The 225,466-nt window shown below is 45.9% G+C and overlaps 2 protein-coding genes across 5 annotated transcripts in view; one reads left to right on the top strand and one right to left on the bottom strand.

The window, feature by feature from the left end:
- NUP50 (nucleoporin 50) overlaps positions 1-57,671 on the top strand; it is a 58,517-nt gene extending 846 nt beyond the window's left edge. Inside the window, exons 2-9 of one of the 2 annotated variants that reach the window (XM_082254891.1) lie at positions 4,388-4,472; positions 6,116-6,189; positions 22,457-22,540; positions 30,725-30,893; positions 33,573-34,205; positions 43,890-43,971; positions 45,277-45,395; positions 56,912-57,671. In XM_082254891.1, coding sequence (XP_082111017.1) covers positions 4,469-4,472; positions 6,116-6,189; positions 22,457-22,540; positions 30,725-30,893; positions 33,573-34,205; positions 43,890-43,971; positions 45,277-45,395; positions 56,912-57,114 — 1,368 coding nt within the window. In that variant the 5' untranslated portion in view covers positions 4,388-4,468 and the 3' untranslated portion in view covers positions 57,115-57,671. The remainder of the gene's footprint in view (positions 1-4,387; positions 4,473-6,115; positions 6,190-22,456; positions 22,541-30,724; positions 30,894-33,572; positions 34,206-43,889; positions 43,972-45,276; positions 45,396-56,911) is intronic. The other variant, XM_082254892.1, reaches the window with a different exon arrangement.
- A 44,768-nt stretch (positions 57,672-102,439) lies between these two features.
- On the bottom strand, positions 102,440-215,911 carry KIAA0930. Of its 3 annotated transcripts, none has more exons than XM_082256651.1 (10): positions 215,601-215,911; positions 157,831-158,006; positions 144,639-144,746; positions 129,564-129,641; positions 128,201-128,302; positions 126,508-126,648; positions 117,687-117,881; positions 111,753-111,918; positions 109,926-110,081; positions 102,440-103,049 (listed from the first exon to the last, which is right to left on the bottom strand). In XM_082256651.1, exons 1-10 carry the CDS (start codon positions 215,740-215,742, stop codon positions 103,009-103,011), a joined length of 1,305 nt encoding a protein of 434 aa, XP_082112777.1. In that variant the 5' UTR covers positions 215,743-215,911; the 3' UTR covers positions 102,440-103,008. The 3 variants fall into 3 exon arrangements, with proteins under 3 accessions (XP_082112777.1, XP_082112778.1, XP_082112779.1); XM_082256652.1 differs by having other exon boundaries at positions 144,639-144,743; XM_082256653.1 differs by having other exon boundaries at positions 157,858-158,006; positions 215,601-215,910.
- Between the last annotated feature and the right edge of the window lie 9,555 nt (positions 215,912-225,466).

Below are 225,466 nucleotides of genomic sequence, written 5' to 3'. Positions count from 1 at the left end.
GGGTACTGTGTACAGTGTGTACTCTCATTATACAGGCTGGGCACTGTGTACAGTGTCTGCTCTCATTATACAGGCTGGGCACTGTGTACAGTGTCTGCTCTCATTATACAGGCTGGGCACTGTGTACAGTGTCTGCTCTCATTTATACAGGCTGGGCACTGTGTACAGTGTCTGCTCTCATTATACAGGCTGGGCACTGTGTACAGTGTCTGGTCTCATTATACAGGCTGGGCACTGTGTACAGTGTCTGGTCTCATTATACAGGCTGGGCACTGTGTACAATGTCTGCTCTCATTATACTGGCTGGGCACTGTGTACAGTGTGCGCTCTCATTATACAGGCTGGGTACTGTGTACAGTGTGTACTCTCATTATACAGGCTGGGCACTGTGTACAGTGTCTGGTCTCATTATACAGGCTGGGCACTGTGTACAGTGTCTGGTCTCATTATACAGGCTGGGCACTGTGTACAGTGTCTGGTCTCATTATACAGGCTGGGCACTGTGTACAGTGTGCGCTCTCATTATACTGGCTGGGCACTGTGTACAATGTCTGGTCTCATTATACTGGCTGGGCACTGTGTACAATGTCTGGTCTCATTATACTGGCTGGGCACTGTGTACAGTGTCTGGTCTCATTATACAGGCTGGGCACTGTGTACAATGTCTGGTCTCATTATACTGGCTGGGCACTGTGTACAATGTCTGGTCTCATTATACTGGCTGGGCACTGTGTACAATGTCTGGTCTCATTATACTGGCTGGGCACTGTGTACAATGTCTGCTCTCATTATACAGGCAGGGCACTGTGTACAGTGTGCGCTCTCATTATACTGGCTGGGCACTGTGTACAATGTCTGCTCTCATTATACTGGCTGGGCACTGTGTACAATGTCTGCTCTCATTATACAGGCTGGGCACTGTGTACAATGTCTGCTCTCATTATACAGGCTGGGCACTGTGTACAATGTCTGCTCTCATTATACAGGCTGGGCACTGTGTACAGTGTCTGCTCTCATTATACAGGCTGGGCACTGTGTACAATGTCTGCTCTCATTATACAGGCTGGGCACTGTGTACAGTGTGCGCTCTCATTATACAGTCTGGGCACTGTGTACTGTACAATGTCTGCATCTCATTATACAGGCTGGGCACCTCTGTACAGTGTCTGCTCTCATTATACAGGCTGGGCACTGTGTACAATGTGTGCGCTCATTATACAGGCTGGGCATGTAGTCACTGTTTACATCAGGAGTGGACAAAGTAAATGTGGAGTACAGGACCCAGCAGGATTTTTGAAGAGCCAGCTTCATTGATTTAACTTCAGAGATCCAGTTTATAGTCTCTGACCTTGCTGTGTGGATATTGGTCATTATGTACAGACAATTGCTACATTGCATATATAACCCCCGCTTTTATTAAAGCTGTCGTGCACAGTGACTGGTCTGACTTTGCTATGCTTGATACATTAGCTTTGTTTCTTTTTTCAGGCTAATAACATGTTCCAGTACAGAAAACACCTGTTCCTGCTGGAAGTGCAGTGTCCCCGTCACTTCCTCTGAGCTGAACTCTTATACAATGTTATCTTGCTTCTGTAAGACTATATTCACACCTTGGAGTTTTAAACGGTGGGCAGATTTGAGGGAATTCTGCCCACAATTTCAAAGCGGCGAGATATGAAGGACAAATCGCAGAACCCAATTGAGATGCCATTCTTTTTAATAGCACCTAAAATGTTGGTTCAGTTCTGCGATTGATGCATGAAACATGTCGCCCAAAGTTGCTTCTGATCCTTATTTGGGCAACATACTTCACACAATGTGGGTTGCTGCGCAATATATCACGCAACAGGTGTGGTAGAACCGCATCACAATTGTAGGTGCCATTTATATGAATGGCATGTCAAATGTGTAATTCTGCAATTTGTCATTCACACCTCGCCGCTTTGAAATTACTGGGAAAATCGCAGCAAATCTGCCTGCCATTCAAAATGCTGAGTTGTGAATGCAGTTAGTAACTAGACAGTTTTCGATTTGTCTATGGGCAGGCTGGTTGTACTGAAGTCAATCCTCCATCGTTTCTTTTTTTTTTGTGTGATCACAGCTGACAGCGATCATTTTATTCTGGCTGCTGGGAAACATCCCACTCTCAGAACACAATACTGTGTTTGAGGGAATTGAGCAATGTTCTTTCCTTCAACCTGTCTCTGAGCCTGTGTGGGAGAGAGCTGCTGCTCTCGTGCACATACTGGATCCAGATTGGCCTCAGGTAAGTATATATTGGTGGAGGGGGGGGGAAGCAGCCCCAGTTGTGTGTAGAGGTGCACCAATCCGTGTTGAATGCTAGAATCAACATCCAGCGAGACAAAAGTCGGCCGTGTGGAGATATTTCACGCTTGCCACGCCAACTAGTTCAGCTGTTTGCAATGTCTGCAAAGTAAATGTTTCGAGGGGAGGTCTTATTATTACTGCAAAGTACAATACTACCAATTTAATCAAGCACATCCAGAAACACCATGCTAGAAGGTATACCGTTTATTATTAATTCAACAATAGTACCGGATCGGTATCGGGTATCGACAGATAAACAAAACCCAGGCATCGGGACTGAAAAAGTCGGATTGGTGCACCACTAGTTGTGTGTGGGGTTTTTTTTTTTTTTTGTTTTTTAACCTTGATGCAGAGATCGCATGAAGGTTAAAAAAAAGCCTTTAGAGCCACTTTAAGAAAGCATATGGATCATATGAAATATGGTAATGCAGATTTTGCACAATTTACTTGCAATTTCATAGTGTTTTGATAAAATTATACACTTTAGTTTTAAAGCGGTAGTAAACTGCTGAAAAAAAAAAAAACCTGAAAGACGGTAGCATAATGCATACTAGCACATTATAAGATACCTGAGCCCATTTTAAAAACCAAGCGCCCGGTCACTGCTGAGGGAGCTGACCTGTTCCCTGGCGTTTCTTCTGGGTTAGCAGGCTCCGGCTCTGTGAGTGGCCGGAGCCACGATGACGTCCCGTGCGTGGGAGCCCTCTGTTCCGGCAAGGAGCTCTGAAGTTCAGCACAATGCGCTGGACCTTCAGAGCGCTTACGCTGCTGATGTCAGCTGCTGCATGCAAGGTGAATATCTGCTAAACCGTGCAGGTTTAGGATATATTCAGTTTACCTACAGGTAAGCCTTATCATAGTCTTACCTGTAGGTAAAAATCACCAAGCGGGGTATACAACCGCTTTTAAGAGGAACTTCACCCTTCTCTTAAAAAGAACAATTCGGGTAACTTCTATAAATGCTTGTCAATATATAAACAGACCTTTCTAGATAATTGTAGGCTTCTTATTTTTGCACATTTCATTTTTTCTTTTCTTCCCCATTCTTCAAACAGTAGGCATTTTCACTAAGGGCAGATGAAACCATCTCCCTTTACTTCCTGGAACTCGGGGTAAGCCCGCTGGAACATGTGGCAATACACACTATCTTAGGGTGAGGGCAATGGTGATGGCTTCCCAGGATGCATCTGAGGTCCTGGCTACATCACCAATGCCTCACTCAACGAAGAAGTGGCTAAAATATTTGTAAGTAAAAACAAAGGTTTAATGAACGCAAGATGATTTCAGATCTGCATGCAAAACTGCATGTTAATGTGATTTTTAGTGAAAGGGTGAAAGGTTTGCTTTAAGATGTTTGGATGTTCATTATGACATTGCTAGTATTGCCTGAAAATAAAGTCTGCTGCTGTGGCATAACACTTGCCTTAGTAAGGGAAATTGAAACCAGATGAATGACTTTAACAGATGGACTTGAGCATTCAGTTCATAGGTGGTTGTGTGACAATGTGAAGCTAAGTGACTGAGGATGCTGAAGAAAAGTTCTGTATAGTAGTTGGGAGCCATATTTCTCAAGTACCATGCTCTAAATCAATATCTTGCTAAGATCCCAGAAGAAAAAAAATAAACCTTTACGCTCACCACGCATTACAATATAATTGTACATTTCTTGATCTACTAACAATGTAGTGCAAGTGCCTGCCCGATTGGATACAGATTGCTCACTTTAGTAAATCTTAAAGATTGTACAAAAATGTTATGGTATAATCGGGTTGTATTATGTATGGTGACTCCTGGGATGTAAAGATTCCAGAAGCCAATATGCTTATATGATTAGAGCATTTTATTCCTAAAAGATCCCCAAAGGGCACATTTTGCTAATTTTAATAAACACAGGTGGGGGCAAAGGGAGTTAGTCTCTTTAGTAGTCAAGGTTTGTATAATATTCTGCTGGTTCCCTGGCTTCTACGGTGCTCTGCAAGGTATATACCTTAGCATGTACGCCGATCAGCCATACAACCACTGACAGGTAAAGTGAATAACCTTGATTATCTCGTTACAGTGGCGTCTGAAACTGGGTGGGATATAGTAGGCAGCAAGTGAACATATTGTCCCTGAAGTTGATCTGTTGAAAGTAGAAAAAATGGGTAAGTGTAAGGATTTGAGCACCTTTTGACAAAGGGCCGAATTGTAATGGCTAGACAACTGGGTCAGAGCAACTTCAAAATTGCAGCTCATGTGGATTGTTCCTGGTCTGCAGTGGTCAGGACCTACCAAAAGTGGTCCAAGGAATGTGACCGGGTCATTGATGCATGTGTGGAGCAAAGGCTGGCCCATGTAGTTCAATGTGATAGAACAGCTACTGTAGCTCAAATTGCTGGTCCTAATGGAAAGATGTCAGAACAGTGCCATGGCTTGTGTGTGGTGCTGTGTAGCTACAGGCTGGTCAGGCTGCCATGTTCACAGCATGGCAACGTGGGCATCGGAACTGGACCACTGAACAATGGAAAGGTGGCCTGGTGTAATGGATTCAAAATGGTTTGAGAGATGCAATTTCCAAGTGTTTATTTGGCCTCCAATCTCCAGATCTCAATCCATTGAGCATCTGGGATGTGCTGGAAAAACAGTTTAAACCCTTAGGACTCCACCTCGTAACTTACAGAACCTAAAGCCCATTTTTGAGCAAAATTCCTCCCCCCCCCCCCCCCCCATGCAGCGAGGCTGTGCCCGCACTGCATTGGGCAACTTTTTTTTTTTCTAGGGGTGAGCACAAAGCTTATACTCTCTTTATTCCCCAGTCCTCTGAATAACGGTGTTTCCCCACGGTCCAGCGGTGCACTGTTCCTGTCTTTGGAACATGCTCTGGATTGCAGAGGTCAGGAACAGTCCACTTTAAAGGCCAGTGTGGCGTGGAGGTGGTCTTGTGTGGGGTGGATCAGGTAGGTAAATCTCTGCTATCCTCACCCCTAGAATAAAACAAGTTGTTAACTATGGGCAAAATTGATTTTGTTTTTCCAATACAGTGGGGCTGTGCCCGGACTGCACAGGAAAAAAATATTTTGCTCGGAGTTCAACGTTAAAGGATCTGCTGCTGATGGCTTGATGCAGATACCACAGCATACCTTCAGGGGTCTAGTGGAGTCCATGCATTGATGGGTTAATGTGGGTGGTCATAATCTTTTAGTTGATTGGTGTAGGCAGCTCTGGGTTCTTGCTTTCAATTTTTCCTGTCACATTAGTGGTTTAAAGTGACCACAGCATTGCCTCTGAGCAGGGGATTACAGAGCAATCATATTTGTCAGTCTGCTTCAGGGTGGAATTGCATCTTCTTCTCATCACACATGATCTGGGGATCTACAGCCTCTATGGCTGCAGGGGGCAGGGTTGGAAGCAATAGACCTAGTTATTTACAAAGCTCAGTCTTATTACCCCTGACTGGGATTCACCCCTGTTGGACTACAGAACATTGTCTCTTTATGAAGGAACTGTTCTGTAGTAAAGCAGTGGAGAACTGGGTAGGACTTATACACTGCTTGGTATTTTAGTGCAGCAGTGAAGGTGTTTTCGGCTCATGTCTGGGTTTCTGCCAGTATCTACTAGAATTTTTCTCCACTTTGCAGCTTTTTTATAGGATGTACTCTTGTGTAATGTTGCTCAAATGTACGCTTTAATTGTGTTCAGCAGAATTGCCTATACAGCTGTGGAAGTGTTTTGTTTTTTTTGTTTGCAGGTTTTTCTGTTGCTGTATATTTGAAAAACAAAACTTATTTCTGAACCATCCCTTTTGCAGGCAAAATGGCAAAAAGAGTAGCTGACAAGGAGCTGACTGACCGCAATTGGGATCAAGAGGAGGAGGCGGAGGATGTGAGTGAGCTTTTTACATGGGGATGGTTGTTGTTTGTAGGGCTCTTCAATGCTTTTGCTCTTTATCAACATTCAATGATCTTTGTGAAAGAACTTCCCATTCCAGGCAAAGTATTTATTCTAGACTGCAGGGGAATCTCCATTGACTATAAAGTGGAATTGAACTCAAAGGCCTCATCATGCACTCTGGACATTTTTTTTTCAGCTGCTCCTAGGAGTGGCTTGTGTTTTTTTTTTTTTTTTTTTTTTTTTTTTTTTTTTTTTCTGTTTTAGAGACCTTTAAAAAAAACCTACAGCCAGTGCATCCAGGAGTTTTGGCAGAAAAAGGGAATGTAAACGCATCTAATTGCTAGGCGTGTAGTGATTGAACGTTCATTAATATCAAAGCCAGAATAATTTATATCCAATGGCTTTTTTCCTTCACACAAGCTAACTCAGTTTTTATTTTGTATAGAGGTGTATAGGACCCAAGCATTTCTGTGTGTGATCGGCTTGTCCTAGATGCAGTAGCTCGGGGTCCCTGATACACTATTATGGCTCTACCCAATGCTCCAGAGGTATTGGGCGGATGGGATTTTTTATGTGAATCTTCCAGTGGATCCTCCTTTGTTTACTGGGCTAGGTTTACTGTTCAGTGTATAAGCCACCAAAGCGGATTACTGCTATACGTGCGTGGTTTGTGGCTTGAAGACAAATTGCCTAAGTGGACCTCCCCCTATCCTCCAACCATATCTGACTGGATATTTGATCTTAAGTGCATTTCAAATGAGACCTTTATTTTCTTTCTTAGAAACTGATCTATGAGGTTTGACTTGATTTGGTCACCATGGTTAGCCATTATGAGTCCAGTACCGAACTAGGTTGCAGGCTGTTTTACTAAAAGCTGTTTTGTTTAGGTCATTAAAGCGTAACTCCATTTTTGTTGAGAAAAAAACATTCACCTCTGGGTAATCTACTTACATTACAAGGACAACAAACCTTTGTTGCAGATTCCTACCTTTTTTTGTTATTCTGAAGAAATCACTGTTTCTCTATGCTTAGTGAGTCTAATGGGAGTGGTTTCATAATGATCATTCAGCTGTGCAGCTGCAGGACACTAATGAGGAAAGCTGCTGGGCCTGCATCCCTTTAGACATGTTCCTATTGGGAATATCTCACCAAAAATGACATTTCTCTTTCGTTCGTTGACAGCCACAGCTCTCCATTATTCAGAACCATAGGGTTATATTGCCCCCTACAGGAGGAGGACACTAGGCAGAAAAAAAGACTTGGTTATGCCTATGGGCAGTCCCAGATGGTATACTCCTGCTCTCTGCTATAGGGCTTCAGTTTTTGTCCGCCTAGTCAGGAGTAAGGACCTAGTTCCTGCCAGGATCTCTGGTCCTGGAAATTATTTCCTTTTTTTTAAATGGCTTTTCTCTTTCGTTCTTTGACGGACACAACTCCTGATTTTTCTTCACCATTGGGTTATACTGCCCCCTACAGAAGTAGGACACTAGGCAGGAAAAAGCTTGACTAAGTTTATGGGCAGTCCCAGGGTATATACACCGACACTCAGCTATAGGCACTCAATTTCTTTTCTGCCTAGTTCTTTGTTGGGATCTCTGGTCCTGGCAATTTTTTTCATTTTAAAGGAATTTTTTTCCTCTCATCTTGTTCCTGTGAGAACAATCAAGTGCCGTACTGGGCGATTAACTAAATAATATAGATCCTTAGGGTCCAGCCAGGGAGCACGTACAGACCGCAGCTCTGTACTAGGTTGGCCGCGACCTAGCCCCACTGGACAGGGGCTGACCTGCGAGTTAAACGCCTCACGAGGTTGCATAAGACTGGGTCTCGTGGCGTTCCTCCTGGTCAACAATTCCCCCCCATTTTGATAGTGAGGAGGTTCTGTCTGGAGTGGTGCCTGCCTGATTCCTGGTATGGTGAGTAGCTTTCCCTTTTGTGGTTCCTAAATTCTTTGTGGTGAGGTACCCCCTTTGAGTAGTCTCTCCTCAAGAAATGGCCTGTTCACCAGTGGTGGACCCCCCTGTCTCCTGGTTGAGCACAGCAACTAGGCTTCCAGTAGAGGAATGTTGGATTTTTTTTTTTTTAATAAGATCCGGCTGACGGGAAGGCAGAGTCTGTGGCTCGCAATGTGTTCTCTTTTGCTGGCCATGCGCTTGGGCCAGTACTGCCCATTATCCTTGTGTTGTAAACAATGAGTGGGCTAAGCTTTTGTGCCATGACCTAGAGGATGATCGGATTCCTTCTGCCTTTGCCGAGTAGCAGACCAATTGGTCTAGGGGCTGCAGTTTGTCTGCGATGCCTCTTCGGGTGTGGCTCCCCTGATTTCTAAGCACCATTGCCGAAACAGATAGCTTAGGCGTGCAGAAAAACTTCGGACTGATTAACCCTTTTAAGGCCATCCAGGCTACCCTGGATGACATAATTAAAACAGTGTTCTAGCTGTGGAAAAAAATAAGTCAGCAGCTACAAATACTGTAGCTTCTGACTTTTAATATATAGACACTTACCTGTCCAGGGAGCCCCGCAATGTCAGCACCAAAGCAGACTTTTGGATCGGCTGCTGGGTGGTGCTGCCGCCATTCATTCTTGGGGGAAACTGGGAAACCAGCAATGAAGCCTTTCGGCTTCACAGCCGGTTCCCTACTGTGCATGTGCGAAGCGTGGTGCACATTCTCATTGGCTCAGCAGTGGAAGGAGAAAGGGGACCCAACTTCTTCTAAAGGACGGTGCCACAGCGCTGTCTCCCGGAAGTGGGGAAGGGTACCTGGTCAAAAAGGTGCCAAATGTGGCACCGGATGGGGGGAGGAAACAGATGAGTGGAGGTCCACTTTTGGGTGGAACTCTGCTTTAGAGTACCTTTCATCCACAATCTCAGAAGAGAAAAGAACTTTGTCGCAGATGTTTTTTTTTTTTTTTTTTTTTTTCGTCCCTCGGAGTCCATTGACAAGGGTTCAAAGCCTTTAAGTCTTCCTCGGGAGCTTCCAAGTTTCCCTGGTTTGGCAAGCAGAGAGCGGGATTCTCCGGACCCGCAAACAAGGCTCCATCAGCATGGTGTGCCTGGAGTGGGGGGGACGTCTTCACTGGTTTCCAGGCTCGTGGACCTCCTTGGTAAACGACTGACGGGTCTCCCGAAATGATATTGTCCGGTTATAAGATAGTTTAGGTCTTGCCCTCCGGAAAAGTTCTTCTCTTCCAATGTGCTTCTGTTCCCGGACCGATTGCAAGACCTGTTGCTTCAGGGTGTGATTGTCCTGGTTCTAGTATCGGATAGGTTTCAGAGTTTTTACTCAAACTTGTTCATGGTCCCAAAGGAGGGAAAGGTTTTTCCAGTTCTGGACCTCAAGGCCCTGAACTGCTTTGTGCAGGTACAGAAGTTCATAATGTAATCTATTCGCACGGTGGTGGCATCCCTTCATCAGGGGGACTTTCTTCTCCCATCGACATCAAGGATGCTTACCTGCATATTCCAATATGTGCACAACACCATCACGTCCATTTTGCTGTGGGAGAAGAGCATTATGAGTTTGTGGCGTAACCCTTTGGTCTCGTCTCCGCTCCTTGGGTCCTCACAAAAGTGTTGGCCCCGGTTCTGGCGTTACTACGTCAGTGGAGGATAGCGGTACTAGGCTATCTGAACGACCTCCTCTTGCGAGCATTGTCCTCTGCTGCCTTGGTGGACAATGTGGAGATCCCTAGCCAGACCATGAATGAGTTTGGTTGGCTTCTAAACTACCAGAAGTCTGCTCGGAGTTCATCCAGAATATTGGATTATCTTGGTCTGACTCTGGATTCAGCTCTAGCCAGAGTATTCCTTCCTCTGGAAAAACTCTAGATGTTGCATGCTGCAATTCATCTACTGCTGTCCAGCAGATGGTCCGACCTACGAGGAGGTTCAGTTTGCCCAGTTTCATACAAGGTCTTTTCAAAAGGAGATCCTAAAGAAAAGTGTCATGTGTCTGAGGTCTCTGAACAATCAGATTCAGGTGAGCTGTGAAACCAGGGTGTCCCTGGTCTGGTGGCTTTGCTCTGGCTCTTCGGTTGGGCAAATCCTTTCTTGTATTGGAAAGTGATCACCACGGATGCCAGTCTGTCCGGGTGAAGTGAGAACCTGGACATGTTTTGTCATAGATTTCTCCAATGGGGCACTCCCATGGGGCACTCCCAAGGTGGATCTGTTGGCATTCCAGCACAACAGAAAGATAGAGACTTGTGGAATGGTCACAGGATTCTCTGGTGGCCCCGTGGGTCAGTATCATCTGATCTATGCCTTTCCTTCTGCTGCTGCTTTTGCGTAGGATCGAGGCAGAGGGGATTCCGGTCAGTCTGGTGGCCCCGGACTGGCCTGACTGGTCTGGGTATGCTGACCAGGTGCGACTGGTCACGGCCGTCCTTTTGGAGACTGCCATTCAGGGAGGATTTCTCGTCCCAAGGGCCAATCGTCTATCCTGCTTTAGTCACTGGCTTTGATGGCCTGGCTGTTGATAGCCAGGTGCTGAAGGAAAGACATTCACCTGGGTTGGTTATTCTGACACTGCTGAGGGCTAGGAAGTCTACATCTAGGAAGATTAACCATCGTATGCAAAAAGCTTACATTCCGTGGTGAGTCGATCAGGGTTCACCCTTGTTCTTTTTCGGTGGCTCCGATTTTGACTTTCCTTCAACGAGGTGTCGAGCAAAAATTGGCCTACCAATGTCTTGCACGTTTCGCAGCCCAATTTGTTCTGGGAGGCGGGCAAGGCATACCTCCGTGGCAAAATTATATCCTATGCATCGGCTTATAGAAAACACGCTTCTAAAAGCTATCACCGGGCAAGTGAACGGCTCAGGCTGGCCCAACGTATGTTGCTGACCAGATTCACCCGCACATCGTCAGGAATGGACCTTAGCCAAGCAGGCCTTTGACACGTGGGCGGATAACTTGGAAAACATTAAACGCGCTCGTTTCTCGGCCATGATGCATAAATTTGGGAACAAGGCCGGCAAACTTCTGGCTAGATTATGCGGGGCGCCCTATAAACCCACACATATTGCTTCCCTTCGCAACTCCTCAGGCATCACTGTATCCACCCCCCTTGGAGGTAAAGAAGACTGAGGGACTTTTATGCTTCCCTGTACTCCCCTGACCACTTTGACCGCCAAGCCCGTTTTTTTTGGAAAATGCTACTCTTCCTAAAATTTCTCCGTCACAATTGTCATTTAACGCTCCAGTGACCCTTCTGGAGATCCAGGACACGGTAAAACTCCTCGCCCCGAACAAAGCCCCAGGCCCGGATGGCCTTACCGGGGAATTTTATAAAACAACTATAGAGGTTATTGGCCCTACCCTACTAGAGGTTTACTCTGCCCTATGGACCGGAGGATTATACCCTCCCACTGGAAATCAGGCCATAATAAAATTATTGGCAAAAAAAGGGAAAGATCCCTTGGAACCAGGGTCTTACCGGCCGATTTCCCTGCTAAACCTGGATGTCAAAATCCTGTCTAAAATTCTAGCTTCCCGTCTAGCCCAAATTATGCCATCCCTGATACACCCAGCTCAATCGGTATTTACCAAGGGAAGATCGGCCGCCTCCAATATCCGTAAGGTTCTTTTGGCATTGGAACAGGCTAGGGTCTCCTCGGGGGGGGGGGGGGGGGGGGGGACCTGGCTATCGTCACCCTGGACGCGGAGAAGGCTTTTGACAATGTGAACTTTGATTGGTTATCCATGGTTTTGGCTTAGTTTGGCTTCTCGGGACTGTTCACTCAAATTGTCGAAGCTATGTATGCCTCTCCTGCGGCCCGGTTGTGGGTGGCTGGGTCCCTCACCGAGGAGTTCCGCTTATTCAAGGGCACGAGACAGGGGTGTCCCCTGTCTCCCCTACTCTTTAATCTGGCCCTGGAACCCCTGTCCAGGTTCCTGTTGGATAAGGCGCCGCTCCATGGTATTATGATTGGTTCAAGTGAGCTATGTCTGTCCCTTTTTGCGGACGATGTGCTAATTTTTACCAGAAACCCCCTCTCCGATATGCGTACCATCGTTTCTATTTTTGACAGATTTAAACTTTGTTCGGGACTGCGGATAAATTACGCTAAAAGTGAAATCCTCCCCCTAGGTAACATGCCCCCTCCCGCCTGGGCTGCCACCTCTCCCTTCACTGTCGCTCACTCACACAGAACGTATCTAGGTATTAAAGTAGGCAAAATCCCATCTTCTATCTATACCTTGAACTATCCTCCTCCTTTTCCAAAAGATTTCTCGTGAACTGGATAGTTGGATGGATCTGCCTCTCTCGCTCCTGGGGCGATGCCACTTGGTGAAAATGGTCAGCTTCGCACGGTTGCTGTACCCGTTGCAAACACTCCCCTTGTTGTTAAAACATAAGGATATCAAACTGCTGACCACCAGCATATCCGAATTTGTATGGCGAAGCAAAAGACCCCGTATATCTTTTAATAAACTCTGTCTTCCCAGGAGCGAGGGTGGTGCTAGTCTTCCTGATATCAGGTTATACAATTTGTCATGCCTTCTTAGAATATCCCTAGATTGGCTCTCGGAGTCCTCTCACTACTCAAATTTTATATTGGAGTCGCAGATGTCCACTCCCTTTTCGCTGGCAGCTCTTACATGTCAAATGGAAATCCATGCCTCCAGCACTTCAACACAGTGTGCTTTTACGGGACACAGTGATTGCCTGGAGGGTACTTACCTATACAGGGCAACCCCGCCTTTATCCCAGGAATACATTCGGACTACTTTACTCTATGGCAAAGGAAAGGCCTGTTGAAGTTCGTGGATCTCTGTGACCACGCCACGGGCAAACCCCGTTTAATACAAGAAGTCTTGGACACTTACCAGTTACCTGCTTCTCACTTTTTTCCTATACTGCAATGTCAAAGCTTCATCCGCTCATCCGGTACCACCTCTGCAAACAGGTTCCGCGATCCTCTGCTGGACCCCTTAATGCACTCGGGGACTTATAGTATATCTGACATTTACAAACCCTTCCAGAAACTTGCGTCCATTCACCACGCTAGTTCCTCGGCGGCCAATTGGGCCAAGGACTTTCCCCTGGAGGATCTGGTCACAAAACTATTTCAAGGATATAAACACACCCTTCGCCTGACACCCAACGAAACATGGAGGGAAACGCAGTTAAAAATTCTTCACAGAGCGTATATTCCTTTCACGACAACCGGCAATGCTCCTCTTGCACGCCTATGCCCTTACTGCAGCACTAACCGTCCATCACTACACCACCGATTCTGGTCTTGCTCTTTTATTTCAACCTTCTGGGACCAGGTTCTGGCGCTAATACAACGGGTCACGCTTCTTCAGCTACCAAAGGACCCTTTACTGCTTATCTTTGGATATTGGGACAAACATCTACAGATATGGACTAGCCGCCCTTCCCCCCCCCCCCCCCCCCCCCCCACGCAGCTGGATCCTCACCTGCCTATTAATAGCTCGCAGAGTTATTCTTGCCAATTGGTTTACAACTGTGTGGGCCCATCAGTATCCCAAGTACGTCGTGAACTCTTAAGCCTTATGACTAAAGACCGGCTCAACATGGACTCCAACCTTCCATCCTCAGCTGATCGTTTCTCAAGCAAATGGCAGGATTTTCTAGATTCGCTACCCAAAAATGTCAGCAATGCTCTGGTAGTAGACGACTTTGTATATGCTGCTCCAGGGTAGGGAATTTTGTGCTGTAGCTTAGGTGTCTTCTTCATCATCTTTTTACCTCACCTACACCCTCCCCCATACCCCTTCCCCTCCATTTTTGATCCGCCTTCTTTTCCTTCTTCCCAATGTTCACCCCCCAGGGCATCAAAGCCTATATCAAGAGTAAAAGATCCATCCAACTAGGGTTCTAGTATGACAGTTTCATTTGATTTTGTAATGTTTATGTGATGTTCTCCCCCCGGGTCAGATATGAGCTCTGCCCTTGCTCGGCATCTGGCTCCGAAAAAAGGTTAAAATGTATTGCTCAATGATATCTCTTGTTGTGAATGTACCGCACATTGAATTTAATAAAGTTTCTTTAAAAAAAAAAAAAAATTGGCCTACAATCAAAGGCCAGGTGTCGGCCTTTGCAGTCTTTCAACTCAAGGGGTTCAACATCTGACTCCACCGGTGCGGTCTCCTCTTCTGCCATGGGATCTCTAGAAGCCTCCCTTTGACAGTGTTCAGGATATTCTCCTGCTTGCGCTGTCCCAGAAGGCTGCCTTTTTGTGGTGGCTATCACCTTTGCTCGCAGGGTGTCAGAGTTGGCAGCGTTATCTTGTCGTACCCCTTACTGGTGGTCCACAAAGAGGAGATGGTTCTTCACCTATGTCTGTTGTGCTTTCCTAAGGTAGTCTCTGATTTTCATTTGAATAAAGACATTGTGTTACCTTCCCTGTGTCCCAGGCCCAAACATCCTAAGGTATTTGCTTTACATACCTTGGATGTAGTTCTGGGTATTTGGCAGCCACAGGGTGAGTCTTTTCGGAGGTCAGACTCCCTGTTTGTCATCAGACGGGCCAAAACAAGGGTTGTCCGCTTCTGCGACCATTTCCAGATGGATCAGACAGACTGACTCAGACCTATCAGGGGTCAGGTTCCTCCTTTTCCTGTCACGGCGTACTCTACTCGTGCACTTAGTCTTTCTTGGGCCTTTCGTCATCAGGCGTCGGTGGAGCAAGTTTGCACGACGGCCACTTGATCGTCGGTGCACGCTTTCACTAAATTCTATAAAGTGGATGTGTTTGGCATTTGCGGATACGTCCTTTGGCCGCAAGTTTTGCAGGCTGCTTTTTAGAGGGTCGTTTACCTCTTTGAGGGGTATATTGTTCAGGTTGGCTCCAGTTTTTGTTGAGCTCCTATTTTTTTACCTGGTTGGCTATTTGTATTAGCCTTTTTGGGTCCCACCCCTTGTTTGGTACTACTCGGGGACGTCTCTGCTTCTGAATAATGGAGAGCTGTGTCTGTCAATGAATGAACGAAAGAAAAAAAAAAATGGGGATTTTTGTACTTGCCGTAAAACCCATTTCTCTGAAGTTCATTGATGGACACAGCACCCACCCCTCTATGGAGTTTTAATACTTCTGACACTGCTTGTTACTAAACTGAAGACCTAAAGCAGAGAGGGGGGTATATCACCTGGGACTGTCCATAGGCGTAGCCAAGCCTTTTTTCTGTCCTAGTGTCCTACACCTGTAGGGGGCAATATAACCCTATGGTTCTGAATAATGGAGAGCTGTGTTCATGAACTCAGAGAAATGGATTTTTATGGAAAGTAAAAAAAAAAAAAAATCCCATTTTTCTCTCGTTGACTGACACAGCTCCTGATCTTAACCATTGGGTTATACTGACCCCTACAGGAGTAGGACACTAGGCAGGAAAAAAATTGTTCACCCATGGCAATCCCTCTCTGCTATAGCCACTCAGTGTGGTGTTTTTTTTTTTTTTTTTTTTCCCTGCCTAGTCGGGTGTAAGGACCTAGTTCCTTGCTGGGATCTTTGGTTATTTTTTTTTTTTTTCTGTAAGATCTACAATCCACTGTCGGACTGGGCGACGGGCTGGATAATCTAGATCCAGTGGTCACCCCAGTCTGGCCAGCGAGTGTGCGCAGACCTCATCTCCACTCTAGGTCGGCTGCAACATAGCCCCACTGAACCTGGCCTGCGAGTAAAACTCCTTTTGTGAGGTTGCATATGACCAGGTCTCGGTCCGGCTCGCAGCATTCCTCCTGGCTGACCGCCCCCCCATTTAGATGGAGGGGTTCTGTCTGGAACGGTGCCCGCCTGGAGGTTTTGGGGGTGGACATGGGCCCCTTTTTAAGACGGTCGGACCCCCAGGTTCCCTACCTTCCCGCAGGCACCCCCCCCTTGTAGAGTCCTTTATCCTGCCCCCCCCCTTCCACATAATGCTGGGTCTGTTTGGGGGGTCTGGCCACTTTTTTGGGGTTGGGGCAGGGCACTTACTGGCGATGGGGGATGCACCTCACGCGACCGGACGATCGTCTGTGTTGGGGGGGTTGTACCTGGTGGTGGGGGGGCTCCTGCCAGGGCCCTCGGTCCTGCCTGGATCTGTCCTTGAAGCCTGGCCTCCCAATCCCAGGTCCCTGTATGCCTCCTGGTGCTGCCATTTTGTTGTAGCCTGTGTTATACACGACGCCCATGTTTGAGTAGTTCGGCCATTTTGCTGTGGTTTGCTATTGAAAATAGCAGAGGCCATGACAGTGGTGTGGCGATTTCAGCGGTGGGAGCCCCTCCTCATCTGCTGACTCCTGGATCATTTTACTTCCTGATTGCCACACGTGTAGTGTTGATCATCCTGGGGGCTGCAGGTGGTGAGTCTGGTGGGGTCCTCCCCCCTCTGCTGAGGATAAGGGGTTGTCCCTTAGCAGTGGTTTACACTTTTTTTCTTTGTGGGGTCCCCCTGGTGACTCATGGAGTCTTTGGAGCACATCTCCCCAACTGATCCCCTCTCAGGCTCCCGGTCCCTCTCGGTCCCAACCATCCATCCATGCACTGACGGCAGTCTTGGAGTCCCTTGTGTCCCGGGTGGTGGTGGCTTTCGGGCGACAGGCTGGCAAAAAGAAATGCCCCCCCCCCCCAATCCTGCACCTCATCTCTCGTTATCCAGACGCGGTCACTCTGTAGGCTCTGCAACCACGCACCTGAAATCCTCCGATAGTGAGGCTGATTCCTATACGTCTACGACCGTGCACAAAAAGGCAGTAGTGGATGCATTGATTGTATCTGCTTGAAACCCTGAAGATGGAGGACACAGGTGAAGCTGCGACAGAGGCGCAAGTACCCTTTCACACTCACAAGCCATCCAGAGCGGCAAGGGTTTCCTTTTCCTGCCTATTTTGACTTATTTGTCACTAAAGAGAGAGGACAACCTAAGTGCCCCCCCTCCCGTGGAACCATTAAGCGCTTTATTAGGTGTTACCCCTATGGGGAGTCCCTTAGGAAGTTGACTGTGCCACTGGTGGTAGACTCTCCAGTTTCCATATAAACAAGGCAACCATGATTCCGGTTGAAGAGTCCCCAGCCTTTAAGGATCCGGCTGACCGTAAGGCAGAGGCTGTGGCCCGCCATATGTTCACTCTGGCTGGTTTAGCAATGAAGCTGGTATTCACCATTGCCCTAGTGTCGCAAACTCTGACTCTGATGCCTCTTTGGATGCGCCTCTCCTGATGGCTCACCTCTGTTTTGGCAGGTCTTTTGGGGTGTCTTTTGGCTCAAGTGCTGGTCTGCGGATCAGACTTCAAAAAAGACCTTGACATCTTCGATTTCAAGGCGATTGCCTGTTTGGAGCTACCCTGGGTGACCTCATTAAAGGTCTCACAGGGGGGAAGAGTACTTTTCTTCTGCAGGCTACTAAGGGCAAGGAACCTCGTCAGACGTGGGCCTTCTCAGCTCATAAGTTTGTTTGTTTTTTTTTCGTCCCTCAGGGTTGACTGACAAGGACTCGAAGACTTTCAGGGCCTCTTCAGGAGGATCCAAATGAACCTGGTCTGGCAAGCCAAGATCTTGCTTCTCCAGACCTGTGGACAAGGCTACTTCAGCATGGAAGGTGCACTCTCACCTGTATCGGGGGTGTGGGGGACGTCTTTGCTGGTTTCTGTACATGTGGATTTCCCTAGTGCAAGACAAGTGGGTCCACTAAGTCATTCGATCCGGCTACAGGATCGAGCTTCACTCTTGTCCCCAGCAAGGTTTTTTGGCTTCCAACTTGCGCCTGTCCCCCAGACTGCTTACACGGCCTGTTTGGGGCGGTACAAGACCTCCAAGGGGTGATTGTCCCGGTTCAGACTTCAGAAAATTTTCAGGATTTTTACTCAAACCTGTTCAGTCCCAGGAAGGAAGGCAAAATGCGTCATCTTGGACCTCAAGGTGCTAAACTGCTTTGTGCGGGTACAGAAGTTCAGAATGGAGTCCATTAGGACGATGGTGGCATCCCTTCATCGGGGGGGATTTCCTCACCTCCTTTTGAGATTTGAGATCAAGGATGCCTATCTTTACATCCCAATATGTGCCAGTCACCAGCGTTTTTTCTCTGCTTTGTTGTGGAAGAGGAGCATTATCAGTTTGTGGCGTTACCCTTTGGTCTCGCCTCGGGTCTTCACAAGTGTTAGCCCTGGTGCTAGCCTTGCTATGCCAACGGAGGATCATGGTACTGGGCTACTTGGACGATCTCCTCTGCGAGCGGAGTCTCCCTCTGCTCTGGTGGACAACCTGGAGATTACAATCCGGACTCTGCGGGTGTTCAGCTGGATTCTGAACTTTCAGAAGTCTGCTCTGGTTCCCTCCACAAAGCTGGACTATCTGGGCCTTAACAAGAGTGCTCCTTCCTCTGGACAAACTGCAGGCTGCAACTTGTCTCCTGCTGTCCAACAGGTGGTCTTCTCTCCATCTTCTCTCCAGTCTTGCATGCGGGTGTTGGTCCTGATGGTTTCTACCTTTTTTTTTTTGAGGCGGTTCCATTTGCACAGTTCCATACTAGGTCACTGCAAAGGGAGATTCTAACCAAAAGGGACAAGACTCCCGGTCTCTGGAATATCCAATCCGGCTGATTCGGGGAATGAGCGAGTCCTTGATATGGTGGCTTCGTTTTCTGGTGCTTCGGCTGGGAGAATCCTTCCTCCCCTTGTATTGGACAGTGGTCACCACGGATGCCAGCCTGTCCGACTGGGGAGGTGTCCTCGGCAAGCATTCTGATCAGGGGATATGGATGCTAGAAGAGTTCAGACTACCGATCAATGTCTTGGAACTCCCAGCGATCTAGATCATTGAACGGATCGTCTACAGGGTTGTCCAGTGCACATTCAATTGGACAATGCCGGGGCCTTAGCTTATGTCAATCATCAGGGAGACACAAGTGTCCTGGCATCTCTGGAGGTAGCCGGCATTCTAAGGTGGGCATAACAGATCGTTCCAGCCCTCTCCGCCGTACACATTTCCGGGATGAAAATTGGCAGGCGGATTATCTCAGTTGGCAGGCGTTGAACCACGGGGAGTGGTGTACCTTCATCCGGAGGGGTTTCATCAACTGTCTCCAGTTGGGCACTTCCAAGGTGAATCTGTTGGCATCTCGGCTCAACAGAAAGGTGCAGAGGTTTGTGGCTTGGTCACGGGATCCTCTGGCGGATGCCACAGATGCGCTGGTGGCCCTGTGGGGGTCAGGATCATCTGATTTACGCCTTCCCTCCTCTCAAGCTTCTGCCAAGACTTCTACACAGGATCAAGGAAGAATAGGTTCCTTTCATCTTAGTGGCTTCGTACTGGCCTCCCCAGGCTTGGTACGCCGCTCTGGTGCGGCTGGTCGCCGTTGTTCCTTGGAAGCTACCTCTCAGCGAGGATCTGCTGTCCCAAGGACTGATCTTCCATCTTGCTTTACAGTTGCTGGCTTTGACCGCTTTTCTGTTGAACGCCAGGTGCTGATGGATAGAGGTTTGTCTAAATCTGTGATTCCAATGCTGCTAAAAGCTAGGAAATCTACTTCTAGGAAAATCTATCCTCGTACATGGAAGACTTTCATTGCGTGGTGTGAGTCTCTTGCTCTTTTTTTCGGTGGCTCGGATCTTGACCTTCCTTCAAGAGGGAGTTGAGCAGAAACTGGCTTTGAGTACTATCAAGGGTCAGGTGTCGGCCCTTGGTGCATACTTTTCCTCAGGGAGTTAGGCACTTGACCCCTCGAGTGCGGTCTCTGTTGCTGCCTTGGGACCTCAATTTGGTGTGCTGTCCTCCAGAAGCCTCCCTTTTGAGATTCTTCGGGAGATTCCCCTGCTTAGGCTGTCCCAGAAGGCTGTCTTTTTGGTGGCTTTCACCTCTGTGTGCAGGGTGTCGGAATTGGCGGCGCTACCCTGTCCACCTTGGTGGTTCAGTGATAAGGTTGTTCATCGCCCCTGTCCGTCGTTCCTTCCTCAGGTTGTCTCTGATTTTCATTTGAATAAAGACATTGTTTTGCCATCCCTGTGTCCCAGGCCAAAACATCTGAAGAAAATTGCTTTGCATGCCTTGGATGTGGTCCAGGCGATTAGGGTGTACCTCTCCGTTTTGTGTTTACAGATGGGCCTCAGAAAGGGTTGTCAGCTTCCTCTGTGACCATTTCCAGATGGATCAGACAGGCGGTGATTCAGGCCTATTCCATCGAGGGTCAGGTTCCTCCTTTTCTTGTCAAGGCGGACTCTACTCTGGCGCTCTGTGCCTCCTGGGCCTACCGTCATCAGGCGTCTGTGACGCAGGTTTGCAAGGCGGCCACCTGGTCGTTGGTGCACATGTTCACAAAGTTCTATAAAGTGGATGTGTTGACATCTGCAGGTGCTTCCTTTTGGCTGCAAGGTTTTGTAAGCTGCTGTTAGAGGACCTGATCCTCTTGAGTGTGTGCTGTTGTGGTGTGTGTGTGTATGTGTTGTTGTTGTGTTTTTTTTTTTTTTTTAGGTGCGCTCCAGTTGTTTTGGTTGACTATAGTTGGCCTTTTTTTTTCGCTGTTCCCGCCCCTCATGTTGAACACTGCTTTGGGACGTCCTAGGAGAAAATGGGATTTTTGATTTACCGTAAAATCCCTTTCTCTGATGTTCGTTGATGGACGCGGCACCCACCATACTGTGGAGTTGTAATTATTTTGACACTGCTTGTAACAAAACTGAGTACCTATAGCAGAGAGCAGGAGTTATACCCCCTGGGACTGCCCATAGGCGTAGCCAGACTTTTTTCTGCCTAGTGTCCTACTCCTGTAGGGGGCAGTATAACCCAACAGTTAAGAAGATCAAGGGCGGTGTCCGTCAATTAACATTAGAGAAATAGATTTTACGGTAAGTCAAAAATCCCATAGTCTAATATATACTTTTTTTGGGTTAATGAGGGTTTGTTTTTTTTTTGTTTTTTTTTTGTTTTTTTTTTTAATTAGTGACTTCTAGGAGAGTTAGCAAAACATCCTGTGTGCATGAGGCCAATGAACAATTGCTGTGTTTATAGGGAACATCTTGAAATGTTAAAGCGGAGTTCCGGGCACAAAATGTTTTTTTTTTTTTTTTTTTTTTTTTTTTTTTGTGCCCCTCCGCTAGCTACACATAACCTGAAAAGGAATTGGATAGTTATTTATTTTTTTTTTTTGTACACTCACCTTGTAATCGAAGATCGTAAATACTCACCTCAGGGTACTTCCTCCTCCAGCGCCGAGGCTCACCCCGTCACTTCCTGCCTCGTGATGATTCCTGGGAGCTGAACGTCATCGCTCCCAGGAATCAATGCGACGGCACTGGCCCCGCACGTCACTTCCGGGGCGACGCCGCATTCCCCTGCTAAACAGCTTCTGGGCATGCCCAGAAGCTGTTTAGGAATGCGGCGCCGCACCGGAAGTGACGAGAGGGGCCGGTGCGGCGCATTATGGGAGAAGAAGACACCAAAGAGGACCGCGCCAGCTTCAGCTGCCCACAAGAGAGATGGAAACGCTGTGGAAGAAATTTTCAAAGTAAGTATTTCTTCTTGCAGGTAAGTGCGAACCGGGACAGATCAGAGGCTAGCCATTGTGGAATGTGCTAGCCCTGACTGTCCCAGGGGTATGTTCATCAAAAAATTAGATCTGTGCCCGGAACTCCGCTTTAATTATCTAAGTGCCCTGAAAGATGTACTTTTTGTTTGGAAATCCCCTTTTAAAAATAACAGTACACTTTCTCTCTCTCTATCTATCTATCTATCTATATATATATATATATATATATATATATATATATATATATATAATGTAGTGTAAGATCCAAAGCACTGCTGGCTCTTGACTTAGTTGGAGTGGAATTTGTTGATGTCACTACGGTTCTGCTCACTGTTCTTCTTGCTGGAGAGACTGACGTGAAGAAGAAAAGCCCTGCCTCTAACAAGATAGCCACCTCCACACAGACACTATGCCGAACAAGGCATGGTAAACCAGTATGAGGAAAGGATGATCTGTAGGGAGATCCCAGGCAATACTGGTGACTTTTCATTTGTCCTTTGCCTTTTTAGGGAAAGCTTCCAAGTCCAGGTCTTGTTTTACATCGGACACTTTTTTTTTTTTTTTTTTTTTTTTTTTTTTAGTAGACTTATTCCTGTAGTCCTTTTATTAGGTCTGCTTTTTATTGATTTGGACAAATCCATCTAGAATTTAGGAGCCGGCTTTTTTTTTTTTTTTTTTTTTTTTTTTAAAAAGCGCCTTTCCATCTTGGCTCCTACAGGGTTTGTTTTGCATGACATCTGCTTACCCCCATTAATTGTTTTTTCTCTCCACTTTTCTGTTGTACAGGCAGGAACGTTCTCTGTAGCAAGTCAAGATGTTCTGAAGAACAGGGCAATTAAGAAAGCAAAGAGAAGGAACCCTGGAAGTGATGTAAGTCTGAATATTCATCTTTTATATGGCTGAAGTTTGTGGACACCTGATCATCACACTTATGTGAGCATGTTTGATGTCCTATTTCAAAACCCCCAACAAGTAATATGGAGTTTTACCTTATGTGGCTATAACAGCCTCTACTACTTCAGGAAAGGCTTTCCACAAGATTTTGGGGCGTATTTGGGAGTTTGTGCTCATTCAGCCAAAGGAGCTTTTGTGACATCAGGTGACTGATATTAAATGAGTTGACCTGGCTCATAACCAGCATTTCCGTTCATCTCAAGTATGTTCCAATTTAGGCTTTAGGTCATGGCTCCGCATGGACCAAACTAGTCTCAATGGAGCTGTCTCTGTGCACCGGGCCACAGTCATATTGGAACAGAAAATGGTGCACAGTTGTTGAAATTGTTTTTGTACACTGTAGCATTAATGGTAAGATTTTTTTTTTTAATGGAAATTGGTCTTAAAATGTATCTGTCCTTATGCAGCCTTCACTCACAGGCTTCCCCAGTGCTGCAGTTTGTCATTGGTATGAACAAGCACACAATGGATTTTTTTTTTTTTTTTTTTTTTTTTTTTTACAGGTAAGGTAACAGGGGCTGTTATGGTTGACTTGTTGCCTGTCTGTCATTGACTTTAGCGGTTGAGAGTCACTAACCAGAAGCAAGCCTGCAGCCATTGATGTCTGAATTCTTTATGTAGCATGGATGAATTCTGCATTATCTTGTGGTGATTTTTGCAGTCAGACACCATGCTAGAGTAAACGTCATTTGTGCTTTTCCATGGCTTGCTGTTTAGCAGCAGGCCTGCACATATGAGTACAGTCTTTTTGTATGTGTGTGTTGGATTATACCTGTATCATTCTGTGTTTGGGTTATTTGGTTTGTTTTATAATAATAAAAAAAAAATTGGCATACTGTACCTTGTTTAATAATCAGTGATTTAGTGCCGGTTCACACTCTTGCGGCTGCGGCGATTGCATGTAATATCGGAGCGCACTGCTCCTTCATTACATGCGATCGGCTGTGCGGTGCGAATTCAGCCATACACTTTGTGTGGCTAAATTCGCATTGCACCTGCACAAAAGTCGCACATGACCCTTTTTTTCAGCCGCATCAGGATCGGATCGCACAGTGGTTCACACTTGTGACTTGTGTGATCCGATCCGGTGCGAACTGTAAAGATCGCACTGCGATATGCGATCATGGGGGTGTTAACATTTCATTGACACCCCCAGCGTATCGCATATGGCAGTGTGAACTGCCAAGGGTGCGTTTGCGATGCGGGAACAGGCTATGAATTCGCAGCCTTCCCGCATCGCATAAGTGTGACCCGGCACTTAGTCATGCTACCAAAAGATCAGCAAAACAAGCAGGCAACTAGAATTTTCAGTAGGTCAGCAATAACAAGCTATGTGTTTTTCTTTGTGAGGTTGTTAGTATGGCCAAGGCAAAAAGACGCCAAACTACGGTACCTAAAATTCTCCATCGGTGACGCTCTAAACGCCTACAAGTTACCAGTTGCACTGGAGGTCTGGTCTTAGAATTATTGTTCACTCTTGATGTTCACAACAATACCTCACAAGTGTGATGCGATCACCGTTTACATATGCATACGGGACTTAAGTGTGCATTCGAATTTGCACGTAAGGACGGGTGCGCTTTAAAAAAAATGTTTCTCTTACGTCCTGCGACAGTCGCCGCCTCCCCTAAGTCATCACTATTGGGTATTGACTTCCGCTCTGCAGGAGTAGCTAGGCATAAGACTTAGTCAAAAGAACAAAAGCATTTAGCATAGACGCACCCATGGGGGCTGTCCCACTGGTCAATACCCCCCTGCAGTGATCCCTCCCAACTCAGTTTGTTTCTGCCTAGCGTCAGGAGTAGTTAGGCTTCCCTGTGCTGGGGCTACAGTCTCAGCCTTTCTAATCTTTTTTTCTTTGATTTTCTTTGAAAATGTCAGTTTTTTTCTTTGTTTTACTAGCTGTTTATTTTGTCAGCTTTAGTTTTAGTCGGATCTTCGGATGAAGATGGATTCTTGCGGAGCTGGGAATCGGACTGACCGCCCTGGTTCTCCAGGGCAGAGGGTCGGAGGGACCCCCAGCCCGCCATCGAGCATTCAGCCATGTGTTCGTCCTGGCATTATAAACGACCCATCCCTGCTTGCAGCAGGGATGCAGCCTGTGAGGTGGCTACCTCACTGGACACATCTGCAGTGCTGCAGTGTCCTGTCCTTGGCTAACGGCATTGGCTGTCAGATGAGGACATCGGCTTTCCGTTCATAGAGGCACCCCACGCCGTCCGGTACAGGTAAGTACTTTCTGTGTGGGGCCTGTGTTGCTGTGTATTCCCCACGTCTGTGCCTGTGTGGGGCTCCCTGATGCTATCCCTGCGGGGGTCTCCTTTTTACATGCAGTGCTGTGTGGTTTTGGGGGCCCCTTCCCCTGTCACTGCGGTGTTTTTGGGCCGCAGACTGTGTGTGGCGGGCCGCAGCCTGTAAAAACCGCGCGGTCCGCCATTTTAGGTATGGGCAAGCATGTCTGGCATCACTGTGGGCTTAACTACATGCTGTTTTGGCGCCATCTTGTGTGTGGCAGAACGATCGTTCCGAGTACATGTTCGGCGGCCATCTTGCCGAAGCCTCCCATTCAGTTCTATGGGCAGCCATTTTCCCTGGGTCTTACAGCTTATAGTTCAGCCTCTGATGACCTCACTTCCTTTTCCACTGAAGCAGCGATCGATGTGGTAACACTCTGTGGGGGCTCTGCAGACTCTCTCTTCCATAGCTCCTTGTTTTGTCCTTCCTGGCTCAGTTTTGTCTCCTTTTGGGGGGTCTGTGTTCACTCTGCATATAGTGGTGGGCTGCGCACTCCGGAGCGATCTTAAAGGGCCAGTACCTTTTTTCTTGTACTTTCTTACTGTAACTTAGGCAATGGAATCTCAGGACAGCAAATTCCCTCCAGCCCTGGTGGGGGACCCCAGTCCTGCTGTACCCCCTGTTACACCTGATTTGGCCGCCGTAGTGGCGTCTTCATTATCCAAAATGGAGGTGCTGATGGCTGAACGAGCTGCTAGGAAAAGGCCTAGATTATCTATCTCTTCTGATTCAGCTGGTGATGTGGCGGGCGTGCCCTTTTCAGGGTCTCGCTCATCCCTGGACCCACTGTTGTCTGAGGTGGAGGGGGTTGATGATTCTCCCCCGGGGGTCGCCTGAACGCGCAACTATGGATGAGTTGATCTTATCTGTGAAAGACACTACATTTGGAGGATGAGCCCACTCCTCCGGGCATTGTGTCATCGTTTGGTACACATAGGACCCACAAGTCGGCGCAGATTGTTCCCTGCCCCACTGAATTTCATTACACTGTGAATGAACTGTGGCGCAATTTTAAAACGTCCATTCACGGTACCTAGTCGCTTTAAACTGCTATATCCCTTTGCGCGGGCTACGTACACGCGCTGGTGTGTGCCTCCACAGGTGGATCATACTGTGGCCGTCTTAAACAAGGCTACCTTGATTCCCACTGAGGACACCCCGGTGTTCTGGGATCCCACGGACAGGAGGTTGGAGTCTCTTGCCCGCCATTCCTACACGATGGCGGGTTCCTTGCTCAAACCTATTTTCGCGTCCTTTCTGGTGGCTCAGGCGGTGGCGGATTGGACTAAGGTGCTTAGACGCAACCTCGTGTCTGATTCTGCCCCACCTGCCACGCTGGCTATGGTGGATCAAATTCACCAAGGAGTCATGTATTTGTGCGATGCGGCCTTAAATGAGGCCCCTCTCGCCGCACGCCTGTCGAGTGTCGCGGTGCTTAACCGTCGACTGATCTGGCTGAAGAGCTGGTCGGCTGACCAGGCATCACGGAAAACAGTTGCTGATTTTCCATATGCAGGTTCTCACCTTTTTTGGCGAGGCGTTGGATACCTTGGTAAAAGGCGTCACGGGGGGGCAAGAGCACGATGCTGCCCCAGAACCCGAAGAACAAGTCCTTTCGTGGCAAGCGGGGTTCCGCCTCTCGACCCAATCAAGGGTCCTTTCGTGACTTTAGGAATCAAACCAAGGGCAAGCCCTTCAAGGGCCAAGGTAGGCAGAAGAAACCCTGGGCGGGCAAGCAGAAGTCCAGCAATGCCGGTGCAGCGGGTCACTCCGCCTCTGCCTGAAGGGGCGCCCTCACCCATTTCTGGGGTGGGGGGACGTTTGCGCGGTTTCCTCCAACCTTGGCTGCTCCGAATACCGGACAGGTGGGTTCGGGAAATCATTCGATCAGGGTACAAGATCGAATTCCTTTCCCGGCCGGTGGACAGATTTTTTTCCCTCAAATCCTCATTTAACCCCAGGGCGCCTGCAGGACCTGCATCAAGCGGTGCAGGACCTCCTTGCTCAGGGGGTGATTGTCCCAGTGCCTCATCGGGACAGGTTTCGGGGGTTTTATTCCAATCTGTTCACTGTGCCCAGAAAGGAGGGCAAGGTACGTCCTATTCTGGACCTGAAAGCGCTGAACTGCTTTGTGCGCATTTGGAAGTTCCATATGGAATCTCTCCGCTCGGTGGTGGCCTCCCTGAGCCCAGGGGAATTCCTGGCCTCTATAGACCTGAAGGATGCATACCTACACATCCCCATTTACCGAGGGTCACCAGAGGTACCTTCGGTTCGCTATTGCGGAGGACCACTATCAGTTTGTGGCATTACCTTCAGTCTCGCTTCGGCTCCAAGGGTCTTCACCAAAGTGCTGGCGCCTGTTCTGGGCCTGCTAAGGGCACAGGGCGTTGCCGTCTTGAGGTATCTGGATGATCTCCTCTTAAGATCGAGTGTCAGCCAGAACCTAATGTGCGATCTGTCCACCACGGTACAGACGCTCCAGGAGTTCGGATGGACCATCAACGTACAGAAGTCGTCCTTGTGTCCTTCGGTTCGTCTTCCCTATCTGGGAATGATCCTGGACTCTGCTCAGGCAAAGGTGTTCTTGCCGGAGGCCAAGCTCTGCATCTTACAGGACGAGATCAGGTCACTCAGGACCTGCATGTGGTCCCTTGGGTTGATGGTATCGGCCTTCGAGGTGATACCCTTCGCTCAGTTTCACACAAGGTCTCTTCAAGCGGAGATCCTGGCCAGGTGGGACAGACTACTCAGTCCTTGGATCTGAGTGTCTCTTTGAGTCGCCGGACCAGAATGGATCTTCTGTGGTGGCTACAGTCCCCGGCAGTGTCAGAAGGCAAATCCTTCCGTCTGTTACTGTGGACAGTGATTACCACGGATGCCAGCCTGTCGGGCTGGGGTGGAGTCCTGGGCAACCTGTCTGCCCAGGGCACTTGGTCGGAGGAGGAATCCTCCCTTCCGATCAACATTTTGGAATTGAGAGCGATCAAACTCTCTTCCAGTGGTCGGACCGACTTTGGGGCCGTCCTGTTCGGGTACAGACAGACAATGCTACCGCGGTGGCTTACATCAACCACCAAGGGGGCACCGGGAGGTGACCGACATTCTGTCTTGGGCCGAGACTCATGTCCTGGCGATTTCAGCAGTTCACATTCCGGGTGTGGAGAATTGGCAGGCCGACTATCTGAGCCGCCAGACCCTGGACCAGGGGGAATGGTCCCTGCACCTGGAGGTCTTCCAAATGCTGTGTGCGAAGTGGGGATCCCCGGACATGGATCTGTTCGCGTCTCGGCTAAACCACAAGGTGGAAAGGTTCGTGGCAAGAACGCGCGAGCCTCTGGCAGACGCCTGGGATGCGTTGGTGGCCCCTTGGCATCAGTATCGTCTGATGTATGCTCTTCCTCCGATTCAGTTGTTGTCCAGGTTCCTTCGCAGGTTAGCCTCAGAACCGCACTTGGTGATTCTGGTAGCGCCGGACTGGCCGCACTGGTCCTGGTACGCCGACGTTGTTCACCTGGCAGTGGCGCCTCCTTGGCGGCTGCCAATGCGGGAAGATCTGTCTCAGGGACCGATCTTCCATCCTGCTTTACAGTCGTTGGCTTTAACGGCCTGGCTGTTGAAAGCCAGGTCCTGAGAGACAGGGGTCTCTCCTCAGAGGTCATTCCTACTCTAATCAAGGCTAGGAAAGCCTCTTCTGGTAAAATCTATTACCGTACCTGGAAAGCTTATTTCGCCTGGTGTGAGTCCAGGGGGGGGGGGGTTCTCCCCTCGCTCGTACTCGGTGTCGAGAGTGTTGGCTTTTCTCCAGACTGGTGTGGACCAGCGCTTGGCGCTGGCCACGATAAAGGGCCAGGTATCTGCACTGGCTATTCTTTTCCAACGCCCTGTGGCGTCTCATTCCTTGATTCGCACCTTTATTCAAGGTGTGCGACATTTGGCCCCTCCCCGGAGGGAGCCTTTACCTCCATGGGACTTGAACTTAGTTCTGTCCGCGTTACAGCGTTCTCCCTTTGCAAACATCCGGGAGATATCGTTGCCTCTGCTGTCTTAGAAAGTTGCTTTTTTAGTGGCGATCACTTCGGCTCGCGGGGTGGAGTTGGCAGCGTTTTCTTGCCGCTCTCCTTACTTGGTGATTCACAAGGATACGGTGGTCTTGCGACCTCATTCCTCTTTTCTCCCTAAGGTGGTCTCTGAGTTCCACCTTTTTAATAAGGACATTGTTTTGCCTTCTCTGTGCGAAGCCGAAGCATCCTAAGGAGGTTGCATTGCATTCCTTGGATGTTGTCGGGGCGATCAGGGTTTACCTGTCGTCCACTGAATCCTTTCGGAAATCGGATTCCCCCTTTGTCCTTCCTGAGGGACCTCGGAAGGGCATGGCTGCGTCGGCAGCGACCATTGCCAAATGGATCAGACAGACCATTGAACATGCCTATGCTTTGAAGGAACGGGTTCCACCCTTCCCTGTTAAGGTACACTCTACCAGATCTTTGAGTACGTCCTGGGCCTACTGGCATTGAGCTTCGGTGGCCCAGGTGTGCAAGGCTGCGACTTGGTCGTTGGTGCACTCCTTTTCCAAACTCTATAAGGTGGATGTTCTGGCATCAGCTGATGCCTCCTTTGGCCGCAAAGTTCTCAGTGCGGCAGTGCCATAGGGGACCCTTGTTTTTTTGTGGGTCCCTGGCTGTTGGGGTGTTTATCCCCTGGATATTTGTTTTCCCGGGTTGTTCCTGTTGAGCCTTTTCTATTGCCCAGAAGGTTCTTTTACTGTGCGTGTAAGGTTCCTTTCTCTGATGTGGGTACTGCGTTGCCTTTTCTACGGTTGCGTCTCCCACCCCTCATGTCTACACTGCTTTGGGACATCCCAATAGTGATTACTTAGAGGAAGCGGCGACTGTCGGACGTAAGAGAAAACTGAATTTTTTGTAAAATCTTACTGTAAAATTCCTTTCTCTGAGTCCTCCGACAGTCGCCGTCCCCGCCCCTCTTTTGGCGTTTTTTCTTGTACACCTACTGCTATTCTACCAAACTAAGTTGGGAGGAATCACTGCAGGGGGGTATTGACCAGTGGGACAGCCCCCGTGGGTGTGTCTATGCTAAATGCTTTTGTTCTTTTGACTAAGTCTTATGCCTAGCTACTCCTGCGGAGCGGAAGCCAATACCCAATAGTGATGACTTAGAGAAGGCGGCGACTGTCGGAGGACTCAGAGAAAGGAATTTTACGGTAAGATTTTACAAAAATTCCGTTTTTTCTCTTTAAGAGCGCAATACGTGTGTGTGATTTTCCCATGTTGGGTATGTGGTGGGGGGGGGGGGGGTTGATCCAAGAGAAAGGGATCAGCTTCATGCTAACAGACCCATTTGTATTCCTGCATTTATGAAAACAAACAATTTTTCCTTTTTAGATTTGGGAAAATACACACCTGTGCGCAGCCATATTTGCTTTTTTTTTTTTTTTCATATATAGGCTTTGTTTTGTCCTAAGATGTGGAATGCAAAAAACAATTCAGCTGACAGATGATACACATGTGGCATTGCTGGTTGATATCAAGAGGATATAGAAAATGCACATATGTATTGTTTACAACTGATTGCCTTTAAAAAAAAAATAAAAATAAAATAATGGAATTGCAATGAAAATTGTGAAAATTCCTTCTCTGAGGAGTGGTGGTATTTTATGAACAGTCTTCAAATGTTCTGCTTGAATAGACTGCAGATATCTTCAAACTGCTGTCATATGACTAAGTCCCATGAGGGATTCTGGGAGCTTGCCCTGTTTCATTAAATTATTTTTTTCTTCCCATCTAGTCTGAAAAAGGAGGAGCCTTCAAAGGCTTTCAAGGCTTGGTACCATCTGGAGCATCATTTACTGGATTTGGAAATGTAGCTAAACCACTTCAAGGCCTGACCAATGGAAATGGTGGCACATCCCTGTTCGGGAATTCAAAGCCCGCAGCTGAAAGCAAACCTGTTTTTGGTAAGTTTTCAGGGATTGTTTTGTGGTGTGTGTTTTTTTTTTTTTTTTTTTTTTTTTTCTTATCTGCCGAAAATGCAAATATTTACTGCAGCTGGGGTAAGGAAGCAACAGGCATAACAGACTGCTAGGTGACAGGACAATTCTGCTGCCAGAGAGTCACAAGAGTTAAACTCCAGCTCTTCTCCCCAAAACAGATCCATTGCGCTTGTAAATGAACCACAACCCCACTGTTTGTGTGTAACTTGCTTCGTTTAGCTTTTATAAAGCAGGTTTATGTGTCTGTCTGATGTCACTCCTCCTCCTGGCTATATTTCAAAGTTCCTCTTTCCTTCCATTTTCCAGTCTTGATACTACATGTCCCATGAGCCTCTAGCTTCAGGACAGGCTATGGTAGAACTAAAAAAGAAACTGACTTCATTCACACGTTTGAGTTGGCTGGGTGTATCTCCTCGCTGTGTCTTTGTATTGACAGCTGGGAGACCTTTCCGCTGTCAGAATACACTGATCAGCGATGCAGTCTTTTGCCTGTGGCACTGATCATGCAGTAGTTTGGGAAGGTTGAACAAAAGTCAGTCAGTAGACCAACTTCCTTTCAACAGTGGCCAAACGCTAGCTGAATTGTGATCTTTGTATGGCCAGCTTAAAGCGGAGTTCCACCCTAAAAAAATGTTTAGATAAAAATACCCCCGAGACAGTCAGGGCTAGTGCATTTAAGCGACGATGACCTCTGAACTGTCCCGTTTCACTTACCTGTAAAAATAAATACTTACCTTGAAAATGTCTTGTCCAGCGCTGCCATCTCAGGTGTGGGCAGCTGAAGCCGGAGCGTCCTCTTTGGTGACGTCTGAGTCCCAGAATGCCCTGCTCGTCACTTCCCGTTGCAGGCGCGTCATCCCTGCACAGCTTCTGGGCATGCCCAGAAGCTGTGCAGGGAATGACGCGCATGGACAGGAAGTGGCGAGCAGGGCAGGTGCAGACGCATTGACTCCTGGGATCGATGACGTTCATCTCCCAGGAATCAGTGCAAGGAGGAAGTGACGGCGCGGGCTGCAGAGGCAGTAAGGAAGGGAAGTATATTTTCTTTAAAAACAAGGCAAGTGAATCAAAAAAAAAAATGTAATTATCCAATTGTTTTTCAGGTAATTTAGAGCAAGCGGACGGGGAAAAGCTAATTTTGAGGGTGGAACTCCGCTTTAAGGAGAGGGGGAGCTTGGGGTAGGACTAGGTAGATGAAGTTTCACCATTCATTTTTGCGGTATTGGAAGGTACTTCTATAGTTGAGAACAAGTAGATAAATGGTGGCCTCGGGCAAGAAGACACCAGAGCAATGCTGAAAGCACTTTACATCACACACTAATTTTGGAAGCCTTAATTAGCAAATTAACAATGTGGAATGTATGTTCTTTTGTTAAAGAATGTTAAAGGGTTAGTTCACCTTTTACAAAAAAAAAAACTGACTAAGCGGGTAAGGAGTGTTTGTAGATAAAAACAAACCATCCAGCTTTGACTAAAAATGAATAATGTTCTTTCTACAGGTGTAGCCATTAACATGCCTCATGAGGTCTGACTAGACTCCCAGGACGTTGCTAGTGTGTTGCTAAGTGAGGCCTACTTGTTACTGTTCACCTCCGCTATCACAGGTGTGAGCTCTTTCTGTTTCAAACCCTGTCATGTGCTCTTTCTCACCCCTGATGCAATGTCTGAGCTCAGCATTTAAGAGCTCACTCCTGTGCTGGTGGAGGTGAGCAGTAATGACTAGGTCTCGCTCTAGCAACATCCTGGGAGTACTCCAGTCAAGCGTCGTGAGGTATGTAAATGGCTTACACCTATAGCAAGGGCAATATTCAACTTTAGTCAGAGCTGCACAGTTTGCTTTTATCTAAAGGTAATTATGTTAGGCTCTGTTCACACCTGAGCATATTTCAGCTTGTAAAATGCTCATCTCTGTAGTCTCAAAACGCCCAACAAGCAAAATCTCTTTAATTTTAATGGCCCCTGTTAACATCTGAATGTTTTGTCGCCTGAAGCTCAAAGTACATGAGCTTCTTTTTTGGCAGATTACAAGCGTTTTGGTTGGTTATCAATGGCTGCCTCAAAACAATACGCTCAGGTGTGAATGGAGCCTTAAACTAATCTCTTGTGCTGTATACAAATTTGCCACTGACACTACTTTCTCAGTACAGTACCTGTATGCCTCCTGCCTTTTCACAGGGTAGTGAATTAATATCCTTCCAGAGACATGCTGCTGCAAACTAAGTGTTTGAGTCAGTACAGAATGGGAAGGGGAGTCCCTACCATTGCACACTACCATTTATTATGAAGCCTTTTCAGATTGGTGTACTGTTTTGTACAGTGCATGTGGGGGTCAATGTTGCAACAGACAAGCTGTCATTGCTGATTTCTTGAAAATGCTAGCTGCTTGATTGTCATGCTGAACTTGCATCAGTACACGAAACAAGTTTGCAGCTTAAGACTTCTGACTTTTTTTTCTCACTTGAAATACTGGAACCAGTGGTTCAGTAGGTGGTCAATATTGGCCTTTGTCGTTCTCCTATGACAGGTATACAATTTTTTTTTTTTTTTTTTTCTTGGGCAAGCTTTTACCTGTTGTACAAATTGGAACATGGCTTTCAACTATTATTCATTTTTGTCTTTTGTATTTTTTTTTTTTTTCCCCAGGGTCTCTCTTTGCAAATGGCCCACCAACATCCTTGTCCTCAACTATAGAAGTATCTTCAACCACCGCAAAAACAAATGGAGAAACGTCTTCATCTACCTCTAGTCCTACCCCAAGCAAGCCTGGCAGCTCCAGTGAATACAACAAACAGTTAATGTCCCTGAATTGCGCTGTACGGGACTGGATAGTGAAACATGTGAATGCCACACCTCTATGTGATTTGACCCCAATTTTTAGAGACTATGAGAAACATTTGGCTAGTATTGAACAGAAGCACGGAGCCGGCACAGACAGTGGATCTGAGAGCGATAGCACTTCCAAATCCACCCCCTCCATTCCCACCCTGGTTTTTTCAAATACAGAGGCCAAGCCAACCTTCTCTTTTACCAGCAAAGGGAAGTCAGAGCAGCCAGCAAAGTCTAAAACTGAGGCGAAAACTGAATCGGCTTCCCTTTTTTCCTTCAGCCAAAAATCGTCTGACACTGCAAACTTCAGTTCGTTCGGCTCTGGGTCAGCAGCTACGTTTTCTTTTAAAGTAGGAGCTGCCAGTTTAAGTAAGGATACAAGTAAGAGCAGCACGGGGACTCCATCCTTTTCCTTCCAGTCAGAGACAAACACCAAGAGTGAGGAGTCTGGTAAGGAGGATGATATAGCTTGTTTCTCAACTCCAGTCTTAACATGTCATGATTTTTTTTTTTTTCTGGGTTTACTTTAAAGCAGACCTATCATCAAATATTTTTATTCATGTTGTGGCATACATAGTATGCAATGTTTAACATTTCACTGCATTTATTCTCAGATCATAGTACACCACTCCTGCTTTTCTGCTAAAGAATGGTTCCATCTTAGTTCTAGGTATCATCCAGGCTCACTACTTTCTGTTCTGGATGTAGGCGTATGACAGTTATGTAAAATCTTTTTTACATTGTAACTTACTATGTAACTTACTACAAACTTAGTAAGTTCGGCTGGACAAATCCTTCCGCCCCTTGTATTGGACAGTGGTCACCACGGGTACCAGCCTGTCCAGCTGGGGAGGCATCCTCAGCAAAAATTCTGCTCAGGGACTGTGGACACTGGAAAAGTCCAGACTACTGATCAATGTCTTGAAACTCTGAGCAATGAGACTGTACCTGGACCATTGGACAGATAGTCTTCAGGGATGTCCAGTGCGCATTCAATCAGACAACGCTGCGGACGTGGCTCATGTCAATCACTGGGGGGGGGGGGGGGGCACAAGAAGTGTCCTGGCAGCTATGGAGGTAGCCGGCATTCTAAGGTGGGCAGAAGGGCTCGCTGCAGCCCTCTCTGCCCTACACATTACCTCAGTCGGCAGGCGTTGTACCAAGGGTAGTGGTCCCTTCATGCGGAGGTGTTTCATCAGTTGTGTCTCCGGTGGGTTATCCCCGAGGTGGATCTGTTGGCGTCCTGGCTCAACAAAGGTTCACGGGTTTGTGGCTCAGTCTCGGGATCCTCTGGCGGACATTAGACGCGCTGGTGGCCCCGTGGGGGATCCGTATCATCTGATTTACGCCTTCACTCTCAAGCTTCTGCCAAGACTTCTACGCAGGATCAAGGCAGAATAGATTCCGGTCATCTTAGTGGCTCAGGACTGGCCTCTTCGGGCTTGGTATGCTGTTCTGGTGCGTCTGGTCGCTGAAGTTCCTTGGAAGCTTCCTCTTATGTGCACATAGTGGGAGCCATCCATCTATCAAAACCTGCTGTGTTCCAACACCACTTTTACGCAGCTCCTACAAAACTTGTATGCAGAGTGCAACTGGATCTGTATCAACAGATCTTTTATATCTGTCCCATTAAAACAATTTTATGGCCCGTGGTTCTTTTAATGCAAAAAAGTAATCAGAGCTAAGGTGTTAAAATGCACCAAAAATAAGGTAAAATTCACTCACCTTAGATCTTGCATCCCACACACTGACACCAGGCCTGTTAGGGACCTTTGAACCAGATGGCTAGATGGACTCCCTATGAATATTCGTGAACACCGACCTACACAAAAGTAGTGAGAGCATTTTCGTTTATTTCAGGAAATGTCCCGAGCATATAAAACTATTTCTGCAGTCAGACATATCTGAACAAACAAGATGTTATGACTATGAATCAAGGATAGCTACATGAGAAATGGAGAAGAATATACAGCATGAAAACACCATTACCCCTTCCAGTACTGAGGTATAGAAGTTTGTCTGTTCAGTGATTCCCACTATGGTGAAGATGAAGTACTCTTCCAGCAAGATATACCATCATACATGGAAAGCGTACATTTCTTAGTGTGAGTCGATTGGCGCTCATCCTAGATCCTTTTCTGTGGCTCGGATCTTAACCTTTCTTCAAGGGGGCCTTCAAAAGTTGGCCTTGAGTACCATCAAGGGCCAGGTGTCTGCCTTGGTAATCTTCTTTCAGCGACCCCCTAGCCACACACTCTTTAGTTCATACCTTCATTCAGGGGGCTCAACATGTGGCTCCACCTGTACAGTCTCTTTTGCTGCCATGGGATTTAAATTGTGTTTTCGGTTCTCCAGAAACCTCCATTTGAGAATATTTTGGAGAATCACTTGTCTGTTATCCCAGAAGGTGACATTCATTCTTGGTGGCTATTACCTCGGAATTGGCGGCATTATCCTGTCGCAGTCCCCATTTTCCCGGAAGAAATTGGTGCTAGCTTCATCTGCCCATAGTTAAAATGGCTGCCCACGCAGCACATGAGTGCTGTACTGCTAAATTATTCCATAGAAAATACAGCCTTTTGTTAAAATTGAACTCCCTAAATCTCATCAACAATATCTCTGGCTGCTGCATGATTTTTTTTTTTTTTTTTTTTTTTTACATTTCCAACAAAGGAAAAATGCCCTGGTGGGGTCTTTTTAAAAGACAAACAACATTTCTCCTTTTTAAGATGGTTAATATGACAACCTGGGAGTGCAAGGAGGGGGAAGACCACCTGAAAGATGAGATTGTGAACAAATCTGTTGTACCGAGTGGGGCAGTCTGTGATAATGGGGAGTTTGACAGCAGTTGTGTGCTTTACATCAGGCATTGCACAGCTGAACACTTGTCTGTCACTAGGAATGGAGAAATGAGAGAAACACCATTCACAGGTTTTGTAACCAATTCAGTCAACTTGAACAGAGTGTCTGGGTAACAGACTTGCGGTTTTCCACTCCATACAGAAGAGAGCCAGTACAGAATTAGGGGCTTCATAGAATACTGAAACTGCAATAAAAGTTTCCTAATGACCAATATTTTGCGACAGTTTGTTTCTCGGTTCTTTTTAAAAGCTGTCCTATCCATAGGAGCAAGCTAGGCATAAGAGTTGTTAAAAATAAAGTAATTTACATAGACACACCTATGGGGACTGTCCCACTGGTCCAATACCCCCCCTGCTATCAGCCATCCCAACTCAGTTTGTCTTCTCCCTAGTTAGGAGTAAGATAGGCTCTTCCTGTGCTGGGGCTACAGTCTCAGCCTTTTCTTCTGTTTTTATGATTTTATTTTCTGACTTCATTTTTTCAAGTGTGTTCTTACACTACTAGCTGTTTATTTCTTAGCATTTAGTTAGTCAATTCTTCGGATGATGACGGCATGGCGAAGCTGGGAGTCGCACTGGTGTTCCAGGACAGAGAGCCTTATGGATTCCCAGCCCGCCATCGAGCGTTAGCGGGCTTTGCGTATGCCCTGGCCTCAGGGATGAAAAGCCTGCGAGGTGGCCACCTCGCTTGGACGTCTCACCCACGGTTGCTAGTGTCCTGTGTTTTTGGCTGACGGCACCCCCACCACCTGAGGTGGGAGGCTTCCCGTCGATGGGAGGCACCCACGCCATCGGGGACGGTAAGTACGTTCTGTGTGGGGCCTCTGTTTGCGGCTGATGGTCTGTGGTATCTCCTCATGTCTGTGTCTGGGGCTCCCTTACTTACGGTCCCTGCGGGTCTCTATTGCAGCAGGATCGCTTTGTGGGGGTCCCTCTCCTGAGTGACATTGTGTATGTGGCTGGAGGTGCAGACGTGTGGCAACCGCTGCGGGTTTAAAAACCGCCGGTCCGCCGTTTTAGATGTGGGCATGCTGCTGGCTTCACTGTGGGCGCTTCTGCGGCAATGAATGTAGTGTGTTTTGGCACCTTACGGCGCCATCTTGTGTGTGGCAATGTGTTCTTCTGTGCACAGGTCGGCGGTCATTTTCCCGGTGTTCCGTGAGAATTACCTACCCGTGAGAAAAACCTACCCCTCGTCCCTTCCGGTACTCGGCACTGTATGTAATGCAGCGGGTACATTAAAACAGCTGGGCTGCAATACGAATCATCTCCGCTCCTGTCCCGGTCACTTCCCTGATCTCGGATAGTAAATATAAAAGCGGCAGCGGCTGTATGAAAAGATAAATCACGGAGCCGAAAGCCGCTTTTATATTTACTTGCCGACAGCAGGGAAGTGACCGGGACAGGAGCGGAGATGATTCCTATTGCCGCACAGCTGTTTTATGTAAGCGCCGCGTCGGTAGGTTTTTCTCACGGTACACCGTGATAGTTTCATAATAGTGCGCATGCGCACTAGTAAGCTCCTCTGTTCTTCCATTACGTATCCGCGGCTCTGAGCATGCGCACTGCTGCGCTGCTCAGCTCTTTCTGTCCGGAAGTGACGAGGGGTAGGTAATTCTCACGTTACACCGGAGCCTCCCATTACTTTCTATGGGCAATCATTTTTCCTTAGACTGTTTTTTCCTAGTTCAGCCTCGTGCAGTGACATCACTTCCTCTTTCTCTGCAGTGGAGATCGGCTGGCGTGTGGTAACACTTGTGGGGTCTGTCTTTGCTTTTTTTTTTAATTTTTATTTTTTTTTGGGAATATCTCTGGCTGTCAGCTCATTCCTACTTGCGGGGTCTGCTTGCATAGTCCTTCATAGCGGTGTACTGCTGTGGGATCGCTGTGCGCTTAAAGGGCCAGTACCTTGGGGGGAAAAAAAAATTTTTTTTTTACCTGATGGAGTCCCAGGACAGCAAATTTCCCCCAGCCTTAGTGGATGATTCAGGTTCCTCTGTATCTTCTGTGCTGCCTGCTCTCACTGCTGCACTTGCGACTTTAGCGTCCAAAGTGGATCTTCTGCTGGCTGAATGGGATACTAAGAGGCCTAGGCTTTCTCTTTCTTCTGATTCCGATTCTGATATGGTTGCTGTAGACAGTGTGCCCCTTGAGGGGGTCTCGTTCTTCCCAGTCTGAGGGGGAGGATGAGGAGGGGAATGATTCCCCCCCCCCCCCCCGGGGCGGCCGAAGACCGCGCAGCTATGGCTGCGCTGATTACTGCTATTAAGGATACACTACAGTTAGAGGGTGAGCCCAAGCCTCCGGGCAAGCGATCCTCTTTTGGTACCCGCAGATCCCGTAAGGTGGCGATCCACGAAGCTGAATGAACAATGGCGAAATTTGAAGCGCAATTTAGTGGTGCCTAAACGGTTTCAAGTCCGTTACCCTTTTGTGTCTCTGGACTTGCTCTGGACTGTGGCTCCTAAAGTGGTCTAGGTTGAACAGGGACACTCTGGTACCCACCGAGGATTCCCCAGTGTTCCGGACCCTATGGATAGGAGGCTGGAATCCCTTGCCCAACATTCCGATATGGTGGCGGGTTCCATGCTGAAACCTATTTTCGCCTCCGTCATGGCAGCTCAGGCTGTGGCAGATTGGGCTAAGGTGCTCAAACGCACCCTCGTGTCTGATTCTGCCCCTCCTACTACCTTGGAGATGGTGGACCAGATTTACCAAGGGGTCATGTATTTGTGTGATGCGGCCTTGGATGAGGCCCCATTGGCGGCTCGCTTATCGGGGGTTGCGGTACTTAACAGTCTCTTGATTTGGTTAAAAAGCTGGTCGGCTGACCAGACTTCCAGGAAGACTGTGTCTGACATCCCTTATGCGGGGAATCGTCTTTTTGGGGATTCCCTGGATGAATTGGTTAAAGGTGTCACTGGGGGCAAGAGTACTCTGTTGCCCCAGAATCCTAAGGGTAAGTTCTTCCGCGGTAAGCAGGGCCCTTCCTTTAAACCAAATCAGGGGTCCTTTCGTGCCTTCAAGGCGCAGGACAATGGGAAACCCTTCAAGGGCCAGGGTGGCCAGAGGAAGCCCTGGGCGGGCAAGCCAAAGGCTGCCCAGGCTGGTGCGGCGACTCAGTCTGCCACTGCCTGAAGGGGCGCCCTCACCCGTTTCAGGGGTGGGGGCTACAAGATCGAATTCCTTTCGCGGGCGGCGGACAGATTTTTTTCCCTCAAGTCTTCTTCATTTGAACCCAGATCGGTTGCGCAATCTTCATCGGACGGTGCAGGATCTCCTCGCCCAGGGGGTTGTCGTACCGATGCCTCATCGGGACAGATTTCGGGGATTTTATTCAAATCTGTTCACTGTGCCCAGAAAGGAGGGCAAGGTGCGTCCGATTCTGGACTTGGAATCTCTGAACCGCTTCATGCGCGTTTAAAAATTCCGCATGGAATCCCTCCGCTCGGTGGTGGCCTCCTTGAGTCTGGGCGATTTCCTGCCTTTCATCGACCTAAAGGATGCGTATTTGCACATCCCCCATATTCGAGGGTCATCAGAGGTACCCCCGATTCGCTATCGCGGAGGAACACTATCAGTTTGTGGCGTTACCTTTTCGGTCTCGCTTCGGCTCCAAGGGTGTTTACCAAAGTGCTGGTTCCTGTTCTGTGCCTGTTATGGGCACAGGGCATTGCGGTCTTGGGATATCTGGATGATCTCCTGTTAAGATCAAGTGCCTGTCAGAGCCTGCTGCGCGATCTGTCCACTACGGTTCAGACGCTCCAGGAGTTTGGAAGGACCATCAACGTTCAGAAGTCGACGGTCTCCTTCGGTTCGTCTCCCGTATTTGGGGATGGTCCTGGACTCCGCCCAAGCGAAGGTGTTTCTGCCGGAGGACAAGCTCCGGACCCTGCAGGGCGAGGTGAGGTCCCTCAGGACAACGAGTCCTCGTCACTCAGGACCTGTATGCGGTCCCTGGGATTGATGGTGTCGGTCTTCGAGGCAATACCGTTTGCAGAGTTTCACACGCGGTCTCTCCAGGCGGAGATACTGGCCAGTTGGGACAGGCTCCCCCGGTCCTTGGACCAGAGGGTGTCTGAGTCGCCAAACCAGAGTGGATCTTCTGTGGTGGCTCCAGTCCCTGGCCGTAGCGGAGGGGAAATCCTTCCAGCCGTTGCTGTGGACGGTGATTACCACGGATGCCAGCCTGTCGGGCTGGGGTGGCGTTCTGGGCAACCTGTCTGCCCAGGGCACTTGGGTCGGTGGAGGAATCCTCCCTACCGATCAACATCTTGTAATTGCGAGCGTCATGCTCTGCCTGCTTCATTGGTCGGATCGTCTTCAGGGCCATCCTGTACGGGTGCAGACGGACAACGCCACTGCGGTGGCTTACATCAATCACCAAGGGGGCACCAGTAGTGCCTGGGTGGCCCAGGAAGTGACCAGTATTCTGTCTTGGGCCGAGACTCGTGTCCCGGCGATTTCGGCAGTTCACATTCCGGGTGTGGAGGACTGGCAGGCCGATTATCTGAGCCACAAACAAAATGGCCACTGCCCCCACCTATTACTGGCCTTCATAGCAAAGAACACATGGAAGGGCTCCACACATGAAACAAACAAGGTAAAATTCCCAGTTCAATCTGCTAGCCAGTCTGCTTACCAACCAAATTAACCTGTCTAACAGTTTGCGTCAAAACATGGGTTTAGTTAACACACATTTGCAAACGCATGTGAAAGCTGCAGGGCCACTCCACGGCTCCCTGTATTACCTGCAGTCCTACTCTAATGAATTTATAAGAGCCTTCACAGTGGAAGCGAATGGATAGATATGGGGCAGGTGAGCCTGGAGGTGGCCCATCCCTCCTCTGAAAGGTAATTGGGGGCATAATGGAAGCCCAGCTGATAGTATTACAGCAAAGGCATCCAGTATGTCCACTCACCAGTACACATTAACAACAAACAAAATGGCCACTGCCCCCACCTATTACTGGCCTTTATAGCAAAGAACACATGGAAGGGGCTCCACACATGGTAAAATTCCCAGTTCAATCTGCTAGCCAGTCTGCTTACCAACCAAATTAACCTGTCTAATGATTATCTGAGCCGCCAGACCCTGGACCAGGGGGGAATAGTCCCTGCACCCGGAGGTGTTTTCAGATGCTGTGTGCGAAATGGGGATCCCCGGATGTGGATCTGTTTGCGTCCCGGCTAAACAACAAGGTGGGAAGGTGCGTGGCAAGAATGCGCGATCCTTTGGCAGACACCTCGTATGCGCTGGTGGTGCCTTGGCACCGGTATCGTCTGATATATGCCTTTCCCCCGATTCAGTTGTTGTCCAGGTTCCTGCGCAGGTTGGTCTCGGAACCGAAGTTGGTGATTCTGGTGGCCCTGGACTGGCCTCACCGGTCCTGGTACACGGACATCATTCAACTGGCCGTCGAGCCTCCATGGCGGCTACCGTTACGAGACGATCTTCTGTCTCAGGGACCGATTTTTCCATCCTGCTTTAATGGCATGGCTGTTGAAAGCCAGGTCCTGAGAGACATGAGTCTCTCATCTGAGGTCATTCCTACTTTGCTCATGGCTAGGAAAGCCTCGTCCGGTAATATATATATTCCTGTACTTGGAAGGCTATTTTGCCTGGTGTGAATCCAGAGGCTTCCCTCCTCATGCCTACTCGGTGGCGAGGGTGTTGGCCTTCCTACAAACTGGTGTGGATCAGCGCCTTGCGTTGACCACGATTGGGCCAGCTGTCTGCACTGGCCGTCCTTTTTCAGCGCCCCTTGGCGTCTAACTCTTTTTGATTCGCACCTTTATTCAAGGTGTGCGTCGCTTGGCCCCTCCTATGAGGGCGCCTCTACCTCCTTGGGACTTGAACTTGGTTCTGTCCGTTTTGCAACGTCCTCCCTTTGAAAACATCAGGGAAATTGCCTTGCCTCTGCTGTCAAAAAAGGTTGCTTTTCTAGTGGCGATCACTTCTGCATGCAGAGTGTCGGAGTTGGCGGCCTTGTCTTGCCGCTCCCCTTACCTGGTGGTTCAAGGGGATAAGGTGGTCTTGTGACCCAACCAGTCCTTCTTTCCAAAGGTGGTTTCTGATTTTCACCTTAATGAAGACATTGTTTTGCCTTCGCTTTGTGCGAATCCTAAGCATCCTAAGGAGTTTGCCTTACATTCCTTGGATGTTGTCAGGGCGATCAGGGTTTATCTGTCGTCCACTGAATCCTTTCGGAAGTCGGATTCTCTTTTTGTCCTTCCTGAGGGACCTCGGAAGGGTATGGCTGCGTCTGCAGCGACCATTTCAAAATGTGGCGACCTTTTTAAAATGTATCAGACAGACGTTTGTACAGGCCTATTCGATTAAGGGAAGGGTACCACCCTTCCCTGTCAAGGCGCACTCTACCAGAGCGGTGAGTGCGTCCTGGGCCTTCCGGCATCAGTCTTCGGTGGCCCAGGTGTGCAAAGCTGCGACTTGGTCGTCAGTGCACACCTTTTCAAAGTTCTACAAACTTGAAGTCCTATGGCTGCAAAGTTCTGTGTGCGGCAGTGCCTTAAGGGGCCCTAGTTTTGCAGGTCCCAGGCTGTTGGGGTTGTTTTTTCCCCCTTGTTTATTTGCTTTCCTGGGTTGTTGCTCCAGTTGAGCTTTTCTGTTGCCCAGAGGATACCTTCTGTTCACGTAAGGTTCCTTTCTCTGACGTGGGTGCTGCATTGCCTTTGTGACGGTTACGTTTCCCACCCCTCATGTCTACACTGCTTTGGGACATCCCATTGGTGAAGACAATGAGTGGGCGGCGACTCATTCAGAGGACGTAAGGGAAAACTGAATTTTTGTAAAATCTTACCTGTAAAATCTTACCTTTAAAATTCCTTTCTCTAAGTCCTCTGACAGTCGCCGCCCCTCTATTTGAGGTTCTTTGGACTTTAACTGCTTGCTACCAAACTGAGTTGGGATTGCGGATAGCAGGGGGGTTTTGGACCAGTGGGACAGCCCCCATAGGTGTGTCTATGTAAATTACTTTGTTTATAACAAGTCTTTAACAAGTCAAGTCTTATGCTTAGCTTGCTCCTATGGATAAGAGGTCAATACCCATTGGTGAAGACTGAATGAGTGGGCTGCGACTGTCACGACTCACAAGGAATTTTACGGTAAGATTTTTACAAAAATTCAGTTTTTATTGAACTACAAAACTGTATTCCAACTACTAGTAGCAAAGCTGAGGTGTGTGTGTGTGTTTTTTTTTGTTTTTTTTTTTTCTCAATGTGAATACAAAACTTTTTTACTTTCTAATAACAGGTGGTGGAGAGGAAGAGGCAGAAGAGCCACCAAAGGTAGTTGTACAGGAAATCAAAGAAGATGATGCCTTTTATTCCAAGAAGTGAGTTGACTTACCATTGCATGACTTGGTTTTTCTTTCAAGGATTCTGCAAAAGGGCAGTAATGTGCAATGCTTCCCACACCCAATTGTTTAAAAGTGCTAACATGTAGGTTATGGTGATCAGGGCCAAAAAGCAACCCACTGAGCAAGTACATACCTTCTGTTTTAAGACTGCTCAGTTGTACTTTGCACTGGTTCTGCAATTAATTTTTTGCTATTTTTGGTGGCATAGTTGTTCAGGGGGGTGGGGTTTGTAGTTGCTCTCAAAACCTTACTCCAGGCACAATGGTACCCATGCACTGCACTGATGATGGCTAACAGCCCAAACTGGTGTATGCAGTTTGGAATCATGGGCTTTATAATATTGGGCTGTATTCTTGCTTTAAACCATCCGTCGGATGTACAGTTGGTTCAAGGGGAAAAATATACATTGCTCCACCTACTGCCATAAAATGAGAACAGCCTTTTTTTTTTTTTTTTTTTTTTTTGTATTTTTTTGTTGATTTTTAAGGAGGTTCAATTTTGCACTTTGCATGAACAGTTGAATCTGTTACAAAAGAAATACCTATGGCGCCTTTCCCTTCTGAAAATGTGATTGTCATTCCCTTCCCCTCTCTCTAGTTGTGTATGCAGCTGGAAGGTTGAGAATGCTCAACCTGCATATTTTTACTGGGACCCTCTAAACAATAAAATCCAGATAATTGGCTTGATAGCTGATGGAAAATGGAATCTTTAGAGGGGTCTGAAATGTCGTTCTAAATTATTTCTTTTTATCTCTTGATGGGCTTTGAGCAGTAGCAGTAAGATTGCTGTTTAAATCCCAGCTCTAGGCAAAGCAAGAACACCACCCCCTCCCCTTACAGCCCCCTCTGTCTTAATTGCCTCCTTTGTATACATGTGGTGGGGTCCTTGCACGGGTGTTCACGTCACAACTTGCTGGACATGGACACTTCACTTCCTATCCGGCAATGGACCCAGATAGCAGATGTGAGTATACCTTGCTTCACAAGGTTAAAAAAAATTAAACGCAGGCTGGGTGGGGGATGGGTCATGTTTTGACCAGAGTTGGGATTTAAGCAAAACTACATTAAGAAGGCTACACTTGATATCTTTTTTTTTTTTTTTCTTCTTTGATCCATGGCGATGTGTACCGCAGTGCCTCCATCAGCAGATAATGCTATTTCTTGGTATATTGTGGCATTGTACTTTAATTCACTGTACATAGGCCTTTTTGCTTTTATGATGTAACAGGGCTAGGTCTTCAAGAAGTTTTAACTTTTTTTTTTTTTTTTTTTTTTTTTCCAGGTGCAAGCTCTTCTATAAGAAAGACAATGAATTTAAAGAGAAAGGTGTTGGAACACTTCACCTAAAACCAGTAGGCGATCAGAAAACCCAGCTGCTGGTTCGTGCTGATACAAATCTTGGTGGGTAACCTTAAAGCGGAACTTCATTCTCTCATTCAACATTGACTATTTTTAATCCTTATGCTGCTAGAATTTGTAAATAGATAGGAAGGTATATAAAATTTACTTGTTTTACTTTGTTTTGTTCCCCCCATACATACATCCCAGCAGTCTTTAGGGTGGGAGGGAGGATTCTGAGGTGGGTACAGCTCCATATCTTCTTTGACTCTGGGGTTATGCTGCTCTCCATAGGAGTAGGACTAGGCGGATCAAAACTTGACTACACCCCTTTGGCCGTTCTATGGGGTATACTTCCCACTTCCTGCTATAGGACTTCAGTTTTTTCCTGACCAGTCAGGAGTAAGGACCTGGTTCCCTGCTGGGATCTGCGGTCCTGGTTTTGTTTTTATTTATTATTTTTTTTTCCTTTTCTATTTTTTTTTTTTTTTTTTTTTTAATTTTCTCTTTCGTTCACTGACACACACGGCTTCAATTCTTCATACCATTGGGCTTATGCTCTCGCTGTCTAGGGGTAGTCCCAGAGGGTATACTATCACTTCCTGCTATAGTACACCAGTTTTATTTCCTGCTTAGTCAGGAGTAAGGACCTGGCTCTCTGCTGGGATCTGCGGTCCTGGCATTTTTTCCTATTTTTAAATAGAATTTTTTTCACTTTTATTCATTTTGTTCCTGTGTGAACGACGACGATGAACAGCCGGACTGGGCAACGCACTGGATATTCTAGATCTTTACGGTCTTCCCAGCCTGGCCTGCATGTGCAACCGAACTATTAGCTCCGTGCTAGGATGGCCACGACATAGCCCCACGGGACGAGGGCTGACCAGTGAGTGAACCACCTCGCAATGTCGCATAGCCCTGGTCACGACAACAGTCACGACCAAAGTCGCAGCACCCCATTCCAAGATGGTGTAATGGACTGCTGGGAGTGGTGCCCACCTAATGAGTGGCATGGTGAGTAGTGTCCCCCCTCCTTTCCTGTGGAATTGCGGGGGGGGGGGGATCCTTTGCCGCATGATCTGGTTTAAGTACTGGTTGGCTGACCAGGCTTCTAAAAAGGTGCTGACTGATCTTCCTTTTGTAGGTGACCGTTTGTGCCTCCTATGAAAGTGATCAGTAAGGGTCTAGCAGGAGGTAAGAGTACTTTACTTCCGCAGGTTACTAAGGGCACGGAACCTCGCCGTAAGCGGTGTCCCTTCTTTTCATCTCACAAGCGGCCCTTTCGTCCATCTAGTTCGCAGGAAAAGGGTTCGAGATCCACCCATAACTTTGCGGGAGGCTCCCAAGACACTCTGGAATGTAAGTCCAAATCGGCACTTCTGGGTCTGCAGACAAGCCTTCCTCGGCCTGAAGGGGTGCCCTTATCCTCCAACTTGCGCCTGTTTCCAGAGCGGCTACAGGGCCTCTACAGAGTAGTACAGGACCTGTTGGCACAAGGAGTTATTGTGCTGGTTCCAGAGGTGGAACGTTTCCAAGGTTTTTATTCTGTTTACAGTTCCCAGGAAGTTAGGCAAGGTTCGTCCAATCTTGAATCTCAAGGCTCTGAACCACTTTGTGCGGGTTCAGAAATTTTGGATGGAGTCCGTCTGCACATTAGTAGCCTTCATCAAGGCGATCTGCTGGCTTCTATCGCTCTCAAAACCTAAATTCATATTCCAATATATCTCAGCCATCAGCATTTTCTTTGTTTTGCTGTGGGCAAGAAAACACTTTCAATTCGTGGCTTTACCCTTTGGTCTCGCCTCAGCTCCTCGGGTGTTCACAAAGGTTTCGGCCCCAGTGTTGGCCTTGTTACAGCAGAAGAGGATTGCGGTACAAAGTTACCTGGATGATCTGCTTCTGCTTGCACAGTCTTCCTCGGCTCTAAAAGTTGAATTGGACGTTACAGTGCACACCCTGCAGGAGTTTGGGTGGACACTGAATTTTCAGAAATTGTCACTGTCTCCATCCACAAAGCTGGACTACTTGGGTCTGACTCTGGATTCAGCATCAGCCTGGGTGTTTCTTCCTTAGACAAAGCTTCTGAAGCTACAGGATGCTGTTCAGATCCTGTTGTCAACAATCGATCATTACTCAGGATTTGCATACAAGTGCTGGGGCTGATTGTCTCCACCATCGAGGCGGTTCCATTTGCTCTGTTCCACCCCAGACCCATACACAGGGAGATTCTGATCAAATGGAACAAGGATACGCTGTCATTGGACAATCTGATCATGTTGAGTGGGGGTTCGAGGGAGTCTCTCCTATGATGGCTCTGCTCCCTGGCTCTACGTCTGGGGAAAATCTTTTCTTCCCCTGTATTGGACTGTAATCACCACAAATGCAAGTCTGTCCGGATGGGGAGGTGACTTGGGAATGTGTTCGACCCAAGGTGTCTGGACTTGGGTGGAGTCCAGGTTGCCGATCAACATCCTGGAGATTCGGGTGATCAGACTGTCTCAATGGACAGATTGTCTACAGGGACGCCCTGTATGGATACAATCAGACAATGCTGTGGCATATGTCAATCAAGGGGGCACAAGAAGTGCCCTGGTGGCTGGCATCTTGAGGTAGTCGGAAGGATGTGTTCAAACCCTCTCTGCTGTGCACATTCCAGGGGTAGAAAATTAGCAAGTGGACTTTTTCAGCCAGCAGACGTTGGATCCAGGAGAATGGTCTCTTCACCCGGGGGTATTTCATAAACTGTCGACTGGGGGACCCCTGATGTGGACATACTGGCTTCCTGTCTCAACAGGAAGGTGCAGAGGTTTGTGTCAAGGTCTCGGGATCCTCTGGCCTACGCCGCAGACAGCATCTCCTGATTTATGACTTTCCTCCACACTTTTGTGCTTGGAGTTTACCATCTGGCTCCTCTGGTGCGATTCCTGGTACCTCCGTGGGATCTTAATTTTGTTCTGTCAGTGCTTCAAAAGTCTCCTTTTGAAAAGATTTGAAATTCCTTTCAGCACTCTGTCTCAGAAGGCGGCTTTCTTAGTCTCTATTACTTCGCACGTCGTGTCGGAGTTGGCTGAGTTGTCCTGTCGGTCACCTTTCTTGGCGAATCGTAGGGACAAAGTGTTGTTGCGACCCTGTCAGGCATTCCTTCCTAAGTTTGTCTCTGGGGTTTCATTTGAATGTAGACCTTGTGCTACTGTCCCTAAGTCCTAAGCCGAAACATCCTAAGGAAATTGCCTTACATTCCTTAGATGTGGTAAGGGTGTACCTGGCAGTGACTGAACCGGTGGTGTTTGTGTTTTTTTTTTTTTTTTAAGAATTCTGATTTAGAAGATTCTTTGTTCTTACAGATGACCTCGCAAGGTGCAGGCCGTATCTGCTGTGACTGTTTCCAAGTGGATCAGGCAGACGGTGGTGCAGGCCTAATCAATTGAGAACTACAATCAACTGCTGGACTGGGCGATGCACTGGATATCCTAGATCCTTGCGGTCTGCCCAGCGAGCGCGACCCAACTATTCGCTCCACACTAGGTTGGCCGTGACTTAGCCCCACTGGACGGGGGCTGGTTGGCGAGTGAAAGCACGACCCTTTTGTGCCCTTCCTCTGTATTGGCCACCCTATCCCCCCCCGGAAATCTTTTTTTTTTTTTTTAATGTTCCTGCGATGAGTGGCTGTGCGGGGGGTCCCTGTGATGACCCGAAACAACCCCCCACCCCACCCCCCCTAGACTTGCATGGGTGTAAGAAGATGTCCGCCGCTGCTTCGTGTTCTCTCACATTAGGAAACCGATTGGAACGCATAGCGGCCATGTTGGAACGCATGCGCAGTAAGTTCTAGTCCGTACGTCCCTTCCAGTTGCAGAATCTGATAGGTAGCGTTATTCTGATAGAACACCGTGCACTTCCACTTAAGCTTCATTTATGCATTTTTGTCAGCCAAGATGCTGTTTCAAGGATTGTTCCAGCTACATGTCACAGTGGGATATCCTGAGCATCACCAAGACAAAGTGGTTCTAAAGGGTTTTTTTTTTTTTTTTTTTAATGCATTCAGGTAAAAAAAAATGTTTTTCCGTTCATTGACGGACACAGATCCTGATCTCTGATCTTCATAACCATTGGGTTATACTGCCCCCTACTGGAGTAGGGCACTAGGCAAAAAAATAATCTGGCTACACCTTTGGGCAGTCCCAGGGAGTATACTCCCTCTCTCTGCAGTAGGTGCTCATTTTTATTTATTTTTCTGCCTAGTTAGCATAAGGACCCAGTTCCTTGCTGGGATCTCTGGTCCTGGCAAATTTTTGTGCCTGGTGGGGGCTCCTGCTAAGCCGCCCCCCCCCCCCCCCCTCCTGCCTGGGCCTGTCCTTGAGGCCTGGGGATCACTCCTGGTTCCCTGGGAGCTTCAGGGTGCCACCATGTTGCTGTTGCCTGTGTTACTATACACAGCAGCCCTGTTTGTGTAGTCCATTGGCCATTTTGCTAGGGTTTGTTATTGAAAATAGCAGGGATCCACTGTCATGGCCACTGTGGGTGGTGATTTCGCCGGTGGGAGCCACTCCTCATCCCCTGGTTGCTTACTCATGGATCTTAATCACTTCCTGATCACCGCACGTGGAGTGCAGATTATCCTGGTGGCTGCAGGTGCCTGTTTCTGCTGGGGGACGAGTCTGGTTCTCTCCCTTTTTTTGCTAAGGATCTCTTGTTGCTTTGTGCCGGGTGACCAGGGGGGCTGCCAGCGCGGTAGGGCTTGTCCCTTTGCAGTGTTTTACACTTTTCTGGGTTCCCCCTGGTGACTCATGGAGTCTTTGGCGCACAACTCCCCACCTCACCCCCCTCTGAGACTGCGGGGCTCTCCGGGTCCCAATCATCCATCGATACATGGACCGGCGGTCCGAGAGTCCCTTATGTACGGGTGGAGGTGGCTTTCGAGCGTAGGGCTAGCAAAAAGCACCCCCCGCCTTTCCCCTGTCTCATCAGATCCTGAATCTGATTCGGCTGCTACAGACATGGATCACCCTGCTGGTTCTGAAACCACACGCCCGGAATCCACAGATGATTCCTTCACATCTGCAAAGATGGAAGACGCAGCTGCGGTGGAGGCGCAGGTTCTTTCGCACTCACAAGCCATCTAGAGCGGCAGAGGGGTTTCCTTTCTCGGCCTATTTTGACAGAATTGTCGCTAAGAGTGGGGATGACCAAAGCGTCCCTTTGGGGTCACTAAGTGATTTTGTAGGCGTTAGCCCTATGAGGGGTTCTTTATTAAGAAGTGGACTGTTCCACTGATGGTGGACGCTCCAATGGAACTCCCCAATAATCGTTAAAAATTATTTGCTATCTCGATTCACTCCCCCCCCCCCCCCCCCCTCTCGATCTTAAGATTGCATGTCCTCGATCGATTCTTACAGAGCAGTTCTCTGTTCACTCACAGCTGTCAAAAAAGGTTGTTTTGGCTGCTAGAGCACTATAAACACAATGTTTTACAATGTATCTTTTCCTTCTTTTAGATCAAAAGGAATGAACCTATGTCTGTATGTGAGGGCAGTTTAACCTCCTCCTAAAGACTAAGCCTTTTTCTGACACTTTTTGCTTACAAGTTAAAAATCTGTATTTTTTGCTAGAAAATTACTTGAAACCCCCAAATTGTATGCATGTATTTATGATTATTTTTTTTTTTTTTTTTTTTTACAATGTAAAAGATGTCACGCTGTTGAAACGTGAGAGAATCGTGATCTAAGCAAAAAAAAATTGTGATTCTCTTTTTATCCAGAATAGTGCAGCTCTACCCTTCGGTTTCCAGATTGAACAATGCAACCATGATTCCAGTTGAACAGTCCCTGGACTTTAACCACTTGCCTACTAGGCCTATTTTTGACATTTGGTGTTTACAAGCTAAAATCAGTTTTTGCTAGAAAACTACTTAGGACCCCCAAACATATGTTTGTTTTTTTTTATAGCAGAGACCCTTGAGAATAAAATGGAGATTATTGCAATATTTTTTATCACACCGTATTTGCACAGCGGTCTTCCAAACGCAAATTTTTTTGGAAAAAAATTCACTTTTCTTGAATTAAAAAATAAGAAACCAGTTAAGTTAGCCCAATTTTTTTTCCATAATGTGAAAGATGTTACGCCGAGTAAATAGATACCCAACATGTCATGCTTCAAAATTGCGCACGCTCACGGAATGGCGACAAACTTTCTTACTTAAAAATCCCCATAGGCGACATTTTAAAAATTTCTACAGGTTGCCATCTTAGAGTTACAGAGGAGGTCTAGGGCTCAAATTATTGCGATATGAGGCGATACCTCACATGTGTGGTTTGAACACCGTTTACATATGTGGGCGGGGTTTCCGTATGCGTTCGCTTCTGCGCGCGAGCTAACGGGGACAGGGCGCTTTATTTACCATTTTTATTTATTTTTACACCGTTTAAAAAAAATAAAAATGATACCTTTTTTTTTTTATTACAAGGAATGTAAACATTCCTTGTAATAGAAATAGGAAAGACAGGACCTCTTTTTTTTGTGAGATCTGGGGTCAAAAAGTCCTCAGATCTCACAAGTACACTTACAGATTGAAAAAAAAGACCTTTTAAGCCGGTTGCTAAAACAAGGAGGAAGGAGGGGTTCCCCTAAGGGGTTGGGACTTTACCGGCACTCAAATAGTAAGAAAAAAGTATAGATGTAGAGTATTTTAAAAGAATTGTAGCAAAATTGTATTAATGACAATTGATTTTAAAAACCGCAAAAAATCATATACATATACAAGCAAAATGGGCAAGCAGATGGTTACAGAACAATGCAGTAGTAGAGACGTGCAAATATACAGTCAAATACCCAACGCGTTTCGAAGCAATTCGCTGCTTCTTCAGGGGTATACTAGAATATTGCACATAGATTTCTATGAATAAGAACATAAAGACATGTTAGAGACATTACAGTATATCTTATAACTTAAAGGGGGAAGAAACACAATTCTAAGTGGGTACATACTTGCTTTAGTCTCAAACTGCGACTGATTTTGCTTGCACATATTAAAACCAAAATGGCAGACTCGGCACCTTCTCATGTGTTCCTGGCATAGCAGAGGTAAAGGGTAGGTCACAGCTAGGTAGAAAGGACCTGTGACTAAAGAAATAGTCGCCCTCAGGATGCTGAAGGTTTTTTGGGATCCCGTCCACAACAAAGAATTCCATACGGCTGGAGTCCAAAAGAGGGGGTTCAGGTATAGAGGTGACAACCGACCGTATTTCCTAGAAGTATAAATAATGGTGTTCCAAAATGCAGATATGGGTGGAGTCCAACAAAAAATGATGAAGGGGTGGGTGGGGGAGTGATTGGATGTGAATGAGGGATGGGGTGTGCATATCTAAGAGATGTGTGTGTTAGAACACCTAGAGCCAGGCGTATTGGGAAGTTCCGATACAATGTGTATATGGTCAGACAAATTGCATGACTAACCATAATAGCAAGACAAGAGGAGTGCTGGAGTGAGGGAATGAACAATGTAACCAAGGCTGTTTGCTAATCATGCTATGATCAGCAAGTTTGAAGTGAAAAAGATGAGAAAAAAGAAGCCAGCATGCAGCAATAGGATACATAAATGAAATTGAAACCAGCATATTACTTACCGCGTGGAGCAGAAATTCAAGGGAGCCAAGTCCAAGTAACGCCGTGTCAGCAGACACGGTAGAAATGGAATGAATAGGAAGGTAGCAAGCTATAATATAGCTTGTCAGATTGAGGTAATGCAGCGCAGCTGATGAGTGTAAGGAGGGGCTGGGAGTATTGTATGCAAAGCAGCCTGAACCTAATAGGGCTCCCTGGGAGGTTGGGGCTCGACGCCGCCTCCCTCTCCGTATGTGGGGCAGGGCCGCCGTCCTCATCGCACAAGGCAAGGGGGCGGGACCGCCGTGAAGCCGCGGCCAGCCCACATCCTCCCACCGGCACGGAGGCTTCCCTCCCCTGTACACAAGACAGGGAGGGGAGTGACGTGCGTGGGTATGTGGGCTACAAGTGCCCCAGATGGACAAAATACCTTAAGCACGTCAGAGTGACGCTTCCTGAGGAAGCGGTCTTGCCTGTGCCGGGTCGCATGCAAAAATAGAGGGGCGGGATGTGTTTTCAAGCAATAGTGTACCAACAAATGCTAGTATGAATGTTTTGGCAAAAAATGACAAAGGAAACAAAATATGGGATAGACAACCCAAATACTGTCCTCTAATGCCGCAGCAATCCAATTGTATTAGTGATGTGGGAAACACAGGGAGGTGCAGAGCTGCCAGAATGGTATACAAAGAAGAATAATCACGAGGCATATACACATTGGTCAATATGATGGTATAAAGACAATGGAGAATAAACAGACATGAATGGTATCACATTTAAGCTGGTTTTAAGCCGGTTGCTAGGCAACGACATTTGCCGTAGCTCCAGTCAGGGCCGGTACAAGGGGTGGGCGGGAGGGGCGGCTGCCCTGGGCGGAGTGTGGGAGGAGTGAGGGAGGGGGCGCCAAAACACTGAAGAATCACCTTTATTCTAAGCTCCAGTGTTGCTAAAACATGTCCAAAATCAGAGTCAACAATGCGCCCATGCCTTCTGCAGGCTTCCCGCCCCTTGATGGAAAGGAGAGAAACACTCTCCTGGGCACAGGTTTCGTACAGGCTGGCTGGTTGGATTGGGACCGTGAGAGCTCCTGTACAGGTGGGCGGAGCAAGCAGAGCACACTACACTGCAGCCTCGATCACTGCTTTCTGCCCAGCAGACATCGGAGCTCTCCTCTCCTCTCCTCCTCAAGCTGAAGATAAGAGACAGATAGCAGACTGAATTTCCTCCTCCTGTGAGTCCCGATGTGTCCTGTCCTGTTTTACACTGTGCAATGCTGTGCTGTAAACCTGTACTGACCCTTGCAGTGCAGGTTTGCTAAAGAGAAAGTAAAATGTTTTGAATAGGTTAGGAATATACTGGGACTTTTCAGGCTCCACATATTGTAAATGTATTCCACACATACACACTATATATTAATCCTGCCTTTTAATAAGATATAGTGTGTATGTGGAATACATCTACAGTATGTAGAGCCTGAAAAGTCCCAGTATATTCCTAACCTATTCAAAGATTGACCATAAACAAGTGATGTGTTGCAGCCCAACTCCAGCAAAGTGAAACAGTCCACCCTTGCAGTGCTGGAGGATATCGCCTCATGTATACTTTCTCCAGCCAGCTACAGTGCTCTCCTCTACCACCCAAAGTCTCATCACATACCATACAGGAACATTAACCCTGTATGGTATGATGAGGCTGGAGTGTGACCCAGTCAGTCACAGTTTACCCAGGAGCTCCCGAGGACCAGTCACAGCACTGGAGAGAGCTTACTGGAGCAAGGAGTAAGGTAAAGCTGGGTACACATGAAACAAAATTTGTTCGGTTCAGCAGGGACCAGCTGAATTTTGATCTATGTATGGCCTTGCCTGTTGGCCGCCTGTCAGAATGGGAGCTTCTGTAGAATGGGAGCCTGCTGGAAAACCTTGTTCGATCAGCAGCTTGCAGCCAATCAGCTGCAATGCTGATCAGTGTATTCTGACAGAGAAGAGTCCCCAGCGTCAGAATACGTCTCGTGGAGGGGATTTCTTCATCCACCTCTTGTGTGGATGGATGAATCTGTAAGTGTTTTTTTTCAATTCAGCCCACTGGCTATACCAAAATAAAAAAAAAACCTATGCATGTGTGCCAGTTTAAGTGCCGAATCACACTATTGCAATGGCAGACATCGCATGTGATTTGCACCACATTGTGGTGCAGATCACATGCGATGTCTGTGCAATGTGATTTCAGCCATACAAACTTTTTGGCTGAAATCGCATCCCATTTGCACAAGAATGGAGCAGGGCCCTTTTTTTGGTTCGCACTGGAATCGGATTGCATGGGTGTTCACACCTATGGGATCCAATTCCTGCACCATTTCACAATTTGAACTGCGATCTGCGAACCAATCTGAAAGTGTCATCATTACCTTTACATTGACACCCCCCAGAGATTTGCAGATCTCAGTGTGAACCACTGTGCGATTCTGGTGCAATGCGGGAACCGGCACTGAATAGCAGGGTTTCCCGCATCATACCAGTGTGAACTGGGACTAAGTGGTTTTACCCTAATCCTCTGCTCCTAGAATAAAAAAGTCCCATACACACAATGAGAATATCAAAACATTTTTTTTTTTTTTTTTTTACATGCTAGTCTTAGGAATATACTGGGACTTTTCAGGCCCCATTGTAAGGGTTGATTTTTTGTTTTTTTCCTGAAGTTGGGATTTAAACGTTTATTATGAAAAAAATTCAGAGAAGACATTTGGGTTAGACTGGTACATTAGTTGGTGGTTTAATGTATATATTGAGTGTTTGTATGTATGTATGTATTCATGCATATATGAAATGCCTCATAGGGGTAAATTATCCAGTCCTGACCTTAGCACTCTATACATAGGTGTAATTATCAAGTGTGGTTATTAAGCATGGGTAAAATGATTGGTCATGCACAACCCAGGGGGGGGGGGGGGGGGGGCGCAGTTTTGCACGTTCGCCCTGGGCGCTGGATGACCTTGTCCCAGCACTGGCTCCAGTCCTCCAAGACCATAGTCGAGTGAGGGCAAGCTTGCCCTCACTCGACATCCTGTCTGTGAGGATCCGGGACCCGATCGTTTTCCCCGCTGCTGGCGGGTCCGGTAAGCGGGAAAAAGGACCGGGACGTGGCGGGAGGGGGCACCTATTCCGCCATCCCGGCAGGGTGAACCCGTGGCGAATCCGCCACTGGGACCACCCTTATCGGAAAGCCGATCGCCTGCAGTTTAAAAAAATACCAGGGTTATGGCAGCTATCTGCTGCCATAACACCGGTATTTAGGTTTAAACGCAGGATGTATATATACATTGGCTGGTAGGGAGGTGGTTAAGGATCCAGTTGACAGAAAGGCAGAGGCTGTGGCCCGTATTATGCACACTCTCTGGCTGGTTCGACACTGGCCCGGTATTCACCATTACCCTGGTGTTGCAAACTCTGACCCAGTGGCTAAGCTATTACGCCGTGACCTGGAGGGGGGGGGGGGGGCAGATCTCCCCTGTCTTTTGCTGAGCTGGCAGATCAGCTGGTCCAGGGGCTGCAGTTTATCTGTGATTCCTCTTTGAATGCAGCTCCAGCTCCCCTAGTGGCTCGGCTCTCTGTTTCGGCAGTGGTCCTCTGTTGTGTCTTTTGGCTTAAATGCTGGTCTGCGGCTAAAACTTCTAAAAAGGCCTCGCCTGATCTCCCCTTTCAAGGGGATCGCCTGTTTGGGGCTTCCCTGGATGACCTCATTGCTTGGCGGCTGAGCTGTGCTGTCTATGGATCTACAGACACTACAAAAGATCCCCACTAGCTGTCAGATCAGAAGGTTGTGGGGACTGAATACGGATGTAACATGTTAACGAAAGGTGAACTGGGATAGTTTTGACTTTTTTTTTTTTTTTATTTCCCTTTCACAGTGAAAAAAAAAAACTACTAGCATGGTCTAGTGTCGGGAATAATATGAATGCATAAATTTATTCTTGTTTCCTCTAGGCCACATCCTACTGAACATTTTGGTGCAGCCTTCCATGCCATGCTCTAGAACAGGAAAAAACAATGTGGTGATTGTTTGTGTTCCTAACCCTCCCATCGATGAGAAGAACCCCACCGTCCCTGCCACCATGCTGATCAGAGTGAAAACCACAGAAGATGCTGATGAGCTGCACAAACTTCTCTTGGAGAAGAAGGGAGCCTAAACATCTAGCCCTTCACAAAATTACCTTCCTTGCCAATCTGCTGCTCAATAATGAACTCAAAAGGTCACCATGTATTATTATTTCTGTTGACCCTCATAACTTCATGAGTGTTTTTGATAAGTTTTTGTTAAGAATGGAGTTGATTGGTAATAAAAGCTTTAAGGAAAGTTTAGTACATAGAATGAAAGGTGAAGAATTCCTGACACAGATACGAGTCATCTTATTGTCACAGTCAAAGCCTTAGCTGGTCTTCATTCAAGATCCTTCAGTGTTTACAGTGTGATCGGGGCCTTAATTCGCATTCCTTTTCTTTAGCTCCAGGTTTCCTAATTTTTACTCAAGTCACCAGCCACCATCATAGGATTAGCAGAGTCTTCAAATGGTCTGTACTTTGTTGGAAAAGTATCATCTCTAACTCTGCCACACTGCTCTTTCTGTACTGACATCTACTCTGTCCATTACAACATCTACAGACTGATCTAGTCACAATGTGGGCCTTTACAACATGGCAGCTGGAGCCCATGAAGCGGAAGCTTCTTCAGTTTGAAGGGTCATTCCATCCAGCGTGTGTATAATTTTAATGGTTATGGCATGCAGGCTTTCATAAGTTTTGACGGGGTCTCACTGGTGACTTCTCCCTGTTGGTGATTTTAGCGCTTCTGCTGTTTGTAACCTCAATCCACTTGCTGTAAACCTATATTCAGGGCATTTGCAGCAGGTGATATAACCTCTCTTCAGAGGAAAACCCTAATACTGCTGCTTAACTCTCTCAGATAGTCTGATAGAACCCAAAAGGTAAAAATGGATTTCTAGGATATAATTGATTTCTTCTGCATGCCTCACTATTTAATACTAGATGAGCTCTGTCATTGTGGGTGATAAAGGGGGGGTTGTTCGGCAATGTTGCTAAATTTCCATAAATCAACATTTGCAGAGGAGAACCCTAGAAGCAAATTTTGTGTGGTGGACTGCAGGGGTATGGTGCAAAAGGATATCTTATACAAACTTTACAGCAGTTATCCTAGTTCTCTGGGTCTACTTTAAAGCCAGCTAATTGGAAGACATCATAACAACAAGGGGTAATCAAATTATCTGTAATTGGGTTTTTAAAGAAAATATCTCAGTCCCATTCAGACTAAAGGTGCAGAGGCAAAGACTATTCACCCATCTGCGTCTACCTTGCTGCTTCCAACACTCCATGGGAGCCCCTGTTGTAGGGATACTGGGTATGAGGGAGCATGTGACTACCTACCTCCCTTTCATCTCACATCATTTGGGCTTGGACCACCTGCATGACCAATTTCCAGACTGAACACTATTACACAGGAGTGGCAGTTAAGCGCGGACGCTGGTGCTTACTTGTGGTAAACTTCTGCAGCAAAGGGGGAGAGAGTATAACTTGCAGTGTAGTCATGGTGGGAGTTCTAGACTTTAGATTAGAATTGCATGGATACTTGGATGTATTGTGAGCAGGTTACATTATTGGGCCTAATTTAGTATAAACATTGATTTTTGAACTGTTCCACCAACGACTTTATTTTACAATGTTGGTTTTTAGTAACAGCTAAGGACTATTTCAGAGTTCTGTGCTGTTAGCACATAGGCAGGATGCATAGTTTGTTGCTGGCAAGGACTAACCTACTGCAAACTGTTATCCTGGTTGTCATGGGATTAAAAGGAAGTGAACATTGCACAAAACTGGTCAGTGGTTGTCTGAGACAGCATGTCCCTGAAGAATTAAAATTGCTTTTACCTTTTTGAACATTTTTGTAATATCACCTTGTTGCTTTGTGTGTTTGGACTGCTGGGTAGATGGGCCTGTCTGGAGTGACAACTCAAATTGGCATTTCTGCCCACAGCTGCTTCATCTGAACTCTAACACCCCCCCCCCCCATCCTCCTCCTTCATTCACAGTGGGGATATAGTTTGAGGTAGGTCATGCTAGAGCAGTTGCTGAAATCTTTTAGAATATATTCTTAGTGGGAGGATTTTGCCTTTCCTCCACTTGCAAAATCAGGATGGGTGTGGTAATAGGCTGCCGATCTTCTTTTAGAAGTGTAAACTCCTTCATAACCTTGTGCTGCTAGAGGCCTGAGATGCCATAGAAACAGGCTGTGGGTAATCGAGCGTCAAGCTCTGTGCAGATTTTTTGACCAGTAAGAGGAGGGCAATAAAGTATTGCTATTGTGGCAAGAAAAATATACATTTTGATTGGTGTTTTGATAGCTAAAGGAAATCGCGATTTGCAGAGTGAAATAGAAATGCATTTTACAATAACAAAATGTGAGAAAATTGATGGCTGTTATTGGTGACTTCTTTTGGAAAATGCTAGTTACTTGGTGATTGCGGCCCTTCTAGAAGGGCAATATATTAGTTCAGTGACTCGAGACAAGCGTACAGCCAGCAAAGCCCAAATATTTTATTGGCTTACTAGTCAAAGAATCAAAGCCATTGATCTTTAGGTCTGCTGCAGGTAACTGACTTTTTTTGTTTGTCAAATACCTGTTCCTTCACCACATGTGGGGAAAAATCTCCATGATGATGCAAACAATAAAAAGCTGACTGCTCCTTCTTTTTTTTTTTTTTTTTTTTTTTTTTTCTTCTCTAGCTCTTCCCTAAAGCTTAACTCCAGGCAAATGGCCAAATACACAAAAATGCATATGAGCTGCTTTACTTGCTAATGACTTGTTTCTGCCCATCCAGTCCTGAGTTACACAGTTCTGCCACATTTTTGTCTGGCAGGGCAGAAGACTATAATCTGCTATAGTTAAACAATACTTGTCTTGCCAATCTCACAGCCTGTTACTGGTCTGTTAACATAGAAGCAAAATGGGCTCATTGGTCACTCAGCTCTCTATTTGCATGCTTCTTGATAGCACATAAGTACTGCAGCATGACTGACTGGCTCCCTGTGCTCCTTCTGCATCTCCCAGTCTGAGCTCTGTACTGGGGCTATAAGAAGGTTATATCAAGTACAATTTAGGCATGTGTATTTAAAAATACATGTAGTAATGTATTAAAGTGGAACTAAAGCCACAGATCCTCTCCTCATCAGCGGTCTTTGGCTGGCGTGGGATGATGAAACCCCTGCTCGTGTGTCTCAGTACACTGGCACTGTACCGAAAATGTACAGAGGATTGCGACCAGGCAGGTAGGTTTAGATTGCAGAAGAGACACTGGAAATTTGTTCTTCAGTAAAGTCAGCCCGCTTAAGATTTTTAAATCGGACTTTAGTTCTGCTTTAATGATTACAGAGCTATATTAATTTTATTTTAGATCTGCTTTGCGTCCCTATTTGATAGTGATTCTAGCCTTTCCTCAATCTGAATCCAAACTGTTTTGCTGGAGTTCTGCTTCATGTCCTTCTGCTTCATGTCCTATCTGCTGTACCCCAGAGGCACTTGTGAAGAATTGCTCAGTTTTGTGTTCTGAATGGTCGAACTACAAAATTGTCTTACAATGTTATTTCTGCACTTTACAATAATCCTGTGAGTCATGCTGTAGAATAATCTATTCCTGTAATGATTTGCAAAGACTGTTTTTCTCTTTTATCACTGTACATTTGACTGATTGATTTGTGTGAATACTTGATGACAAAATTGTCTCGGAGAGCATTGAAAAGGAATAAAGTAAAGTATGTTACTTTTGAAAGCCGTTTCCTGTCTTTCTTTGTAAATGGTTACTAGATTACAGCTGTTCTTCGCTGCAGCATATTATGGCTAAATCTGTAGAATAAAAATACCCATTTTCAAAATGGTTAGTTCTTTGATACCCTGTGTCCTGGGGAGTATCTTCATCTTCATTATAGCTGAGTTGAGCTGCAACCTTCAGGTGATTGGACATTGGCAAAAAAGACAGGAAATACCTTACTCTTTAGGCAAGTCTTCAATATTTTATTTTTTTTGTTTGGGTTTGCTAATGTCTTAGGTGATGGTTATATCTGTGTAGTTACCTACCTTTTTTAAGGTTACCACTTCCTGAGTCCACTACTCAAAAGGTTACAAGATTTGGATTGTGGCATCCACCACAACATTCTCAGTCCTTTCCTGTACATCCTAATTTAACCACTTACTGTCTGTTGTACGTGTTTATAAATAGGATCTGTCACGGCCCATGTTATTACAAGGGATGTTCACTCCTTGTAATAGCAATAAAGTTGATTTAAAAAAAGTTAGTGTTTAAAAAAAAAAACCTTTCTCTTACGTGCTCTGACAGACGTAGCTCTTCAATGTTTCTTGGGTTATGGGCCCTCTAGGGTTATATCCGCCCTCTACAGGAGTAGACTAGGCAGTGAAAGCTTTCACTTGGCACGCCTATAGGGACTGTCCTACACACACAACCCCTGACAAACTGTGCTCATAGATCAGTTTCTTGCTGCCTAGTTTAGGAGTAGGACCTAGGTTCCCTGCTGGGACTTCGGTCTCAGTTTATTTTCTTTTGGAAATGTTAATTTGGCTTGTCCAGGAGGGTCCACTGAAGTGTATTCCCGCGGTGGGCTCCTGAATGCTTGGCGCAGTTTTTCGGCCGTCATTTTTAAGTGTGGGTTTTCAGGGTCCTGTACGCGGCTAGACTGCAAAAAAGTCTCACACATGGGGTATCCCTATACTCAGGAGAAGCAGCAGAATGTATTTTGTGGTGTCATTTCACATATACCCATGGCATGTGTGAGCAATATATCATTTAGTGACAACTTTGTGTAAAAAAAAAAAAAAAATAATAATTTCTCTTACGTCCTCCGACAGTCGCCGCCCACTTCATATTCATCACCAATGGGGTTATGTCCTTTATTCCGTAGGAGTAGCTAGGCAATAGAATATGTTAGTACAAAGACTTTTAACATATCCCACCCCCAGGGGGTGGTCCCCTCAGTACATAACCCTCCACTTCCTGTATCCAACCCAGTTTCATTTGTCTAGCTGTCAGGAGTAGCTGGAAATTTCTGTGCTGGGGCACCTTGTCTCAGCTCTCTTTCCTTTCTTTGGATTTTATTTGAGTTTTTTTCTCTTTCTTGTTAGCTGTTATTTTACCAGCGTTAGTTAGTTCTTCTGATGAAGAGGATCATGCGGACTGCGTCTCGGGCTGACCCCCCTGGTAGCAGGCTGTGGGTCAGTGGCTTCTCAGCCCGCCATCGAGCGTTCAGTCAGGTATCGCTCCTGAGTTATCTGAACGACCCATCCCTGTTCCGTGCAGGGATGCTAGGTGAGGTGGCTACCTCACTGGACGCTGTGCGGTTTCTCAACCCACCTTCTGATGCGTCCTGGATGCGACTCTCCCTGCCTCATGTGCAGCGGTTTGTTCGCCTGTGCGGGTCCCCCACGCCATGTGAGAGGTAAGTGCATTTATGTGGGGACCTGTCTGTCTGGGGGGTGTCAGTCTGGGACTGTGTACCTTGCCCTGTGTTCACACTATTACGTTTTCCCTATCTCTCACATTGCAAGCTGTGGGCTGCAGGAGGGGGGGGCTGGCTGCACTCTGTGTCAGTTTTCTGTTTGTGTGAACGGCTGTGTGCTGTGGGGCTTGAGTTTCTCATGCTTGGGGCACATTACAGCGCCGCTGCGGCGGTTTACCATGTTCCTTTTTTGGGCAGATGGTGTGTTTTACTTCTCCCTCATGGGGTGTGGGAGCGGCAGTTTCGGCGCCAAACGGCGCCATTTTGACTGCGATCGCTCCGGCCGCATGTTTTACATGCATGGCGGCCATTTTCTTGTAGCCTCCATAGGCTTTCATAGAGCGCCCTGTATGCCAGCATTTCCTTTCCTTCAGGAGCACCGCAGGCAGCAGCAGCAGCACCGATCTCTCCAGGTTCATTTCTTTTTATTCCCTGTATCCTGCCTTGGTATACTTGTCCCTGTGGGGGTCCCTTGTGTGGGATGCTTAGTGTGAGTGGGCTACGATCGCAGCGCTCTCTTAAAGGGGCGGTCACCCATTTATTTTTGCAAGGGCATGGATTTTCAGGAATACTAGTTTCCTGCCAATTTAGGGGGAAGCCAGGGGACTGAGGTTTCCCCCCCCCCCCCCGGGGGGGGGGATTTGGCTGCGATTGTGGCTAGCCTTGCGACTCAGGTGCAAATGCTGGTGGTTGCTCAATCCTCTAAAAGGCCCAGAGTTTTCAATTTCCTCTGTTTCCAGAGGGTGATGGTACTGGGGCTGCTGGGGCAGAGATCTCCTTATCGGGGTCTCGTTCCTCCCGGGACCTTATAGGGTCAGTAATGGAGGCTGAGGTAGAGGGGGTTGATAATTCTCCCCCTGGCTCGTCTGAAGAGCTTGCGCTCATGGATGAATTGGTTGCTTCTATCAAGCAAACTGCGTTTGGAGGAGGAAACATGTCCTCCTGCTGCCTTGACGGCTTATGGGATGCAGAAAAGGCGCATATCATCGCAGATGTTTCCATGCACTGATGATTTTCAGCGCGCTGTGAAAGAACGATGGCGTAATATACGCAAACCTTTTGCTGTGCCAAGTAGGTTTAAGCTGCGCTATCCTTTTACGCCCGCTACTGATGGGCGTTGGTGTGTCCCACCTCCGGTGGACCAGGCGTTAGCAGTTTTGTACAAGTCCACTGCGATTCCTGCTGCAGACACCCCGGTGTTCCGGGATGCCGCGGACAAGAGGATGGAGTCCTTTGCCCGTCGTACCTATTCTATTATGGGTTCTATGTTGAAAGCTTTATTGCTTCACTTATGGCGGCCCAGGCGGTCGCGAACTGGACGCAGGTGCTTAGGCGTGTCCTGGGGGCTGATTCTGCCCCCCAGGCGACTTTGGATATGGTGGATCAAATCCACCAGGGTGTCATGTATTTGTGTGATGCGGACCTGGATATGGTTCCGTTGGCTGCACGTGTACACAGTGTGGCGGTGTTATCTCGCCGCCTGGTTTGGTTGGAGTGTTGGTCTGTGGATCAATCTTCACGTAGGACCTTGGCCAATCTGCCGTTTGATGGTTCTCGCCTTTTTGGCGAATCCCTGGATGCCCTAATTAAAGGGGTCATGGGGGGTAAGAGCACGCTCTTACCTCAATCCCACTAGACTAAGACGGCTCCTGGAAAACAGAATGATTTCTTTCGGCCCCCTCAGGGGTCCTTTCGTGCCTTTTCGGTCACATTTTTGGGACAAGCTGTCCAAGGGTCAAGGCTCCCGCAAGAAGCCGTGGGCAGGTAAGCAAAGGTCCGGCCAATCCGGTTCTGCGGCCCACTACAGTGCGGCCTGAAGGGGCGCCCTCACCCACTTCACAGGAAATCGTTCGATCTGGCCACTAGATCGAGTTTCTCTCTCGGCCGGAGAGCAGATTTTTTCCCTCAAGTCTTCTGTTATCCCCGGAGCGTTTGCGGGGCCAGCATCTAGCGGTGCAGGACCTGAGGGCTCAGGGAGTGGTGGTCCCGGTGTCTCATCGGGACAGATTTCGGGGGTTCTATTCCAATCTGCTCACCGTGCCCAGGAAGGAGGGCAAGGTGCGTCCGATTCTGGTCTTGAAGGCGCTGTACCGCCTTGTGCGGGTGCGCAAGTTCCGCATGGAATCCCTGCGGTCGGTGGTGGCTGCCCTGGTTCCGGGGGAGTTCATGGCTTCCATCGACTTGCAAGATGCGTATCTTCACATCCCGATTTTCGAGGGTCACCAGAGGTACCTTCGATTCGCCATAGCGGAAGATCATTACCGATTTGTGGCGTTGCCTTTTGGTCTCGCCTCTGCTCCAAGTGTGTTCACCAGAGTGCTGGCACCGGTTCTGGCTTTGTTGAGGGCCCAGGGCATTTCGGTTCTGGGGTGTCTGGACGATATTCTGGTTCGGTCTGCGACCAGCCAGAGTCTGGAGAAGGATCTGTCCGTCACGTTGCAGACTCTGCAGGAGTTTGGTTGGACGATCAATTTTCCAAAGTCGACATTGTGCCCATCGGTTCGGATTTCTTACCTGGGTATGATTCTGGACTCTGTCCAGGCGTAGGTCTTCCTGCCGGAAGAAAAACTCGCAGCTCTTCAGGAGGCAGTCAGGTCCCTCAGGGACGTTCCATCTTCGTCCATTCGGACGTGCATGCGGTGTCTGGGATTGATGGTCTCGGCTTTCGAGGCGATTTCCCTTCGCCCAGTTTCACACGCGGGTTCTCCAAGCGGAGATATTGTCCAGGTGGGACGGGCGTCCGCAGTCTCTGGATCTCCAGATGTCATTGAGTTCTCAGACCAGAAGGGATCTTCTGTGGTGGCTTCTATCCCCCTCAGTATCGGGGGGCAAGTCTTTTCGTCCCCTTTCGTGGACGGTGATCACCACGGACGCCAGCCTGTCGGGCTGGGGTGGTGTTCTGGGCGTTCTGTCCACCCAGGGTGTTTGGTCGACGGAGGAATCCTCCCTTCCGATCAACGTTCTGGAACTGCGAGCGATACTCCTCTGTCTTCGTCGTTGGACGGACAATCTTCACGGCTACCCGGTTCGGGTGCAGACGGACAATGCCACGGCGGTGACTTACATCAATCACCAAGGGGGCACCAGGAGTGCCCGGGCGGCTCGAGAAGTGGCCGCGATTCTGTCTTGGGCCGAGACGCATGTCCCGGCAATATCGGCAGGTCACATTCCGGGGGTGAAAATTTGGCAGGCGGATTATCTGAGCCGTCGAACCCTGGACCAGGGAGAATGGTCCCTTCACCCGGCTGTCTTCCAGATGTTGTGCGCGAGGTGGGGTCTTCCGGAGGTAGACCTGTTCGCGTCTCGTCTGAACTACAAAGTACCACGGTTCGTGGCAAGGAGTGCGATCCTCGGGCAGACGCGTCGGACGCGTTGGTTGCCCCGTGTCATCAGTACCTACTGATGTATGCGTTCCCGCCGATTCAATTGCTGTCCAGGTTCCTTCGCGGAACCGACCACGGTGATTCTTGTGGCACCGGACTGGCCTCGCCGGTCCTGGGACGCAGACCTCGTAAATCTGGCAATCGACGCCCCGTGGCGTCTGCCTCTTCGAGAAGATCTTCTGTCGCAAGGACCGATCTTCCATCCTGCTTTACAGTCGCTGGCCTTGACGGCCTGGCTGTTAAAACCGAGGTCCTGAAGAACAGGGGTCTTTCCCCTGAGTTCATTCACACCTTAATAAATGCGAGGAAGTCTTCCTCGGGGAAGGTTTATTACCGTACTTGGAAGGCGTATTTTGCCTGGTGCGTATCCAGGGGTTTCTCTCCTGACACTTATTCGGTGTCTAGGGTGTTGCCCTTCCTTCAGACGGGTGTTGACCAGCGTCTGGCGCTGGCCACGATCAAGGGTCAGGTGTCTGCTTTGGCCGTTCTTTTTCGACGGCCTGTGGCATCTGATTCTTTGGTTAGCACTTTTGTGCGGGGGGTACGTCATCTGCTCCCTCCTAGGAGGGAACCTCTTACCCCTTGGGACTTGAATCTAGTTCTATCTGTGTTGCAGCGTGCTCCTTTTGAAAGGTTCAGGGAGATCCCGCTGTCTTTGTTATCCAAGAAGGTCGCCTTTTTGGTGGCTATCACCTCGACTCGACGAGTGTCGGGGCTGGCAGCCTTGTCCTACAAGTCTCCGTGTCTGGTTGTGCATTTGGACAAGGTGGTCTTGCGACCTAACCCTTCTTTTCTTCCAAAAAGGGTTTCGGACTTTCATCTCAATGTGGACATTGTCAAACCTTCGCTTTGCGCGACGCCGAAGCATCCAACGGAGGTGTTGCTTCACTCCTTGGATGTTGTCCGGGCGATTAGAGTCTATTTCACATCGACTGAGTCTTCTCGCAAGTCGGATGCCTTGTTTGTCCTTCCGGGAGGTCCTCGGAAGGGCATGGCGGCGTCGGCTTCTACAATCGCCAAATGGATCAGACGGACCATTGATCAGGCCTATGCTTTGAGGGGGAAAGTTCCCCCTGTACCTGTGAAGGCGCACTCTACCAGATCTCTGAGTACGTCTTGGGCCTGTCGTCATGGGGCCTCTGTGGCTCAGGTGTGTGAGGCGGCGACTTGGTCGATCGTACACACTTTCACGATATTCTACAGAGTAGATGTTCAGGCATCGGCTGATGCTTCCTTTGGCCGCAAGGTTCTTAGTGCGGCAGTTCCCTAGAGCCCTTGTTACGGGTTCTTTGGCTTTTTGGGATTTTTGTTTTTTCCCTGGGTTTTCTTGCTCCTGTTGAGCGAGTGTTTTGTTCTTATGCCCAACTGGTTTCCTTCCTTTGGTAAGGTTCCTTTCTCTGATGGGGAGACGGCGTTGCCTTGGGCGCGGCTGTGTTCTTCCCACCCCTCATGTTTACACTGCTTTGGGACATCCCCATTGGTGATGAATATGAAGTGGGCGGCGACTGTCGGAGGACGTAAGAGAAAACGGAATTTTTGTAAAATCTTACCTGTAAAATTCCTTTCTCTGAGTCCTCCGACAGTCGCCGCCCCCGCCCCTCTTTTGGGGTTTTGATGTACTCTCTACTGCTATTCCACTGAAACTGAGTTGGATACAGGAAGTGGAGGGTTATGTACTGAGGGGACCACCCCCTGGGGGTGGGATATGTTAAAAGTCTTTGTACTAACATATTCTATTGCCTAGCTACTCCTACGGAATAAAGGACATAACCCCATTGGTGATGAATATGAAGTGGGCGGCGACTGTCGGAGGACTCAGAGAAAGGAATTTTACAGGTAAGATTTTACAAAAATTCCGTTTTTCCCAGAACTTGTGGCAAAATATAAAATATTCCATGGATTCACCATGCCTCTCAGCAAATAGCTTGGACTGTCTAATTTGCAAAATGGGGTAATTTGGGGGGTTTTGTGCTATCTTGAAATTTTAGGGCCTCCGAAACTGTGACAGGTAGTGCGGAGGTGAAATGCACAATTTACGCCATTAGAAAACCTGAAAGTGGTTGGTTTTCAGGGTCCCATACACAGCTAGGCTCCCAAAAAGTCTCACACATGTGTGGTATCCCTGTACTCAGAAGCAGCAGCATGTACTTTGGGGTGTCATTCTACATATACCCATGTCATGTGTGAGCTATTTACATTTTAGTGACAACTTTATGTTAAAAAAATGTAATTTTCCCAAAACTTGTGGCAAAATACAAAATATTCCATGGACTCACCATGCCTCTCAGCAAATAGCTTGGGATGTCTTCTTTCCAAAATGGGGTCATTTGGGGGGGGGGGGGGATTGTGTGATCTTGACATTTCAGGGCCTCCTTTTTTTTTTTTTTGTCATTTTTCAAACACCTGTGACAAAAAAATTAAATATTCAATGAGCTCAACATGCCTCTCACTACATTCCTTAGGATGTCTACTTTCCAAAAAGTGGTAATTTGGGGGGTTTTTGTACTGCCCTGCCATTTTAGCACTTCAAGAATTGAGATGGGCAGTCAGAAATTAAAGCTGTGTAAATTCCAGTATTTACACCATAGTTTTGTAGACGCTATAACTTTTGCGCAAACCAATAAAAATACACTCATTGAGAATTTTTTTTTGTCAAAGACATGTATCTAAATACATTTGGCCTAAATATATGACAAAAATTAAAAATATTGGATATTTTTTAACTGTCAAAGTAGAAAATGTCAATTTTTGGCAAAATTTTCGCTTTTTTTATTAATATCGCCAAAAAATAAGTGCAGAGGTGATCAAATACTAATAAAAGAAAGCTCTGTTTGTGGGAATAAAAAGGATGTAAATTTCGTTTGGGTACAGCATTGCATGACCGCGCAATTGTCAGTTAAAGTAACGCAGTGCCGAGTTGAAAAAAGTGGTCTGGTCATTAAGCAGGAAAATCCTCCGGTCTTAAAGTGGTTAAGGTCTTCATGTTATAAAGCTTGATTACCTTGACAAAGATATTTTGTTTGTGAAAAATGTTATTTTACAAAGATACTTTTCCAATTTTTGTGGAAAAAACATGTTTTTCTCTTACGTCCTCCGACAGTCGCCGCCATCTTCATATTCGTCACAATGGGGTATTAGACTTTGCTCCGAAGGAGTAGCTAGGCAACAGAATATGTTAATATAAAAGCTTTAACACATCCCACCCCCAGGGGGTGGTCCCCTCAGTCAATACCCTCCTACTTCCTGTATCCATACTTCAGTTTCAATGTCTAGCTTGTCAGGAGTAGCTGGATGTCTCTATGCTGGGGCATTTTGTCTCAGCCTTTCTCTTTTTTGAGTTTTTGTTTTGAGTTTTTTCTCTCTCTTTACTTAGCTGTTCTTTTTGTCAGCATTAGTTAGTTCTTCTGATGAAGAGGATTCATGCGGGCTGGGTCTCGGGCTGATCCCCCTGGTCGCAGGTTGTGGGTCAGTGGTTTCCTAGCCTGCCATCGAGCGTTCAGCCAGGTAACGCTCCTGGCACAGTGAACGACCCATCCCTGTTCGGTGCAGGGATGATCGGTGAGGTGGCTACCTCACTGGACGCTGTGCGGTTTCTTAACCCCGATTTTGTGCGTCCTGGATGCGACTCTCCCTGCCTCATGTGCAGCGGCTTGTTCGCCTGTGCGGGTTCCCCACGCCATTAGGAGGTAAGTGTATCTATGTGGGGACCTGTCTGTCGGGGGGGGTGTCAGTCTGGGACTGTGTAACCTGCCTCTGTTCACACTGTTTGGCTCCCTGTCACTCTGACTGCACGCTGTGGGCTGCAGGGGGGGGGGGGGCTGTGTGGCACTGTCTGTGTCAGCCTGTGTACAGTGTGAAGGGCTGTGTGCTGTGGGGCATGTTTTTTGGCATGTTGGGGCACAATACAGCGATCGCTGCGGCGATCCGCCATGTTCTTTTGCATGGGTGGTGTTGTACTACATCACAGGAGTGGGGGAGCGGCGGTTTCGGCGCCAAACGACGCCATTTTGCCTGCGCTCGCCCCCAGCCGCATGTTTTCAATGCGGGCGGCCATTTTCTTGTAGCCTTCCATAGGCTTTGATAGAGCGCCCTGATTTCATCACTTCCTCTTTCCTGGTGTGCACCGATCGAGGCAGCAGCAGGGGTCCCCTCAGGTTTTATCTTTCTGTTCTTCCTATATCCATTGCCTGTGTTCTGTTTTATCCCTGTGGGGGTCTCATTGTGCCTATGTGTGTGTGCGGTGGGCTGCGCTCGCCGTGCTTGTTAAAGGGGCAGTTAACCCTTTTTTCTCCGGCAGATTTTTTTGGGGCAATGGATTCTCAGGAGGGCAAATTTCCTGCCACCTTGGTGGGAAGCCAGGGGACTGCTGTTTCCCCCCCCAGGGGGGGATTTGGCTGCGATTGTGGCTAACCTTGCTGCTCAAGTGCAAATGCTTGTGGCTGCTCAATCCACAAAAAGGTCCAGAGCTTCAATTTCCTCTGGTTCAGAGGGTGATGGTGATGGGGCTGATATGGCTGGGGTCTCCTTATCTGGGTCCCGTTCCTCCCTGGATCTTGTGGGGTCCGAGGTGGAGGCTGAGGTTGAAGGGGTGGATAATTCTCCCCCTGGCTCGTCTGAAGAGCTTGCACTCATGGATGAATTGGTTGCTTCTATTAAGTAGACGCTGCGCTTGCAGGATGAGCCATGTCCTCCTACTGCCTTGGCAGCTTATGGGACAAAGAAGACGCAAAACATTGCAGGTTTTTCCCTGCACGGATGATTTCCAGAGCGCTGTTAAGGAACAATGGCGTAATATCCGCAAGCCTTTTGCGGTACCCAGTAGGTTCAAACTGCGTCATCCTTTCACGCCCGCTACTGATGAGCGTTGGTGCGTGCCGCCTCCGGTGGATCACGCGATAGTGGTTTTGAATAAGTCTACTGCGATTCCTGCTGAGGATACCCCGGTGTTCCGGGATGCCACGGACAAGAGGCTGGAGTCTCTTGCCCGTCATACCTATTCTATTATGGGTTCTATGCTGAAAGCTCTGTTTGCTTCCCTTATGGCGGCCCAGGCGGTCGCGAGCTGGACGCAGGTGCTTAGGCGCGTTTTGGTGGCTGATTCTGCCCCATCGGCGACATTGGATATGGTGGATCAAATCCATCAGGGTGTCATGTATTTGTGCGATGCGGACTTGGATATGGTCCCGTTGGCCGCACGTGTACACGGTGTGGCGGTGTTGTCTCGCCCCTTGGTTTGGTTGAAGTGTTGGTCGGTGGACCAATCTTCGCGCAAGACCTTAGCCAATCTGCCCTATGAAGGTTCTCGCCTTTTTTGGCGAATCCTTGGATACACTGATAAAGGGGATCACGGGGGGTAAGAGCACGCTCTTGCCCCAATCCCACAAGGCTAAGGCGACTCCCGGTAAGAAGCATGCTTCCTTTCGGCCCTCTCAGGGGTCCTTTCGTGCCTTTCGGTAGCACTATAAGGGCAAACCGTTCAAAGGTCAGGGCTCCCAGAAGAAGCCGTGGACAGGTAAGCAGAAGTCCGGCCAGTCCGGATCCGCTGCCCACAACAGTGCGGCCTGAAGGGGCGCCCTCACCCGGTTCTGGGGTGGGGGGACGCTTGCTCGGTTTTCCACAACCATGGCTGTCCCGGGTTCGGGACAGGTGGGTTCAGGAAATCGTTCGATCTGGTTACAAGATCGAGTTTCTCTCTCGGCCAGAGAGCAGATTTTTCCCCTCAAATCTTCAACTGTCTCCGGAGCGTTTGCGGGATCTGCACCTAGCGGTGCGGGACCCGAGGGGTCTCCAGGCGGAGATCCTGTCCAGGTGGGACGGGCGTCCGCAATCTCTAGATATCCAGATTTCGTTGAGTCATCGCACCAGAAGGGACCTTCTGTGGTGGCTCCAGTCCCCGGCGGTGTCGGGGGGTAAAGTCTTTTCGTCCTCTTTCATGGACGGTGATCACCACGGATGCCAGCCTGTCGGGCTGGGGTGGTGTTCTGGGCGTTCTGTCCGCCCAGGGAACTTGGTCGGAGGAGGAATCCTCCCTTCCGATCAATATTCTGGAGTTGCGTGCGATAAATCTCTGCCTTCAACGTTGGACGGACAGACTGCGCGGCTGTCCGGTTCGGGTTCAGACGGACAATGCCACGGCGGTGGCTTACGTCAATCACCAAGGGGGCACCAGGAGTGCCCGCGCGGCTCGGGAAGTGGCCGACATTCTTTCCTGGGCCGAGACTCATGTCCCGGAGATATCGGCGGTACACATTCCGGGGGTGGAGAACTGGCAGGCGGATTATCTGAGCCGCCAGACCCTGGATCAGGGGGAATGGTCTCTCCATCCGGATGTCTTCCAGATGTTGTGCGCGAAGTGGGGTCTTCCGGAGGTGGACCTGTTCGCGTCTCGTCTGAACAACAAGGTAAAAAGGTTCGTGGCAAGAACGCGCGATCCTCGGGCAGACGCGTTGGTAGCCCCGTGGCATCAGTATCGGCTGCTGTATGCGTTTCCGCCGATTCAATTGCTGTCCAGGTTCCTTCGCAGGTTGATCTCGGAACCACACATGGTGATTCTTGTGGCACCGGACTGGCCTCGTCGGTCCTGGTACGCGGACCTCGTGAATCTGGCGGTCGACGCTCCTTGGCGTCTGCCTCTTCGAGAAGATCCCCTGTCTCAAGGGCCGATATTCCATCCTGCTTTACAGTCGCTGGCTTTGACGGCCTGGCTGTTGAAACCGAGGTCCTGAAGGATAGGGGTCTCTCTCCGGAGGTCATTCACACTTTGATTAACGCGAGGAAGTCTTCCTCGGGGAAGGTCTATCACCGTACTTGGAAGGCCTATTTTGCCTGGTGTGAGTCCAGGGGGTTTTCACCTCGCACTTACTCGGTGTCTAGGGTGTTGTCCTTCCTTCAGACGGGTGTCGACCAGCGTTTGGCGCTGGCTACGGTCAAGGGTCAGGTGTCTGCGCTGGCCGTTCTCTTTCAACGTCCTGTGGTGTCTAACTCTTTGGTTAGTACCTTTGTTCAAGGGGTGCGACATCTGGTCCCTCCTAGGAGGGAACCTTTACCTCCTTGGGACTTGAATCTTGTTCTGTCCGTGCTACAACATGCTCCCTTTGAACAGATCAGGAAAATCTTGTTGTCCATGTTGTCCAAAAAGTCGCCTTTTTGGTGGCGATCACTTCGGCTCGCAGGGTTTCGGAGCTGGCAGCTTTGTCCTGCAAGTCTCCGTATCTGGTCCTTCATCTAGATAAGGTGGTCTTGCGACCTAACCCTTCTTTTCTTCCGAAGAGAGTTTCGGATTTTCACATCAATGAGGACATTGTCCTGCCTTCGCTCTGCGCGAAGCCCAAACATCCGAAGGAGGTGGAGCTGCATTCCTTGCATGTTGTTCGGGCGATTAGGGTTTACCTGAAATCGACTGAATCTTTCCGCAAGTCGGATTCCTTGTTTGTCCTTCCTGAGGGACCTCAGAAGGGCTTGGCTGCGTCGGCCTCTACCATTGCCAAATGGATCAGACAGACTGTGGAACAGGCCTATGCTTTGAAGGGGAAAGTTCCCCCTGTGCCTGTGAAGGCGCACTCTACAAGATCACTGAGTACGTCTTGGGCCTGTCGTCATGGGGCTTCTGTGGCCCAGGTGTGTAAGGCGGCGACTTGGTCGTCCGTTCACACCTTCACAAAATTCTACAGAGTGGATGTTCAGGCATCGGCAGATGCTTCCTTTGGCCGCAAGGTTCTTAGTGCGGCAGTTCCTTAGGGCCTCTTGTATGGGATCCTTGGCTGTTTGGGATACATGTTGTTATCCCTGGGTTATTTGTTTTCCTGGGTTTTTGCTTCTGTTGAGCAAGTTTTTTTCTCCTGTTGCCCGGATGGTTTCCTTCCTTTGGTAAGGTTCCTTTCTCTGCTGTGGAGACGGCGTTGCCTTGGGCGTGGCTGCTTTTCCCACCCCTCATGTTTGCACTGCTTTGGGACGTCCCCATTGTGACGAATATGAAGATGGCGGCGACTGTCGGAGGACGTAAGAGAAAACGGAATTTTTGTAAAATCTTACCTGTAAAATTCCTTTCTCTGAGTCCTCCGACAGTCGCCGCCCCCGTCCCTCTTTTGGGGTTGGTTGTATACTCTACTGCTATTCCACTGAAACTGAAGTATGGATACAGGAAGTAGGAGGGTATTGACTGAGGGGACCACCCCCTGGGGGTGGGATGTGTTAAAGCTTTCATATTAACATATTCTGTTGCCTAGCTACTCCTTCGGAGCAAAGTCTAATACCCCATTGTGACGAATATGAAGATGGCGGCGACTGTCGGAGGACTCAGAGAAAGGAATTTTACAGGTAAGATTTTACAAAAATTCTGTTTTTTTTTCCAGGCTTTCCCATCCAGCTCTAATTCCTCCTCGGCTATTTGTCATCAAGCTTTGGTAGCTCAAATTTGTAAAGGAAGCTGCCTGGTCTTTGGTTCATACTTTTACAAAGTTTTATCAGCAGGCTGCTGTGTGAGGTTCTTACCTGTTCTGGTTTAGTTTTTTGGGGCCTTTTCTCCTTACCTGTTCGGTGCTTTAAACAACCCTGTTGTAATTAAGATGAAGATACCCTGTGTTCTGAGATGTAAGAAAAGGGGATTTTTGTTTTATTTGTAAAATCTTTCTTGCAGTACATCACAGGACACAGGAATCCAATCCTGGGCAGAGCCTTTATGGTTTATGGCTACACAAACCAAAGCCTTGTCTAACAGGGAGGCAATTTCCAGTCTTTTTTTTTTTTTTTTGCCAGTGTTCAATCATTAAGCTACCAGAATAACCCTTTTGTAATGCAGATACCCTGTGTCCTGTGATGTACTCCAAGAAAAGGATTTTACTGGTTAACCAAAAATCCCTCTTTTCATTGGGTTCCACTGAGACTTAGGGCTCTTTCACACGGCCGCTACGTGTGAGAGCTCCGCTGCGGGACTTTTTTTTTTTTCACGGAGCGGATGACATTTCTGTCATCCGCTCCGTGTGCCCGCATATCATCCCATCCGTTTGCGGATGATATGCGGACATAATGTAAGTCTATGTGGATTGCGGATGTCAGCAGGTGACACCGCTGACATCCGATTTTCCTTCCTTTCCATTTTTTGAACGGAACAAAAATAGGGTTCTGTTCTGTTCCAAAAAACGGAACAGAACTGACAGGAAGAAAATCGGATGTCAACGGATGGTATTCCGCTGACATCCGCAATGCCATAGACTTACATTATGTCCGCAAATCATCCGCAAAAAAAATAGGATGATTTGCGGACATACGGAGCGCCTGTGTGAAAGGGCCCTTAAAGTGATACTAAAGTCTCTTTTTTTTTTTTTAAATAACAAACATGTTATACTTACCTGCACTGTGCAGTGGTTTTGCACAGAGCAGCCCAGATTTTCCTCTTCTCAGGTCCTCTTCAGAGCTCCTGCCCCTCCCTCCTGCTGAGTGCCCTCACAATAAGCAGCTTGCTATAGGGGCAACCGTGCCAAGCTGAAGCTTTGTGTTCGTTCAGACCAAAAAATACAAAAGACGTGTAAATGGAAAAAATGGGACTCGATTGACAATTTGATCTTTTTTTTTTTTTTCCTGCTGTCACTTTTCTATGTTTGCCCAGTTTGGAGTGGAGAAATTCAAGTGTACTACACAAAACTCTGACCTCAGTCCTACTAAACACTTTTGGAAAACTTGGTCTTCTCAACCACATCTACTACCTGATGGCACAAATTCCCATAGACTGATTTCAAAATCTTGTGGAAATTCTTTCCAGAGGAGTAGAGGCTGTTACAGCTGCAAAGAGACAACAACTCTGTAATAATGGCCATGGCTTTGGGATAGGATATCCAACGTGCTCATTAGGTGTAATGGTCAGGAGTCGAGACTTTTGATCATATAGTGTATATAGATTGCCTGTTACCACCACCACTACTACTACTAGAAGATTAGCTCGTGGGGGAGTTAAAAGTGACAGGCCCAGTTGCTGTACCTTTATTATAGTACCAAACTCTTGTACCATCGAACCCAATTACTGTGGTCATACACACAAAAAAGGGCGTCCCTTATTGAGAAATGATGGAGCTTGAAGGGTACCTATAATAAATGGAACACAACAGCAGATGTTGCTACACCTCCCTATAACAATGCTATTTGCCTGCTTGCATCTGGCTACAGAACTGTGTTATCTGCTGAGCCTCAATGCCGTAGTAGTAGCAGTTTCCGGATCAGTCCCTATGGATGGCTATAATCCAGAAGAACTGTACCCAAACCCCACTGGCACAAACATGGAAGACTTATATTTATGCTTCATTAGTGCTACCTGCACTTTAGTGGGAAAACAACATTTGTGCGGGGGTATTCACAAAGATGCTGGGCCCAGTTTTGGCTCTTCTGGGAGCCATGGGGAATCCTGTTTTAGAGTATCTGGACAATCTGCTCCTGTTGGAGCAATCAAGAAACCACCTCAGGGCCTATGTGCAACAGATGGTGCAAATCTTGCAGGACTTAGCTGGGTTCTCAATAAGTAGACCCTGGAGCCATCACACCACCTGGACTAACTAGTCCTCATCCTGGACATGGCCCTGACATTGCATTTTCTTCCCTATGCTCCAAAGCTTTGGACCCTTTGGTCCAAGGTACAGTTAAGTTCCCCCTGAATCACCCTACTATTCACTTTTGCTTGAGTGTGCTACAGTCTCATACAGTCAGTTATTTTCAACACTGTTGCAACTTAAAATCCTGACAAAAGGTCCTTGGATCGCCCAATGTCTTTGCCTACGAAGATCAGGTCAGCCTTGGAATGGTGGTTGTCTAGCCCAGCTGTGAACTCAGGGAAATCCTTTCTCCCTAAAGTGTGGGAAGTACTGATAAGAGACACCAGCCTGGCAGGCTGGGAAAGAGTGCTGGACTTCCTGTCAGTTCATGGGACCTGGTCATCAGAGGAATCCCAGATGCCAATCAATGTGCTGGTGCTCAGGGTGATTCAGCTGGTCTTTTTGCACTGGACCCACCTGCTCTGAGCACCAGTCAGCCTGCCAGTCAGAGTCCAATTTGACAACACCATGGTTGTGGCATACATAAATCATCAAGGCAGTACCAGAAGTGAAGCTGCTCTACAAAAAGAGATCATTCCAATTTGAGCGGAACTACATGTTTATGTTCTGTCTGCAGTGCACATGAACAATTAACAAGCAGACTTCTTAACCACTTAAGCCCCGGAAGATTTTACCCCTTCCTGACCAGGCCCTATTTTGCGATTCGGCACTGTGTGACTTTAACGGACAATTGCGCTGTTGTGCGACGCTGTACCTAAACTAATTTGACGTCCTTTTTTTCCCACAAACAGAGCTTTTTTTTAGTGGTATTTGATCACCTGTGCGATTTTTTTTTTTTTTTGATCATGCGCTATAAACAAAAAAAGAGCAACAATTTTGCAAAAATAACAATATTTTTCACATTTTTTTTTATATGAAATTCCCCAAAAAAATGTAAAAATCAAAAATTTTTAAAATTTTTGGCCAATTTGTTTTCTGCTACATATGTTTGGTAAAAAAAAAATCACAATAAGCGTATTTTGATTGGTTTGCGCAAAAGTTATTGCGTTTACTAACTAAGGGAAAGATTTTTGTCATTTTTGTTGTTTTTTTTTTTAACGAGTAATGGCGGCGATCCGTGATTTTTTTTTTTTTCGCGGGACTGCGACATTGTGATAGACAGATCGGACCCTTGACTGACATTTTTGACACTTTTGGGGGTACCAGTGACATTACTACAGTAATCAGCGCTATACATATGCACTGTTACTGTAAAAATGACACTGGCAGGGAAGGGGTCAACTTTATTGGGGAAGGAGGGGTTAAGTGTGTCCCTAGGGGCGCGTTTCTAACTGTGATTGGATGTGGCTTTACATGTAACAGCAGAGATCTACGGTCCTACATAGCAGGACCGTTAGATCTCTGCTGTTACACAGGGAAGAATGACAGGCGGCTTTGTTTACTTTGTTTTACATCGGGTCTGCCGGTCACTCGCGCGGTGGTGTCCGTGAACGAGCGGGGGCGGGAGTGCGCCTCCGGCGGCGCGCGCTCGCCCTATTGGCTCACAGGCTAGTGACGTACCGATACGTCACTTTGCCTGGCCGGGGCTGACCGCCGCAGTATATGTACTTGCGGCGGTCGGCATACGGTTAAGCTGGCAATGGCTGTATCCCAGAGAGTGATCCCTCCACCCATGAAGTGTTTTACCAACTGTGTTTTCGATGGGGTTTGCCAGACATAGGTCTAATAGTGTCCAGACTCTACAAACCGGCCAGGTTTGTGTCCAGAGATTCTCAGGCCTTCAGGGTAGATGCCATAGTCACTCCATAGAATAAGTTCAACCTGACCATAAAGTTACCTTTTTGTCCAGTTCTAAAACATTCTAATGCGATTACTCTTCACTGCAATTGCCTTGATCCATAATCTGATGCCTTGTTCACGTAGGTCTTTTGGAAGGGACATGCCGCCACTAGATCCATAATTGCCAGGTGAATTTAGCAAATCATTACTAAGACATGAAGCGCACCCCATGTAGGAGCCACAAGTAGAAATGGGATCCCCCTCCCCCCCCCCCAGCCAGGCACACCAAATCTCCACAGTATCCAAGAGTCAAAAAACAGTCCAGTGCTGGCTTTTATGTTTTACTGAGGGGATAAAACTTGGATAGGAAAATTATGGGATGCCCACTTTTAGACAACTCTTCAGGGACAACTGTCCTATATACAGTCTATATGCACTCCTCTTCCTCTAATACTCACTTGCAGAAAAAACACAACAGACCCAGCTGGAACGCTGTTTGATGAATCTGGCAAAGAACTCCAAAAAGCCAGATCAAGCAAAAAACCTTCACAGGAAGAGACCGCTGGCCCCTTTGGTTGTGTAGCAAAGTTAAGTGTCAAGCTTACATTCCTATGGCTACTGATCCCAGCACCACCCCTTCAGGCGCTGCAGTTGCCCCTCTCACTAGCCCGCCTGACTACTTTCCACAGTCCTCCCAGATTGCACACTAACCAGCCCACCCGGCTGACTTCTCATGGAAACCTCCTGGACGTGCTGACTCTCTCTTCTGCTGTCCTCAAACGTACCCAGGTGCATCCAGGTAAGGATTCCACGATGTGTTGTAGAGCAGTGGTTCTCAATTCCGGTCCTCGGGACCCACTAACAGGCCAGATTTTAAGTATTACCTTGGGGGATGCAGACTAGAATACCACAATCACTGAGCAGCAAATGAGATCACCTGTGATGTAATTTAGTTATTTTGAAAACCTGGCCTGTTGGTGGGTCCCGAGGACCGGAGTTGAGAACCACTGTTGTAGAGGCTCCCTCCAGCACCTAGGCCCAATGCCATCCCCCCAGACTAGGGGGTTACTCTCAAGGGCCACCGACAGCCTCCTCAGCATCCTCCTCCATCTTCAACCCGAATGCCCCTGCTGGCATGACCCCAGAGTATTTAAGCAGGGCCCGCCCTCTGTCAGCCCATGTGGCTCAAGCCCTCATCAATACACCAATCAGCTCCTCCTAGACTTCACCTACTGCTTCTGGAAGCTTCTCCAAGGCTCCAGAGAGCAGAGAGAGTTACCAGAGGTGCTGCTTAATGAGTCATCCAGCCTCCCTGAGTCACTCAACCCTGACCCAGTTTCAACACAGGCCAAATTTACCTACACTAGCAAAAAAAAAAAAAAAACGATTTACACTAGCACCTAGCTGGAAAAACGAAAATAGGTTCTGGGACAGGAAAAAGGAAACGACTTAGGGCTATTCACAAATAAGTTAGCATATACAAAAATAGACATGTTCTCTTCAAAATAAATAATTATGTACATTACATATCCACAGTATATACATTCTAGCTACAGGTCTCTGCAGCTAACTCTACACAGTATAAACACAGAAAATTTAGTTGGAGCACTTCCCCTAGACGGAAGACCTCCCAGAAGGCTGGGAAATGTTGAGTCCATCATAAGCAGGGTGAATGCCCATCCACAACGATACTTGCTGGCAGAGATAAACAAACTGTAACACACATTTTTTTCAGTCTCTGGTGGGAGGAGCCCTTCTCTTTGTTGGCAGGCTCTTTTCAAAAACGTGTTAATGTACTAGGCCTCACCAAAAGTTTTTCAGTTGGTAGTGGGACATCCATCTGGAACAGGAAGGGTGTTAGGCTGGCCTAGTCCGTTAGGAACAAAGGAACACAGGCAGCAATCTTCCCAGCTGTCCAGCTTGCAGGTAAAAATATACAGTACATGAACACCCCCACATCAGTCCTTCACAGGTAGAAGTTAGGGTTTGGTAATCTAAGTTGCCATCCGCTTTTCTGACAGTGACAGAGTGGCTCTTGGTGGGCTGTCCTGCTTTCACAATCACCACCCTGTCTTTGTAGATTGCCCTCCCCAGCCTCCATTCCTGTGGAATATCCTGAAACCTGGCCCAAGTCTGGTCACAATCTGGCACCCACAGAGGCTTGGAGATATGCAGATACTCCCACCCCAGGTCATCCTCCCACTCTCCCTAGGAGTCCTTAGTGATCTCCATGATGTCAGGAGGCACATAGGGATAGTCCAGACTCCAATCCAGAGCTGATTTGAGCTGCACTTCCTGCTGGAATATGGAAAAACCTTGCCAGTTCTCTTAGCTTTCTCTTCCCAGGAAGAACACTGGCGTTGGGTGACCTCACTACCCACTACCTGTGCTGTACCACTGCTCTGGTCTGGGTAGTAGAGAGTCTGTTGAGGAAATCTATCTGACATTGACTAGGGTCTGCGCAGCTCCTCTGGTCCCTTCAGCTGGATCTGGTATATTCAACACCCTGGGCAGGACTTCCACCTTCTCCTGAGAGGGTCTCCACTCTCACTCTCCCTCTGAGCTACTGTGCAACGGCCAATCAGCAAACTCATTATTCAAGGGCCTAAATTCCGCCGGCAGTCTGGACGTCCCCCAGTCTATTCACCCACCACTATCACTCCCCACTGGCTCACCTGAAGACGAGCTGTCTTCCTGCAGAGGCTTCTTCCTAGTGGGGCTGACAGGGTTAACAGGCTTTAAAAAAGGCCTGGATTATTTCCTAAATAAACATAATATAACTGGGTACTCACATTTATAGGTGAAGTTGATCCAGGGAATATCAGATTGCTTCTCAAGGGATCAGGAAGGATTTTTTTCCCCTGCTGTAGCAGATTGGATCATGCTTTGCTGGGGTTTTTAGCCTTCCTCTGGGTAAACTGCAAATAGGATTGTGTATATGGGACTGTAGGTTTGTTTGTTTTTTTTTTGTTTGGTTGAACTGGATGGACTTGTGTCTTTTTTCAACCTAACTATATAACTGTACCAGGCGTGGCCGACACTTCAGGGATGTTATCTAGCTCCTGCTGGGCAGTACTCAGGGGTGACTGGGTAGCAGGCAATGGCAGACTTCCAACTCTCTTCTACGATGTCACTTTTCTTCTCAGGGGAGTCACCAGCCTCAGACTTCCAGGACTTCCACGGCTGACTGCAGGTCCACATTGAGGTTCAGTTTCTCCTGTTATCTGGGTGTCAGCGGGGTGAGCAGCTCGTCACAGTGCCCGTCCTGGATCCAGGCACTAACCACTGCAGTTGGTATTTTGCAGCCGGGACATAGTAGACACAGTCGCTCTGTCCCTTCAATCCTTCCGAGGGCGAATCCCCCTCAATGCTCCTGGCAGACACCAGTGTGGGCTGCCTCCTCGTAGACTCTACCTTCTGCTTCTGGAAGCTTCCACAAGGTTCCAGAGAGCAGGGGAAAATAACAGAGGTGCTGCTTGATGAGTCTTCCAGCCAGGGCCGGACTGGGAATAAAAACCAGCCCTGGAAATAATTTCATACAAGCCCCAGTGGCGTAGTGTGGAATGTCAGCACCCAAGGCAAGGGAAGTAATTTGCGCCTCTAACCAGCGGACATTTAGCACTCTCTGGGTCCCTACCACTCATACAGAATTAAAACCCCTTATGGTACGTTTTAGGATTTACCACTCCTTCTCTTTGTTCCCCTTTCTTTCCCTTTTATCTCTCTCTATCCTAATTTCTTGTTTTTTTTTTTCCATCTCTCTCTCTATCCGGCTTTCTTGTTCTCTTATTCTTTCTCTCCCTTTTTCTTTGTTCCTCCCTCACTTTTCCTCTCTCTTCCATGCATTCTCTCTTTTTATTCCTTCTCTTACTCCTTGTTGGGGGAGGGGGGGGGGCTGGGAGAGCGGCACAGGCTCCAGGGACAGCCCAGCTGGGAGGCCTCAGGCTCTAGGAACAGCCCAGCTGCTGACCCCCCTCCCCGCAATCTAATACACTGCTGACCCCCCCCCCCGCTATCTAATACACTGCTGACCCCCCTCCCCACTATCTAATACATTGCATTCCCCCCCTGCTGACCCCCCTCCCCACTATCTAATACACTGCTGACCCCCCCTCCCCCGCTATCTAATACACTGCTGACCCCCCTCCCCACTATCTAATACATTGCATTCCCCCCTCCCCTGCTGACCCCCCTCCCCACTATCTAATACACTGCTGACCCCCCTCCCCGCTATCTAATACACTGCTGACCCCCCTCCCCACTATCTAATACATTGCATTCCCCCCCTGCTGACCCCCCTCCCCGCAATCTAATACACTGCTGACCCCCCCCGCTATCTAATACACTGCTGACCCCCCCCCCCCCCGCTATCTAATACACTGCAGACCACCCTCCCCGCTATCTAATACACTGCTGACCCTCCTCCCCGTTCTCTAATACACTGCTGACCCCCCCCTTCCCCTAATACACTGCTGATCCCCCTTCCCTTAAAACACTGCTGACCCCCTTCCCCTAATACACTGCTGACCCCCCCTCCCCTTCCCCTAATACACTACAAAATAGCAGTATTAACACTGCTGACCCTCTTCCCCTAATACACCGCTGACCCCCCTCCCACCCCAATACACTGCTGATCCCCCCAATAGACTGCTGATCCCCTCCATATACTGCTGACCCCCTCCCCCCCTCTGATACACTGCTGATCGCTCCCCCTGGCCCCCTAATACAATGCTGATCCCCCCTCCCCCGAATACAATGCTGATCCCCCTCCCCTAATACAACGCTGATCCCTCCTCCCCTAATACAACGCTGATCCCTCCTCCCCTAATACAATGCTGTCCCCCCCGGACCCCTCCCCCTAAAACAATGCTAATCCCCCCCTCCCCCTAATACAGTGCTGATCCCCCCTTTTTTTTAATTAGGGGGAGGGTCAGCATTGTATTAGAAGGAGGGGGCCAGGGGGGAACAGCATTGTATTAGGGGCCCTAATACAATGCTGATCCCCCCCCAATACAATGATGACCCACCTTCCCCTAATACAATGGTGTTCCCCCCAGCCCCCTCCCCCTTAAACAATGCTGATTCCCCCCTCTCCCTAATACCATGCTGTTCTTTCCCCCCCCCCGGCCCCCTCCCCCTAATACAATGCTGTTCCCCCGGCTCCCTCCCCCTAATAAAATGCTGACCACAACCCCCCCTAATACAATGCTGTCCCCCCCCCCCGGCACCCTCCCCCTAATACAATGCTGATCCCCCCTCTCCCTAATACAATGCTGGGCCCCCCGGCCCCCTCCCCCTAATACAATACTGATCCCCCCACTCCCCCTCATACAATGCTGTTTCCCCCCTCCCCATAAATTTGGGGGGATCAGCATTGTATTAGGGGGAGGGGGCCAGGGGGGGAGACAGCAGTGTATTGGGGGGGGTGGATCAGCATTGTATTAGGGGGAGGGGGCAGCAGTGTATTAGGGGAAGGGGGGCAGATCAGCATTGTATTAGGGGGGGAGATCAGCATTGTATGTAGGGGCCCTAATACAATGCTAGTTCTCCCCCCCTAAATGCAATACATGAGCCCCCCTTACCTGGCTGTCTACAACAGGGCAGCTCACCCAGTCAGTGTCCAGTCCAGTGATGCCTGCTGCGATGCTGGCTGGTGTCTGTGTGGCAGGGAACAGGAAGGGAAGGATCGGATGCCGGCTTCATGCTGTCAGGGACCAGGGTGAACTCAGGAGATCCACCACCGTGCAGCCACCGCCTGCCGGCCGGATATGATGTCATGCCGCTCACATCGGCTGGTCGCATTTTAAAGAATCTAGTGCAGTGGGCCGGCCACATAGCAGCCCCAGGGCCAGCGGCCAGTATCCCGGTAGGCCCTGCATCCAGCCTCCCTGAGTCACTCAACCCTGACCCAGATTCAACACAGGCTTGGTTGCCAGACAAGCCAAATTTTACCTACACTATCAAAAAACTATTTACACTAGTACCTAACTAGAGGGTGCACCAGAGGTGTTGATGCTTTATGAGTTTTTCAACACCAGGCCTTGGTGTCCCAGGTCTGCAAGGCAGCCACCTGGTCCTCTGCATATAACTTTGCTAAGTTTTACCAGGTTGATTTTCAGGCCTCATTCAGAAAGTCCTACAGACAGCTCTCTAGGGGCCTGTTTGGTAATTCATCTTCTTGCTCTGGATAGTTCCTGTTGGGCCTGTTAGCTGTTGTTTACTTTTGCCCACCCCTCCTGGGACTGTTTTTGGACATCCCAATGGTCTAAGAATTAACTCTTCTATGTCCTGTGATATACTGTACGATTAAGAAAACTGGATTTTGACTTACCTGCAAAATCTATTTCCTTGTGCCTCAATGGGCAGTATAAACATGGTAGTAGCCCCGCCTACTTTCGCCAACAGGACCAGTGCATAGCTATAAAAAGTTAAAACCTACACAACAGCTCATTCCCTTTTTTGTCCTCACAGAACTTACAGCCAGTGTGAAGAGAAGAAACTCTTACCTGCTACCTTTGGTGGTTTTCGACACAGGTTCAGCCTCTCCTGTAGCACGGTCCCTGACCTTGGAATGCTAAATGCTCTGATAAGGCAGGGAGCCCCTTCTGTGGATCTTTTGGGATGAGAAATCCGTTGCTAAAAACTCCCAAATACAGCTGTGCAGCCAGAGCTATGTTCCTCAGAAGTGCTGTCTATGTCTGGAGCCTGACTCCCAGAAGTGGATCCATGGAACTGATACACCGCATTTCCAAGATAAATTCCAAAAAATGTGTAAACATACTTATCTGTGAATGGCCCCATAATTTGTGTGTTACATCTCCTCCCAGATGGGCTGCAGTTGCACTGTGTTTCAGTGTGTATTCTAGTGGCCATTGTGTAAGGAAAAGGTAAGTGTCTACATTCAATGGAATGATGCATAATGCTGAACATGTGAAGTAGATAGAGTATACATAGGGGCCCATCTTTGGTTTGGGCAAGTACTCCCCCACTGGCCATATTGGAGTTGTGAAAGACTGCCTGAAAGCCATATTGGAAGTGGGCTGAATCCTGCGTGAAGCCGCATTTTGGCTATTCATAGCCACAAAGGATTGCTGTGAACCTGGGTGAATTTACCATATCCAAGTTATTGTAAAAAAACTCAACCTGCATTCCAATACTGTTGCTACCAACTGCATAAATCCTCCCTCAGCAGAGAGCAGACATGGAAGAACAGAGAGGATAAGCTAGTACTTTATGTTCAGCCTGGGGCTTTGCCCCTGCTGACCATTTTCCTTTAAGGTAGGTAAATTTACCATGAGTGGAGAAGAACTAGAGGAGCCAGGTAAGAAACTAGAGGTGGCTCTAGGTAAGAAGCTTGCTACAACATTTCTTCAGTCGGAAAAAGGACCCTGCATGGCCTTCCAGGGACAGGTTCTCTTTGAGACAGCCTAGGTCAACGGCATTGGAGATTCAGCTGCAGTTGAATACCTGTCTTTACCAGCGGAAGACGACTAGAGTACATATTGCAAGGTCTTTTTCACTTTCCACTTGTTAGGAAACAGGCCCGAACTGGGACAAAAAAATAGGACCGGGCATTTTAGGCTGAGCAGCCCATTTTTTTTTTTTTTAAAACAAAATGACAAATGATGACAACTACCGGTATCTCTATGTTTTTAGTTATATTTAGCCTGCACACCCATGGATCCGATTCTGCAAATCGCGCTGCGTTTTGCAAACCGATTGCGGGGTGTCGTTAACTTAACATACACTCGGCAATCAGTTCGCATGGACGGGTTGCTATTTAGATGCAGTGCTGAATCTGCAAGGAACTCGCTGTGAATTCGCACCGCCTTTAGTGTGAACCCAGGCTGAGAGATAACAGTTAATTTTAGGGCACATTAAAAATATATTAAAAAGGAAGTAAACCCTCTGTAAAAAAAAAAAACCTGTAAAGACAAAGGCATAATGAGCATACTAGCTCATTATGAAGTACTTAACTAAAAATGAAGCCCCCGCAGTGCCGCCCGCTCAGCGACAGGACGGCCGACATGTTCAGCCGTCCTGCTTCCTGGTTTGCGTCCTCCAGCCATCTGATTGGCCGGAGGCTGCCGTTCACGGCACAGGGCTCTGAAGGAACGGGGCTCCATATTTTTGGGGTGGGCTTTTGGGGCATGCCCTCTTGAGGGTGGTGCGCTCCTGGGGTCTGTCCTGGGGATTTAGATGTTGGTGCGGAAAGTAAGGGTATTACAGATGGTTCTCAATTGTTTTTCTAGCAGGTGGACATTCACCCTTATCTGAAGCCAATTTCTGGTATAAGATTTCTTGAAGAGGCTCTTCTAGCTGAAGGTAGTTCACAGCTTTGCTGTTGTCATGGCATCAAAAGCCTCTGGGCGTTTGCCTATACCATAGTGATATTGCTTTGACTGACTTTATGTGAGGCACTTCTTCAAGACATCCAGATCAATGATATCACACTTGAAAACAGTCATTAGCTAGCCATAACAGCTATACCTAGTTCCATAGAAAGCAACAATGGTAGAAGGCTCCAGCGCACAATCGCGTTGTGGTTCCTAAAGTTGATTCTAAAGCCCCATACACACGTACTGATCGTCGGCCGAACGATCGGCCGTCTTTTGTCCAGGGCTGTCGTGTCTGCTGAAAACTGCAAAAGACTGCACACGAATTTTGACGGTCAACAACAGCCGACTGCAGAAGTGATGTCATGTGATGGTTAACTTTCCTTGTCTTTTTTTCTTTTCTGAGCATGCCCAGTCTTGCTAATCTGCTGTCCATCGGCCGAAATCTGTACTGACTGGCAAACAATCGGGCGTTCAGGTGACGGCCAACAAAAATTTTAATGCCTGCACACCCGATTCTGTTCGGCCGAAAATTCGCTGTCGGAAGCATCATACTAACAAGCCTACAATCGGCCGAACGGTCGTCGGCCGAATATTTGCGGCCGACAATCGGTACGTGTGTACGGGGCTTAAGGGTCCACTACATGGCTGGACTGCAGCCACTAAAAGTAATTGCTGTATGTTACTCCAGTAGCATCTGGACATCGTGGGCACCTTAGGCAAGAGATGTCAGCCAACATGACAGGCAGGAGAGCCAATCAGGTTTTATTATGGCACTTACTAATGGGCTTACCAGTCCTCACTACACCTGTCTATGGCAGGAAGCCAGTAGCTTACTCACTTTCCTATATGATAGGATTTGCTGAAGCTTCCCACGCTGGTAGCTAGGTAATGATCTACCAAATACAGTATCCCACAAAATAAGTACACTCCTCACATTTTTGTAAATATTTTATTATATCTTTTCATGTGACAACACTGAAGAAATGACACTTTGCTACAATGTAAAGTAGTGAGTGTACAGCTTGTATAACAGTGTACATTTGCTGTCCCCTCAAAATAACTCAACACACAGCCATTAATGTCTAAACCACTGGCAACAAAAGTGAGTACATCCCTAAGTGAAAATGTCAAAATTTGGCCCAACTGGCCATTTTTCCTCCCTGGTGTCATGTGACTCGTTAGTGTTACAAGGTCTCAGGTGTAAATGGGGAGCAGGTGTGTTAAATTTGGTGTTATCGCTCTCACTCTCATACTGGTAACTGGAAGTTCAACATGGCACCTCATGGCAAAGAACTCTCTGAGGATGTGAAAAAAAAGGATTGTTGCTTCACATAAAGATGGCCTAGGCTAAAGGAAGACTCTTAAACTGAGCTGCAGCATGGTGGCCAAGACCATGCAGTGGTTTATCAGGACAGGTTCCACTCAGAAGTGGCCTCACCATGGTCGAACAAAGAAGTTGAATGCATGTACTCATATCTAGAGGTTGTCTTTAGGAAACAGATGTATGAGTGCTGCCAGCATTGCTGCAGAGGTTGAAGCGATAGGGCGTCAGACCATACGCCACATGCTGCATCAAATTGGTCTACATACCTGTCATCCCAGAAGGAAGCCTCTTCTAAAGATGATGCACGAGAAAGACCGCAAACAGTTTGCTGAAGACATGCAGACTAAGGACACAGATTACTACAACCATGTCCTGTTGTCTGATGAGACCAGGATAAACTTTTTTGGTTCAGATGTGTCAAGCATGTGTGGCAGCAACCAGGTGAGGAGTACAAAGACAAGTGTGTCTTGCCTACATTCAAGCATGGTGGTGGGAGTGTCATGGTCTGGAGCTGCATGAGTGCTGCCGGCACTGGGGAGCTACAGTTCATTGAGGGAACCATGAATGCCAACATAAACTGTGACATACTGAAGCAGAGCATGATCCCCTCCCTTCAGAGACTGCGCCACAGGGCAGTATTCCAGCGTGATAACGACCTCAAACACACCCCCAAGACAACCACTGCCTTGCTAAAGAAGCTGAGGGTAAAGGTGATGGACTGGCCAAGCATGTCTCCAGACCTAAATTCTATTGAGCATCTGTGGGGCATCCTCAAACGGAAGGTGGAAGAGCGCAAGGTCTCGAACATCCACCACCTCCATGATATCCTCATGGAGGAGTGGAAGAGGACTCCAGTGGCAACCTGTGAAGATCTGGTGAACTCCATGCCCAAGAGGGTTAACTTAGTGCTGGAAAATAATGGTGGCAACACAAAATATTGACACTTTGGGCCCAATTTGGATATTTTGACTTAGAGGTGTACTTACTTTTGTTGCCAGCGGTTTAGACATTAATGGGTGTGTGTTGAATTACATTGAGGGGACAGAAAATTTACACTGTTATACAAGTTGTACACTCACTACTTTACATTGTAGCAAAGTGTCATTTCTTCAATGTTGTCGCATGAAAAGATATAATAAAATATTTACACAAATGTGAGGGGTGTACTCACTGTTGTGAGATACTGTATATGCTGCCATGGAGGCCACCAGGAAAACAGAAAATTGTATCCTACTTACCGTAATTTTCCTTTCCTGGTGCCTATCCATGGCAGCATACTGAACCCACCCAGTGATGTAGGCGTTATCTTTTTATAGCTATGCACTGGTCCTGTGGGTGGAAGTAGGCGGGGCTACTACCACATGTATGCTGCCAAGGAGAGGCACCAGGAAAAGAAAATGATGGTAAGTATGATACAATTTTCTGTTTTCTTGTTGTCCATCACAAGACACAGGTCCCTCTCTTCCCTTTCACTGTATTGCTTGCTGACAGGGCCGGTGCTAGACTATTTTGCGCCCTAGGCAAGAGCAGCTACTTGCGCCCCCCCCCCCCCCCCCCAAAAAAAAACAAAACAAACTGAATGGCTTTGTGCAGTGTCATTAAATAACAGGCCAATACACTATTTGATCACAGATCCCATTGTGTGACAATCTGTCACAGTGATTTATTTATAATAGCATTTTTTTTAAAATTATTTCACTGTGTGCCATAATAAAAAATATATTTGTGGCGGAACACCTGGGACTAGATTCCAAGTGTGACTTTTGCAACCCTGGTAGTGCGGGCTGGATTAAGAGCATCATGGGCCTAGTGCTGAGGATTTTGGTGGACCCTGGATTATGAAGTCTCTTTCCCTGTATGCTTGAATAAAATTCTCTACAACCCTTCGTTTTATAACCACAACTTGTGCCTAGGCTATCACCACCCACTGCACCTGGGACCCCTTTCTTCATTATCCACTGTGCCTGCAGCCTCTCTTCTCTCACCACCCACCATGCCTGGGCCCCCCATTCCTTACTATCTACCATGCCTAGGCACACCTTCCCTCACCACCTAACGTGCTTGTAGCCCCCCTTTATCGCAGACATGCTACAAGAGACGGTCAGAGACCGCACACATGATACAGGGGACGGTCAGAGACCGCACACATGATACAAGAGACGGTCAGAGACCGCACACATGATACAGGGGACGGTCAGAGACCGCGCACATGATACAGGGGACGGTCAGAGACCGCGCACATGTTACAGGGGACGGTCAGAGACCGCGCACATGATACAGGGGACGGTCAGAGACCGCGCACATGATACAGGGGACGGTCAGAGACCGCGCACATGATACAGGGGACGGTCAGAGACCGCGCACATGATACAGGGGACGGTCAGAGACCGCGCACATGATACAGGGGACGGTCAGAGACCGCGCACATGATACAGGAGACGGTCAGAGACCGCACACATGATACAGGGGACGGTCAGAGACCGCACACATGATACAGGGGACGGTTAGAGACCACACACATGATACAGGGGACGGTCAGAGACCGCACACATGATACAGGAGACATGATACAGGGGATGGTCAGAGACCGCACACATGATACAGGGGACGGTTAGAGACCGCTCACATGATACAGGGGATGGTCAGAGACCGCACACATGATACAGGGGACGGTTAGAGACCGCGCACATGATACAGGAGACATGATACAGGGGATGGTCAGAGACCGCACACATGATACAGGGGACGGTTAGAGACCGCGCACATGATACAGGCGATGGTCAGAGACCGCACACATGACACAGGGGACGGTCAGAGACCGCGCACATGATACAGGGGACGGTCAGAGACCGCGCACATGATACAGGGGACGGTCAGAGACCGCACACATGATACAGGGGACGGTCAGAGACCGCACACATGATACAGGGGACGGTCAGAGACCGCACACATGATACAGGGGACGGTCAGAGACCGCACACATGATACAGGGGACGGTCAGAGACCGCACACATGATACAGGGGATGGTCAGAGACCGCACACATGATACAGGGGACATGATACAGGGGATGGTCAGAGACCACACACATGATACAGGGGACATGATACAGGAGACGGTCAGAGACCGCACACATGATACAGGGGACGGTCAGAGACCGCACACATGATACAGGGGACGGTCAGAGACCACACACATGATACAGGGGATGGTCAGAGACCGCACACATGATACAGGGGACATGATACAGGGGATGGTCAGAGACCACACACATGATACAGGGGACATGATACAGGGGACGGTCAGAGACCGCACACATGATACAGGGGACGGTCAGAGACCGCACACATGATACAGGGGACGGTCAGAGACCGCACACATGATACAGGGGATGGTCAGAGACCGCACACATGATACAAGTGTGTCCTAGCAATTACCAGTGGGGAAAAACATTGGTCACTGCACTGTGTAAAGAGGAGTTTAGAAGATATTACAAAGTGCCAATAGTCAATTGCTCAAGGACAGTGAATGGTTAAAAAGCCCGACCAGGTAATTCCTTTAAAAATAACAAAAAATGAAAAGGTCAAACAGATCATTGGAAGGCTGACACAGGACTCTGGCACAAATAACCCTGAAGTTGCAGTGTCTTCTAGAAATCTAATCATCCTTCATCTGTCCTGTGTGCTGTGTAAATAAAGCAAAGATAAGAAGTAGTGTGAGAAGAGGGTGATCAGTGTGAGCATTGCCTATAGATAAGAGTACACAGGACGGGAGAACACATTGATGATGATCATCAGTCTTCTGCAGCCGACATTAGCAGTGAGTGTGTGACAGGCTCATACCTTCTGTATGTTCAGGTATGTCGGATTCTCTCCAGTCTCTAGCATCTTCTGGTCAAATGTGGCGGGCTGGGTAAGCTGATTGGCTAAGAAGGAGTGAGAGGTGGAGCAACTTATCAGCAGCCACACCCTCCCACTCAGAAGAGCAGCGCTATTGGCTGCTTGTTACACTGCTCCGTGCCTCTCCCTCCAGCATCTGAAAGCCGGTGGGAGGGAGAGAGGTAAAGCTGCACACAATCCGCTCTGGTACCGTACGGTATTACCATCACCGTCCTGCAGCACCGAACTCCTTGCTCCTGCGGGGAGCAGGGGGGGCGACAAGGAGGAGGAAATTGTGAGGCAAGAGTCAGCTGCGCCCCTAGGCGGCAGTGCGCCCTAGGCCACTGCCTAGTTCGCCTAGCGGTAGCGCCGGCCCTGCTTGCTGACAAAACAGACAATGCTGGCAGAGGGACAGGTAATGCTAGGTTTGCTATTTGCCAGTGTCCAATCAACTAGAGGTGGAGCATAACCCAATGGTCTAAGAATGGACTCTACTGTGGCCTGTTATGTAGTTCAAGAATTACATTTTACAGACCTGTAAATTCCTCTTCTTGGAGTACAGTACATGACACTGGACTTGTATTAATAGATCATTGGTTTTTTGAAGGCTACCTTCAGGTTATTGGACATTGACAACAAAACTTGCTAGGTCAGCCCCTAGAGCACCCTTTCTCAACCTTTTCAACACAGAAGAACTCTTGAATTAACTTTGTAGTCTAAGGCAACCCCTGCTAAATATTACTATATCTACAACTTGTGGCCCCCCTTACAGATAGCTAAAAGGATCAATGGTGTCGGTGGGAACTTTTCTGAGAGGCAGAAGTTGCTCATTCCTCAAGGAACCCCTAGCAACCTCGGGAGGAACCCTAGTCGAGAAACCCTGCCCTACAAATGTACTCATATAACTCTGCCCACTCCATAGGATGCCAGCTTTTAAGTGAGCAAGCAGGAGTGCTCAAGTCACAGGGGGGATCTGTGTTCTGTACTGTTCTCCAAGAAAAGGAATTGAGAGGCAAGTCAAAATTCCTATCATCTTAATTATATAGAACAGGACTTCATAAACCATGAGACTTACCCAAGCAATAAACTGGTGGCTGGGCAACAACATAGTAAACAGAACTGCCAACAGGCCCTAAAGAAAATAAGAGTTGAAGAACCCTAACAAAACACTTGGATAACAGCTTGAAGCCCCTAGACGCCAAATCTCACATTAGCTGAGGCCTGAGTATCCACCTGGTAGAATATAGAGAATATGTGAACAGAGGACCAGAGGGCAGCCTTGAAAATCTGGAAATAGATGCTTGATGCTGAAAAGCCCCAAAAACACCAACAGCCTTGTGTAATGGGCTCTGATAGGGAAAGGATGAACTCTGTCCCTAGGGGGGTAAGCTATGGAGCCAAGTTGCCTGATCCATACAAGTGAGGATGTCACACCACTTCCTCAAACTCAATCTTTCCAAACCTGAGCTCATAATATTAGGAATGTACCAAGATTTCACAAGAATGTAAGCGATTGTGTCATCTCAGACAACATCGCAGTCCAAGAAGTGGATGGCGACTCTGTTTGATGCCTGAACAAAGATGGTGCTGTCTTGGAGAAAAAAAAAAAAGTAGACGAGGGCATTGTCAAGGGGAATACTGAGATCTCAGACAATTAATAAATACTTGTTAGTATTACAAATTACCTAGCATGTATGGAAAATGTTACTAATGATAAATCCACTTTACAATACAGCAGTTTATGAGTTGAGCCTAGCATTCTTCAGCACTAAGGTAACTCAGGCATGTCAGGTCCCATTTTCTGACATTTTCAGCATCCATCAAAGCCTAGAGCAGGGGCGTCAAACTCCATTTCATCGTGGGCCACATCATCATTATTGTTGCCCTCAAAGGTCCAGACTAGATGTCCTGAGCACCCCAACCCCCCCCTTTCATCAGATGTCGAGTTCCCTCATTATCAGAAGTCGAGTCCCCTACCCTCCCATACATTACAGTGCACCCCCATATCTTATGCTGCCGACAGGCAGAAGCTGGGGGTGGAGCTGGGAAGCAGAAAGTCTGAAGGAGGACCTGAGGAGGGCTGGAATTTGCTGAATTCTGAGACCAGGGGAGGCGAAGATAAGGGGGTACTGCAGCTGAACAGAGAGTTCTGTCCTCCTCTCTGCTGCCAACTGCTGAGACCGAGTGGGGGAGGAATGACAGGGGTGCCACGCCTGCAGAAGAGATGAAAGGGCCGCATCAAATGGCCTGGAGGGCCACCTGCGGGCCTTGTGTTTGACACATGTAGCCTAGAGTTTATGTGTAAAGCACATCCACCTATTTATTTATATGCTTGAACTAGTTGCTCTTACAAAGGATACCATGCCACAAAGCACGAGTAACAAACAATACCCATCTGCATGAGGCCTGAAAACACAGAACTCAAACCAGCCATCTGCCAACACTCTTACAACGCTTGCCGCTGTGCTAGCATGTTTGCTTTGCTTTCAATGTTGATCTTAAAAGGATTAAAGCCTCAGAAACTAATTAAAAATGAAATTGTAAATAAATGGATTTTATAGGCTGGAAGACAGATGAGACACAGTAATGAACTGCTTTTACTTGATAAATTACATGTGCCTGAAAGTAATGAATTCCTTTTATGTGCAAACCGTTGATGCTGCAAATTAAACACAAAACAAAGATATGAAATAAACAAAATAGCCGGCAGCATTGACATGAGCACTTGTGTGCAATAAAAAAATATATAGATAACAAGCGTTTAATTACAGGACTTCTGTGAGGCAGAGAGTCGTACAACAGTGTGACTTGTAGTCATGGAGCCTGGGTGGAAGTTCTGGCATACTTTTAGTCCATGTAAAGAGGTTTCTTTAAGCGGAGTTCCGGGCAAAAAAAATTTTTAAGCTAAAAATACCCCCGGGACAGTCAGGGCTAGTGTATTTAAGCAACGATCGCCTCTGAACTGTCCCCTGTTTCACTTACCTTTTAGAAGAAATACTTACCTTAAAAATGTCTTGTCCAGCGCTGCCATCTCAGGTGTGGGCAGCTGAAGCCAGAGCGTCCCTCTTCGGTGACGTCGGAGTCCCAGAATGCCCTGCACCGGCCCCGCTCGTCACTTCCAGGGCAGGAGCGTCATCCCTGAACAGCTTCTGCGCATGCCCAGAAGCTGTTCAGCAGGGAATGACACGCCTGCACCGGAGGGGCTGGTACATGCGCATTGACTCTTGGGATTGATGACGCTCATCTCCCAGATGTCAATGCAAGCAGGAAGTGACGTCGTGCGCCGTATCCGTAGAGGGAGGAAGAGGAAGGAAGGTAAGAATATTTTCATTAAAAACAAGGAAAGTGAAGCAAAAAAAAAAAGTTTAATTATCCAATTCTTTTTCAGGTGTTTTTAAGCTAGCGGATGATGCAAACTTAATTTTTAGGGTGGAACTACGCTTTAAAGAAGTTATTTACTGTTTTACAGTTTTTACACCTGCTGTATTATCGCTTATAAAACACGAGTCCTTGTACCCTTACATACAGCTTTGATTCAACCAAACTAGGGCAGATGGCCAACATTATACAATCCCTGGCAAAAAAGTATGGACCCATCACTATTGGAAAATGTTCATTCAATTGTTTAATTGTGTAGAACAAAAAAACTAATCACAGACGTGCCTCAAAACTATTTTCATTTAACATTCCAACCAGCTGGCTTTAAGCCCAGGTTCACACTGAGGTTGTTTTAAAATCGTGCAAGTTCAGCTGAACTCGCACGATTTTAAGCCGGCATTTAAGTCCGACTTCGGGGGGCGATTTCCCAGACATCTGTGCGGGTTCCTGCAAAGAGGTCTACGGAAATCGCACCCCCCCCCCAATCGCCAAAAGTAGTACAGAAACTACTTTTGGGAATCAGTGAGTTGCCGCAAAGTCGGCGTCACACCGATTCGGATGGTGCCATTGCCGGCAATTGGTTCCGATTTGACTTGTGATTTGACATGTTAAATCGAATGTCAAATCAAACCAATGTGGACGTGGGCTAAAAAACACTTAAAAAAAATAAAAAAAAAATAAAACTGTAGTCAATTGCACCTATTTTTGCAGATCACACAGATGAAAAAAATATGGAATCACTCACTTCTGAGGAAAATATGGAATCACCATGTACTTTTCAGTTCATCTTCATCAGATTACATTGGCTAATTAGTCTGCAGTTAAAAAAATAGTGCTTGCACACCTTGGTGAGCTGTTGCACCAACCTGATTGACATGAATCAAGGCTCCAACACGAGAGATGTCAGTTGTAAGGAGAGCATTATAAAACTTCTTCAAGAAGGTAAATCTTTACGGAATGTAATATAAATAGAAGAGAAATTTCCGCGCTAGATGTGACAGAAAACCAAATGATTAAGAACAATAGTGAGCAGCTGGCACAAAATCAACTAACAGTGATTCAAAAAATACAATAAAAACCAAAAAGTGCAGCGCTGAAATCAGTATACAATTATATAGCTGAAAAGCTCATATAAAAAAAACAAAAAAGGAGAGGGGATAATGTCCAAATGAATAGTCCCAATATTAAGTGCAGAGATGTGAATCCACGTGCAAAATAACTTTCTTCCAGTGACACCAGGGAAAAGTGTAGGAAGGGGACACCCTTGTGCTCCGGTATAACAAGCAGCTTACCGAAATTCCGTGGTTGCTCAATTTAATGAGACAGCCTCTCCCAGCTAGTAGTAAACCAGTAGGTCAACCGATATCAAGCTCAGGTGCTTCGAAAGACTCCAAAAGCCGAAAGCCGTTTCCGGTGTGTTGTTAAACCGATCACATTAATATGTGGCACACTTGGAACTTCTCATATACTCCATTGAACGTAAAGCCATATGTAGAAAGAAACAGAGGCCCATAGCGTAATCCCGTAAACCAATATGTAAATTTATTAAAAAAACTACTTACAATTTAAAAGACAAAAACAGGCATGTAGTATGTGCCGGTCATGGATCTAACTGCGGCGTCCCGCAAGTCTCCAGATCAGCATATGGATAAACATCCGGCTTCGTTGGGGGGCGTGTGGACGTTTATGTCTGGGATCGTCAACGTTTCGTCATAAGAAAGACTTCTTCTGACACCCAGAAGAAGTCTTTCTTATGACGAAACGTTGGCGATCCCAGACATAAACGTCCACACGCCCCCCAACGAAGCCGGCTGTTTATCCATATGCTGATCTGGAGACTTGCGGGACGCCGCGGTTAGATCCATGACCGGCACATACTACATGCCTGTTTTTGTCTTTTAAATTGTAAGTAGTTTTTTTAATAAATTTACATATTGGTTTACGGGATTACGCTATGGGCCTCTGTTTCTTTCTACATATGGCTTTACGTTCAATGGAGTATATGAGAAGTTCCAAGTGTGCCACATATTAATGTGATCGGTTTAACAACACACCGGAAACGGCTTTCGGCTTTTGGAGTCTTTCGAAGCACCTGAGCTTGATATCGGTTGACCTACTGGTTTACTACTAGCTGGGAGAGGCTGTCTCATTAAATTGAGCAGCCACGGAATTTCGGTAAGCTGCTTGTTATACCTGAGCACAAGGGTGTCCCCTTCCTACACTTTTCCCTGGTGTCACTGGAAGAAAGTTATTTTGCACGTGGATTCACATCTCTGCACTTAATATTGGGACTATTCATTTGGACATTATCCCCTCTCCTTTTTTGTTTTTTTTATATGAGCTTTTCAGCTATATGATTGTATACTGATTTCAGCGCTGCACTTTTTGGTTTTTATTAAATCTTTACGGAATGTTGCAAAAGATGTTGGTTGTTACAGTCAGCTGTGTCTAACAACCTTCCCATTTGATTTGTACTTGGTGCCGAATTTTAAAGAGAAGTGTATTGGTAGACCAAGGAAGACATCAAAGCGTCAAGATAGAAAACTTAAAGCAATATGTCTTGAAAACAGAAAATGCACCACAAAACAAATGAGGAACAAATGGTCAGAAACTGGAGTCAATGTCTGTGACCGAACTGTAAGACATCGCCTAAGGAAAATTAGATTTACATACAGAAAAGCCAAACGAAAACCATCATCAACACCTAAACAGAAAAAAACAAGGTTACAGTGGGCTAAAGAAAAGCCATCATGGACTGCGGATGACTGGATGAAAGTAATATTCAGTGATGAATCACCAATCTACATTGGGCAGGGTGATAATGCTGGAACATTTGTTTGGTGCCGTTCCAGTGAAACGTATGAAGATGACTGCCTGGAAAAAAACATGCAAATTTCCACAATCATTGATGATATGAGGTTGCACTCAGGTAAAGGTACGAACGAGAAGAAAGTCATTAAATCTTCAATAAATGCAAAGTTTATATTGAGATTTTGGACACTTTTCTTATTCCATCAATTGAAATGATGTTTGGTGGTGATGACATCATTTTCAGGATGATAATGCATCTTGCCATAGGGCAAAAGCCGTGAAAACTTTATGCAAGCCTTTATGCAAGACATATAATGTCAATGGCATGGCCTGCAAATAGTCCAGGCCTCAATTGAAAATCTATTGTGGAAACTAACAAAAATGGTCCATGGACAAGGCTGCAACCTGCAAAGCTGATCTGGCAACTGCAATAAGAGAAAGTTGGAGCCGGATTGATGAAGAATGCTGTTTGTCGATAGCTTGAATTCTCCGAGGCATAGATTTAACTGTTATAAAAGCCAGAGGTGGTGCAACAAAATACTAGTGGTGTACTGTAGTGTTTTTTTTTTTTTTTTTCCAGAATTGAGTGATTCCATATTTTTTTCCTCTGCTTGATCTGCAAAAACTGTTGCAATTGATTAGTTTTCTTACTTTTTTTTTTTAAAGTGTTTCTTAAAGCTAGAAGGTTGGGATTATAAATAAAAATAGTTTTGAGGCATGTCTGTTATTAGTTTTTTTTCTATAAACACTTGTGGTGATTTCATACTGGTTGCCAGGGAATACCGGAATACTTTTAGAAGAATTAAGTGCACCCGGGAGGAATCAGACGGAGATCTGTAGAGGATAGACGCACATACTCCCAGACCTCAGAACAGGAGTTAAAGAGAAATGACTGTAATCTATGGAGAGGATATTCCTCTGGTATAATGGGCTTGATCTAGAAAGGCCTGGTGAGATCTATGATCAACTTTTAAGTGGGCGAATTCTGGACTTTCAGATGGATGATTTATATTATTGGTTATTTTTTGAGGACTTATGCCATTTATGAAAGCTGTAGAGGTAAAACTTTGGATACAACTGATTTTATTGCAGATGCATGGATCTCCCTATTCTTAAAGCAGAACTTCACCCTTAAGGGAGTGTTCCGCTTTATGTCTTCCTCTTCTACCACATTATTTATTGGGGAGAGCGGGTACCTTATATTGATCACCTAGGCGATCCGAACAGAATTTCGGCCCCTTTTTCGCCATCTGGGGCACGTTAGGTCCCAGAAGTCTGTGGTACTATTCACAAAGCAGCTCATGACTGCACAGTGGGAAGCTGGCTTCCCGCAGTAAACCATGGAGGAGGGAGGAGACGCAGAAGACTGAGGGGGAAGAAGCTGAAGCCGCTGCCGCCATCATTTGCTGCTGCCTGCCCTCGAGGTGAGTGAGCCAGCGACGGGGGGGGGGGGGGGATGTATGGTATGTGGCCTGGGGTGGTCCATCTGCCACCCCCCCTGGCCCATGGAGCACCAGCCACCACTGCATTCTATGGTTTTAGTTTTTAGGTTTTAGTAAATATAAGGTTTGGACTAATATGGGAAGATTAAGCTGAGAACCTTAGTTTCATCTCACAGTGCCTAAGTACCGGTATGTGAAATATTAGTGAATGTGTGCAGCTGTGATCCGGACAAAGCTTTTTGGAATTTTGACAATATTGTCAATTCGAACAGGTGAAGGAGTTTAAATGTATGCAATGTTGGACAATTTATTGATTGTTTTTCACAATAAAATGATGATGATTTTATACGTTACACTGCATGATTCTTAAGAGTAACCTACTATTTTCAGGAGGTTCTCTACAACCTTTGAAAGCTTTTTTTTGTTATGTAGTTTATTTAGTTACAAAATCAGAATCATGATTTGTGGCTTTTCTATTTCCAAGTGACTATGCCAGGAAGCATCCAAGTGTGGTCAGTTTGCTTCTTTGCATTCCACTTGGGAGCACAGCCTGCCTGTACTCAGATGGTCAGACTTCTGCGCACACACCCCCTTCGCAACCTATCACTGGAAAGTTCAGTGTGCTGTTGTTTCTCTGCTTTCTGCTGGCAGGTCCCCCTCCTCACTGTGTATTTCTGCATTTTACACAGGAATGTGCCTGAGGACACCCCCCGCCCCCCTTCACAAGGAGATTCCACCCCCACCTCTTTAAGCCCCTTAAGCAGCTAAGAACAGTGATAACATATAATTTAAATGCAGCAGAGCAGAGAAAAATTAGGAATCCTGTCCTAACAGATAAGGTTGTACTGCATTGCAAAGCTGTGTATATTTCAGAAATGAATAAATACAAAACCTTTTGCAGCTAAAGAAGCCCCTCATATGTATTTTATAAAGCTGAACAAGTATTGTCTAAATACAAGATAGGCATGCTTATTCTTTATTAATCTTGGTAAGCTTTGTGTATTCCTTCCAGATATGTACCGTAATACAGTTTGAAAGTTTATCATTGTGAAGGAGGTTCTAGTAATTAAGCCTAGTCACTGCTGCTCTCTCTCCTTGTGCAGGGTGACAGGTCTTGTCTCCTCCCCTCCTGTAGTTTTCTGCAGGCAGACTGTAGTGGGTGGGGGCTGCTGGATCCCTCCCACAGCTCTTTTGCCTGCACAGGATTTGTACAGCAGAATGACGATATCACCACAATGTTATGGTAAATACAGTACTAGGTTTGCAAAGGTATCTTAAGCCATTGAAGTATAGGTTTACATGAAATTGTTTGTGGCTGGAGTTTGACTTTTAGGCTCCTTTCCCACCATGGTGTTCGGGATCCTTGGCGTGATTCTGCCCATAATCCCAAATCGCCATAAAGGCGTGATTCTGCCCATAATCCCAAATCGCCATAAAACGTGATCCCTGTTACTTTTGGGTTATTTTCACCAAAGAAATGTAGCAGAATAGATTTTGGCCTAAATGTATGAAGAAAGATTATTTGTATTAAGAAAGATTATTTATTTGCAACATTTTATAAACCGAAGTGAAGAAAAACCTATTTTTCTTCAAAATGTTTGAATTTTTTTTCATTTATTTAACAGAAAATAAAAACCCAGTAGTAATTAAATACCACCTAAAGAAAGTTCTACTTGTGTAAAGAAAAATTTAAAATTCCATATGAGTACATACTGAGTAAAGTGCGACAGCATGAAAGAAAGTTGGCTTTGGCAGGAAAGGGGGTGAAAGTGCCTGGTATTGATGTGGTTTAAGAGATAAAACATGGGGAAATGTACATGTATTGCAGACATATCTTGAAAAGGTTTTTTTTTTTTTTTCTTCCCTATTATTTTGCCTTCACATAGTCATAACAATGTTCTCAAGGGCTCTGGGAGCCTAAAATTCACATTTGGAGCTGGTAGGTGGCTCGTCTTTCCCCTCCTATCGCTGGGTCATTATTATGAACGGTTGGTTTAATAACCAGGGGGCTGAAAGCCAACCATTGACATGGACTTGCTTCTTGACGGTATAAAGACCATTTGGACTAACAGATCTAGGGGTATTAAGAACACTGACAGGTACATGTAGACACAGAAGGGAGCCTACTTCACAATATTGCATTCGACTTTAACATCATTCTTTTAATAAACCTGAAATAGGATGTCCGGGTCCATGACAGTCTGTGTCAAAGAGAATTCAGCACCTCGATTCATAATGCCCCTACGGGGTCTATTGTAGCATCCATGTTAGATTTGTCTCCAACCCTTGTTAGGTCTCCCTGGAGGATTTTTAGCAACGAATGCGCCAAATAAGAATTTTCTAAAAAATATTGGGTGGGCACTATGAGCTCAACCTGATAGCTTTTTCCCATGTGGGGTAATACCACACATTTCCTTTACTGACATGTGTCCAATCAATTTTATTGAATGCAGCCCATCATGCACCTCCCTCTTGTGGGTAATCAATAAAACCGATCACATATTTGATGGAAACAAGGCACCAGAGACCCACACCTGAAGTGGAGGGGCCAGGATATTCGGGGGCCTAGAGCAGGGTTACTTTTGTATACGCATTTTCAAAAGTACCCCACAAGAGGTACACATCTGCCCCATTCACTCCTCTGCTACTCCTTTTTGGCTACCAGGGGCAAAGAGAAATTTCCAAGAGAAATGTGATGGTCTGTCAATACATACACAAAAGTCTATCTCAAAAAAAAAAATTGTCAACAAGGTTTTTCAAAAATCAACAGTTATATTGACCTTTTAACTCGCTTACAAATTACAAAAAAAAAAAAAAAAAAAAAATATTCAGGTCTAGTAAGTTCAGAGGACACCATTCTTTTAGTTTTCCCTCATAGTGTACACGTTATTTCATTTTTTTTTTTTTTTACAAAAGATGAAAATTAATAAATAAAATGGGTTACTCAACAGGTACAGAATTTGGATTGCACAATTTTTCTGTTAAAAAAAAAAATTAAAAACAAAGAAAAAAAACACACATAGGAAAGACTCAGGTGCAAACACGAAATAAAAAAGGAAAACAGAAAGACTTTTACACACTGAGAGAATTTTTTCCAATGGCGAGCGATTAGAATTCCTCGCTTACAAATAACGCATTTCTGTCTCACTCATGGAACACGGACGCCAAAATACATAATAGTTCCATTGCCCCACAGCGTAACATTCAATGAAATCGCTTACCAAAGCGCGGACAGCATTAGCAGTGGGTGCACTGTCCCTTCGTTTGTTCATTTTGCACTTGCAATCAAAAGTAGGATATAAACAAATTGTTTTTAAAGCCTGCTAGTTTTGAACACAACCCCTTTTAATCAAGTCTCCGACCAGAACACTGTGTGATGTCAGCCTGGGAAGGGTTAGAGAGGCACTTTAGATTGGCTGGTAGTTTGTTTTTTTATTATTTTTAACCCTCTTCTTACTGCAGGGACCAGGGCGGGGTAGTCAGCCTGGACAACAGTCAATTTCATTTATTACGCCCAGTGCATTTCTGCTCACAGACACAAGGTGGTAGTGTTATCAAAGGAAACCACTGCAGGTCAAGGAGGCACTTTGGCAGTGGAGTTTCAGTTTTCAGATGGTAGCGACAACTTTTTCTGCTATGACATCAGGATTGGCTTCTGTCTCACCTCCAAGATATCTGCAAAGAGAGGAAAAAAGTATAAGCACACAGCTGTGATTGGATGCATTCTTTAGGACATCAGTGATGGCGAACCTTGGCACCCCAGATGTTTTGTAACTACATTTCCTATGATGCTCATGCAGTGTAGTTGAGCATCATGGGGAATGTAGTTCCAAAACATCTAGGGTGCCAAGGTTCGCCATCATTGGTAGGTAATTCCAGGCAACAAGTGACACCAATCACTCCTAAATATATGGCAAACATTGCAAATGCTTTATTCCAGGAATCTCCTCACATATGGTGTGAAAGGAGTGTTTTCCCTTAAATCGGATATGTAGCTTCCTTTTTCTTAATGCTCAAAAGGGCGGCAAATTGAAGCTTCTGAGGTAGGTTTCATTCTAGGGTCATACGTCTAACCAAAACGGAGACACCCCTCTTTCTGTGGGGACAGGGAATTTTGTAAAATCTTACCGTAAAATTCCTTTCTGAGTCCTCCGACAGTCGCCGCCCACTCATACAGTCTTCACCAATGGGTATTGACTTCATCTCCACAGGAGTAACTAGGCATAAGACTTGTTAAAAAACAAAGCATTTACATAGACACACCCATGGGGGCTGTCCCACTGGTCCAATACCCCCCGCATCAGCCATCCCAACCCAGTTTCGTAGCAAGCAGTTAAGTCTATAAGAACCCCAATAGAGGGGCGGGGCGGCGACTGTCGGAGGACTCGGAGAAAGGGATTTTACGTTAAGATTTTACAAAAATTCAGTTTTCTCTTACGTCCTCCGACAGTCGCCGCCCACTCATACAGTCTTCACCAATGGGATGTCCCAAAGCAGTGTAGACATGAGGGGTGGGAAACGCAACTGTCAGAAAGGCAACGCAGTACCCACATCAGAGAAAGGAACCTTACATGAACAGAAAGGTAACCCACTGGGTAACAAAAAAGGCTCAACATGAGCAACAACCCAGGAAAGGAAATAACCAAGGGAATAAACAACCCCAACAGCCAGGGACCCACAATAAAACCAGGGTCCCCTCACGGTACTGCCGCACAGAGAACTTTGCGGCAAAAGGAAGCATCAGCTGATGTCAGAACATCAATTTTGTAGAATTTGGAAAAGGTGTGCACTGACGACCAAGTCGCAGCCTTGTACACCTGGGCCACCGAGGCCTGATGCCGGTAAGCCCATGACGCACTCACCGCTCTGGTAGAGTACGCCTTGACAGGAAAGGGCGGTACCCGTTCCTTCAAAGAATAGGCCTGCACAATTGTCTGTCTGATCCATTTTGAAATCGTCGCCGCAGACGCAGCCATACCCTTCCGAGGTCCCTCAGGAAGGACAAAGAGAATCCGATTTCCGAAAGGATTCAGTTGACGACAGGTAAACCGTGATCTCCCTGACAACATCCAAGGAATGCAGGGCAACCTCCTTAGGATGCTTAGGATTCGCACAGAGCGAAGGCAGAACACTGTCCTCATTAAGGTGAAAATCAGAAACCACCTTTGGAAGAAAGGACGAGTTAGGTCGCAAGACCACCTTATCCCTATGAACTACCAGGTAAGGGGAGCGGCAACACAAAGCCGCCAACTCTGACATTATGTGAGCAGAAGTGATCGCCACCAGAAAGGCAACCTTTTTAGACAGCAGAGTCAACGAGATTTCCCTGATGTTTTCAAACGGGGAACCTTGTAACACGGACAGAACCAAGTTCAAGTCCCATGGAGGTAAGGGTTCCCTTCGAGGAGGGGCCAAATGACGCACACCTTGAATGAAGGTGCGAAACAAAGAATCAGACGCCACGGGGGGCTGAAAAAGGACAGCCAGAGCAGATACCTGGCCCTTAATCGTGGCCAACGCAAGGTGCTGGACCACACCAGACTGAAGGAAAGCCAACACCCTCGCCACCGAGTATGAACGAGGAGAGAAGCCCCTGGACTCAAAAAGGCAAAATAAGCTTTCCATGTACGGTAATAAATCTTACCAGATGAGGCTTTTCTAGCCTTGAGAAAGGTAGGAATGACCTCTGAGGAAAGACCCCTGTCTCTCAGGACCTGGCTTTCAACAGCCATGCCGTTAAAGCCAGCGACTGTAAAGCAGGATGGAAGATCGGTCCCTGAGACAGTAGATCTTCTCGCATTGGTAGCCGCCATGGAGGCTCGGCGGCCAGGTGAACGATGTCTGCGTACCAGGACCGGCGTGGCCAGTCCGGCGCCACCAGACCAAGTGCCCTCGGCAGACAGGTTGCCCAGGACTCCACCCCACCCCGACAGGCTGGCATCCGTGGTAAGCACTGTCCATAGTAACGGCCGGAAAGATTTTCCGTCCGCCAAAGCCGGGGACTGAAGCCACCACAGAAGATCCATGCTGGTTTGGGGACTCAGAGACACTCTCAGATCCAAAGACTGAGGGAGCCTGTCCCATCTGGCCAGGATCTCCGCTTGGAGAGACCTCGTGTGAAACTGTGCAAACTGTATCGCCTCGAAGGCTGACACCATCAGCCCCAGGGACCGCATACAGGTCCTGAGTGACGAGGATTCGTTTTCCCTGAGGGCCCCGACCTCGTTCTGTAGGGTCCGGAGCTTGTCCTCCGGCAGGAACACCTTCGCTTGAGCAGAGTCCAGAACCATTCCCAAATATGGGAGACGAACCGAAGGAGACAAGGTCGACTTCTGCACGTTGATGGTCCACCCGAACTCCTGAAGCGTCTGAACTGTAGTGGAAAGATCGCGCAGCAGGCTCTGGCTGCCACTCGATCTTAACAGGAGATCGTCTAGATACCCCAAGACCGCAATGCCCTGTGCCCGTAACAGGCCCAGAACAGGAGCCAGCACTTTGGTAAACACCCTTGGAGCCGAAGCAAGACCGAAAGGTAACGCCACAAACTGATAATGTTCCTCCGCGATAGCGAATCGGAGGTACCTCTGATGACCCTCGAAAATGGGGATGTGTAAATACACATCCTTCAGGTCGATAGAGGCCAGGAATTCGCCTGGACTCAGGGAAGCTACCACCGAGCGAAGCGATTCCATGCGAAACTTCCGAACGCGCACAAAGCGGTTCAGAGCTTTTAAGTCCAGAATAGGACGCACCTTGCCCTCCTTTCTGGGCACAGTGAACAGATTTGAGTAAAACCCCCGAAACCTGTCCCAATGAGGCACCGGGACGATCACCCCCTGGGCGAGGAGATCTTGTACCGCCTGATGAAAGTCCTGTAATCGCCCTGGGGTCAAATGAAGATCTGAGGAAAAGAATCTGTCCGCCGGCCGCGAAAGGAACTCGATCTTGTAACCTGATCGAATGATTTCCTGAACCCACCTGTCCGGAATTCGGAGCAGCCAAGGCTGGAGGAAACCGTGCAAACCTCCCCCCACCCCTGAAACGGGTGAGGGCGCCCCATCGGGTAGAGGCGGACTGGGCCGCCGCACCAGCTTGGCCGGATTTAGGTTTGCCCGCCCAGGGCTTTCTCTGGCCACCCTGGCCCTTGAAGGGTTTGCCCTTGTTCTGTGCCTTGAAGGCACGAAAGGACCCCTGATTTGGTTTAAAGGAGGGGCCCCGCTTACCGTGGAAAAACTTGCCTTTAGGATTCTGGGGCAGCAGAGTGCTCTTGCCCCCAGTGACCCCCTTTACCAATTCATCCAGTGATTCCCCAAACAGGGGAGACCCCGCATAGGGGATGTCAGCCACTGTTTTCCTTGAAGTCTGGTCAGCCAACCAGCTTTTCAACCATATCAGGCGACAGTTAATCACCGCGACACTGGACAGGCGCGCAGCTAATGGGTCCTCATTCAAGGCCGCATCGCACAAATACATGACTCCTTGATAGATCTGGTTCAGAATCAGCCACCAGGGTGCGTCTTAGCACCTTGGTCCAATCCGCCACAGCCTGAGCCGCCATGACAGAGGCGAAAATAGGCTTTAGCAGGGAACCCGCCACCATGTAGGCATGGCGGGCAAGGGATTCCATCCTCCTATCCATAGGATCCCTAAACACCGGAGAATCTTCGGTGGGTACCAGAGTGGCCTTGTACAGTCTGGCCACAGTGTGATCCACCTGAGGTGCCACACACCAGCGCGAATCGGTAGGAGACGCAAAGGGATAAAGGAGTTGAAACCTCTTAGGCACCACAAAGGGAACACCTGCGCCGCCTTGCGGGTCCTGTGTGTACCAAAAGAAGACACAATGCCCGGAGGATTGGGCTCATCCTCTAAATGTAGTGTTTCCTTAATGGTAAGAATTAGCGCATCCATAGCTGCGCGGTCCTCGGACGTCCCAGGGGGGGAATCATCCACCCCTGCAACCTCCGCCTCCCCCTCAGACAGAAAAGAGCGAGACCCTTCAAGGGGCACGCCACCTACGGCAACCATATCCGATTCAGAATCAGAAGACAAGGAAAAACAAGGCCTTTTTCTGTCAGCACGTTCAGTCATCAGAATATCCACTTTGGACACCAAAGTCGCCACTGCAGCAGACAAGGTAGACAGAGCAGAAGATTCAGAGGAACCTGAATCCCCCACTAAGGCTGTGGGAAATTTTTTGTCCAGAGATTCCATAGTAAAAAAGTTTGTTTTTTTTTTTTCTTTTTTTTGAAAGGTACTGGCCCTGGTACAGCACACTGCTACAAGACTGTGACAAACAGACCCCTGAGCAGGATAAACTGATAGCCAGAAGTATTTTGCACACAAAAAAAAGGACAGCAGACAGACCCCCACAAGTGTTACCACCACAGCCGATCTCTTCTGAACAGAAGGAGGAAGTGAGGTCACCGCAGAAGACTGAACTGAGACTGCAGGCCAAGGAAAAATGGTTGCCTATAGAAAGTAATGGGAGGCTACGGGAAAATGGCCACCGACTCGGAACAAGCGTTTTGCCACACACAAGATGGCGCCGCAAGGCTCCAAAACACACCACATACAATGCTGTATAAGCGCCCACAGTGAAGCCAGACATGCTGCCCACACCTAAAATGGCGAACCGGCGGTGTTTAACCCCGCAGCGGTCGCCACACGTGTCTGTACCTCCAAATAGCACCCTAAAGTGACACAGGAGAGGGACCCCCACAGCACACTGGCTGTGAGAAAAAACCCCCGCAGGGACCGGAATCAGGGAGCCCAAAAACGCACAGACATGAGGGGATAACACAGACACACAGGACTGCCAGCCCCAGACAGAGGCCCCACACAGAATGTACTTACCTGTACTCAATGGCGTGGGGTGCCTCATCGACGGGAAACTGCCCACCCTCAGATGGCAGGGGTGCCGTCATCCACAAACGCAGGACGCTAGCAGTGCACGGAGAACCGTGGATGAGGCGTCTAGACGTGGTAGCCACCTCGCAGGCTGCATCCCTGAGGACAGGGATGGGTCGTTTGCGAGGCCAGGGCGAACACATAGCCCGCTAAATGCTCGATGGCGGGCTGGGATTCCATCAGGCCCTCTGTCCTGGAAAACCAGGATGACCAGTCCGACTCCCAGCTCCGCAAACGCCGTCTTCATCCGAAGATCCGACTAACGCTGACAAAATAAACAGTTAGTAGTGCTAGTAGAAAAAACACATTTGCAGCAAATAAATCATAAAATAGAAGAAAGGCTGAGACTGTAGCCCCAGCACAGGGAAGCCTATCTTACTCCTTAACTAGGCAGAAGACAAACTGAGTTGGGATGGCTGATGCGGGGGGTATTGGACCAGTGGGACAGCCCCCATGGGTGTTGGACCAGTGGGACAGCCCCCATGGGTGTGTCTATGTAAATGCTTTGTTTTTTAACAAGTCTTATACCTAGTTACTCCTGTGGAGATGAAGTCAATACCCATTGGTGAAGACTGTATGAGTGGGGCGGCGACTGTCGGAGGACGTAAGAGAAAAAATAATTTATAAAATCTCGAATACTCATTCATAAAAAAACAAAGTTATCCAGAATATTAAACCTGATTATTTCAATGTGAGAATTGAGGGATTATTAAGGTTTTTCTTTAGACGTTAATTTTATTATAATTTTTACATAATTAATCTCTATTTTTTCTGTTTTATTAATATTATTCTTCCATTTTATTATATTGGTATTGAGGAATTTTAGAAACTTAAAAACCTTATTCCTACAATACAAAACTGGTATGTAACAGTCTTTTTATTTCTTTAATTTAACATTTTAGTTTTCATTTTTTCTACTTTGTGAGGGTTCTGGATAAGGTCAGGGAAAATCGATCCAGCTCTACAATGTAGCAAGAGAAAAACTTCCAAAAGTGATCTATTGCTCGCCACTGTAATCAACGCTCAATAGATCATGGACTGGGCTCTACTGCTGCATGGGGAGGGTCGGGGATGCAGAGCCTCTAAAGGAGCCTCTCCCAACCTTTTACCATAAAGGAACTTCTGCTAATAGTTATTATATCAACAGCTCATATACAAAACTGTAATAAACAGTGGGAAGAATGCTTCTTACATTTGTGGTCAGTGGAAGAATCCTCCCCTACAGATAGATGGTGAACAATTTGTTGGATAGACTATTTTTGGGATATTGGTGCCCTAATAGCCTCCAATCATACAGTTATGTTCTGTTAATTTTCCCTTTCCTAGGGTGACAACCATACTGAGCAGCGTTGTCACCCTAGGAAAGAGTGTGTTGGGACTACATATGACAGGACAGGAAATATGGTAATGGAAGAATTACCAGGTTAAATTAAAAGGGAAAAAAGTAAAAAAGGAAACTAATGCAGGCACCATGTCTAAGGACAGTAAAACTATGTCTGCAATGTGATCAGTATTTGTTATTGGGTTTAGAAACCCTTTAGGTTCTGTGAAAAGTGTCATTTCAATGTTTATATCTCAGATCCAAATTATTTGAAAGAGATGAACAAGTAGTAAATAAACTTTGAATGGTCAGGGATTTACCAGACAGGATGCGCTGCAGTGGTAGGGTGACGTAGGTCAGGTGTGCATAGAGAAGGAAGTTCTCGTCAGTTCTGTTCAACTTCAGCCATGACCCCACCAATGATCTTCCCGTTCCAGAGAGTGAGCGAGACCTCAGGTTTGTTACATTGTGTAGATCTGTGGAATGATTTACAGGATGGTTATATAGAGAAGCACCTTTAGGAATGTACAGGAGTTTGGCTGCGTATTCTTTGATTAAAGTGATTTTAAACTTTCATTTTTTAAACAGTTGCAGCAGCTGATTTAATTACTTACTGAGTATGCAACGTCAACTTTTTTTTCCTTGCCTCCATCTTGGCTTCTGTTTGAGCTGGTGCCATGAATGCTGTCCCAGGTTACCGGTTTCATGGTGGCTCCTCTCTCTTGTAGCATCCTATGGAGCCACCCCTGCAGGGACAAGAGTTGTGTCTCCATACACTGTGTGCATCAATGGAAACACACAGCCCTTGGCCTAGGATGGCAAGACACCCCCCTCCCTCGCCTCTTCCTCCAAGCTAACAGACTAGCTTGGAACTGCAGTGTCCACTGTGAAGTTTCTAAAACACTAAATCAGCACTGCCACCATTCAGAGAATATCTTATTTTTTTTTTTTTGAATACTCGAATAAATGACATTACCTCTCCTTTCCATGTCATTCAATCAGAGGGCCTTGTATTTCCAGAAAAAAAAACTAAAAATACAATGCATTGTATGAATGGCAGCAGCATCAAGCAAGCAACCCCTTGAGATCAGTCGGCAGTGGGGCAGTTGCACAGAACCCAGAATATTGCAGACAATCTCTATAGAAGCATCAACTACTATAGTGACTGTCAGATTCCACAGCGGGCTCTAAGGCATGAGGTATGAATATGTACATTGCTCAAACTGGACAAATACGTGTATGCAATTAAGGTCATACTTGGAATTGAACTTTACAAGTTATGCATACCGAAAACTTTTTTTTTTTTTTGCGGTTCGCCTAACATCCTCTCTTGGAGATGGGACAGGAAGTGAAAGTAAACCTCTACGATTTGAAGGGATTTTCCCCTCATTTTTTTGGTAACAATAGCTAACAGGAGCGAATAATATCCGAAACTTACAAAAACGACTTGGTTATATAAACTTTCAAACTGCATGCCAGGTAGATGTAAAATAATGATCATAAATACATCATGAAATAGATTTATTTAAATGCAGTCCAAGTACTTGATTTTGCAATATCCTATACAACAGAGCTCAGCTGGGACAGGGAGGGGCAGGACTGGGAGCCATTCAGGTTCTGAATATGATGATCGGAGGAGAAAGAAGGGAGATGCCCTCATCAAGGTCCCACTTCTCTTTCACTATCCAGTAAGCAGGATGAGGTTATGAAAGGAAACCACAATATCCCTTCTGCAGTCTGTCACAGACAAAAGTGGTGTCACCCTTTTGGCTGTGCTGTGTGGCAGAGCTTTGTAAATCTCAAGACTGGATGAACAACCAAATCCTTGGCAGGTAAAACAGCCCCATATATGTATTTTATCTGAATTTGTGTCCTGACAGTAAGTGTACTAAAGACCAGAGAATATACAAAATTTCACAAGAGAGAAAGTCAACTTGTACATAATAATCAGGAAGTGTATTTCATTTATATATCAGGTTCTAACTCCTCCCCACTAATCAAAACAACAGTTTGGCTAGAGATGTACAAAAAAAAAAAAAAAATTGTTCGGTTTGCCATTTAGGAGGGAAATATTCCAAGCAAGCAACCCAATGCTTCCAATCAGCAGTTATGCATACAAATGGTGAAAATTGTCTTCTATGGCCTACCTCCATCGTCATCACTGTCCCGGAAAAACTCCTCACTGTCATTTGCGGAGTGTGACTTCTTCATCTCAGCTATTCTGTTCCTGGGCACTTTCCTCTTAAGGGACGGAGAAAAGAAGGACGGACGGTTGTTGCGCTCTGGAGTGGGTGGAGTGCTGAATGACGTCACCTGACAGGACAAGGAATGCAACTGATCAGCAATATAATTTACAGCAGGCCTCTGATTACAAGGTGTTAAGAGGTAAGAACTGTCAACTGGCATTGCCCACTTCTACGAATTGGACCTTTTATTTTCTCAAAGACTTGAAGAATTAAAAGGTAGAATCTGACTGGTTATTATGGATGATGCACAAAAGAACCATCGTGGATGGAGCTTATAGTACAGTTGTCACTTAGCTCATTCTGGCTTTCCTTGATAGCCTTTTTCACCTGTCTGATACTCACCTGTGCTTCCCTACCCCGCTGTTCTGCTCACCTGCCTAAGCCTTTGGAGCGGTCATGTACTTCTGGGTACAGGGAATAAACATGTTCACCCCAGAGATGTGCCATTTCATGTATTAGCAAATCATCATGGGTTGGAGGTTTCCTAGACCTGTGTAAGCTCCAACACAAAGCTCACAAAGAGCTTTCTGCTTAGGTCTGTAGCAGGTGAACAGGGCAATAAGGGAGGCTGGAGAAAGAAAAATGGATTTTTGTAAAATCTTACCGTAAAATCCTTTTCTCTTAGCTCATCGACAGACGTAGTCCTCGGTGATACACCACCTTCGGGTTATGTTACCTCCGCAGGAGCAGGACTAGACAGGAAATTAAAAAGCTCTGGTCACACCCTAGGGGCAGTCCCAGAGGGTATATCCTCTCTCTCTCTGCCTCAGCAAATCAGTTATGTGAAAAAGCAGTGCTTAGAGAATTTAACCCAACCCAACTCCAAAACAGAGGGGCGGGGACTACGTCTGTCGATGAGCTAAGAGAAAAGGATTTTACGGTAAGATTTTACAAAAATCCATTTTTCTCTAGCGCTCATCGACAGACGTAGTCCTCGGTGATACACCACCTTCGGGACGTCCCAGAGCAGTATCACAACTGAGGGGTGGGAAAATGGAAATCAAATCCCAATCTAGAAGGCCCAACCGGTGCCAACTAGAAGTTTACAATGCTCATCCTTAATGATGAGACTCAACAAAACAATTTTCAAACAGAAAAAAACCCTCGAGGTAGACCACCGGTCTCCTCAAATTGCGGCCTGCAAAACCTTGCGGCCAAATGAGGCATCCGCCGATGCCGTCACATCAATTTTATAGAATTTAGTAAAGGTATGTACCGACGACCAAGTGGCCGCCTTACATACCTGGACCACTGACGCCTGATGGCGAAAGGCCCAGGAAGTACTGAGCGCTCGAGTGGAGTGCGCCCTAACAGGGAACGGAGGACTCTGACCCTTAATAGAATAAGCCTGTACCACCGTTTGTCTAATCCATTTGGCAATGGTCGCGGCAGATGCAGGCAAACCCTTTCTGGGGCCATCCGTGATCACAAAAAGTGAATCCGTCTTACGGAATGATTCCGTAGCTTTCAGGTATACCCTGATTGCCCGAACCACATCCAAGGAATGCAACGCATGTTCCCGATGATGCTTGGGCTGAGGACACAAGGAAGGTAGTACAATATCTTCATTCAGATGAAAATCTGAAACCACCTTAGGAAGAAAAGATGGCTTAGGATGAAGTACTACCTTATCCCTATGAATCACTAGGTATGGGGACTGGCATGATAATGCAGCCAGTTCTGACACCCTGCGAGCAGAAGTAATAGCCACCAAGAAGGCCACCTTCTGGGATAAAGTAAGCAAGGGAATCTCCCTGATGTTTTCAAAGGGAGGTTTCTGTAGAACCGACAAAACCAAACTAAGATCCCAGGGCGGTAAGGGCGCGCGGACTGGAGGAGCCAGGTGCCGCACCCCCTGGATGAAATTCCGCACCAAGGATTTGGTAGCTAAAGGTTTCTGAAAGAAGATTGCTAATGCTGAAACTTGACCCTTGATGGTGCTCAAGGCTAGCTTCTGCTCAACCCCTTGTTGCAAAAAGGCCAATATTCGAGACACCGAATAGGTACGTGGAGGAAATCCTAAAGATTCGCACCACGCAATGTAAGTCTTCCATGTGTGATAATAGACTTTGCTGGAAGTCGCTTTCCTTGCTTTAATAAGGGTAGGAATGACTGAAGTAGACAAACCTCTGTCCTTCAGTACTTGGGTCTCAATGGCCAGGCCATTAAAACCAGCGACTGTAAAGCACGAAGGTAAATAGGTCCTAGAGACTACAGACACTCCCTGAGACGAAGTTCCCACGGAACGTCTGCGACTAACATGTCCAAGTCGGCCAGGCCGGCTTGAAGAGGCCAGCCTAGAATTTCTAGGACCACTGGCGCTGATAGGATCTGAACCAGGCGTCCCTAGAGCTATCTGGCCCCGACCATCCGAGAAAGTCTGGTCGTTTTCTGTTCCCACACATTTATCAGATACCTGATAGTTATCAGGAAAGGTGATCTTTTCTGGTTGAACCTCAGGGACCGAAGTCACCCGACTAGAGGCTACTTGGCCTATCTGGTCAATCAGATCCGATTCCTGTGAGGTATCGGGACTAATCTTAGGAAAAGGTAAAGGAAAAGATCTATACAGGGAACGGTAACTACCGCTTCCTGTACTTAAATGTTGGAAGGGAAGAATCGCACCGGTAGTAGTGGTAGATGCTCGATCTAATGTCCTGAATACCGGTGAAAACGTCCCCCCACCCTGAAATCGGGTGGGGGCGCACCTTCAGGCTGTGTACTCCTTTACTTCGGGTTTGGCTGGGTTGGTCCTCTGCTTGTCCGACCATCCCTTCTTGAACCCTCCTGGAGGAGTCTTGCCTTTCCCGGGAGTACCAGCCGGGCGCCCTTTATGGGCGGTAAAGAAAGGTCCTCGCTTGTTGCGAGGTCCCTTAACTTTTGCAGCCTGTGGCAAAAAAGTACTCTTGCCCCCGGTGGCATCCTTAATGATTTCATCTAGGGTGGCTCCAAATAGACGATTCCCCTGAAAAGGGAGATTGGTCAAAGTCTTTTTGGAACCTAGGTCAGCTGACCAGCATTTCAACCACAGCACACGTCTGAGGATCACTGCTAACTTAGATGCATGCCCTAACAAGGGAGTAGTGTCCAAGGCTGCGTCACAGATAAACCGTAGCCCTTGTATGATCTGTTCTATCAAATCAGATGTCTCCTGGGGAATATCTTTTCCCCTAAGATCTTGGCGTACCATTTTCGCCCATTCCGTAAGTGTCTGGGAAACTAGACCAATAACAATTACTGGTCTAAATGCTGACCCTATCAGAGAAAAGATAGTGCGGGACTCCGCTTCTATCTTTCGATCCACCGGATCCTTAAAGGACGAAGTGTCCTCCACTGGAATAACCGTGGCTTTATTCAGCCTGGAAATAGGCGGATCCACGACTGGTGGTACCGTCCATTTCTTAATGATGGATTCCTCAAACGGATAGCGTCTAGTAATACGCTTGGAAATAGTAAAGGTACGTTTAGAATGCTCCCATTCTCCTTTAATCTGATTACCAAAACATTTAGGTACAGGAAAAGCCTTCACCGTCTTGATGGGCTTATTAGTCCCAAAAGGCCTTTCTGTTTCAGTTGCCTCTGCCGGTAAAGCCTCAAGTTTTAAGGTTTCTTGCACTGCCACAACTAGTGCGTCCACCAATGCTTCTTCCTGAATTATAGCAGGAGAAGAAGCGTCCTCCTCACTGTCTGAGGGGGCTTTACCTGGGATAACAGCCCTTGCAGAGGAACCTGCAACTGCAGTGACCATCTCTGAATCAGAGTCAGAGGTGTCAGATAGTATAGGGGTAGGCGGGGGTCGCTTCCTTGACCCCCGTCCCTGACAGGCCGCCTCCACCCGAGCCACCATAGACTCCAAAATTGCTGTAAATGACTCTATACTCTGTGCACCGGCGGGTCCCGAGGCCCCCTCGAGGGAAACAGGTGGGGGAATATGTGTGGCAGGGTCCATAATAACTCCAGTTACTTCCTGGATGATATAATTCAAAAGTAAAGAAAAAACTTTTTTTTTTTTTTTTTTTTTTTTTTTTGACCCTCAGTGCCACAAAAAACCCCTTAGTGTTACCTGCTAGGGATCCCTATCGATCGAGAGAGAGAGAGATAGACCCCCAGGCTCACCACTTGATGTTCAGAGTTAAACTGCAACAGCTTACAGCGCTGTCTTAGACAAACAGGAAGTCTTTTGGCTGGCTGCCCAGGAAGAAGGGAGGCGGCTCCGCCCCTCTGCACGCCTTCCGGCGCCTCCCCCAAGCTCCACGGGGTGTAGAATCACCTCAAACATGGCCGCCCCCATGCTGGAGACACGAGGCTACGCCAAAATGGCGGCTCGTGCGATCCAGCAAAAAAAATGGCGGCGGCCTGTGCTGACTAGCGGTGTGCTGCAGGCACACAACACTCTCTCTGCATGGGGATATGGCGTGGTTGGCGGTACCGGCCCTGGCGGACCGCATGGCCGTTCGGGAGGCCTGCTAATAGCTGGAGATCTGATTTGGAAGGCAGTCTACATGTCCATGGCTTCTGACTGGTAGGTAGCTTATACTTAACCCATAAGATTCCCAGAATGCCACAGATTACATCTTTAAAACATGTATACAATAGATTGTTAGCTCCCAAACCAAGCCTCCTGGCTTTTTGCACACATAAAATCACACTCAAAGTAGGAGGATTTGTGACATGTTATAGGATAGAAAGAACTCTTTCTTACCATACAGAGAGGGGCCCGCGTTCACCACAAAACCCGTCAGGGAAAAAGGGGGAACATACTACTCACCATACCGGAACCAGGCGGGCACCAACTCCTGACAGTACCCCTCTCCACCGGAGCGGGAGGGCTGTCGACCGATACAGACGCCGTGACTCATGGTCTTTGGCGTTTCAGCGAGACGTTTAACTCGCGGGTTCAGTCCTTTTAATGGGACTTTGTCGCGGCCGACCCAGCGCGGAGCTATGGCCTGCACGCGCTCGTAGGCTGAACTGGGGTGACCACCGGATCTCGACATCCAGCCCGTCGCCCAGTTCAGCTTTCTTGCTTGAAGATCTCACAGGAACACTGGAGAAAAAAAGCTGTCTAAAAATCCTTTTAGAAAAAAATTCTTGCCAGGACCTAAGATCCCAGCAAGGTATCTAGGTCCTTACTCCTAACTAGACAGAAAATAACTGATTTGCTGAGGCAGAGAGAGAGAGGATATACCCTCTGGGACTGCCCCTAGGGTGTGGCCAGAGCTTTTTAATTTCCTGTCTAGTCCTGCTCCTGCGGAGGTAACATAACCCGAAGGTGGTGTATCACCGAGGACTACGTCTGTCGATGAGCGCTAGAGAAAGTATTAGTATTAGTAGAAGAGGAGGATATGGGCTATTCGTGACATTCTGTCACTTTACTTAAAAGGTAAAAGTGTCTGGCTCGCTTTCATGTAAATAAAGATAAAAACAGGCCATACTTCAAAAATCTTTATTCGGTTTATTTACAATTACGTGTGCTCATCAAGAGTGTCCTAAGGTACAAAATGGATTACCAGGACATATATATGAACCGGTGACTATCAGTTCCTAAACTTGCCTCAGTGTGTAGGTCACAGTCAGGTGTTCTGTACCAATCATAGCACAGAGATTGGACAAAGTATTATGAAAACCCAAATGACCAATGATACTGCAACTCTTCATATGTGTGAAATACCATTGAGCTAATCATAGCAGTAGTTTCACTACAGCAGACCTTGGATCTTGTGGTCAAGAAGTATACTACAATCAATAATGTATCATACATCTGCTGTGAAAGTTTACTTCTTTTGCACGGGTCTCCCATCTGCCCCACGATGTACAGACTGCTCTAATACTCACTCTTTCATGCAGTGGTGACCCCGGGTTGGAGTCATCCTCTGTACCGTACGGCGACGTGTCTCCTGTGGACACCCTGCTCACTGCCATTTCCGCGTGACCTTTGCCTTGCGGTCCCTTCATCCGCACAAACTCCATGTTGTTATATTTGTAGAAGCCAAAGGACATCTTTTGAGCCATTTTGGCCGCCATGCTGACCTGTGAGAAACAGATAATGAGACCAGTCAACAGGCTAATAAAACACAGCAGTCCTCCTGCAGTTTTAACAAGCCTGTCCATGTCAAACTGCTACAAAGAATCCTTCTAATGACAGATCTAAGAGCTGCCTTTTGCTACCTGTACTGCTCTGACATCAGAGCTCTCAATGGGGAAAAACATGCTATACTGATATGGACTGGGTGTTGAGAAGGAAAGGATGCCACATCTCTGATGAAAATTAAAATGATCAATCTACACAGGGCTGAATTCAAAGATACCCTGAGAATCAAAGTGTAAAAATTTGGATTTTTGACTTACCTTAAAATCGGTTTCTCTGATGTTCATTGATGGACACAGCTCCTGGGATTCATAACCATTGGGTTATATTGTTCCCTACAGGAGTAGGACACTAGGCAGAAAAGGATTCTGGCTACACCCAGGAAATATACTCCCTCTGCCTGCTAAAGCCACTCAGTTTTGTTACAAGCAGTGTCAGGAGAATAATAACTCCACAGAGGGGTGGGTGTTGTGTCCGTCAATGACCATCAATTGGATTTTACGGTAAGTCAAAAATCCCATTTTCTCTTTCGTTCACTGACGGACACAGCTCCTGGTATTCATAACCATTGGGACGTTCCAAAGCCATGTTAAAAATATGAGGGGTGGGACAAACCAAAAAAAATAAAAAAATTCCCAAGGCTAAACATTAGCCAACAGGAGCTCAACCAAACAATTGGAGCCCATCTGAAAAAAAATTTACACCCTTTAAGAGAATCAGGTCCTTTTAACAGCAAAATAAAAACAAGTGCAGTGCTAGTATATAAAGGACATACACTCAATATTTTGTTATTTATGATGAGTGTGCCCATAACACAAACAAACTGGAAAATGAATGTCCAATCTTTTATGATAGTCCGTAATCCACAGTGAAAAAAACTATACAGGGAGTGCAGAATCATTAGGCAAATGAGTATTTTGACCACATCATCCTCTTTATGCATGTTGTCTTAAGGCCCGTACACACGCACCGATCGTCGGCAGACAAGCGTCGGCCGACGAACGATCTGCCGATTGTACGCTTGTTAGTATGATGCCTCCGACAGCCGTCAGCGCACATTCTGCCGACAAGAATCTGTCATGCAAGCATTAAAATTTTTGTATGCCGACACCAGTGTGGCCGATTGTTCGCCAGTCAATACAGAATTCGGCCGACAGACCGCAGATTTGCAAGACTGGGCATGCTCAGAAAAGAAAAAACACAGGGAAAGTTAACCATTACATGACATCACTTCTGCAGTCGGCTGTAGTCGGTGGACAAAATTCTTGTGCTGTCTTTGCACTTTTCAACAGACACCGACAGCCCGGGGACAAAAGACGGCCGATCGTTCGCCGACGATCGGTACGTGTGTACGGGGCTTTACTCCAAGCTGTATAGGCTCGAAAGCCTACCACCAATTAAGCATATTAGGTGATGTGCATCTCTGTAATGAGTAGGGGTGTGGTCTAATGACATCAACACCCTATATCAGGTGTGCATAATTATTAGGCAACTTCCTTTCCTTGGGCAAAATGGGTCAAAAGAAGGACTTGACAGGCTCAGAAAAGTCAAAAATAGTGAGATATCTTGCAGAGGGATGCAGCACTCTTAAAATTCCAAAGCTTCTGAAGCGTGATCATCGAACAATCAAGCATTTCATTCAAAATAGTCAACAGGGTCGCAAGAAGCGTGTGGAAAAACCAAGGCGCATAATAACAGCCCATGAACTGAGAAAAGTCAAGCGAGCAGCTGCCAAGATGCCACTTGCCACCAGTTTGGCCATATTTCAGAGCTGCAACATCACTGGAGTGCCCAAAAGCACAAGGTGTGCAATACTCAGAGACATGGCCAAGGTAAGAAAGGCTGAAAGACGACCACCACTGAACAAGACACACAAGCTGAAACGTCAAGACTGGGCCAAGAAATATCTCAAGACTGATTTTTCAAAGGTTTTATGGACTGATGAAATGAGAGTGAGTCTTGATGGGCCAGATGGATGGGCCCGTGGCTGGATTGGTAAAGGGCAGAGAGCTCCAGTCCGACTCAGACGCCAGCAAGGTGGAGGTGGAGTACTGGTTTGGGCTGGTATCATCAAAGATGAGCTTGTGGGGCCTTTTCGGGTTGAGGATGGAGTCAAGCTCAACTCCCAGTCCTACTGCCAGTTTCTGGAAGACACCTTCTTCAAGCAGTGGTACAGGAAGAAGTCTGCATCCTTCAAGAAAAACATGATTTTCATGCAGGACAATGCTCCATCACACGCGTCCAAGTACTCCACAGCGTGGCTGGCAAGAAAGGGTATAAAAGAAGAAAAGCTAATGACATGGCCTCCTTGTTCACCTGATCTGAACCCCATTGAGAACCTGTGGTCCATCATCAAATGTGAGATTTACAAGGAGGGAAAACAGTACACCTCTCTGAACAGTGTCTGGGAGGCTGTGGTTGCTGCTGCACGCAATGTTGATGGTGAACAGATCAAAACACTGACAGAATCCATGGATGGCAGGCTTTTGAGTGTCCTTGCAAAGAAAGGTGGCTATATTGGTCACTGATTTGTTTTTGTTTTTGAATGTCAGAAATGTATATTTGTGAATGTTGAGATGTTATATTGGTTTCACTGGTAAAAATAAATAATTGAAATGGGTATACTGTATATTTGATTTTTGTTAAGTTGCCTAATAATTATGCACAGTAATAGTCACCTGCACACACAGATATCCCCCTAAAATAGCTAAAACTAAAAACAAACTAAAAACTACTTCCAAAAATAGTCAGCTTTGATATTGAGTTTTTTGGGTTCATTGAAAACATGGTTGTTCAATAATAAAATTAATCCTCAAAAATACTCATTTGCCTAACAATTCTGCACTCCCTGTAATGTGTAGGTGTCAGTACGCACACCAAAAATGCAGTGTAAACAACGAGTTCAGAAAAAACGGTGACTGTTGCAATCAGTGACCGTGCTTCTCCACCGACATATGTATATGCTCACCAGATATCCTGAGAACATGGACCTCGTTTACAATCCCATCAGGAACTGGAAAACCCCTTTGTGGTGCAGGGACATCCTCTCAGCCACAGAGTTGTGGACTTGCGAAATAAATGCTCATTAAATGGGGCCAAAAAACCTTATATAGTGTAGTATTATTTTAAAAAAATGAAAGTAATAAAAACGTATATGTCAAAGCAGGCAATGGCCAATGACTTATATCAGATAGACCGCCCTTACACAGCAGGAATATGGCGGTCGGACGCCAGCGTGTAGGCCTCCCTCTTAACAGTAGCCTGCAAAACTTTGCAGCCAAAAAGAAGCATCCGCAGATGCCAACACATCCACATTATAAAACTATATAAAAGTGTGCACCGACAACCAGGTGGCCGCCCTGCAAAACTACATCACTGACGCCTGATGATAGAAAGCCCAGGAGGCACTAAGCACCCTAGTAGAGTGCTCCTCGACAAGGAAAGGAGGAACCTGACCCCTAAAGAAATAGGCCTGAACTACTGTCTGTCTCATCCTTCTGGAAATAGTCGCAGAGGAAGCAGACAACCCTTTTCGAGGTCTGTTTCGTGATCACAGAGTCTGCTTCCTGAAAGACTCCATAGCTGCCAGGTACACCCTTATTTCCTGGACCACATCCAAGGCATGCAAGGCAATTTCCTTCAGATGTTTAGGACCCGGGACACAGGGAAGGCAACACAATGTCTTCATTCAAAATAAAAATCAGAGACAACCTATGGAAGGAAAGACGGACAGGGGCGAAGAACCACCTTATCCCTGTGAATCACCAGATAGGATGAACGACAGGATAAACACCACCAGTTCCAACACCCTGCACGCAAAGGTGATAGCCACCAAAAAGGCCACCTTATGGGGACAGTGTAAGCAGGGGAATCTCCCGAATATTTTCAAAAGGAGGCTTTTGTAGAGCTGAAAGCACCAAATTAAGATCCCAAGGCGGCAACGGAGGCCGCACTGGAGGGACCAAATGTCGGACACCCTGAAGAAAGGTACACCCCCCAGGGAGTGTGTGGCCAAAAGTCGTTGGAAGATGACCGCCAAAGCCGAACACCTGGCCCTTGATGGTACTCAATGTCAACTTCTGTTCACCCCCCCTCGTTGAAGAAAGGTCACGATCCGAGCCACTGAGAGAGCCTCACCACACGCAATGTATGTCTTCCACGTACGATGGTAGATCTTCCAAGAAGTCAATTTCCTATCTTTCAACAGTGTAGAAATCACAGAATCAGATAAACTTCTATCCTTCAGGACCTGGTGTTCAACAGCCTAGTGGTCAAAGCCAGCAACTGTAAAGCATGAAAAAGATCGGTCCTTGGGACAGCAGATCCTCCCTGAGAGGAAGCTTCCAAGGAACGTCAGTGACCAGCCACACCAGATCGGAGTACCAAGCCCGACGAGGCCAGTCCGGAGCCACTAAGATGACTGGAATCCCTTTTGCCTCGATCCTGCGTGGAAGTCTTGGCAGAAGCTTGAGAGGAGGGAAGGCATAAATCTGATGATACTGACCCCACAGGGCCACCAGCGTGTCTGTAGCGTCCAACACAGGATCCCATAACCGAGCCACAAACCTCTACACCTTTCTGTTGAGCTGAAATGCCAACAGATCCACCTCCGGAATGCCCCACCAGAGACACAACTAATGAAACACCTCCAGCTGAAGGGACCACTCCCCTTGGCAGAAGCTTGAGAGGAGGGAAGGCGTAAATCAGATGAAACTGACCCCACGGGGCCACCAGCGTGTCTGTGGCATCCACCAGAGGATCCCTGTCTGTCAAAATAGGAGGAGAAAGGGAACACCTTTTCTGCTCTGGACGGTTTATGAATGCCAAAGGTGACCTGTGCCTCCGCTGCAGCTTCAGTTACATCCTCCATCTTTAAGGTTCCACACACAGCTACAATCGTGCGTCCACCAGCGCATTTTCATACGCGGTTGAAAAAGTGGAGGAATTCCTCTTCTCTAATCCCCCTCTGCTGTACACATTTCCAGGGATTGAAACTGGCAGGCAGATTACCTCAGTCGGCAGGCGTTGGACAAAGGGGATTGGGGTCCTTTCACCTGGAGGCGTTTCATTAGTTGCGTCTCCGGTGGGTCATTCTGGAGGTTGAGCTGTTGCCGTCTCTCGGCTCAACAGAAAGGTGCAGAGTTTTGTGGCTCGGTCGCAGGGATCCTCTGGTGGATGCCACAGAGGCACTGGTGGCCCCGTGGGGTCAGTATCGTCTGATTTACGCCTCCCCTCCTCTCAAGCTTCTGCCAAGATGCCTATGCAGGATCGAGGCTCCGGACTGGCCTCATCGGGCTTGGTACTCCGATCCAGTGTGGCTGGTTGCTGACATTCCTTGGAAGCTTCCTTTCAGGGAGGATCTGCTGTCCAAAGGACCGATCTTCTATCCTGCTTTACAGTCACTGGCTTTGACCACTAGGTTGTTGAATGCCAGGTGCTGAAAGATAGAGGTTTATCTGATTCTGTGATTCCTACACTGTTGAAAGACAGGAAAATCGACTTCTAGGAAGATCTACCATCGTATGTGGAAGACATACATTGCGTGGGGTGAGTCTCTTGGGGTTCATACTCGCTCTCAGTGGCTCGGATCGGGACCTTCCTTAAAACGGGGCCTTGAATATCCTCAAGGGCCAGGTGTGGGCTTTGGCGGTCATTTTCCAATGACTTTTGGCCACACACTCCCTGGTGCGTACCTTTCTTCAGGGTGTCCGACATTTGGTGCCTCCAGTGCGGGCTCCGTTGCCACCTTGGGATCTCAAGAACCCCCATCTCTACAGCACTCCACTAATCAGATCTATATGGTAGAGTGGCCACACAGAAAACCACTCCTCAAATACATGACAGCCCGCCTGGAGTTTACCAAAAGGCACACGTCCTGTCTGGAGGAAACCAGGCACTGCTTATCACCTGGCCAATAACATCCCTACAGTGAAGCATAGCGGTGGGATGTTTGTCAGCAGCAGGAACTTGAAAGACTAGTCAGGATCGAGGGAAAGATGAACGCAGCAATGAACAGAGACATCCTTGATGAAAACCTGCTCCGGAGCACTCAAACTCAGTCTGGGGCGAAGGTTTATCTTCCAACAGGACAATGACCATAAGCACCCAGCCAATATAACAAAAGGAGTGGCTACAGGATAACTCTGAATGTCCTTGAGTGGCCCAGCCAGAGCCCAGACTTGAACCAGATTGAACATCTCTGGAGAGATCTGAAAATGGCTGTGCACCAACGCTCCCAATCCAAGCTGATGGAGCTTGAGAGGTCCTGCAAAGAAGAATGGGAGAAACTGCCCACAAATAGGTGTGCCAAGCTTGAAGCCATGGATGGATATGGCGTAACGTGTAGAGGTACCAAGCGGTGGGCAGGTTTGAGGTTACAATTGTGATCATCCTGGATTTGTGAATGCTAAAGCGGCTTTTTAATTTAATAAATGTGAGTTTAATGGTTGAAGCTGGGATTTGTTTTATTGCTTCTTGAACTTGTGGGTACTGCACAATTGGAGATTCTCCATTTTATCTCTACATGTACCCATTTGGAGTAATATCTATTAATGAGGAGTGACTCAGAGACCAGACAGGTGTATATAACCTATTATTGCCTGAAACCCCTAGTAGGTTAATCGTGGAGGTGAGCAGACACTTCACCTGGTGATTGCAGCACGGAATTCAAAGAGTGAACATACACGGAACGATTTCACCATTGCACCTTTGGTAGAAATTTCTCTGGACTTTGGAGTGCTTCTTTATTTTGTTAATACTCTAGGATACATTTTTCACTTGCACTTTATTTAATCAGAGACAAGGTCTCTGCACCATTGTTGCACTTTAAGAGGTGTTTTATGCTTTGTATTGCACTTTATATATCATTTATTTATTTTTCTATTACATGTTATGATATATATTTTTATTATGATCACTATTTTAAGCAGCGCTATCACATATATTTTTTAATTTGTGCACCAAAGGTCCCCATCCAAGCTGATGGCGCTTGAGAGGTCCAGCAAAGAAGAATGGGCGAAACTGCCCAAAAATAAGTTTGTGCCTTTTATATCTCCCTGGAGTTCAGCTATACAAGGTCATCAACTGTGCTGTGTTTGTACACTCTCCCAATGTTTGTGCTGGTTTTTCCCTAGTTTCCTCCCAACATCCAAAAGCATAGTGGAAGGGCGTATGTGTTCAGTAAGGACACGTAAGCTACTAGGGGGGCAGGGACTCAAGGGAAGGGTTCAGTGTAATCTGTAAATCATTGTGTCAGATGCAATAAAGCCCAACTCTAGCCAACTTTTCTTTTTAGTTCAGAGTAAAGTTCTGAAGAATTTTTATCAATGAGTGGGAAGCCACTGGGGAGGTTGCTTTTCTATAATTTTTTTTATTCAGAATAGAAAAAGTACAAATACAAGAGGAAATAGATGACAAGATTTCAAGTAGTGCAAAGTAACATTTAAAGTATAACAAAGGCCCCTCTCACACTTATGCAACCTAAAAGTCGCCTGATTTTGACTGGACTTGAAAAAATGCCTATGTCTATAGACCTCAAAACGCATTAAAATCGGCCCAAAGTAGTGCAGGTACTACTTTGAAGACGTTGCGACTTGAAGTTGTACAGATCTAAACGGTACTCATTGGAAATCATGGAGTACGACTTGTCCTGCGATTTGGGACTGCAAAGTCGCATGACAAGTCACACAAGTGTTAAAGGGGACTAAAGGCAAAACTTTTTTAGTATTGGATAGAGTGGAGAGGGATTAGAATGCCTGTCAGTCTTTATTACTGTCTGTGCTCCTGTTAGGGAGATTCCCCCTCTCTATCTGTCCTGTTTACTATTATCCTTGAAAGTAAAAGGAAATCCCAAATTTTGGGTTGTCTCCATAAAAGTAATTGAGGGGATATCTTCCAATGGGGACACTATTTCTGGGGGTCCCCAAGGGTTTCCCCTAATTTGCAGGGATTTTCTCTCAATTCCTGTTTGGCTATGGGGCAGGAAATAAAGTGACATCTCTGCAATGGAACACAGACGGCAAAAAAAAAAAAATCTAACAAAAAAATCCCCCCCAAAAAAAAAAAGAAAAAATAAGTTTTGCCTATAGTTCTACTTTAAGTTAAACTTTGTATCCAATGCCTCAAAAATAGATCAATCAATAACCAGGTTCAAAGATTATGGTAAAATATAAAGGAAACAAGGGGTCCAATATCATAAGCATCTGGCAATATTCGGGTCACTGGGGAGGTTTTCCCTTACTTCCTGTACCTGTGTCAACAGTAAAAGAAATGAGTGGAGTTGTTGTCACCAGGACAGGAAGGCACAGCCAAAGGCTGAAGCCCCAGGATTAGAAATAAAGTATTTTTGTCACAGTCTGCCTCCTTATTGGAGTGATTTCCCATCAAATCCTGTCCTGAAAAGAAAGTGAAAAGTTTCCACAACAGACACAGACTGCAAATAAAAATGTGACACTAGTTTAAAGAAATAGTATAGCACATGCAAGCCATCATTTCTCGGTTATTCTCTATGAATGGACCAGGTGAATGCTTGCCAGTACACTGCTGAAATGCAAGGATCACAACACCTACCCGATTATCATACACTTTCTTCAGTGCTTCATAGCGGATGGAGCCCTGGAAAATGACCCCTTGAAACGTGTTTGTTTTGTCACGGGCTACAAGCTCAACACACACCATTTCTCCTTCTCCCACGGTCATGTCGCTGAACACCTACAACACAAAATTAGGCAAAACAGTGATGCAAACCCACTCCAGGTCTCTGTACTTCCAGCAATCCCAGGTGCCAGCACATCACTCAGCTCATCCCAACGATAAGATTCCATATTAAGAAACTTGTAAGCCAAACACCATGCTGTGATCCTGTGCTAAACTTTTTAACCAAGGGCAATGTTAGACTAGTAATCCTGAGGCTGACGATGACTTGCCCATAGCAAAAAGGGCAGTAAAATACTCACCTGCTTTATATGCAGGAGGCGGTTTCATTTTAAGGTTTTTTTGTAGAACAACTGAATCATTAGTGGGCACTTTCGATATGGGGCTGGAGTTAAAATATTTGTTAATATTTTTTAATAAAAAAATAAAGTCATACTTACCTGCTCTGTGCAGCGGTATTGCAGAGTGGTCCCTTACCTCCTTTTCTAGAGTCCCCCGCTGGCACTCTCCACTTCTTCATATGAGTGCCCCCTCTGTATTCTGAGGGAGCGCCTGTGAGGCTGCACTTCTTAGTTAGGCTGTGCGCATCCATAGTCACACACAGAGCACCCAGTCATTCCCTCCTACTCCTTCCTCACAGGATTTGATTGACAGCAGCCTGCTGCGGCTTGTGTCTCCTGCTGCTGCTTGGGTCTCCTGTGACAGCACTGGATCGGTTATGGGAGACAAGTGTTTGGAACAGGGGGAAAACAGGTAATGGGGTTTAAACTTTAGAACCACTTTAACAAGAATAACTGTACTGAGAGCACAATGGAGGCCACCACTGCTGATCTCATTGTAAAAGAGGCAGTCTCTGACCCCAATACACTCAATCGCTGGCCTGGAACAAACATGCAGTTAGTGAAATCAGCTGAACTAACTTCAGGTCACTATAGGCGCTTTTCCACTGCATGGTACGGCTCGGTTTGGCGCTTTTCCACTGCATGGTATGGCTCGGTTTGGCGCTTTTCCACTGCATGGTATGGCTCAGTTTGGCGCTTTTCCACTGCATGGTATGGCTTAGTTTGGCGCTTTTCCACTGCATGGTACGTGTTAGAACAGTTCGGTACGGTTTGGTACAGCGGTGCTTTTCCACTACATGGTACGGCTCTGTACGGCTCGCTTAAACAGTACCACCTCGGTTGGGGTTCCAAGCGGGCCGTACCTATACCATATCCCACAATCCTTTGCATGCAGCCTTGATTGTTTGTCACTACTAGCCACTGACTGGTCAGAGAATCGTTGTAATACCACCCACTTACTACTTTAGTGGAAAAGCAAACTGAGCCGAGTAAAGCCTATACAGTGCTGAAAGGTGCCGACTCTTACCACGCAGTTGAAAAGCAAACTGAACCGAGCAGGGCCAAGCAGTGCCGAGTGGAGCCGAGCCGGTACTTGCAGTGGAAAAGTGCCATTAGAAAGTACTGAAAAATCTGGATCCACATAAAAGCCAAACAACTAGCATCTAAAAAAGGACAGTTCAGGGAATGCACACCACTGAATGGCAACAGCAAGCACAATCATACAAAACACACGTTTCACACTCATACTACAAATGGCTGCAGTTTACCTCTTCAAAGTTGTCAATCATGAAGAAGATATTGGGGTAACTGATCTTTGACTCCTCCCCCTTACTGTCCATTGGGTGTTTGCTTGGAGAGGCAAATACTTGCTGAAACAGCAAAATAATGTCAGATTGGACACACTCCTAGCAATACACAAAATATAACCTATAATCTTTCAAAGCTCATTAAACTGTTGATTTGTATCTCCCCAAAAGTGACCCATTTAGGGCAAAATCTTTGCTATGTAGCTACCTCCTCTGCAACTAATGCTTTCCATTAACTTGCCTGACTTAACAGCTTGGGATAGGGGACCTGCAAGGAGCCTGTTAAAGCTTATGACATAGTGTGGCTGGACTGGGTTAAACATTGTACTCAGTGGTACTGGCATTTAGGGCCCTATGGGACCTGCATTCTGGACCTTCGCCCCTGAACGCACAGGGCACTAAAAACACCAGCGTATAGCTGGTCTCTGACTGACAGGCTGCCTTCAGGATGCTGCACCTGGCACTCCTGGGTGCACTAAAATACCGGGAAAGATGCACTGCTCCTAGGCAGCCCTGTGCGAAAGGGGCGTAAAGTGGCAGCCATTTTCTTTTTTAAAACAGATGTGACCTATTTCTGAGAAGCCACTACTTTTAATAAATAGGCTGATCTTTGGCTGAGGCCATGGAAAGACCTCTTCCCCAGGCCAGGGTGTCCAGCATATGAACAGCAAAAAGAAGCAGCGGGAGAGCAAAAGAAAGACAAGTATACATGGCTTAGCAGGAAGGGGAGGGAGGGGGTTGTTAAATGTCACCTAACTTTCTTGTATGGGCAAAGTAAAAAGGGACATTTCAAGGTGGTACCCCTGACATTTTTTTTTTTGGGTAGTGAAGGTGGTTACTGCTGTCTGTATTGGGGAGATTCCCATCTAATATATGTGTGGTGACCCCACACTTAGGCTAAGTTCACATGTAGGCGTTTTGGGGCCTTTTTGGGGAGTTTTTCTGCTCTAGGATCAGCTCATAAAAAGGCCCAACAAGACAAATCCTATACATTTCAATGGCCCCTGTTCACATCTGAGCGTATTGACGTTTTAAGCAAAACGCCCAATGCTCAAAAAAGTACATGAGCTTCTTTTTGGGCAGATTACAGGCATTTTTATTTTTTTCCATTGGTTACTAGTCAAACTAAAAACGCCTGCACAAAAACGCCTGTAAAACGCCTGAAAAAACGCCCATAAAAACGCCTGTAAATAGCAACGCCAAGATGTGAACGTAGCCTTAGCAACATGTTACACCTTAAATACAGGCGTACCATGTAACATTTTGAAAAGGTGGAGTGAGCCTTTATTGGCTGAATATAAAAACTGCAAATACAAATACTCACTTGGGATTTCTTCTTATGGATGTGAATGTCTCCGGCGTCAGAGCGCGTACACACTGCACACGTCACCAAGTAATCAAGCTGGAACAAAACAACAAAGGAGTAATGTCCACAAGAGGAGATGGCAGACAAAGGTGATGATACACAATACCTAAGATGTCTGCTCCCAGCAACCAATCAGATTTCATTCTCCAGAAGAAGCGAACTACTCCATTTCTGCTTTGACTTTTCAGGTCTCTGAGAAGTTAAAGGAAATGAGAGGAAATCTCTTTAAAAAGAGGGGAACCCCATGCCTTCTTAGGCAGAGATCACCAGAACAAGTGTTCCTACTGGAAGAGTTCCCTCACTTCATTTTTCAGTAACAAATCTAAGTTTTCAGATTTCCCAATCACTTTCTATCTTGGTGATCAGGACCAGTACAGAGGGTGAATTTTTTCGGCAAGGGTAAAGACTGCAATAAAAACACAGACAAGGATTTAAACCTTTCCTACTATTTTCACTTTGAAGCTGAATTTAATAGGCCTATATTTTGCCTTTCCTAGTTCACCCATCTTCAACATGCTAATACAAATGTTTAAACAATACCTTTTGATAAACAGAAGGTTCTTTGGTTGATATGGGTGCATTATTCCTCCTCAGATTCTTTGAAAGCCCTCACACCTGTAGATACTGCCCTTACGGAACCCCTCGTGGCTCAAACGATGAGTCCTGATCTGGGTGGCTGCAAGAGGACTTTTCTTCTCCTTACCATCATTCCCTTTTCTTTTTTAGTCTCTCTTGCATCCCCCAGAGTATCCTATACGATTCCCTACCACCTCCCTCTTTCTTTTTGTACCTTCTCTTTTTCTCCTTTTCTGAAACCAGCATGTTACACCAGTATGGCCGGCTTTGCCTTTGAGTACTTAAGTGGTTGTAAGGGCTGAAGATTTTTTTGATCTTAAGGCATTCTATGCATTAGCCCAAAAAGCCTTCTGTGTGCAGCAGTCCCCTCATACTTACCTGAGTTCCCTCTAGATCCAGCGATGTTGCAAGAGTGTCTCAGCTGCCCGGGACTCCCCTCCTCATTGGCTGAGACAACAGTGTGCTGCCATTAGCTCCAGCTGCTGTCAAAGTCAGTCAGCCAGCCAATGAGGAAAGAAAAGGGGAGGGGTGGGGCCGTGGCTCCATATCTGAATGAACACAGGAAGCTGTGGCTCGGGTCAGGTGCCCCCATAGCAAGCTGGTTGCTGTGGGGGCACTTGACAAGAGGGAGGGGCCAGAAGCAATGAAAAGGGACCCAAGAGGAGGATCTTGACTACTCTGTGCAAAACCACAGCACAGAGCAGGTAAGTATGTTTGTTATTTTTAACACAAAAAAAGGAGACTTTACAATTACTTTTAAAGTAGCACACCTGCTTGAGGTGTCACAAATGTCTTTAGAAATATACAGAGACTCTGTTCTAGGTCTGAAAAAAATGGTGTTAAGCACCACCAATCCTGCGCAAAAGACCATAGTGTGTATATATATATATATATATATATATATATATATATATTGTGGGAGCTCCAACGTGAATGTGAAAACGTAGTATATGAAAAATTATATAATAAAATAAAATAGTTGCGCTCAAACCAAAAATATAAATGGCGATAACAAACAACTGTGCGGTGACAAAAATATTAATAATAAATAAATGGGTTATAAACCCAATTAAATAATGAACAAGTGTTGAAAGTGAACTACAAACATAAATCAATACATATGCAGTGCCAAAATTAATGTAAATTCAGTCCCAGCAGCACTACAGCAAACAGTCCAAAATGAATATTACAGGCTGGAGAAATCCTATATGTGTGCTTCTTCTGATAGTATAGCCTCCACCAATGTCAGGATCACCCAGTGATACAGGCTGCTTACCAGATGGGGTGGACCCCTAAATCATAAGGGGTCAAAGAAGCCTTAGGATCATACATATATACCAAGGATCAGATTGTTATTCCTCAAGGGTCGGCCAGTCAAATAATCAATGGACCACCATAAATATAAACTCTCCAAGGTAGCTCCAATCAATCATGTAGGATGAAAGAAAAAGGCTCCATAGTGAAGTAAATTCAAGCAGGGAATGTTTAATAAAGAGTAAAACTTACAAACAGCTTCTTGTAGCGGAGCATGTAGAAACAAACGAATGTGCCAAGTACCATGGTGAACGCACTTCCGCGTTCCACCCGGGGGCCGGAAGTGGCGTAATGCGATCAAACATCCCGACGCGTTTCATCAACACGCAGCTGACGTTTTCAAGGGTCATCTGTTCTAGGTCTGTTTATACGGTTTAATTTCAATATGGGTCTTCTGTCACAATATGGTTTGTGTAAAACTTATGACAAACATATTCAACCATAAACAAAGCCTTAGTTTTCATTACCATCCTTATTTTAGATCCACTTATATCATCACTGGGTCTTTGTGCTTCTCTATGCAGTGCAAAAAGGTCATGGCTTGTGAGAGGCCGGCCGGGCTCTGTTCATTGTTTACTGCAAACATCTCAGCACCCTGTCTCAGTCCTAATAGAAGCAATGGGCTTGCTCTTCGTAGGAGTTATGCAAATATAGGGGGTAGTTTCTAGGAATGCTACATTTGCATGTAGACAGACCTAAGTAACACCCACATAAGATGCTGAGCCACCATGATTGAAAGAACTGGAATCCAATGACAGGCTATGACCTACAGGACCCCCCAAACTATTTACTTTTGTACCTACCCCCCCCCCCCCCCTTCTGGTGACCTCAAGTGGCTCTTCCCCCTCCCAGTATTCTAATAGTTCAGTTAACCCCCTACCACCCTTTCCTCTCCCTGCCTTGTTTTTTGCATCCATTCTTACCTTTTGGTCACATAACCCTCCTGGTTCCACCCTCTAATATAACCCTTCCCTACCCTTTCCTTTTTTCCCCTTCACCCTTTCAGTTTATGGAAAATGGACCTAAGCAGCCGGGGATGGCTTGTTTTACAGATATGAGTGACCACTAATCTCTATGCCTCTTGACATGGCGTTTGTCTTTATATGGCTTAAATTTCTGTGTACTCAGTTATTCAGCTCATTTGTACTGCCCCCACTTAGAATATGCCAAGATGTCATAACTCCTTTGTCATAACTCCTTCATGTCACTCTCTTGGGTCAAAAAAAAAAAAAAAAAAAAGGGAGCAGGCCAGGGACTGCTCCTACTTGCTTCAGCTTTCAGTGCACATTGTCAGAAGCTTGCAGCGTGCAGCGAAATCAGAATAAGCATTTTCAGTACAGGAGGGGAGCATAAACAATTGTGCAAAACTGAAGGAAAGCCTGGAGTTTAGATATAATGTATAAAGAGTATAGGGAAACAGTGGGTGGCTGGTACACCGTGACCCCTGGTACTGCCAACAGATATTTGTAGTGTCTTACTGGCCCTTTTGGGCATATAGCAGCGAATAGGTAGGATTGCGGTAAGTGCCATGTCTTTCCATTTTTACGTTCACTTTGAATTTACATGTTACACAGTTTCTGTCAGATTGGGTACTGTACTCAATATAAATAAAATAGTTACGTTATTATTCTGCAACAAAAGCCAAAAATTAGACCAAAATCTATTTAAAAGAGCTTTCAGCCACATTCGGATCTCACCCAAGCGAGTCTCACTTCTGTAATACAGGAGACATCTGGCGAAAAGGCAGAACTGAAACTTTTACAGACAGACACTGAATTTATTTTTTGTTTAAAGGGAGACTAGAAGAAACAAAACTGTTGTTGTGTCAACAGCCAATCAAATTTCAGCAAAAATCTAACAGGCTTATAGTAGCAGCCCAGATGCTTGCGTTATGTTCCTCCAAAAGCTACTTCCTTGCCTCTTCACTTGTTATAAATACAGTAAAACCTTGGTTTGAGAGTAACTTGGTTTGAGAGCGCTTTGCAAGACAAGCACATTTTTTAAATAAATTTTGACTTGATATACAAGCGATGTCTTGAAATACAAGTAGCGTCATGTATAAAAATGAAGAGAGGCGCCTCTAAAGTGTAGCAATATGGTTACATTTAATGAAGGTTCAATATTTAGCAACTCACATGGTTGATTAAAAAAGAGGCACCCCTAAGTATGCAGGCATCCGGGGTATCTTCATCATCCCTTCCCCGCTGCACTCCACGAGTGATTCAAAGCCTCACTTTCAGATCACTCTACTGCAGGCTATTCTTCCCGGTCACGATTGCAGACTGACAGTGGTGAGAGGCGGTGGTTCAGAAGATGGTCTATGTGGACAGCTTTACCCCGGATGCCTGCATACTTAGATGTGCGTATTTTAATCATCAACCATGTGAGTTGCTAAATGTTGAACCTTCATTAAATGTAACCATATTGCTACACTTAGAGGCTCCTCTCATCTCTCTTATATTCTGTAGCTCTGCTAGATTTCGCTTCTAATCCCCTTGGGAAGGCTGCATATTGTGGATGGACATTTTATGGTTACACAACCTATCACATTGCTATAATCTTTGTATATAGACTATAAACTGAAGGATTTGTGGAACCAATCATCTGAGTTTCCATTATTTCTTATGGGGAAATTCGCTTTGATATAAGAGTGCTTTGGATTACAAGCATGTTTCCAGAACAAATTATGCTCGCAATCCAAGGTTTTACTGTATAGGGATTAGCTGTAAAACACCTTCGCCCCTCCCCGCAGCTTCTTCTCCCCCATACTCCAGGAACATCTAGGGTCCTGACATCTTCAAGACCAAAGCAGAGTCCATAGCTAAACATGATGACACCATAGGCACAGTCTACCGCTGCAGCATGGGAAGTGCCATCTGCTCGGGTGGGGGGGGTGGGGCAGACCAGGTAAGCAAAACAGTTTCTCCACTCCCCTGGACAAAGAGCAAGTAACCCTTGCAGTGAGGGCACAGGATAGTTTTTATGGTTGCGCAGAGTTGGACTTTAGACTGGACCTTGAGTGAAATGACACTTGTCTCAGGACCACAGGATAAAAAAAAACTTTCGGGGGGGGGGGGGGAAATACTTAAAATGATACAACACTCCCCAAAATGACAAATTCCTAATAACGTTGCAGGTCTTGTAATTATATAAAACTTGTTCATTTTTGTTTTATTAAAAAAAAAAAAAAAAAAAGTAGGGCTGCTCAACCCATGGCCCGCAGAGCCTTCTGATGTGGGAAGCCCCAAGCCAGGAAGGCGCATGCCCATACTTTGGGAATGGGGGGGGTCAGCAAGCCCAGATCTCTATCAACGGGTTGCCAACCCACCATCCCAGAGCATCAAAGTGCATGGAGTTGGCAGTGGAGGAAGCAGACGGCCCCAAAGTGGCAGGTGCTGATGCTTTCTCTGTAGTGCCGTCTCCTGACCCATGCAGAGTGATACCAATATCACTTCGCCTGGGACCTTTGTAGCAGCCTGGAGAGCGATGCCAGCAGAAGAGGAAAAAGGTCAGTGTATTAACCATCACAAACATTGCATTTTTGCAATGGGCATATTAGCACGTATAAAAAAAGTGTGCTTTCACACTGATCCAAGGTGCAGCACAGGGCACCTCCAGTTTTCCTGTGGGTTAGCTGCACTGAGCCATAGACTTCGATTATATCCTACAGGCTCTCTGTTCTTTCAGAAAGTGCAGGACACATTTACAAGATGTAACAGAAGTCCATGGCAAAGCGCAGCTAACCCACAGGAAAGCCGCACTGCAGTGTTAATTTTGTAGACTAAAACATTTTCGTTAACTAAATTAACACAATTTTAGTCGACTAAAATACGACTAAAACTAAAACCATTCAGATGACTAAAATACGACAAACTAAAATGGCATTTTAGTCAAAAGACTAACTAAAACTAAATCGAAATTTGCTGCCAAAATTAACACTGGTACATGCTCAAAGCTTAAAACCATAAATAATAACATATTAGATTTTTCACTCCAGGACCAGCAGTAGTATATAATGAGTTTGGAAATTGTAGAGAAATGCTTAAATAATGCATTACAAATTACAATTGAACTACACCCATTCGATTATAGATGACTAAAATGTAGGATGTTTTAGTTGACTAAATACAACTAAAACTAAAAAGAAGACTAAAATGGGACTAAAACTAAAATGCCATTTTAGTCCTAAGACTAAGACTAAAACTAAATTGAAATTTGCTGCCAAAATTAAAACTGCCACAGTGCACTGCGTTTCACCCATGAATCACTATGAAAGCAGCCTAATAGGTGGATAAGGACAGTAAAGGTTTGGCAGTTTGGGGGGGTGGTAAACCCCCATAGTTCATTGTTAACAAATCACTCAGGTTGCCCTTGCTCTTTAAAAAGGTTGAGCACCCCTGAAATAAAGTGTTTCATTTAGAAATTTAGTACTGTTGACCGGGTTTTTCTTTTAACCAATATATGCCATGAGGTCAGCTTTAAAAAGCAAGGAATAATTAGTTCACATTGGAGGGGTGTAGTGGGGCAGAATATAGAACTTAGTATCCCATCTGCCCCACACTCACACACACACACTCACTTTTAGCACACCCAAAATGCTTAAAGTTGAGCTGTAGGCAGATATAAAACAAATGAATGCAACTCTCCAGTATATACATAATCAAATATATTTCGGAAATATACAAGCAGTGTAAGGACTATCAGTCTGTGCAGTCCCTGTACAGCAGGAATGGAGTGTGGGAGGAAAAAGCAGCACAAAGACAGACAATCAGTTCCATGTGCTGACAAGAAACATGCTGATATGAGGAGAAAGCAGTGACAGGCAAGCAAGAATTTCTAACAAAATCTTCTGCCTAGCTTACTCCTGTGGATAAGATCAATACCCATAAGTGAAGACTGTATGAGTTGGCGGCGACTGTCAGAGGACGTAAGAGAAAATGTATTTATTTCAGTAATTCAATTTAAAAAGTGAAACTAATTTTATATAGATTCTTTACACACAGAGTGATATATTTCAAGCATTTTTCTTTTCATTTTGAGGATTATGGCTTACAGCTTGTGAAAACCCAAAATTAAGTATCTCAGAAAGAGATACCGTACATAAGACCAATAAAAAATAAAAAAAGAAATGTTGGTCTACTGCTGGTCTACTGAAAATGTTAATTTACAGTATAGTATAGTATGCACTTAATACTTGGGACTCCTTTGCATGAAGTACTGCATCAATGCGGCGTGGCATGGAGGCGATCAGCATGTGGCACCGCTGAGGTGTTATGGAAGCCCAGGTTGCTTTGATAGCAGCGTTCAGCTCTGCATTGTTGGGTCTGGTGTCTCTCATCCTCCTTTTGACAATACCCCACAGATTCTCTATGGGGTTTAGGACAGGCGAGTTTGCTGGCCAATCAAGTACAGCGATACCATGACCATTAAAGTAGAAGGCAGCCCTAACAAAAAAAAATCCCTGCATCTACAGACATCCATGATCTAACACTAACCTATCTAGCTCTGTAAAAAATAAATCAGTATACATACCTTTTTTTAAGCTGATCCAACCCGATCCCACGCTGAGCTGCCAGCTGCGGCTTCACTGTGGAGGCAGGTTCAGAGGACACATCAGACAACAGAAGCCCCATAGTAAGTCTATGAGTGATGTCACTCTCCATTTAACAGCTGTTGTTGGCTGGGTCCTCTGCAGAGCTTCCACAGCTGGAGACTAGATCAGAACGGCTTCAATAAAGGTATGTATACCGATTTCTTCTTTACAGGTCTAGATAGGTTAGTGTTAGATCATGGAAGGCTATAGATGCAGGGGTTTTTACTTTTAGGGTGGACTTTAAACTAGGTATTGGTACGTTTATCAGTGTGGGCAGGTGCCAAGTCCTGCTGGAAAATGAAATCAGCATCTCCATAAAGCTGGTCAGCAGAGGGAAGCTCTATTATTTCCTGGTAGAGGGCTGTGCTGACTTTGGACTTGATAAAACACTGTGGACCAACACCAGCAGAGGCCATGGCTCCCCAAATCATCACTGACTGTGGATACACCACACTGGACCTCATACAACTTGGATTCTGTGTCTCCCCGCTCTTCCTCCAGACTCTGGGACCTTAATTTCCAAATGAAATGCAAAATTTACCTTTATCCAAAAAGAGGACTTTGGAACACTGAGCAACAGTCCAGTCCTTTTTCTCCTTAGCCCCGGTAAGACGCTTCTGACGTTGTTTCTGGTTCAGAGATGGCTTGATACAAGAAATGCGACAGTTGTAGCCCATGTCCTGGATAAGGATGTGTGTGGTGGCTCTTAAAGCACTGACACCAGCTGTAGGGCACTCCTGGTTAATCCCCCCCAAATTATCCCAGTTGCTTGTGCACCGTTTTCGACCAGACTTTTTCCTTCCACTCATCTTTCCATTAATATCCTTGGATATAGCACTCTAAACAGCCAGCTTCTTTAGCAATGACCTTTTGTGACTTTCCCTCCTTGTGGAAGGTGTCAATGACTGTCTTCTGGATAACTGTCAAGTCAGCAGTCTTCCCCATTATTGTGTAACCTACTGAAAGAGACTGAGAAACCATTTAAAGGCTCAGGAAACCTTTACAGGTGTTTTGAATTAGCTGATTAGAGTGCGAGACTGAGTCTAAAATATTGAATTTTTTCACAACATTCTAATTTTCTGAGATACTGAATTGTGGGTTTTCACTAGCTATACTCTATAAATCAAAATTAAAGAAAGAAATGCTTGAAATATAGTGCCTTGAAAAGTATTCATACCCCTTGAAATTTTCCACATTTTGTCATGTTACAACCAAAAACGTAAATGTATTTTATTGGGATATTAAGTGATACACCAACACAGTGGCACATAACAGTGAAGTGGAAGGATAAATGGTTTTCAACAATTTGTACAAATATAGGTCTGAAAAGTGTGGTGTGCATTTGTGTTCAGCCCCCCCAATTCAATACATTGTAGAACCACTTTCGCTGCAATTACAGCTGCATGTCTCTGCACATCTAGAGAGTTACATTTTTACTCCTTCTTAGCAAAATAGCTAAAGCTCTGTCAGACTGAATGAAGAGTATCTGTGAACATCAATTTTCAAGTCTTGCCACAGATTCTCAATTGGATTTAGGTCTGGACTTTGACTGGGCCATTCTAACACATGAGTATGTTTTGATCTAAACCATTCCATTGTAGCTCTGGGTGTATGTTTAGGGTCGTTGTCCTGCTGGAAGGTGAACCTCCGCCCCAGTCTCAAGTCTTTCGCAGACTTGAATGCATTTTCTTTTAAGATTGCCCTGTATTTGGCTCCATCCATCTTCCTATCAACTCTGACCAGCTTTCCTGTCCCTGCTGAAGAAAAGCATCCCCACAACATGATGTTTCCACCACCATGTTTCATAGCAGGGATGGCGTGTTCAGGGTGATGTGCAGTGTTAGTTTTCCACCACACAGTGTTTTTCTTTTAGGCCAAAAAGTTAAATTTTGGTCTCATCTGACCAGAGGGCCGCCTTCTACATGTTTGCTGTGTCCCCCACATGGCACTTCGCAAACTGCTGTGGATCTCTGCAGCACCCCCCCCCCCCCCGAGTTACCATGGCCCTCTTGGCTGCTTCTCCGATTAATGCTCGCCTTGCCCTGCCTGTCAGTTTAAGTGGACGGCCATGGCTTTGTAGGTTTGCAGTTGCGCCATACGCTTTCCATTTTCGGATGATGGTTTGAACAGTGCTCCGTGAGATGTTCAAAGCTTGGAATGTTTTTTTTTTTAGCCTAACACTGCTTTAAACTTCCACAACTTTATCCCTGACCTGTCTGGTGTGCTCCTTGACATTGATGATGCTGTTTGTTCACTAAGGTTTACTAACAAACCTCTGAAGGATTCACAGAACAGCTGTAAAGGAAATTGGTTCCACTAGATCAGTGATGGCGAACCCATGGCACGCGTGCCACAGCTGGCACGCAGAGCTCTCTCTACCGGCACGCCAGGAGGAAGACTGACCGACCAGGCATCCATCCATACAAGCTGCACTCCCCATCTAACTACATCTCCCACAAGTCTAGGGCAGGGAGGGACGTGTCCGGGGTGGGCGTGGGGGCAGGGGGTGACGTGTCCGGGGCGGGCATGAAGAAGAGGCGGCTCCCGCGCAGCTCTGAGGCCAGGAGTGAAGTTCGGCGAGAAAGAGCTGCTGAGCGGTTGGAAGACACAAGCAGACACTGATGCCAGGTGAGCTTAATGTGTAATCGTTATGTGTAATGTGTCCCTGGTCCCTCCGGAGGGGTAATGCTGCTTGATGGGATTGTGGAGGTAAATGCACTGCCCAAAAATTGTATAATTAATGACTGCAGTAGATGTGTAAGGTGGAGGGAATCTGATCCAATGTTCTATCTATGCACAGTAAAAAATTGAATGCAAAATAATTAATACCACAATGAAAAGAACGGGTCAAGGTGCTCCCCTCACTCCCTGGTGACCGAAGCCATGCAAATCTGTACCACCTACTCCTTCCCCTTTGTCTGGCCTCCTGTGTGTGCCAAGGAGCCTCCAGCTTTTTTGACCAAGTCTCTAATCACAGACCACACAAGGCTCAAATGTGAAAAAAAATGTGGTGCATGGTCAGTCACAGAAAACCAAAGGGGTTAATCTGGATCCTTAGCACATGGCCAGGATGGCCGTACAGAAAGGTCACTACATGTTTGTTTATTTTGGGGGGTGGAAACTGAGCCTTCCCTTAACCTCCTTTCTGTGTGGCCTCCTGTGTGGGTACCTTCATCCTGGCCATGTGCTAAGAATCCAGATTAAACCCTTTGGTTTTCTGTGACTGTGGCACTTTGAAATAAAAAAGTTGGTTTTCCGCTGCAGTTTGGGCACTCGGGCTCAAAAAGGTTCGCCATCACTGCACTAGATTTTATAGTTCAGGATATCAGAATAAAGGGGGATGAATACAAATGCAGGCCAATCTTTCCAGATATTTGTAAATCATTTTGAACATTTATCGTTTTCCTTCTTCACAATTATGTGCCACTTTGTGTTAGTCCATCACATAAAATCCCAATAAAACACATCCCAATAAAACACATTTACGTTTTTGGCTGTAAAATTACAAGATGTAGAACATTTAAAAGGGGTATGAATACTTTTTACATGCACTGTATATCACTTGGTGTAAAAAAGGACTGAGTGCAAGAAAAACTCAAACTCAATCACCCAGCGCTTTGGCAATATCTCATGTACGCATAGACCATAAGATATAAAACCTTAAAATTATAGTATAAAAGCTGCGGCCTCGTAGTGATAAAATATATATAAGGTCCGTATCAACCAGGTTAATAAACACAAGCAGCGCTAACAATTAAAATCACAATCATAAAATAAATTATAATCAACTCTGCATTAGTGTGAGCTATCGTCGTTCAATAGTGTGCAAAGTATTAGAGTCCATATAGGTGCCAGAGTCCATCACCAACTATACTTCCAGTGGGGTCATGGAAAAAGGGACAACACACACCAAGATAAATGCAGTTGCCTGGAATATGCCTCCACCTCACCACGTGCCAATCCCAAAGGTAATGCTCTTACCAAAAATCAGTGTACATAAAGCATGTAATCAGATGGTATGTCTCCAATGAATTGTCACCAGACTCTATCCTTGGTCACTCTGCTTCTCAGCCAAAATGTCCTCAAACCATGCAGGCGTGTAAGGGAGCAAGAAAGATGCACATAGGGCAGTAACGTTTGATAATAAATGCACCTTTAATGTTAAAACCCTCTCCCATTACACTCACAATGGTACAAACATCAACAGCATAACAGATACATCGGCATCACAGTTACCGTCCAGCCGCTTGTCGGTCTCCCGCTCGCTGTGTGGCGTCCCGGAAGATACCGCTCCTCGAGGTTAGACAGCGTCCTGTTGCCTGGGTGACCGCGCAAGTCACCGCCCTGATGTACGTTTCGTCAGAAGACTTCAATGGAGGGCGTGCTTGTGCGGTCACGTCACTCCCTTTTATCTAGTCTCTCCACTCGGCATTAACCGCTTCAGCACCGCTGCAGTTGTCGCTGTCAGCCATTAGCGGAGAGACCAATACATAGTGAACCTCCTAACCATAAGAGTTCCTATTTACAATGCCAGTACTACGGATTTGGTGATCCCTTGCAGTATTACTATCTCGTGCAAGGGACCTATCATCAGTATTGCTACCGACTCGTGTGAATCTTACACAATCCGGTACTGGCATCGTTCCATGTATATTGATATGAAATCGGTGGCTAGTTTCTCTTATTAATATCAATCTAAAGTAATAGCATTTAATACTAATCCTTTGGTCACACTGTACTGCCCTACTATACATATGTGAACAAACCAATGTATCATAATTGCTAAAATATTAATATGCTGCCGATTTCACATCCTTATATTTATCCTGAAACATGAATTTTACCCTGCATATGTTCCAACATATTGGTAGAAGAGAACAATATCGTACAGGGATCATACATATGCAAATAAATGAGTAATGGTATGAGACTGCATATAAAATATACATAAAAACCAACCATACAATGTACAATAAAAAGTATATATACACGCCCATCCTTACGATGAGAATGTATTAAATGCATAAATAAGAATTAAATAAAATCAAATTAAAATTGAATTAAAAATCCAGATACTATCTAATATATACTGTATTTTCTGGCGTATAAGACTACTTTTGAACCTCAAAAAAATCCCCCAAAAATGAGGGGTCGTCTTATACGCCGAGTATAATAATTCCAAGGTAACCTAAGTATAAGTATTACCAGTAGATGAAAATTAGGGGGGTCGTCTTATACGCCCAGTCGTCTTATACGCCGGAAAATACGGTAACCTCCCATCCTGTGATGCACAGCACCCAGGATCGCCCCAAAACATATGGAGGTAACTCTGATAATACTCATCTTATCAAATTAGTGACAACGCAATGCAATGCAAGGCGCTCACATTAATAATGATCAGATGGTTCTAAGTGAATATGTGAGCACTCATCAGCCTATGAATCACTCAACATAAACCGTCATCAGTAATCACTGATGAAACAGTTTACGTCAAGATCTACATTCAGGCCCCTGGGATGGAGGATATCTGTCAGGTATATCCAGTATGTTTCTCTGCGTGACAGTTCCCTCACCATATTCGATCCTCTCCAATTAGGATGGATCCTGTCTATGCCCCAAAACTTCAGGCCTGAAGGATCTTGATTATGCTTTAATTTAAAGTGGAGGGGCACACTGTGGTCTTTATCACCTTTGATAATTTTTGCTATGTGTGTCGAAACGCGTATCCGAACACATAGCAAAAATTATCAAAGGTGATAAATTGAATACATTCTCATCGTAAGGATGGGCGTGTATATATACTTTTTATTGTACATTGTATGGTTGGTTTTTATGTATACTTTATATGCAATCTCATACCATTACTCATTTATTTGCATATGTATGATCCCTGTACGATATTGTTCTCTTCTACCAATATGTTGGAACATATGCAGGGTAAAATTCATGTTTCAGGATAAATAGAAGGATGTGAAATCGGCAGCATATTAATATGTTAGCAATTATGATACATTGGTTTGTTCACATATGTATAGTAGGGCAGTACAGTGTGACCAAAGGATTAGTATTAAATGCTATTACTTTAGATTGATATTAATAAGAGAAACTAGCCACCGATTTCATATCAATATACATGGAACGATGCCAGTACCGGATTGTGTAAGATTCACACGAGTCGGTAGCAATACTGATGATAGGTCCCTTGCACGAGATAGTAATACTGCAAGGGATCACCAAATCCATAGTACTGGCATTGTAAATAGGAACTCTTATGGTTAGGAGGTTCACTATGTATTGGTCTCTCCGCTAATGGCTGACCGCGACAACTGCAGCGGTGCTGAAGCGGTTAATGCCGAGTGGAGAGACTAGATAAAAGGGAGTGACGTGACCGCACAAGCACGCCCTCCATTTAAGTCTTCTGACGAAACGTACGTCAGGGCGGTGACTTGCGCGGTCACCCAGGCAACAGGACGCTGTCTAACCTCGAGGAGCGGTATCTTCCGGGATGCCACACAGCGAGCGGGAGACCGACAAGCGGCTGAACGGTAACTGTGATGCCGATGTTACTGTTATGCTGTTGATGTTTGTACCATTGTGAGTGTAATGGGAGAGGGTTTTAACATTAAAGGTGCATTTATTATCAAACGTTACTGCCCCATGTGCATCTTTCTTGCTCCCTTACACGCCTGCATGGTTTGAGGACATTTCGGCTGAGAAGCAGAGTGACCAAGGATAGAGTCTGGTGACAATTCATTGGAGACATACCATCTGATTACATGCTTTATGTACACTGATTTTTGGTAAGAGCATTACCTTTGGGATTGGCACGTGGTGAGGTGGAGGCATATTCCAGGCAACTGCATTTATCTTGGTGTGTGTTGTCCCTTTTTTCATGACCCCACTGGAAGTATAGTTGGTGATGGACTCTGGCACCTATATGGACTCTAATACTTTGCACACTATTGAACGACGATAGCTCACACTAATGCAGAGTTGATTATAATTTATTTTATGATTGTGATTTTAATTGTTAGCGCTGCTTGTGTTTATTAACCTGGTTGATACGCACCTTATATATATATATCACTTGGTGTGTAATGAATCTAAAGAATATACGAATTTCACTTTTTGAATTGAACTACTGAAATAAATAGTGAGCCCTGGAGGGGTAGAGGAGAAAGCCAGTGACTGTCAGACACCGCTTCACAGAAGATCGCTAAGTTCTCAATCTTAGAGGTGGCAAGGGACACATGCAACTTTAGACCTATTCTGCATCCACCTAGGCAAATAGGATTATTTATTTATTTTAAATACCACAAATCTCTTTTAACGCTAAAATTAGAAGATGTTAAAACTCATTGGGTTAGAAATTAAAAATTACAGGCCTGCCATAAACAACCAATATTGACAAAGAAGGAATTCCTCCTTCCCAAAAAGCTTTGCATTGAAATAGCTTAAGCGATTTCATAAAAAAAATAATGTAAACCTTGCAAAACACATGAACGAGCCCGAATGATGCCACCAGTGGTCACACCAGAACAGCCACTGACCTTCTGTAAGATAAGGTTTAGGTAGACACTCTCCTCCCAGTCGATGTCAGGGTCTCCAAGGCCTGGAAGCTTCTTTGAATCTTTTCGATAGACCTCAACTTCTACCTGCTGGAAACCATCATATTAATATGATATAAGTCATGAGCTTTGAAGGAGTCCAAAATGATGACAAAAATTCAAGTTAGACTTACCGGTAACTTGTTTTCCAATAGTCTTTCAGGACAGCACCTTAGAGAGATGGCTCCTCCCTCTCCTCATCAGGAAACACCCCATCCACCAGATTTTAAAAGGAGGCTTCTCCCACCATTCATCAGTTTGTAGAAGAGTACCTCCGGCCCATGCTGGAACACATAAACAGATATGGTTAATCACAGCAATACATTTTATACAATAGGGCGGGATCCTCCTGCTGTCCTGAAAGACTATTGGAAAACAAGTTACCGGTAAGTCTAACTTGAATTTTCCCTAAAACGTCTTTCAGGACAGCACCTTAGAGAGGATTATCGAGACTTACTCAATTTAGGGAGGGACCACAGCTTGCAGGACCTTTCTGCCAAAAGCCTGATCTTCAGCTGCCAAAAGGTCCAACCTATAGTGTCTTGCAAATGTAAAGTAGCTTGACCACGTAGCCGCTTTGCAGATCTGATCTGGAGTGGCACCAGCTTTCTCTGCCCATGTAGTGGCTAACGCTCTAGTAGAGTGAGCTCTGATCCCCTGTGGGGGAGACAATTTCATTTGGGAGTAAGCCTCTGAAATAGCGGATCTGAGCCATCTGGCTATTGATCCTTTTGATGCCTGGCGACCTTTTTTGTTGCCAGAGAAAAGAACAAAAAGAGAGTTTGATGATCTAAACTCTTTAGTAACCTCCAAGTAATGTATAAGGACCCTTCTTACATCTAGGCAGTGAAAGCTTTTTTCCTTATCTCCTGATGGATTAGGGCAGAAGGTAGGTAACACAATTTCTTGTGAGCGGTTTCTCGTTGAAGCTACTTTTGGGAGAAACCCTGGATCCGTCTTGAGAATTATCCTATCTGGATATATGGACAAGAAAGGTTCGATAGCTGATAAAGCATGTAATTCACTGATTCTTCTTGCTGATGTTATTGCCACCAAGAAGACTGTCTTGAGGGTAAGGTTTTTTAGTGTAACCGTTTCTAGTGGTTCAAAAGGTTCCTTTGTGAAAGCCTGAAGGACCACCGACAAATCCCATTTGGGGAAGCTTCTGATAGGCACTGGTCTGGAGCGGGTAAGGGCCCTGAAGAATCTGATGATTAAAGATTCTGAAGAAATGGGCCTTTCCAAGAATACCCCCAGGGCTGTAACTTGTACCTTGAGGGTACTTACTGCCAAACCTTTTCCTGCGCCCTCCTGTAGGAACTCCAAAATTGAAGTAATACTGTCCAATTTTTGATCTTTCGATTCACACCAGGTATTATATGTCTTCCAAACTTTTGCATATATATTCCTTGTGACTTTTTTCCTACTGGAAAGTAGAGTAGCAATTAATGCGTCTGAAAATCCTTTCCTTTTCAGCAGTTGCTCCTCAGATACCAGGCGGTGAGCTTTAGCTTTTCCACTTCTGGATGATAAACTGGACCTTGAAACAGTAGGTCTTGACGAGGAGGGAGCTGAAAAGCAGGTTTGACTGATAGTTGAAGGACAGTCGAAAACCAAACCCTTTTGGGCCAATAAGGAGTGATCAGGATCACTGAGGCTCTTTCCATTTGGATTTTTCTCAACACCAATGGAATGAGCTGGAAGGGGGGAAAGGCATACCCCAACCTGAACCTCCAGGGATGTGCCAGGGAATCTACTCCCAGAGAGTTGTCGTTTCTGTGGAGTGAGAAGTAAAGTGGAAGTTTTGCGTTTTCTTTGGTTGCAAACTGATCCACCTCTGGCTTTCCCCAAGTCTTGGTTATCAACATAAAGACTTCTGGGTTCAAGCTCCATTCTGCTTCTCGGATCTTCTGCCTGCTTAAATAATCCGCCACACTGTTTAGTGTACCTTTTAGGTGGATTGCTGACAAGGAAAGTAATTGCCTTTCCGCCCATTGCAGAATTTCCGTTGCCAAAAGCTGTAGGGTTTTGCTTCTTGTGCCCCCTTGCTTGTTTAGATATGCCACTGTAGTGGCGTTGTCTGAAAGGACTTGAACATGAGTCCCCTGAAGATTTTGAGAGAAGGCAGTTAGGGCTAGGCCGACTGCCTTTAATTCCTTCCAATTTGAGGATTTTCTTGTCTCGGTCTGAGACCAAACCCCCTGTGCCAGGTTTTGGTTCCAGTGGGCTCCCCACCCCCACCTGCTGGCATCCGTTGTTAACCTCTGGTCTGCCGGGAAGGACCAGGCCAAACCCTGAGACAAGGTTATCCGATTTCTCCACCACCAAAGGGACCTCTTGACCTTGGTGGGGATTTTTACCTTTAAGTCCAAAGTCTCTGGATTGTGATCCCAGATTCTGAGGAGGAAATATTGGAGTGGCCGAAAATGCAGCCTTGCCCATTGGACAGCTGGAATTGATGCAGTCAGGTTTCCAAGGACTGACATGATCTCTCTGATCGACCACCACTGATTTGTTTGTAGCCTTGCTACCAAATTCTGTATTTTGACCTGTTTGTCTTCTGGTAGGAAGATTCTTTGTTCCACAGAGCATAACTGAAACCCTAGGAACTGAACCCGCTGAGCCGGTGTGAGATTCGATTTTTTGATGTTCACTATCCATCCCAGAGCTTCTAGATGACCTCTTGCCTTGTGTAGGTCCTCTTGAAGTTTTTCCTTTGACGGGGCAAAGAAAAGCAGGTCGTCCAGGTAAGGCACCACAGAGATTCCCTGAAGGCGGAGGGGAGCTAGACACTCTGCCATTACCTTTGTAAAAATACGAGGGGAGGATGATAGCCCGAAAGGGAGTGCTTTGAATTGGATATGGAGCATTTCCTTTCCCAGATTTACTGCCAACCTTAGGAATCTCTGTGAGTGAGGGGCAATAGGGATATGCAGGTAAGCATCCCTTAAGTCGATTGATGCCATGAAGCATCCCTTTGTTAACAGGGTTCTGACTATAAGAATTGAGTCCATTCGAAACTTTTTGTACAGAACTGACCTGTTTAAAGGTTTCAGATTCAGTATAAGACGAAAATCCCCCGATGGTTTCTTTATCAAAAATATGTGGGAATAGAATCCCTGATGTTGTTCCTCCACTGGAACTGGACAGACAACTCCCTGTCGCCTCAGGTCCTTTAACAGGTCCATCATAGCCAGGGCTTTTTCTGCATCTCTTGGGAGGTTTGTGACAAAGAACCTTCCGGGTGGCGTCTCTGAAAACTCTATGTTGTAGCCTTGGGACAGCATATTCAGAATGTATTGATTTTCTGTTATGGCTGCCCAATAGGGGAGGAATTCCCTCAATCTTCCTCCCACCGGCAATGTCTTGTCATTGTGTTTTGTTGGTTGACACAGGAGGATGGAAGAGAACACCTCCTTTCCCTTTGGGTTTTTGTGTCGACCAGTTTCTTCTCTTCTCCTGGGGTCTGCTATTTTGCTGAGCTTTTTGAGGTCGAAAAAGCTTCTTTGCTGCCTGTTTCTTCTTCACAGGAAAAGACTTCTTTTTGTCTGCTGTTCTATCTAGAACAGAGTCTAGCCCAGGTCCGAATAGTAGATCCCCTTGAAAAGGAAGTCCACACAGCTTATTTTTAGAAGCTGTATCTCCAGGCCATGTCTTTAACCAAAGAGCCCTTCTGGCTGAGTTGGATAAAGCTGCAGATCTTGCTGTCATCTTTACTGACTCTGCTGAAGCGTCAGCAATGAAGGCTATGGCCGTGGAGAGCGTGGAAAAGGAATCCAAAATTTCCTGTTTAGGTGAGTCTGCTGTGATGTGTGCTTTTAGCTGGCTAAGCCAGTATTCCAGATTCCTGGACACACAGGTTACTGCCATGGCAGGCTTCAGACTCCCCATGATGGATTGCCAGGATCTCTTAAGTTGCTGGTCCATCTTCTTATCCATGGGATCCCTCAGGACTCCCATGTCTTCAAATGCTAGGTCTGTTGACCTAGAAACCTGGGAGAAGGCTGCATCAATCTTTGGCATCTTATTCCAGGGAGCTCCTGGGTCCTCATCAAAAGGAAATCGCCTTTTAAAGGCTTTAGGGAAGAAGGTTTTCTTTTCCGGATCAGCCCACTCATGTTTTATTGCATCTGAGATGGTCTGATGCACTGGGAAGATACGGCCCTTAGGCTCTTCCAAGCCTGCATACATTTTGTCATGTAGGGACAGTTCCTTCTTTTCCTCCTCTAGACCCAGGGTGATGTAAACTGCCCTCAGGAGACCATCCACTTGCTCTAAGGATAGTTTGTATTTAGTGGGCCTACTTTGTGCCCCTCCCTCCTCTTCTTCCTCTGAATCCTCTTTGGAATGTGAGGGGGAATTATCTCCTTGGGTGGAAGGAACCCCTTCTGTCCCCACCGAAGGAACCAACTGTGAACCCTGAGAGGACAGTGAGGCTGATGGCTGACTCAGGGCAGGATCCTGTAGGGATGACCGAAAAGATTGGATGGTAGCATCCAATTCCTTCCTCACAGATGCGACTAGATCGCCACAAACTGTAGATGCTTCTTCCTTTACTAGTGCATCAATACATCCCTGGCAAAGTGTCTTTTTCCAGCTTTCCGACAACTTTGCTTTGCATGAAGGACACTTTCTCTTGGAAACAATTTCCGAGCTTTTAGCCTGGAAGACATGAATGGGAAAACATACACATGCTTCTTAAGAGTCAGCCTGATTCTCAGGGTCACCAAGGTGCACAGAAAGACATTTTTAAGGGAAGTCCCATGTGCCCTGACAGGCCCCCAGCCACCGGGGGGAAAGATAAAAGGGATGGAGAGAGACCCCACAGTAAGATAGGCCATATAAAGATACCCCTTACCTGGGCCTTACTGGTGCCTGTGCCTGTCCCACTCGCTGAAGAAGCTTCCATCGCTTGGCAGCGGTATCACCCGTGGCTTCGGTACCGGTTCCGGAGACCAAAGCGCACCTGCACTGGACCGGATCCGGAATAAGGCACCAGCTTGCTCCTCCCTTCTTCCTCTGCGTCCGGCGGAAATGACGCCATACGCCCCCTGCAGAACGCTGCCCTTTCCGGAACCTCACTTCCGGTCCGGACGAGCGTCACTCGATCCGGAGAAATGGCGGCAAATTTGAAAAAAAAAGGCGGCGGAGGCCTAAGAAAAATCGTTCCGCTCCTCCAAGATGCCTTCCCAGGGCTGTGCTCTGCGGGGTCCTGACTCAGCCTAGAGCACTGAAGAGGAAGAAGGAGCCCATGCACTGCAGTCGGTCGCGTGAATGGGAGAAGCAATCGTCTCCAAAAAAGGGTAGGTGGACGTAGGAAGCCCGGTCTCTCAGGATAGCACCTTAAGAGCCCAGCTCCCCACAGAGGTGTTCCTCGGCCGGAGGAAACACAAAAACTGATGAATGGTGGGAGAAGCCTCCTTTTAAAATCTGGTGGATGGGGTGTTTCCTGATGAGGAGAGGGAGGAGCCATCTCTCTAAGGTGCTGTCCTGAAAGACGTTTTAGGGAAAAAGCACATTTTATATTAGAACAGTAAAGGGAATTTTATGGTCAACAAACATGTCTAACCTATATCTCTGCAATAAAGTGGAACCTAATAGTTCAATTTAGACTGGCCCTTTTTGCAGGTACAGCCATGTAAAACATTAAAAATAGTTGCCTATACTAATTAAAATCCAGTAATGCTCTGTCTCACCCTGCTCTGCACATGCTCCTCCTATTAAATTCAGCACTACAAGGCCTCTGTCAGCCTTCCTTTTTATTTGAGCCAAGACATACACAATCAAGGCTGGAAATGCACACATTTTAAATTACAGAAAGTGACATAGGTTCTGAGACCAAGGAGAGGAGGAGAGTTTCCAATAAGGAGGTGACTGCTCTGGGCTTCAACAAAATGGCAGCCTCCAGCAAAAAGAAATAGGAGCAGTGCTGGAGACAATTTACAGCACACACTCATTTTGGCAGCTTTATTGATGTAAAACACATGGTTATTAAAAACGGGCTGATAGTTTAATCACCTTCTCAGAATGTTTAAAAGGAGAAATTAACACTGTAAACCACATCAACCAATAAGATTTTGGCAAACCGTTAGTAAAAATTGGCCAGTGTGGGTTACATAGTGTCCACGCCAACCAACCAAATTAATCTCATCACTTCTTCACTTACATATTATAAGACTATATTATAACAGAGAATCCCGCTACACAACAAATTCATTTTTCCAATTATTAGATAAAAGATTAACCACATTCGACCCACAAACTGTACTCCAGGTATACATTTTTTTCCATGGATCAATTAAGAATACATAGCACATACCTGGCAGATTTAGGGAAATCACTAAAATAGCCACCGCTGTTAAGCACCTGCCCTGCTGCACAGTAACCACAGATGGAGTAATTTGATCGGCACAGGCACCATTCAGAGAACGTCTTGCATTTTTTTTTTCAATGAACCCAATGCATTTGGATGAGGTGGAGACCATTACTTCAAGCCTGCTGCATGGTTACTATGCACTAGGGCAGTTGCTCGACACAGGACCTGGAAAACCACAATGATCACTAAAGTTACGGCAACTAATAAAGTGATTCTCCGCTTCTACAGGAATCGGCCAGGCATGTACTATGTATACTTACCTAGACCACTATAACTACACAAAAACAAACAATAGCTGTTATTCAGGTTTAACCTTTCCCGGCACAATGCCCAATGCCAGGGATATGTTGATATACATCCTACCTCTGAGAGCTGGCCGCTAACATTGTGTGGCTGTTGGCTCTCAATCCTGGCTGTCAGATAGCTGCAGTCCCCAGTGATGATCAGAAACCAAACAAGTCAGAGATTTCTAACAATGTTTTAAATTTAGGCCATTAGCTTTATGGACAAAGTTAGCTATAAGCCTGCAAAAAAAAAAAAAAAAGTGGCACCTTCAGGCTGCAGTGGGATCTACAGTACTATTCCAAAAAGGAAGTTCACCAAGCTTTCCGAAATTTAAGGCCAGGAGCTACAAGTACAACTTTGGAAGCTTCCTGCTGATTTTTTACGTTTGCCCACTTACAAAGAAATGAAGGGTCTAGAATTTTTATCATAGGTGCATTTTAAATGATAGGGACAGAATATCTTTTCCTTTTTTTTTTTTTCCAACAAAGAATATCAACCATAAATCCAGAAAAAACACATGATACAAATTTTATAAATGGAGTTGTAGTTCAGTGAACTAAAATAAGTATTTAATCCCCTAGCAACCAACAATAATTCTAGCCCCCGCAGACTGGTTACAGTATTGTGCTCATGTGGTACACATATTCGATCAATACTCACAAACCAGGCGCTCCTGGGGTGCCTTTAGGGTGGAGCGATAGAAGTAAGCCTGTGAGGCTCCCCAGAGGTTGTTCTGCTGCTAGCCAATGAGCATAGGAAGGGTGCTGATACGGACAAAAGTACATGAGGAAGGCAGCGCATGAACCACACCGGGATGCAATGGATAAAGGAGTCAGGTGAACATCCAGTATAGAAAGGGTTAACAGTTTATTGGTATTGATAACCGGAAAATAAAGTACATAAAATGCTTACATCCCCCTCGCCTGGAGTGGACAAGGGCACCAGGCAGCAAGCAACACGAGTGCGAGGAGGTCAGTCTCCCAGAACCGCTGAATGGTGTGTGCACAAAGCCGGAAACCAGCCGGCGCAAAGATGAAAGGACTCCGCTGTAGTTCCAAGGCGGTGACATCAGCCGGACAGGCGCCACTTGTGGGAAAACCCCAGGAACCAGGGTGGGACACAAGCCATATGGTTGCCATGACTACATGTTTCACGCCATGCGCTCTATCAAGTCATCTGGTTTCCGGCTTTGTGCACACATCGCTCACTGGTTCTGGGATACTGACCTCCTCGCACTCGTGTTGCTTGCTGCCAGGTGCCCTTGTCCACTCCAGCCCAGGGGAATGTAAGCATTTTATGTACTTTATTTTCCGGTTATCAATACCAATAAACTGTTAACCTTTTCTATACTGGGATGTTCACCTGACACCTGTCAATTTAAAGGTGTTACTAACCACAACTGGTTAGGTGCATAAAAAAGACACCTGTCCACAGAATATCTCTTTAATTCAAACCTCACCATCATTGGCAAGAACAAAGGACTGTCAAAGGACATCAGGGAAAATATTGTAAACCTGAACAAGGCTGCAATGGGCTACAAGACCATCAGCAAGAAGCTCGGTTGACGTTGAATCGATTTTTTCCAAATGGAAGAAATACAAAATAACCATTAAATCGCCCTCGGTCTGGAGCACCAAGCACGATTTCGCCTCATGGGTAAGGATGATCATGAGAAAAGTGAGGGATCAGCACAGTACTACAAGGGAGGACCTTATGAATGATCTCAAGGCAGTTGGGACCACAGTCAGCAAACACAGTAACACAATAAGCTGCCATGGATTGAAATCCTGCAGTGCCCGCAAGGTCCCCCTCCTCAAGAAGGCATTTGTACAGGACCATCTGAAGTTTGCCAATATACATCTAAAGGATTCAGAGAAGGATTGGGAGATGGTGCTGTGGTCAGAGGAGACAAAAATTAAGCTCTTTGGCATTAACTTGACTCACCGTGTTTGGAGGAAGAAAAATGCTAACTATGGCCCTAAGAACACCAGCTCTACAGGAAAGCATGGAGGTGGAAACATTATGAATTGGGGCGGTTTCTCTGCTAAAGGTACAGACCAACTTTGCTGCATTGAGGGGCCAAGTAAGATCTTGGATGAGAACCTTCTTCCCTCAGCCAGAACACTGAAGATGGGTCGTAAATGGGTTTTCCAGCACGACAATGACCCAAAACATACCACCAAGGCAACAAATGAGTGGCTCAAGAAGAAGCACATTAAGGTCATGGGAGTGGCCTAGCCAGTCTTTAGACCTTAAGCTAATAGACAATTTATGGAAAGAGCAGAAACTTCAAGTTGCCAAGTGACAGCCAAGCAACCTTAAGGATTATGAGAAGATCTGTAAAGAAGAGTGGACCACAATCCCTCCTGAAATGTGTGTAAAGCTGGTAACCAACTACAAGAAACCTCTTACCTCTCTGCTTGCCAACAAGGGTTTCTCCACCAAGTACTAAGTCATGTTTTCCTTGAAGGTGAAATAATTAATTTTACTCGCTGAACTGGAACTCAGTTTAGAACATTTGTATTAGTGATCGACCGATATCGGTTTTTCGTTGCCGATATTTTTGTCATTGAATATCGGTATTGGCTGATATTGGCCGATATTTTCGTACATTTAACAAAAATTTTTATTTTTTATTTTTAGCACTTGACAGGTACTGTTGTGGAGGGATCTGGGGGTCTAAAAGACCCCAAACCCCTCCTCTGCACTTAAAGCATTCAAAACGCCAAGTTTGGCTGTTTTGAATGCTGTCATTTTTTTGAATCTGGCGCCGAGTACCCGGAAGTGATGTCATGATATCACTTCCAGGTTTTTACATGGAGACCCGATCAGAGCCTCCCGCTCCTTTTAATGACAGCCGAGCAATTTCCCAGCCGCATTGGATGTAATTACAACACAGCCGACCGTCGGCTATGGACGCCGGTACCGGGGTGATGCCTCTAGCTGCAGGCATCATCCCGGTACATGCACTTTCCGAAATATCGGCAATATCGGTAACCTCAGGGGCAGATTCTGATATATCGGGGAAAAGTGCAGATTGGCTCTCGATATAGCGGCTTTGCCGATAATCCGTTGATCCCTAATTTGTATCATGTGTTTTTTCTGGATTTTTGATTGATAGTCTGTCTCTATCATTTAAAATACATCTATGATAAAAATTATAGACCCATTGCTTTGTAAGTTGGCAAACCAACAAAATCTGCAGGGGATCAAATAATTATTCTCCCCACTATAGATCTTTGTTTGTCCCAAACATGCTTATATTAACCTACAATTGACCGACTCACTACCTCTGCTGAAAATTAGGTCTACCTGTGAGGTAGCTTTTAAAGGAAGTAAGGCAGGGGCAGCAGTTGCCACTGTATGCCACACTAGGCTTTGAAAGGAAACTGCTATCATGTCAGGTTCCCTTTAAAGGATTTTTCAAGTTGTTTTCCTGGTAGGGAATAAGGGGGGGGGGGGGGGGGAATTTGTAATTATTCAAGGACATGCACTATGCAGCAACCAGAGTTATTTAAAGGTGTTTTATGTTCTTATAAACAAAATGAATGCCCATTTCCTGCAACAGGACTGGTGCAGTCAGCCTACTACGTGAAAGGAGATTTACCAGGAGCACGAGTGCTTACATTAAACCTCTTAACGCTTAAATGACCACAATGAACAAGACAATCCGTCACCTCAATCTGTCGCATCCATTTAGGAACTTTGCCTCCCTCATTTTCTGAACTCTAGAAGCTAACACGAGTAAAAGACATTTTTTTTTTTTTTTTTTTTTAAGTGAACCTGTTATGAAGATAAGGATTTCAAACAAATTTCAGCTCCATAAAGACATCGTTTCTGAATGGTTTGGGGTGGAGGAACTTCGGTGACCTGCACAGAAGCCTGACCTCAACCCTACTGAACAATTTTGGAGTGAACTAGATCAGTCAGGTTTTTTCAACCATCATCAGTACCTGACCTCACAAATGTTCTTTTGGCATCAGCAGAAACTCCACTTTAAAATCTGGTGGAAAGCATTTCTAGAATAGTAGGGGCTGCTGTAGCCAAAAAGTGGGTAGAAGTGGAGATTGGGTTACCATAAATGAACTCCAAAAATTAAAAATGTTTTGGGGTTGATTTACTAAAATTGGAGGGTGCAAAATCTGGTGCAGCTGTGCATGGTAGCCAATCCGCTTTTAACGTCAGCTCGTTCAATTAGGCTTAAGGCCTGGTTCACCTATGCAGGTTGCAGTTTGCATATTCCGGGCGCATTTTGCGTTTTTTAATACACGTTTTTGATCCATTGAAGTCTATGGAACCAAAAACCAGAAAAAAAGTCCCTGGTACTTTTAATAAAATACACAGGTGTAAACGTGACCCATTGGAAATCATGTTTTAAACACTGACTGTAGTGCGTTTCTGCAAAACTGAAAATGCACTAAAAAAATGCATATGTTAACAAAAAAAAAAAACCTGGCGGATTGGATTCTATGCAGAGCTGCACCAGATTTTACACAGTTTTAGTAAATCAACCCCACTGTCTCACTAAAAATTGTACTGGTGCGGAACGTATGACCAAAAAAAAGAAAATAGTAAAAATATGTTCAGGGGTTATAGAAACTCACTGAGAAAGATTGGTCTATCCAATATGAAACACATTTATAACTGCACAAAACCCACATTCAAAACAATAGAAGAAACAAAACCCTGCAGTTTACACCATCATTACATCATTTTTAATGGGTGAAAGGTGAAGGGTTTTGTTTCTATTAAAAATTGTGAATGTGGGTTTTGTGCAATAATAACATGTTTCATAATTGAGATTTGTCTGGGTTACTTAATATAAAAGCCACACAGCTTGGACCTTTAGAGATGACCAATCTTTCTCGGTGGGTTTCGATAACGCCTAAACATATTTTTTATTAATGGAGGAGATTGGGTTTCTTCATATTAATGCCCATGTTATGGAATTAAGTTTTTCAACTGCCTCATACAAGTATGATGGCCAGCTGTCCACAAACCTTTAGCCATGTAGCATGCATATCACCCTAAATACAACTTTGGCCCTTTACACTCTCACCTTCAAGACTTCTTAAGCACTTCTCCCCATCTCAGGACGCTTTCCAACCCTTCAAATGCCTACTATAAGTTTACCTCCATCAAGAAGCGTATAAACCCATATACCATAAATATGCTCCAGTCACTAATATAGCATAGCTTCCACCTATAGGATGAGCCACGCATGGTCACCTTGTACACATTGCTCATCTCTTTACTTCTTGTATCTAACTACACTCACCGGCCACTTTATTAGGGACACCTGTTCAATCGCTTGGTAACACAAATTGCTAATCAGCCAATCACATGGCAGAAACTCAATGCATTTAAGCATCTAGAGGTGGTGAAGACGATTTGCTGAAGTTCAAACCAAGCATCAGAATGGGGAAGAAAGAGGATTTAAGTGACTTTGAACATGGCATGGCTGTTTGTGCCAGACAGGCTGGTCTGAGTATTTCAAAAACTGCTGGCATTTTCATGCACAACCACCTCGAGGGTTTAAAGAGAATGGTCCGAAAAGAGAAATAATTTTACAGTTGTCACTGGAACAGGACGTGATAGTTGACAAAATGGTTTGTCTCTCTTAGGTAAGATGTCCACCCACTTCCTTCCCCAGGAAAGAAGTAGAAAGAAACCTAGGCACAGACAGAATCAAGAGCCTGGCAGAAGCTCCAACTATTTCCTACACAATGTAAAACAAAAGCTTATGCTGGGATTTCATTAAGAGCAAATCTGGGGGGGGGGGGGGGGGGCTTAGGCAAAGGTTACCTGTGACAACAGCATGTAAAAAGCATTGGTAAACCCAGAACAATAGCAGCTGAAAGATATACACGTTGACTTTTCTATAAACAGTGGAGATCAGCACTTCTGGTTTTTTGAGTTTCCCTAACAGATCACGAGGGTTGGCTGTTACATTAAAGGATTAAGGTTAGGGAGGCAGTAAGGTGTGGAATGCCCAGCTTTGTAAATTAATGGGCAGATTCCTGAAACAGAAGCGGTATAATATTACCCTCACCTGTCCCCTACCTTACTTCCATTTCTAGTGAAACAATCTCCAAAATACTAGTTGGCATTTGACATGTTCTCTGCCATATGCTTTAGGTACAAACTGCTAACCCCTAGGTCCCTGGCAAGTCTATTAGTGAGATCTGATCATTAAGCCACAGTACGCAGTGGGGGACACAGACATTAACACTCAGTAAAGTGTAAAATGTTGGGAGTCTGGGATTGGAGCACTGGAATAGAGCAAATATCAGAGCCACAGGTGGCCAGAGACACAACTGCTCTGTGCATAATCAAATTAAAGACATACAAATCTTTAGTTCAGATTATTCAGAGAATAGAAAGAACAGAACTAGACAACAGATTTATTTCCAGGGATTATACAAAAAAAAGAAAAAGAAAAAGGGGGAATTAAAACAGCTTTTTATAATTTACCCTGCGAGGTACTCCTCTGCTAGTCACCTTTTTGCCTTCAATGCCATCTGTGCCCACATAGGACAGTTTCCGTCGCACGTAGAAGAGCATGTCATCCTGTCGTGGAGCCAGTTTTTCCATAAAATACGTGGAGTACATCCAAGTCCAAAACACAATGCGGTCATCTTTAAAACAACCTAAAAAATTAAATAAAAATAAAAAATAAGAAAAAATACAAATTTATGATTTATGGATCATTATTTAGTCGCCAGTTGTATGGTGTTCAGAGAGACTAATCTGGTCCCAATAAATCGGGAGTTCAGGGACTCCAGACTGCCTATCCAAGTCTCTCTGCAACTATGCACTCCCAAGACATTAACAAATGCAAACATTACGGTTTCTGCGTCACTGCAGGGGATCACACAGCACAGTACAGGCAAAGTCTACAGTCATACCCAGAAGTATTGTTTCACCCCAACATTATAAGGTGGCAAAAAAAAAAAAAAAAAAAAAAGACACACACACACACACACACACACCATCTCTTCAATAGGCCAAATTAAAGACCACCATTCAAATGCTCCTGGCCGATATCGATCTGTTCTCACACAGCTGCTTGGGTGCTGGGTCACAGATAAGAGCCCCGTCAAGCTCGACCATAAAGAACCACAAGTTTTTCACATGACCGCACACCAAAAAAAGTGAACCACGAAAAAGATATTTATAACCTGGCTCTCCACCCTTTTAGGGAAATACTTAAAACGCATTTCAACAAAGTAGGGCTTAATCGTAGAGGTATTTTTAAGCCCTACTTGAATGGAATGCATTAGAGGGATTTTTAGTGATGGGTGGAAGGGTAGCTTTTGTAGACTAAGTGGTGTCAGCACTGCCCTCTGTCTTTTGCCAAACTACTGAATCACTCTCCATTTCACAAAGGCTAATTTTTCTGTAGTATCAAGATCCCATAAAAACTAGAATAGCGAATGAGGCTAATTGATATGCCCTATATGTAGGGGTGCACAGGTCACAGGCCTACTCAATGTCTGATGTGATCAACAGGGTTTTTCTTTTGCAATTTCAAACCAGATAGAACATAATTATTTCAATGGCATTTTTACACAGACCAAAACATAGCCAATAAGAGAAAGTTTAAGGATTACATACACTTTAAAAAATGTACAATACTTGACTTAAGTACCTCTAAAGTTACTGGGGTTACAACAGCTCACTAAATATCTTAAAAAGTTGCTGGGGCTTGCCCTCCATGCAGCTGGTTTAGAGATTTGGGACTGCTGCATCAGGGGTTTTCCTTAAGATTCAAGTACTTGCGTCTCAGGAGCAAGTCAAAAGCGGTGTTTTGGCTTGCCAACCATTAGATTATGAGCTGCTTCTGAGTTGCTTATGCATCCACTGACTTGTCTGAGATAGAAAAACAATACAGATATAAATAAGCATCACAGGAGAGACTCCTCGATTGGATGGCTATGTCACTATGTCAAAGTGGCTACGTCTAGGGTTTGAATCAGACCGTCTCAAAACAATATTCATCTTGTTTGCTATCCTTCCAGCTAACCCTCAGTGCAATAGCAATCCTCATATAACAAATTTGTGAAGCAATTTACATTGATTTTGTAGATATAGTTTGAAAAAAAAAAAAAAAGGAAAGATAAAAATTAAAGAAAAATGGCCCCTCTGTTCCGAAACCCTGACTTCACCCCGGGTGTTCTCGTGGTGGACGAATAAGGGCCTCCTGCGCATTGCTGATATCTGTGACCACAGGGGTCTTCTTACCAAGCGGATTTTGATAGAAAAATTGCAACAGAGTCCGAATGTTATCGCTATGCTCAAATCGCGCACTATGCCAAAACCTTGAAACGCGAGTCAGACCTCGCTTGTAGGATCCGAATGGAATTCTTGTGTGAAAAACACGATAAACTAAGGGGACATATTTCCCAAATATATGCTATTTTGACATCCTCTGATTCATGCAAACTAAGTTACATGGAGGCTTGGGAGGGGGATCTGCAGGAGTCCTTAGACTTGGAAGATTGGCATAAACTAGCTAAAACCGCCTCCAGGTCCCTAATCAATACCTCCATTATTGAGGCAAATTACAAGGTTCTCTTGAGATGGTATATGGTCCCCACTAGGTTGGCGATGTATGTCCCAGGGGCTTCTCCACTGTTTCAGGGGCTGTGGTCAGCAGGGAACGGCCTACCATGTTTGGTAGGCGTGCCCAAAGGTGCAACGCTATTGGACACGTATCTACAATTTTATCTATTCTTTGACCCAAGTGAACCTGCGGAAGTCCCCGAGACATGCGTTGTTGGGGGAACTGGTGACAATTTAGCCCCCAAAGTGGCTAAATTGCTTATAAGATTTATTTTTGTGGCGGCTAGAATAGCGATAGCACGGTCCTGGCGTTTGGCCACTATACCATTTGAGATGTTCAGATCGAAATTGTCTTGGTTGATGATTAAGTCTGTCTGCAATACTGAATGACAAGGTGAAACTGTTTGAAAAAATTTGGGACCCATGGCTGCGATATCTGGAGGGAGACCCCCGAGCTGACTTGAGTTAAGTTGATGTACCTTGGGTTGTTCGGGTCTTCTTGGGTGTGGAGTGTGCATATGTGTCTGCTCCCCATGGGTATCGACCATTAGCAGTACCAGTCCAGTACACGAGAAATGTCTGTTTTTTTTTTTTCTTTTTCTCTCCCCCCTTTCCATTTTCCCCCTTCTTTTTCTATCCCTTTACCATTCTGCCTCTACCGAAATTTCTTTGGGGTGGTGGTTCTCTTGGGCTGCCCCGCCCCTGTTGTTGGGTTCCCCTAGTCTTCTGGGACCCTATAAGGTTGGAATTACTGATGTGGGAGAAGGGCAAGTATGGACTTTCAGCCGAGGAATATAGCTATTTTTGATGTCTGAGTTTTACTTTGCATGCCCTTAAACCCTTCATTGTATTGTAATCTTCTGCATGGCAATTGGTTTATGCACTCATTGACTTTGCTGTACTTTCTGTTTGAATTACTGTTGCCTATGTTTAGGCATTGTTGTACCTCATTGCAAAATCTTTCTAATAAACATATTGAAACAAAAAAAAAAAAAAAAAATCAAATAAAAAAATAAATATACAACGAATACTACCAAAAAAAAAAAGGACAAGTGATAAAAGCTTTGATGTTCACCTACAATGCATCAAAAACAGCACTAAAACATTGGTACCAGAATCAAAGTTTATGGGCCAACTAAACTAAGCAATAGCATTGCTTAATGTACATATATAAATGACAAGCTTTGAAAACATTAAACGTGCATTTGCATTAAACTGATCATAATCACAGATTCTAAAATAATAATAAAAAAAAGAAAAACCCTACAGACTATTAATTTAGAAATTAAATGGGAGCTGAGGAAGGACAAGTAATGAATAATTTAAACTACACAGCGATGTGAAAAAAAAAAAAATGTCTGCACTGGTCTAATAGCTTCCTGTATGAAGTCCGATACCGTCTCTCCATTAAGCGTAGGCAGTGGTAAGCAGATGTCTCAGCTGGTAGGGATGACCTTCGGAAATCCACGCTTTACTGGTTTTCATCGACTGAATTTGTAGGGGAATTCAGGACAAAGAAAAATGAAATATGAAGGGTGTGGCTTCATGCTACAGGACAATAGACCTTAACACCCATCTGCCATATATCCAAGTATATGGCAGGCGGGCAATAATGTTGCTAAAGTTCACTTTCCTTTCTACCAAAAGCATTACAGTAACGAATGGATAAAAATGAAAATTGAGTGTTAGTGATTCTGCCATGTCTTTTTTTTTTCTAGCAAAGCCACTTGAAGACACACACTTTTATCCAATTTTTTACTTGAGTCAGGCATTTATTTAGTTTATGTAAATAACTTTTTTGTCATTCTGCCTAAAATTGTGACGTGTTAGCCCCCTCCCCTTTGCCAAGTTTTTACTGAGGCCTGTATCCCCAGGCTTAAATTTTTTTTTCATGTATTTGTCTTGGTGACTACCAAGACAGAAAGTAACCAGAAATTCTAAAATTTTGAGAGGTCACAAAAAGCAAGAGGTAAGCAGAAATCTTCCAATGAGAACACCTGATCTAGTGACAACTGTCTAAAATGGGAATCCCTTTACTTTCGAAAATTCCCTCTCACTTCCTGTTGTATCACAAAGACACAAAGTTAAGAGGGTACCTAGTTTTGACGGTTACACACTGCCACTTTTGCCTAGGCTCCCACTTCTGCCTACGGCTATGCAATCCGAGGGGAAGTTCTCCTCCCCCCTCCCTCTCTTCTGAAACACGTGAGAAAAGACTGTGGGACTGCTTGCGCTTACGCAGCTGCTGCAAGCCGTCAGCTAGGTGCCCACAGTTAAGATGCTGCCACCGGGGACCAAAGACTGGTGGAAAAAAAGTTTTAGGTGAGCACATCGCAGGTTTCTGGGACACCTGAGTATCTGCTTATTAAAAGTCAGCAGCTACAGTTTTTGTTGCTGCTGAATTAAGTTCTAAAAATTAGACTGGGATCTTCTTTAACCTAATTGGGGTTTTAACTAGGGATCGACCGATTATCGGCAAAGCCAATATATCGAGGGCCGATTTGCACTTTTCCCGATATATCGGAATCGGCCCCCGGAGGTTACCGATATTGCCGATATTTCGGGATAGTGCTTGTAGCAGAGTGATGGCTGCAGCTAGAGGCATCACCCCAGTACCGGCGTCCATAGTCGACGGTCGGCTGTCTTGTAATGACAACCGATGCGGCTGAGAAGCCGCACAGCTGTCATTACAAGGAGGGAGGGGACGTCCCCCCCCCCCTCCCGCCGCCTTCCGCGGCTCGCCTGCTTGGCCGCCGAAGACCCGATCAAAGCCGCATTTGGCTCTGATCGGGTCTCTATGCAAAAACCCGGAAGTGATGTCATGAGTGGCATCACTTCCTGGTACTGTCTAGCGCCAGATTAAAAAAAAAAAAAAAAATTACAGGATTCAAAACAGCCAAACTTGGCGTTTTGAATGCTTTTAAGTGCAGAGGAGGGGTTTGGGGATCCCTCCACAAAAGTACCTGTCAAAAAAAAAAACAAAAAAAAAAAAAAAAATGTTTTTTAAATGTACAAAAATATCGGCCCATATTGGCCGATACCAATATACATTGGCCAAAATATCAGTATCGGTATCAGCAACGAAAAACAGATATCGGTCGATCACTAGCTTTAACCCTTCCTTACTCCATCTAAAACACTTTAAATGAATTTGAAGCTCTTGTTCATGTGTCCACCAAAGTTTGCCTGTATATCCCATTTCAGCCTTCAAAGACATGAATATGTATGCTTGCATTAATTAACCACAAAACCATGAAACATGACCCATAGCAGCAAGTAGAGATTGTTCCATTCCATATTCATCTCTCTGCCTTTTGGAATAAAATATGCATTTAGTCGGAAAACTCTTGTAAAAGGATTTGGATTTGTTTGAAGCAGAATTACAATGTCAAAAAGGCCAGGTGACAGAGGTAGGCAAGCCCAATGGAAGTCTAGGGTGTCTACTGAGCAGGCGCCATCACAAAACGAGGAGTTGTGGTGCCAGGTGTCAACACAGGAGGCTGCAGGCGTCAGGCCATGGTAAATGTGCATCTACAGAAGGGAAGGGTAGGATTGGCAAGGTTAGGGTTGGAGGCAAAATAATAACTGCACTTTGCCTAAAGAATCTGTGTTACCAAATAAATAGGCACTCCCATTTAATGGGAACGATCCACTGAAAAGGGGCAAAAACGTGGCCAACATCAAAAAAAGGAGTCATGACTCTGCAGCCTGCACAGGAGGGGGTGTATCCCTGACCAAAGAGATCTCCCTACAAGGCAAAGCAGCAGAAATTGGTCAAAGATGTGCCTTAAACTTGATAAATGTGGGCCCTACTGGGAGAAAAGGAGATGGTTAATACAAAAGAAAGGGAATTCCTAAAATTCCCCACAGCACAATTATAGCAGGATAGCCAAGAGATAAAATTCCTGGCCATATTGATTACTGCATTCACGAACCATTTTATAACGCACATGAAGCGATAAGCATGTTCTCTCTGGTCTTCATGGATAGTTGGTGGGAGCATGCAACTTCTTACCTGCTGCCCAATTGCCTACAGTCAGTGGCCATACAGTGTTCAAAAGGCAGTGGGAGTAACGAGAACTGATCTCAGGAGATGAAGTCCCTATGGTGACAAAAAGCTTCGGACCCAAAACATACACACTATATATGGCATGGTTCAGGAAAAAAACCCTACCAATAAAAAAATAGTGTTCCCATCAAGTCAGATTTACCAGTGACAAGGGCATGGTATGAAGCCCTGCAGCAAAAATGGATAGAAAACAAACTAGGGACAGGTAGGCTTTTCCCAATTTGCACATCTGAAGGATTCATTTTGACTTTTGTCTACAGTACATCATCAAGCAATAAACCAATTATGACATTTGACCAAGCTTGTCAAATTTTACCTGGAATGGGTGTCGGTTTATTTTTTTTTGTATATATTGCACCTAAACACTGTTAACAAGGCAGCCAATTGTCTGGGTTAGACCAACATACACATTTAGGCAATAAAAGCATGCAAAAATAAATTGTCCATTGGTGCTGGGGATAATGTGCTTTTACATCTAGTATCCAATGTCTATGCCTAACTTTAAACATTGCAAACCACATACAATGACCGCCATCGCTCTAAAATAATGATTACGGTGAACGCCTCAGTGCCTGTTTTGTAATTGTGCTCTAAGGGCTTTATGGAACTTTCATCTCAGCACCAAGGCCAGCAACGCACCGGGATGAAATAAAAAGCATTGATCAGGAGTAATTACACAGTGACACCCTGGCCATTTCAACTTGACACTTGAGTATTGTGTGGAGAAAATCCAATCCACGACCTTCGAGTCTTTATTACATGGTGACAATGCATGGGCTGGGAATAAGCTCAACAGGCCACTTAAAGTCTTTCTGGCAATGCATGCAATAAAACTGACACGTGTTGGTTGAAGCAGTTCTAGTTCTTTTGCTTTTGTATAGAAAAGATACAACAGCTGCAGATGGAAAAGGAAAGGTATTTTTAATAAGATTCCATTACAATATGATTTGTTTCGCAATGGTATACGCTATATTGTTTTTTCTTTATTTGCTATTTTTTTTCCCCCACGAAAGTGGAGTTACACTTTAACCACATTACGACCGCTCACATTGCTGCTACTGCGGCAATGTGGCTCGTTATCGTCCAGCGACGTAGACCTACGTCGCTGGACTCCTCCCCTTGTGGGCGGCGCACTCGCGCCGCCGGTGGCTCGCTCCGACTGTATTCAGTTACAGCGGGAGTCGGGCCAGAGGAGGAGCGGCGGTGATCACCGCTGCTCTTCCCCGATCGTTGGGGGTCGAGTGTGGAGATCCGCCCGCTTGTGTAAACAAAGCGGGCGGATCTCCTAAGTCAGTGGTCCTCAACCCTGGCCCTCTGGGCCCACTAACAGGCCAGGTTTGCAAGATAACTGAAATACATCCCAGGTGATATCATTTGCTGCTCAGTGATTGCAGTACTCTAGTCTGCATCTCCCCAAGGTAATACTTAAAATCTGGCCTGTTAGTGGGCCCTGAGGACCAGAGTTGAGGACCACTGTCCTAAGTGACAGGCAGGGTCAGATTGCAGGATTCAGCATAGCTGAACCTGTGATCTGTCCCTGTGTCACTCAGTCCCCTCCCCCCACACACGTCAGTAAGCACCAGGCATACATTAACCCCTCCTTCTCCAATAAAGTTAACCCCTTCCCTGCCAGTGTCATTTTTACAGTAACAGTGCATATTTATAGCACTGATTACTGTAGTAATGTCACTGGTACCCCCAAAAGTGTCAAAAATGTCAGTCAAGGGTCTGATCTGTCTGCCGCAATGTCGCAGTCCCGCGAAAAAAAAAAAAATATCACAGATCGCCGCCATTACTAGTTAAAAAAAAATAATAAAAATGACATAAATTTCCCGTAGTTAGTAGCTGCGATAACTTTTGCGCAAACCAATAATTTTTTACCAAAAATATGTAGCAGAAAACAAATTGGCAAAAAAAAAGTTAAAAAAAAATTTTTGGGGGGGGGGGAGAATTTCATATAAAAAAAAAAAAATGTGAAAAATGTTATTTTTTCAAAATTGTCGCTCTTTTTTGTATATAGCCCAAAAAGTAAAAATTGCACAGGTGATAAAATACCACCAAAAGAAAGCTCTATTTGTGGGGAAAAAAAGGACATACATTTAATTTGGGTACAGCATCGCACGACCGCGCAATTGTCCGTTAAATTAACGCAGTGCCGAATCGCAAAATATGGCCTGGTCAGGAAGGGGGTAAAAATACGCTCATTGAGAATTTTTTTTGTCAAAGAAATGTCGCTAAATACATTTTGGCCTAAATATATGGCAAAAATTGAATATATTGGATATTTTTTAACTGTCAAAGTAGAAAAATATTGTTATTTTTTCAAAATTGTCGCATTTTTTAATTAATATCGCAAAAAAAATGGAAAGCGCAGAGGTGATCAAATACCACCAAAAGAAAGCTCTGTTTGTGGGAAAAAAAGGACGTAAATTTTGTTTGGGTACGGCATTGCATGACCGCACAATTGTCAGTTAAAGTCGCACAGTGCCGAATCGCAAAAAGTGGCCTGGACGTAAGACAGCAAAATCCTCCGGTGGTAAAGTTGTAAAGTAAACATGTACTGAGAATGCCTTTTGCCTGGCTGCTAGATTGACCCATCAGCTTCAGTACTTTAAAGCTCAAATCCGGCTAAACTGCTAAAAACACAGACGAAATACACTGCTCAAAAAAAGGAACACTTTTTAATCAAAGTATAGAATCAAGTTTATTAAACTCCTGGGATATTGATCTGGTCAGTTAAGTGGCAAATGGGGTTGTTAATTTCAACACCAAAGCAGCTGAAACTGATTAACAACAGGTGCACTAGATGGTCAACAATGAGACCTCCAAAACAGGAATGGTTTTATAGGTGGAGGCCAATGGCATTTTTTTCCCCTACTCTTTTTGTTCTGACGGTTTTTCACTAGTTTTGCATTTGGCTAGGGTCAGTGTCACTACTGGTAGCATGAGATGAAACCTGGACCCTATAGAGGTTGCACAGGCAAGCCAACTCCTCCAGGATGGCACATCAATACGTGCCATTGCCAGAAGGTTTGCTGTCTTTCCCTCCACAGTTTCAAAAGCATGGAGGAGATTCCAGGAGACAGGCAGTTACTATAGGAGAGCTGGACAGGGCTATGGTCCTTAATCCATCAGCAGGACCTGTATCTGCTCCTTTGTGCACGGAGGAACAGGATGAGCACTGCCAGAGCCCTACAAAATGACCTCCAGCAGGCCACTGGTGTGAATATCTCTGACCACATTAGAGCGATCCGACTTGCCGGGGCGACCTCACAAGTCGCGGTGCGCTGCTCGGACCGTGACCTCGGAGCGGCCGGCACGGACTTCATAACATTGAAGTCTATGCAGGTCGCCCCAAAGAAGCTCCGGACCCTTTTTCTAAGTCGGAGCGACTTGTGTTGCTCCTATTAGAACGGGTCCACAGCTTCTCAATGCAAGGCGACCTACGGTGACCTGTCAGGCGACCAGGTCGCCTGACAGGTCGCCCCAGTGTAAACGGGGGCTTAAAGTCTTGTTTTGTTTTTTTTTTTTAAATAACAAACATGTTATGCTTTCCTGCTCTGTATAGTGGTTTTGCACAGAGCAGCCCAGATCCTCCTTTGCGTTGGTCCCTAGCTGGCACTCCTGGCTCCTCCCTCCTGCCGGGTGCACACACAGCAAGCAGCTTGCTCTGCCGACACTCAAACAGGGGCGCTCTCCACCCACAGCTGTTTGTCCATTCACACACAGAGCCATGCATTGGCCCCGCCCGCTCCATATCCCGATTGGCTCACTGGCTGTGACTGACAGCAAGGTGAGCCAATAGCTCCTGCCGCTGCCAAAATCCATTCAGGAGTGCCAGTCCCCAGAGGCAAGGCTCTTGTGGATATTGCTGGATCAGAAGGGGCTCAGGTAAGGATTGGGGGGCTGCTGCACACAGGTGTTTTTTTACCTTCATGCATAGAATGCATGAAGGTAAAAAACCTTGTGCCTTTACAACGACTTTAAATGCAAAAATTGAAGTCTATTTTCACAAAACATGGCCAATAAATCAAATAATTTGTTTATCAGACTCGGCAATCAGCGACAACCCTGGAGGGAAGAAGCAAAAATAAGCACAAAATAAGAAAAACTGCAGGGAAAAAAAGAAAATAAAAACTATGCCGTGTACAGATGTTTTTCAGAGCTTTATAAGTAATAGATCTATAACCAAAGACAGAGCATAGTCCTTTGGGAAAAAGTCTGCCAGCAATTGTTCTAATGAGGCCGGCGGTGAGCCACAAAGAGATGTGACACCGAGCTGTACAATGTGGATTGCAATCTTCTCACTGCTCTGTTCTTCACCATTACAGAGACTGTTACTAGGCGAACATATCATATGACCCGCTAAAATCTGCGGTACAGATACACAGTAAGGCAAACTAATTTGGAGTACATTTTACTGTCAAATTTGGTCTTATTCTCAAAGCCTGTATGATCTAAAGTGGAACTCCTCCCAAAAGGGGAAGCTCCGTTTTAAGGACTCCTCCCCCGCTCCTCTGACATTTGGCTTAGGCGATCTGACCAGAAGTCCCCCCTCCTCCCCGCAGTCTTCTGAGACATGTCAGGTCCCAGAAGACTGCGGGACCATTTACAATGCACAGCGGTGCTCGCGTATGCACAGTGGGCACCTGGCTGTGAAGCAGCAAGCTGTCACAGCCGGGTGCCCACAGTTGAGATCCCGACACCAAGGACGTCCTTTCAGGTGGGCACATTGCTGGATCCTGGTACAGGTAAGGGTCTGTTTATTAAAATAAAGTGAGCAGCTACAGTTTTTATAACTGCTGACTATTTATTTTCAGAAAACCAACTGGAGCTGCTTTTTAACCACTTTACCACCGGAGGATTTTGCTGTCTTACGTCCAGGCCATTTTTTGCGATTCGGCGCTGTGCAAATTTAACTGACCATTGCGCAGTCATGCGATGCCGTACCCAAGCGAAATTTACGTCCTTTTTTTCCCACAAACAGAGCTTTCTTTTGGTGGTATTTGATCACCTGTGCGATTTTTACTTTTTGCGCTATAAACAAAATAATAGCGTTTATTTTGAAAAAATAACAATATTTTTAACATTTATTTATATGAAATTCCCCCCAAAAAATGTAAAAATCTATTTTTTTTACATTTTTGGCCAATTTGTTTTCTGCTACCTATGTTTGGTAAAAAAAAAAAAAAAAAAAAATCACAATAAGCGTATTTTGATTGGTTTGCGCAAAAGTTATTGCATTTACTAAGGGAAAGATTTTTGTCATTTTTGGTGTTTTTTTTTTATGTAATGTAATGGCGGCGATCTGCGATTTTTTTTGTGGGACTGCGACATTGTGGCGGACAGATCGGACCCTTGACTGACATTTTTGACACTTTTGGGGGAACCAGTGACATTACTGCAGTAATCAGTGCTATATATATGCACTGTTACTGTAAAAATGACACTGGCAGGGAAGGGGTTAATTTTATTGGAGAGGGAGGGGTTAATGTATGCCTGGTGCTTACTGACGTGTGTGGGGGGGAGGTGACTGAGTGAGTCAGGGACAGATCGGATGTTCAGCTATGCTGAACACTCCGATCTGTCACTCCCTGTCACTTAGGAGATCCGCCCGCTCTGTTTACACAGGCGGGCGGATCTCCAAACTAGATTCCCCGACGATCGGGGAAGAGCAGCGGCGATCACCACCGCTCCTCCCCTGACCCGACTCCCGCTGTGAAGGAAAACAGCGGGAGCGCCGCCTACAGTGGGAGGAGTCCAGCGACGTAGTACTACGTCGCTGGACGATAACGAACCACTTTGCCGCAGTATGCTCAATGTGAGCGGTCGGCAAGTGGTTAAACAAGCTTATACTCAAATATTAAAGCCTAATTCCATTCTAGGAATTAATATAAGAATAAGTTGTACAACCACAGCTAAAATGCAGAATTCTTGCTGCAATACTCACCTGCTCATCGGCACTATTCTCTGTAGATTCACCATTACAGTGCCTTGCAAATGTATTAGCTTTTTAGCTATTTTGTTACATTACAGCCTTAAGTTCAATGTTTTGTTAATCTGAATTTTATGTGATAGATCAGAACACAATAGTCTAAGTCAGTGAAATGAGAAAATATATACATAAAACTATTTTTTAGAAATAGAAAACAGAAAATGGTCTATGAACACTGAAGACTGCTCATTGCCACCACTAAAGTATAAAAAGATATGAATGTTAAAAATAAAAAAAAATGGATTTTTGTAAAATCTTACCGTAAAATCCTTTTCTCTTAGCTCATCGACAGACGTAGTCCTCGGTGATACACCACCTTCGGGTTATGTTACCTCCGCAGGAGCAGGACTAGACAGGAAATTAAAAAGCTCTGGCCACACCCTAGGGGCAGTCCCAGAGGGTATATCCTCTCTCTCTCTGCCTCAGCAAATCAGTTATGTGAAAAAGCAGTGCTTAGAGAATTTAACCCAACCCAACTCCAAAACAGAGGGGCGGGGACTACGTCTGTCGATGAGCTAAGAGAAAAGGATTTTACGGTAAGATTTTACAAAAATCCATTTTTCTCTAGCGCTCATCGACAGACGTAGTCCTCGGTGATACACCACCTTCGGGACGTCCCAGAGCAGTATCACAACTGAGGGGTGGGAAAATGGAAATCAAATCCCAATCTAGAAGGCCCAACCGGTGCCAACTAGAAGTTTACAATGCTCATCCTTAATGATGAGACTCAACCAAAAAAAGAGAAAACAATTTTTTTTTTTTTTTTTTTTTCAAACAGAAAAAAACCCTCGAGGTAGACCACCGGTCTCCTCAAATTGCGGCCTGCAAAACCTTGCGGCCAAATGAGGCATCCGCCGATGCCGTCACATCAATTTTATAGAATTTTGTAAAGGTATGTACCGACGACCAGGTGGCCGCCTTACATACCTGGACCACTGACGCCTGATGGTGAAAGGCCCAGGAAGTACTGAGCGCTCGAGTGGAGTGCGCCCTAACAGGGAACGGAGGACTCTGACCCTTAATAGAATAAGCCTGTACCACCGTTTGTCTAATCCATTTGGCAATGGTCGCGGCAGATGCAGGCAAACCCTTTCTGGGGCCATCCGTGATCACAAAAAGTGAATCCGTCTTACGGAATGATTCCGTAGCTTTCAGGTATACCCTGATTGCCCGAACCACATCTAAGGAATGCAACGCATGTTCCCGATGATGCTTGGGCTGAGGACACAAGGAAGGTAGTACAATATCTTCATTCAGATGAAAATCTGAAACCACCTTGGGAAGAAAAGATGGCTTAGGATGAAGTACTACCTTATCCCTATGAATCACTAGGTATGGTGACTGGCATGATAATGCAGCCAGTTCTGACACCCTGCGAGCAGAAGTAATAGCCACCAAGAAGGCCACCTTCTGGGATAGAGTAAGCAAGGGAATCTCCCTGATGTTTTCAAAGGGAGGTTTCTGTAGAACCGACAAAACCAAATTAAGATCCCAGGGCGGTAAGGGCGCGCGGACTGGAGGAGCCAGGTGCCGCACCCCCTGGATGAAATTCCGCACCAAGGATTTGGTAGCTAAAGGCTTCTGAAAGAAGATTGCTAATGCTGAAACTTGACCCTTGATGGTGCTCAAGGCTAGCTTCTGCTCAACCCCTTGTTGCAAAAAGGCCAATATTCGAGTCACCGAATAGGTACGTGGAGGAAATCCTAAAGATTCGCACCACGCAATATAAGTCTTCCATGTGTGATAATAGACTTTGCTGGAAGTCGCTTTCCTTGCTTTAATAAGGGTAGGAATGACTGAAGTAGACAAACCTCTGTCCTTCAGTACTTGGGTCTCAATGGCCAGGCCATTAAAACCAGCGACTGTAAAGCACGAAGGTAAATTGGTCCTTGAGACCACAGACACTCCCTGAGACGAAGTTCCCACGGAACGTCTGCGACTAACATGTCCAAGTCGGCCAGGCCGGCTTGAGGAGGCCAGCCTAGAATTTCTAGGACCACTGGCGCTGATTGGATCTGAACCAGGCGTCCCTAGAGCTATCTGGCCCCGACCATCCGAGAAAGTCTGGTCGTTTTCTGTTCCCACACATTTATCAGATACCTGATAGTTATCAGGAAAGGTGATCTTTTCTGGTTGAACCTCAGGGACCGAAGTCACCCGACTAGAGGCTACTTGGCCTATCTGGTCAACCAGATCCGATTCCTGTGAGGTATCGGGACTAATCTTAGGAAAAGGTAAAGGAAAAGATCTTTTCAGGGAACGGTAACTACCGCTTCCTGTAGTACTTAAATGTTGGAAGGGAAGAATCGCACCGGTAGTAGTGGTTGATGCTCGATCTAATGTCCTGAATACCGGTGAAAACGTCCCCCCACCCTGAAACCGGGTGGGGGCGCACCTTCAGGCTGTGTACTCCTTTGCTTCGGGTTTGGCTGGGTTGGTCCCCTTCTTGAACCCTCCTGGAGGAGTCTTGCCTTTCCCGCTAGTACCAGCCGGGCGCCCTTTATGGGCGGTAAAGAAAGGTCCTCGCTTGTTGCGAGGTCCCTTAGCTTTTGCAGCCTGTGGCAAAAAAGTGCTCTTGCCCCCAGTGGCATCCTTAATGATTTCATCTAGGTTGGCTCCAAATAGACGATTCCCCTGAAAAGGGAGATTTGTCAAGGTCTTTTTGGAACCTAGGTCAGCTGACCAGCATTTTAACCACAGCACACGTCTGAGGATCACTGCTAACTTAGATGCATGCCCTAATACGGGAGTAGTGTCCAAGGCTGCGTCACAGATAAACCGTAGCCCTTGTATGATCTGTTCCATCAAATCAGATGTCTCCTGGGGAACATCTTTTCCCCTAAGATCTTGGCGTACCATTTTCGCCCATTCCGTAAGTGTCTGGGAAACTAGACCAATAACAATTACTGGTCTAAAAGCTGACCCTATCAGAGAAAAGATAGTGCGGGACTCTGCTTCTATCTTTCGATCCACCGGATCCTTAAAGGACGAAGTGTCCTCCACTGGAATAACCGTGGCTTTATTCAGCCTGGAAATAGGCGGATCCACGACTGGTGGTACCGTCCATTTCTTAATGATGGATTCCTCAAACGGATAGCGTCTAGCAATACGCTTGGAAATAGTAAAGGTACGTTTAGAATGCTCCCATTCTCCTTTAATCTGATTACCAAAACATTTAGGTACAGGAAAAGCCTTCGCCGTCTTGATGGGCTTATTAGTCCCAAAAGGCCTCTCTGTTTCAGTTGCCTCTGCCGGTAAAGCCTCAAGTTTTAAGGTTTCTTGCACTGCCACAACTAGTGCGTCCACCAATGCTTCTTCCTGAATTATAGCAAGAGAAGAAGCATCCTCCTCACTGTCTGAGGGGGCTTTACCTGGGATAACAGCCCTTGCAGAGGAACTTGCAACTGCCGTGACCATCTCTGAATCTGAGTCAGAGGTGTCAGATGGTATAGGGGTAGGCGGGGGTCGCTTCCTTGACCCCCGTCCCTGACAGGCCGCCTCCACCCGAGCCACCATAGACTCCAAAATTGCTGTAAATGACTCTATACTCTGTGCACCGGCGGGTCCCGAGGCCCCCTCGAGGGAAACAGGTGGGGGAATATGTGTGGCAGGGTCCATAATAACTCCAGTTACTACCTGGATAATATAAATTCAAAAGTAAAGAAAAAAACTTTTTTTTTTTTTTTTTTCTTTTCTGACCCCCAGCGCCACAAAAAGCCCCTTAGTGTTACCTGCTAGGGATCCCTATCGATCGAGAGAGAGAGAGATAGACCCCCAGGCTCACCACTTGATGCTCAGAGTTAAACTGCAACAGCTTACAGCACTGTCTTGACAAACAGGAAGTCTTTTGGCTGGCTGCCCAGGAAGAAAGGAGGCGGCTCCGCCCCTCTGCACGCCTTCCGGCGCCTCCCCCAAGCTCCACGAGGTGTAGGATCACCTCAAACATGGCCGCCCCCATGCTGGAGACACGAGGCTACGCCAAAATGGCGGCTCGTGCGATCCAGCAAAAAAAATGGCGGCGGCCTGTACTGAATAGCGGTGTGCTGCAGGGCACACAACACTCTCTCTGCATGGGGATATGGCGTGGTTGGCGGTACCGGCCCTGGCGTACCGCATGGCCGTTCGGGAGGCCTGCTAATAGCTGGAGATCTGATTTGGAAGGCAGTCTACATGTCCGTGGCTTCTGACTGGTAGGTAGCTTATACTTAACCCATAAGATTCCCAGAATGCCACAGATTACATCTTTAAAACATGTATACAATAGATTGTTAGCTCCCAAGCCAAGCCTCCTGGCTTTTGCACACATAAATCACACTCAAAGTAGGAGGATTTGTGACATGTTATAGGATAGAAAGGACTCTTTCTTACCATACAGAGAGGGGCCCGCGTTCACCACAAAACCCGTCAGGGAAAAAAAGGGGGAACATACTACTCACCATACCGGAACCAGGCGGGCACCAACTCCTGACAGTACCCCTCTCCACCGGGGCGGGAGGGCTGTCGACCGATACGGACGCCGTGACTCATGGTCTTTGGCGTTTCGGCGAGACGTTTAACTCGCGTGGACAGTCCTTTAATGGGACTTTGTCGCGGCCGACCCAGCGCGGAGCTATGGCCTGCACGCGCTCGTAGGCTGAACTGGGGTGACCACCGGATCTCAACATCCAGCCCGTCGCCCAGTTCAGCTTTCTTGCTTGAAGATCTCACAGGAACACTGGAGAAAAAAGCTGTCTAAAAAAAATCCTTTAAGAAAAAATTCTTGCCAGGACCTAAGATCCCAGCAAGGTGTCTAGGTCCTTACTCCTAACTAGACAGAAAATAACTGATTTGCTGAGGCAGAGAGAGAGAGGATATACCCTCTGGGACTGCCCCTAGGGTGTGGCCAGAGCTTTTTAATTTCCTGTCTAGTCCTGCTCCTGCGGAGGTAACATAACCCGAAGGTGGTGTATCACCGAGGACTACGTCTGTCGATGAGCGCTAGAGAAATATATATTGGGGGATTGGACTTTAACCGAATCCTGTGTTATAAATCTTCCTAGATTAGAGCAGAGTCATTGGGGATCGAATATACTCTAAATTTCTTTAAAAGAAAAAGTACAGGTGCATCTCAAATAATTTGAATATCAGTTGATTTCAGTTCAAAAAGTGAAACTCCTATAGATTCATTACACACAGAGTGATATATTTCAAGCATTTCTTTCTTTTCATTTTAATAATTATGGCAGGGCTTGACAAATTTGCTTTGAATTTAGGAGCCAGTTTTTTTTTTTAAGGTAGCGTGGGTTGTGAGCGCCTGGGGCAAGGCAAGTAGTTTGTGCCCCCTAACCCACAGCAGAGCGGCCAGCCAATAACCCAAACATAAATCTGTTACATCAGGGTTACAGACTGCCTGCAAAAAGGGGGAGAGGGGGAGGGATGGGTTAAGAGTGAGTGAAAGAGGGTGGGTGAGAGAGAGGAGGGGGGTATGAGAGAGGGATGAAAGGTGTTAGAGTGTTACCAGCAGCCAAATTGCCAGTGAAACCCCAACACAGACCTCATCATGGGCACCCCCCCCCAATACACCTGGGCATCACTCAGGTGTACCCATTCAATAGGACGGCCCTGCCCTCACCCTGGTCTCTGTTAACAGAAATTAGCAGAGATAGGGCTACAATCACCTCCAGTAGAGATCAGCATGAAGTATCCCCGCTCTGTAATAATTTTGCAGCCTCCATGCATCACATGCTGTCCGGCATAAGAACTTACCCACGTGAAACTTCCAGCCAATGGCGGCCCATGCTATCCAGCATAAGAAACCCGCCCAACAGAAAACTTCCAGCCAATAGCAGCAGGATAGGGATTTAACTCTCAGAGAGCTGCAGCTGTTGTGCCTTGGACTTGCGGCCCGGCCAGCAGACAGGATTTAGAATACAGAAATGTTGGCTCACTGAAAAGTATGTCCATGTACTTTATAGTATGCACTCAATACTCAGGGCTGCTTTTGCTGAGGTGTTATGGAAGCCCAGGTTGCTTTGATAGCAGCCTTCAGCTTGCCTGCATTGTTGGGTCTGGTGTCTCATGACAATACCCCACAGATTCTCTATGGGGTTTAGGTCAGGCGAGTTTGCTGGCCAATCAAGCCCAGTGGTACCATGATCATTAAACCAGGTATTGGTAATTTTGGCGGTGTGGGCAGGTGCCAAGTCCTGCTGGAAAATGAAATCAGCATCTCCATAAAGCTGGTCAGCAGAGGAAAGCATGAAGTGCTAAAGAATGTCCTGGTAGAGGGCTGGGCTGACTTTGGACTTGATAAAACACAGTGGACCAACACCAGCAGATGACATGGCTCCCCAAATCATCACTGACTGTGGAAACTTCACAATGGACCTCATGCAACTTGGATTCCGTGCCTTTACACTTTTCCTCCAGACTCTGGGACCTTCATTTCCAAATGAAAATGTAAAATTGACTTTCATCTAAAAAGGAGGACTTTGGAACACTGAGCAACAGTCCAGTCCTTTTTCCCCTTAGCCCAGGTAAGACGCTTCTGACGTTGTCTCTGGTTCAGGAGTGGCTTGACACAAGGAATGGGACAGTTGTAGCCCATGTCCTGGATACTAAAATATTGTGATCCCATCGCTATGTAGTCTGTAAAATGCGTTTACAAGACTGCTGCTGGGATGCAAGGTGTATATTCCTCCCATGTATTTTTATGTGTGTACCCAGCACTCTCTAACCATAAAGTGATTAATATGTATCTCTATTCATTATTTGTGCAGAAACATAATATTTAAATCACAATGCATAAAAGTGCAATCAGTGCAAAAGATGTGCATGAACAGTCAGTCCTTTAACCACTTTAGCCCCGGAAGATTTGGCTGCTCAAAGACCAGGCCCTATTTTGCGATTCGGCACTGTGGGATTTTAACGGACAATTGCGCGGTCGTGCGACGCTGTACCCAAATGAAATTGACTTTCTTTTTTCCCCACAAACAGAGCTTTCTTTTGGTGGTATTTGATCACCTGTGCAATTTTTATTTTTTGCACTATAAACAAAAAAAGAGCGACAATTTTGAAAAACAACAATATTTTTCACATTTTTTTATATGAAATTCTCAAAAAAAAAAAAATGTAAAAATCAAAATGTAACATTTTAGGCCAATTTGTTTTCTGCTACATATTTTTGGTAAAACAAAAAAAAAAAAACGCAATAAGCGTATTTTGATTGGTTTGCGCAAAAGTTATTGCTTTTACTAACTACGGGAAAGATTTATGTCATTTTTATTGTTCTTTTTTTTTTTTAACTAGTATTGTCGGCGATCTGTGATTTTTTTAGCGGGACTGCGACATTGCAGCGGACAGATCGGACCCCTGACTGACATTTTTGGGGGTACCAGTTACATTACTACAGTAATCAGTGCTAAAAATATGCACTGTTACTGTAAAAATGACACTGGCAGGGAAGGGGTTAACTTTATTGGTGATCAAGGGGTTAAGTGTGTCCCTAGCGGCAGGATTCTAACTGTCAGGGGTGTGGCTAGTGAAGTAACCACAGAGACATGCGATCCTATATAGCAGGATCGCATAGCCTCTGTGCTTACTTCAGGGAGAATGACAGACGGCTGTGTTTACATCAGCCGTCTGGCTTTCTCCCTCTCCTGCGGGAGATCGCGAGTGGCCGGCGGCCGTCGGAGCCGCGGTCACAGGCGCTGGCTCCCCAGGGAACAAGCGGGGGCAGGAGCGCGCCACCGGCGGCGCGCACTCGCCCTCTACAGGCTCGTGGGCGAGCAACGTAGGGCTATGTCGCTTTGCCTGTAAGCGGCTGAGTGCCGCAGTAAATAGACGTTAGGCGATCGGCAAGTGGTTAAGTGCTAGTTATCTTATTCTTCCAGTGCCAGTATGTGCCAACAAGTGCCATTGTGCTCCCCTCCTTATGTGCCCTTACTCACCGACTAGTGATGGGTTAAACGCCTGTGTTTCCAAAATAATCCTCCAGTGGCAAAAAATGTTTTTTCTTTTGTGACTGCGGCAGGTAGGTCAAAGAACCTCATATGAGTGTAGGGTAGAGCTGCATGATTAATCGTTTAAAAAATAAATAAATAAATTGCGACCTCAGTTCACCCCCATCTTAAATTAGCATGTCCTCGATTCATACAGAGTTGTTCTCTGTTCACTCACAGCTGCTGTCAGAAAAAGAAAAAAAAAGGAAGAGCCCCGACAAATGTTTGTCAACATTGTTAAGGCTGCTCGATAACTATAAGGCTACATTCACACCTGAGCGTAGCGTTTTTCGCGCGTTTTTTACCGCGATTTTACAGCGATTTTTGCGGCGTTTTTTACCGCGATTTTACCGCGATTTTTACCGCGATTTTTGTGCAGGCGTTTTTAGATTGAATAGAGATCAATGGAAAACGCCTGTAATCTGCCCAAAAAGAAGCTCATGTACTTTTTTGAGCTTTGGGCGTTTTGTATACAGCTTCAAAACGCTCAGATGTGAACAGGGGCCATTGAAATGAATAGGATTTGTCTTGTTGGGCGTTTTGAGAGCTGATCCTGGAGCAGAAAAACGCCCCAAAAACGCCTACATGTGAACGGAGCCTTAGGCTCCATGCACACAGGGCGTCATAAAAACGTGCTCCAAAGCTGTTTAGATAACGCCGGGAAACAGCAGCTGTAAAAACGTGCTTTCAGTAGCTTTTTCTACTAACGTTATTGCACATTTGGCCACAGTAGCTGTTAGCAGCGTTTTTTCTGCCTCCATTCAAAATCAATGGTTCCCTATGGGAGCCTATTGATTTAAATGGAAGTCACACCGCAGGTCGGATCAGGGTGATCCGACTTGCGGTGCGACCTGCACTGTGAGAATCTTGAGGGGGAACTCCACGCCAAAATGGGGAAAAAAACGGCGTGGGGTTCCCCCCCAGGTTCCAAACCAGGCCCTTCGGGTCTGGTATGGAATTTGAGGGTAGCCCCACACCGAAAAAACGGCGTGGGGTCCCCCCCAAAATCCATACCAAACCCTTATCCGAGCATGCAGTCCGGTATGCCAGGAAAGGGGAGGGGACGAGCGAGCGGCCCCACCCCCCCTGGATCATACCAGGCCACACGCCCTCAACATGGGGGGGTGTGGGTGCTTTGGGGCAGGGGGGGCTCTGCACCCCGCACCTCAAAGCACCTTGCCCCCATGTTGATGAGAACAAGGGCCTCATCCCCACAACCCTGGCCGGTGGTTGTGGGGGTCTGCGGCAGGGGGCTAATCGGAATCTGGAAGCCCCCTTTAATAAGGGGGCCCCCCCAGATCCCGGACCCCCTCCCTATGTGAATGGGTATGGGGTACACTGTACCCCTACTCATTCACCCCATAAAATGCAGTGTATGGGAATAACGACAGGAGACGTTTTGGAAAATTTATTAAAAATCTTCATCCGGCTCTTCTCCTCTCCGGGGGTCTTCTGCTGTCTTCTCCTCTCCGAGGGTCTTCTGCTCTTTTGCTGTCCGCCCTTCTTGTCTTCTCCTCTCCGAGGGTCTTCTGTCTTCTCCTCTCCGAGGGTCTTCTGTCTTCTCCTCTCCGAGGGTCTTCTGCTCTTTTGCTGTCCGCCCTTCTTGTCTTCTCCTCTCCGGGGGTCTTCTGCTGTCTTCTCCTCTCCGGGGGTCTTCTGCTGTCTTCTCCTCTCCGGGGGTCTTCTGCTCTTTTGCTGTCCGCCCTTCTTGTCTTCTCCTCTCCGGGGGTCTTCTGCTGTCTTCTCCTCTCCGGGGGTCTTCTGTCTTCTCCTCTCCGAGGGTCTTCTGCTGTCCGCCCTTCTGCTGTCCAATCTTCTTGTCTTCTCCTCTCCGGTCTTCTGCTCTTTTGCTGTCGGCTGTCGGCTGTCCTTCCTCCTCCGGTCCTCCTCTGATGACGTCTCCAGCGATTATGCCGGCCTCTGGTCTCTGCAGCTTATTATATAGCCATTAGGGGCGTGGCCGCCGGATGACGTCATCTGTGACACAAGGGGGCGTGGTCTCCCGATGACGTCATCTGGTGGCCACGCCCCTAATGGCTATATAATAAGCTGCAGAGACCAGAGGCCGGCATAATCGCTGGAGACGTCGTCGGAGGAGGACCGGAGGAAGAAGGACAGCCGACAGCAAAAGAGCAGAAGACCGGAGAGGAGAAGACAAGAAGATTGGACAGCAGAAGGGCGACAGCAGAAGACCCTCGGAGAGGAGAAGACAGAAGACCCCCGGAGAGGAGAAGACAGCAGAAGACCCCCGGAAGAGGAGAAGACAAGAAGGGCGGACAGCAAAAGAGCAGAAGACCCTCGGAGAGGAGAAGACAGAAGACCCCCGGAGAGGAGAAGACAAGAAGGGCGGACAGCAAAAGAGCAGAAGACCCTCGGAGAGGAGAAGACAGCAGAAGACCCCCGGAGAGGAGAAGACAAGAAGGGCGGACAGCAAAAGAGCAGAAGACCCTCGGAGAGGAGAAGACAGCAGAAGACCCCCGGAGAGGAGAAGACAAGAAGGGCGGACAGCAAAAGAGCAGAAGACCCTCGGAGAGGAGAAGACAGCAGAAGACCCCCGGAGAGGAGAAGAGCCGGATGAAGATTTTTAATAAATTTTCCAAAATGTCTCCTGTCGTTATTCCCATACACTGCATTTTATGGGGTGAATGAGTAGGGGTACAGTGTACCCCATACCCATTCACATAGGGAGGGGGTCCGGGATCTGGGGGGGCCCCCTTGTTAAAGGGGGCTTCCAGATTCCGATGAGCCCCCTGCCCGCAGACCCCCACAACCACCGGCCAGGGTTGTGGGGATGAGGCCCTTGTTCTCATCAACATGGGGGCAAGGTGCTTTGAGGTGCGGGGTGCAGAGCCCCCCCTGCCCCAAAGCACCCACACCCCCCCATGTTGAGGGCGTGTGGCCTGGTATGATCCAGGGGGGGTGGGGCCGCTCGCTCGTCCCCTCCCCTTTCCTGGCAGGCCGGACTGCATGCTCGGATAAGGGTCTGGTATGGATTTTGGGGGGGACCCCACGCCGTTTTTTCGGCGTGGGGCTACCCTCAAATTCCATACCAGACCCGAAGGGCCTGGTTTGGAACCTGGGGGGGAACCCCACGCCGTTTTTTTCCCCATTTTGGCGTGGAGTTCCCCCTCAAGATTCTCACAGTGCAGGTTGCACCGCAAGTCGGATCACCCTGATCCGACCTGCGGTGTGACTTCCATTCAAATCAATAGGCTCCCATAGGGAGCCATTGATTTTGAATGGAAGAAAAAAAACGTATAACGTGGCTTAACGCACGTTAAGCAACGTTATGGAGCCTTATGGAGCCTTTAGCAGCGTCAGACGTTTTTTGCAGCTTGACGCTGGAGCTCCTGAACTCACAGTTCCTGGGTTTTTTTTGGAGCTGTAAAACGCCTATGCCACTTGGAGCTCCTAAAAGCTCTATGTGTGCATGAGGCCATAGAATAACATGGATGAGCGTTCTGCAGCTGCAAAAAAAAAACGTCTGACGCTGCTAACAGCAGCTGTAAAAACGTCCAGTGTGCATGAGGCCTAAAACACAATGTTTTACAATGCATCATTTCTTCCTTTTAGATCAAAGGAACGAACTTCCGTCTGTAAGTAACGGTTCACACATTCGATGACAGACATCGTATGTGATTCGCAGTGCACTGCAAATCATATGCGATGTCTGTGCGGTGCAAATTCAGCCATACAGATTGTATGGCTGAATTTGCATCGCATTCGTACCAAACTCACACAGGATCCTTTTTTGGGGTCCCCACCAGAATTGGATCGCATGGGTGTTCACACCTATGCAATCCGATTCATGTCCAAACTGACCGTTCGCACTGCGATATGCGAACTGATCTGGGGGTGTCGTTAACTCTGTATTGACACCCCCAGCGATTCGGATACGGAAGTGTGAACTGCATGCTAGTTGACTGTGATGTGTGAACCGGGACTTAGTGGGGGCAGCTTAACCTCTTAAAGACTAGGTCTATTTCTGACACTTGTTGCTTACAAGTTAGAAATCAGTATTTTTTGCTAGAAAATTGCTTAGAACTCCCAAATAAATATATTTATTTATTTTATTTTTTTTTATTTTAGCAGAGACCCTAGAGAATAAAATGGCAATCGTTGCAATCTTTTAGGTCACACTGTATTTGCGCAGAAGTCTTTCAAACCCAGTTTTTTGGGGAAAAATACATTTTAATGAATTAAAAAAACTAAACGGTAAAGTTAGCCCAATTTTTTTGTATAATGTAAAGGATATTACCCTTAGAATTGTGCTCTTTATTCTAAGCAAAATCAGGATTCTCATTTTATCCAGAATCGGGCAGCTCTAGTGTGGGGAGAGTCCGGAGAAATCCACAGTGTAACAGCCCATTCAGACTGGCGCGACACGACTTTGTGGGGCGACCCGTGAAGTTGCGGTGCACAGCGTGCAGCGCGACTTGCACGGACTTCATATAATTGAAGTCAATGCAAGTCGCCTCCAGGTTGCCCCAAAGTAGTACAGGACCCTTTTTCTAAGTCGGAGCGACTTGTGTCGCTCCTATTAGAACGGGTCCTGTACTACTCAATGGCGAGCGACCGACCGCGATTTGTCAGGCGACTTGGTCGTCTGACAAGTCGCGCTAGTGTAAATGGACTCTTAATCAGTTGTTATTGTTAAAAAAACAAAAAAACAAACACACATATAAAAGCCAATTGCACACTTACAAAACTCTCCTCTTGTATGTAAGCATGCAAGGACACAGTTCTGGAGTTCAATAGTGGTGGTTTGCGTTCCATAGAGCGGACGTGACATAACCAGAAGTGTCCAGCCACTTATTACGTGTGTGCTCTTGAAGCACTGACACCAGCCATAGTCCACTCCTTGTGAATCTCCCCCAAATTCTTGAATGGCCTTTGCCTCACAATCTTGGCCCTGTGCTGATCACATGCACTCTTCCAAGAAGAAAAAAAAAATCCCTAGCAATATACCAAACTGAGCATGTGCAACCTGACTCCTAAGGCTGTGTTCTATCAGGAGATAGGTTGGAGTCAGTTAAAGAAAAGGGGAGGGAATCAGAGAAGACAGGATCACACAGCCTTTATATACAATGCAGAGTATTAACCCCTTAGGTTCCAGAGAGAGTATAACAAGCATGCTTTACTCCATATACAGACTGATTTTACTGTTTTGTGTTTAGTAACACTTTAATTACTGAATTAAATAAACTTTCTGATGATCTTCTAACTTTTTGAGATGTACCTGTGATATGTTGCAACTTTCCAATCCTTGGATGTGGTGACTGAGTGCCGGTTCACACTTGTGCGGTTTGCGAGATCGCATGTAATTCGGAGCGCACTGCTCCTTCAATACATGCGATCTCATGTGCGGATGCGAGTTCAGCCATACACTTTGTATGGCTGAATTCGCACTGTATCCGCACCAAACACGCACATGAGGCATTTTTTCAGCCGCATCAGGATCGGATCGCACAGTGGTTCACACTTGTTCGATCCGATTCTGTGTGAACTGTCAGATCGCACTGCGATATGCGATCAAACTGGGGGTGTCGTTAACAATTAATTGACACCCCCAGCGTATCGCATATGGCAGTGTAAACTACCAGATGTGCGGATGCGATGCGGGATCACGCTGCATATTCGCAGCGTTCCCGCATCGCACAAGTGTGAACCGAGTGTCATGAAGTTTTCTTGATATTTAACCCTTTGTCTTGTATCTTCACCTGGTGATCCTGTAAATTACACTTCCTGTCCTTTTTTGCCTATGCTTCCACTGCATCATTGGGGGCCATGGCTGTTACACAGGCTGGACTTCAAACATGTCCACCTTTGTTTTTCTACTCTAACGATTTAGGATCTGCCTTAATTGCTCTAACCAAACTAAAGCAAAAAAAAAAAAAAAAATTGTCTGCATTTACAGAAAGGGTTACAGTTCTCTAAAACCGCACTGGCATTAGGTTTTGTCACTAACAAGCAATTAGTGGAGTTCTGTTTTCATTCTTCAGCTCCTGTTGCATCGGTAAGGAGATCCAGTAGCTATTCTGTCACCTGACCCAAAAATCGGTATCAATGCGTTGTATGGCCATTGGCAAACACGTGCAGGTGGAGAACAAGCTTACAGGAGATAGGATGTGTCAGCGAACAGATCTTTCCCCAACGGCATTGTACTGACCTTTACATCAGCGGGTGATCTGGAAATGCTGGAGATATTACACCAGGTTTTCTGCTTGAGGGTCCTGACGCTGTCATCAGGCTGACAGCACAAAAAGCCCCCCCACCCCCCTCTGCTAAAAGCATTGTACACAGACAGTCCAACAGACCCAATACACCCAAAAATAAAACACATGATATTTATGAGCCCAGTCATACCGCACCATTCTGCATTTAAATTAACAGGTCAAAAACCCAGCAAATTTTGGCAGTATAAAAAGAAAAATACAAAGCAGGAGATTATATCATCAAAAGTTTTAAAAAGGCAAACCCATCAGCCCTTCATGGAGAATAAAAGCTTCCAATACACTACACAGTAAAACCTTAGATTGCGAGTAAATTGGTCTGCGAGTGTTTTACAAGATGAGCACATTTTTTAAATAAATTGTAACTTTAAAACGAGCGAGGTCTTGCAATACGAACTAGCGTCACGTTACAACTGAGTATAAGTGCCGGTTCACATATATGCGCTATGCAGTGGTGTATTTTGGTTTTGTGCTCCCCTAGGCAAGACTAAAATTGGATGCCCCCCCTCCCCCTCCTTAGTAAATTTTCCCCACTCCTTCCTCTTTAATGGATGTGACTCCAAAAATTGAAGGTCTACATGTCCTCACGAGGGGGGGGGGGTGAGGGAGGGAGAGGGGGGATGAGAGTGAAAGAGAGAGAGAGAGAGAGAGAGAGAGGGGGGGAGGTGTGAGAGAGAGAGGGGGGGAGGTGTGAGAGAGAGAGGGGGGGAGGTGTGAGAGAGAGAGGGGGGGAGGTGTGAGAGAGAGAGGGGGGGAGGTGTGAGAGAGAGAGGGGGGGAGGTGTGAGAGAGAGAGGGGGGGAGGTGTGAGAGAGAGAGGGGGGGAGAGAGAGAGAGGGGGGGAGAGAGAGAGAGGGGGGGTGAGAGAGAGGGGGTGAAAGAGAGAGGGGGTGAAAGAGAGAGGGGGGATGAGAGAGGAGGGGTTGAGAGAGAGAGAGAGAGAGAGAGAGAGAGAGAGAGAGAGAGAGGGGGGGGTGAGGGTGAGAGAGAGGGGGGGTGAGGGTGAGAGAGAGAGAGAGAGAGGGAGTGAGAGAGGGGTGAGTGAGAGAGAGAGGGAGAGAGAGAGGGGTGAGAGAGAGAGAGAGAGAGAGAGAGAGAGAGAGAGAGAGAGAGGGGGGGGTGAGTGAGAGAGAGAGGGGGGGGTGAGTGAGAGAGAGAGGGGGGGGTGAGTGAGAGAGAGAGGGGGGGTGAGTGAGAGAGAGAGGGGGGTGAGTGAGAGAGGGGGGTGAGTGAGAGAGAGAGAGAGAGAGAGAGAGAGAGAGAGAGAGAGAGAGAGAGAGAAGGGGGCGAGAAAGGCGGCTCTAGCAATCAGTGGCCAATAGAGTCTCAGGTGGAGGGGGGCGGCTTATTTGCTGCCCCCCTGCAAAGTGCTGCCCTAGGCCTGGGCCTTGTCGGCCTAGGCCAAAATACAGCACTGGCGCTATGGGAACCCTGTGAATCCACTGTGGTTCCGCATCGCATTCAAATCGCAGGCAGTTCACACTGCCATATGCGAATTGCTGGGGGTGTCAATACAAAGTTAACGACACCCCCAGATCAGTTCGCATATCGCAGTGCAAACTGTCAGTTCGGACATGAATCGGATCGCATCAGTGTGAACCACCATGCGATCAGATTCTGCTGCGGACCCAAAAAAGGATCCTGTGCATGTTGTGTCTGAATCCGATGCAAATTCAGCCATACAATCTGTATGGCTGAATTTGCATTGCACAGACATCGCATGTGATTTTCAGAGGGGTGCGCTCCGAATCACATGCAATGTCGGTCATCGCCCTAATGTGAACCGGGACTAAGGCTCAGTTCACACTGCTGTGACTTAGCCAACTTATTAGACTCCTACTTGCGTGACATGTGAAATCCATTTTAGTCAAGGACAGTGGTCTTAATTAGCACTACTGAACTGAAGTCACTCCGACTTTAGAAAAGGTTCCTGTACTACTTCTAGGTGACTTTAATCTGACTTGTACCCAGAGACTTTAATGGAAGTTGACTCCAAGTCAGATCCCTATCTTGATTAATGGGATTTGAATCCGACATTAGATGAAGATTACCCAGGCGTTGCCTCGAACTTGCCTGGCAAAGTCCTGGGTTCCTCCTGGTGCCCGACAATACACGGCCTCATGTGGTGAAAGTACGCAGCCAGTTCCTGGAGGATGAAGGTACTGATACCATTGAATGGCCCCCACGCTCGTCTGACCTAAATTCAATAGAACACTTCTAGATCATTCTGTTTTGGTCAATCTGATGTCACCAGGTTGCACCTCAACCAGTTCAGGAGCTCAGTGATGCCCTGGTCCAGATCTGGGAGGAAATACGCCAGGACATCATCCGTCGTCTCAAAAAGGAGCATGCCCTGATGTAGTCAGGCATGCATACAAGCACGTGGGGGCCATACAAACGATTGAGAACCATTTTGAGTTGCTGCAATGAAATTTCAGCAAAATGGACTGACCTGCTGCATAATTTTTTCACTTTGATTTTCGGGTGTCTTTGAATTCAGCCCTCTGTAGGTTGATCATTTTATCAATTCCATTAAACGATGTGGCATCCTTTCCTTCCTAACACATTACCCAGTCCATATCAGTATAGAAATCCAGCATTTTTCCTCATTGAGATCTGATGAGTTTTCAAAGTGTTCCTTAAATTTTTTTGAGCAGTGTATATATTCTATATATATTCTGCATATACAGTATCTCACATGCGAGTACGCCCCTCACATTTTTGTAAATATTTTATTATAGCTTTTCATGTGACAACAATGAAGAAATTACACTTTGCGCCAACGTAAAGTAGTGAGTGTACAGCTTGTATAACAGTGTAAATTTACTGTCCCCTCAAAATAACTCAACACAGCCATTAATGTCTAAACCGCTGGCAACAAAAGTGAGTACACCCCTAAGTTAAAATGTCCAAATTGGGCCCAAAGTGTCAATATTTTGTGTGGCCACCAATATTTTCCAGCACTGCCTTAACCCTCGTGGGCATGGAGTTCACCAGAGATTCACGGGTTGCCACTGGAGTTCTCTTCCACTCCTCCATGATGACATCACGGAGCTGGTGGATGTTAGAGACCTTGCGCTCCTCCACCTTCCGTTTGAGGATGCCCCACAGATGCTCAATAGGGTTTAGGTCTAGAGATATGCTTGGCCAGTCCATCATCTTTACACTCAGCTTCTTTAGCAAGGTAGTGGTTGTCCTGGAGGTGTGTTTGGGGTCGTTATTTGGAATACTGCCCTGCAGCTCAGTCTCCAAAGGAAGGGGGATCATGCTCTGCTTCAGTATGTGACAATACATGTTGGCATTCATGGTTCCTTCAATGAATTGTAGCTTTCCAGTGCCCCAAACCATAACACTCCCACCACCATACTTGACTGTAGGCAAGACACACTTGTCTTCGTACCCCTCACCTGGTTGCTGCCACACACGCTTGACACCATCTGAACCAAATAAGTTTATCTTGGTCTCACATCAGACCACAGGACATGGTACCAGTAATTCAAGTCCTTAGTCTGCTTGTCTTCAGCAAACTGTTTGCAGGCTTTCTTGTGCATCATCATTAAAAGAGGCTTCCTTCTGGGAGGACAACCATGCAGACCAATTTGATGCAGTGTGCGGCACATGGTCTGAGCACTGACAGACTGACCCCCAACCCCCCCCCCCCTAACCTCTGCAGCAATGCTGGAAGCACTCATACGTCTATTTCCCAAAGAAAACCTCTAGATATGACGCTGAGCATGTGCACTCAACTTATTTGGTTAACCATGGCGAGGCCTGTTCTGAGTGGAACCTGTCCTGCAAAACCGCTGTATGGTATTGGCCACCATGCTGCAGCTCAGGGTCTTGGCAATCTTCTTTTAGCCTAGGCCATCTTTATGTAGGGCAACAATTTTCTTGTTTCAGATCCTCAGAGTTCTCTGCCATGTTCAACTTCCAGTGACCAGAGAGAGTGAGAGCGATCACAGCAAATTTAACACACCTGCTCCCCCATTCACACCTGAGACCTTGTAACACATAAGAGTCACGTGACACCGGGAGGGAAAATGGCTAATTGGGCCCAATTTGGATATTTTACCTTAGGGGTGTACTCACTTTTGTTGCCAGCGACTTGGACATTAATGGCTGTGTGTTGAGTTATTTTGAAGGGACATCAGATTTACACGGTTATACAAGATGTACACTCACTACTTTACATTGCAGCAAAGTATCATTTCTTCAGTGTTGTCACATGAAAAGATATAATAAAATATTTACAAAAATGTGAGGGGTGTACTCACTTTTGTGAGATACTGTATGTATATTCTGTAATATTTACATTTTTGGTAAACTTATTCAATTAATCCAAGCTCTGCAGGCTGAGATAACATGCACTGCATTGATGCATTCACACAATTTCACACTAAGGACCAGCAAGAATGAGTCCTTTCATTTAAAGGGCACCTGTCATATCAAATCCATAATGGCAGCACCAGTTAGCAGGCATCCACTCACCTGCTGCCAACACGTCCCTCACCTTGTTGTGTCATTCTCATATCACCAGCCGTCCCATTAAAGTGAATAGGACAGTCGGTAAATCAACAGAGGGTCAGAGGAGGAGCCGCTGCGGGACAGTTGCTCTCGAAAAATTATGATTTAAATCGAGTCTATTTAAATTAGGCTTTTTTCTAGTGATTTAGAAACATGATTTAAATCAAATCCACCCTGGTATGTTGTATTGCTGTAATCAATTTTATATGAATAAATGGTTGTGGAACGAATCAGAGTTTCCATTATTTCATATAGGGAAATTCCCTTTGATATACGAGTGCTTTGGATTACAAGCCCGTTTCCAGAACTATTCATGCTCGCAATCCAAGGTTTTACTGTATGGTAAAACAATTGTGGACACCCAGTCATCACAGCTACACCTTTGTGACCAAAAGTATAGGAACCCCCTTTAAATGATTGAGTTCAGGTTTCCAGTGAAGGGTACTGTTAATACTAAAGCATACAAATATAATTTAGATGACTGTATTCTTCCATCCTTGTGGAAACAGTCTTAAGAAGGCCATTTGGCATGACTGTGACCCTGAAAAGCCCGCACCAAACCATGCATGATTTGACCAGTTTGGTATGGAGGAATTTGGCATCCTGTACAGAGCTCTGACCAACTATACTGAACACCTTTAGGACTAATTACACACTGATTATGAGCTAGTCTCATATCGAAAATTAAGAGGTTACTTAAGTTACGCAAATTCTTGTAAGACAGAATAAAAATTCGGAAGTAATGTCATGTGTTGTAATGTATTTGTATTGTATTTTCGAACGACAACTGTACTAATTAAACGAAAATCGTACAATCTGGTATTGTACGAGAAAACTCATGCTTGTTCCATCAGATAATTTCGCATGAATTGTCTTGATCAGCTCTCGAATGTATACCTACGATCAGGTGATCACACGATCGCGTCCAAAGCAGTATTTTTTGCACAATTTTCCGATTGTGTGTACAGGCCTTAAGAAGTCCAGTGCGGTCTTCCCTGTAGCCAACACTTCTCAGAGTTTCGAATCCTTGGGGCTGCCATCTTGGCTTAAAGAGATGGCGGTCACTTCCTGATGAATAGCAGCTGGCTCCCCACTGAAGATGGGGAAGGGGGGCCGGGTATGCAACTTCAGGTGACATCATCCTTGCCTAGGAGAGGACTGGGAAAGTGGGAAACTGGTGGGAGTAAAAAATCAGGACACCTTTCATTTTCAGGTAAAGGTCCGTTATAATGCACATGGTTTTTGAGTGGCCACAGAAGCTAGCCAGCTGAGAGAAAATAAAATATGAATTCCCTCATGCACACATGGATGGAGGTATCCTATCCGCTGTGCGATTGTATTCCAGCAGTACTGATCAGTGGCTGCAGCCAAATAAAAATTTTTCAACATCCTGTTCAACAAAAGTCATTGTTAGATCGACTTCTGTTGAGCATAAGCAATCCTAGAAGCATTAAAATTTGGCCAGTCCCTGCTTTTCGATCCATCTATGGCCAGCTTAAAAGGTCTCATAGGTGTGATGGTCAGGTGTCCACAAACTCTTTTCCATATAGCAGATCTTCCCTTTTCATCAGTTATTACAAATTATATTTGTTTCGATAATGTTGTGACTGGCCACTGTGTTTGTCAAACCATGACAAAAATTGTTCCCTATGTGACCAGCTGAAGACAGACCCCTTCCCACTATGAAGTCTTCGATAAATGTGGAAGTCATGACTCTATCTCCATACTTTATACTGCAGCTGGCTAGAGACTGAGCTCCCTACCAACGGAGACTCAAAGGCTGAGAATTCTCTTCTTTTTACACATTGTGTTACCAGAGACACAAAACACGGCTGGATACATAGACCCTGGACACAAATATCAAGCTTCCATCCCTTATCTGCAGCACACAATAACCGCTTATGAAAAGTTCATCTTTACTGGCCTGTAGCAGATGTCTCATTACTACAATCCAATCTCGCTTTATGACTCACGCTTGTAAAATACTGCAAATCAAATATTTTCATGTATGAATTAAGAGGCAGCAGGTGTGCAGAGCGAGTCTAATATCCTATGAATGGGACTGAGAGAATATCTGAGCACATATCTTCATTAAAATCAATGCCTGAAAAAATACCAAGGCCTAAACAGGTTTTAATAACTGACATAAACTGTGTTATTGCAACCCACGTCACGGAAGCAATGCCACACTGCACTTCAACAAGAACGCACACTTTAAACCAGGGGTAACCAACCTTGACCACTTGAAGACCAGGCCTTCTTCTGACATTTGTTGCTCACAAGTTAAAAATCAGTATTTCTTGCTAGAAAATTACTTTGATTTCTCAAACCTTATATATATATTTTTTAGCAGAGAAGCAGAGACCCTAGAGAAAAAAATGGAAGTCATTGCAATATTTTTCGTTCACGCATAAAGTTGGGGTGGTAGTAAAACCCTGCGTTTGAGTCACAGTTTTACTGCCCCTGATCCCTATTCCCTTTAGCTGCAGCAGCCAAAGGTGTAAACATTAATGCAAAAAGGTGTAAACATGCCACAGCAGGAAATAAACCGTTACTTTTGGTGGGTGCTACCGCCTGCCAATCGAAACTCATTTAAGTAAATGGGGCCACTCAGCAAGCGCCCCGTAACTGCATGCTTCTGCGGGGTCCAAGGGGTTAAAGCAGGTGGTGCGAAAGCAACAATGCTGCCTGCTTTAACACCTTGGTTTTCTGCACAGCACAAGGCTTCCCGGCATTTGCAGAGTGGCCTTATTCACTTGAATGGGTCATGCTTGGCTAGTGCTACATAGAGCAACCATGACAGGGCATACAACTCTTGCTGCAGCTGCGACATGTGTACACCCCTGGCCACTGCAGCTAAAAAGGGTGTGGTTGGGACATGGTTGATAAAAACACAACTGTTGGGTTTTACCACCCCCAAACTAGAAATGTTGATATGCTGTGGTTTACCTGCACCACGGGCACAGCGCAGTGCATCTGCGACTTTCCTGGCTTAGCTTTGCCATAGTCTCCCATTTTATCCTGCAGGTGTGGTGCACTTTCTGAAAGCACACCTCAACTCCTGCATTCAGAAAGTGCACCACACCCACGGGATAGAATTTAAGTCAATAGCTAAGCACAGCAAACCTACAGGTACACTGCATTGGACCTGCGGTGTGGGTAAACTGCAGAACATCAGTGTGAAAGCAGCCCTATACCATTATTGCCAGTGTATTGCTTCACACTGACCTGAAGATCTCTTTCCTGCTGCGGGCATCACTCTGGATCATCCGTTTTTCCATCAGTGATCACTTTTTCATCCGTTTTTGCATTGGTAGTGGAAGTAAAAAAAAAAAAAAAAAAGATAAACAGATGAAAACCGGATTATAAAAAGGGATGATCACTGATGAAAAACCTAATGGAAAAACCTGATGATCACTGATAAATACTTCATCCCTTTTGATGTGACCGAACTGATGGGCGGCACAGTGGTGTAGTGGTTAGCACTTTCACCCAGCAGCAAGAGGGTCGCTGGTTCAAATCCCAACCACGACACTACCTGCCTGGAGTTTGCATGTTCTCCCTGTGCCTGCCTGGGTTTCCTCTGGGTACTCCGGTTTCCTCCCACACTCCAAAGACATGCTGGTAGGTTAATTGAATCCTGTATAAAATTGGCCCTAGTATGCATGTATGAATGTGAGTTAGGGACCTTAGACTGTAAGCTCCTTGAGGGCAGGGACTGATGTGAATGTGCAATGTATATGTAAAGCGCTGAGTAAATTGACAGCACTATATAAGTACCTGAAATAAATAAACTGATGAAATGTATGGTCCGCATGTGTGAAAGGGGCCTAAATGTACTTGTGTCTTCCACTGATATGTCAAACACCAGCCTTTCAGTTAATCCAGAGCAGATGGTGCGTGTGTACAGGAAGGCCCCTGGAAGCAGTCCCACATTTTCTGAAATCCAACTTGGAGCTCTGACCCCCCCACATACTCTATGCAGTATAGGTTCCCCAACAGACACGAGATTGGTGCTTCCTTGCACGGAGAGCAACCTTCAATAGGTCATTATGGTGTCCGGACTCCACAGGAAAGCATGCCTCTACCAGCTTCAGGAAACTTGCACAGTACAGACATGCAGGGTTTAGCACTTACACAACCATTCAGATATTTTTTTAAAAGTGGTAGTAAAACCTACCTTGCTTACTTGCATCTACAGGTAAGCCTAAAATAAGGCTTACCTGCAGGTACAGTAAATATCTCCTAAACAGTTTAGGAGATATTTACTATGGTAGCAGCCGGTGACATCACAGGTGCATGCCCACTGCGCTCTTAATCACGACCCAGCCAGTCAAACAGCAAAAGCCTGTGAACCTGGAAGGAAGACAGGATAAAGACTGAAGCCCTGCTAGCAGTGACAGAGTGCCGCTGGAGGGCTTCATTCTAAAGAAAGTCTTTCATAATGTGCTAGTATAGGATGCATAATAGCACATTAGCCCAGACATTTGCATCCCTCTGAGTAATCCCTGTATGCTGCACAAAATGAAATTCTCACAAGATGCATTAATCAAGGCTTTCTGTCCACCATACATACAGCGGTTACTACGAGACCCACAGAAGCCCATCGGGGATGGAAGAGCAGGGTGCCACACAACACATTTTCCATATAAGAGAATAAGAACACATACCAGACAGTTACATAACTGCATCAATAGGGACATGTCATTAAGCAAATCATTGCAGAACTGCCAATGTAAAAAAAAGTTGCACATCCATTGGATGTGGTTTTATCCTTTACCCTTACGGGGTTGCATGCTCTGCCAAACATTTTGCCTTACCACCAGGCTCTTGGCTCCTCCTTCTCTGGCACTTTCCACCCTTGTCAGAGGCCTAATCAGAGGCTTCTTTGACATATATAAAATTATGATCCAAACATATGGCACCGCAAGGAAATATAAAAGTCAATTGAATCAAACCATCACTTTGAAGTTAAAATTCCTAGCAGTAACTTAAAGCGGTTGTACAGGCTTACATTATTTAATTTTTCTAAAATAACACGTTCTACTTACCTGCTCTATGCAATGGCATTGCAGCAGGCTGGATTTGATTTAAATCAAGTCGATTTATATCCCTGGTAAAAAGGCTCAATTTAAAATCAACTCAATTTAAATCAAAATTTTTAAAGAGCAACTGTCGTCAGCCCCACAGAGACTACCAACCCTCCCCCCCCCCCCGACCCGCTGTTGACTTTACCGACAGTCCCATTCACTTTAATGGGACGGCTGGTGACGTGGCAGTGACACAACAAGGTGAGGCAGGTGGCGGCAGCAGGTGAGGGGATGACCGCTAACAGGCACTGCCATGATGGATCTGAATGACAGGTGCTCTTTAAATGTAAGGACTTATTCTTGCTGGTAGTTAGTGTCAAATTGTGTAAATGCATCAATGCAGTGCATGTTATCTCAGCTTGGATTCATTGAATGAGTTTACCAAAAATGTAAATATATACATACACACACACGTACATATAACAAAGCTAAGCCCCATTCCATGCTAAATAAAATAAATTATTAATATATCTTAAAGCGGAGTTCCGGCCTCAAAAGATTTTTTTTAAATTAAAATACCCCCGAGACAGTCAGTTCTAGTGCATTGCAGCAATGATAGCCTCTGAACTGTCCCAGGTTTCACTTACCTTTTAGAAGAAATACCATGAAAATTTCTTGTCCAGCACTGCCATCTCAGGCGTGGGCAACTGAAGCCAGGGCGTCCTCTTCGGTCCCAGAATGCCCTGCTCATCACTTCCTCCCTGCACAGCTTCTCAGCATGCCCAGAAAGTGACGAGCGGGGCCGGAGCAGGTGCATTGACTCCTGAGAGCGATGACGTTCAGGTCCCAGGAGTAAACGCAAGCAGGAAGAGACGGCGCGGGCCGCGGCCGCAGAGGGAGGAAGTGGAAGGAAGGCAAGTATATTTTCTTCAAAAACAAGGCAAGTAAATGGGTAAAAACAAAAAAAAAAAAAGTCGGCATTATCCTATTCTTTTTCAGGTGATTTTCAGCAAGCAGATGGGCCAAAGTTGTTTGAGGCCGGAACTCCGCTTTAAAATAGAAAACTATTTTTAGATAGATTTCTACTCCAAAAGCATTTTATTAAAATAAATTTGATAAAAATCCAAAAAATCAGATTTAAAATTAAAAAGAAAAAAATGATATCATAATATATAATATTGTATATATTTTTTTTAAATCGATTTTTATCCACCCTGCATTACTGAGAGCAGCCCCAAACTTCCTCTTCTGGGGTCCCCCATCTGCACTTTTGACTCCCATTAGTGTGTGTGCCCCCATAGCACGCACAGTGCAGCTCAGCCCTGCCCTCGCTACTTCTCCACAGGATTTCATTGACAACAGCAGGTGCCAATGACACCCGCTGCTGCCTCTGTTTCCTATGAGAAGAGGATGAGAGACCAGCGCACTGCAGACAGGCAGAGCGCTAGATCGAGATAGGATGCAAAAGAAAATATTGTAGGGAGTGGGGATGGCGATAGAACTACTAGACCTTTTTTACCTTAATGCAGGGAATGCCTTAGGGTAAAAAAAGGTCTTGCCCTTAGAACCTTTTTAGAGGACACGTTTACCTTGACAAAAAAAGAGTAGATCCCCCGTTCGCTATCAAAATGGGGAACTGGGGGGGGGGGGGGGGGGAATCTGTAACATGTTACAACCTGAATATGGGAGTAAAGGTGAACTTATCCTTTAAAAAAAATGGTACTAAAGTCTCTGCATTAGGGTAAAAAACAATGCCCAACTACCCACCCTACCCTCTCCCATCCCTAAACACCTTTCTCCTGTCACCGCTCCAGCACGGTCCTGGCCCCAGGGCCACTCCACTAACTTCCTGCTTTTAGAGAAACTGAGGTCAAGGCAGCCATAAGCTCCTGCTGCTATCAGTCAAACTCCTGTGAGGAGAGAGTGGGGTGTGGCTTAGTGGTGCCGTGTGGGTCTATAAACACACACTGCCAGGCTCAGGTGTGCGCTTGCATGGGTGCCAGCAAGGGCATGACAAATAGGATGAAAATGGCCTCTCTGTGCAATATCTTTACACAGAGCAGGTAAGTAAAACTTAAAAAATAAAAATAGAAAAAAATTGTAGCCTTTAAAATAAATACCAACTAAAAAAATATAATGCCGTTCCCTGTTAGGAATGTCCATGCATGCCATGTGTTTGCTAAACAAACTTTTAAATCCTACTTGTGAAATACTTAACCCAAGTGTGAAACAATTCTGCACAATACCATTCAGCTATGCAGAACACACATACACACAAGGCTGGATAATGTAAAGTAAACACAATGTGTAACTAGGATATGGCTGAATGCCGAATGCTTACACAGTGCATTGGAGCTCAGCCAGAACACTTTAAAACTTGCCGTCTCACCAGTATATACATTTCCTTATATTCTGTGACCATCAATTAACACTGTGCCCTTGTACAGTTAAAGCAGTAGTAAACCGCTGTTTTTAGGTTTTATTTTAATCCTGCAAGGTAAAGCTATAACGTGCTATTATCATGCATCGCATACTAGCACATTATGGAATACTTACCTTAGAACGAAGGCATCCAGCAGCGCGCTGTCACTGCTGAAAGCGCTTCCAGCTTCACCTGGTATTCCTTCCGGGTTCCTGGACTCCGGCTGTGTGAGTGGTCAGAGCAGTGATGTCGGAAGCCGCCGTTCATGGCACAGGATTCTGAAGGAACGGCAAAGTATGCCACGGTGACGTCACTGGCTGCATCAAAAGTAAATATCTCCTAAACGGCGCACGTTCAGGGGATATTTACTGTACCTATATGTAAGCCTTACCTATAGGTAAAAGTCAGGCATGAGAATTTACTCCCACTTTAAAGCGATTCTAAAATTCAAGAACAAAAATGTAACATTACTTGCCAGTCCTTTGAAATGGTACCTCTATTTGTTGTCAGGTATCCAACTATTTATTTTTCTTCTTAGGTTGACAAGGCTTACCCATACTAAAGTGCGCAGAAAAAAAAAAAAACGGAATGGGACTATAAAAACCTGCCTTCTCCTTTATAGTAGTCCTCAGAGATACAGGGAACAATGCAACAGGGAACAATGTAACTAATAGGAGTGCAGCACAGGAAGTTATTAGCGGACAAGATTTCTGTCAGGATCTATATATATATATATATATATATATATATATATATACATATACATATACATACACACATATACATTGTATATATATATATATATATACACACACACACATACACACATACATATACACATTTTATATATATATATATATATATATATATATATATATATATATATATATATATATATATATATATATATATATATATATAGATAGATATATAGATATAGATAGTCTTCCCACTCAAACAGATATAACAAAACATGTTCAATGGTATGTATTTAAAGCGGAGTTCCACCCGGTTTTATGTTTATTAAAAGTCAGCAGCTACAAAGAAAAGCACACACACACACACCGGTCCCGCGGTCCAGCGGTGCGGCCAGCAGGAGCCTCCGTTCTCTCCCTCTTCTCCCCGCGGCACCAGCATCTCTAGTGACAGCACCCGGCTGTGCACATGTGTACACATGTCTTCCTGAGTCGAAGGACAATCTTCTGTCTTCTGGGAAGTCTGACGTGTCCCAGAAGATTGCAGGGAGGGAGGGGGAGAGGAGAACTTCCGCTAGTGCCGACTAGGCAGCCCGAGCAAAGGTGGGAGTGGGTACCTGTCAAATCTAGGTACCCGCTCCCCCCTCAAAAAAATGACATGTCAAATGTAGCATGTCAGGGGGTCAGGAGGCCTTAAAGTGGAAGTTCCATTTTTGATTCCAAAAGGAACCAAATAAAAAGTTCATTGTTAGGGTATAGGGCAAACAACAAGCAGATAATGATCCTGATCAGCAGTCACTTGGGATGATTATATACAGTTTGTATATATAAAAAAAAAAAAAAAAAAAAAAAAAAAAAAAAAAAACACGAAGGAGAGGTAACCGGTTTAATAACAAAAAAAAAAAAAAAAATTGGTAAAATCCCCACTGGCAGCCTTCTGTACTTCACATCGGTTTTTCACCCGACAGAGGAAAGAAAGTCAATAGCAATTCCTTGAATCCTAAATGTGTTCATTCAGTTTATTGTCTCAGATGTAACACTTCCCAAATCAATAAATGCTGCAACAGAAGTCAGCCATTCTTACATCTATACAGCACTTGGCAATGACAACAAATGCAGTGCTTTAAAGTAAATTTATAGCCAGGCAATGACCATACAAGTATTTACATATTCTTAACAAGCAGTAATGACCTTTGAAACAAGCCCTCCCTGCCCTCTGTATGTACAGGCACTGTGGAGCAATTTAGACCTCATGCACACAAGATGCAACATCTCCTCTGCTTTGACAGGTGTTTGCCTCTGTGGCCATGCACACATAGCGTTTACAAGCGTATTAGAAGAGTAGCGTTTAAAGGCTGAGAAGAAAAAACCCATCACTTGCACGTTTTCACGAGAGGAGAGTTTGGGCAGAAAATAATGCTGAAAAACACTTAAAACACATGTGGCGTGTTTGGAGCTTGAGAATTCATTCCAATGGCCCGAATAAATTAATATTGTGGCCAATGGAATTAAAGCCCAAATGCTCGACACACCTAAATGGGTTTGGGTTTTTTAAACAGCTTTTACTGCCCTAGTACAAAAGTCATCTAGGGGTGAAAAAAATATCCTGTGAGCATCAGGCCTATTTCTCAAATTTCACTGCAGAAGCACTGAGGTCATTCAAGTAATTTCCTTGGTAGCTCAGTTCTTCTTCCAGCAGTGACTCAACAGCTCAGCGCCACCCTGATCCCACCAGTGACTCAGCAGCTCAGTTCCCACTTCTTCCCCCTTACAGCAATGTCTAATGTTAGGTACACATGGGGAGTTTTTCTTCTTTCAACCTAGCAGATTGAACAAAAAAATTAAAACTAGACAGATGTCGCCGTAATGCCCAAGCAATGTTAGTGCGGTAATCTCTCCTGCTGAGCTATTGTGTTCTAAGAGGGGGGCAACTTCCCTGCCAGAACACACTAATCAGTGCTCCCAGCTATTGGCTGCAACTGCAAATCGGTTGCTGGTTTTCCAGAATGCCCATTCGATAAAAGCCAGTCCTTATCCCAGGCTGCTGTACACACGGGACAAAAGGTTGGCCAGTTTCTGTTGAACACTACACCCCCACACTGAAAGGGTAAAATCTAAGGGGGGGGGGGCATAGAAAGCAACTATACATACCTTATTTCTGAAGGCTTCCCACCAGCTGCACGACTAGTCCACCAAAATCGGTTGCCTTTGCAGCTCCATTGGCCACAGGCACTTTGAAGTCACTGAACAATGCAGGACCAGCATTCCTATATTGCAAAGGAGGGCGCAAGGGCTTGTCCACAATTCAGAGTGCCCATAGTGACATTTTACTGGCGGTGCTAGTGACGAGTGTGACTACAAAATTTAATGATCAGGGACACTGATCAAAACGGAACCCCCCATTTTCAATGGATTGGAGAGGAATGAGAACACCTGTCAGGTTTTTATTGCCCCGTGCCCATTACAAAGATTCACCCCTTCTATTTGTTCAGTGTATGATTATTCAGCGCAAAAGTGTGAAGAAAGTAAATGAAAAACCCAAATTGTCACAAATTGTCAACGCCCACCCTGCGTCTTAGAATAAGAGGGAGGTGAAGCCACCAATAATCTACATGTAATATCCTCTCCCCCCCCCTCATTGTGTTTAGCTGGTTAGTGGGCAAGGAGAAGGGAGGGAGTGGGCTGTCATTTATCACTGTGTATACGCCCACATGTGCCCATAGTCACATGAGCTGCTCAGATGTAATAGGGAGGAAATGCTCAGCATAGAAACTCATTGAAAACTGAGCATGTGCAAAGTTTCCACCACAGCTGCAAAATCCCTGGCTGAATTTGACACATGAACAGAAGGGGAGATAGAGAAGCAGAAGGATCAACTAGGTTTTTTTGCAGAATACAGAAAACAAATCTCATAGTGACTGAGTAAGTGAACAGCATGTAATACACCATTTATTGATAGTTTTTTTATGATGTGGGTTTAGTGACATTTTAAAGACAAAAATAAAATAGTACTGCTCTTGTCCATAAGAACCAGATGGCATCAGAAAACCAAAGCAGATTGATTGCCAGTCTCCTAGTTATAAACCTGACACGGTTTTCAAAATCACCAAGTACATGCAGAAATTAGCTAGCTACCAACTTATAATGCAACGCGAAAACCGCCACTCCCCAGAAGATAATCATTCAGATGATGGATGGATGACGAAGCGCAACAGAACACACTAGATTCTTCTCCTTCGACAGTGATTAATTGGAAACTGGCATTACTTGTGATAAAGTCATCAGCTTTTGTAGATAAAACAGAAAGTAAGTTCTCTATCTCATGAATGACAAGCGTTCAAACAATAATATGCTCTGTCTACACATACACAGGGTAAAAGGAAACCACCGTAGTCTCCTATCAGATATTATTATTTTTTTTAAATCCCAACTTTAGGTTGGGCACCACCGCTCATTACCCCAAAACCACCCTACCACAATAGCCTGTCCATGCTCCTAAACAGAACATTGCTCACATAAGGACGGCCATCCTTTACAGCACTGTGAGCCCAGGGTAGTATGAAAGCCCAACCCTAGGGGCATGCCCAAGACACTGGGATCAGAGGAAGGTGAATGACTGGGCAAGATGAGCAGCAGAAGCAGGAGGGCACAAGAAGACTTTGGGGGGAACAGGGCCGGACGGGATGCCAGTACTGAAGTAAAAGTTGTTCCTTTGGTTTGAGCACCTGTTGGGGAATGTATTTATCCCAAAGGGGAGTTTGGCTTTAGATCATGGGTGTCCAACCTTTTGGCTTCTCTGGGCCACATTGAGTGTAGAGAAATTTTCTCGGGCCGCATATGAAATATATACTATAGTTAAGGTATATAAGTAATAAAATGCCGCCTGCGCCCTTCCTGTGCTGCCACGCTCCCCCTCCCCAGCACTAATTTAACACAACTAGTGGATGATCCCCTCCAAGGCAGCCTCTGTGGCCGTGCCCCCGACTCGACTTGCTTCCTCCCCAGCAAAAAAAAAAAAAATTTGTCAGGGGGGCAGTGGGCCGCATTGCCTACGGTTCCGGGCCGCAGGTTGGACATTCTGCTTTAGATGATGGGAAAAAGTATACATCTAGTTACAATCTGTTAATTCACTGATATGACAATAGATTCCTACAGCATGGAGTTTCCCAATTTTAATTTGACACAAAACCACTGTAAATTGCCTTCATACAAAATCCGAACTGAGAGAACTATGAAGGCCACCATTGATGACCTTCTGGAAATACTATTTACCTTGACGTTTTTGGCCACAATATTTTAAACACTGACCCAGTGCAAGTAGACAGATGAAAAAAAAAACCTCAAAGTCAGAACTCCTATCTCTTTACTACTTCTGTGTCTGCGTCTTACAACATGGAAGCTATTGGATATGCATGACAGCACAAGAGAGAACATTTTTTAGAATGGGATGGAGTCAGCAATGTCACTCAACTTACAGGTTTTTTTTAAAGCGAAGAACTGCCAACAAGTGATAAATTTGAGGCAGACCCTAAAAAAGCCCTGAATGACTGTTCTCAAGGGAGAAAGTGATTGGTCAAGAAAACCTAGCCAATGGCTATTGTCCCCCTTCTTACCGCACCCCAAGATGGGCAGTCACCAGGACTTTCTGTAGGTAACACCTCCCCCTTTCCAACAGGTTAAACAGAATGCTCACTTGACCACAGAGTTTGAGCATTACATTTAAAGATGGGCACTCCCACCCTCCATTCTCTGCGATATAACGGCCTATGAGCGGTCATAAATAGGGATCTACCAATCAAATATATTCACCCATTTTCTAATGAAATCTTATGCAAAAAAATGTATGAAAGTGATGTGAATCCTGGGTGAAAACTTTCAACCAATCATATTTGACAACACAAAAAGATAACATTATCGAAAACTGAAGTAATTTTTTTGTAAAATGTATGTAGGAATTATGGAAAACGGAGGAAAATAGCATTGCCTATACACATTGAAATTCAAAGATCAGTTTGGAGACTTTTTAGAATATATTTCCAGAAAGCATCTTGGCAGTGTGGTGATCATAAATTCAAAAACAGAAAAGTATCTGTTCCCCATGCTTACACAATGCCTTTGAATGGTACTGGACCCCATACCCTAAAGTGAACTGAACACAGGTGGACACAGCTTGGAAAACCAGATGGAGAAGAAGCTGAAGCTGATAGATATTTAAATAAGCATAAATCAGAATGTAAAAATATTTTAAATAGAGAAGCAGACGGCACATCAATGGAAATCAAAGATGGAATTGGTCCAAAGTCTGTTATACGGGGAGACTAGGCGGGTCCCTGGCACTGCCTGATAGTAAAATAGGATTGTCGTTCCTTTCCTTTGTTAAGAAATGAAGCATCTAATTTAAAAGAAAGTACTAAAATCTATAGCCAAGGAACACTAATTACTCTCTCAGCCCAAGCTCAGAAAAAGAAAAGGGGAAGAAAAAAAAAAGGGGGGGGGTGGAAAAAAAAAGGAGAAGAAGAAGGGGAGGAAGTAGAGAGTGAAAAAAAAAAAGAGGAGAGAAGAGAGGGGGGGGGGGGAAGGAGGAGAGAAGAGAGGGGGGGAAAAGGAGGAGGAGAGAAGAGAGAGGGAGGGGGGAAAGGAGGAGAGAAGAGAGGGGGAGAAAAAAAAAAGGGGGGGGGTGGAAAAAAAAAAAAGGAGAAGAAGAAGGGGAGGAAGAAGAGGGGAAAAAAAAAAGAGGAGAGAAGAGGGGGGGAAAGGAGGAGAGAAGAGATGGGAGGGAAAAAAAAAAAGGAGGAGAGAAGAGAGGGGGGGGGGGAAGGAGGAGAGAAGAGAGGGGGGGGAAGGAGGAGAGAAGAGAGGGGGGGGAAGGAGGAGAGAAGAGAGGGGGGGGAAGGAGGAGAGAAGAGAGGGGGGGGAAGGAGGAGAGAAGAGAGGGGGGGGAAGGAGGAGAGAAGAGAGGGGGGGGAAAAGGAGGAGGAGAGAAGAGAGGGGGGGAAAAGGAGGAGGAGAGAAGAGAGGGGGGGGAAAGGAGGAGGAGAGAAGAGAGGGGGAAAGGAGGAGGAGAGAAGAGAGGGGGGAAAAGGAGGAGAGAAGAGAGGGGGGAAAAGGAGGAGAGAAGAGAGGGGGGGGAAAAGGAGGAGAGAAGAGAGGGGGGGAAAAGGGAGGAGAGAAGAGAGGGGGGAAAAGGAGGAGAGAAGAGAGGGGGGGAAAAGGAGGAGAGAAGAGAGGGGGGGAAAAGGAGGAGAGAAGAGAGAGGGAGAAAAGGAGGAGAGAAGAGAGAGGGGGTGAAAGGAGGAGAGAAGAGAGAGGGGGTGAAAGGAGGAGAGAAGAGAGAGGGGGTGAAAGGAGGAGAGAAGAGAGAGGGGGTGAAAGGAGGAGAGAAGAGAGAGGGGGTGAAAGGAGGAGAGAAGAGAGAGGGGGTGAAAGGAGGAGAGAAGAGAGAGGGGGTGAAAGGAGGAGAGAAGAGAGAGGGGGTGAAAGGAGGAGAGAAGAGAGAGGGGGTGAAAGGAGGAGAGAAGAGAGAGGGGGTGAAAGGAGGAGAGAAGAGAGAGGGGGTGAAAGGAGGAGAGAAGAGAGAGGGGGTGAAAGGAGGAGAGAAGAGAGAGGGGGTGAAAGGAGGAGAGAAGAGAGAGGGGGGGGGAAAGGGGGAGAGAAGAGAGAGGGGGGGGGAAAGGGGGAGAGAAGAGAGAGGGGGGGGGGGGAAAGGGGGAGAGAAGAGAGAGGGGGGGAAAGGGGGAGAGAAGAGAGAGGGGGGGGGAAAGGGGGAGAGAAGAGAGAGGGGGGGGGGAAAGGGGGAGAGAAGAGAGAGGGGGGGGGGAAGGGGGAGAGAAGAGAGAGGGGGGGGAAAGGGGGGAGAGAAGAGAGAGGGGGGGGGGGAAAGGGGGAGAGAAGAGAGAGGGGGAAAGGAGGAGAGAAGAGAGAGGGGGGGAAAGGAGGCGAGAAGAGAGAGGGGGGGGGAAAGGAGGAGAGAAGAGAGAAGGGGGGGGTGAAAGGAGGAGAGAAGAGAGAGGGGGGGGGTGAAAGGAGGAGAGAAGAGAGAGGGGGGGGTGAAAGGAGGAGAGAAGAGAGAGGGGGGGTGAAAGGAGGAGAGAAGAGAGAGGGGGTGAAAGGAGGAGAGAAGAGAGAGGGGGTGAAAGGAGGAGAGAAGAGAGAGGGGGTGAAAGGAGGAGAGAAGAGAGAGGGGGGTGAAAGGAGGAGAGAAGAGAGAGGGGGGTGAAAGGAGGAGAGAAGAGAGAGGGGGGTGGAAAGGAGGAGAGAAGAGAGAGGGGGGGGAAAGGAGGAGAGAGAGAGAGGGGGGGGAAAGGAGGAGAGAAGAGAGGGGGGGAAAAGGAGGAGAGAAGAGAGGGGGGGAAAAGGAGGAGAGAAGAGAGGGGGGGAAAAGGAGGAGAGAAGAGAGGGGGGGAAAAGGAGGAGAGAAGAGAGGGGGGGAAAAGGAGGAGAGAAGAGAGGGGGGGAAAAGGAGGAGAGAAGAGAGAGGGGAGAAAAAAAAAGGAGGGAGGAGAGAAGAGAGAGGGGGTGAAAGGGAGGGAGAGAAGAGAGAGGGGGTGAAAGGAGGAGAGAAGAGAGAGGGGGTGAAAGGAGGAGAGAAGAGAGAGGGGGTGAAAGGAGGAGAGAAGAGAGAGGGGGTGAAAGGAGGAGAGAAAAGAGAGGGGGTGAAAGGAGGAGAGAAGAGAGAGGGGGTGAAAGGAGGAGAGAAGAGAGAGGGGGTGAAAGGAGGAGAGAAGAGAGAGGGGGTGAAAGGAGGAGAGAAGAGAGAGGGGGTGAAAGGAGGAGAGAAGAGAGAGGGGGTGAAAGGAGGAGAGAAGAGAGAGGGGGTGAAAGGAGGAGAGAAGAGAGAGGGGGGGGGAAAGGGGGAGAGAAGAGAGAGGGGGGGGGGGGGAAGGGGGAGAGAAGAGAGAGGGGGGGGGGGGAAAGGGGGAGAGAAGAGAGAGGGGGGGGAAAGGGGGAGAGAAGAGAGAGGGGGGGGGAAAGGGGGAGAGAAGAGAGAGAGGGGGGGGGAAAGGGGGAGAGAAGAGAGAGGGGGGGGGAAGGGGGAGAGAAGAGAGAGGGGGGGGGAAGGGGAGAGAAGAGAGAGGGGGGGGGAAAGGGGGAGAGAAGAGAGAGGGGGGGGGGAAAGGGGGAGAGAAGAGAGAGAGAGGGGGAAAGGAGGAGAGAAGAGAGAGGGGGGGGGGTGAAAGGAGGAGAGAAGAGAGAGGGGGGGTGAAAGGAGGAGAGAAGAGAGAGGGGGGGGTGAAAGGAGGAGAGAAGAGAGAGGGGGGGGTGAAAGGAGGAGAGAAGAGAGAGGGGGTGAAAGGAGGAGAGAAGAGAGAGGGGGTGAAAGGAGGAGAGAAGAGAGAGGGGGTGAAAGGAGGAGAGAAGAGAGAGGGGGTGAAAGGAGGAGAGAAGAGAGAGGGGGGTGAAAGGAGGAGAGAAGAGAGAGGGGGGTGAAAGGAGGAGAGAAGAGAGAGGGGGGTGAAAGGAGGAGAGAAGAGAGAGGGGGGTGAAAGGAGGAGAGAAGAGAGAGGGGGGTGAAAGGAGGAGAGAAGAGAGAGGGGGGTGAAAGGAGGAGAGAAGAGAGAGGGGGGGGAAAGGAGGAGAGAAGAGAGAGGGGGGGGAAAGGAGGAGAGAAGAGAGAGGGGGGGAAAGGAGGAGAGAAGAGAGAGGGGGGGAAAGGAGGAGAGAAGAGAGAGGGGGGGGAAAGGAGGAGAGAAGAGAGAGGGGGGGGGAAAGGAGGAGAGAAGAGAGAGGGGGGGAAAGGAGGAGAGAAGAGAGAGGGGGGAAAGGAGGAGAGAATAGAGAGAGAGAGAGAGGGGGGGAAAGGAGGAGAGAAGAGAGAGAGGGGGGGGGAAAGGAGGAGAGAAGAGAGAGAGGGGGGGGGAAAGGAGGAGAGAAGAGAGAGGGGGGGGGGAAAGGAGGAGAGAAGAGAGAGAGGGGGGGGGAAGGAGGAGAGAAGAGAGGGGGAGAAAAAAAGAGGAGGAGAGAAGAGAGGGGGAGAAAAAAAGAGGAGGAGAGAAGAGAGGGGGAAAAAAGGAGGAGAGAAGAGAGGGGGAAAAAAGGAGGAGAGAAGAGAGGGGGAAAAAAGGAGGAGAGAAGAGAGGGGGAAAAAAGGAGGAGAGAAGAGAGGGGGAAAAAAGGAGGAGAGAAGAGTGGGGAAAAAAAGGAGGAGAGAAGAGAGGAAAAAAAAAAAAAGGAGGAGAGAAGAGGAGAGGTGAAAAAAAACACAAGTCGCTCCGACTTAGAAAAAGGGTCCTGTACTACTTCGGGGCAACCTCGGATCGACTTGCATAGACTTCCATTATGTGAAGTCCATGCAAGTCGCTCCCAAGTCGTGGTGCATGGTAAGTCGCCCCCGAAGTAGTACAGAGTCGTGTCGCCCCAGTGTGAACGTCTCTTCGTCAAACTGCAATAATATGTAAAACATAAGCTCACCCAAAATGCAGCATTTTCCTTTTAAAATAAAGCAGAACTTATCAGCTTTTTCAATAAATCAAAACACATTGCGCCTTGTAGTCCCTAGCAACCAATCAGCATTCCGCTAGAATTGGTCTGATTTCTCTAAACTGATAAAAGTTAAAATCTGATGCATCGCTTCACATCACTGCTATTTATGTGGCTTTATTATCAGCTCGGTTCTAACACAGTGAATTATACAAAACTAAATCTGTGACATGTTGCTCAACAAAGTTGAACATTGTTACACAGATAAATTCCCCTCTCAAACCATATTAGTGTTATTTGGGCCTCACAATCCAGAAATCGCAGTGGCTGTCAATATGGACACATGGACAAAGACTACATTGACTACTGTCAAATGGCACAGCGGCACTCACAATAACTTGAGACCGCCAGCTGATTTAAGAAAAGTAACCAAAGCATAGTGGTCGACTGTCTCCAACTCTCAAGAATAGTCCTTGGATTAAAGATCCAATCACAGTAAGGCCTGTTCTACATGGGCTTCATCTTGTATAAGAGCAGAACAGCCAGCTTTTACAAAGCATTTGCAGAGCTTTCAGCAAGCTTTGAAAGTACCAAAAGCTCCAGTTTATACATTTTGAACACAGATCTGCTGAAAGTTTCATAGAAGCTTGCTGTTCACACTACTCTCATACCAGCTGAAGCCCATGTGAAACAAGCCTAAATGTGTCCTTTTGGATGCATACATTCAAATCAATTCGTCATTGGTTTAGATGTGGTGGGGTGAGCCAGCTCAGACATTTTTCTCTTGAATGTTAGCCTACAGTGGAATTCCAAGTATGATGTATTTTTACAGTTTTATTGGTCCAGCTTTGACCAATGTAACTATGTATATACAGTATCTCACAAAAGTGAGTACACCCCTCACATTTTTGTAAATATTTTATTATACCTTTTCATGTGACAACACTGAAGAAATGACACTTTGCTACAATGTAAAGTAGTGAGTGTACAGCTTGTATAACAGTGTAAATTTGCTGTCCCCTCAAAATAACTCAACACAGCCATTAATGTCTAAACCGCTGGCAACAAAAGTGAGTACACCCCTAAGTGAAAACATCCAAATTGGGCCCAAAGTGTCAATATTTTGTGTGGCCACCATTAATTTTCCAGCACTGCCTTAACCCTCGGGCATGGAGTTCACCAGAGCTTCACAGGTTGCCACTGGAGTCCTCTTCCACTCCTCTATGAGGACATCACGGAGTTGGTGGATTTTATTGACCTTGCGCTCCTCCACCTTCTGTTTGAGGATGCCCCGCAGATGCCCAATAGGGTTTAGGTCTGGAGACATGCTTGGCCAGTCCATCACCTTTACCCTCATCTTTAACAAGGCAGTGGGCGTCTTGGAGGTGTGTTTGGGGTCGTTATGTTGGAATACTGCCCTGAGGCCCAGTCTCCGAAGGGAGGGGATCATGCTTTGCTTCAGGATGTCACAGTACATGTTGGCACTCATGGTTCCCTCAATAAACTGTAGCTCCCCATTGCCGGCAGCACTCACACAGCCCCAGACCATGACACTCCCACCACCATGCTTGAGTGTAGGCAAAACACACTTGTCTTTGTACTTCTTACCTGGTTGCCCCCACACACGCTTGACACCATCTGAACAAAATAAGTTTATCTTGGCCTCATCAGACCACAGAACATAGTTCCAGTAATCCATGTCCTTAGTCTGCATGTCTTCAGCAAACTGTTTGCAGGTTTTCTTGTGCATCATCTTTAGAAAAGGCTTCCTTCTGGGACGACAGCCATGCAGACCAATTTGATGCAGTGTGCAGCGTATGGTCTGAGCACTGACAGGCTGACCCCTCCCCCCTCACCCCTTCAACCTCTGCAGCAATGCTGGCAGCACTCATACATCTATTTCCCAAAGACAACCTCTGGATAGGACGCTGAGCATGTGCACTCAACTTCTTTGGTCCACAATAGCGAAGCCTGTTCTGAGTGGAACCTGTCCTGTATGGCCTTGGCCACCGTGCTGCAGCTCAGTTTCAGGGTCTTAGCAATCTTCTTATAGCCTAGGCCATCTTTATGTAGGGCAACAATTCTTTTTTTCCGATCCTCAGAGTTCTTTGCCATGAGGTGCCATGTTGGACATCCAGTGACCAGTATGAGAGAGTGAGAGCGATAACACCAAATTTAACACACCTGCTCCCCATTCACACCTGAGACACTAACAAGTCACATGACACCGGGGAGGGAAAATGGCTCATTGGGACATATTTGGACATTTTCACTTAGGGGTGTACTCACTTTTGTTGCCAGCGGTTTAGACATTAATGGCTGTGTGTTGAGTTATTTTAAGGGGACAGCAAATTTACACTGTTATACAAGCTGTACAGTCACTACATTGTAGCAAAGACATTTCTTCAGTGTTGTCACATGAAAAGATATAATAAAATATTTACAAAAATGTGAGGGGTGTACTCACTTTTGTAAGATACTGTACCATACCTGGCCTTTGTTCCTGGCAGCTGGAAAACATTGTTGTAGACACCTCTACACCAGTGATCTCCACTTGCGTCTGGGTCTTGTGCTGAGTGGCCAGCCTGATGCATTGTGAACACAGGTGGTCGTCTGCTCAGCACGGGTGCCATTCAGAGAGTGCTTTGTATTTTCTGAATGAATGCACAGCATTCTCTGAATGCATGAGGTAGAAAGGCGGAGCGGTGATCGCCGCCTCTTTTAAACCTGCTCTGGGGAAATAAATTGGTTGTCACTGCTAACCTCCCCTTTTCATGGTTGTTATCTTAAATCATTGGCCTCAGTACTTTCTAAGTCCCTCACCTGGAAAAAAAAAATATGCAGATCAGCAGTTTTGATATCCCTGATCTTAATGCTTGTTCCAGGCCAAAGAAAGGCAGGCAACAGACATCTTTATAACCTTAAATAGGTTAAAAGCTTTTTTTTTTTTTTTTTAAATTAAAATAACCATAATATACGTACCTGCTTTGTGCAACAGTTTTGCACAGAGCAGCCCCGATCCTCCTTTTCTGGGGTACCCCACAGGTACTCCTGTGTCCCACTCTTCTCCATGAGCTATCATAGAAAGCAGCTTCCTTTGTTGGTGTACATGCTGGCTTCCTCCTGAACCGGGCTGCGTGTGTTTATAGATACACACAATACATCTCAGCCCTGCCCCGCTCTCTGTTCACAGTATTTAAGCCAAATCCTATATGTTTGTTATGTTTTCCCATTCACACAGCATGCTTTTTGTTTTTTAATATAAAAAAATGTTTTCTTACCTTTTAGTTGTATCTCAGGACAAGGTGTCATGGCTGACTGCAAGCTTTTTTTGAACAATGTCACAGCGAGTCTGTCCCAAGCCTGTCCTCAATATACAATAAAAGCAGCCCAGCCCTCAAGCCTTTAACCCTTTGTAGGGACAATGTTCAAACCTGGCTACAATTGATAAAGAGGATCAGCCTGCACAGTACAGCCAAGCACAGTTGCCCAGCCCACTCAGAGACATTTTTTTCTAGCTGGAAGGTCCAGAATAGAGCATCTAAAAAGACTAGCTGTCATTTTTATTGATGTGTTGTTTTTTTTTAGTAATGCTATGTGAATGGGGACATGTAACAAATATAAAGTAGGTGTAATCCCAATTTGGCTGCAAATGTAGCATAACTTTTAAAAAAAGAAAAGTTATAATGCTGGAGATCTACTTTTGTTTCGGCTTACCTTTCTAAATTAATAACCCTCTAGTTTTAATATCTCTGGCTGCAATAAAGAATTTAGTACATGATAATTAGGAAACAAAGCCCTTTCTCTAGATTTAGGAGGTTCTCTCCCCAAACTAGGATGAGCAACTCGTAAAATAATTCAGCACCACCATATCTGTGGGACTGCTTAATACAAAGACGTACTAAGCAACCCCTCTATCTATAGATATGGTGATGGCAATTTATCTTGTTACAGTAAGCCAATTAGCATATTAAGCCCTCCAATCCAAATACTGCATGACAGCAGGCATGGATAAATGCACATAGATGAGCCAGTTAAGAAAAAGAGGAACTATGCTTCTGTTGGCAATAACCGAAAAGGCAAAAGAAAAAAAAAAAACCGTCAAATGAGTGTTGCAATTCTTTAATCTCCATGACTTCCTGGATGTATCCAGCCCTGGCAATTATAGCAAACAAGAGATCACAGCCCATTAACCACTTTAGCCCCGAAAGATTTGGCTGCTCAATGACCAGGCCCTATTTTGTGATTCGGCACTGCGTGAATTTAACGGACAATTGCGCGGTCGTGCGACGCTGTACCCAAATGAAATTGATGTCCTCTTTTTCCCACAAACAGAGCTTTCTTTTGGTGGTATTTGATCACCTGTGCGATTTTTATTTTTTGCGCTATAAACAAAAAAAGAGCAACAATTTTGAAAAACAATATTTTTCACATTTTTTTATATAAAATTCTCCAAAAAAAAAAAAAGTAAAAATGAAAATTTTTTAACATTTTAGGCCAATTTGTTTTCTGCTACATTCTCATTCACAATAAGCGTATTTTGATTGGTTTGCGCAAAAGTTATTGCGTTTACTAACTACAGGAAAGATTTTTTACTAGTAATGTCGGCGATCTGCGATTTTTTTTGCGGGACTGCGACATTGCGGCAGACAGATTGGACCCCTGACTGATATTTTTGACACACTTGGAGGTACCAGTGACATTACTACAGTTATCAGTGCTATAAATATGCACTGTTACTGTAAAAATGACACTTGCAAGGGAGGGGTTAATTTTATTGATGATCAAGGGGTTAAGTGTGTCCCTAGGGGCGTGATTCTGTCAAGGGGCATGGCTAGTGAAGTAACCAAGAGACATGTGATCCTATATAGCAGGATCGCATAGCCTCTGTGCTTACTTCAGGGAGAATGACAGACGGGTGTGTTTACATCAGCCGTCTGTCTTTCTCCCTCTCCTGCGGGAGATCGCGAGTGGCTGGCGACCATCGGAGCTGCCGGTCACACACGCTGGCACACCAGGGAACGAGCGGGGGCAGGAGCGCGCCCCCTACAGGCTCGTGGGTGAGCGACGTAGGGCTGCGTCGCTTTGCCTGTAAGCGGCTGAGTGCCGCAGTAAATTTACGTTAAGCGGTCGGCAAGTGGTTAATAAAGTCTGATCCCCGGTTATTACCATATCATCGGCACAGTGGCTAAGTGGTCATCTGTTCAGTTCCTACAACGCTACCTGCATGGAGTTTTGCATGTTCTTCCTGTGCTTGCATGAGTTTCCTCTGGGTACTTAATTGACATTTCAGTATGTTAATTGCAGGGTGGATAAAAATCAATGATTTTTTAAAAATAAAAAAAGTTTATTTAAAATTGGATTCTTTTTATTTTCATCAAGTGTATTTTAATAAAATGCTTTTGGAATAAAAAATCTATCTAAAAGATAGCTTCCTATTTAAGATACATTAATATTTTAGTTTATTCTGCATAAAATGGAGCTTAGTTATGTAGCATGAGGCTGTATATTCTGCAATATTTACATTTTTGGTAAATTCATTCAATGAATCCAAGCTCTGCATTGATGCATTCATACAATTTCACAGTAACCATGAGATAAAACAAAGTTCAGGAATACTTCTTTATTCTATTGTTTTGCAAATCTATGTACACTACAAACAGTATGATTGAATCAGTTCTGACATTGCTGTTTTACTAACCTGACAGCTTATTATTCTAAATAGGAAACCTTCAGGCCCCGTTCACACTGGGGCAATCCGACTTGCCGGGGCGACCTCATAGGTCGCGGCGCGCTGCTCGCCCCGCGACCTCGGAGCGGCCGGCACGGACTTCATAACATTGAAGTCTATGCAGGTCGCTCCGGGTCGCCCCAAAGAAGCTCCGGACCCTTTTTCTAAGTCAGAGCGACTTGTGTCGCTCCTATTAGAACGGGTCCATAGCTTCTGTATGGGAGGCGACCTGTGAGGCGACCAGGTCGTCTGACAGGTCGCCCCAGTGTGAATGGGGACTCATTTTGTTTGCAACTATTAAAGATTCGAACTACCAGCAAGAATAAGTCCTTACATTTAAAGAGCACCTGTCATTTCAGATTCCATCATGGCAGTGCCTGTTAGCGGGCAACCAATCACCTGTCAGAGGAGGAGCCGCTGTGGGACAGAGATGACCATTGCGCTTTAAAAATTATGATTTAAATCAGCCCTTTTTACTAGTGATTTAAATCAAATCCACCCTGGAATTGGCTTCTGTCTAAATTGGCCCTCCTGTATGTATGCATGTGAAGTAGGGACCGTTGATTGTAACCGTCTTGGGGGTCCTGAGGGTATGAACTGATGTGAATATAGGAAATATGTAAAGCTGTGCTGCATATATTGCCCATGCTATATACATTACCTGTAATAAATAAAAACCAAACAACCACCAATAAAATAAACCTAAGAAGGGCCACCAGGATTATCAGCCAGCCAACTTCCCCCCAAGCTACTGCAATAAAAACTTCCAATAGAACCATTTCAAATTTCATTTTTCAAAAAAGGGACCCCAAGAGCTGACAGGTCTTTTATCTGTATTGTCATCTATTGATGATTCTTCTCAAAAATTTTTGTTTAAATGAGAAACCACCAAAAGACGACGACATTTCCATGCCACCTCAACCAACATATAGAAAACCAGGGACTCCTGCCACAAACATTTTGCTAGGAATAGAAAAATCCCATTAACGCATTTTGTAGTCTTAAACACACACACACATATGTCAATATTGGACACGCCCAGGATTGTCATATACTCTCTTTACTACAAGGATCTGTAATAAAGAGTCTATCATGCTACAGACATCACTACCCGGAACCCAAACACCAAAAGGTGGCAGTTTAACAGAGAAAAAAAAAAAAAAGACCACACAAGAACCCATAGCACACCCAGAAACAGCCAAATCCTCCTTTATATAGCAGAATTTTCCAATAAAAAAGACCCTGCAAGGAGTCTCCCTTTGAGATAGGCCACCAACATAAAATCCCCCTTAAAGCTGAACAATATAGACTCCACCAATGAAAACAAGAGACCCTCAACGTTGATAGGCACAGTTCTCAACACTTCCTTTGTTCTAGGTGATAGGACCTTAACCCCATCAATATTTATATCTCCAGTTAACCCCATCAATATTTATATCTCCAGTAAACGACAACCAAAACTGGCAGAGATGCCATTTAATACATAATGAAGATCACCAACCCCCCACCCCCCCACTATGAAAAATCTTATCAATTACACCACCAGCCCAGACAGAAGAGTTGTCAGATTTTCCTTTATTACAGTAACATCAAGTTATGAAAACCTCATCAATTAGTCTGATTCTACAAGAGAAACCACCAGAATGATCAGATGCCCCTTGTATTGCACTGGTACCCAGCAATAATAAGAGTTCCCATCATTGAGAAAACTCTCCCTGTAACGGAGCTCAACAGCCTAGCAAGGCACACATAATACTATGGAGTGTTATCACCTATTGCAAAGGCTTCATCAATACTTCTCTCTACAGAAGAGGACACCAGAATGAAGGTCTATGTTATGCTTATTGCACTGAAACCCACCAATAATGAAGACCCCAACAATAATAAATAAAGGTCTTAAGATCTCCCTTATAAAAGAAATTCTAGTAATCTGACAGGTAAAATGCTCAGATCCCTCTTTATTTTATCACAATAATAAAGATCATATTACTAGGTTTCTGCAAGTGAGCCCACCAGAAGGATCAGATACCATACTACCCCGAACGATAGACCCAACCTGTGAGAAATCCATTCTTATAAAGAGAGCCTAATGGGGAACAATATTCAGACCCTCGTGTACTACAATGACCTCTCCTAATAAGGACCCCATCAGTAGTCCTGTCTGCATCTAAATCACCAGAGCCCCCTTCATTGCATGGACACCCACCAATATTTAAACACCCACAAATTTAAAAAATGACCTCCTATAGAAGAGCCTATCAGGGCACACCTGTCAGATCCTCTGTACATTCCTTGCATAAAAAAACCCTTAAAAAGTATCCCTGCCAGCAAGCACACAGATACCCACCAATAAGGACCCCCCAGGATAAATCGCCCTATAAAAAAGAGCCCAGAAACACACAACTATCAGATCCTCCTTCAGTACATCACACAATTACAATAATTATAGGTTTTCAATGACCAGACATTACAATGTTTACATCCTTCTAGATCACACTCCCCCCTCATAATAAATAAATCCCTGTATATAAAGGGAACCCAGACAGATACAACTATCAGATGCCCTTTAGTACAGCACACAATAGCAATGAGTATAGTTTTGCAAGGAGTCTCACTACAATGATCAGATCCTTCTAGATCACACAGATTTCCCCGCAATATTGAAGACCCCTTAATAAATCCCTCCTTATAAAAGGGAGCCCAGACAAATACAACTATCAGACACCCTTTAGTACATCACACAATATTAAAGATCCCCATCAATGACCATCTCTCTGCAAGTGATCTCACTGCAATGATCAGATCCCCCTTAACTGCTCTGACACCTACCAAAAAAATAAAAAAATAAATACATATTAAAATGTAAAATTTAATTTTATAACAGAGCACCAAATGTCAGCCCCCCTTTAGTACATCCCCACAGGAAAAAATACCTTATCAATGATGGACATAGATGTCAGATCTCCCTTTTAGATCATGAAATAAAGATTATATAAAACTACAGGACCCCTTACCACTGCACTGACAACCACCAATAATAAAAACTCCACCAATGGAAAGCAATCATATTTAACAGGGAGCCCAGAAAGATACAATTGTCAGATCTCTCTTTAGTACATACCCCAATAATAAAGGACCCCCATGATCATTTAAGACCATACAGGAGCTCCTGCTACAGTGATCAGATCCTTCTGACACCCACCAATAATAAAAACCCCCACCAATGAAAAAAATCTTTATTTTAAAATCGACAACCCAGACACATTCCAATGCCAGACCCCCTTTTAGTACATCACACAATAACAAAGATGATATTACATTGTATTTCTCTAGAATAGAGCCCCTCGGGTGTAATCAGCCCCCCTATTATTGTACTGATCACCCCCATATAAATGTCAGACTACTCCATCATTTACTAAAATCAGCCAATAATATTATTGATCACCCCATCCTCCAATGATCACCCCCTCCTCCAATGATCACCCCTCCTCCAATGATCAGACCCCTTTATTGCCCCCAATAATACCAGAACCCAGTTCAGGCTCTGCTGTCCCCCCACCCCCGGAGCCCCCCTATATCCCTCACCCAGGCCGCTGATCTCCTGGCGGATATTGAGGCGGTTCCTCTCGTCCACTATCGCTGAGATCATCTGCTGGAGGGAGCGGTCCAGAGCGCCGTTCTCCTCCTCTCTCTTCCCGGCCCGGCTGTGACTCTTGACGGCGGCCATCCCCCTCCGGGGCTGCTCTCATCTCACTGCTGTGTGTCCCCCCACCCCGACCAGCCCACCGGCTCGCTGACACCCGGCCGGAGACCCCCAGTCAGGCGACACTTCCGTCTCCCATAGCGGATCAGCAAGGAGCTTCCTGCAACACACTGCGATCCCAGCCAATCAGTGGGCGGCTCTAGCGCAGCTCGGGCGGGGCGCGGCTAAACGAGGCCAATGAAAGCACCGAGAGGGCGGGGGTAAGCAAATAGATGGCCAATGAAAGGAGCGCTGGAGGTTTAAAGGGACAGAGGGGGAAGCGAATGAGGTCAGGCGCCTGGGCTGAGCAGGGAGGTCTGCCATGTGTGCTGCAGACAAGTTCACCCTCAAGGTGGCACAGAGTGTGTGAGCGGAATGAATCATCGGGGCTGGGTGGGGCCCCTCATGATCTACACTGGATTGTATGAAATATGTAGCCTCGGGAAATAGAACAATACAACTACTATGGGTGGGATAGAGAATACACTGCCAGCTATAGAAGAAGACATTATTGTATGAGTTTTATTTTTTTTTCTGTGTGAGATATATAGATATATATATATATATATATATATATATATATATATATATATATATATATATGTGTGTGTGTCTTTTTACACATGATCCTTTTTAATTCCAAAATATATTTATCTGTCTCTGTAACTACACACTGGCTATGAACAAAATGTAAAATCCTGTATTATTTTCCACATTGTAGTTCAATTATTTCTTACCTACTTCTATAAATCTGAATGATCTTGAATTCTGTGACTTGCACTCACTATGCCCTGTAAGTAGGCACTGCTGTGTCACACATTTCACAGATCCTGCCTTCTGAACTACAGAGGTGTTGAGAGGAGTTTCAGAAGGTGGAGTCAGTACAGGAATCACAGCTTTCAAGCAAGGTACCATGGGATATGTAGTCCATAGGAATAGCAAGTAACTGGCAGAGGAGAAGCTGCAAAGAATGCTGTGGATGCAGGAAGTTGTGGAAAGAGTCTACCAGCAGACAGGCAGAACTCACAACATGATAAGTAAGCTTATAGTGGATCATCAAACCTAACTTTTTTTCGTATTGCTATTGCAGTGTTGATGTTATAACATTAAAGTGTATGCTGTGACAATAGAACTCTTTTAACCACTTCCTGCCCACATTATAGGTAAAAGACAGCTTACTTTGCATGGAGGGTGTATATGGATGTTCTTCCGTGACCGCACTGCCCACGTGCCCTCTGTAGCGTGCTGGCGCGCGTTCTGTGGTCACTGAGTCCTTCGGATTCAAGTAATCACATATCAGAGAAAAGGGCAAATTACAAGGGCCCTTTACCATGTGCTCAGCTGTGTCCAAAGACAACTGATCAAGGATGTAAACACAAGTCGGGTATCGGCTTTTCTTTCCTTGCGCTGACAGCTAACTGGCTTGTGTTAAAGGGACATCAGTCCCCACCAGTTCTGCCAATCAGTGCCCACCAGTGCCTCCTCAGCAGTGTCCCCTATCAGTGCACATCAGTGAAGGAGAAAAATTACCTGTTTGCAAATTTTTTTACCAAACTGCGAAAAGTTTTTTGTTTTGTTTTTTTAACAAATTTCGATCTTTTTTCATTTGTTTAGCAGAAAATAAAAGACCCAGTGGTGATTAAATACCACCAAAAGAAAGCTCTATTTGTGTGAAAAAAATTATAAATGAATTTGGGTACAGTGTTGCATGACCGCGCAATTGTCATTCAAAGTGCAACAGCACTGAAAGCCGAAAATTTACCTGGGCAGGATGGGGATAAAAGTGGCCAGTAAGCAAATGGTTAATATTGTATAAAATATTTCCTTTGCAATATTATGATACAGGATTTATATAGCGCCAACAGTTTGCGCAGCGCTTTACAACATGAGGGCAGACAGTACAGTTACAATGCAATTCAATACAGGAGGACTCAGAGGGACCTGCACATTAGAGATTACAATTTAGGAGGGATGTAGAGCTGCAGAAATTATATTAGGAATGATATTAACCACTTTTGAACTGGAAGGATTTGCCCCCTTAATGACCAGGCCATTTTTTGCGATTCGGCACTGTGTTATTTAGCAGAAAATTGTGCAGTCGTGCAATGCTGTACCAAATTAAAATTGATGTCCTTTTTTTTTTCCACAAATAGAGCTTTCTTGTGGTGGTATTTGATCACCTCTGCGATTTTTATTTTTTGTGCTATAAACAAAAAAATAAAGCGACAATTCTGAAAAAAATATATATATATTTTTCACACTTTGCTATATAACCTCTGCGATTTTTATGCTCCCAAAAAAAAATGTAAAAATCACATTTTGTCAACCTTTTAGGCCAGTTTGTATTCTGCTACATATTTTTGGTAAAAAAAAAAAAAAAATCGCAATAAGCGTATTTTGATTGGTTTGCGCAAAAGTTATTGCTTCTACAAACTAGGTGAAAGATTTAGGTCGTTTTTATTCATTAACTATTTACTAGTAATGGCGGCGATCTGTGATTTTCAGCGGGACTGGGACATTGCGGCGGACAGATCGGACCCCTAACTGACATTTTTGACACTTTTTGGGGGGGACCAGTGACATTACTACAGTAATCAGTGCTAAAAATATGCACTATTGCTGTACTAATGACACTGGCAGGGAAGGGGTTAACACAGGGGTAATCAAGGGGTAAGGGTAAGCCTAGGGGAGTGTTTTCTAACTGTGTGGGGGGTTGGGCTTGTGAAATGAACACAGAAACCTGTGATCCTATATAGAAGGATCACATGCGCTGTGATCATTTCAGAGAGAAGAATGGTCAGCTGTGTTTACAACAGCTGACCGTTCTTCTCTCTCAGCGGGGAGTGATTGCGGGTGCCCGGCGGCAATCCCGGCTGCCCGTCCTGTGGATCGGCATCCCCGGGTGGGTGCGGGAGCGCGACCCTCAGCACCACGCGTGCGTTCGACCTAGGACTATGTTGTTCCGCACATCCGAGCCAGCCTGCCGCAGTAAATGTGCGGCGGGCGGTCGGTAAGTGGTTAAAGCTGAACCCTAAATAACATTTTGTAAGTTACAGCAACAGTTTTTTTCCAATTAGGATAAAGGTTTTACTGTATATAGATGAATAAAAGCTGATCATTGTAAGCCCTCTGTCAGTGTTAATGTTTGTCTCAACTGCTACTTTTGTCTGGACAGCTTGTTCTGTTAAAGGAAGTTGAAATACAACAGTCTTACTGCTCAGATCATCTGGTGAAAATAAAGGAAAAGGCTGAAAAAGAAAATAATGCAGCAACCACATCTATGAATTTGGTAAGCTGCAATAGAATAAACTTTTGTTTTTGGGTTTAATACTGCTGTGTTATCCACTTTCTTCCAGTTACACAGGGGTGTCAAACTGGCAGCCCTCCAGCTGTTGCGAAACTACAAGTCCCATCATGCCTGTGGGAGTCATGCTTGTAACTGTCAGTCCTGCAATGTCTCATGGTAGTTGCGCAACAGCTGGAGGGCCGCCAGTTTGAGGGTGTACTAAAATTGCCACACCACTTCTACTTATTCAATGTATCTATCGTGTTTACTAGGAGAGCTCCTGTTAAGCACTACGAGTAAACCAGACCACACCGTAGAAGCACCTGTGTCATTGATCTTGTATGCTGTGACTTCACCATAGACTCGGCTAACAGAAGAATGTCCTAAAAAGTTCCACAGGTGTTTGTCTTTCCATATATATATATATATATATATATATAGCCTCGAAAAAGTATTCATACCCCTGGAGAAAGTGCAGCGAAGGGTAACCAAACTGATAAGAGGCATGGAGGAGCTCAGCTAGCTGACCTGAATTTATTCCCTCTTGACAAAAGGTGTTGAGGGAGAATATGATCCCCATGCATGAATACATTAATAGGCCATATAGTGAACATGGTGAAGAGTTATGCACTTCAAGGTCATTACAGATGACAAGAGGGCACTCTTTACATCTGGAGGAAAATACATTTAACCTCCACAAAGGCTTCTTCACAGTAAGAGCTGTAAAAATATGAAATAGACTCCCTCAAGAACTACAGTGCCTTGAAAATGTATTCATACCTCTTGATATTTTGTCATGTTACAACCAAAAACATATATATATATTTTATTGGGATTTTATGTGATAAACCAACACAAAGTGGCACATAATTGGGAAGTGGAAGGAAAATAATAAATGGTTTTCAAAATGTTTTACAAATAAATATCTGAAAAGTGTTGCATTCATTTGTATTCTGCCCCTTTTACTCTGGCTAAAAAAAAAAACTAAAACCTAGTGGAACCAATTGCCTTCAGAAGTCATCTATGTAGTAAATAGAGTCTACCTGTGTGTCATGTAATCTCAGTATAAATACAGCTGTTCTGTGAAGCCCTCTGAGGTTTGTTAGAAAACCTAAGTGAACAAACAACATCATGAAGGCCAAGCAACACACCAGAAAGGTCATGGATAAAGTTGTGAAGTTTAAAGCAGGGTTAGGTTATAAAAAAAAATTCCAAGCTTTGAAAAATCTCACAGAGCACTGTTCAATCCATCATCCGAAAATGGAAAGAGTATAGCGCAATTGCAAACCTACAAAGGCATGGTGGCCCACCTAAACTGACAAACCAGGCAAAGAAAGCATTAATCAGAGAAGCAGCCAAGAGTCCCATGGTAACTCTGGAAGAGCTGCAGAGATCCACAGCTCAGGTGGGAGAATCTGTCCACAGGACAACTTTTAGTTGTGCACTCCATAAATCTGGCCTTTATGGAAGAGTGGCAAGAAGAAAGCCATTGTTGAAAGAAAGCATCAAGTAGTCACGTTTTCAGTTTTCGAGAAGCCATGTGGGGGACACAGCAAACATGTGGAAGAAGGAGCTCTGATCAGATGAGACCAAAATTAAACTTTTTGGCCTAAAAGCAAAATGCTTTGTGTGGTGGAAAATTAACACTACACATCACCCTGAACACACCATTTTCACCGTGAAACATGGTGGTGGGAGCAATATGTTGTGGGGTGCTTTTCTTTAGCAGGGACAGGGAAGCTGGTCAGAGTTGATAGGAAGATGGATGGAGCCAAATACAGGTCAAACTTAGAAGAAAACGTGTTATAGTCTGCAAAAGACTTGAGACTGGGGCGGAGGTTCACCTTCCAGCAGGACAATGACCCTAAACATACAGTCAGATCTATAATGGAATGGTTTAGATCAAAGCATATTCATGTTTTAGAATTTCCCAGTCAAAGTCCAGACCAAAATCCAATGGAGAATCTGTGGCAAGACTTGAAAATTGCTGTTCACAGACTCTCTCCATTCAGTCTGACAGAACTTGAGCTATTTTACAAAGAAAGGGCAAAAATGTCACTCTCTAGATGTGCAAAGATGGTAGAGACATCCCCAAAAAGACTTGCAGCTGTAATTGCAGTGCAAGGTGGTTCTACAAAGTATTGACTTAGGGGGGCTGAAGACAAATGCACGCCACATTTTTCACATATTTATTTGTAAAAAAATGTGGAAACCATTTATCATTTTCCTTCCACAGCACAATTATGTGCCACTGTTTCCTCCAAAACAGGAATGGTTTTACAGGTGGAGGCCACTGACATTTTATTTCCCCTACTCATCTTGTCTGACTTGTTTTTCACTAGTTTTGCATTTGGCTAGGGTCAGTGTCACTACTGGTAGCATGAGGTGATACCTGGACCCTATAGAGGTTGCACAGGCAGTCCAACTCCTCCAGGATGGCACATGAATACATGCCATTGCCAGAAGGTTTGCTGTGTCTTCCAGCACAGTCTCAAGAGCATGGAGGAGATTCCAGGAGACAGGCAGTTACTCTAGGAGAGCTGGACAGGGCTGTAGAAGGTCCTTAACCCATCAGCAGGACCGGTATCTTGTCCTTTGTGCACGGAGGAACAGGATAAGCACTGCCAGAGCCCTACAAAATGACCTCCAGCAGACCACTGGTGTGAATGTCTCTGACCAACCAATTAGAAACAGACTTTACGAGGGTAAACATTTTTCTGGGAAAGTACAGGATTTTTTAGGTGCTCATAAACAAGAAGTTAAACATTGTATCTAAAAACAACTTTTTATTTAATGTATTCAAAGTTAAAAGACAAATATTGTTAATACCAACATGACAAATTCATACAGTCATTGTACAAAGGTTTCTGCTCAACATGTTTCACTAAAACTCTGGCTTCTTCAGGAGACGTATAGAGCCTTGTACATAGCAATACTATAAGTGAATAAGAAACATTAAACAAGTAAATTGTTCATTAAACAAGTAAAGACCTTAACGGTCCACAAGACTAGATTCAAAACACAATTATTCAGATGTTACATTTTTTTGCAAACACTTGTAACATTTTAGTATCTATAAGACATCTGATGAGAGGGTCTTACCCAAGATGTATATAAGATTTCATTGATTCGATGGCAAAACCATGAGTGAACAGGCCCACAGAGTATCAGTGTGCCATAGAGTATGCCCCCTAGTGGAACCTGCAAGAATGTGAGACCAATCCTGGTTGAGGGCAGGATCTAAAGTGGTTAACCTTGTTTATTTGTATATTATATGTTATAAACTCCCAGATTTCCCTTCATAATGCAGCAACCTGTGACCCACCATATCCAGGAGGCTGATCTCGAAGATATAAGGTCAAGTTATAAACTCATAATCATCTTTCTACTGTTTGGGACACCAAAGTTCCAAAATCAGCAATTTAATTAATAGGAGTTGCCTATGTGGAAATATACATCAAGAAATCACCATGGAGGTTCAACCAACTGGACAGAAATGCACACGAAAAATCCATTAACTCATCACATAACCCTCTTACCTCAATAAGATTGGCCCCTAAATAAGCAAAGGAAAGAAAATAATTTGCCAATTCCACATTTGGAATGACCTATTTCGTTCAAACAAGCAATTCAGACCATATACATCTGCGATGCCTTTATGCGGGAACCATCGAACCACTCATTCATGAGGGCCCGACGTCCTCTAGTGGGCCCTGTGCTTACTGCCAGGCACCATGGAGCTCGATTGACATTTGCCATTGAACTCCAGATTTGGCAGGTCTGCCACTGGCGCCCTGTGCTTTTCACAGATGAGAGCAGGTTCACCCTGAGCACATGTGACAGACATGAAAGGGTCTGGAGAAGCCATGGAGAACGTTATGCTGCCGGTAACATTGTTCAGCATGACTGGTTTGTTGGTAGGTCGGTGGTCTGGGGAGGCATATCCATGGAGGGAAGCACAGACCTCTACAGGCTAGACAATGGCACCCTGACTGCCATTAGTCAATGGCATCCTCCTAGTGCACCACAATGCCCGGCCCCTGTGTGGCCAGAGTATGCAGCCAGTCCCTGGAGGATAAAGGAATTAATACTATGAAATGGCCCCCATGCCCACTTTGACCTAAATCCAAAAAAACACCTCTTGGACATTATGTTTCGGTCCATCCGACGCTGCCAGGTTGCACCTCAGTCTGGTCAGAGGCTCAGTGATGCCCTGGTCCAGATCCTGGAAAGAAATACCCCAGGACACCATCCGTCCTCTCATTAGGAGTTAGGTATGCATTCAAGCATGTGGGGGCCATACAAACTACTGAGTACCATTTTCAGTTGCTGCAATGAAATTTCAGCAAAATGGAGTAGCCTGCTGCACCCTTTTTTACACTTTGATTTTTGGGGTGTCTTTGAATTCAACCCTCTGTAGGTTGAGAAATGTAATTTCCATCAAATGATGTAGCATCTTTTCGTTCCTAACACATTTCCCAGTCCATATCAGTATAGATATCCAGCATGATATTTTTCCCCATTGAGATCTGATGTGTTTTCAAAGTGTTCCTTTCATTTTTTTAGCAGTGTGTGTGTATATATATATATATATATATATATATATATATATATATATTAGTATCTCACAAAAGTGAGTACACCCCTCACATTTTTGTAAATAGTTTATTATATCTTTTCCATGTGACAACACTGAAGAAATTACACCTTGCCCATGTGAAACAAGCCTAAATGTACCCTTTTGAATGCATACATTCAAATCAATTCGTCATTGATTTAGGTGTGGTGGGGTGAGCCAGCTCAGACATTTTTCTCTTGGATATTAGCCTACAGTAGAATTCCAAGTATGATATATTTTTACAGTTTTATTGGTCCAGCTTGGACCAATGAAACTATGTATATACAGTATCTCACAAAAGTGAGTACATCCCTCACATTTTTGTAAATATTTTATTATATCTTTTCATGTGACAACACTGAAGAAATGACACTTTGCTACAATGTAAAGTAGTGAGTGTACAGCTTGTATAACAGTGTAAATTTGCTGTCCCCTCAAAATAACTCAACACACACCATTATTGTCTAAACCTCTGGCAACAAAAGTGAGTACACCCCTAAGTCAAAATATCCACATTGGGCGCAAAGTGTCAATATTTTGTGTGGCCACCATTATTTTCAAGCACTGCTTTAAACCTCTTGGGCGTGGAGTTCACCAGAGCTTCATAGGTTGCCACTGGAGTCCTCTTCCACTACTCCATGACGACATCACGGAGCTGGTGGATGTTTGAGACCTTGCGCTCCTCCACCTTCAATTCGAGGATGCCCCACAGATGCTCAATAGGGATTAGGTCTGGAGACATGCTTGGCCTTTCCATCACCTTTACCCTTAGCTTCTTTGGCAAGGTAGTGGTCGCCTTGGAGGTGTGTTTGGGGTCGTTATCATGTTGGAATACTGCCCTGTGGCCCAGTCTCTGAAGGGAGGGGATCATGCTCTGATTCAGTATGTCACAGTAAATGTTGGCATTCATGGTTCCCTCAATGGACTGAAGCTCCCCAGTGCTAGCAGCAATCATGCAGCCCCAGACCATGACACTCCCATCACCATGCCTGACTGTAGGCAAGACACACTTGTACTCCTCACCTAGTTGCCGCCACACATGCTTGACACCATCTGAACCAAATAAGTTTATCTTGGTCTCATCAGACCACAGGACATGGTTCCAGTAATCCATGTCCTTAGTCTGCTTGTCTTCAGCAAACTGCGGGCTTTCTTGTGCATCATCTTTAGAAGAGGCTTCCTTCTGGGACGACAGCCATGCAGACCAATTTGCTGGCCGCACTCATACGTCTATTTCCTAAAGACAACCTCTGGATATGACGCTGAGCCCGTGCACTCAACTTCTTTGGTCGACCATGGCGAGGCCTGTTCTGAGTGGAACCAGTACGTGTATGGTCTTGGCCTCCGTGCTGCAGCTTAGTTTCAGGGTCTTGACAATCTTCTTATAGCCTAGGCCACAGGTGTCAAACACAAGGCCCGCGGGCCGAATCCGGCTCTCAAGGCCATTTCATGTGGCCCTTGCAGCTGCAGGAGAGCTCCAGCCCTCTTCTGGTCCTCCTCCAGACCCAGTACATTTTGCTTTTCAGCAATGCCTACAGCTTCTTCCCAGCAACAGCACAAGATAAGGGAATGCACTGTGATGTAAGGGAGGGTGGGGGGCTCAATTTCTGATGGTGGGGAGGCTCTTGACATCTTATGTAAGAGTAGGGGATGCTCTGGACATCTAGTCTTACAGATACAACTGGCCCTTTTGAGGGCAATATTAATACTGATGCGGCCCGTAATTACATTGAGTTTGACACCCCTGGCCTAGGCCATCTTTATGTAGAGCAACGATTCTTTTTTTTCAGATCCTCAGAGAGTTC

Source organism: Pelophylax lessonae (genome assembly GCF_965119305.1).
Source record: "Pelophylax lessonae genome assembly, chromosome: 4".
NCBI lineage: Eukaryota > Metazoa > Chordata > Amphibia > Anura > Ranidae > Pelophylax > Pelophylax lessonae.
The sequence above is the reverse complement of the archived record's forward strand: the minus strand, read 5'-3'. Positions and strand labels throughout refer to the sequence as shown.

What these genes read in the sequence shown, in the direction of transcription:
- KIAA0930 (XM_082256651.1), bottom strand. Translation starts at nt 215,742, where the DNA reads ATGGCCGCCGTCAAGAGTCACAGCCGGGCCGGGAAGAGAGAGGAGGAG. An exon ending in GGACAGTGATGACGATGGAG is followed by an intron (nt 110,082 to 111,752) that starts GTAGGCCATAGA and finishes ATCATTCCACAG; the next exon opens with ATCTACACAATGTAACAAAC. An exon ending in ACTGCAGCGCATCCTGTCTG is followed by an intron (nt 103,050 to 109,925) that starts GTAAATCCCTGA and finishes CTCTCTTTGCAG; the next exon opens with ATATCTTGGAGGTGAGACAG.